The sequence below is a fragment of the Lissotriton vulgaris genome, chromosome 5, assembly GCF_964263255.1.
Source record: "Lissotriton vulgaris chromosome 5, aLisVul1.2, whole genome shotgun sequence".
NCBI classification, from domain to species: domain Eukaryota; kingdom Metazoa; phylum Chordata; class Amphibia; order Caudata; family Salamandridae; genus Lissotriton; species Lissotriton vulgaris.
Genome location: NC_141693.1, coordinates 744,929,933 through 745,218,290, shown reverse-complemented (window position 1 = coordinate 745,218,290; position 288,358 = coordinate 744,929,933). Strand labels below are relative to the sequence as shown.

The following is a 288,358-nucleotide window of genomic DNA, read 5'->3' as shown; positions in this document are numbered from 1 at the left end:
GTTTGAGTGTCTGAGTGAATCTGTGAGTGAGTGTATGAGTGTCTCAATGGGTTTGTGAGTGAGAAAATAACTCTGAGTGGGTGAGTGAATGCTTGCACTGATGATTGTCTGGGAGGTTCTGTGACTGGGAGGGCGCGTGTCTGGGTGGCTCTGTGAGTGGATGCATAAGCCTTGACTGGGTGAGTTAGTGGGTGTGTGTATATATCAGTGAGTTTCTGAGTGTATGAGTGACTGAGTGACTGAGTGACTGAGTGCATAATTCTGTGAGTGGGTCTGTGACTGAATCTGTGAGTGAGTGTATGGGTGTGTGAATGGGTGTATGAGTGTAACTGTGAGTGGGTGTATGAGTGTCTCAGTGGATCTGTGAGGAAATAGATAAGTGTGTGAGTGGGTCTGTAACTGGGTGATGGAGTCTTTGACTAGGTCTGCACATTAGTGCATGACTCTCAGAGTGAGTCTATGAGTGGGTGCATGAGTGCCCAGGTTGGTCTGTGAGTGGGTTTAAGAGCCTCTCAGTGGGTATGAGACTGTAAGCATGAGTCTATAAGTGGGTCTCTAAGTAGATACAGGAGTCTCTGAGTGTGTCTATACATGGGTGCATCACTCTCTGAGTGAGTCTATATGAGGGTGCATGAATAGCTGAATGGGTACGTGAGTGGGTGCATTAATATCTGAGTGGGTATGTGATTGAATGTTTGTGTGTGAGGGGTTATGTGACTGGGTGTATAAGTGTCTGAGTGAGTTTGTGAGTGCATACATGGGTGTGTGACAGTGACCAGTGAGTGTGTACAAATATATATATATTTTTTAATATATTTTCACCAATATTCGCAATGAAGTTGCAATATTCACGATGCACCCACGACGGGACATGGGTCCGGATCGGCGATCGCTGCTATGTAGCAAATATCGCGTGTGATTAAAAAAATCAAGTTTGGAATCATAACTTTTGTCACTAACCCACCCTTTTCTCAAACATGGGGTAAGAGTATCTCCACCCTGACCCCTCATACGGGCTTTCGCACACATTTTCAGCTCTGGGAACTGTTCCCAGATAATAGCGTGGCAGCCACAACTTTCTGTTCAGGTTGCATTAAGGGACTCAGAGCCTTCCTGTTGGTTGGCCCCTATTTCTCGGTCCCCACTGGACTGATCACCCCCAAACTTTCCATGACAACCGAACCTACTTTGACAATTTCTTTGGACAATGTCATGAAGATTGGTCAAACACAACACCAAAGTTATAGGCAAGTTAAAAAAAAAATTTCCAATGGAAAATAAGTCCTAACTAATACTACCTAATGGCAATTGCCAGCAGGTAATATATGCACACACACACACATGTATGTATATATATATATATTACCTACTGGCGGTCGCCAGTAGGTATATATAGTTAGGATTTTTTCTCTATGGGATTTTTGAAAATTCTATGTCTAATAACTTTGGCGTTTGTGGACGGAATCGGCTGAAATTTTCAGGAAAATGGCACATTTTGTTTCTGAGCAGCCCCTGAAAATTTGGGGGGGTTTCATCAAGGGGGGCCGAGAAAAAGGGGGTCTCAAAACGCATTTTTAACATTGAGTTTTCCATAGGCCGTTTGGCCTCACTTTTAGCTCGAACGGCTGAATGGATTTGCACGAAACTTGGCAAAATTGTAGGGACTGTTAGCCCGATGTGCCTTTGCTGGGTCTCAATATATGTCCTCCAGTGGATTGTGAGAAATTAACGTTTAAAAAAACAGATATATCTGTGACAGCGTCCCGGGTAGCGCTCCGGTTCGCGTACTTTTCGCGTTACGGAACTTTGCGAAGCGAAGCTGATTGGCTCTCCGTTGTCTGTCAACATTCTGAACAGTCCGGAACGGCCGCCATCTTGTCTCTTGGTAGGATCGAGAGACAAGAGGAGGAGAAAAACGAAGGGGGAATTTAATGAAAGGGGGCAAGGTAGACCCCTCTTGACCCCCTAGGAATGATGTTGGGGTTATTAAAGGGTCCTGTGGGGCAAATAAAAAAAATTTGATTTTTCGCGGTAGAAGCGCTTCCCGGTTCGCGAACAGGGTCGCGAAACTGGAATTCGCCATTTTGTGTTTCGTTTTAATTAAATTACAAGATGGAGGAAAAACAATGTGAGAAATGGGTATAAGGGGGTACGGGAGACGTATCCTGACCCCCTATGTTTTCTGAGGGTGGCTGAGGATGCTCATATATGTTGATACATGTCTTCCAGCGGCTGCGAGTGAGCATTTTTTTTGCTGCGTGACGTCTGTTAACGTTCGGTTCGAAGGAAATCAGGAAGTGTTGACCGCCATTTTGTCACTGCGAGTAAATATTTTGTTAAAAATAATTGTTATAAATTAATCCGTATTGATAAACATTGTTTGCGCCATCTTGCCTTTTTTCCAATGCCACACTTTTGTCATGCACGGCAGCCATTTTAGATGCCTTGACCAGACCCACTCTCTGCACGCCGCCGATCCTCAGCATGGCTCCCCACCCTCGCAAGCATCTCCCCCACGCACTGGTCACCCCCGCTCTCTCTCTCATGCATGGGCCATAAACATCCCCCCATCTGCGCTGCTTTTCCATGAGAATCACACCCTGTGCCCGCCCGACACCTCCCTTTCACCCTATTCACTACCGCACTCTCTGACACTCCTCTTCCTCTGTGTCTGATTGTCCAGGCCGGTCCCAGGCTATCACCTAGCCGTGCGGATGTAGTTTATGGCCCCAACTTTAAAGAATCACCCCTCTTCAAAGGAGTTACAGTAGATCAAGGCCCCCATCTCATGAGATCCGTCACACCACACGCGTTCCTACTATCTGATAACGATCCTGTATTGTGATTGGGGAGGGGATTCTCACTGTAAGGGTGTGTGGGACCGAGCCTGAAGCGGAAGATTCCAGGGATGCCTTTTTGTACATCAAAGTCTTCACAATTATATGTCACATTAAAAATATATAGCACTCCAACAAAGTAGTAGGATTATAACACTTTAAAAACTTATAAATATATACAACGCTCCAACAAAGTAAACACGTTAAAAAAAAAAATGTAAACAACTATTTACATGGCAGCCTGCTGCAACATCCATCTCAAAGCAACAATGACCTGCTTTGGTTTGTCTTTCAGTCAGTAGTGGTCCGTTTTGCGAATAGGCCGAAGGCAGCACAACGCGCCGAGATCCGGTCGGCATCCAGGTGGTGTCCAGTAAGTTGTCGCACTGGTCTGGCCATCCTACAATGCTGCGCTGAAAAACGGCGTGGGGCGCCCCGGGGGGGGGGGGGGAGGCGGAACGAACGGGCCTCCCCCGCCTCCCCAGGTGGAGGCTCCTCTGCTGCAATGGGGCGCCCTTTAGCATTTCAGTCACCATCCAGTTGGACGGCACCCAGGTGGTGTCCAGTAAGTTGTTGCACTGGTCTGGCCATCCTACAATGCTGTGCCGAAAAACGGCGTGGGGCACCCCGGAGGGGGGGGAGGAGGACCGAACGGTCCTCCCCCGCCTCCCCAGGTGGAGGCTCCTCTGCTGCAGTGGGGCGCCCCTTGGCGTTTCACTCGCCATCCAGTTGTTTAGTGCCCGCTTTTGCGGCACTGTGCCTCATCCGCCATTCAGCTGAGTTGCGCCCACTCTTGCGGTGCAGCGATAGGCGGCTGCCACAGGACTCTTAAAATGGCGGCCGGCTCTTCGGATTTGGGCCTGGTCCACTAAAATGGCCCTGGGACACATTTGAACTCGGACATTTGCCTGCTACGGCTTGGGCCCCATTCTCGAAAGCGTCCCCTCAGCCTTGAAGATTCTACAAAAGTCATCGGGGCCCCCGACTCCCGCAGGCTTCCGGTGGGGAGCGGCTGCCATGATTGCTTGCGGAATGGCCACGACGGAGCCACGAGATGGTGGTGCTCTCATGCTGACGCCAGCTTCAGTCTGAAACATCCAGAAACACTGTAGACTACCAATTCGATGACTTCCGGTGGAGCCCCAACGTGACCCGGTAGGGAAGAACTTGCCATCCCCTCTTTTGACTGATGGTTCTTGTTGCCTGTCCCCTCTGTTGTTATCTAACGGAACCTTTTTGGATTGCCGAGTGAGAAAAAAAAAGGTGGGGCTTTCATTATTTGGGAAAAAAAAATGTTTCAATTCAATGAAAAGTGTTATTTTTAGGTCATATGATCAAGCCTTCCATCATTAGGAAACCAAAAGTAAAATGAACCAATGAAAAGTTTTATAAACAAGTCACATGACCTGTTATGCGGCTTTGGGCTATAAAAAGCCTACAAAATCCGTTGGCCTGTGAGGCGGCATCAGTAACGGACCGATGTGCGAATAGGCCGAAGGCAGCACAACGCGCCGAGATCCGGATGGCACCAAGGTGGTGTCTAGCAAGTTGCACTGGTGTGGCCATCCTACAATGCTGCGCCGAAAGACGGCGTGGGGTGCCCGGGGGGAGGCGGCGCGAACGGGCCTCTTCCGCCTCCCCAGGTGGAGGCACCTCATCTGCAGTGCGGCGCCCCTTACCGTTTCACTCGCCGTCCAGTTGAGTTGCGCCTGCACTTGCTGCTACAGTAGGCCGAAGGCAGCACAACACGCCGAGATCCGGATGGCACCGAGGTGGTGTCCAGCAAGTTGTTGTACTGGTGTGGCCATCCTACAATGCTGCGCCGAAAGTCGGTGTGGGGTGCCCGAAGGGGGGGGGGGCGGCACAAACAAGCCTCTCCCGCCTCCCCAGGTGGAGGCAGCTCATCTGCAGTGGGGCGCCTCTTAGAGTTTCACTCGCCGTCCAGCTGAGTTTCGCCTGCTCTTGCGGCTACAGCGATAGGCGGCTGCAATAGGACTCTCAAAATGGCGGCCGGTTCTTTGGATTTGGGCCTCGTCCACTAAAATGGCCCTGGGACACCTTGGAATCGGACGCTTGCCTGCTAGGGCATGGGCCCCATTCCCGAAAGCGTCCCCTCTTTTGACTGATTGTTCTTGTTGCCTATCTCTTCTGTTGTCATTTAACGGAACCTATTTGGACTGCCAAAAGGTGTTCTGGTTCTACCGCTGGTTGGTGGAGACATTTTGATTATATCCTGGACCTGCCGGGCCTCGCCCAAAATGACGCCGGTATAAATGGGACTCGTAACTCCTTGTTGTGTACTGGTTGCCCAACCTTGATATCACGAGATACGTATGCAGTTTTGAAGCACATGGCGGGCGGGGACGAGTACTGATTGAACATTTGGACATACCTATTGATATTAAGATGTGTTATTGATTACTGTACTATTGAAAGTTCGAATTAAGGTCACCCATGGTACTTGCCTGCAAATGTAAATCTAGATAATTTTATTGTAACTGGCCCTGTCATACTTTAATTATAAAATGTACGTCCACCAATTCCGCAACTGTTAGATACCTTAGTTCTTGCAACCTAATGGTACGCCCGTTACGTTCTTTTACAGTGTAAATGTCCCCTCATCATATACGATTCCAGTTTGCTCCATGGCCGGCCCACGTGGTTATAGGCCCGTATTTGTATACTGACATTTTCACAATAAAGGTTTTTAAAACAAAACATGGTAGTAGTACCTAGATTGGTAAAGTTTTGAATAATAGCCACTGTTTTTGAATCAGTAAAAGGCAAGTGAAATAAAGCAGCCCGATTACATGACGGTTAAAAGGTATAATACACAGGAATGCAGTAAAGATAAATGGTCAAGGGCTGTTGTGTTTTCCACTCCTGCAACATAAAGTGATCGATAAGAATCCGATGTTCATGCCTATCAGCGACTAAGACAGCAGGCCGAGCCTCTTTTCTTCAACGGCTCCCTCATGGGACGAAGAAACGCCCTTTTTCTCGAAATAGGAATATTTTACTTGCAGGACAGTTGTAAATTTCCCGGGAAAATACATTAGCCTGTAACATTGTTAGTGGTAAACTGTAAATGCATCTGAGTCCTTTGCTTTACGAGTCAGAGTGAGAAAAAAAAAGGTGGGGCTTTCATCATTTGGGAAAAAAAATGTTCGAAAGCAATGAAAAGTGTTATTTTTAGGTCATATGACCAAGCCTTCCATCATTAGAATAACAAAAGTAAAATGAACCAATGAAAAGTTTTATTAACAAGTCACATGACCTGTTATGCTTACGTTGCGCGCTGCGCTCTGGATCGCTTCCGGGAAGCTGCGCCTCGCCGGGTCACGTTGGGGCTCCACCTGAAGTGATCGAATTGGTAGTCTACAGTGTTTCTGGATGTTTCAGACTGACGCTGGCGTCAGCATGAGAACACCACCATCTCGTGGCTCCGTCGTGGCCATTCCGCAAGCAATCATGGCAGCCGCTCCCCACCGGAAGCCTGCGGGAGTCGGGGGTCCCGGTGACTGTTGTAGAATCTTCAAGGCTGAGGGGACTCTTTTGGGAATGGGGCCCATGCCCTAGCAGTCAAGCGTCCGAGTTCCACGGTTGTCCAGAGCCATCTTTGTAGGCCAGGCCCAAGTCTGTGGAGCCGACCGCCATTTCGTGAGCTCCGTAGCAGCCGCCTGTTGCTGTACCGCAAGATTGGGTGCAATTCCGTTGGATGGCGGGTGAGACGTTGTAATAGCAAGAGCAGGCACAATTCAGCTGGCCGAGCGAGGCACTGTGTCGCAAGAGCGGGCGCAAGTCAGCTGGTCGAGTGAAGCGCTGGGGTGTAGCTGAGAAACCTCCACCTGGGGAGGTGGGGGAGGCTCGTTTGCGCCGCCTCTCCCTTCTAGTGCACCCCACGCCGTTTCCTGGCGCAGGTATATGTGATGGTCGGACCAGGGAACCGCAGGACGTGTCATCAGGTCAAACGGATTGTGGGACAAGGTGTGGAGCAGGCGCAATTATCTCGGGGGCCTCCGTCAAGCAGTTCAGGGAGGCACCGCATCACATTGTTTTCCAATGCAGTCAGGTCCACAAACAGCCCCCACTTACTTTGAGAATAGTGAAGCTGCAGCAGGTGCAAATAAGCTTCAGACAGTGTTACAAGCGCTGCTCGGAACCCTCAACTATGGCACCCAACATCCAGGACTTATGCCATTTGTGCAAGGCAGTGACATTGAAGCATCTCAGGGACCAAGCAACATACCATATCCAGAGTCCTTCCCACAGCCTCTGCCTTCCTTCTTACCTAGTTATTGTTCTTTCACTCCCACTCCAGACTTTTAGTCTGTGGATGGAAAATCATGAACCTACACTCACCTATGAAAATCTTACTATTGATGGTTGATTTTGAGCCCCAAATACAAAGGCTTGTTTGGATCGATGTTGCAGCAGGCTGCCATGTAAATAGTTATTTAATAAAACGTTTTACCCTGTTACTTGTTGATTTTGAGCCCAAAATACAAAGGCTTGTTTGGATCGATGTTGCAGCAGGCTGCCATGTAAATAGGTATTTAATAAAACATTTTACCCTGTTACTTTGCTGGTGTGTTGTATATATTTATAATATTTGCATAGGGTTTGTCGTTATTTTGGGCGGGGTGGGCGGCGGAGCCGAGCTGTCTTGCAGCCATCATGGTGTCGAGCTCAGTTCCTCTCACTAGTTTCGTATTTCTCAAAAGGGGTTGTTCATAATGTTTCTATTTTAGCGAGGTCAAAAAGAGATCCCATTAGTGGCCTACTGATTTTGCTTGATTCCTTTTGTTTTAATGATTTTTCACTATCTGCAAAGACTAAACAGAGTATTGTGACTCTGTGCTTGTTTGTAAATAGAGAATGAACAAAAGAGAACCAATTCCAAAACAATAAATGCTAGGATAACAATCAATCAAAAGGAGAGGGAAGCAGGCACGACGGGTTACAACGGGGGCAAAGGCCTGTGTTACCTACCCTTCACTATCTGCAAAGAGAGAATATTCCTAAAAGAAAAGAGGAGGGGGGGGGCAGCGTTCAAAGCACATCAGTGTGCATAAACACGAAAATGTTTTTACCTACCACGTACTTGACATTTTTAAAGCTTTTGCTATTTGCTATTAAAAAACCATTGAAATTCATTTGAGATGTCATCAGTGATGTCATCAGTGATGTCACTGACCATGTCATGAATGATGTAATATGTGACATCATCAGCAGTGGATTGCGGGTGCGCGATATATAGTTAGTGCAACTAACTATATATGCGAATTTCAATGGTTTTGTGCGAGTAAAATAAGGTTTTGTAAATGCTAATCCCTAACTATATATGGTCTATAACCTATGTTTTTTTCAGTGAATTTTCAAGGTTTTGTAAATGCTAATTCCTAACTATATATGGTCTATAACCTATGGTTTTTTCAGTGAATATATATATATATATATATATATATATATATATATATATATATATATATATATATATATATATTCAATGAAAAAACCATAGGTTATAGGCCATATATAGTTAGGAATTAGCATTTACAAAACCTTATTTTACTCGCATAAAACCATTGAAATTCCATATATAGTTAGCTAACTATAAGCGCTAACTATATATCGCGCACCCGCAATCCACTGCTGATGATGTCACATATTACATCATTCATGACATGGTCAGTGACATCACTGATGACATCACTGATTACAACATCCAGTGACTGTATGTTTCTGTAAAGTTAAAATATGTTTCACATATTGAAGAATGAGTGGATGTATAAGTGTCTGGATGAAGAATTTAGTAGGTGCATGACTGACTGTATGAGTGAGTGATTAAATGTGTCTCACTGAGTGCATGGGTTAGTGACTAAACTGTCTTAATTCGTGCATCAGTATGTTTGTTGTTGTGTAAACTGCTGCTTGTGTTGATCAGTAGCTATAAGAGTAGCCATATGGGTTATTGATTGGTTGCCCAAATATTTGAATGGGAGGCTGAGTGTGTGTGTGGGTGGCTGGGAGGTGCGTGACTCTGTGCATAGATGTGTAAGCAGTTGATTCACTAGGAGTATGAGTTCAAGAGTGCATGTGGAAACAGCTATATGAGCGGTTGACTGTGCATGGGTGTGTTGGTGAGTGAATGGATTTCTCATTGCTACATGTGCAAGTAAGTACGTATGTAAAACACAATACATGTGAGAGTTGAGATATATAAATAACTGAACATAAGAGCCAGTGAATGTGTGAGTGGCTGTATCGATCACTGTGAGCTTGTATCAGGGATTATATAAGAGAGTAAATATGTGTTATTATATGTTTGAATAAGTAAGATGTGTATAACTGTATAGTTGAGGAAATGGAGGTGTGATTGATTCTTTGCATGACTGACTAGGTGTGTGAGTAAGTCCATGGATGAGTGACAGTCTGTGAGTGTCTGTTTATACTGAGTGTATGTAAGGTTATATTAGAGTCTGAAGAGGTTCATTGTATTATCACATGAGTGATGTGATCAGTGATGACAAATGAGATGTCATCAGTGATGTCATTTGAGTTGTCATCAGTGATGTCATTTGAGATGTCATCATTGATATCATTTGAGTTGTCATCAGTGATGTCATTTGAGATGTCATCAGTGATGTCATCAGTGATGTCACTGACCATGTCATGAATGATGTAATATGTGACATCATCAGCAGTGGATTGCGGGTGCGCGATATATAGTTAGCGCTTATAGTTAGCTAACTATATATGGAATTTCAATGGTTTTATGCGAGTAAAATAAGGTTTTGTAAATGCTAATTCCTAACTATATATGGCCTATAACCTATGGTTTTTTCATTGAATTTTCAAGGTTTTGTAAATGCAAATTCCTAACTATATATCCACTATAACCTATGGTTTTTTCTGTGAATTTCATTGGTTTTTTAATAGCAAATATGAAAAGCTTTAAAATGTCAAGTACGTGATAGATAAAAACATTTTCATATTTATGCACGCTGATGTGCTTTGAACGCTGCCCCCCCCCTCCCCTCTTTTGCCTTTGTTAGTACTCTCTCTTTGCAGATACAGAAGGGTAGTTAACGCAGGCCTTTACCCCCGTTGTAATCCGTCGTACCTCCTTGTCTCTCCATTTGATTGTTTGTTGTCCAAGCATTTACTGTTTTAGAATTGGTTCTCTTTGGATCATTCTCTATTTACAAACAAGCACAAAGTCGCAATACTCTGTTTAGTCTTTGCAGATAGTGAAAAATCGTGTAAAAAAATAAAAGTAATCGAGCAAAATCAGTAGGCCACTAATTGGATCTCTTTTTGACCTCGCTAAAATAGAAATATTAGGAACAACCCTTCTTGAGAAATACGAAAATAGTGAGATGAACTGAGCTCCACACCATGAGGGCTGCAAGACAGCTCGGCTCCATCACCCATCCCGCACAAAATAATGACAAACCCTATGCAAATATTAAAAATATAGACAACACACCAGCAAAGAAATAGGGTAAAACATTTTATTAAAAAACTATTTACATAACGTTGGTTTATAAGATGATGTCAGTAGTGGACCGATGTGTGAATAGATCGAAAACAGCACAAGGCTCCAAGATCCGGATAGCAAGCTCCTGGATGTTGGGTGCCATAGTTTAGAGTTCTGAATTTCAGCCTTTTTCGATGCCTGTGCTTTGTTGAATCAAAATGGCGGCTTGACACAAAGCTGACTCAAGCGTTGTTACTGATGCTATGCAGACCAAAACTGGTTTTCAGTTTGTACATTTTTCTAGATTTTTCATTCCAAGTTTGGTTGACTTTGTAGAACGATGGCTTCAGATTTTCAACATACGGTGTGGTGGCGCTGACTGGGAGGGGGCGCTTCGCTCCTGCCCCCTCCCCAAGTAAGATTTTCATACGTGAAAGTACGTTAATGGTTTTGGTCCCCGAGATGCTTCGATGTCACTACCATTCTCAAATAGCATAAGTTCTGGATGTTGGGTGCCATAGTTAAGAGTTCTGAGCAGCGCTTGTAACACTGTCTGAAGCTTATTTCCTCCTACTGCAGCTTCACTATTCTCAAAGTAAGTGAGTGTCGTTTGTGGACCTGACTGCATTAGAAAACAATATGATATGTTACCTTCCTAAACAGCTTGACGGAGGCCCCTGAGGGGCGCTGTGATGGCCATGGACTCGGAGAAGACGCTTGGCTCCGACACCCTCCCCAAGTCTTATAGCACTGGTGTAGCCTGAGATCGCCCCCGACATAGGCGGCCGGCTCCCGGGGTCCGGCGGTACTTTTTGCCTTTTGATGACTCTTCAATTCTGGACCTTGTCCCACAATCCGTTTGACCTGAAGACAAGCTGTAGTGAGGCGCCCCTTTATCGTTTTAGTTGCCATTCCGCCCGCTTTTGCTACACTGTGCCTCTTCCGCCATTCAGCTGTTTTCCGCCCGCTCTTGCGACTACAGCGTCTCGCTCACCATGTAGTTGAGATGCGCCCGCTCTAGCGGTGCAGCGATAGGCGGCTGCCACAGGACTCTCAAAATGGCGGCCGGCTCTTCGGTTTTGGGCCTGGTCCACTAAAATGGCCCTGGGACACCTTGGAACTCGGACGCTTGTCTGCTAGGGCTTGGATCCCATTCTCGAAAAGCGTCCCCTCAGCCGTGAAGATTCTACAAAAGTCATGGGGGCCTCCGACTCCCGCAGGCTTCTGGTGGGGAGCGGCTGCCATGATTGCTCGTGGAATGGCCACGACGGAGCTACGAGATGGTAGTGGTCTCATGCTGACGCCAGCTTTAGTCTGAAACATCCAGAAACACTGTAGACTACCAATTCGATCAGTTCCGGTAGCGCCCCAACATGACCCGGAAGAGAAGAACTTGCCCTCCCCTCTTTGACTGATGGTTCTTGTTGCCTGTCCCCTCTGTTGTCATTTAACAGAACTTTTTGGACTGCTGAAAGGGGTTGTGTTCTGAACGCTGGTTGGTGGAGACATTTAGACTATATTCTTGACCTACGTTGTCGCGTAATGCGTTTTATGACACGCCGCGTTAGCGCACCCAGAAGTGATCCGAGGCGCGGCGCGCAGCGCGTAACGTAAGCATAACAGGTCATGTGACTTGTTAATAAAACTTTTCATTGGTTCATTTTACTTTTGTTAATTTAATGATGAAAAGCTTGGTCATATGACCTAAAAATTACGCTTTTTATTATTTTCGAACAATATTTTTTTTTCAAACATATGTTATAATATTCCAGGCTAATGTACTTTCCCGGAAAATTTACAACTGTCTGGCAAGTAAAATATATTCCTTTTTCGAGAAAAAGGGCGTTTCTTCCTTCCATGACGGAGCCGTTGAGTAAAAGAGATTCGGCCTGCTGTCTTAGTCGCCGATGCGCCTGATTATCAGATTCTTATCGATCACTTTATGTTGCAGACATGAAAAACACAACTGCCCTTGACCATTTATCTTTACTGCGTTCCTACATATTATACCTTTTATCCGTCATGTAATTGGACTGCTTTATTTCACTTGCCTTTTACTGATTCGAAAACAGTCACTAAAAGTAAAAACTTTACAAATGAAAATACTACTACCGTGTTTTGTTTTAAAAACCTTTATTGTGAAAATGTCAGTATACAAATACGGGCCTATAACCACGTGGGCCGGCCACGGAGCAAACTCAAATCGTATATGATGAGGAGACATTTACACTGTAGAAGAACGTAACGAGCGGGCCATTAGGTGACAAGAACAAAGGTGTCTAACAGTTGCGGTATCGGTGGACGTACATTTTGTAATTAAAATACGACAGGGCCACTTACAATAACATTTTCTAGATATACATTTGCGGGCAAAGAGTTACGAGTCCCATTTATACCGGCGCCATTTTGGGCGAGGCCGGGCAGGTCCAAGATATAGTCAAAATGTCTCCACCAACCATCGGCCAGACCAGAACCCCTTTCGGCCCTTTATGTTACAAGATGATGTCTTCCATTCAGAAAATATTGGTGGCAGCATTTTGAAAGGAAACAAAAACAGCCGTTCTCCTAGTGAGTTTCACATTGTTACATTTAGGAAGAATGTTGAAGAGTAGTATGTGGAAAATCTGAAGCCATTTTTCTACAAACTCTCAATCAGACTTGGATGGAAAAAAAAACCTGAAGAATGTACAAACTGAAAACCAATTTTTGTCTGTATAGCACCAACAGTAACGCTTGAGTCAGCTTTGTGTCAAGCCGCCATTTTCATTCAATCAATAGCGTCCCCCTGCACACATTCAGGGACCTGGTCGTGTCTTTAGATGAAACGCATTGTAGGAAAAGAAGCAGAAAGGAAAAGGAAAAAAGTTCCGCCGGACCTAGTGAAGCTGCAGCAGGTGCAAATAAGCTTCAGACAGTCTTACAAGCACTGCTCAGAACTCTCAACTGAGGCACTCAACATCCAGGACTTGCCATTCGGATCTTAGCGCCTTGTATTTTTGTTTTGTTCTTGATGGAGGGGAAACAACAAAAAACAGGCATTGAAAACGGCTCAACTGGAGCAAAAAAAAAATTACTTCTTGGGTGCATTAGGGCATTTATGATTTTCGAATGCCGTATTCATCAGGTTGATGCTCATGTTGCCATAGGACAGCATAGCACCACAGTGTATACAAGTTAACTTCATATGTTCAGATGAGGCAGGTGGCATATTTAGCATTCACCTTCTTTGATCCAGGAGGGATGGAGAAAAACTGCCAGATGAAACTTGAAACTTGGCCATCCAGATCTCGGCGCGTTCGACTCACTGTACCGCAACAGTGACCGCAACTCAGCTGGACACGCCGTCTTTCGGCGCAGCATTGTAGGATGGCCACACCAGTGCGGCAATTTGCTAGACACCACCTCGGTGCCATCCGGATCTCGGCGCGTTCGAGTCACTGTACCGCAACAGTGACCGCAATTCAGCTGGACACGCCGTCTTTCGGCGCAGCATTGTAGGATGGCCACACCAGTGCGGCAATTTGCTGGACACCACCTCGGTGCCATCCGGATCTCGGTGCGTTCGAGTCACTGTACCGCAACAGTGACCGCAACTCAGCTGGACACGCCGTCTTTCGGCGCAGCATTGTAGGATGGCCACACCAGTGCGGCAATTTGCTGGACACCACCTCGGTGCCATCCGGATCTCGACGCGTTGTGCTGCCTTCGGCCTATTCGCACATCGGTCCGCTACTGACAGTGACCGCAACTCAGCTGGACACGCCGTCTTTCGGCGCAGCATTGTAGGATGGCCACACCAGTGCGGCAATTTGCTGGACACCACCTCGGTGCCATCCGGATCTCGACGCGTTGTGCTGCCTTCGGCCTATTCGCACATCGGTCCGCTACTGACAGTGACCGCAACTCAGCTGGACACGCCGTCTTTCGGCGCAGCATTGTAGGATGGCCACACCAGTGCGGCAATTTGCTGGACACCACCTCGGTGCCATCCGGATCTCGACGCGTTGTGCTGCCTTCGGCCTATTCGCACATCGGTCCGCTACTGACGCCGCCTCACGTGCCAACGGATTTTCTACGCTTTTTGTAGCCCTATGCCGCAGAACAGGTCATGTGACTTGTTTATAAAACTTTTCATTGGTTCATTTTTCTTTTGGTTTCCTAAAGATGGAAGGCTTGGTCATATGACCTAAAAATAACACTTTTCATTGGTTTAGAACATTTTTTTTCCCAAACGATGAAAGCCCCACCTTGTTTCTGGATCATTCAGACTGAAGCTGGCGTCAGCATGAGAGCACCACCATCTCGTGGCTCCGTCGTGGTCATTCCGCGAGCAATCATGGCAGCCGCTCCCCACCGGAAGCCTGCGGGAGTCGGGGGCCCCCAAGACTTTTATACAATCTTCACGGCTGAGGGGACGCTTTTCGAGAATGGAGCCCAAGCCCTAGCAGGCAAGCGTCCGACTTCCAAGGTGTCCCAGGGCCATTTCAGTGGACCAGGCCCAAAACCGAAGAGCCGTCCGCCATTTTGACAGCCATGTGGCAGCCGCCTATCGCTGCACTGCAAGAGTGGGAGCAACTCCACAACATGGTGAGCGAGACGCTGTGGCCGCAAGAGCGAGCGCAACTCAGCTAGATGGCCGCCACCTGGGGAGGCCCGTTCACGCCGCCTCCCCCCCCCCCCCCCCCGGGCCGCCGCACGCCAATTTTCGGAGCAGCATTGTAGGATACCAAAACCAGTGCGGCAGTTTACTGGACATCACCTGGGTGCCTGTCGTACATGTTGTGTCAGCCATGTGACACTGGACACAGACCGCTACTGACGAGGCCTCCCCCCGCACCACCCGGGACGCCCCACGCTGTTTTTCTGTGCTGCATTGTAGGATCCCTAAACCAGTGCGGCACCCAGGCGACATCACCTGGGTGCCGTCCAGAACTCTGCACGTTGTGCTGCCTTGGGACTATTCGCACAACAGACCGCTACTGACGAGGCCTCCCCCCGCCCCACCCGGGACGCCCCACGCCAATTTTCGGAGCAGCATTGTAGGATCCCTAAACCAGTGCGGCACCCAGGCGACATCACCTGGGTGCCGTCCAGAACTCTGCACGTTGTGCTGCCTTGGGACTATTCGCACAAAAGACAGCTTCTAACCATTGTTGCTTTTTGTGTTAATAAATGTTTAAATGTTTTTAGTTTTTGTTCTGTTCATTATCGTTAAAAGTTAATAAAGTTTTATAACCTTACTTTGTTGGAGTGTTATCTATTTTTTGAAAAACGGGTGAATGGGGCCTTGAATCGGGTTATTGTCATGTGTGGGCTTTGGAAGTGTGCTGCTGCAGGATCGGACATTTCAAACTCAAATGCACGTTCTTTTTCTTACCTTTCCGAAGCATGGAGCGCAATAGCAAGCAGAGAAAGGGTGATGCACGTGTTGAACACTACCTGACCTGGCAAGTTGCTGGCAGTGCCCCCCCGCCCGCTCCTGAAAGAGGGCACACACACACCGCCGCCCCGAGTACTTCAGAAATCTTTAAAAGACCATGCGCTTGTTCATGAGGCTTAAATGGTTTATCACCTCTTCTAGAACCCCTACATCGACCCTCTGACGTTTCATGGAAAAATTACCATGTAACACAATACCAAGCCCTATCAGCTGAAACCCCCAAGGAATCGTGGGGCATATTAGCAAGGGGGTTTATCTCCCCTTTTTTGGCTTTAAAAACCATGAAAGCGGAGATAAAATTATTTCCCTATTATCAAGCTGTCGCTAACACCAGTTAGTGACACCTAAAAGGAGATAGCGACCATCTTGGGCCCGGCTTTGCATGTCAGTGATACTTATCACTAATGACATGCAAAGTGGCGTGCCAAGATGTTAGCGACTGGAAACAGTCCCTAACATCGCTACCTTCTATTACCAACTTTTGGAGATATTCGCACTAAGCGCGAATATCTCCAAAAGCTAACACCTGCCCTGAGCAGGTCTTAGCCATGTTATCCAATGGGAGGTGGATAACATGGCTAAGAGCATTAGGTCGATAATACATGAATATCGCTGACTTTTCTGCGATAATAGCAAGGTTTATCTGCGATAAAAATCGCCGATGTGCGGCGATAATTTTTGTCTCTAAACAAGTTATAGACAAAAATTATCGCTAGTTGTTAGTAATATGCCCCCGGGTTTTTGCTTGCAGAAATCGGGAGGCGGGAGACTAGCACTGAAATCAGTACTCACACGCCTGAATCAGGAGGATTGGCATGTCTGAATTCTCTACAGCTGGGGCCATAAACTACATCCGCAGGGGTAGGTGATAGCCTGGGACCAGCCTGGCATCTAAAATGGCTGCCGTGCACGACAAAATTGTGGCATTCGAAAAAAGGCAAGATGGAGCAGCCGCTGGAAGAGATATATCAACATATATCAGCCTCCTCAGCCACCCTCAGGAAACATAGGGGATTAGGATATGTCTCCCGCACCCCCTTATACCTAGTACTTTAATTAACGAAGCACAAAATGGCGAATTCCCGTTTCGCTACCAGTTTGCGGCCCAGTTCGCGGCCCGTGAAGCGCTTCTACCGTGAAAAATCATTTTTTTTTTATTTTCCCCACGGGACCCTTTAATAACCCCAACAACATTCCTAGGGGGTCAAGAGGGGGATACCTTGCCCCCTTTCATTAAATTCCCCCTTAGTTTTTCACCTTTTCTTCTCTCTCGATCCTACCGAGAGACAAGATGGCGGCCGCTCCGGACTGTCACGCAGCAAAAAAAAAAAAAAAGCTCACGCACAGCCGCTGGAAGAGATGTATCAACATATATCAGCCTCCTCACCCACCCTCAGGAAACATAGGGGATTAGGATACGTCTCCCGTACCCACTTATAACTAGTAATTTAATTTACGAAGCACAAAATGGCGAATTCCCGTTTCGCTACCAGTTTGCGGCCCAGTTCGCGGCCCGTGAAGCGCTTCTACCGTGAAAAATCATTTTTTTTTTTCTTTTCCCCACGGGTCCCTTTAATAACCCCAACAACATTCCTAGGGGGTCAAGAGGGGGATACCTTGCCCCCTTTCATTAAATTCACCCTTCGTTTTTCACCTCTTCTTCTCTCTCGATCCTACCGAGAGACAAGATGGCGGCCGCTCCGGACTGTTTAGAATGTTGACAGACACCGGAGAGCCAATCAGCTTTCTGCGCGCAAAGTTCCGATAAGCGAAAAGTAAGCGGACCGGATCGCTGCCCAGAGCGCTGTTACAGATATATATCTTGATTTAAACGTTAATTTCTCAAAAACTACTGGAGCACATATATTGAGACCTAGCAAAGGCACATCGGGCTAACAGTCCCTACAATTTTGCCAAGTTTCGTGCAAATCCATTCAGCCGTTCGAGCTAAAAGTGAGTCCAACCGCCCTATGGAAAACTCAATGCAAAAAACGCGTTTTGGGACCCCCCTTTTTTCTCAGCCCCCCCTTGACGAAACCCCACCAAATTTTCAGGAGCTGCTCAGAAACAAAATGTGCCATTTTCCTGAAAATTTCAGCCGATTCCATCCACAAACGCCAAAGTTATTAGACATAGAATTTTCAAAAGTCCCATAGGGAATTTATCCTAACTATATATACCTACTGGCGAACGCCAGTAGGTAATATATATATATATATATATATATATATATATATATATATATATATATATATATATATATATATATATCCAACCACAAAAGTCCGGTTGTTCCTGGCGCACAATTGGTTGCGATTCCGCGTGGGTGCCGGTCACCCTCAATTTGAATCAACAACAATTTCCCTCGCCAAAAGGAAATTACGCGGGATACCTCTGGATGCTTGCAAAGATGTTTATTTCGGCAAAAGTGGCAACTGCCTACCGACGCGTTTCACCAGTTACGGCTTGTTTACGTGAACAAGCCGTAACTGGTGAAACGCGTCGGTAGGCAGTTGCCACTTTTGCCGAAATAAACATCTTTGCAAGCATCCAGAGGTATCCCGCGTTATTTCCTTTTGGCGAGGGAAATTGTTGTTGATTCATATATATATATATATATATATATATATATATATATATATATATATATATATATATATATATATATATATATATATATATATATATATATATATTCCTGTTCTCTACGGAGATTTGCTCATGCACTCCAGATAGGGTATATACAACTAATAACTCCCAATATGTGGTTATGTTTTCTTTAATTCATTACAGCTCAGCCAGTAGCAACTCTACGCGTTTCGATCTTTACTGAGACCTTGCTCACGAGACTGACATGGAACCACAATTTTTTCGTGCAATATAAAAAAAACTTTACAAACTTTGTATGACATCACATCCTGTGTGTGTGAGCTAGGCATTCTGGTACATGTAGTTTTCTGCGAAAACAGTCTATAATTGTCCTACTATTATTAAAATTCTATATAATAGTTTGCAATATTTGGGATGATTACTATGTTTAAATACCTATATTCCGTTGGTTTCATACTGTGTCATATTCCCTCAATGTATTCTTGATATGTAGCCCTCCAGTTGGTTATCTTATATCTGAGTAATATTCCAGCCCAATGATTTTTCTCAATGATTTTTTGTCATCATGTCACCCTCCAGTGGGTATTCCATGAGTTTAATCACCCACATCATGTATTGCCCCTACACATGCAATAGTGTTGGCTCCCTATGTTGTCCCCCCCAGCTCCCTATTGGTGTCTCACAAAATGTATATACTACTAAATCAAAAGAAACTCTAGTGAAAAAAGAAAGTGTTAAAATCGACATTTACTCCTCCAAAGAAGACCAGTATCAGCCCTTACCTATTGTTATAAGTTTCAGATTCATCATCCCTATTTTTAAAGATGGTAATGTAACTCCTCGTCCTGATTTAATCCATATGGGGTCAATGTTCGAAAGTTAATGATGTGCTTAGATTCCTTTTGCCTGAGGATCTTTTCACGGTCCTCGCCTCTGGGGTGCACCCCTACCGACTCCACAGCATAGAATTTCAGTTCTTTCCAATTGCTTGCGTGTTACTTCCCCATGTGTTTCACCACCCCGTTGGCCCAGTCTGTGTTTATAGTAGCTCTCACATGCTCCACAATGCGTTTTTTCAGCTCACATTTCGTGCTACCCACATATTTCAATGAGCAGGGACATTCTATAATGTAGATCACGAATTGACTTTTGCAATTTGTTTATTTGCCATTTGTATTTCTTTGATGATTTGTGCAATTGCACACACTTTACAATTTGAACACTTATAGAAACCTTTTTGGTTTCAACCAAATTGCTTGTTTTATTGGTGGTTGAAAGTGGCTGTGAACCAATTTGTCCCTCAAGTTCATTGCCCTCCGGTAGGTGATATTTGAATGGTCACCCACTATTTTCGCTGTTGTCTCATCCATACGTAGAATGTGCCAGTTCTAACGCATGCTCCTCATTAGTTGTTGGTTAGCTGTGGAGTGGGTGGTTATCAACCAGATTTTGTTTTCCTCTCTGTCCGGTGTTTTTTCTTTCAATAAGTCACTTCTATTCATTATCTCTGTTCTTTGTCTTGATTTTTTAATCGCTCCCATCTTGTACTTTTGTTTCTTGAAACGTTCTACTGCCTGATTCTGATGCTTCGTCCATTCTTCTTGTTTGGAACAGATTCTTTTAATCCTAAGGAACTCACTGAAGGGTATATTGCTGATTAGACTGTTTTGATAAAAGCTTTCAGCATGTAGCACGGCATTTGTGGCGGTACTCTTGCGGTGTAGCGTGGTCTGCACTTCATTGTCCAGAATATATATCTCAGTATGAAGGAATATAACTTGTTCTTCACTGATGTCATACGTGAATTTTAAATTGAATTCTGAGTTGTTTAGTATCTTTAAGTATTCAGAGAACTCCTCTCAGGTACCAACCCAAATTAATAGCAGATTGTCTATATACCTTAGCCACGCAATTGTCTTGTTGACAAATCGATCATTTTCTTTCCTCCATGCCCAAGTTGTTTCCCATAGCCCCATTGTGAGACAGGCATACGATGGGCTAAAGGAAAGACCCATCGCTGTTCTTTTACCTGCCGGAACATCTCATCTCCATATAAGAATGTGTTCTGTTCTGAACATTTGTATTAACTATGAAGCATACAATATGCTGAACATAATCAAATGTTAATACAAATGATCCAACTCTGTTTAGAACAGAACACATTCTTATTTGGAGAGGAGATGTTCCGGCAGGTAAAAGGGACAGCGATGGTACGCACCAGAATACTCGAGCACAAAAGTGTGTTCAGGTGTAAAAAAACTGTATCAAAATTGTCAAAACATTTCCTGGAGTGTAATCACCAGGAAACTGACTTCACGTGGACAGTTTTAGAGAAACCTTATGTTGCACCACATATTGCTGACATTTCCAGCTTTCTTTTTCTTAAAGAACAAAAATGGGTCTACAAATTGACCACTGATACTTGTGGATTAAATGGTGAAATCTCCTGGACAGTCCTGAACTAAAGGGGTATATTCTTCTCTCTCCCGGATGGCTAGTCTTCCTTGTGGCAGACGAGAGAGTACATCATAACTGACATCATTTACTCTACGTGATTGTCTAAACTCGCATGATGTTTTGCACTTTTAAAGTAGTTTCCACACCCTATTTCCTTTCAAATATAGGATTGTACCATCACCTGTTGAAAGCGTTACATACATCATTACACTCCATCGTAGCTATGTTGTCTCGATAGTATCATTGATACAGCTTTACCATGAGACAGAGGCTGTTTTTCCCCCTTCCACTGTTAGGGTTCTATAAAGGTTTTCTTGTCTCGTATAAATAAGGACTACGCTCACCTACAGAGTGAACGATATTGTCTGAAGGTATACGCGCTATCATCTATTACACGCGTCATCTATCGTATCCATTAATCAGACATTAGGGTTATCGGGCGCTATGCTGGTAACTGGCTTTAGAACTACATTTTTCCGCGTAATGACGCGGTGTTGTAGTTCGCCGCGTTGCTCTCGCGAGAGAGTGTGCTCAGACGTAACCGGCAACGGAAAAAGATCGGATCCATGTGAGTCTCAGCAACGACATGAATCGCGCGTCTAAAGGAGTCATAAACAGCGTAACTTCTAGTTAAAGGGAATGCAACCTATTTACATTTTAGTTTACCACATTAAAGGAAAATGAATACTTCGAGGAAGGCTCCTCCCCCTCAAACACCCTCATAAGCGGCCATAATCCTGCCCTCGTTGCCTCCCTCAGAGCTCAGTTGGAAGCTACGAGGCAACGACGGACAGGTGAGGCAAGAGCTCTCCTTTTTTGGTTACTGCTAAAGCATGAGAGATCAGATATTAGGGGTGACTCGATTACTAAATCTACAGAGAGGGTCTCCTTTCTGCCCCCCCTATTTAATGCACCTCTCTAAATAGGTTAATCAGGCACAGTACATTTGAGGTTCTGATATGGCAATGGATAGCCGGAGTTGGTTCTTTTGGACTGATTTGGAGATAGGGTCTGTTTCTCTTACAGTTAGAGACCTGGTTAATGCTCGAAAAGGTGTAAAGATCACAAGGGTATCAGTGAAGGTAGTTAGGAGGTGGACTAGGTTACTTTAGCCTACAGCTTCTCCTTCATCCCTTTCTTTACCTTTTCCAGAGTGGGGCCTCATATTATCCTGAGTAAGGTTCCAGGAGAGGTGAGGTTTGCTCCCTGTACAACGCAGGTCAGTACATAGTAGATAATAAACTGTGGTCACCTTTGTATGGGACGGTGACCAATGAGCATTCTTATTTTTGGGATTCATGTAAAATACTTCTGTTTTTCTGAGAACAGATAAAATCGACACAGATTGATACAGAGGATTGAGAGAAACTTATCACGACGCAGTTGTATCCTTTGACTGATTTAGTTATTTTTTCACGTTGTTTATATGCAGTAGCAAACGTTAAGGACTGTGGCCCTGAAGAAAGCCGCGGGATTTGGTTCCCTTGAGGCTGAAACATGTTGGCCGAATACATGCAGTTATATGGTTAGAATGCTTCTTTGCACTGTTCCTGTTTTTAGTAAGGGAGTGATCAAGTTATATTAAAGTTTTGTATTGATCTTCTATCCTTTTTTAATCTCACCACACTTTATTATTTGTTTGCACTGCACCGGACTCCATCACGATCTTTTGCTCACATGGTCTTCACTACATTTGGAGATGTGACCCAGATAAGCATAGGTTATGGATTAGTCTCAATGATCATGGTACACACCATTCCTATTTGGATGACCAAATGAGAATATATGATCTACATTTGACGTTGATGGACACCCAATTTTTCTCTGTATGGGTCTATTCTATATTTGAAGTGAATCCCAATACATGGTTTGCTCTGTTTGGCACTTTATGAGTAAGCTAAATGTTTTATAGCCTCGGCAACACCCACTGACTAGGTTAGCAGTGTGTTTTGTCCTCTGGAGCACGTTCGGCCCAGTTATAGACCCCCAGTGTGTGTTTTTTGTTCTTGCATTGATTCAGTGGGGGACTTCACCCTGGGTAGGTCTTTAAATATTTTCCCTCTGACCCTTCTTCTCCGTTTTGTTTAGTACTACAGAGCACCTGACGGCTGCGGGTCTCTTTCCACACTACACTTCATTAGGTAGATGACAGTTAGGCATTATTTTGGCACTAACACTTCAGACTAGTCTCTTTTCTGGGGGAGTTTCTAGGTTCAGTCCCCTAGCAGTAATAGTCCCATTCTCTATCTCTTGCATTGTAATGGCAGAAATCAGTGGTATAGCATATGATGACGCACTGTATCAATCCATACTAGACAGCATGCCCAGCATTCTATACACTCTACCAGCACCTAATGTCGTCACAACTGACGATTGGACTAAGGGGATGATTCTTAAGAAATCGCACTCCCGCACAACGGTACATGGCCTAATCATGGCGGAGTATATGCAAGCTAGCTGTGCCCCGCCTGGGCTAATAGTGACAAATGCACCACGTCTGTTCCTCACAGACAAGCCATTCTTGAAGGATTGGTCACTAATTGCGTGGCGGTGCACCCATGATTGGCTAATTCTGATAATCAGTACAGCCAAACGGGTTGCCAACCAAATCCTGGTCGAGATACAGGTTTTGGAAGCAGCTATTAAGACCACGGTCTCACGACTGTCTTTAAGAAACAGCTAGATGAATCTAACAAAACCAACAACGAATTTAGAGGTCCGATCTTACAAGCTAAGATCGGAAAATTTAAAAAAGACTTTGCGAAATTCAAACATGACGTGGTATACCCGTACACGAGTGACTCATACAAAGCACCCAACTTCAGGAATAGAGGCAAAAGGTATGGCTCAAACTACTCTGGTTCCAGTTTGGGATCAGATAGTGATCCGGACACCACTAATAACCCACCAACTATCATGAGAGGGAGGGGCAGATCACAAAGATTTCAGAACTATAGAGGTCAACCCACCGGGCAATTTCAACCTTGGTGGTCACCTTCTAACTGGGGCCCACCAGTCCAGCCACAATACCCTTTCCAGCCACATATGGGACCATTCCCTGGTTACCAGCCCAATTATGGCAACCAGTCTTTTTTAGCGTTTGGCCAAAGACGCCCAAGAGGCAAAAAAAGAAATGCTCAACCTCAAGTACATTGGGATACATCGGGGGGCCCCATGCAGGCACTCAGAGCGAAACCAGGAGAACTCCAGCTCAAACAGGGAACGACTAACATCCAGTTTGGTCGTCAATTTAAGCACCAAAACATTGACTGACCAGGAAGAACTTGTTCTCAACAAGGGTTTGGGGTTTGTGATCACAAACACTGGAGATCCTTTCCAAACACAAGTGGAGTGGACACAGTTTTTTCGTAAGCTTCGGCTACGATACTTCTTCCACGATAAAGATACTACATCAGATTCTGCATCCAAAACATACACTGGCCTTAAAAAGAAATCCACCTTTTGTCCTCCGGCCCATCAGATACCACCTCAAGTGGCCACCTTTGAGCAGGCAGTCAGAGATGACGTTAACAAAATATGGAGTGCTACCAAAAATGAGTTCATCAACTTGTCTAAGGTGGAACAACAAGCCTTACGGGTCCTAACACAAGATCATTCTATCACGATCAAGCCCGCTGACAAAGAGGGTGCGATCGTGATACAAAATACGACTGACTACAGAGCCGAGTGCTTAAGACAATTAAGTGTCTCGACATCCTACGAACTTCTCTTGATGGACCCTACCTCTAGATTGTCCACAGAAATCAAAACCTTGGTAGAAGAAGCTTTATGTGAAGGCTGGATCATGAATCAAGAAGCTGGCATCTTAGTGACTTCCAACACTACCATGCCGTATTTTTACACTTTACCCAAAGTGCATAAACCCCAGAGACCACCACCTGGGACACCAATTATATCAGGTCTAGGCTCCCTTCTGGCGCCCCTTTCTGCCTTTATGGACCATTTTTTGAGGACTCTGGTTCAAACCATGCCTACCTACCTCAAAGATACTACTGATGTGTTAGCCACACCTGAGATTGAATATAACATCGAGACAGACTACCTCGTCTCTTTTGACGTGGAGTCTTTGTGCACGTCAATACCTCAGGATGAGACTCTGGACACTATTCGTAATATCTTGAGCCAAACCGAGCTTCATTCCATCACACCGGTTTCTTTCATCATGGCCTTGGCCAAGTTGGCCATGAAAGACAATTTTTTCAAATATGAGGACACGGTGTACCTTCAAACGTCAGGGACCAGTATGGGCAGCATTTTCGCCCCGAGCCTGGCGAACCTGTATGTCCATACTTTTGAGCAACAACACTTCCTGACACCAACCAACCCCTTACACCCTTATATTAAGTGGTGGAAGAGGATATAGACGATATCTTGGTGATTTGGAGAGGAGACCGGGATTCAATCCTCCTGTTCCACCAGTGGTTGAACCTGCAAAATCAGTTTTTGTGGTTTACTGTGGAGATCAACAAAGACAGGATTTCCTTCTTAGATATTTCTATCTATGCCACCGAGTCAGGGCTACAAAGTGAGCTCTTCCAAAAGCCTATGACCAGGAACTCTCTCCTGTTATACCAGAGCCAGCACCCCAAAGCGCTCAGAGATAACTTGCCCTTTGGGCAGTTTCTCAGAGTAAGGCCCCAACTGCTCAGAGGGAGAGTCTTTTTCCAAACATGCCAATGAGTTATGTTGCCAACTAACAGAGAGACAATATCCAAAGAAACGAATCAAACTTTCTCTGAAACGGGCCTCCAACAACAATCGCTCAAGTTTACTAGATCCTCCGATGCCCAAACCACCATCAGAACGCATCACCTTTGTTAGTACTTTTAACACCAAGTCTAACATCATACAGCAAATAGTCAGGCGACATTGGAAGCTCTTGAATGCTGGCAACAATCAAATTGAGCCTCCTCTTTTCGCCTTCAAGAGGTCAACCAGCCTCCGTGACAAATTGGTCCACACGCGACCTAAAGATACATCTACCAGACCCATTGACACACTATGGGATCTCCAAGCTGTAACAGGGCACCATCCTTGCGGTGCTTGCTCAGTGTGCCCCCAGACTGCACGTTCCCTCGAGGTAGACATAGGCACCAACCGTCCGTGGGTACAAAAACAGTTTACTAACTGTAACAGCTCGAATTTAATTTACCTCCTTACATGTCCTTGTAATAAGAGCTATGTTGGGATAACGACCAGGAAGGTACGCACCAGAATACTCAAGCACAAAAGTGTGTTCAGGTGTAAAAAAACTGTATCAAAATTGTCAAAACATTTCCTGGAGTGTAGTCACCAGGAAACTGACTTCACGTGGACAGTTTTAGGGAAACTTTATGTTGCACCACATGTTGCTGACATTTCCAGGTTTCTTTTTCTTAAAGAACAAAAATGGGTCTACAAATTGACCACTGATACTTGTGGATTAAATGATGAAATCCCCTGGACAGTCCTGAACTAAAGGGGTATATTCTTCTCTCTCCCGGATGGCTAGTCTTCCTTGTGGCAGACGAGAGAGTACATCATAACTGACATCATTTACTCTATGTGATTGTCTAAACTCGCATGATGTTTTGCAATTTTAAAGTAGTTTACACACCCTATTTCCTTTCAAATATAGGACTGTACCATCACCTGTTGAAAGCGTTACATACATCATTGCAATCCATCGTAGCTATGTTGTCTAAATAGTATCATTGATACAGCTTTACCACGAGACAGAGGCTCTATTTGCCCCTTACACTGTTAGGGTTCTATAAAGGTTTTCTTGTCTCGTATAAATAAGGACTACGCTCACCTACAGAGTGAACGATATTGTCTGAAGGTATACGCGCTATCATCTATTACACGCGTCATCTATCGTATCCATTAATCAGACATTAGAGTCTTAGAGCATGATTAATAAGATGAACTAATCTAACCCGCCTATTTTTCACCTTTTTTCATGCTCTTTCTCAGGGTTATTGGGCGCTATGCTGGTAACCGGCTTTAGAACTACATTTGTCCGCGTAATGACGCGGTGTTGTAGTTCGCCCCGTTGCTCTCGCGAGAGAGTGTGCTCAAACGGAACCGGCAACGGAAAAAGATCGGATCCGTGTGAGTCTCAGCAACAAAGTAATCGCGCGTCTAAAGGAGTCGTAAACAGCGTAGCTTCTAGTTAAAGGGTATGCAACCTATTTACATTTTAGTTTACCACATTAAAGGAAAATGAATACTTCGAGGAAGGCTCCTCCCCCTCAAACACCCTCATAAGCGGCCATAATCCTGCCCTCGTTGCCTCCCTCAGAGCTCAGTTGGAAGCTACGAGGCAACGACGGACAGGTGAGGCAAGAGCTCTCCTTTTTTGGTTACTGCTAAAGCATGAGAGATCAGATATTAGGGGTGACTCGATTACTAAATCTACAGAGAGGGTCTCCTTTCTGCCCCCCTATTTAATGCACCTCTCTAAATAGGTTAATCAGGCACAGTACATTTGAAGTTCTGATATGGCAATGGATAGCCGGAGTTGGTTGTTTTGGACTGATTTGGAGAAAGGGCCTGTTTCTCTTACAGTTAGAGACCTGGTTAATGCTCGAAAAGGTGTAAAGATCACAAGGGTATCAGTGAAGGTACTTAGGAGGTAGACTAGGTTACTTTAGCCTACAGCTTCTCCTTCATCCCTTTCTTTACCTTTTCCAGAGCGGGGCCTCATATTATCCTGAGCAAGGTTCCAGGAGAGGTGAGGTTTGCTCCCTGTACAACGCAGGTCAGTACATAGTAGATAATAAACTGTGGTCACCTTTGTATGGGACGGTGACCAATGAGCATTCTTATTTTTGGGATTCATGTAAAATACTTCTGTTTTTCTGAGAACAGATAAAATCGACACAGATTGATACAGAGGATTGAGAGAAACTTATCACGACGCAGTTGTATCCTTTGACTGATTTAGTTATTTTTTCACGTTGTTTATATGCAGTAGCAAACGTTAAGGACTGTGGCCCTGAAGAAAGCTGCGGGATTTGGTTCCCTTGAGGCTGAAACATGTTGGCCGAATACATGCAGTTATATGGTTAGACTGCTTCTTTGCACTGTTCCTGTTTTTAGTAAGGGAGTGATCAAGTTTTATTAAAGTTTTGTATTGATCTTCTATCCTTTTTTAATCTTACCACACTTTGTTATTTATTTGCACTGCACCGGACTCCATCACGATCTTTTGCTCACATGGTCTTCACTACATTTGGAGATGTGACCCAGATAAGCATAGGTTATGGATTAGTCTCAATGATCATGGGATACACCATTCCTATTTGTATGACCAAATGAGAATATATGATCTACATCTGACGTTGATGGACATCCAATTTTTCTCTATGGGTCTATTCTATATTTGAAGTGAATCCCAATACATGGTTTGCTCTGTTTGGCACTTTATGAGTAAGCTAATTGTTTTATAGCCTCAGCAACGCCCATTGACTAGGTTAGCAGTGTGTTTTGTCGTCTGGAGCACGTTAGGCCCAGTTATAGCCCCCCAGTGTGTGTTTTTTGTTCTTGCATTGATTGAGTGGGGGACTTCACCCTGGGTAGGTCTTTAAATATTTTCCCTCTGACCCTTCTTCTCCATTTTGTTTAGTACCAGAGAGGAGTTCTCTGAATACTTTAAGATACTAAACAACTCAGAATTCAATTTAAAATTCATGTATGACATCAGTGAGGAACGAGTTATATTCCTTGATACAGAGATATATATTCTGGACAATGAAGTGCAGACCACGCTACACCGCAAGAGTACCGCCACAAATGCCGTGCTACATGCTGAAAGCTTTCATCAAAACAGTCTAATCAACAATATACCCTTCGGTGAGTTCCTTAGGATTAAAAGAATCTGTTCCAAACAAGAAGAATGGACGAAGCATCAGAATCAGGCAGTAGATTGTTTCAAGAAACGAAAGTACAAGATAGGAGCGATTGAAAAATCAAGACAAAGAACAGAGATAATGAATAGAAGTGACTTATTGAAAGAAAAAACACCGGACAGAGAGGAAAACAAAATCCGGTTGATAAAAACCTACTCAACAGCTAACCAAAAACTAATGAGGATCATGCGTAAGAACTGGCACATTCTACATATGGATGAGACAACTGCGAAAATAGTGGGTGACCATCCAAATATCACCTACCGGAGGGCAATGAACTTGAGGGACAGATTGGTTCACAGCCACTTTCAACTACCAATAAAACAAGCAATTTGGTTGAAACCAAAAGGTCTCTATAAGTGTTCAAATTGTAAAGTGTGTGCTATTGCCCAAAACATCAAAGAAATTCAAATGGCAAATAAACGAATGTGGAAAATTCAGCAATTATTCAATTGCAAAAGTTAATTCGTGATCTACATTATAGAATGTCCCTGCTCATTGAAATATGTGGGTAGCACGAAATGTGAGCTGAACAAACGCATTTTGGAGCATGTGAGAGCTACTATAAACACAGACAGGGCCAACGCGGTAGCGAAACACATGGGGAAGTAACACGCAAGCAATTGGAAAGAACTGAAATTCTATGCTGTGGAGTCGGTAGGGGTGCACCCCAGAGGCGAGGACCGTGAAAAGATCCTCAGGCAAAAGGAATCTAAGCACATCATTAACTTTCGAACATTGACCCCGTATGGATTAAATCAGGACGAGGAGTTACATTACCATCTTTAAAAATATGTATGATGAATCTGAAACTTATAACAATAGGAAAGGGCTGATACTGGTATTCTTTGGAGGACGAAATGTAGATTTCAACACTTTTTTTTCACTAGAGTTTCTTTTGATTTAGTAGTATATACATTTTGTGAGACACCAATAGGGAGCTGGGGGGACAACATAGGGAGACAACATTATTGCATGCGTAGTGGCAATACATGATGTGGGTGATTAAACTTATGGAATACCCATGGAGGGTGCCATGATGACAAAAAGTCATTGAGAAAAATCATTGAGCTGGAATATTACTCAGATATAAGATAACCCACTGGAGGGCTCCATATCAAGAATCGATTGAGGGAACACGACACCAGTATGAAACCAACGGAATATAGTTATTTAAACATAGTAATCATCCCAAATATTGCAAACTATTATATAGAATTTTAATAATAGTAAGACACTTATAGTCTGTGTTTGCAGAAAACTACATGTACCAGAATGCCTATCTCACACACACAGGATGTGATGTCATTCAAAGTTTTTTAAGTTTTTTTATATTGCACGAAAAAATTGTGGTTCCATGTCAGTCTCGTGAGCAAGGTCTCAGTAAAGACCGAAACGCGTAGAGTTGCTGCTGGCTGAGCTGTAATGATTTAAAGAAAACTTAACCACATATTGGGAGTTAATCGTTGTATATACCTTATCTGGAGAGCATGAGCAAATCTCTGTGGAGAACAGGAATACATGTTGTAACGGCTGGGCCCTGCCGTAGCTCGTTTGCACTGTCGAAAGAGCACCCAACTAAGCCTGGAACTGGGCTGCTGGAGAAAGGATATATATATATATATATATATATATATATATATATATATATATACACACACACACACACGCATATATATACACACACACACACATACGAATCTTGGCAAAACTAATAACCACTCACTACAGTTGCTGTGCTGAAAGTTTTAGGGTGATTCTCCAAGCAGGGGCTGAGAAAATTTTCTCCATGTTGATTTCCGTAGGAAACTTTAGACACGGCTACAGCCCGAACTGCTGAAAGGAATTACACCAAATTTGGCAAAAATGTAGCTCTGGGTTCAGAAAGCACTCTTTTTCTTAAATGGTGTAAATCCGTTCAGTGGTTCTTGAGAAAATTAAAGAATTTTCAGACATAAAATTGTGACAGTGGTGGATCCGCAAACCCTCCCGATCTCATGCATGAGATTTGATTTGCTGTCAACACTTCAGACCACGAAGCGTTGGCATCCATCTTGTGACTCGGTTGAACTGAGTTACAAGACATAAGGTTAAAAAACAAGGAAAGGGTCGTGCGAATCAGGTTGAATTTTGTTAAAACGAAGGGCGGGGCTCCCATGCTTCATTTTATTTAGTCCCCGGGTGGGCCAGGTCCCGGGGGCAATCAAAAATGGTGAAGCCACCTCCCCAGGGCTATATGTTGAAAAATGCATGGCGGTGCTCCAGTCCCCCCGCAGCCCCCGGGATCACCACCTTCCCAGGGCTATGTTTACAATAATGCACGGGGGGCTCCTGCCCCTCCATGTAGCCCTGGGGACCAACTTCTCCCTGACGCTATTTCAAAGATGGGAGGGGGCCATGGAGCCCCCTCCTGGAGCTGTAAATGGCCCTGGGGACCATCACCCCCCAGGACCGGCTCCAGCAATGCCTACCCCCGGGACATTGCAGTTTAATATGGCTTGGTGGGAGCGCCAAGCCATAGCAAATACTGCTTTGCTTCATGGAAGCGAGAGCACTGAAAAATGCTCCAGCTACCATAAAGTGGAGCAGAATTGCTTTTGGGCAGGAAGAACTGCATGTTTGCATCTCCCTCTGGCCAAAAGCAATGCCAGCTCCCACAGGAGAAAGGGAGGCGGCAGGGACAGTGGGGGCCTTGAGGCTCCCCCATGGTCCCCAATGTTCTGGCCAAGCTCAGGGGAATGGGTTCCCCCGGGCTAAAAATGTCCCGGGAGGGGGTCCCTCGGCCCCTCTCCCTTTTTTAATAAAAAAATGGCCGGGCCCCAGGGAATGGGGTCTTGGGGCCAAAAAGGGTATAGGGGAAAGGGCCACACAGCCCCTTCCTAAAGAAAAAGGAAGCCAGCAGCTCGCCGGAGGCCCCTCATAGACCCATTCACTCACTAATACAGCCATTGATATATCCACTCATACAGGCACTCACACACTGAGTGAGTCACCCATAGAACTACTCACATACCTAGACACTCACCCATACAGTCAATCACCCAGCCATTTACTCACCCAAACAGTTACACACCCACCCACATCCTTATGCGTACAAATAGTAACAGATACTCACTCAGCTATACAGTCACTGAAAGAAGCATGCACTCATCCCTATAGCCACTCTCACATTCACTCACTCACACAGTCATCAATATACCCCATCACTAAGCATGGGCGAATTTTGCGAATCTGGCGTTCGCGAATTTGCGTATTTGCGAACTCGCAATCCGCAAAATCCGCGAATTCTCGCGAATTTGCGGAGTTTTTTTTTTTGTTGTTCGCAAGGGTTTCTGCCAGTTCGCGAGGGTTTGGTACCAGTTCGCAATTGCGAACTTACTTGTCGGCTCGCAACGGTCGCGACTATGTTGTTTCTACGTCTCGTTCATCATCACAGGTTCCCAGCACCCTCTGTTTCACCACTGCCACCCTCTGTTTCACCTATGCCACCCTCTGGTACATCAATGCCACCCTCTAGTTCATCATCACTGTACATTATGGGGGGGGAAAGCAAGCACACCTGCCCTGCTTCAACTGACATGAATTAATTTGGGGTTGGTTTATTAATGTGTCACTGTTTTAAAATTCCAGTCTGGCACCTGCTTCCTTATCAGTAATTTGCTTTCTGTTGCAGTGCAATTTTTTTTTCCAGGACCTTTGTGGCCTACTTGTAGCTATTCTATGAGCCTGCTGTGAGGGTCAGAGCAGGGTCATACAATTGTTGCAACTAGCAACTGAACTCTGGAGGGGCCCCAGTCAGGAAGCACTACAGGGAATGGTTACTAATGATGAGTTTGAACTCTTGCACCTGCTGACTGCTTTCAGTTTTGCAAAACTCATTTTTCTGCAATTTCACGGGATTCGCGGGGCGCGAACTTGCGCGAGATCGAATTTGGAAGCCGCGAATTTGTGCGAATATGCGATTTCTCTTTTTTTGCGGCGTGTTAGTTCGCAAGGTTTTGTGCGTTTTAGCGAGCCGCTTGTAGCGCAACAGCGCGAAGTTACCCTCGCGGTCCTTCACGGGCGCGGCCATCTTGTTTGCATGACGTATTTCCATTTCCGGGCGCGATGTGTAATCTCGCAAAGTGTGCGGCTCGCAAGTACAATTTCGCGTGTGTTCGTGAGGAAAATCTCGCGCGAACTTACTCGCGCGGTCGTGAACGGGCGCGGCCATCTTGTTTCTCATTCATTGCTATGGTTCTGGGCATGCTTCTTCTATCCTCTCTGAATCTCTGCCATCCTTTGCTTGTTTGAAGTTGTTTTTGATCTATTTTAATTATTATCTATCCCTCTATTTTTCTACCTCTATTTTTTTGTGTTTTCTGCTACTTTTGGTTAATTTTAAACTACTTTTTTAAACTCTTTTCTTTTCTTCTCTTCCCTATTCAATTTTCTTTATTATTTTGCTGCCTTTCTGCCCAGACCATGGTAAAGGGAGCCGGGAAGCATCCCGAGAAGGGGAAGGGTCCTGCACCCTGTGCCCGGCTCCCGTGCGGGCATTTGAGGGGGGAGCAGGTCGCACCCCGGGAGATCTTCAGCCCAGAGGAGGTGGCCGCACTAATTTTTTATGTTCAGCGCCGCCTCCCCAGGTCCATCATGGCAGCCGGCAAGATCGCTAGCGGGTACGGGATCCAGGAGCGCCGGAAGCGGTGGGAGAAGGTGTGCCGGGCCATGCACCACCACTCTCAGGTCCGGCGCACCTACAACCAGGCCACCCACCGCTGGACGGATGTCCTGGACCGGTAACGCCATCTGCTCGACCTGCTCGGCCTTGAGATCCCCGGGCTTGGTGAGTAGTAGTAGCTATTTCTGTACTATGTTTTCTCCTGCTCTGTGTGTTATTATCTTGCAATTTTTTGTTTTTTACCAAGAGCAATAATGCTGCTGATTGCATTGTAGGTAAATTATATTTCAAAATCTTCTGTGCATTTCAGGTGCACTGCTCTCCTTCTCAGTAGCGCTGCTACTATGCTTATTTGTTTTCGATTTTGTGCTCATTTCATTGGCCTGTGAAATTATGCATGAGTGTAGTTTAAAGAACTGCCTAATGCTAGACACTAAGGATCAGATTTTTAATTACTGGCGCATCCCTGCAAAGTAGCAGGGATGCGCCAGTAATTGTGCGCCATGCCACCACCACCCATGGTGCGCCGTATTTACAATGCGGAGCACCATGGGCCCAAAACGTCACCAAAGCGTTACGCATCTGTGCCGTAAAGGCGGCGCATTGCTGGAGTTGCGTCGCAACCATGGCGCAGCTCCAGCAATGCTCTGGGGTGCCCCATCTCCCCAATGCTGCGTCAAGCCGTACGTCTGCTTCAAGCAGGCGCAGGGTTTAAGTCACGCATCATTGTCCTCAAAGTGACTGATTGAAATCTTGTAGATTTCCCTCAGCCACTTTTAGGATGCGTTCCTGCGCAGGAACGCCCTCCCTTGCGCCGGAACGCCCCCTGATGGCGCAGGGCTTTACAACGTGATGCATCTCCCCTATGCGTCACGTTGTTAATATACGCCGCACCATGGCGCCTCTTTTGTTCTGCCGCTGCGTCACAAAAGTCACGCAACAATGGAGCAAAATCAGCCCCTACAGACTCAAGTCCAGTCGTTTCTTTGTACACATGGCGATAAGAAGAAATAGTGGTGGTGAATTGATAGTTTGAGTATTTTAATGACTGGTTAATGTTATGTTATGTTATGTTATTTGTGTCTTTTATAGCGCTCGGCTACTCAAAAGAGTGTCCCGGCGCTTTATTGACAACCTGAAAAAGACAAACACAACACACAGATTAAAAAAGAACAGGGTCAGCAGAAAAAAGAAATCTAGGAAGCAAAAAGACAAGTTTTTAGGCCCTTCCTGAAAGCCAACAAATTTGAGGTGCTGCGCAAAGCTAGGGGCAGGGAGTTCCAAAGCTGTGGGGCCCGGAGCGTAAAGGAACGACCTCCAATAGGGCCCTCTTCACACGAGGAACAGTGGCAAGAAACATCGACTGATCTCAGAGATCGAGAAGGACGATAAAAGGCAAACCTCCTTTGAAGGTATTTAGCCCCTGCGGCATAAAAGGCCTTGTGAGCAAGAGTTAAGGCTTTGAAAACTATCCGCTTCCGGATAGGCAGCCAGTGAAGAGCCTGCAACAAGCCAGAAACTCCGACTCGCCTATGCAGGCCAAAAATGGCAGGCGCTGCCGCGTTCTGGACCACCTGCAGCCGTTGCAGGAGATATTCCGGCAGGCCAAGATATAGGACGTTGGAGTAGTCCAGTCTTGAACCGATCAAGGCCTGTACCGTAGTCCTCCTGTGGTCCTCAGAAAGCAAAGGGAAAAACTTCCGAAGCATACAGAGAAGACCAAAACAGGTGCCAGTGAGAGCAAGGATCTGAGATCTTAAAGTCAGGCCATTGTCAATTTTGATCCCCAAATTCTTAGCTAACTGAGACGACCGCACCGGAGGAGACATGTCAGCAGGCCACCATACCTGCCAGTCCGGATCGGATTGACAACCGAAGAAGAGCACCTCCGATTTATCTGAGTTGCACTTGAGGCTGTTCAGTTGGAGCCATTTAAAAACAGCCCCAAGGCACTCACGGATACTCTCTCCATCAAAGTCCTCTCCTTTCCGACAGGTAAAGAGCAGCTGGGTGTCATCGGCATAGGATACGATCTGGGCCCCGAAAGACTCAGCCAGGGCCGCCAGAGGGGTCATAAAGATGTTGAAGAGAGTCGGGCTCAATACAGAGCCCTGCGGGACTCCGACTCCCAATGGCGGCATCTCAGCAGAGCTGAAGGAGGCCCAGACCGTTTGTCGGCGGCCGGCCAGAAAAGATGTAAACCAGCTAAGCACCGTCCCCCACAGACCGATCTCATGAAGTCTGACGAGCAAACCCTCATGGGGGACGGTGTCGAAGGCCGCCGACAAGTCAAGCATTATCAGCATGGCTCTGCCACCCGAGTCCAGCGTCTCCTTGATGGCCTCAGACACCTCCAGCAGCGCCCTCTCAGTGCTAAGATTAGGGCAAAAGCCCGATTGAGTGGAATGAAGCAGATCGTGTGACTCCAAGAAATTAGAAAGCACATTATGCACGTGCTTCTCCAGGGTTTTAGCCAATGCAGGAAGGAGAGAAATAGGTCTATAATTGGCCAAGACCTCGGGATCTAGACCAGGCTTCTTAATGAGGGGAATGACCATAGCCTGCTTCCAAGCCGAAGGGACAATGCTCTGGCTCAAAGAAAGATTCAGGAGAGGATTGACCAGCGGATTTACCACTGCTGCCATCTTCACCAGAAATTTGGCCGGACATGGGTCGAGCGGCGATCCAGATTTAAGATTGGCCAAAAGTGTCAGTGACGAAGAAGTTGAAATAGGCGGAAAGTCTGTCAGGACTGGCCCTAAGGGAACCGATGGAACTGGTCCAACCTCAAAACAAGAGGAGGCCACGACCGGCCTCGATGGAAAGGAGTCCTGAATCAGCTTAATCTTTGTGGTAAAGAAGCATGCGAGATCCGATGCCCACGTCTCAGTGGGGGCCGTCTGGATCTCATTCGACCGTGGGGCAATAAATTCCCTAACGATCGTGAAGATCTCTTTAATGTAGTAGGAAACTTTAGTGTTGTCGCTGATCTGCAATCACAATGGACTTTGTCTGTCACTTCGCATGCTGCGGACTGCTGCATGCCAGTCCTAGGCAAACCTTTTTAGTACTTTGTTTAGTGAGTTACATAAGAACTTTCCAAGTCGACGGTCCGCAAATCAGGCAATACTAATAACGTAGTAGACCACATGAGATCGGTCAATATATCCTGTGGAATAGTTGTCTATTTGCTATTTCGCCAAAATATTTTGTCATTGTTCTTTTGAAATGTTTGATCTGGTTGACAAATCTCATCCATGTTTTCTGGTCTTTCTTTCTTTCATGTTGTACATCAGCTCCCCCCAGTGGCAAGAGGACACAGGAGGAGTAGGCTGCTGTTCGCCAGGATGCAGGCCAGGATCGGGCAGGCGAGGGCTCCTTTGCTGGCCCCGGTAAGTTTTAATTTTAATATAGAGTACCTATTTTTTCCTAGCGTTCCTCATTCGATTTTTTCTAAATCGTCTTTGATCTTCTTGTAGACTGGATCTAAATTCTTATCCTGCCTCGACTATAACTCCCTGTGGTATTACTAGATTATTCTTATTAGTCTGTCTGTGTAGCTAACTAAGATTGCACATTTGGCAATTCCATTGGACTCCCATTCTAGTCAGCAATAGCTCTATGCACTGAGTGCAGTTCTCTGGGATTGTCCATACTGTCTTTTCAAGTCTTCTAAATGTTTATGCTTTGACAATTGCCAACAATAAAAAGGTGAATGACCACCAAGAAAGAATAAGATACTACTTTACTTTTGGTTTGGATAGGAGGACAATCCATTCTACTACTGTTGCAGGGACAAATCTGCACAAACAGAACTATAGACACTAAATAATGCATTGCTTAGCTTATCAATTATAATAAGCGCTGTTAGACTTTCCACATACCTCAGTGATAACAGACTTTGTAGTTGAACCCCCAATCTCCTTACTGACTAGATAGTGTGGCAGAGTCATTTAGCTCCCAAAGTCACCGATGATTGATCCCCAATGATGATTAGATTATCCAACTCAGGACAAGAGTACAGAGTCAGAGTCAAGAAGTGTCAGAGGCACGGACTCATGCTTGCAAAAATTCCAAAACCTTTAGCTCAGCCACTCTATTCTGGAGGACCAAAAACCACAGAGTCCATTTAAGTTTAAAAGCTTTATTAAAAGTAAACACATTTATTAAAATCAAGATTGTCATAAAAGTAAAAGTTTAACTGAAAATGGAAAAGTGCTTAGTGCTGACGATTAATTGGACACATTTCTTGTGGTCGAGCCGAGCTCTCACCTGGTTTGAACTTGATCTTGCTCGTGTTCTTAGAAGTCAAGCTTCTGTCTGTTAGGAGAAAAAGTGAGCGTGTTAAAAATAAAAAGCAAGCATTCATCAGTTGTGCCAAAAAGTGCAGCAAGACAACAGCCTTCCCTGGAAAAAGGGACATTTTTACTTTAGAGTAGACAGCCACAAATTATTACATTGTTTGCTGTTTTTTTAACTTTTCTTTACTCCTAGACAAAATATTATATAGTAATGAGTGGTGTATTCTAACATTCTTAAATGTTCTTTGTAAGTGGAACATCTGGTGGCGGGGCCAGCGCGGAGGTGGTGGTGGTGGATGAGGGGAACAGTTCTGGGGAGGATGCAGTGCAAGTGCAGAACGACACCAGTGTGCCTGTGAGGGTTTACACGGTGGTGGCGGGCAGAGGTAAGCTTTATATTCCTTACTTATTGAGATTGAAGACTGCAGAGTGTGCTATCTAGGGCTCTGGGAGGGCGAGGGGGCGCACCAGTAAGTGCAAGGAGCCTGCACCCGCTATCTGCACGGGTGTATTATAAATCAACCAGGTAGTAGCCTCCTCTAAATGTACTTCGACTTAGCTGTGTAGTTTTTGGCGAGAAGAATCCCAATCAGATCTGAGATGAACTTGATGGATGGGATGAACGAAAAGCGAAAGAAGGGTGTAAGTAAGTGTGGAAGGACGAGAAATTTAATGATGACTGGCAAGGAAGAATGATATGTGTTTGCTTGGTCCCCGAGGTGGCTGGAAAGGAAAGAATATGGTATGGTGCATGGCTGGGTGAATGATGAAGCAAGGATGGGTGGAAGGAGAACAGCCTGGATGGGTGAAACAGAAACTGTATGTGTGCATATACTTTGAATGGATGGATGCCTGGATCATGGTACTATCTGAATCTTAGATAGCATATACTCTTAGATAGCATATGTGTATCTAGAGAGAGTAGACGGTCACTGGATGAACTAAGTGTTACTTTGAAGAGCATGTAACACCGCACCCGCACGTCCGTTCCAGTGTATGAAAGGCAAGGAAAAGAAGTTGTAATTTTATCCAAATACTACCATGAATAGTAGCAGTAGTTTGTATTGCAACTGCAAGCACAGCATATATCCGGTTCTTACGGTGGACACTCCCTACCTCTCTTAATAACTTTAGTTTAGTAGTAGTAAGTCATTCAAGTGTGGGTGTATCACTGTTCACTCAATAATAAGCAAAGCACCTAAAGTCATCCCATATGTAATCAAGTACATCCCATGTGAAGTGATAGATAATCAGATTATTTAGCTTCTTCATTTTCCATTTCTAGTACTCATTTGCACTGTAGGGTGAAAGCTAAATTAATTAAGCAGTAGCCCTTTTAACAGAGTATTCTCAGTGCCACCCGTAATAGAAAAGTAAGAGCTTCACCACCTGCATGTACTGGACCGGTACAGTAACGCAAGTCTGTCTCACTCATCATGGTGTGTGTCTGTTTTTCTCGGGTGCAAGTTCACTGCGCTGGCATTATGCCGGCTTGCATAAGATAACGTACCAATTTTCCTAAACAAGAGAGAAGAAGAAGAATAAGACTGGTGTACTGGCATAATCGACTGTAATGGAAGTCCATAGTGCTCGTAGAATTTGTTCCTTAAACTCCCACTAATATTAGAGCAAGGATGAAGAAGTGGGAGGTTAGATAGATACTGTCCTCAATAGTTATGTACTGTGCTTTCAATTTGCTACTTGTACTGTGACACAACTTTCTGCTCAATCATTTTGTGTTAATCTTATGGAGCATTGGTTACAGACTATGTCTTTCTTTCTTCATATAGTTGCTCCTTCCAAATCAAACAGACCATCAAGGAAGGAGCTGGCTCGAATGGCCCCGCAACGGAGGCTGGATGCCACTGACGCCGAATATCGGCGGCTGGTGGCCCTGGAGGAGGAGGACACGCAGTCTACTGGTACAACATCCACTGGGACAGCTGCATCCTCCTCCGTGCCCCCATGGGCTGCCAGCCAGCGCAGTGCTCCAGCGGTACGGAGCCGGGCTACCAAAGCCAACCGCCACCGCTGAGCAGCAAAGACAGCAGCTGCCCCCCACAGGAGTTGCAAGGCACACCAGCACCGCTTATGCCTCAGAGTGTCCTACCTGGAGCAGGAGGTCCTAACGTATAAGACCTTGGTGGAGGGCCTCCGCTCCGACCATGCCACCCTCCGCAAGGAGTATGATGCCCTAGCCGCAAAAGTGAACAGCAGCCTGCCGTAGTGTCCCTTGCCCCTTTTTTAGAGACTTTTGGGGGGTGGGAATTGGGAGTTGGGTTGTTTTGGGGACTTTTGAAGGACAATCGTTGGGGTTAGGGAGGGTCTTGAGGGAGATTATTTTGTTAGGGCTACAAAAATATACTTTCTGAAACTTTATCTGAGCATACCTGTTTTTTACTGCTTTTGAGTCTGGTGGGTGGGGGTTTAACAGAAAGTTTGTGTTCCTGAAACTTAGGTCTGTGTCATTTTCTTCCTTTAAATGTAAATGGCTAAATGTTTTCAACACTAAGTGCCTCTCACAGAGTAAGTGAATTCAAGAGTCCTAGGACTTTAGTAGCACTACCGTCAATCTCTCGTCTCTCCTAATACTCCATTATACTACCTCCCACCAAACGCTTATCTTACCTGTAATTTGTGTGCGAAAGTAGGGCTAGGCCCACGGCTGGCTCCACTGGAAATGGCGATTAAGGTTGGCAATCCTGGGTGGATGAAATGTCCTCCTCATTGCGGTGGTACTAGTGGTGTGACACAGTGGCAGTTGCATGCCTATGGAAAAAAAGAAAATGAAACCTGGTTTGTCCTTACTGTAGCATTACAACGGTACGATAGAGAATATAGCAGGTGACAGTACACTAGAACAGTGCCACAATGTAGCCTAACAAATGGTAAAGTATTGAAAGTATAACTATTACTTGGGTTGAAATTCTTTTACATTGGCTACTATTACAAGAAATAGTACTGAAGCTGAGTAAGTCTAGAATATATCCTCGGATTCCTTCACCAGCCTGTTGCTGTGACCTTATCCTCCCCAGCAAGTGTGTGGAATTATTGATGTCATTTAGTCACACATCAATCAAAACCACACAGCCCGGGGGAAGAGGGTTAGGGTTTGGAAAATGGATGGGAATGGGGGTTTCTTTTTGGGTAGGTTTTGTTGAGAGAAGAAAAAAAAGCACAGCATGGACAAACAATAATTGAATATAAAGAAATCTTTGGGCACAAAGCTAACCATAAATCTTTTAAGTGACATAAAGGAAGTGCATGCACTACTGCATGCATTATTACTGAAAAGTAAGTAGTACTTTCGACAACCGTGAATGACAGAATGCGACAGTACAGGGCTGCAGTGTTTTTACTTGCCTATCTCTGCACTCAGAGAAACACTTCTTACATTAAATTAGGTTTAAAAAATAGCCGAAGTAAAACCTATAGAATGGCTGTAGGGATCAATTAAGAAGCAGAGAGAGATCCAAGAAATGCAGTCACACTCATAGAAGAAAAAAATGGATACTGTATCTGTATGTTGTTGTAGTTGTCCTGTTGAATTTGGTAAGTAAGTTGCATGCAGCAAACAATTCCTCTTATTAGCGGCACTCCTCCATTCCAGCTGACGCTTCGTCCATCAATGTTGGTGACCAGAAGACACCCTGTTCACTGCCTGCCTGGCGGATGCTGAATTGCGGCTCGCTAGTGTGAAGCCTGAATCCATCCTTTTTTCCACATTGCACAGACTGAAACCCGGCCTGTAATTATTGAACGAAAAACAGGAAGTGATATTACAACACCACTGATAAATAAATATAAGGTTTGTACGCTGTATAGTGCAAAAAGTCACACTTTGAGTTTCCTAATAGACACTACAATATTTTTTAAAGTGCGTACTCTGTCTGAGTCTCCTTTTGAAGGATAAATAAGTATGGGCGAATTAATTTAGCGGATCTTTCCCCTCAAGCTAGGTGTACTGTAAAATGTGTTTTAGAACAAAATTAGACCTTCCCAGCAGTGCTCCCACACAGACCCTTACTAAAGCCAGTCGCAAAAATGTAGAAGACCCCCAATCAGAGCTCAAAAAACGAGGCCTAGTAGAAAACTGGTGACAAAACGTACTTTGAAAGTAAAAGTAGGCCCAAATACCCCCTTACCCACCGTGGATTGTATTCAAACCACTTGCAAGCAAGCAAAAGTAATACCCAGCATCGCTTCAAGACTCGCAAACCCCCCCACCCAAACACATGCAATACAAATACTGCTAACCCTAACGAGCCCTAAGTTAAGAATAGTGGCAAAGGCTTTCTTTAACTATGCCAAATCCCCCCTTTCCCACCATGGATTTTCTTCAAATCACTTGCAACCAAAATTACACATTCGCACGAGTGCTCTAAGATCCCAGAACTCAGTTGCAAAAATCTAGAACACCCCGAAACACATGCAATCCTGCTGCTAGGGCTAACCCTAACGAAACATAAGTTACAAAAAGTGCCAAAAGAATTTTCCTTATGGATATTGTCCAAACCACTTCTATCCGGTATTAGACCTTCCCAGCAATGCCCCAAGACCCGCCAACCCACCCGCAAAAAAGCACAACACCCCCAAACAGCCAAAAAGGAAAATATCATACTTACAATATTTATCGGCCTTCGGACCAAACGCGCTGTGTTGTTAGCTCATAACTCCTGTTTTCCACCACGGATTTCCTGAAAAGCAAATGCAATCAAAACAGAGTGTCCCAGCAGTGCTCCCAGACCCCAAAACTCACCCACAAACACCCGGAACCCCCCCAAAGATCACCTCAAAGGCAAGCAAGTCAGCAAAAACGCAAAAAAAATTTCGCCTCCGATTTGGTCCAAACCACTTGTATCCGGTATTAGAGCTTCCCAGCAATGGCCCCAGAGCCGTCAACCCAGGCGAAAACTAGTAGAAGACCCCCAAACAGCCAAAAAGCAAAAGTACAAAAATGGGGACTTAGTCATTTTCTTAGCATTTCCAAAATCACTCCGCGCGCGCTCTGCAGCTAGGCCCTAACTCCCCTCTGCCACCATGGATTTGCTTCAAACCTCTCGCAAGTCTAAAGTATCCATAGCCAGCAGTGCTCCCAGACCCCGACACCCACCCACAAACACCAGGAAGCCCCCCAAACAGACCCCCGAAAACGCTACATTGAGCAAAATGTCAGAAATAGAACAATCCCATGCCATCCAGGCCCTCCATGATGTTTAAATTCAAGACACCCCACATAAAGACTAGGGCCATGCACCACTCACTACCCCTGGTGAAAAGGCCACAACAACAGCCCAAAAAAACGAAAATCACAGAAAAATCAGCACAATCCCATGCCATCCAGGCCCTCCATGATGTTTAAATTCAAGACACCCCACAGAAAGACTAGGCCCATGCACCACTCACTACCCCTGGGCATAAAGGTTGAAAGCCAGGCAAAATGGTTGCAGACCTAAGAACACTGCCTGCATTCAAAATGGCCCCCTGCCTCCCAGCACATGGCCAGGGCCTGCCTGTAGCAGCATTCAAAATTGCCCCCACCCACATGGCCTGTCCCCATGAACACCCCAAAAAATCGAAAAACACAGAAAAATCAGCACAATCCCATGCCATCCAGGCCCTCCATGATGTTTAAATTCAAGACACCCCACAGAAAGACGAGGCCCATGCACCACTCACTACCCCTGGTGAAAAGGCCACAAAAACAGCCCAAAAAAACGAAAAACACAGAAATATCAGCACAATCCCAAGCCATCCAGGCCCTCCATGATGTTTTTATTGAAGAGACCCCACAGAAAGACTCAGTCCACCCACCACTGAGTACCCCTGGGCAAAAGGCCCCAACAACAGCCCACAAATTCCAAAATTGTAGTTGCAGCAACTGTAATGCCCCAAACAAACTTACTTGTGAAATTTCTAATCCAAAAGTGATCCAAAGAAAGTCAAAAAGGCCTCAAATCTAAATATCCAGCAGCATCCACAAAAAGTAATCCTTCCAGCTCCAGATCCAAATGAAAAGTGACCAGGAGATGGACAAAGCACTGGGAGGAGCCTGCTGGACAGGAACAGGAAGTTGGAGACTGTGGGGCAGTTCCTTCCTCCCACCCCCCCCCCAAAAAAATGGACTCCTTGCAAAAAAAAGTGCAGGCAAATGTCAACCTGAGGAGTTATTCTGATAAAAATCATCATTTTCAGAAGGTTTATGCTGCTTGCTGGTGGATTTCTTGTGCAGAATTTCAAATTTTGTAATTTCGCGCGTGCGAGATTGTTGCTGCTCGCCGCATCTACGTGTTCGCATTTGCGTGGTGGCAAGCCGTGATTACGTAATCGCGGTCGCCAAACTCCTGCGGGATCCCGCAGCAAGATCCAAAATGGCGCAGCACTCGCAAAATATCAAGAAAAACAACTCGGCAAACGCTGAATGACGGTAAGTGAACGCCGCACGCCGCAAAATTGTATCACCAAGAAAAAAAAATCCGCTGCGTGCGAATTTGTGGCTTTTCGGTAAATTCGCGAGCGTTCGCGGATTGCGAATTTACCGATAATCCCCAAAATCCGCGAGCGGAACGGATTTTCCGCCCATGCTTACCCATCACTCATGTAAACTGACTTTCACATACCCAGTTACTCACCCATACGGACACATGCACTCAATCACTGACACACATATACTGACTTTCACATACCCAGACACTTGCCCGTACTGACACAAACACTCACACATCCGTACAGACACTCACTCGCCCATACAACTTCTCACACATGCACATAGTACCCCATACAGCCACTGACTCACCCATTCACTCATCCATACAGGCAGTCACACACCTCCTCATCTACACACACAGACTCCCAGCTACAGAGGTAGCCAGACAACCAATCAAGCACCCATATAGCCATTCATATACCCACTAACACACTCACGCACCCACTTAGACATCAACTGACAGACAGATATACACTTTTACACAACCAGTCACTCATCCATATATTCACTGAGACACCTAATCACTCATTTATACAGTCAGTCACGCACTCATTGAGTCGCCCATACAGTCACGCATACACCCCCACTGATTTACCATTACACCTTGGTATATATATTTAACACTCATATACTTTTTTAAAACACTCACAGTCACCGGATGATGTCATCAGTGATGTTATCAGAGATGTCATCAGTGATGTCACTGACCATGTCATGAGTGATGTGATATGTGAGGTCATAAGCAGTGCATTGCAGGGGCACGAGTTATAGTTAACTCAGCTGACTATAACAGCTGCATTTCTCTGGGTTTGTATGAGTAAAATCTGACCCTAACTATAACGTCCCTGTAACCTTTGGGTTTTTTTAGCGAATTTCTACGATTTTTTAAATTCTATTTGCTAACTATAACGTCATTGTAACCTTTGTTTTTTTTTCATTACTAAGGTTTTTAAAATTCTGTATGCTAACTATAACGTCCCTGTAACCTTTGGTTTTTTAGTGAATATATATATATATATATATATATTCACTGAAAAAACCATAGGTTTGACACCAGTTATAGTTAGCTGGAAATTTTACTGACATAAAACCATTGAAATTCCCACGTTATAGTTAGTTGGACTCACTATAACTTGCGCGCCTGCAATGCACTGCTGATGATGTCACATATTACATCACTTATGGCATGGTCAGTGACAGCACTCATGACATCACTGATGACACCATCCAGTGAATGTGTGTCTTTCTGAAAACAAAATATGTTTTATATATGTATATGAAAAAGGACGATGGAAGAATAAATGTTTAAGTAAGTGTCTAAATGGATGTTTTTTTTAAAAAAAATGATTGGTTAACTGGCTTATTAAGTGTATCTTAGTGAATACATATATTAGCGAGTAAAGTTTAAATATTTAAATATATGCATCAGTGTTTCACTTTGTGTATAAGTGGCTGCATGGGTTGTGAGTAGCTACATGTGTGTGTATATGGGTTATTAGATGTTTTTTTAGTATCAGTATGAGTGTCGGTATGGTTTGGTGGGGGTATTACTTAGCACATAGATGCATCAATGACTGACTCACTGTTTGTGTGTGTTTTGAAGACAGCATATGTGCAGCACTGAATGGGTGGATGAGTGTGTGTTAGTGAGTGAATGACTGTCTCACTAGTGTCTTTATCAGTAAATACTTATGTTTTAATATAGTATATGTGAGTATTGATGTATATAAGTGAGTATATGTGCCAGTGAGAGATTGTAAGAGTTCCAGTTTAACTAAGTATGTGTTTCTATAAGTGATTGTTTAAGAGAGTAAGTATGTGTAAGTTTCCTTAGAAGTAAGGTGGTAGTGTGTGTATAGCTGTATATGCAATTAAATGGATGTTCAATAGTTTATTTGCATGTGTGAGTATGTGTGTGAGTAATGTTTGGATGACTGTCGGTGTGTAACAGGATGTATAGGTGTATCACTACATATGATAAATGAGTATATGTATGAGTGACTATATAGAACTGTTGGTGAATGAGTGGAGGTGTATATAGATGGTGGAATTACTGAATTGGTTGTTGTAACTGGTATGGGTATCTCCTTTTTTTTTTAAATGTTAGTTTCTATTTTTGAATATGTGTTTCAAGGGTTACATTACACTGAAAGGAGGTCTGTCACTCTGTCACAAGGATGGTGTCATCAGTGATATCATGAGTGATGTCTCTGACCATGTCATTAGTGATGTAATATGTGACGTCATCAGCAGTGCATTGCAGGCGCGCAAGTTATAGTGAGTCCAACTAACTGTAACTTGGGAATTTCAATGGTTTTATGTCAGTAACATTTCCAGCTAACTATAACTGGTGTCAAACCTATGGTTTTTTCAGTGAATTTAATAGGTTTTTTAAATGATAATTCCTAACTATAACTAGGGTGAAACCTATGGTTTTTTCAGTGAATTTCATTGGTTTTTTATTAGCAAATTTCTATCTCTATCAAATATAATATTTTTTAATGAATCCTATATTGTATATTTATGTAATACAATTTTTTATATGTATATTCTTTATTTTTATTTTTTGTTTTTTTTTGCCCTGGAGCGCTCCCGGTGCGCGTACCGGTGAGTGCGCCGGTGAGCCCAGTCTTAGGGCGTGCCCCAGTGCGCGTACCGGGGAACGTCCCGTTAGCGCTATTGCCGCGAACGAAAACATCATTGTGACGTATGGCTTAGCCGCGTCCGCGTGATACGCACGGCGTAAGCGCACCCGGAAGCAGCCACGTGCATACTAACGCGCTACGTAAGCGCCCCGGGGCGCGACCCGGGTTGCGTAGCGTAAGCGCGTCGAGTCATGTGACCTGAAAATAACACTTTTCATTGGTTCAGAACAGTTTTGGTTTCCAAATGATGAAGGCCCCAGTCATGCAACCTGAAAATAACACTTTTCATTGGTTCAGGACAGTTTTGTTTTCCAAATGATGAAAGCCCCCACCTATTTTCCTCACTCTCACTTTGTACTTTGAGTGAGGAAGACCTGTTGAAAGACCTCTCTGTACCTTTTTGGACTGAAAAATGGCTTCAGTAGCAGCAGCAGCAGGAGCATCTCAACCACCACCACCACCACCACCACAAGGACCACCACAACACCACAGTGGTGGAGATGAAGAAGAGGAGGAGGAGGAGGAGGAGGAGGAGGAGGAGAGGAGGAGGTTCCTGCCCGAAGACACTACCCCATATAAGCCAAAGGAGCTTATATGGGAGTTTTTTTCAATCCCAAAGGACCAGAAGAAAGTAAATGCGCCAAAGGTGACTTGTCTAATCTGTATTATGAGAACAGAGCCACCCAATAATCCCCCCCTCTTTTTTCAAATCGCTATTAGCGTGTCATTGAAATTGCTTACAGGGCATCTGGTGGCCTTTTGATTCGTAAGTTGGCTTTTTAGATTTCATTTGGGTGTACTGGTTTATGGGCACTTGTGATTATTAGTTGTGATGATAAGGCGCTATGTAGTTGACTAGATTTTCTGTGATATAATGTCATTTATAGAACGACCTGGTTGGCGTATGATACACGTGAGTAACATACAACGCTTGTAATATCTATCAAGAGTGACAACAAGGGCGCTATTTGGCATGATTCGGCATGACTCTGATCTTACCACGATTTTTCTAGAGACACTTCATCACTTTTACTAGAGATACTTCACTATTCAGTACTTTGGTTATTTGTCACCATTGTGTCTTGGTTAATGTAGTAACACTGCACTCGTGGCTTCTTGGGTGTAGTTGCATTTGGCATTGTGCATGCAGTTATGTGTAGTTATATGGTGTTATACACTTTTAGTCACTTTATTGTTTTTTTTTTAGCTGAGTATAGATCTCCTTGTTCCTTAGGGTTTCATGTATATGTATGTTTTTATGTTAGATTCTTCTGTGCAACTCCTCTGTCCTGAAGATGGTCCTATGGATCTGTGTGACCAACGAGGACCGAAACGTCGACGCCTAACACCTGTCACGCAACATAACGTTCAATTCATTTAAAAATTCAATGTGTGAATTGTACTTTATATATTTGATTTATATGTGGTCTTTTGTATGTATCCACATTATTTTGCTGAAGGTGTCCTTGTACTACAAGATTACTTTGTTGTACTGATTGGTAGTACCTTTGTTGCCTGACTTTGATTGTCCAAAAAACAAGTTACTTATACACTAAAAATATAGAAAATATTAAAAAGATTCTATTTTTTGATATAACTTCTAGTGTTTCTTGTGAAACCCTTTGGTCGCTATATGGAATTAAGTGTTCACGGATGTGACACAAAGAAACTTACAAATTGATTGTTGAATGACTCCTTCCTGGAGATTTAGCTTATACTGGTAATATAACCCAGTCCCGGGGGGATTATTGGGTGGCTCTGTTCTCATAATATTGCCTGCGCAGACATTGTCTGCAAGAGCCTCTTTTTTGAAAAGTGGTTGTGTTGTGTGTAGTGGAGTGTATATGTCAGCTCATTGAGATAATACTTTGTTATATGTTGTTCTGTTTTGATTATTCTGATTGTTCTGTAAAATATATGCACAATTGTTTTCTGTAATTGTTTTTTGTATTTGCTTGTGTCTAATTGTTTAAATGTCTGAACAAGAAACCCTCACATATACTGACGACTATATTAAAACGATTGCAGGAGGTCCCTCCCTTTTGGGCCCACAGACAAGTACAGGTGGTCTTACATCTCCACAAAATACACTACGTAACAATTTAGAAAGGTTGCACAAAAAACTAATAAGAACTGAATTACATGCAAAGTTCTTAAGGGATTGTCTTGCTAATAATATTATACCCGTAGGTCTACAAGTGCGCAACATTCCCTGTATCTTTGTAGAGGATGAGCAATACAAAACTGGATTTAGTTTTGTATCAAATAAATGTTCCAGAAGCTGTATGGTGCTAAGTATAGAGACGGCCTTGCGTATAATAGATAAACTCAAGGTGGAAATTGCTGACCTAGAAAAACAAATACGCGAAGATCCAGCGGTTACTGATGCGAACGACTTCTTAACCAAACTCGATCTCACTACAGCTGAGTTTCAACGCATCAATATTTTGAAAAAAACAGAAAAGTTACAGAAAGATTTAAAAACTATAGCCAGAGCGTACTTACCCTTTCCTGAAAAAAGATTTTTTCCAGCAAACAGGGAACCGAGGTAATTGGGTACCTAAACACACCACCTTTTCAGATTCTGGGTCGTCTAGCTCTGACGACAATCTCAACAAAGCAACAGGTCCTTATAGGCCTAACAGAGGGATTAACTCCACTCCTTTTTTAGGAAGGGGCCAAGTGCCACAAAGAGGACGATCCCGGAATCCGAGACGAGGATGGTATCGGAATCAGTACACCCCGGGCTTCAGACAGACGCGCAACAACTATTACGAGTGGTAACAGCACCTACTACTAATGAGGGTATGATTAGCAATGATGACCCAAATATGCAAGTTGTACCTGTATTCAATTTGTCCTCTTACCAATTGAGTGTTAGAGAAACTAAGGTTCTCAGCCATGGTCTATCTTTTGTCCCCACGAATAGAAATGATCTATTCTCTATATTGGTTGAGACTCACAGATTCTTTAGAACCTTAAGGCTGAAACACTTTTTCCAGAATACTTCTTACACTACACCTACTAACATCAGTGGACTTACATGTCCCTCTACATTTTTCCAACTAATAACCTGATTCCTAAAGAACTTATCAAGTTGGAAAATGTGGTATTAACCGAAATTGAGCAACTGTTTGACAACAGAAAATTCGCTAGGTTTAATCTATCTAAGGATGATATGTTAATCATCAAAACGTTGTCTGAGCGAGAAGACCTGGTGGTGAAACCCGCCGATAAAGGCGGTGGAATCATCCTACAGGATAAAACTAGTTATGATAATGAAGCCCTTAGACAACTCAGTAATTGTGAGCATTACAAAAGACTTCTTGGTGATCCTACTTCTAGGATCCGAAAACTTATTTTAAAATTGACGACTAAAGGCTATGAGGGACAATGGCTTAGTAAAAAAGAATTTGAATATCTGAATAAAGATGACTATAGTATCCCAGCGTTTTATACGCTACCTAAGATACATAAGAATAGCCAACGACCACCAGGAAGACCTATTGTGGCAGGCTGCCAGTCGGTTCTTCAACCGCTGGCAGGATATGTCGATTTTTTCCTAAAACCTTTTGTTTGCAAGACAGTAGAGACGCAATTTTGAAACTTGAAGGTGTCCATTTTAGCCCAATACATAACATCTTGGCTACAATGGACATCGAAAGTCTCTACACCAATATACACCAGACTGAAGCAGTACAGATGATTGGTAACATATTAGAGACTAGTACAGGTCCTCATCAAGTACCCACATGGTTCATCACTGAATGTGCAAAGATTGCCTTGGAAGAAAATTATTTTCTCTTTAATAATGATTTCTTTGCACAACTTAAAGGTGTGGCAATGGGGGCAGTTTTTGCTCCGACTGTAGCGAATCTGTTTGTCGCACAATTTGAAGAACGAGTAATCTACAATAATAATCCCTTCTTGCCCAATCTCTTTAAATATCTGAGATATATCGACGATGTCAGTATGGTATGGGAGGGTACACAAGAAAAATTGGAAGATTTCCACTTATGGTTGAATCAGAAAGACGCGAACTTACAGTTCACTTTAGAAAGCAATCCTAATGTGATTAATTTTCTTGATTTGAAGATCATCCACACTGAAGGGACACTAGCTGTAAGTCTGTATACCAAGCCCATGCCCAGAAATACCTTATTGGAGTATAGGAGCCACCACCCCCGCAATCTGTGGGATAAACTCCCTTTTGGTCAGTTCCTCCATATTCGGAGGAACTGTACCAGAAGGGAGGACTACTTCAGAGAAGCTAAAGTGTTACAAGAGAAACTAGTGATGCGCTCATACCCTTATCGACTGGTCAAGCACGCTATGAAACGTGCCTGGTATTATGACCGACAGGCCTTACTGCAGACTAATCGATCGATTCAGGATAACACTAAAAGCAACCAACCTATCACATGTGTTTTGACATTTGGTACAGAGTCTACTCAAATTACCAATATTATTAGACGTAATTGGCATTTGATCAAAAAAGCAGAACCTCAATTACCCATTTCAAGATTCGCATTCAAAAGAGGAAAAAATCTTCGTGATCACTTGATCAGAGCATATGTCGAACCTAAGACTAACACTCTAACTAGTCTATGGGGCTTAGCACCCATTGTGGGACATTTTCCTTGTGGTGGATGTACAGCTTGTGCTACCACTCAGGTTATGAAAACGTATTGTATAAATGGGAAACAACTTACGCTGAAACACTATTCTAACTGCCTGACCAAAAATGTGATCTACTGCATCCAATGCCCTTGTGCTCTGAATTATATTGGCAAGACCACACAGGAGATAAGGAAACGTATCTCACAACATCAGTCGCGCATTAGGTGCAATGTTAGTACTGCTCCTCTAGTAGAACACTATACCAGTATGTCACATAAACCAGAGGATATGAAATGGTATGTGATCGACGTTGTAAAAGGTACAAGGAGAAGACCTGGGGCCAGATGTAGGTAGGCATTTACCGGTCGGTAACGGCCGAATTCGGCAGTTACCGACCGGTAAATGCAATTTGAGATGTAGGGCCCTGTATTTTACAGAATCGGTAAATTTACCGATCGGTAAATTTACCGATTCTGTAAAATACCGAATCGGTATTTTTTCCGATTCGGTAAAATTGATATGTAGGTGGGACTCTTCTGAGTCCCACAAGCATTACAGAATCGGTATTTTACCATCAAATACTATTTGATGGTAAAATACCGATTCTGGTGTGCATGCACATGTGTGCATGCACACATGTGCCATATGACAGGCAGACCTGCCCCTAGGGCTTGTATGCCTGCCACATGGCACCCAATCCTGTTTAGGGGGTGCCAGGGGGTGTCAAAGTGACACCCCCTGCACCCTTGTGAAATTCGGTATTTACCGATTCGGTAAATACCGAATCGGTAAAGCCTATTGATTGCTATGGGCTTTGAAGCCCATAGGAATCAATAGGCTTTACCGATTCGGTATTTACCGAATCGGTAAATACCGAATTTTACCGATTCGGTAAAAGGGAACATCTGGATTCCCTACATACCAACCCCTCACATTTACCGAATTTTAATTACCGAATCGGTAAAATTCGGTAATTTTCGGTAATTAAGATTCGGTAAATGTTACTTACCTACATCTGGCCCCTAATGTTGAAAAATTACTGGCTCAACGAGAGAATAAATTGATCTGGCTCTATAACACTGTGGATAATTGTCTTAATTCCCTGATTGAATGGCACACTCTGGCCACCCTTGGTTGACTGCATAGTTCCCTTCATGAAATTCACAATAGTCTCTGCCTTGTGCACACGGCTGTGTGTCACTAGTGTATTAGACTAGTTCAGACTTGATGTAATTTCGCTTGAGCTTTTTTGAAAATCTGTATATTGCTCAAGGAATTTTTAATGTTATGTTTATGGTTATTCATTTCATTTTTTTTCGTTTCACTCTTTGTTAATTGGTAAACATAACAGTACACAGCCGATTTAATGGATTTGATTCCTTGTCCTAACCACTCTAAGATGGTCGCCACGTTTCTAGCGGTATTACGTCATTGTTTCTTGGCGTCTTTAGTCGGGAAGTGTTTACGAGCGAACTGTTTGCTTCGACTAACTGCGGGGACACAGACTTTTGAGCCGGTGTTTGACAACGAAATTAGTAAGTGCCCCCTAAGACACGACTTTGCTTTGACTTAAGCTATTCGATAACATGCCCCTCCCCCCTTTTTTCAAATCGCTAATAGCGTGTCATTGAAATTGCTTACAGGGCATCTGGTGGCCTTTTGATTCGTAACTTGGCTTTTTAGATTTCATTTGGGTGTACTGGTTTATGGGCACTTGTGATTATTAGTTGTGATGATAAGGCGCTATGTAGTTGACTAGATTTTCTGTGATATAATGTCATTTATAGAACGACCTGGTTGGCGTATGATACACGTGAGTAACATACAACGCTTGTAATATCTATCAAGAGTGACAACAAGGGCGCTATTTGGCATGATTCGTCATGACTCTGATCTTACCACGATTTTTCTAGAGACACTTCATCACTTTTACTAGAGATACTTCACTATTCAGTACTTTGGTTATTTGTCACCATTGTGTTTTGGTTAATGTAGTAACACTGCACTCGTGGCTTCTTGGGTGTAGTTTCATTTGGCATTGTGCATGCAGTTATGTGTAGTTATATGGTGTTATACACTTTTAGTCACTTTATTGTTTTTTTGAGCTGAGTATAGATCTCCTTGTACCTTAGGGTTTCATGTATATGTATGTTTTTATGTAAGATTCTTCTGTGCAACTCCTCTGTCCTGAAGATGGTCCTATGGATCTTTGTGACCAACGAGGACCGAAACGTCGACGCCTAACGCGTGTCACGCAACATAACGTTCAATTCATTTAAAAATTCAATGTGTGAATTGTACTTTATATATTTGATTTATATGTGGTCTTTTGTATGTATCCACATTATTTTGCTGAAGGTGTCCTTGTACTACAAGATTACTTTGTTGTACTGATTGGTAATAGCTTTGTTGCCAGACTTTGATTGTCCAAAAAACAAGTTACTTATACACTAAAAATATAGAAAATATTAAAAAGATTCTATTTTTTGATATAACTTCTAGTGTTTCTTGTGAAACCCTTTGGTCGCTATATGGAATTAAGTGTTCACGGATGTGACACAAAGAAACTTACAAATTCATTGTTGAATGACTCCCTCCTGGACATTTAGCTTATATTGTCTAATCTGTGGCATTCAACTTTCAAGGGGGAACCCTAACAAAAAATACTCTTTTGGCAACAACACCATGATTCGCCACATGCAACGCCGGCACCTTAACAACTATGCTAGGGCAGAGGTCAGGGAACTGGCCAGAAACCCTCCCCAATCTTCTCCCAGCACCTCCCAAAGTAAACAACCCACTCCATCGGGTCCAGAGACAAGGGAGATGATCTCAAACATCCAACCCAAGTTTGGAGAATTTAAAATCGTTTGCATATTTTGTGGAAGGACAATTAGCTATGGTGAGCAAAGCATTAAACTCATCAACCGTGCTGGGGACAACCACAAGTGCCCAAAAAACCCTTAATTTTTTTCTGATTTTTTTCGCTCCAGTTGAGCCATTTTCACTTTCCTGTTTTCTGTTTGACCCCATAAAAATAACAAAAAATATATAAATTGTTCATAAGAGGCCAAAAAAGTAAAAAATGTTCCAAAAAACAATAAAAAAAATATAAAACAACAAAAAGAATAAAAAAACTGTTCTTTTTAGAACTACCTCCAATTTATAAAAAATGCTTCTTTAAAAAAAAAATCTGTCATTCTTTTTTCCCCATGGTACGCTCCCCGGTACACTCCCCGGTGCGCGTACCGGGCGCTCCCCCCGCGCAAATCTTCGGCCCGGAGGCCCACTGGGGTATTTTATGGATTGTTAATGCAGTGTTTGAAAAACAGTGCCCACTAGGGTAATACTGCGTTGATTATCGCAATGAAAACTACGAGTACCAGCATGCCTTTATAGACTTGCACCTGTGAACATTTGGTGCATGCGTATATATGTATCATAGCAGCAGCCCCTTTTCTGTTTTAATCACTGAATCCTCTGTGAAGAATAGGCCAGGAGGCCTTGAAACGCATTAGGAATGGTGGTTAATAAATCAACTTTGGATGGAGAAATGCAGTGTGTCATTTATTGATGTCCCATTAACGGCGAGTTCCAACAGCAGGGCAACTTGGTTTTTGGACTTAATTGCGGCAGCCTGGCCGCAGGGAACCTGCCACCGTGAAGGAACCACAAGGCCAGAGACGGAGACAGGTGTTCATCACGTCGGAAAATGGCTTTGAGACTTCATGCAAATTTGCCTGCTTCTTCGGACCGTAGGCCCACTGGGGTTATGGATTGTTAATGCAGTGTTTGAAAAACAGTGCTCACTAGGGTAATATTGCGCTGATTATCACAATGAAAACTACGAGTACCAGCATGCCTTTATAGACTCGCACCTGTGAACATTTTGTGGATGTGAATACGTCTCGTAGCGGCAGCCCTTTTCTATTTTCTTCACTGAATACTCTGACGAAGAGGCCAGGAGGCCTTGAAACGCGTTAGGAATGGTGCTTAATAAATCAAATTTGGACGGAGAAATGCAGGGTGTCATTTATTGATGTCCCATTAACGGCGAGTTCCCACAGCAGGGCAACTTGTTTTTGGATTTAATTTTGGCAGCCTGGCCACAGGGAACCTGCACCTTGAAGGAATCACGGGGCCAGAGACGGAGGAAGGTGTTGTTCACGTCGGAAAATGGCTTTAGGACTTTATGCAAATTTGCCTGCTTCTTCGGCCCGAAGGCCCAATGGGGTATTTTATGGACTGTTAATGCAGTGTTTGAAAAACAGTGCCCACTAGGGTAATACTGCTCTGATTATCACAATGAAAACTACGAGTACCAGCATGCCTTTATAGACTTGTACCTGTGAACATTTGGTGAATGCGTATATGTATCATAGCAGCAGCCCTTTTCTGTTTTAATCACTGAATCTATATTAACAAGAGAGTAAGGATTCTCATAGGTCACTCCTATATCCCTGATAAATATACAACAACAACTAAAGAGTGACTCATAGGTGCTGTGGTCAGAAATAGAACCCCAAGCTACCAGAAAAGAGGCTCAAACCAAACGTGATGAGACGTTGTTAGTGGAACTCAAAAGTGCTGCACACACAGTGGGAAAAAGAACATATTTATAAGAAGAACCCTCACTCACCCTAGTGGTGACATGCTTCATCATAGGGTTCCCACTGGAGGAACCGAATGTTCCTCCAGTGTGCTTCGACGCCTGATTTACAGCGGAGCTGGTTGTTGTAAAAAAGTTGTTTTTTAGGTGTGTGTTTTGTGATAGTGGTAGTGAAATTAAAAGATACTAGCTGTGCCAGAACCAATTTTATTCAGTGGTCAGCTAATATCATTAAAAACTGTGTACGGGATACCTTAGAGGTAATTCTATTGATCCCTTGTATCCTCTTAAATAAAGGTCGACATGTTTCAGCTGTCTACGAATTTTATGCAGCTTTCTTCAGGACCAAAAAAGTGAATATCCCCGGTGGTCCACGCTCGCTAAGGCGTGTCCAACCGAGTGGATATGATGTGCGAAAAATAGCAATATTTAAAAACAACTCACTGAATTACCCGTGTTGGCACTCCTAGAATTCCCAGGGGCCATAACAACACTTTCCTATGTTTCTATCCTCATGGGCTAGCGGAGGGGGTATTCTTCACGCTACTTTTTTTTTTTTGTAAAATAGCGGCTTCCCGCCTGCAACCTACTTCAGTCACTGCTGCCGCCCTTTATAGACTCGCACCTGTGAACATTTGGTGCATGGGTATATGTATCGTAGCAGCAGCCCTTTTCTGTTTTCATCACTGAATCCTCTGCGAAGAGGCCAGGAGGCCTTGAAACGCGTTAGGAATGGTGGTTAATAAATCAACTTTGAACGGAGAAATGCAGGGTGTCATTTATTGATGTCCCATTAACGGCGAGTTCCCACAGCAGGGCAACTTGGTTTTTGGATTTAATTGCGGCAAGCTGGCCACAGGGAATCTGCCACAGTGAAGGAATCACGTGGCCAGAGATGGAGGAAGGTGTTCTTCACGTCGAAAAATGGCTTTGAGACTTCATGCAAATTTGCCTGCTTCTTCGGACCGGAGGCCCACTGGGGTTATGGATTGTTAATGCAGTGTTTGAAAAACAGTGCCCACTAGGGTAATATTGCGCCGATTATCGCAATGAAAACTACGAGTACCAGCATGCCTTTATAGACTTGCACCTGTGAACATTTGGTGCATGGGTATATGTATCATAGCAGCAGCCCTTTTCTGTTTTCATCACTGAATCCTCTGTGAAGAAGAGGCCAGGAGGCCTTGAAACGCGTTAGGAATGGTGCTTAATAAATCCAATTTGGACAGAGAAATGCAGGGTGTCATTTATTGATGTCCCATTAACAGCGAGTTCCCACAGCAGGGTAACTTGTTTATTTGTATTTAATTGCGGCAGGCTGACCGCAGGGAACCTGCCACTATGAAGGAATCACGGGGTCAGAGACGGAGGAAGGTGTTCTTCACGTCGGAAAATGGCATTAGGACTTTATGCAAATTTGCCTACTTCTTCGGGCCGAAGGCCCAATGGGGTATTTTATGGATTGTTAATGCAGTGTTTGATAAACAGTGCCCACTAGGGTAATACTGCGCTGATTATCACAATGAAAACTACGAGTACCAGCATGCCTTTATAGACTCGCACCTGTCAACATTTGGTGCATGCGTATATGTATCATAGCAGCAACCCTTTTCTGTTTTAATCACTGAATCCTCTGACGAAGAGGCCAGGAGGCCTTGAAACGCGTTAGGAATGGTGCTTAATAAATCAACTTTGGACAGAGAGGTGTGTTCAGCAAGGGGTTGATGTAGTGCTTGATTTTCTTCAAAAGTGTTTCACTTCTGTTGGTGACTTCAGTGATGGTGTTGGTTATAGTGATTTGCTTTGGCTGATGTGGTGAGCTATCTGCAATTTGCACTGAGCAACTTTGGTATCATGAAATCATCTGGTGTTCTTTTTTTTTCTTCCATATTCTTTCCTGTCTCTGGGTGTATCAATTATTGTGTGTGTACAAAACCAGCAATCAGAGACCGCATTCATTGCTTTGGGGCCATTTACCACTAGGTTGGCCAAAAATTCAGTTTTTCCAGGCATGTCCTGCATTTTAGTGGTTTGTCCCATTGCCCCCTCATCCGGTGGGGGAAGCAAATATCCCACATTTGCTGCTGAGAGTTCTCGTTTACTTCCGTGTTGTCACTTCCAGTGATAATATCAAGTTGAAAGATCATGGGGCCTCTGCAAGGTGTGCGATGTGGTGCAATGTGCGCAATTTTACTTTCCATGATATCATCACTGGGCAAAGAGTGTGTGGTATCACTTTCCCACCCCTGACATTTTGGCGAATCAACATCCATGATCATATTTGTCAAGGACCTTCATTTATTGGTACAAAAGACAATTGCCTGCGTATCAATTCGAGATTTAGGTATTCAGTCGCCTTTTAATATTAACTCTCAAGTGATAATACCATTCCCATCTCTCCTCACCCAAAGCCTAAGGTGGGTAAGCAACAGGCTACAGTGGTAGATGTGCATTGTCTTCTATCAATGTGAAAAGATCCCAAACAGAAAACCTTTTTTTTAAAATGACATTTTGCATCACTTAAAAGCATATAATGTTCCTTTTTATTTAAAAAAATGCCCATTTTCTTAATGTCTTTATCATTTTTTCTACTATTATTAATTGCCATTTTTGAAAAATTGCACTACCGTTTGCCAACACATGTTTTGTGAGTCTGATTTCCTTTTTCATCAGGGCACGTGCACGGAAAGTAATCAAAACACTTTTAAAGCAATGAAGTGATTATTGTGTATTCTGAGAGCAGTATTTCAAACAGAGGGCCCTGTGGCTTTTTGTACAAAGGTGCTGTGTTCCACTGTGCAACCGATGCCCTGGAACCTCTTTTTACCCCCCCTTCAGAGGGATGCCCTCAGGGGCCTCACTGACTATGCCCCATCTTTTTTTGACACACAGGCATCTTTGGCTCTGCACCCGTGTCCATATGCATTGTGGGCCAGAGGCAGTGTTTCCCTCATTTGAGGGTGCTCATGCCCCATGCAATGAAATGATAGCATGGCCTCTTTAAATAGCGATGGCGCTGTATTTACACTGGCGCTATCTGCATTGGAGAATGGGCCACACAAGGGCCTGCAGCCCCTACTGGAATACTACAGTGCCCCCTGGGCACTAAACGTAACGGTTCCGTAGGACATTTCTGCAAGGCAGTCCAAGCTATATTCAACTTTAGAGATTCATAGTGCATAAATTAATCTGAATGGCAACTCTGATAGCTCCTCCCTCAGAGTAATTTCTCCATTGTTTAAACATTTTGCAAACACAATAATGAACGTCCATTCAAACTACTACCACGAATTGGCCAATAACACTTTTGTTAATATTATTCCACTCTTACCTCAAGAATAGTTACATAACATATAAATCTGAAAATGTAATGGAAAAACTTTCTTCATCATTTATTTTACTCTTGCTTTGCAGGCTGTATGTCAGAATATAAACACTCCTGCCGAGCAATTAAAAAATGTGATATTTATGCACAGCACATGTAGTATTAATGAAATTTCAAAAACAAGTATAAGAGCAAAAGGTCCAAATTCTATCCAATAAGTTTTCCAGACTCCCGGGTCTTGCAATACATTGATCCGTATTTTAATTCAATTCTCAAAGTTCAATCCAGACGATGTTCAATTCCAAGTTCCAATCCAAAGTTCAAGATACAATATTCCAAATTATAGTCAAAAAACTCCCAAAGAAAACAATCACTGCAGCCAACACGTGTTTCGTAGGGCATTAATCTCATGCCACATAACTTCCTCAGGGCTGCAAGCCAAAATAATAAAACAATAGTAAATATTACTAACATTGGTCTATAATGAAAGTGTACTCTTAATAAAATCACCACCTAAGTGAAGAAAACATAGTACCCATGTTCATGTGACAAAATCAAAATACAGTTTTGTGACAGTCCCGGTGTCAACAGTATAATAACAGCAAAACATTCCGAAATATTACCAAATCCAAAAGAATATATGAATATGTACCTAACTCACAAAGAATGATGTTACCAACATTATTAGACTCTTGCTAGAAGGTAAATATATATGAAATTACACTTTGTGGAAAGACATGGAGAGACTCTCAGTTTTGTCACCTACGTCCATCTCATATTTTCTCAATAGCAAGGATGCATTATCTCTCTCAAAAGCATAGATTGACGCAAGCCCTTGTGATATAACATCTAAATGTGGAATACACATGTATACTTTAATGAGGAGTCACAAGGCTGGGTATAACACATGCTTAATTAAGTGAGAAATCACTAAGCTGAAGATAACAGCAAATAGTAGTAGTGTCCGCCAAAGGACAGTCTGTATTACCTTTTCACTCTATTCTTTGTTCCTCACGATTATCATTATCATTAATCGATTCCAGAATTTGCAGTAACTAGAATAGAGAGTCATGTTATTAGACTCATATTTCTAAGAGGTATCGCGAACAGTATCTGTATTCAAAGGATTCCCTTACCAATATCTCGGCGCGAAGGGGTTAAATTTCAATTAACTTCCAATATCCAAAATATGACTTCTCTGCACCATATCTTCTTTGACAGGTTCTAAAATACAAGAACCCAAGTTTAAAGGACCTGCTGCCAGTTGCTATCTCATATGTTCCCCATTACCGTAAGTGTAACCCTTACCTGTATCCCCCCTCCGAGGACTCCAAGTATCCCGTGTCCGACTCTATCGAGTGTCGGCGTCTTCTGAGGGCGCCATGTTAAGTAAATAAACACTACAAAAACGGAGCGTAAATCGCCGCCATATTGGAATAGGTTTCCGCGTTAGTAAAGAATATTGACTGTCTTACTAAGAGTCACTGATTATCGTTAAGCTCATGTAGTAAATGAATTAATCAGTTAGGAATAAACTTTATCAAGAACTACTCCTATTTAATATAAAAATCAGCGTCTTCTCCAAGTATCATGTTAAGGAAGTACCTGAACTGGTAATAGTGAAACTACGGTACTCATGGTGTCGCCATCTTTAAATGGTTAAAACCTCACAGAGTTAGGGTTTATATGGCCAAACAATATAAAATTAAACGTGAAGATTTCAAAAATAACATAATTTCTGTTATAAGGGTTATCACTAGGTATCACGAAAATGAAATGCAAGTATTAACAAATATACTATACAATTTAACCATGTATGTGTACACTAAGTAATCTACTCATCATAATTAATAAGGTAATTTACATACCTTATTAACACAGAGTTAGGGTTTATATGGCCAAACAATATAAAATTAAACGTGAAGATTTCAGAAATAACATAATTTCTGTTATAAGGGTTATCACTAGGTATCACGAAAATGAAATGCAAGTATTAACAAATATACTATACAATTTAACCATGTATGTGTACACTAAGTAATCTACTCATCATAAGTATTAGCATTCAAGTTCCTCAGGTATCAACTTAAAACTATTTACAAAACAATTTAAACTGAATAAGCAATTTTTCAGACTACAAGCCAGATCACAAACATCAATAGCATCTTTTTAGTCCTAAGGGATTCCACTACTGTGGAAACTGTAGCTCATGTTGGTGGGCCAAAAGAAAGGTTGTGAAATTTGAATACAATAATACATGAGGAACTTGAATGCTAATGCCATAACACCCTCGCTTTATATGTAGTAAAGTACATAGGAAAGTTATGGGAGACTCAAAGCAATGTCACCACGTATGTAAATTACCTTATTAATTATGATGAGTAGATTACTTAGTGTACACATACATGGTTAAATTGTATAGTATATTTGTTAATACTTGCATTTCATTTTCGTGATACCTAGTGATAACCCTTATAACAGAAATTATGTTATTTCTGAAATCTTCACGTTTAATTTTATATTGTTTGGCCATATAAACCCTAACTCTGTGTTAATAAGGTATGTAAATTACCTTATTAATTATGATGAGTAGATTACTTAGTGTACACATACATGGGTAAATTGTATAGTATATTTGTTAATACTTGCATTTCATTTTCGTGATACCTAGTGATAACCCTTATAACAGAAATTATGTTATTTTTGAAATCTTCACGTTTAATTTTATATTGTTTGGCCATATAAACCCTAACTCTGTGAGGTTTTAACCATTTAAAGATGGCGACACCATGAGTACCGTAGTTTCACTATTACCAGTTCAGGTACTTCCTTAACATGATACTTGGAGAAGACGCTGATTTTTATATTAAATAGGAGTAGTTCTTGATAAAGTTTATTCCTAACTGATTAATTCATTTACTACATGAGCTTAACGATAATCAGTGACTCTTAGTAAGACAGTCAATATTCTTTACTAACGCGGAAACCTATTCCAATATGGCGGCGATTTACGCTCCGTTTTTGTAGTGTTTATTTACTTAACATGGCGCCCTCAGAAGACGCCGACACTCGATAGAGTCGGACACGGGATACTTGGAGTCCTCGGAGGGGGGATACAGGTAAGGGTTACACTTACGGTAATGGGGAACATACGAGATAGCAACTGGCAGCAGGTCCTTTAAACTTGGGTTCTTGTATTTTAGAACCTGTCAAAGAAGATATGGTGCAGAGAAGTCATATTTTGGATATTGGAAGTTAATTGAAATTTAACCCCTTCGCGCCGAGATATTGGTAAGGGAATCCTTTGAATACAGATACTGTTCGCGATGCCTCTTAGAAATATGAGTCTAATAACATGACTCTCTATTCTAGTTACTGCAAATTCTGGAATCGATTAATGATAATGATAATCGTGAGGAACAAAGAATAGAGTGAAAAGGTAATACAGACTGTCCTTTGGCGGACACTACTACTATTTGCTGTTATCTTCAGCTTAGTGATTTCTCACTTAATTAAGCATGTGTTATACCCAGCCTTGTGACTCCTCATTAAAGTATACATGTGTATTCCACATTTAGATGTTATATCACAAGGGCTTGCGTCAATCTATGCTTTTGAGAGAGATAATGCATCCTTGCTATTGAGAAAATATGAGATGGACGTAGGTGACAAAACTGAGAGTCTCTCCATGTCTTTCCACAAAGTGTAATTTCATATATATTTACCTTCTAGCAAGAGTCTAATAATGTTGGTAACATCATTCTTTGTGAGTTAGGTACATATTCATATATTCTTTTGGATTTGGTAATATTTCGGAATGTTTTGCTGTTATTATACTGTTGACACCGGGACTGTCACAAAACTGTATTTTGATTTTGTCACATGAACATGGGTACTATGTTTTCTTCACTTAGGTGGTGATTTTATTAAGAGTACACTTTCATTATAGACCAATGTTAGTAATATTTACTATTGTTTTATTATTTTGGCTTGCAGCCCTGAGGAAGTTATGTGGCATGAGATTAATGCCCTACGAAACACGTGTTGGCTGCAGTGATTGTTTTCTTTGGGAGTTTTTTGACTATAATTTGGAATATTGTATCTTGAACTTTGGATTGGAACTTGGAATTGAACATCGTCTGGATTGAACTTTGAGAATTGAATTAAAATACGGATCAATGTATTGCAAGACCCGGGAGTCTGGAAAACTTATTGGATAGAATTTGGACCTTTTGCTCTTATACTTGTTTTTGAAATTTCATTAACACTACATGTGCTGTGCATAAATATCACATTTTTTAATTGCTCGGCAGGAGTGTTTATAAGCTTTTCTCTGGGACGTGTCCTTGAGGTTTAGAGGGGGTTGGGTAACCTCCCTTTTCCAGCCTAGTAGCAATTCACTTAGATACGTGGGTACTTTACTTATAGCCACACTCAGCTGTGCGCCCTAATACCCTGTTACCTGCTAGTTCGTTCATGTATGTCAGAATACTAAGGGGCATATTACCAAGCAATAGCGATAATTATCGCTATTGCTTGGTTAGAGACAAAAATTTACCGCTGAGCTGCGGCGATTTTTACCGCAAATAAACCTTGGTATTACCAAGGTTTATCGCAAATGCGATAAAAATCGCCGCAATGCATGAATATCGCTGAAAAGTCAGCGATATTCATGGATTACCGAGCTAATGCTCTTAGCCATGTTATCCACCTCCCATTGGATAACATGGCTAAGAACTGCTCAGAACAGGTGTTAGCTTTTGGAGATATTCGCGCTTAGCGCGTGTGAGAAGTTGGCCCGATATGCAGCGTTCGCTATTCTAGCGACCGCTATGTATTGTTCCAAACTACCCTTATGAAGATTGGTTGTAAGTCAACCTATAGACCAGCTATCCTAGTAGCGTGGATACGAGCAGTCTAAGGCTAAAGACTCGAGAGGGCGTGTTAAGCCAGCTGTTTACCACACATGTACCCCTTGAACACCCAGTGAAAGGACACCACACAAGTGTTATGAAAATAAACAGGATATTTATTAAGATTCACAACAGCCCTGTACTCTTTATGAGGACAGGGTACTAAGCACAAACCAAATCTCTTAGGAAAATACTTCAAGTGCACAATTAAAACAAGTGTCCGAGGACACGGAAAGTTTAGTGGTCTCGGACGGACCCGATAAGGCAAGTCGGAAGCGAGGGACTCAGGACCCTAGAGTAAAGAGGCTATGCAGGCACCGAAATGCTGAGTTACCTAGCCACGAGGGCTGCGGCTGCACAAGTCTTACAGGCGTCGGGGTCTTCGCTGACGAGCCAGGAGCCGGAAGAAAAGGAGTTGCTGGCCGGCGACCAGTGATGAATAGTTCGTAGAGATCCAAGCCTGGATCAGAGATCGTTGATACCTGAAAGCAGAGGGGACCAAGTTCGTACTACTAGCCAGTAGTCAGAGGGTACCAGGAGGGCACCGGTTGGCCGTCACCTCGACTAGGTGAGTGGGCGACGCTAGGCTCTGCAGTCTCACGGACCAGGAGGCGTTGTCGGCGACCCGGATGGAGGGCGAGCTGTCCCACGAAGGATGATGCTGTCGGCGTCGCTGGGCCCAGGATTGGGGCAACAAGCCTTGGCAGATCTCAGGGCCACGCGGTAGGCCTAAGATGGCGTCTTGAATGGACCAGGAGGGTCCGGGGTGCTTCTCTCAAAGATAGAAGCAAAGGCCAGTCTGGAGCAACCAGACCAGCAGCGTTGGTTGTCGGATGTCGTCACAGGAGGGCACAAGCCAGCGGCTAGTGACCGGACAACGTGTTGAGCAGCGAGCAGAAGGGCCCCATGCAGATCGTGGAGATGCTGGGAGACTGCACTTCGATGCTGGAGCGGCTTAGGGTCGGGGCTTCTCGGACCCCAGAGCACTCACCAGGGAATTACTTTGATGGTCGTGCTGGTTAAGAGCGCGCAGGTTCTGATGATGGCCGGTCCCTCGAGGTCTCGTCGCACCCACAGATCACAGCTGAGCTGATGACGTGGGTAGAGGTGCCAGGGAAGCCGGTTCTCGTCGAGCTGGGCCGTCGGATTCCTTGAGGAAGGACTTGCAGCAAACCGCAGAGTTCTTAGATGGTGCCCGCTGATGCAGGGTGACTACTCCTTAGTCACAAGGGAGAAATCTTGAGAAGAGTCTCGAATGTCCTTTCGTAGAAAGTAGTTCTTGATTCAAAGATGATCTAATTTGGAAGGGTCCCCGCTCCGGCCTTTATTCTAAAGAAAGGGGTGGGTACATGACTAGGTCCTGCCCTAAGGGTGGGACCAGGAAGGGGGGTAGTTACACCCCTCTCCCCTGCCGGACTTTCCCCAGGCCAGGGCTGGCGCCCCTGGAACTGGTTCTGACCGGCAGATGCGTAGTGAGCACCGGGGTGCCACTCCGCAGTCACCTTCTCGCAAAAGCCCTACCTACCCAGAATACACAAACCCTGTCTGGGACGGTGCGAACACCGCCCTTGACAGGAAACCCTTTGTCCAAGCGCTCCTCGCTGGAAGGACTCCCAGCAGCAGGAGGTCAGACTCGTGTCTGTGGTGGCAGCGTCCATTTTGTGGAGCTGAGGCTTTAGTTAACTTTAACCGGGGTTCACAGTTACGTACATGTCGTGTCCCTCTAGAAGGGCGGAATGCTAACCTCGTCGCCAGAATTGGTGAGAGGGCAGCATCCCGATTCGTATGACACCTTACTCGACATGCCTTGATAACGCGACACCGAAGTTACCGATGTGGTACGCGTTATCATGGAACAGCCATTGGGTCTTGATTCCGCAAGCTGCAACCGGGCTCGGCTCGGGCCAGAACCTAGTTCACACGAGCCCACGCACTCTGCCTTCAGGATTTTCAAGGCCTGCCATAGGAGTGACTGATAGGAACTCGGGTGTCCATTGTATGGTTAGATATAGAGCTACTATACCTAAAGCAAAGGGTGATTACACGACTTTGCCCCAGCTGTCATGCAGCCAGTTGTGTCAAATTTAGGAGGCCAGCCAGGGGTGGCATAATACATGCTGCAGCCCCTGGCGGCCCTGGGTACACCTATGCCCTGAATTACAGGGTCTGATAAGGTGGCCCAGTACCAATCGGTAAATGCACCTAGGGTACATATCGTAATTTAGAAAGAGAACAGCCAGGCTGTGGGTCTGATTAGCAGGCCCACAGCCAGAGAAAGTCGTAAACCAGTGAAACAAAAGCAAAAAATCTGGGTGATCATAGGATTGCAGACCCTACTCTCCTACAGCGCGAATATCTCCAAAAGTTGGTAATAGGAGATAGCGATGTTAGCGACTGTTTTCAGTCGCTAACATCTTGGCACGCCCACTTTGCATGTCATTAGTGATAAATATCACTGACATGCAAAGTGGGGCCCAAGATGGTCGCTATCTCCTACTAGCTGTCGCTAACTGGTGTTAGCGACAGCTAGGTAATAGGGAGATAATTTTATCTCCGCTTTCTTGGCTTTTAAAGCCAAAAAAGCGGAGATAAACCCCCTTGATAATATGCCCCTATATTCGGAAATAACATCTGACATAGACATGGTGTCTGAAATACTGTATACAGAAATACATTCCCATTGAGTGTCAAGGCTTTTTTATTAACTCCAATGCATTATTGTTTTGTAAATGATATTCAGGCCAGGATACGTATGTCAGGCGATATTCTGACAGTGGTATTCTGGTCCCATACTCCCTTGGGTTGTTCTGTATAGTCCTTAAAGATTATAACACATATTTTCAACTAGAGATACCAACTAGAGGCACCTCCTCACATATTTATTTCACCAATGAAATCAACGACTTAGTATATGTCTCTTCTTTACCATATACACCATTTCCAAACTTAATTTAAATTACAAAGATTAAAGGTGTTTATAAATGTTGAAAATGTCTACCCTGGTCTTTCTAGTGTGTACATTGGCATGCCCTTGCGTAGTCAAATCTGCTTGCACGTCATGCTTTAATTTAACATGTGGATCACGCTTTAAAAAAACTGTGGGTGTAGGTGTTTAAACACGTTTAAAGTAGAATTTTCACACTGAAAGGCATTCTATTTCCAGCGTAGATTGTATGCAACCACCGCACGTTGTACTACTAGTTGTTTTTGTTATCCAGAAGAAGCTAGAGAACATTTTATTATAAAGTATTAAAAGCCTTAATATACAGAAGAATACGTATCTTAATGTAAACATAAAGAAATGTAACGCAACATAAGAAAGCTCTCCACAACCTAACATTGGGCCTGATTAGGATGGCCCGCGGACTCAAGTCCATCCGACACCCTATAGGACAACGGACCGCCCGACATGCTGTTGCCAGTCCCGTCAACCAAATTAAAATGTGACCACCTCCAAGGCGGTCGCACTGTCCATCTTTTGTATTGCAGCGGTTGCTGCATGCTGCAGCATCCACTGCAACACAAAAAAATGGACAGGAAACATATCCCTGCACTACGTGGCAGGTACCATGCGGGGCCTACCACATGGGGCAGAGATATGTTGGCGGGCACTATAGGTGCCCCCCAACACCCAAAGTCAAGGGCCAGGAGGGAAGTGGGGGCCTGCTACGGGCCACCAAAATCCCTTTCCACCAGTCTTTTCATGGCGGGTTAACCACCATGAAAAGGCCAGCGGAAAGGAACATTGTAATCCCTACAGCGGTGCCTGGCAGGCCCCGCCACCATGGTAGGGAATACAACTCCCTCCACTGCACCAGCAGGCTCAAGGAGCCTGTTGGATGCGTGGTGGTGAGTCTTTCCGGCCTCCACCGCTACGCCCCCATCCTAATGTGGCGGGTGATAAATATGGTTACGATGGCGGGGAGGCCACCACCGACAGCCTGTCGGTGGCGGTCTCACCGCCATCCTAATCAGGCCCTTAGTCACCAGTGAACTACGTGAAGTAGTGTGGCTACTGGTTAGAGGCGGCAGACCCGAGAGCAGAGGACGGCCCGGGACCAGGGTTCGATTCCCGGCGCGGCAGGTTTCTGGACCAAGGTCAGCGGACTCGATAATTCTCTCGCCTCGGTGCCCACTCTGATCAGTGATCACACTCGGCAACTCTGGGCATTAGCTTGCCTCATCTTCACTAACGGCCCCACCAGACCGCCGGGGATGCCTGGTCTCACCCTGGAGATACCCATTAAGGGACCATCTCTCAGGGAAGCCAGGAAGGGTTTCGCAGCGGTCGAAGCGCCTTGGGACCCTACGGGTAAGTAGTGCGCTATATAAATGCCTATACATACATAGTGTCGTACTCAGTAACCCAATGCAGCACTGACGAGAACTCTTGTTCCTCCCAAGTCCAGTTACCTTAGCCTACTCTATCTCCGGACGCAGCATTATCAAATTCGAATTTTACCGCCATGATAACTTTGGGCCCAGAGAACTACATCATTGCATTTGAGGAATTTCCCCCAGAGTTATCGCTACAGGTGAAATACCCCAAATGGAAAGAGGGTCTGTGAGCATCCTAAACAATGAAGCTTGGATGCATACTATATCATGTAAAGAAGGTTCTTTTGGCCATAAAACAGTACTGCGGTGAGAATAGATACTGTATGGGGGTGGTTGGTCCCACAGCTCTTGTAGAGTGCAGGGTCCTGGGGTGCTTTTCCTGTTGACTTGGCTTGCCCTCTATCTGTGAATTGACTGAAAGAGTCATTGGCCTGCCATACAATTGGCATTTCAGACCATAAACCATCACTGTCTCTGCCTCCATCTATAACACCGATCCCAACTAAGGCTGAGGCCCACGTTACTTAGGCCCTTATTGTATATGGTGCAACCCTGGATGTGGTAATTATTGCATCTGTTACAAATCTGATACCCTGAGATTGAAATTTAGCAGCCACAATAAGTGATACCTATTCAGAAAATGATACACAACAAGAGAATTGTGGTGCTTAAGGCATCAAAATTCACAAGTCCCACCATTATTCAGGCATTATTTCATTGGTATATTATTGCAGGTTTGACCTACTGAAACTTACCTGGGGGAGATTGGGGGGCGGCTGTATTTTGTTTGCTACACAACTTGGAATTCTGCTTTTTGCGGGACCAGGAGTTACCACGCATACTGGAATGTCATGGGTCCCTTGTCATTAGGGCCACAGTAAATCAGGGCTGCGTAGAGTGCGGATGCCCAATAGGCTTGTCTCAGGTGAAACACAAGCCAATGGCCGATCCATCCAAGCTCCATCAGTGGTAGGAAGAGGCCAGATGTGAGATTTCTGGAATCATCCTTAATGTCCCTGGAGGACAGTGTTGGAAATATTAAAGATATCTGTGGACACCCACTTATATCGAACAAGCCGGTGGTTAAAAGAGGAGTTGCTTTCCGGCTTTGATGTATTGAACCTTATGACCCAAGAATCCTTCTTCCAACCCGGACAAGGAGTATGCGCATGGCCCACTTGTGGGACGCACTCCTTGGTCATAGCGCTTAAGCTAAAAAAGGCTCACTCAAAGGCAAGCCCATCTGTGCCCGTCCGCGCACTAACGGGCCCAGGGGCCACAACCCCTGGTCAAATCATTACCTATTTGTCCTTGGAACTAAGAGCACTGGTGCAACATCATACTCAGTTGCCCTATACAGCAGTAAACCGTATCCGGATTAATGTAATTGGAAAAATTGCAGCAGGCCCTTCCATATTGCCCTGTCTGGATCATCATGCTCCCCCCATCAGCTGTTCCATCCTAGCTAATTCCATTAGTCTTCGCCTCCTATATCTTAATACCCGGTCCCTGGTTAAGCATCAGCTGGAAGTTTTCCGGCTGCTCTCTACAGAAAAACCGGATGTACTGCTGATTACTGAAACCTGGCTGACCTTGGATTCAACACCTGAAATATTAGCAGCCCTCCCTTCAGATTATTACATCCTGAACGTTAACCGGCACCCAGGTAAATCGGGTGGGGGTGTTGCCGCTATTATACATAAGAAATTTAATTTCACCGTTGTGATTTCAATGGAACTGCCTGACATGGAGAATATAGTCATTTAATTGGACTCAATAGTGGGATCCTTTGTACTAGTGCTGATTTCCCCCCCCCCAGACCATGCCCTCTTTCCCGCTCTTGTTAAGTGAACAAATGGCCAATCTTGTGATGAATTATTCAAGGGTCTTACTCATAGGGGATTTGAATTATCAGGTTAATGATGATCATGGTGGACCATAGGCAACAGAATTATTTGAACTGCTTTCCAATTTGAACTTGAGTCCGCTTTTTATCGTCCCCTACCCATATAAAAGGTCATACATTGGACCAAATCTGGTCCCACAACTTAACTATACCTACTCCCCTGATATCTCCCTGCATCTGGGCGGACCTCCATCTGATTGACTTTACACTCAGTCTCAGTGCTAGGCAGAAGATTCATAAGGTGGGGGAGACTAAAAAGAAAATGGAGAACTCTTGATGAATAAGAATGTATTCACACTCTGGCTGGCTCTCTTCCCACCTTTAATTCAAACGTCGACGCTATGGAAACTACGATTTCTGACGGTGTGGAGAAGTGTGGCTCAATGGTTAGAGTGGCAGACCCTGATGCAGAGGTCTAGCCCAGACCAGGGTTCAATTCCCGCCTTGGCGGGTCTTGGGCTCAATTTCCCCGGACCTGATATTCTTGCCTCGGTGCCTATTCTAATCATGGGTCCCACTCTGCAGCTCTGGGCAATAGCTTGCCTAATCTCCACAACGGCCCCAACAGCGCTAGGATGTCTGGCTTCACCTTGGGGGTGCCCAGGAGTGGGCACTCCACAGGGAAAGGCCACGCAGGTAAGCGTGGAAGGGTATACTCAGACGTGAGTCCCTTGCTCATTGCACCATCAGGATTCAAGCAAGCCGGGCCGAAGACGGCTAAAATGCCAGAAGCCGGTCCCCGGTAGCTTGTTTCCTTCCCAGTGAAAGAATTGGCTTGGTAGTTTTGTTTGCCCTGTTTCCATGATGCACTGGGCCAGGGACAGACTAATTTGCATATAGCCAGGTTCTGAGCTGGGATGGTGCAGTGAGCTAAAAAACGGTGTTGGATTAAGCCCTGATCTCTTGACTGGGTGAGAGTATTCTGCTTAATTCAGAAACTCTGTCCATCACCACCACCTGTTGTTTAATTAGGAAGGGTTCCACAGCGGTATGTGCACAGCGCTTTGAGACCCCTTCGGGGGTGATACGTGCGCTATATAAAAGCACTACATTTACATTTAGTGACAGACATGCCCCTCTGACTCAATTCTCTTGCACTAGATATCATGATGCCCATAAATGGTTTACCTCCAAATTAAAAACACAAAAGCTAAAACTTCGACAATTAGAAAGGAAATGGAGGTACTGCTATAATATTGAAGACAGATATCAGTTTTTGTTGGCCCACACAGAGTATAAAAAGGCTATATTGACTGCTAAAGCGGCCCATTTTTCAACAAGAATACTCAACACCAACAATAAAACCAAGGACATTTTTAAAATTGTCAGTGAGATTAGCAGTGACGAGACCTAACCAGGCCCCCACTCAAGTGATGTGTAATGTTTTAAATAATTACTTTCTGGAAAAAATTGTTATGATCAAGTCCAGCATTTCCCCCCGACTAATACAGAATGCCAGGACGATATCTTTAGAAGTCCTGTCATTATGTACAATTTTCCAGTTCTATGCCCTAAAACTCTGTCCAATCTCCTAACCCGAGTCAAGTCGGGCTCCCCTAATGACTGTTGCCCACCCTCTACCCTTAAAGACATATTCACAGCACTACCTCATAGCCTTCTCCCCTTCTTGAATGAATCTCTCACTAAAGGGGTGGTACCCATGGCCTTTAAGGTCGCCACAATAGTCCCCCTTCTGAAAAAGCCTGGGGCAGATCCGTCAACCCCCTCTAACTATCGCACCATATCCCTCCTCCCATGTCTGTCTAAGATTTTGGAGGCCCATGTGGCCAGATACCTATCAAATTTTATTGAACAAACTGAATACGTAGAGCCGAATCAAGCAGGCTTTCGGCCATCCCACGCAACGGAGGCGGTAGTCCTCACTGTCCTGGACACTTTAAGAGCTAACTCAGAAAGGGGAACACCTCAGGCACTGGTGCTTCTGAAATTGTTGGCGGCATTCGACACGGTCGACCATAACATTCTGTTGAACCGCGTCGAACAAGCAGGTATCCAAGGCCCTGCCTATATTTGGCTCAAGTAATTTCTTATCGGCAGAACGCAGGCAGTACGACTTGGTACTTTTACTGCCCCCACAGTGACCAACTCTTGTGGGGTTCCCCAGGGCTCGTACCTGTCGCCATTACTGTTTAATCTTTACTTGAGGCCTCTGCTCCACTCACTAAAAATTCAGAAGGTAACCATCTTTAATTATGCAGATGATCTCCAGCTGATTTTCCCCCTAGACTCCCCTAATGCTGCTGTGGAATTTCAAACGACCATGCTCCAAATCCAGAATTGGATGGACAGGAACCATCTGAAACTCAACCCAGGTAAGACGGAACTGGTGTTGCTTAGGAAGAGCAAGGACTGCTGGGGTCCACACTTCTGGCCTAGTGAATTGGGTTCCCCCCCTACTGGGTCCTCGTCAGTAAAATGCTTAGGGGTAGTAATCAACGCTGACCTCTCACTCAAAAGGCAGGTGGGCGCAGTTATCTCCACCAGTCTCTACCAACTCCGCAAAATTAGGAAGATAGCTCACCTGCTGACCCACTCAGCTCTAATCCAAGTGGTGATATCGCTGGTCCTTTCATGCCTGGATTTTTCAAATTCCCTTTATATTGGTCTGCCTTGGTACCTACTAAAACGGCTGCAAATAGTACAGAAGCTGGTGGGTAGACTAATATACAAACAGCCAAAATGGCACTCTGCCAGGTCCCTGTTGATCAAGCTCCACTGGCTCCCTGTGGAGCAACGTGCTGCATTTAAGACTGGGTGCCTAGCTTTTAAAGCACTGCATGGCAACAACCCAAAATTCATCATGACCATGATCAACAAACATGTCCCTCGGCGTAATTTATCATCATCTTACTGCATCTTCTATCTGTCCCGACTATAAAACTCAAACGTGTGGGAGGCTGCAGATCCTCCTATTTGGCACCCACTTTTTGGTATTTCCTCCAGTTAACAATGAGAAGCTGCGACAACTTACTTGGCTTCAGAAAGGCACTTAAAACCCGGCTGTTCGGGCTAGCCTATTAACTGGGTCTTATGCAACAACTTTAAGCATGATTAGTGCAATGAAACCTTTGGTGACCGTGCGCTTTACAAGTAATTGATAACATGACATAACATAACTCATCTGTGCTCTTCTCTCTGTGGAGGAGAAGTGCAACACAGTGTGTTACAGAGGAGAGGTGTGGCACAGTGGCCAGAGTGGTTAAATCCCGAGTGCGTCGCTCAAAGTTCGATCCCCGGCTTCAGCTCAGCTCAGCTCCATGTGACTCTTGGCAGTAGCTCACTTAATCTCCGGATGTCCCACTGCATCTGGACACCCTTAGGGGTGATAAGTTGTGTTTTACAAATGTGGAAATATCATTATTACTTATAGACCCTGAACTGCTTGCACAAATATCGCAACACCTTTTTTGGGTCATACGGTATGTTGTTGATTGCAATCCTTGCAAGGGGCCAGAGAAACTGCTTCTACTTTCACAGAATACCATGGGAATCTCTGTATAAATGTAGAGTCCTGATAAGGTTGTGTGTATTAAAAACATTGGGGTCTATCAACAAAATGCGTTGGTACTACTTGCAACTACAAAATGCTATTCCCTTTCATACATGCGGAGAGATCCACCCCTGCCTTCCTTGTATTTTATGTGCAGAGATATATGCCCCGTCGGTAGAGATCTTCACACATGTATGTATACATTTTAGAAGTAAATGTGGAAGGGACAGGGGAGTGGCTGGAAAATGAGGAATTCTTACTACAAAATGGGACTGGTTTAGGTAGCAGGAGGGAAGGGTTTAGAAAGGGTTAGGGGGGAGTTTATGGAGGGAAGTGTACCCACCTATAAAGGTGCAAATCCATTCCTAATGACAGACTGCCCTTTTAAAGTTACTAGAGTCAAAAAAGACTCAAAACAGTAATAAATGTACTCCAGCGCATACCTGGAGTAAGTGCAGAACCACACATGGTCAACCAGTGATACTGCAACAGTCACCTTTTCCTCCCTTATAAAATAATGGTGGCAGGGACTTAAAATAGATAATAACACCCCAATAAAAATGTGTTTGACTCAAAAATATACATATATGTATTTCATTTATTGTTAAAAAATGATATATAAAGAAAAATATAAATAATATTTTATTATAAAATAGTTTAATAATGTTTTAATACAATTATTTTAACTATAATTTTAAATAATATCTACATTAATTTAAATTAATTCTGGACTTTTTGTAAATTTCATATATAACAAATAAATATAAACATTTTACTTTAGGAGTACATTATTTTTAAATACATATTAAAAAAATTATTTTAGTTTAATGTAGTTACATTAATTAAATATTGATTTCAAAATCAAGTTAATGTTGCTGCAGCATTTCTTTATTTTGTTCTATATTTAAAATAAACACACAAATACAATTTACTTCTATATTTACCATAAATATATTTTCATTATTTTATAAAATAATAATAAACTGTTTTATATTTGTCCTCATATTTCACCATAGGGAGATCTCTGCACCAGTGGCAAAGGCTTAGCCTGTGTGTGAAAGTTACTAGTGATAGCTTAACACTAGTAAATTTGGATCCACCCCCTCTTTCATGATGAGGAAACATGTGACTCTACACAGTGCAGTAGATTTACACTCAGGAGTGGTAAATAGCCTAAAGTAAAAAATGTCCTAAAAAGTGTCAAAGTAAATGTACAACCGTAGATGTAATTGGCCCTATTCTATCTTTATGTTTCTGGGAATGTGAGCTTTGTGGTCAATATTTTTGGATTTCTGGTTATGCAAATTCATAGGTGAGGCTATCCACTTCGTGAAGGCTAGTCAGTTGGAGGAACTGATAATTTAGGTATTAATTACTTTGGTCTATTCTACCTAAGTGATAGATAATCAATCTTAGTATTTCAGGGTTTCGAGGAAATGTTTAAATCAGATATTAGAATTGCAATCATGAACCTCTTTAATAACATTTGCAGCCCAGGAAACCCTCTCTGGTTGAAAGACTAGGATCTATTGCCAAGAGATTCACTAGATGAATAGAGTGTTGCACATAATAAATCCTCAGCCGTCTTTATTGGTAGGAACTTTAATGCAAAATTGATCTGCCTTAGATGACTGTATAGGCTGCAATGAGGAAGGAGTGTGTACATCAATGAGAAAGGAGAAGAACATCATGGCCTACTGTTGCAGTATTATGTCCACACATTCTCTAAGATCTTTAAGTTCCTGGTCATATTCAGATGTCGAAGCAAGCATGCAAAGAGAGAATATAGCATGATAAGCTATGCATTCACAGCTGATCAAATCTTAATTTGTATTGATGATTTAGATTTCAGTCTGAGAGAGGAAAGAGCTTAGAATCAACTCAAGGTCATTATGTGCAAAAGGCTTGTGTATAACAGAAAGGCTGAGGATCACGTGTGACCTTGTCCAGAAGCTCTCTCTTCCGACCAAAGGTATTAAAGTTTCAGTAGGGCATGGGCATCTGCTGGCAGCTGGAGGAGGAGAGTTTGTTCGAGGGATCCAAGGTTACTGCTGGGGATAGTTGAGGCTGTTAAGGCTATCAGGTCTCTATAAAGGGAATATTCTTTGACGTTCACTAAGGATCAACACAGTGTGTTTGATGTCTTATGTTGTCCTCGTTGGGTTAGGGAAGTGAAATCTTTGTCGCAGCCGCGGTTGGTAGTGAGAGTACCTGCCGGGCGGTGACGTGGAGAGGGGCAGGGGCAGGGTGGGCGGTAGTAATCTATGGATTTCGAAGCTTTACAGGTAAGTAAACCTATAAATAAACAAAACGAATTTTGTTGTGTGCACTGCATCCCCAAATGTGATGCAGTGTGCGCAACAAAATTCGTTGGATCCAATGCAGCTTGTTCAGATTCACAGTCCTCAGGGAAACTGACTCCCACTGATGATGTTTGAGCCCCCTTTTGTGTTCAAGGACATAGCTGAGAGCAGACTCTCTGTTTGCCAATGTCAATAGGGATTTTTGTCAATTTATCTGGGTGCATCCTTAAGATTTTGTTGGTGACTCAAGGATCTCAAAACATGGGAGATGGTGGTTTCTGTCTTCCCAATTCAGGAGCAGATGTGGTTGGCCTTCCTGAGCTTCCTTTTTCATGAATGAATTGGGCCTTCCAGGGCAATTTTTACTGAATATCTGGTGACCCTCCCTCTAAAGAATGGGACATCTGTATTGGCCACCTTTGTACTGCCTGTTTATTGATCATCCTGACCAACAGCAGTGGGTGACTGTTGGACTGGGCCCTTTCTGCAGGGTTACCCCTTTAAAAAATATTTGCCTTCACCCTTTCTGTTTTGCTGGAATTGTTGCTGTTGGCTTTAGTACTCAGTGCACTTTACCACTGTTAACCAGTTCTAAAATGCTTGTCCCCTTTCCCTAAAAGATGGTAGAATTGGCTTACAGCTGATAGTTACAGTTACTTTACTTGCAAGTACCCCATCTATGTACTACATGTACCCGGGGTCTATAAATTAAATGCTACTAGTGGGCCTGCAGCACTCATTGTGCCACCCACTAAAGTAGAACTTTCAATCTTTTGTGAGTTGTGCCACTGTGGACTGTAGTGCAGTTTTAAACTGCCATTTCAACTTGACAAAATAAACCTTTACCTAGCCTAAACCTTCCTTTTTAAAACATCAAGAAAATTAGGGTTTTTACAGCACACCAACAGTCATTATTTAGTCATCAGCATGTAAATCACGTCTGAGTATGAGTTACCCATTAGCTTCACTTAGAGACAAGTTCAACACAAATAGTTTAAAATAGAGAATCCAGACTTAATTATCCTGCTGTTGAGTATCCTTTATTTCAAAATAAACATTTTCATAAAATTTCTTCCAGCACACGACTTGCTGACATGTGTTTCATCTTATTCAAAGACTTTTTCAAGGCATGAACGTAAGTATCAGGTTCCGCAGGACCGTGCGTAGATCAAGCGTAGTCATAAAGGACAGTCAACTTTCACAATCACTACCGAAGATCGAGCTCTCATGGGCTCAAGGGAAAGTAATAACCCGGGTATCTCTTAAGTAGCATCTCGATGGTCGATATACAATCTTGTTTCCTAATGGGCAATTCGTTAGCCCTTGATTATAATAATAGTGGCGGCGGGGGATAGATATATAATCCAATCCCGCGTGGTGTGAAACAGTTTTGTGAACCAACTTAAAAGTTAAGTTGGTCCAGGCTAATTCTTAGCTCAGAATAGTAGAGTTCTTGGTGCCGGTATGACCATATTAAAGCTTGTATCAGAGATTATAAGTAATCATACAACCTCAAGTACATGTTCACTGTATACTGGCATGGGCGCCTGGCACCACAATCTTCAGTCCAACCATAGTAAGTTAGAGACCTTGGTGAAAAATAGCCCATATCCACTCGCACGTCCTTCTTGTCCCACGGGACAAGTAAGACTTGAGCCCGTGAGACCTCGATCTTCGGTGGTGATTGTGAAAGTTGACTTGCCTTTATGACTACGCTTGGTTCACGCACGGTCCTGCGGAACCTGATACTTACGTTCATGCCTTGAAAAAGTCTTTGAATAAGACAAAACACATGTCAGCAAGTCGTGTGCTGGAAGCAATTTTACGAAAATATTAATTTTGAAATAAAGGATACTCAACAGCAGGATAATTAAGGCTGGATTCTCTATTTTGAACTATTTGAGTTGAACTTGTCTTTAAGTGAAGCAAATGGGATAACTCATACCCATATACGTGATTTACATGCTGATGGCTAAACAATGACTATTGGATTGCTGTAAAAACCCTAATTTTCTTTTTGTATTGGATGCACATCTTGGTGTGCTCATAACACCGATTAGATAGTAGGTGTTTAGGGTAAATCAAGGACCCGTTTGAGACATTGCAGCAGATCAATCATTTTTTCACGCAAACTGATAAATTTAACTATTTAATTGAATGTGCGGACATTTCCCTTTTAGGGAACACTACTACCTATTTGTTCATGTTTCATTTTTGTTATACATCTGTATCCCCTAAGGTAGGCCCTGAAGGCACATTGGGAAGGGGGCATTGTAACTAAAAGGTACTGTGTGTGTTTAAGCTTTAAATGTCCTGGCTGCGAAAAACTCCTGATGTCGTTTTTTTATTACTGTAAGGCTTATCTCTCCCATTGCCTAATGCTGGGTTGCCTCATTACATTTAATAAGTGCTAACTTTGACCTGGGAGCAGATAGAGATATTCTGTATAGACTTAAATTAAGTGCAATTTAAAATTATCTTTAATGGTAAAGTCAGATTTTAAATCACAACTCTGAAAATGCAATTTTTAGAAATTTGGCCTATTGTTGTTCTAACCATTTGTGCCTTATGGCAGTGTTCTTGGTCACATGACTGTAAACAGCTCTGTGGTTGAGGTTTGTGCATTGTTCATAGACAGTGACACAAAGGGGATTAAGTGTTGCCACCCTGCCTGGATGATTGGGGCAGAGCTGTGCCCTGCCCGACTTGCACTTCAAAAGGCTTGTTGTTACCACATACAGAGGAACTTTATACCAACCTTTTCTCACCCCAGATTTCTTGTGAAGCCTTGACAGGGTAAGGGAAGAACCTTTAAGAAGCAAATGTAGAGATTGGGTAGGTTAGTCCTCAACACACACAGGTTGCCACCACTTATAAATATTGGCCCTCAAAGGCCACCCATCAGATCACTCCTGGACCTGTGCACATTAGTGAAGAAGGGCTGCTCTGCTGTTAGAGGACTGCCCCGCTGCTGAGGTTTGCCTTGCTGCCTGAGAAGGAAGACTTGACCTGCTTACCTTCATCCCAGGATAACCTGGGTCTGTTGGCTGACTTCCTGCTTAAGCTACAGTGACATAACAAGCTCCAGAGGATTCCCTGCAACTGCCCTGCTGTCCTGACTGGACCTGCCTGATCCCTGCTGGCCTCTGCTAGTGTGAGTTCCTGATCCCTAAAAGGCGTCCCCCTCTCAGGTCGTGGACCCTTGGCTGCCATCAGTCTGAGCACCTCGTAAGACGAAAGATAAAATTCAGAGCATTGGATCTTCATGACATCAAATGGACCACTTTGCGGCAAAACTCTGTGCCCACGACAACCTCCAATGCGGAGCTTGAAGACCTGCTGTTCACACTACAGCAACCCCAAGTGACAAGCAGCAACTCCAGATCTGAACTGTGTGCTACAGCAAAGACCGCCCACGGTGACCGCCAACTTGAAGCTCCAGCAAAAACTGCCCACAACACCTGAACAGCTCTTCCTGCTACATTGATGAAACTCTGCTTCACCAGGCTTGCTCCTCGTGCTACAGCAGTGATCATCTGTGACACTCTCACTGCTCCTCGCAGCCTCCTCCAATGTAAATGTATGTATTGCCTACTTGTATAGCGCGAACTGTCACCCAAAGTGTATCCTGGCGCTTTGACTTTTCCAGACCAACAAGGCAGTCACGATATTACATTGCCCTGGGGAACAGATGGGACTTCAAGCCTTTCTTAAATGAGACCAATTCCCCTGTGCTCCTTAGGACCACTGGCAGAGAGTTCCAGAGATTGTCCGCAGTGTAACCAAAGGAACGTCCGCCCATTCGTATCCTCCGGATCTTAGGAACTGTAGCCAGACATGCCGATGAGGATCGCAAAGGTCTGGAAGTAGAGTACCAGGAGAAAAGCTCTTGCAGCGGGACAGGCCCCTGGCCATGGAGGTCCTTGAACACTATACATGATGCTTCAAAACAGATGCGCTGGTGGACCGGCAGCCAGTAGAGGTCCTTAAGCGCCAGGGAAGAAGAGGCCGAGCGCAATCGAGAAAGGGCCAGCTTGGCTGCCATATTCTGAATGCGCTGCAGTCTTCCGATCAAGATGTCTGGGGCACCCAGAAGCAGTGCGTTGCAGTATTCAAGCCTACTGAGAATGATACTGTGCACTACCTCTGGTCAGGCTAGAGCCGGGAGCATAGGGAGAATCTTACGAAGAATGCGGAGCAGCATCATACATGTGACGACTGTTTTATTTACAATCACATTGAGCTGCAAATTAGGTCCAAACATAACGCCTAGATTATGAGCGGAATCTGCTGCCGCAACTGTACCCTGGAAAGAAGTGGGCCAAAAATCCACTGGCAAAGGCCGAGGAATACGGTCCTTAGAACAATGCAGCACCTCGGTTTTGGAGCCGTTAAACTGGAGTGAGTTGAGGCGCAACCAGTTCGCGGTGGCTGTCATGCTGCGATGAAAGGTCTCCTGAGACACGGCCTCTCTGCCTTCTAAGGAGAAGATGAGCTGCGTATCATCAGCATAGTTCATGACTGAGATTTCGAATGACTTAATCAGCTTAACTAAAGGGCGGAGGTAGAGATTAAATAAAATGGGACTAATGGCCGACCCCTGAGGTACCCCTTGCCCCACTTTTTTATGCCAGATTTGTAAGGCGGTAGGGCCACTACCTGATATCGGTCCTGAAGATAGGAAACCAGCCAGTCTCTAGCCAGACCAATCACCCCAGCTTCCTCCAATCTGCTGATGAGAATGTGGCCGACATATCCAGCAGCACTAAAAAGGCTGCTCGACCTGAGTCGACACGCGAACGAAGATCATCCAGGACAACCACTAGTGCAGATTCGGTGGAACTCTTCACGCCGTAGAAGGTAACTTTTTAGCAGCATTAACCTGGTCCTTGTATCCAACTCATGGTCGGCCTGAACTTGTGTCTTACCCTGTGTCTAAAATGACCAGATGACCGCAAGTGGCGCTTTGTACTTTTATCCGCTATATTCACTAAAGACGTGCATTTTTGTCATTCTGGTACCATTGTATTTATTAAAATTTACTCTATTGTTCCAAATTTGTTTGACATTATTTTGTGCTATGTTTTCACATTTTTACTGTTTGTGTGTTGTATAAATACTTTACACATTCTTCTGTGTTAAGCCTGACTGTTTTGTGCCAAGTGACCAGAGGATTAAGGACAGCCTAATTTAGTGACTTTAGTGGTTCACCCTGACAAGGAGTATGGTTGTTGCCTGCGTGGGTTTCCAGCCCACTCAACTAATAACCGCATTTCTTACCGTGACACTATCTAAAAAAAGGTTTTTCCAACTCTCTATTGTATTATCACAAGTTTCCACTGGGAAGGCATCCCTTGCCTTGGGCGACATGGCTTTCCATGCTGCTGAATCATGTTATACTACAATTGTTGGTCTTCTGTAAATATCCTACAGATTGCTCTACAATACCCATACGCCCTATTCTCTTACAACAGAATTCCCAAGCATAATATTCATATTACTGGCTACCCCAATCTCTAGATCTAATATTAAGTTAGACTACATCAAGGCATCCCTCTGCTCAAGGATTAATTTTCCTCTTATATAATGTTAGTGGCTTTCTCTGCCGGGTGACCATCATGATCTTTATGGGATCTGGTCTGTCCCATGTGCCTTACCATGAATTGTATCTTCCTCTGTGGCAATCATTCTATTTTGCAAGCATTTGTCTTTGTTTTATTTGTGTTGTTTAGCTCCCTTTCAGGGTATGCCCATATACCCTTTTACTTCTTCTTGGCTGTCGCTTCCTTGCATAGCTTTGAGAGGTTGTATTTATTCAGGCCTTTATCAAAGTTGTTGGTTGCAGTTGCCTAGTACTTATGTCTTGGCTATTGCCTCTTCCTTTGTACTTGCCAGTAGCCTTTCCTCTTCAGCTCCTCTCACATCTTCTCTTGACGGTTTCTCAAGAACTTCATCTCTTGCAGGGTAGTCTCAATTTATGAGCTATTTCGCTTTTGGTGAGCATGGTGTTCCTTCAATTGAATACCTCTGCATGCCAAGCTCTGGATTCAATGCTGGTTTGGTGTTAGAAAGTTGCTACCCTATATATTACTGCTAGTAATCACAATAGTAAAGAGATTTCTTTTTACACCTGCCACCGTAGCATTAATAAAACCTTAACTTTCCTCCTGCTACGGCTATGGAACTCTCCATTAATGGCTTAATAAGGCAGGCAATTAATATTGAGCTTAACAAGAAGTTAAAAAGAAACTAATGTTATGGTATCACTTAACTCTGATTTTATTGTGTAAACATGAGCTAACAGGAATATGGTTAGCTTTGGGCAATATTTTTTACATTTTCAGAACATCGTTTTTGAGAAAACAGCCTAGACGTTGGCCAAAGGAACAATATAAGCATGTTTTAATTTGAACAGAGGAACTAATGAAGGTTGTCCTTTATCACTGCTACTTTTTTCTTTTAAAATCTTTAATGTTTTGTATCAGACAGAAAATTATTATTATGGTGACTGTGTTTGATGAGAGGAGACAGAATACAAAACAGACAATATGCTTTCTTTTGTAAAGAATCTAAAAATACAGTCAGAGCTTTATTGTATAATGTATTATGCTTTAGAACAATCTTTGGTTAAAAAATACATTTATGAAAATCAGAAATATTACTGATTCCAGCATGTTGATTTTAGAGTCACTTAAATGACTGGAATCTTAAGTGGGCAAAATAAGTTTTAATTTATCAGGGGTGTGAGGGGCGGAATGGTTACGGAGGTAGAGATGAATCGGACTTTACATTTAAAAAATGGTTATGAAGAAGATCATAGGCATGTACATAACTGGATTTGTCAAAATATCCCTCTTCTGGTTTCCCAGGAAATAGTTGAACTATTAAATAGTATACTGAGGAATGTTATGTCGAGTGAAAAAACCTAGGGTAACAACAGTTGTGCTGTTAAAACATATTTCTAAAGAAGAGGTGGGCTTTAGTTTACTATGCTGTGCCATATATTATAAAGTGTTTATGTTAGGATTGTATAATCACTAGTTTCAAGAAACTGAAGTGGAAAGGTTAGAATGGTGAAGCATTTAAAAGCTGTCAGTGAAATCTTTCCCTCTGTTCCCTTATTAGTTATTTTGATAGACGTTTAGATTGAAGGATGATGTCACCAACAGTGAAGTTAACACATCTGCTCTTTAATCATCTCTTGGTACAGAGACAAGAATAGTGTATATTGGATAATCCAGTATCACAGCATAATAATATTTAAAGTGGAACATGTATAGTTAAGCTAGGATTATTAAAAAAAAAGATATCTGGGCACAAACTTCAATGCTTTCTGTTGAATGCGAGATTACTGAAAAATAAATACCCGCATAATTAAATGTTAAACGTATTCAATTTTAAACATTTCGCTGACTAACAGATAGAAAAGTTTATCTAAAGGAATGTCAACCTCGTATCTGTCAGCTAAACATAATTAGCATCCTATTAGTAATGAGTGTCTTACCTGTAACTTATCCTCATGAAAACGTATTTGTATGAGTAAAACTATAAAGCAGTTTATGCAGGCACGTTATGATCTATATCCATGTAAAATAACACATATTGAAATCGGATAGAATTTTGTTTTATATCCAGTACTGGAATTCCGTAAGTATAAAAAACGTAATTTCCTTGATAGATGCTGGGTGGGTGCGTCTGCTAGTGGAATTTTAAATCACATGGTCTCGAACTGGTAAGCGTTTCCGCAGTTTGAAATTTTGAATATGGTAAGACTTTAGAGAATAAAACAAGTATTTCCCAAACATTATGTCAAGGCCAATATGATGGCGTTAAGGATATAGAAGATCTCAAAAGATAAAGGCCTGATATTGATGAGTCAATTATAAAAATGACTATGTTATATCTCTAAGAAAAGGTTTTGTTTTCCTTATAATGATCATACTAGAGTTAAATATGGGATGAGTACTTTTCATGACTAGTATCAATAATATATTCGGCCTTCCACAGTATTGTTTATGTACATCTTTTTGTGCGTATACTTCTTGTGTAGTATTCGTGTTTCACCATTCCTTCTGTTTGTCTCAATGCTATGCACATATTGGCATCCCTTTTTATGAAAATTGAATAACGTTTTATTTACAAAATAGTGCTGAGAGTGTTTCTAAAAGAAGAGCTCGATGGACATCTGGGTCTTTCCAGTACAAGCAGAAGTTGTTTTGCCGAATCGGCACTGCCTTTAAAGGTTTGGACAAGACCAGACACATTACATATGCTGGAAAGTTGCAGCACTATGCCTAACCAGAGCTAGTAAATGTAGGCATCCATCGTTCCAATTGGTATAATAGCCCAGACGTTGGTGGCATTGTGTGCACGAGGACCTGAAGAGGGTAATGTCTGAACCCTGCTCAGAGGACCATGCAGGAGCTACTGGATCCAACCATAGAGTTAAGGCCTTTTACTCCAGATGACCCAGGGCCTGACGTACTATGGATTCAAGCCATAGGAACAAGTACCCCTTCAGAACTTGACTCTCAGTGGTAGCGCGAGTCAAGCAGTACAAAGCTTCTCCGGTGGGAGGTAGATACAGGGAGGTGAACAAAGGTTCGCAAATCAAAGTACGTTGATTTGCAACAATAAATGGTTGCCCAGCCAAATAGTATTTTATTACCAATGTAGTATCTATATACAAACACATCGTGAAATACAGCATACTGGGCAATCCTCCCAGTTTCCTGATGTCGGGGCTCGAGTGTTCAGTAAACCGGGCCCTGAGTACTGCCCATCCCTCACTAGCAGTAGTGTGTATTCCTTATTCACTATGGATGACATCCAAGTTAGGGCCCACTGGCAGTCTGAGTCTGAGGAGCCTAACTCTGTTGGAAAAGCCAAAAGTGTTCTACTGTTGAAGCTCTATCTGGCAGAGACGTTCCCCTGGGTCCTTCCGGCCCTTTTATCAGTCTTACCCACACCAGCAGGAATTGTCTGGATGGAGTCCCCGGAAGTGTCTCTTTTGCGGGTGCTGCATCAGCAGTGGCTGTCTTTGCCGAGTATCATGTATGTGGCTCTGAAGGAATTGTGGCTGGGTGTAGTATAAAAGTGGAGAGGCAACTACAGCCAGTAGTAGTCAATTTGGACATACAAGTAATACAAAAGATGATCAGAGGTCTCGGCTGATGATGTGCTCTACTTGCTTTATAATACTTTTTCAAAGGAGACGCAGCCAACGCGTTTCACCTTACAAAAGGCTTCATCAGGCAGAGAAATAATAAACACTCCGAAAGGTCCTCGATCCTTAATGCGAACAAAGGTACATACGATACTCTAACACTCGTCAACTCTTAAGAGTAAGGTATAGGCGCAGCAGTCATGAGAGTTAATTCTCCAATCTTCAACCTATTTTCTCCAAATTGCAAATACTGGAAACAGCGTTTCGACTATATGGATGCTTTTATTTATTTATTTAAACATTTGTTAGGCACAGGATGAATCATCCCCACAGGGATATCTCGGCGCCACAAAGTCAGAGACAGAAAGGGAAAAAGAAGCTGAATTAGTGACTAAACAACCATGTTTTCAGATGTTTTTTAAACAGCCCAAAAGTAGGGCTGGCACGGACGTCGTCTGGCAGCCTGATCGAATGATAGGGCACAAGATAAGAAAAGGAGCGCCCTCCCATTTTAGTTTTGTTAATCCTCATTGGACACAAGAGACCGCGATTGCTTGACCTTACTTGCCAGCAAGGTATATAGGGTAAACGTTTTTTCCTAAGGTAGGCCAGACCCTGCCCCTGTAGCGTTTTAAATAATAAACACAGAAGCTTAAACAGAGCTCGCTTCCTAATGGGCAGTCAATGAAGTAGGCGCAGAAGGGGTTCAGAAGACAAGCGGGATAGCCGGTTAAGAGCAAGACGTGCGGCAGTATTCTGCACGAACTGCAGTATTGAAAGAAGATCTTCCTTAATCCTTACCAGTAGAGAGTTGCTGTAATCCCGCCTTCTCACTAGTAGAGCCTGAATAGAGCGGCTTTCTTGCAGAAAGGGGAATCCATGGAAAGATCTTTCTAAACATAAGCATCATGGCGAAGCAAGTGCCCGAGATGTTGTTCACATGTTGTTCCATGGAAAGTTTATTATCCAAGATGAGACTGTTGGAGCAAGGGAGTGACAAAAAATGTTGTGTACCCATCGTGAAATTTGTTTCTCATAATTTTAACATGTATTATTGAGTGGATTGCTGTACTAACCAACGAAAAGAAAAACAGACACAGAAAGGTACACATGGTATACTAATTTGCTTGTATTGCAAATCGTAATACATCAATCATTTGAAAATCGTAATACAAATATAGTGCAATAATACTTTTAAGTTAACAAAGCTATGCATGTATGCTTATTATAAGTATTTTTGTGGCAAAACGAAGGAGATTGGTAAGTAAACAATGCATTTTCATTGCTTATTGCTAGGTAACCACTAACAGGGTAAACTTAGAATAGTGGGAGGTAAACAGAAGGGCTTTACTTCCAAATCTAACGTTTAATTGTGTTTGTTTCTATAGTAGTTCCCATTATAGCCCGTGTGGCCTAGTTAAACATGGAGGTTTTGTGAGACTCCATGAGAGTGTCACTCTACGCATGCGCGACTGTGCTCGAGAGATGTACGAGCAGCCTGTGCCTGGTCTACTGATGTTAAGGTCAGCGTGGCCCGGAAAAGCGGATGGTGCCAAATGAGATGCTCGAGTTGTGAGCCTGGGAAAATTGAGTGAAGTATTGACATTAAGGACAGGATGAATATGTTACAAACACGAACAATTATGACCACATGATAACTATGGAAGTGACTTTGCAAAATTTGGACAATGGGGAGATGAGGTGATCTTCACCACCCCTCGAATGGACCAATGAGAAATGAGTGTGGACCCTAAAGTTTCAAAATTTAGTTAGATAGTCAGTGAAAATGGTATAAAAGAGGCCGTTTGGAAGATGGAAAAAACCTTGCTTTTGAATTATTTTCATAGATATCGAGGAAGATAGAGAGACTGTTTTTGGGAACCTGTGTCGTTTAATCCTGTTCTTTCTTTCATGATAAAGAAGACTGGTAGTATGCCTTTGAATTTTCCTATTTCTGAACTGTTTTACTAATAAATGTAAAATTATTGAATTTATTCTTCTCCTTTTCTTGAATAATTAAAGAAATGTTATAGCAGATTTTCTGAATAAAGATTAAAAGTTAAACTTAAGGTCATGACAGAATACTTGAAGAGAAATAAAGTTAAATAAAATGGTGAATTAAGCTGGTCTTGTTTTCCATCAACTAACTTTTACTAGCTGGTCCATCGACCAAAATAGTGGGGTGCCTTAACATTATAGAGGTGACAAGGACTATGAATAAAATAGTGTGTTAAAAAAATGCCTACTAATGATGTACAAAAGTCAAAATGTGCTATTTTTAGAAAATGGTGTAGAATGTGTTAATATGTACAAGATTATTAATGGTAGTATGGTTAATATTAGCAATTGTGATTGCTTTTAGACCTGAATTTGAGAATACAAAAGCAAATGAGAGTACAAAAGAGAAGGCTTATGAGTCGAAAAGTGATGTGAAACATGTATATAATCCTGATTTGCATAGAGATAATTCTATAAGTGATTTTTCAAAAAACACTTTTTCTAAACTACTGTCTGAATATGTGAAAATGATTGAGTAAGGAACTTGAAATAAAATCTCATAGAAATTTAAGAATTTAAATTAAATTACTTATTAGTGTATATATATATATATATATATATATATATATATATATATATATATATATATATATATATATATATATATATATATATATATATATATATATTGAGATTGACAAAGGCCCCTGTGCAGGCTGAAACGCATCTCTGTGCCTAGGATTGAGGGCTACCTGATTCATTAAATTGATGCCAAATGGGCACTCCAGGCCTCTTTCTCTCAATATTTATATTTATTTTATATTTTCACGTGCAACCTTTAGTCCATGGGTCTTTTTAACAATTGATTGCTACTAGAAATATTGATTTGCAAGTCACTTTTCTTTTTCGCCTCTTTGACGTTGGAACCTACGGGCCTGTTCTTTTTGAAAAAGGCGGCCTGATTCTTCAAGCCGGTCGTGAATAGGGTCTCCTCCCCCCCTTTGGTCCTGATGAAGACCCCAATGTAAGGATTAATCAACCTACACAAGTCAGGGGGTCGAAATGTCAACGGTCCTTGTCAGAGTGGAGTATAGATGATAGAAATTGATTATCTACATCAAATGTCACTATGTCCATAAGTAAATATTGCCTTTATGTGGCTAGGTCTCTATCAGTCCACCAATGTAATCATTAGCACATTGCCTTTCCTTCTCACCCTCACAAGTGCACACTTCCTTTCGAGCACTTTCTTCTCACCTCCTCCGGAGCACCTGCATTTTATATACAAATGTACATACTATTCACACTGTTTTCTTGACTAAATCAGCATAAGATTTGTTTCTGGGTGATGTTACATTTTGTCAATTGAATTACAGCAGACAGGTTACATCATGACTGAAAGAAGGACATGTATACAAAGTACAAATAGCATCTGAATAAATGGTGCAAATTCCATAACAAAAATAAAAATGAAAATAAAACAGGGATGACTCATTTAAAAGGGGTATATGGTTCACATATTGGAAGCCTGGCATTGTCTTAATGACATGGTGCAAAGATGTTTATCATTGGGACCTGCTTGCTCCTATTATCCCACATGGATCCAAAATTCCTCTTCTGTATTTAACCCTATAGGAATCCTGATGCTGAGGTCAACTATATATCTGGATTCCATTTGTCTCAAAGTCCTCTCTCTTTGTGTTGTACCTGGGCAATGCAGAAGAATCTCAACTTGTCTCCTCCACTCTCATGCACCTATGCAAAGTGCTTTGCCACCGGGTAGGTAGGATTCTGGTTGTTTATGGCTCTCATATGTTCCAAGACCCTCTTTTTGGCCTGGGGCACCATACTCCCACTTGTCATTTGCCACCAGGGAAGACCAAACAATAAATTACAAAGTCATCGTTGCAATTGACACTTTATTGATCTTCCTGCTTTCCTTTCTACCTGGTATCTCAAAATTTTTCACTTTAATGCTGCCTCTACACTCCTTGCATTTGCTGCTTGGGAAAAACCTTGGGCCAGATGTAGGAAGCCTAATACCGGTCGGTAACGGACGAAATTACTGAATTTCGGCCGTTACCGACCGGTATTAGGCTTTTGAGATGTAAGGGCCTAATTTAAGGATTCGGTAATTTACAGAATTGGTAATTTAAGGAATCAGTAAATTACCAAATTCTTAAATACCGATTCAGTAAATTACCGAATCCTCAATGTAGGAAGCACTCAAAAGAGTGCTTTTTACTTGTAAGGATTCGTTTTTTACCACCAACTGCAAGTTGGTGGTAAATAACGAAAACCGTTAAAAAAGCAATTTTGTTCTTTTTTAACAGTGCCATGTGGTAGACATACATACCCTTAGGGCATGTATGTGTGCCACATGTGCCCCCATGCGCTATTCAGGGGTGCAACAGGGTGTCAATGTGACACCCTACCACTCTTATAGGTCTTCCACCTCCAGGCCCATAGGAATGAATGGGGAATACCGAATCGGTAAATACCAAATCTCTATTTACCAGATTTTACTGATTCGGTAAAAATTACAGAATGAATATCTACATACCACTTAGAGCCCTCTCTGAATCAAAGGAAGACAAGCAGCGTACTCACAGAAGCGAGCCAGAGGGCTAGAGTGGACACAGCGCCTGTTGCACCAGAGGAAAGGACGCCAAGCACCGCCACCAGCCGCGCCGCCGCCTCGGGACTCCAAATCCCGATAGGCTCAGCGGCGGCGCGTTCCCCGACGCGTCATACGCGCCGGGAGGGGCAGCATAAAGCAGGAAGCCCTCGGTGGAGCGGGGGGAGCCCTCTCTGAATCAAAGGAAGACAAGCAGCGTACTCACAGAAGCGAGCCAGAGGGCTAGAGTGGACACAGCGCCTGTTGCACCAGAGGAAAGGACGCCAAGCACCGCCACCAGCCGCGCCGCCGCCTCGGGACTCCAAATCCCGATAGGCTCAGCGGCGGCGCGTTCCCCGACGCGTCATACGCGCCGGGAGGGGCAGCATAAAGCAGGAAGCCCTCGGTGGAGCGGGGGGAGCCCTCTCTGAATCAAAGGAAGACAAGCAGCGTACTCACAGAAGCGAGCCAGAGGGCTAGAGTGGACACAGCGCCTGTTGCACCAGAGGAAAGGACGCCAAGCACCGCCACCAGCCAGCCGCGCCGCCGCCTCGGGACTCCAAATCCCGATAGGCTCAGCGGCGGCGCGTTCCCCGACGCGTCATACGCGCCGGGAGGGGCAGCATAAAGCAGGAAGCCCTCGGTGGAGCGGGGGGAGCCCTCTCTGAATCAAAGGAAGACAAGCAGCGTACTCACAGAAGCGAGCCAGAGGGCTAGAGTGGACACAGCGCCTGTTGCACCAGAGGAAAGGACGCCAAGCACCGCCACCAGCCGCGCCGCCGCCTCGGGACTCCAAATCCCGATAGGCTCAGCGGCGGCGCGTTCCCCGACGCGTCATACGCGCCGGGAGGGGCAGCATAAAGCAGGAAGCCCCCAGCGTTGCGGGACGCGAGCGGGACGCCCGGGGCGAAGCCCGGGCGAAGGGCGGGCCCTCTACGGCCCTCCAAGGCCTGAACAGGCCGGGCCGGGCCACCCCCATAATTTTGTGTCCCAGTCCAAAAGATTCATAACTATGGCCAAATCAGGAATCGAAGCTCCATACATGGGTGAAGGGAGTGCAATCTCCGGCCCTCTGGATAAATATTTCACCAAAGTAAAATGCGACATTGATAGAGACCTCGCCTTGGCAGAGAGGCGCATGTTAAGACGTCAATCTATTGAGCTACTTAAAAACAATGTGCTCATACCACTTCCGACACCCATTCTCGAGCTCAGCCCACTAAATTCTACCTTAAAAAACACGCTAGAGGATTTAATGAATACTGATAACGTGCCCTCGCTTTTTCAATCCTATTTCCCCCCAAACAATGGATCTCTGCCTCCATCCCCTCTAAAAATAGATAATTTTACAACCAAGGCGTCCGCCGACCTCATAGATTTGGTCACGCCAAACCTCCCAAAGACAGCGGAGTTTGTGGGGCCTGATACAATAGAAATTTTTTCCTCTCAGGCTACCCCAAAGATTTCCATGTTCCACCCTTCCCCAGCGGTAGTAAAGTCAGATAAAGTGTCTAAAGGGAAACAGAAACCTAAAAAGAACCAGGTTATTATACGATCCCCACCAAATAAACGACGGAAAAAAATGCTAACAAAAAATAACACCAAACCTCAACCCTTGGCTAAGGACATACTCACAAAAGAACTACTACAAATTGTAGAAGGATTACCAAAACCACCACGGGAAAAATTAACCTCGTGCGTCCCTCCCACAATTAAAGACTTTGTGGATGCCATGGAACATCTTGTAAAAGCATTATTAACACCAATACTCGAGAGAGTGAAAAGAATAGCTACTGAATTGCACACTCTCTCTGAGACCTTGACCCAAACCCAAGCAATAAAGTCTGACCCTATGTTAAAAACTGGGGAAACATCCAAACAAGAAGCAAAAACCAAAATGAATACAGTAAATCCCAATACCACCAAAACTGGGGATGGGAAACCTACTGGTGAAAAATCGATCAAAGAACAGATTCCAAAGAAGCAAACCCCGGCACTAAATCAAAATAATGCCCAAACGTCAGTTCCCACAAAGAAGTCACCAACAACTCAAGGAACAGCTCCTTCTTCAAAAGCGCCTCCTCACACGCAGCCAAATACGACACAAATTAATTCTCTCATTGCCTCAGCAAAAATGGGTAATACCACTCCTACCCGGGAAAAAACCCACCCTCTTGTGTCACAGGACAAATGGCCAGGTAAAAGACATGTCGATCTTCCCCCGGCTGCATCGCAAAATGTTATCATACTAACGGGGGTCGCACCACTATCAAGCACAGGAGGATATGAAAATCACCATAGTCTAAAAAATAAGGTGATTTTCTGGCTCAGGGAAAATAGGCCCCTACCCCCTCATATAAATGGGGATATAATCATGGTGAGAAGAACCAACTGGGTTGGTATTCGCCCGAAAGATATAGATGGGGACGTAGTCATTATCACCTTTAAAGATCCTAGGGTCATTCCCCATATCACAGATTGGTTCTCGGGACTCCATAAGGGACCGATTATGCCAAAACCCTTAGCATACTTCTACCCAGAACCTTTAATGGCTTCGAAGACACACAAATCTTACTACCCTAAACACTCATTTGCGCAGCATGGAAAAAACTACCCTATCCAGCAAGTAAGAGACCAGATATTTTTCCCCCCAAACGATCCTTTTCTACAGCTTACTCCACAGTTTTATCTACAGGGAAATGTCAAACGCCCCTCCTTTTTCCATTCAAATTGGAACTTACCCTGTTATAACTTCTTTGAGCCACTCGGTGGCATGGAAGATGTAGAATGACTCTCTCAAGAGAAGCAAGCAAAGGACGGCTGTAGGAGACCTGAGAGTATTATCGTCCACCCCAATCATACGCAGGTTAATTACGAAAGGGGCCCAAAAAAAAATTCCCCTCTAAATTGGGTAATAAATGGTTGCCAACCCACTGATAGGGGCAAAAAGAAAAGCCCAACCTCCATTCCCATCAGTACAAACTTCAATTCATATTCGAACAATAATGCAGACAGGAAAAAAACCCCTAACTTACAGTTCCTTTCGTGGAACATAGCAGGACTCTATTCTAAAACTATTTTACCGGATTGGATAAAGGTAGTAAATGAATTTTCAATCCTCTGTTTTCAGGAAACTTGGGCGACCTCTCCCATCCACCTTCAAGGGTTTAAGACTTTCCACTCACCGGCCGCAGCGATCAAACAAGGCAGACACAAGGGGGGTTTATGTACCTATATTAGTACAGCAATCGGCCTCAGGGTTAGGAAAATGTTATTGAGAGACTCCTTCCAAATAATAGTACTGGACATCGCCCCGTCATTGTCATTGATAATTATCAATTTTTATAATAACCTGCCTGTAGATCAACTGGAGAAAGTTATGGATAATTTACATCAAGCCTTGCTCAGGTTCAAAGAAAATACGGGTGGAGAGTCTGCAATTCTTTTAGCGGGCGATCTAAACTGTCATATCTGCCCAAACACAGAAAGAGATGCCTGCGATATTTATGATACCTACGCTTCAGACATTGGTCTTTCTACCTTTAGCCATTTTATGCATACAAAATCAGGGGATCTTATTAATACTTTCTTGACCTCTTTTAACTTATATTTGGTAAACGAGCTCCTGCAGACCCCATGCCCCTCTAAACCAACCTTTCATGGGAGAGGCAGGAACACTATCATAGACTTCCTATTCTTCTCAAAAGCACATGCGTTGTTATTACGAGATTGGAACACACTTGACCATCTATATAGTGACCACTACCCCTTGACCATGATTATGGACTTACTGGGACCATCGGTGAGCTCCAATTCACACAAAGATACTTACGAACAACCAATTATGCTGGGAGCCAAAAACGGTTACTGTGTTAAATGGGATAAAATCAACCCAAAAAACCTCCTCAAGAATCTAGTCAACAAAAGGAGGGAGGAGATTGTCACTTGTCTCTCAATTAAGGAGAATCCCGAAAAAGTCTGTAAAGCTTTTATTAAAATTCAGGGCACCCTGAAAGAACTCTTAACGAGACAGTACAAAACAGCTACATTTGTTCAAAATGGGTGGTTTGATTCAAAGTGTACAAAGGCGTTGAATTCCTTAAAGAACTTGCTGCGTGTTCATCCCAAACCACTTCTAGAAGTACGCCAGGCAAGAAAACAATATCATCTAGCCATTAAACAAAGAAAAAGGGAACTGAGACAGGAAGCATGGCATAAATTGGTGGAAACATCAAAGATAGGGGATATGTCAGCTTTTTGGAGACTCATTAATTCCCCTTTGCCATGGGTAAAAATGCGAGAGAGGAACCTGGACATGGCAATAGATGGAGAGATGTGGGCGGCCCATTTCCAGAACCTCTACACTAAACCAGCATTTTTAAATAACTTTAACCTTGATCCATTTCCCATAATTTTAAGTCAGGATACTCCGTCCCAAATCTGTTTCTCACTAGAGGAGGTGGAATCAGCTATTAAAGAAAGTCCCCCAGGGAAGGCTCCTGGACCAGATGCAATCCCTGCGGATGTGTATAGGGCAGAGTTGGAGTTCTGGGCCCCCCTGTTGACCACCGTACTTAACTCTATAAATACCACAAAGCTCCTGCCAACCTGGAGAGAGGCCATAGTAATACCTATCTTTAAGAAAGGAGATAGGAACCTCCCATCGTGCTATAGGCCTATATCCCTTCTCGACACCTTAATGAAAATTGTTGGACGCATAATCCTCAAAAGATTAACAACCTGGATAGAGGAGCAAGACGTACTTTCGAAACTACAATACGGCTTCCGGTCAGGCAGAGGCACCATTGAACAGGTCCTCAATTTACATCTAATCAAGATAAAATATATTGACATTAAAAGGAATAGTCTGTATATAACATATATAGATCTCACCTCTGCCTTTGACTGTGTCATGCATGACCAACTATGGGACACTCTAACCCAGCTTGGGATGGACCCATCAATCCTTCTTTTCATTAAGGCCTTGTACTATGAGGCAGGAGCCAGAGTGAGATACGGACTGAGGGGAGAGTGCTCGCCACGTTTCAACATCAATAGAGGGGTTAGACAGGGGTGCATTTTGGCCCCTCTGCTTTTCTCCCTCTATATAAACGCAATCGGCGAGCATCTCAAAACCTTCGAGTGCGACTTCCCTAAAATAGGGGGCCAACCAATTCCAATTCTGCTCTATGCAGATGATGCTGCAATACTATCTCAGACCAGAATGGGCCTACAAAAGGCAGTATCAGCCTTCACGACTTTTATGAAAGACAGGGGCCTTAAAGTGAACATAGCAAAATCGTACACCATGCTATGTAATAAAAGACAAAAAGCCCAATGCCCCATTTTTATTGAGGACCAAAAATTGGGGACAGTAGAGGCTTTTACATATTTGGGAATCTGTCTACATAGAAAGTTAGGGTGGAAGGCTGCAATAGAGAAGAGGAAACTGGCCTTTGTAAGAGCGATTGGAGCCCTCCGGGATTTTGCTGGTAAGATAGGGGGCAGACCTGTTAAACAACTACTAATTATATACAGAGCGAAATGTGCATCTACTGCTATCTACGGGGCTGGCCTCTGGGGCGTGAATAAAAACATCTTACCAATACAAACTCTGGAAAACCAATTTCTAAGGTATCTCCTTGCTGCCTCAAAGGGAACCTCTGTATATAAAATGCACATCGAGCTGGATCTTCCGTATATAACAGACATCATCAAAACGGAACCCCTCCTTCTCTGGCACAAAATTTGGACTACTCATGAGACTGCCTTTAATAGAGAGGTGCTACAAGACATTTTTAAATTGGAAGGGGCTAAACATTTTAAACAAACCAATTGGCTGAACTATGTGAGAAATTTCTTTTTTGAAATCGGTCGCCAAGAGTGGTTCACAGATCCATTGTTACTAGAAAACATCTCGCGAAAACACCTGAGAAAGACTTTAATGGACCACTTGGAAACAGTCAGATGGAACAAACAAAAAATTTCTGACACCATCCTGACATATCAAAGGGCGACACCTATTAAGGGGCTTCAATTATACTTATCATCAGACATTCCATGTTATTCAAGGATGTTACTCACTAGATTTAGAATGGGCTCCTTTTTTCGTTACGTAACATTCCCAAAATCCAATGATTGGTCACGGATCACTTGTCTTTGCCCCTGTGACTTTAGTTCACAACAATCAAATATTCATACCATCCTGTTTTGCAAGTACTATGGAGCTTTGAGAAAAGCCCTTTTATTACCCTTACTAAAGAGATGGAATATTCGGACATGTAAAACTGCTTTTGAGCGTTTAATGGAACTTGAGGATAAGGAGGTGATAGCCATAATGGAACAGTTTTTAAAATTAGTGATAAAATTTAGGAAAACTCTGGATTGAGACTGGTGATATTGACCAACGCCTTCCTGCCTTTTAACTGTCTTGTCCAACGTACATGTTTTTAAATTTTTCCTGGAAGCTTTCTATGGAATTTTAAACTGAAAGATTTTTAACCAATTCTTATATAAATGTACTCTTATTTTTAATTATGTATACGAGGCATGCTTATATGATATTTGTCTAAATATCGAATAAAGCTTATTTTGAACCTTGAACCTACCACTTACCCATTCAAAAATACCGAATCGGTAGAATTCGGTATTTTAGAATCGGTAAATGGTATTTACCTACATCTGACCCCTTGTTCCTTCTACATTTTTGATGGTCTTCTACTGAAAGTGGCTGTGAACCAGAATATCTTGAAAGGAGATATTTTTTCTATTAGTTATATCTGGCCTATCTCGTAATTCTTTTTTCTATGTCTAATCGGACTGTAGGATTCCCCAGTTCTTTTAAATTATTTATTGAATCTGTCTAGATTCCGTGAAGCAACTCAGAATTAACCTTGGGTTCTCATTTGTGTTCTATTGCATCTGCCTGTCCTTGATTCTCCCCCATACGTTAAGAGTTCTTGCCTACTCTTTTCCCCAGCTTTTTCACTGGCATTTTTCAGTACGTTAGGAGTATAGCCTCTCTCCCTAAATCTGGACATGGTTTCCCTCTCAATGTCTTCATCACCAGATTCCAGGGAGCAGTTTCATCTTGATCTTAGGAGCTCCCCATAGGGTATGCTATTGATCAAACACTTAGGGTGTTGACTTCTTGCGTGCAAGACAGTATTTCCTGCTGTGGGGTTTCTAAATAGCCTTGTACACAGTCTGTTGTTGCTTACAAAAATTGTCTGATCTAAAAAAGGTGCACTTGTCGTTCTTATTTCACTCATGAATTTCAAAATGAAATCATTCCTATTTAGATCTATGATATATTCCTCTGCTTCAACTTGGGTGCCACGCCATACAATAAACAAATCGTCTATGTATTTTGCCCATAATGCAATCTTTTCCACCCATTTCTCATTTTGTTCGGCCCAGGCCACATACTTCTCCCACCAGCCCATGTACAAGTTTGCATAACTGGCAACGAACCACGGGCCCATCGCCGTCCCTTGTTTTTGCCAATTCAGATTACCTGCAAACAAAAAGATGCTCTTTTTCAGACAGAAGGAAGCAATTTGTAATAGCATTTAATTGTGTTCCATAAACTTCAATGGTCTTCTCTTAAATAAATATTCCAATGCCACAAGTCCTTTCTTGTGATCAATGCAGGTACAGACTAGTTATATCCATGGTGATCAAGATAAAGTCTGCCATCCATTGGATGTCTTGTATTTGGTGAATGAAATCGGTGGTATCCTGTATAAACGAGCTTAAGTATCTGACCATTGGAGAGAGGAACGAGTCAACATAGATCAATGCCTTTTCCAGGAGATTTCCTTTTGATTATATGATTGGGCAGCCTGGTGGCCTCTCCTTATTTTTATGAACTTTGGGCAGTTGGTAAAATGTTGTTTTCATTGGATAATCCACTTTAATGAATTCATGTTCATCCTCTGACACAATTCCTTCAACTCGCCAAGTTTTTAGCATAGACTGAAATTCTCAGATATTAGTGTTATACACATTCCTGGAGTGTTTTTGCATAGCTTTCTGGATCACCCAGTAGTCTATAGGCTTCCTCTTGTAAGCGCCAAATCGAGCGCCGCTCATTGAAACTGACCAGGACTCCGCAGGCACACGCCGGGAGCACGCTGAAATTGAACTGTTTTTTAAAATTTGGATATTATTTCTTTATACTTGCTTTTAAAATACGAAGCCTCACCTAAACAGCTGACAGCGCTCCTTAGCGCCGGCTGCAACGAAGCCTGACGCCATCACGGCGAGACTCTAGGCCACGCCCACTTTCAGGCCACGCCCCCCCCCCAAACAGCATATGTAAGCGCCAAATCGAGCGCCGCTCATTGAAACTGACCAGGACTCCGCAGGCACACGCCGGGAGCACGCTGAAATTGAACTGTTTTTTAAAATTTGGATATTATTTCTTTATACTTGCTTTTAAAATACGAAGCCTCACCTAAACAGCTGACAGCGCTCCTTAGCGCCGGCTGCAACGAAGCCTGACGCCATCACGGCGAGACTCTAGGCCACGCCCACTTTCAGGCCACGCCCCCATATCCCCCTATAAAATGTGCCTCCAGAGGAAGCGCAGCGGACGAGCGCAGCGGGAGCGCCGTCTGCGCGCCGAAGGCGCGCCTAAGGCAAGCCCGTCTGCGCCCGTCCGCGCCAGGACAGAGCCCAGGGCCAGACCCCCTGTTCAATTGGACAAAGAAAACGGTTCAAGGAAATACACGCCACATGAAATCTTATCATTAAGACACCCCGCAACATGCCCACTAATAGATCTGCAGAACGAAGGTAAGCAATGCCCTTGCTGCCCTCTTAAATTCGACTTTGCCACAATTAATAACATAAATAAGAACATAGAGAATACCAAAAGGTGTACTATCAAGGCAGGGCTAATAAACGCCAGATCAATGATAAAGCATAACACCCACATCGCTTATTTGATCGATAACCAAGAAATTGACTTACTGTTTGTAACAGAAACATGGGCAGATGAAGCATCGGACGCCGACCTATCATTAGCAGTACCCGAAAAATACTCACTTTACAGAGTAGATAGAAAAACGAAACGGGGAGGAGGGCTAGCGATTATAGCGAAAGAAAGCCTCAGGATCAAGAGCTCTGAAAAAGGTAGCCACCCTGACTGTGAAACCATGACATTTCAAATTATGGTCACCAACAAGTATACATTCAATGGGATACTTATTTATAGACCACCAAATGCTAAAAAACCACTCATTGAATTACTAAGCCCCTTCCTTGAATCATGTGTAATGAACCAGGATTATACAATACTGGGAGATTTCAATCTACACTTGGAGAAAACCACAGACCCCCGAATCAACACCTTCATAGAGACAATGGGTAATTTTGATCTAGATCAAAAAGTCCACTCAGAAACACACGCAGCAGGACATACACTGGATGGCATATTTACTTCCTGCCAAAAACTAACAAAGGTAGAAGTCCATCCGATCGCATGGACAGATCATAAACTAGTATCATTCCAATTAGAGACTATAGAGGACCTGGGAAAACCGACCGAAACTTCCAAGAGGGTGACTTATCCGGATTGGTCAAAAATAGACACTCAAATGTTAATAGAGGTAATGAACTCCTCATCTCCAATGCTAGAAAGGGACAGCAATATAGCATGCAAACAATTCAATGACTGGCTAAAAACAGCCACTCAAAGTTCCGTACCACAAAAAAGAGCTACCTTTAAAAGGAAGTCACCTTCACAACCCTGGTACTCGGAAGCGTTAAGAGCACAAAAACAGACCTGCAGAAGAGCTGAGAGAAAGTGGAGATCGCAATATGACCCCAAACTCAAGATAGACTATAATAACGAACTGGCAACATATAAAAACCTGATAATCGCAGAAAAAAGCAAATTCTTTGTAAACAAAATAAATGATTCCAAGAACTCGAGCAAAGACCTGTTCACAGTAGTCAAAAAACTTGCCAAAATTGAAAACAATAATCCGGTAGATATATCATCTGACTTCTGTAACATTTTAGGCCACTTCTTCGTAAATAAAGTATCATCAGTGTATGAACTATTTAAAAACAACCAGAATGACCACACAAATCAAAACCCCATAAACAATACAAAATTAGACAACCAATCCAGCGGCATTCCTTACTTTAACTGGTCATTGCCCACAGTGGAACAAATCACTAAGGAAGTAATGACAACCAACTCAGGCAGTCCTTTAGACCCATGTCCACCGAAAATATTTCAAACATGTCCTGAACAAATAGGACAAACACTTCAAAAATTGTTTGAAGTAATTTTAAACACCAGCATATTTCCAAATGATTGGAAAACCATTTCAATCAGGCCACTACTGAAAAAACCCCATCTAGACAACGAGGTCCCCAGTAATTACAGGCCCATAGCCAGGATTCCTTTTGCCGCAAAAGTGCTGGAGAAACTACTAAATAAACAGTTCTCACGGTACCTACTGGATAACAATTGGCTTGATCACTCTCAATTTGGATTCCGGGAAGAACACGGAACGGAATCAGCCCTCCTCACGGCCACCGAGGAACTTAGAAGTATACTGGACAGAGGAGAAAAGGCCGCCTTGGTGCTATTGGATCTCTCGGCGGCCTTTGATACGGTCAGCCACGAGATACTAATAAAACGTATTAGGGAAACCGGATCCAGTGACCACGTGTGTAACCTCATCGCATCCTACCTCCATGAGAGAAATTTCACAGTTGAAATAGGAGAAGCAAAGTCAGACTCCTTCAAAGTACCATGCGGCGTCCCACAGGGCTCGTCATTAAGCCCAACACTTTTTAATTTATATGTGGCCCCCCTTGCCGAATTAATAACAGAAAATGGATTTACACCAATATCCTACGCTGACGATACCCAAATCGTCATTTCTATAGGCAAAGACAGTAAAGTAACAGCCAAGAATTTTCAACTATGCATGCTAAAAGTTAGTCAATGGATGCAACAAAATTGCCTCAAACTCAACGGAGAAAAGAGTGAGGTAATGATTCTAGGAGGTAACGCCGATATCTGGTCCCCAGATTGGTGGTCCCCTGAATTGGGAACAAGACCAGAACCCTCAGAGAAAGCTAAAAACTTGGGAGTCATGATAGACACCAAACTAACATACGAAGCCCAAGTAAACAAACTGGCATCATCTTTCTGGCTGATACTGAAAATGATCAGAAAAATACTCCCGTACTTACCTCAAGACACACGCAGAACTGTAGTGACAGCCCTAGCACTATCTCGACTGGACTACGGCAACGCACTGTATGCCGGAGCCAGAGTAAAAATCATGGAAAAAATGCAACGTCTCCAGAATGCAGCGGCACGACTGATACTTGAAATCCCAAAGTTTCAGCCTATCAGTCATAAACTAGAGACACTCCACTGGCTACCTGTAGCCAAAAGAGTCAAATTTAAATCACTGTGCTTGACCTACAAGGCACTGCAGGGCAAAGGCCCTCATTTCCTGAAAACTCACCTAAAGCACTACGAACCATCAAGGCCTCTCAGGTCAGGTGAAAAAAAACTGATAACGATACCCAAGTTCAAACGATCAAACTGGGGAGGAAGAAGTTTCCTCGTGCATGCAGCACGGACATGGAACTCACTACCACTTGACATAAAAAACAGCCCTACTCTGGAGATTTTCAGAAAGAGAATCAAGACCTGGTTATTCACCGCATAAATTTTGCTAACTCCAGACTTGCCCCGGAATCTGGACAATTCATAGCGCCAAGACACCTTCGGGCATTCGTGCGCTTTAGAAATAGACAAATCAAATCAAATCAATCAAATCATATCATTCTTTCCTGAGTATAACTATGTTCCCGCCTTTTTCTGAAGGCTTGATGACTCCCCCGCCATATTGTGATGGTGGGGTATCGCGACGGACAGAAAGTACATCCGCCGCTTTTCCGCCAGCAGGCAATCATCACGATCGCCTGCCGGGCGGAGCAGGGGCTCTAATATGGTGGAGGTGCCTAGCAGGCACCGCCAGCCATATTAGGATGGTGAGTTTTAAAGGCCTTTCCATGGCGGCAACGCAGCCATGGAAAGACTGGTGGGGATTGTGTTTAGGGGCCTGTTGCGGCCCCCCTTGTGTCTGGGGGTGGTGGGGTGCACTTGGGGGGGTACCTATGGTACCCCCCTACATTTTTCTGCACCATGTGGCAGACACCATGTGGTGCCTGCATGTGGTGCAGCAAAATGCCTGGCAAGCGATTTTAACAATGCGGCAGGTGCTGCTGTCAGCAGCACCTGCCGCAATGCTAAACTGCAGAAAGCGAACGCCATGGTGGCAGTCGCATCCTGTTTCGCAGTGCGGGACTGCCGCATGTCAGGTGGCTGGTCCCAACACTGCAAGGATGGCAGGTGGACTCAGACCTGCCCGCCATCCTAATAAGCCCCTATATTCTGATCTTTTTTGTAATGTAGTAAAGGCCAATTGTTCCTCCTTACTTAAGTTGAATTTCTTGATATTTTTCTTTGCTGAGGAATTCCCAGTCATCCTGAGTTTTTCTAGGTCCTTTATTACTGTTTCATGAAAGCAATCAACTGCATTAAATATGCCTTTTCGAATGAATCTTGATTTTGCTTTGAAACTACTTATACCACTTCTTTGCTCTATTCCCAGATCTCTGAGGAACTCTATTACATTGTCCGAATCTTGCCTCTCTGTCCCATTGGATGTTGATTACAGTTTATACAAACTGGTTAACACATTTAAGCCATTACCAGTTAGAATGTCAGTTGGGGTATTCATCCGGGCAGGTAGTGTTGGATTGCGTTTCGGGTTTGGGGCAAATAGGTTTCTCAATTTTAACTTTCCTAGAAATAGGTAAAGGTCTATGTGTGTCTGTGTATAGTCCCAACTTTCGGTAGGGCAAAAAGTGAGCCTTTTTTGCCATATTGTTCTTTTCTGCAGATGTCAACTCATATCCAGACAAATTGATAACCGTAAAATTCTGGTTCCTTGTTTGCAGAAGTATATTTTCTTGCTCCTCGTATGTTTGTGCCACTGTATTTCCATCTCTTTGAACTTCTCCTGATCTTTCTCCTGTGGATCTGAGGGTCTTGTTATTGTTGGATATCTTCTCCAAGTATATATATATAATATATATATATATATATATATATATATATATATATATATATATATATATATATATATATATATATATATATATATATATATATATATATATATATATATCAAAAAGCAATCCCAACCCGTCAATGGATGACAGGCAACGTCAGGGTGCAGACCTCAGTACGCCTTAGCAAACAGTCATAACGGAGCTCACAAAGGATCCAACTCGAGTGAGTAGCAGGAATAAACGTTTATTAAATAGATGACGCGTTTCGCTCCACTAGGGAGCTTGTTCACATATATATATATATATGCACCAATTATTCCAGGCACTTCCGTTTTTTCGCGCAAACCGGGAACTCAGACCGACCACAGCATTTTTTCAGGCAAGGTAAGTTTTTATTAGTTGTTCAACCCAGCCATCAACGAAGCGTTTCGGGCTTTAGGAACCCTTGTTCACATTCAGCGTTCTTTATGCATTTTTCACTTTTTGTAATGTGGTTAACAATGTACACACCCCTTCCCCGGGGATGGTTTGGGTCACATGATGCTGGACAAAAACAACAGACTATATGTAGTTCTAGTAGTTCCCAACATGATTGCTGCATGAATGCCTTGAAAAAAATATCAACAAATTTTAGCACTATTATTCTCAAGTGCAGTCTCATTATTTAAAACATTAATCAGTGTAAATACTGATAATCATAGAATAAATAAATAAAAGACATATTTCGCTGGCTAAATCCATGATGTTATAATCATATATAAATAATAATAATAATATAATATATATATATATAAAATGTAACCCGTTCGTGCTCATGACGGAACCAAGCCGTCATGAGCCACGGGTGGGCTGTGTGCATGACGGCTGGGTTCCGTCAAGACCACGCCTGCGATTGGAATATCCAGCACCGGGCTGGAATTCCTGCCGCAGCCAAGGCATTAATATTACCAAAAATATCAAAAAAGAAAACATTTTTATTACTTATTTATAAATTATTTTTAAAACTTTTTTGAATTTATAAATTAACGTATCCTTCACTTTAATTGTCTATTAATGCATAATATTTTGTTTTACTTTAGGTGGAAATATAATTTTTTATTTAAACCGCCGAAAAATAATTTTGTTTGAATTTAATACATTTACATTAATTAACGATTGAATTAAAATGTAAGTACAGTGGGATGTAGCCTTCTTTTTTTTCATTCTACATTTAAAATAAATATATAAAATGTATTTACATTAATATTTAACATACAAAATTAGTAATAGTTTTAAGTTAAATAAACTTTTTAAAGTTTACCTATACTTTACCATAGGGAGACAACAGTGGAGGTGGACGTATTGCAAGAAAATGGGCTAATTTACTATTAAGCTTGAAGGAGGGTCCAAAGACAATTCACTACCCCTCTAGATTCCATATAGTCTTTTAATGGTGCCCACCTTCCCTGGCATCACCATACCGGTGGCGCCCAGTGCATCGAGCATAGTTTGCAGCCCACCCAAAACAAAAACTTCCTTCTCTACGAATTCCCTCACTGACACAATCCACCAGTGCCCCTCATCTCTACATAGCCACCTCTAACATTAATTGGATTTGTTTTACATCACTACTCATACCAATATAGGATGTGAAATCCCTTTACATCACTCACATATTATACAAAGCCAATGAATCATACATGTTTTAATCAGTCTGTAGGAAATGTTACATAAAACAATGAGGATTACGAGTTGTAGGAGTCACATGACACCGATACTAGTAGGCAGTACATTTTAAGGGTCTTTGGTCTGGAGAAGCACAAACTCGGGATTTTAAACATACCACTTTGGTTGTCTTAACCGACAAGAATGTATTCCCACCCAATTTAACCCTTTTTAGCAACAATAGGATAATGAAACCGTGGGGGAGGGGGGTGTACAGACAGTATTAACCAATACCATGCAGTTTGCATGCAGCTCTCTGATGACAGTTCATAGGTCACTTTGCTATGTTAGGATTGTAATTTATGAACTGCAAGTAACAAAAATTTCCCTGTGAGAAAAACAGTAACCCCCTGATCTATCTACATAAAATACAGTTCGGTGGTTGGCATGGTGCATGTTCGCTGCAGCAGGCAGATTAACCCTTGAAGCTACTTTATAATGAGTGGAAACTTCCACTAGAGAAGCCTTTAATCTCTCTACAGGATAATGAATCATCAAAGTTGTCTGCACATTTTTATTGTCGCCTGAAAACTGCTGGACACTCAAGGTACTCTGCAGCAGGTGCTTTTTAAATGTGTGGTGTTTCTAAACACAGTGCCCCCCCCCCTCCCTCCGAGGTAAGCAGGAGCCGGCCGTGCCCACACTCTGTGGAAGCATTGATGTATGAGGTTAAAAGATGTCCTTTACTGGTGATACAAAGATCAATAGCACAGCAAAGTGAGGGGTATATAATTAAGTCCCAGTTTCCGATTTCAAGTTCTCCTGCTGTGGGGGAACAGCGAAAGGCAATTGTGTCTACCGTTTATGCCGAAGGGCGTAACTATCAATAATTCAGCAGGCACAGTATCAACAGGGCTCTGGGGTCCAAGAAGTCCACTGAACCCTAAATACTGCTGTATTTCACTACATAAACAGGAGTCAATGAGCTTATTTCCTTGCTTACACTGGGGCCTGTGTCACCTTTGTTATGCCAGTGCTTTGCACTGGCGCGCATATGTTCATGGCCACTCTTACTATGAATGTTGCAATGGGCAGCTCAGATAAATGCAAATAGCTTTGTTTTCAGTGCTTTGCAAAAGGCTAGGTGATCGTGAGGTTTTCTCATCTGAGCTGTGCCATTAAATAGTCAATGCATGATTTTCAAATATAAAGTATTCAATCTGAACACACAAGGTCACTATCTCTGATTTAGGAATTTACAAAGGTTTGCAATATCACCCCAGCGAACATGCAACAGACACAGGTTTACAGAAATTGCCAGGGCTTTCTGATGAGTAATGTGGGGTTCCCAAACTTCCCACGGCACTGTGCACAGGGACGCCCATTTCAAGCTCGTGAGAGAGGATTTTCCAAATTCAAATAGCACATTAGGCACCGGTAATTCCCTTTTTGAGTGTACATTCAAACTTAGCATATTACAAAATTGAATGCACGTTCCAAAATCAGCTAATTTGCAAGTTTATGTTAAAAATGGCATTGCAAATAGCTTTGTGGTTCATTTTCAAGCTTCTAGTCAAAAGCGCAAAATTAATATCGTGGGAAGAAGACTGAGAACAGCTAGTGCAAAAGGCCTATGCAGACCTATGCATGTTGTTATATCAGGCCCAGGGAAAAGCCCAATGCCTATCGAACTCTATGAATCCAGCTGTCAAAAAGACTATTTTGAAGATTTTATGTGGTCTAATTCCATTAAAATCTTACAAATTTAGACACTTAAAAGGTCCGCCAACTACAAGTATCGGCTGCTCAATTTCAAGCAGGAATCACAGATGCAAGCAATCTGTCTTTACCATGTGTTAAAAAGCTAAGATGCTATTGGCTAAAACCGATATTCAGAAGTCTGAACATTACCCAATGTAACAAGGCTGTCACTGTATGTTTGAGAGGCAATGGGGAAGAACTTTCCTGCTAGATGTAGAACATTTCTTCATGCAGTGTTTATGGTCTGGATTGGAACTTAAGCCCCTCAGACAAGTGGAAGAACGGGCTGTTCACAAGACTCCAAGGCAAAGTTTATATTATATTCAATCAAAGTATCAAGCCAGGCCTAGAAGAGGTGAGGTGGTAGGAACCTCCCCATCATACTCAGCACTTTATGATCCGGCCGGGAGCCTTTGAGCCCCAGACTTTTAATAAACTAATGTGGGCCCGTCTTCAAGAAAGCAGAGTGCCCTCTCTTTAAGCCACTGTCTCTTGCACAAAAAAAGGTGTTTATAAAGATGCTCAGAGAGTGACACACAAGCAGTTACCACTATTATCAGAAGCCTCTGAATATTGCACTTTACTAAAAATGATGGTCGTAAGTTCATAAAGTGGCAGATTCAGCCGGTTTCCTGAGGGACCACTCCTTTTTAACTTTTTTCAGCACATATCCCTATTTGAAGACGTTTGATTATTAATTGCATCAATTTTGGGACAGGAGTGGGGAAAAAATGGGATAGTTGTAAAGTTTTATATGACCAGTGAATTTTAGTGATGTTGCAATGCAGATTAGCTACTAATTTAAACTCTATGCCCCTTGGACAAACCGATTGAGCTGCACTATGCACATATGGACAGATTGCGGCGTTACCGGAGTTTGGGCCATATGTATCAACATCCCGTTTTGCGATTTATAAATAGCGATTTTTAAGGAATCACTATATAGAAATCGCAAAATGGTATGTATGTAGAAATTCGCTTCTTTTTAGCGATTCCTTAAAATTCCTTAATTGCGATTAGCAAATTGCTAATCGCAATTGAGGAATAATTTCTCATTCATTTCTATGGGCCAGGAGGCCCATAGGAATGAATGGGAAATTATTCTCAATTTCCGATTCGCAATTTGCTAATCGCAAATTGAGAATAATTTCAAGGGTGCAGGGGTGTCTCAAGAACACCCTGCTGCACCCCTGAAAATGACATGTGTGCGCATATGGCGCACATACATGCCCTAAGGGCATGTTTGAGCCTCACATGGCACCATTGGATTTTCAAAAAAATACTTTTTTTAAAGAATTCGCAACTTACCACCAACTAGAAGTTGGTGGTAATTTGCGATTCCTTAAGGGCATTTTGGATTTTTTTTTTCCTTGATACATTGCATTTAAGGAATCGCAAAATTTGCGATTCCTTAAATGCAATCGCAAAATAAGGAATGGCAAATTTTGCGATTCCTTATTTTGCACCCAAAATGTTTGATACATATCATTTTGCGAAAATGGGTTCGCAAACGCCGAAATTCTGCGAATTTTGGCGTTTGCCAACCCATTTGGCCTTGATACATATGGCTCCTTATCTTGATGTTATTCGCAGTGCTCCAGAATGACCTGATGAACTATGACACCATGTGATTTTATGGTTTTTTATTATATGCAAGCCTTCCTGTAGTGTTATGGTTTTAAATAACGTAAAACAATAAAAGCTTACCTTACCTACCTTTGTGATTCAGGAATTCAGTCCACAGGGGCTCAAGATATAAATGTGCTAATCTCACTGTTTGAGGGACTTTTATATTCAATATGCTGTTAACAGGAGAGTAACCTTCACCCCTTTTTTCAATCCCCCTCAGTTGCTTTACTCACATTTCAGAGGTTTCGGGCTGAAACTATGGCACTATTCGTCCTAGGCGTCCTTTGCTAGTTCCGCTGCTGGCTGAAGTAACTTTCTATGGTTTTTTCCCTGCAATTCAGATGTCATGAAGGCGGTGTAGGTTCTGTGCTTCATGTACACATGTGAACCATTAGTAAAACACGACTCCTACTGCAAACTGTTTTTGGTAGGGAAGCCAAGTTTTCGATAGACAAGATTTAGCATTCTGTACAATATTTGATTTCTAACACATGTGTAGTCTATTTAGCAAAAGGCACCTTGATAAATTAACTGTAAATGTATGTTGAGTGACATTCACTCTTCGAAGTTTGCCCATAGACCTTCAAACGCACAAACTGTTTTCTATGTTATAGATGTAATGCATAAGTGATGTGAATGGCATGTCTCGTTTCGGATGTTAGGAGGTTCCTTGTTTAGATTTGGTTTAGTCCAGATGACGCTCATTTTCGTTTGCATAAGGGACAAAACGTTGACTGTCCTTTTGTGACCAACCCATATCACATAGAATAAAATTCTGGTAATCTTACAAAAGCTGCTTTTCACAATTGTTCCAGTTGCTCTTAATTCACCCAAATGTCATACTTCGCTTTATGCAGGCATGCATTTTGTTGCCCTGATGCTTACCTTCATAGCAGTTAATAACAAACATTGGCATAGCCAATAGGCCTCACCTTTTGGACCTTATAAGTGTTTAGCCATGCAGCACATTATCCTGGGTGCTGTGCAGTGATTGAAAGCTCTGCTCTGTGGGAGGAAACACATTACAACAAGGAGGGACAAAGAGGAAAGATTAACCACGAGCAAGCAAGCATTTTTAAAGGATAATCAAACTCACAAATAAAAAGCACTGGGCTGGCTGTAAGCCCACAAAGTGTATACATGTCGCGAAGAAACAGCTGCCTAGGCTTGGCCTAAAAATGGGCTTTGGATTAGACTTCTTTGACTATTTTCTTGACTGAGCCATCTGGCTTAAGGCATTGGCTCAGTGGAGTGTCAATGTGTTAGATCAGCCTATGTCATTTTGCGGATATGCATATGGTTAGAATGAAGAACCTCCTCTAAACATATGCGTGCCTGCACACAGACACACACGTACACACACACAGGCATTACTCTAAAAACATTTAGTGCGCACACACTTTGATCAAAATTATGTAAACTTTAGGTAGCATGGGTCGCTGATGATGACATCAGCACTCTGTGGATGTAAGACTATCGTGAATGAGGTAAATGCCTCCACTAGAACAAACGTATGGCGTCACCCAGCTGTATCTGGATGGTTATTCGGAGCTGTGAATCCGGTACCTCCAGCAGCGAGCTGCTGGAGGGCTCTGTGACCGGGGCTTGCTAGGGCAGTATGTGGCCAAGTTCTGACAATTACGTATTCAAAATAAAACTAGAAGGAAATGTTGCCATTGTTTCCTGTGATTACACAATGCTTTCAAAGACTCAACATATGAATAAAGTAGGTAACAAAATATTTCATCCAGTCGCCTTTTGAGGCCGAATTTATTGATAAAAACATTGACAAGGCCTTTCAAAATTCTTTTAGATTATAATTTTTTGATTCATGTCCTCTTATTTCAATTCACAGACAGGTTGTTCAACCAGCAGAAATGATCATGTTGAACCACAATCAGCTAATGGAGGTTACTTGGGCATACTGTAGCCGTAGGGTCATGGCTGCCTTCAACACCACATCACATCCAACCTATCGGTTGTTCACGGGGAATGTCCAGTATGTTGTAAGAGCGCAGTTGACCGGTGTGCACGATTGTGCTGGTGTAGGCTTGTAGGTATCTGTGAAAAGTATGGCAGTAATCTATGTTAGTTCTCGAGCAGACCAGGCAAAGAAAGGCTGATGCTTTGCAAATATTTGAGCTTCTTACACAGGTTAACTTTTCCAAGCACTAACATGACTAAAGGGGACAGTACAGCAATGTCTCCAGGTGAGTAATGATTTGGAGTTTGGCCAAGGAGCCGCACAGGAGCTGGTGAAGAAGACCGGTAAGTGCCTTGGGTCTCATTTATGAGGCTGTGCGTCACTTTTACGCCGCCGGTGCGTCACTTTTTGTGACGCACCAGTGGCGTAAACAATGCACCTTGTTGCGCCAAATCTACAAAGTGACGCATCTAGGTAGATCCGTCACTTTGTAAACCCCTGCGCCACATTATACCTGCGCCAGGTATAATGTATGCAAGGAGGGCGTATTGACGCAAGAAAGGGTCGTAGAAGTGACGCAGTGAAATCTATGAGATTTCACTGCGTCACTTCTAGGACGCCATAGCGTCAAAATCTTACGCCTGCCTCACAGTAGGCGTAAGACTGACGCAGGCCCTTTCACATGGCGCTTACCCCATGAGAAAGGACGCATTGCTGGAGTTGCATCACTTTTGTGACACACTCCAGCAATGCCTCACTTTTGAGCTTACAGATACGTCAGAAATACTGACGTATCTGTAACTCCTTGCGACATGATGTGTCATACATTAAATATGACGCATCAGGAATGTCGCAAGGAGTGCGCACTGAGAAGTGACGCATCGCTGCTTTCACGCAGCGATGCGTCATTTCTCAAAAATGAGGCCGCTTGTGTAAGAGGGAAGCCATGGCCGGAATCCAGGGGACACAATTGACTATGAAAGGATGGACGCAGAAGACAGTGGTACCTGCTGCCAGAGTCAGGTGTCTCTGCCTCTGTCTGATGGTAGAGAGTGGCCAGGGAGGGAGGTGTGCTCTGTGTGGCCACTTATGGAAAACAGGGCAATGGAAGGAAATTGGGACGTGTATAAAGAGAGAACGTGAGTGGTGAAAAGGCACATCGATTACAGCAGACAAACAGTTCAGCAGTTTAATGCCACAATGGTGCAATGGCAAGTAGCTATGTGCTACTCTATGGGAGGAAACTAATGACAACAAGCAAGTGCAAAGAGGAAAGATTAACCACTAGCAAGCAAGCCTTTTGAAGGAACAATCAAGCTCACAAATAAAAAGCGATGGCCGTGCTGTAAGCCCACAAAGTGAATACAACATGTCTCAAAGTGACAGCACAAGCGCTGCCTAGGCTTGACCTGAAAAGGGCCTCATTTACTGGAGAGACAGATTTCAGCCTAAATGCCCACCAGATTGCCTCTATTACAAGGCAGGGCCTACGTACAATGCCCAAGATCCATAGAGCAAGAAAAAATGGAAGTTCCTTTTCCTATCTGGTGGTAAAACTTTGGAATAATCTCCCGGCCAAATAAAGGAACCTAACTTTTGAAGAGAAATTTAAAAAGGAGCTGAAAACATTCATTTGCCGCTGAGTTAAATCTGTCACTCATGGCAGCACCGGGACGCTTCAGTCGAAGTTGCTGTGCGCTACATAATTTGTATTAATTCATTCATTAGCATTAATTACTATGAACACTCTTCGCTTTCGCTTATTTCTTGACACAGAACATCTAAGTATAACCATCATATAATGAAATAACGCTCTTATGTGTAGATGTCAACTGCACAATATAGAATGTATTACTTTTGTGTCTAGATACACTGAAAAGTGTTTTATTAAATGATTGTACATATGTTCTTGATTGATTTCCCCATAAAGAATACTTTCATATGTTCACACAAACCCCGTGTAGTGAGTTTTGTCATTAATAGTAATGTTAACCAGGCTAAAACTACAAACTAACATTACTGAAATATTGGATGCAAGCAATAACCTCTGGGGACACCTTCCTACGTTACTATGGTCTTACCAGGTTCCCAAGGGATAAGGGTTTGCCTTCATTCTCTTACAGCTGGCATAACACTCAGCATGACTTCTCTCCAGTGCCCACAGCAAATGAAGATAGAAGTTATGACAACCCCCTAGAGCCAAAATACTGGAGTGATTATTTGAAAGCCTCCCTCGTTCACCATAGCTGGAAGCTGATGGGTTCCTCATTGTTCAAGATGATCCTTGCAATTGAATGGGCAGTTGTTGGTTGATTGTGCCTTGGCAGTGCAGCTTTACTTTTGTGTCCACTGTAAATCAGATTACCAATTAGAACCATCCCCTGGAGCTCAAGTAGTGTGAACACTCTGATTGACCATTTGTCTGTGACTACAAGTTTCCTGGATGGTCACAGCAGCACGTAAAAGGCAGGTTCAGTTTGTCCCAAACACATTGATGGCGTAAGTCAATGTGTGACTCCTCTTTTACACACTATGATAAATCAGCTTTCTAATCAGATGTCCTTTCTTGCATAAAACGGGCCTTACTCGAGATCATTTCTTTGCAGTTCTAAGACTACAATCACCCCGGTCATTGCATATTCGAGTAGAGGGGTTCAAATATGATGCAGGTAATTGAATGATCATTTCTGTGTTCTTGAGCGACACCAACAGATCGTTCTTGAAAATTTTGCACCATCGACAATCCTATCATCAATCAGTGACAGTGACAACAATTTGGTTACAAGACAAAGTGAAGCAGTTGAGGAAAATATTTACTGCAATGTACAGTTAAAAATAAACATTGTCACTGATAATAATGTTACACAAGACCTACTTTCTCTTTCGTCTCATTTGCTATGTATTTCCTCTAGAAAGGTGCAGATCTACAGATTATCACTGAAGAACTTTCACTTCCAGCTTCACTGATGTCAATCAGTTCTCAATACCCAAAATGGCGCACTTACGGCTTAGTTAGAAACTCATTCAGCAATGGCTTTTGTGCAGAGCACAATAAGGCAAGCAGCACGGGATTTAAACGAGCTTGAATGAATTTGGTATACATGTTAATGAAATGACTTTTTTGTGCTAATGTTTATATTTCTGCTACTATGTTTAACAGACTGTGTGTATGCCACTGAAGTCTAGTTAAAGGAGACCTCTTGTCTTTTTCCTGCATGCATGTCTTTGACTGTTCATGTAGACTATGTACTTGTGCATTAGCCTTCTGAAATGTGCTGTAAATGTGTGGACTTCTTTCAAATACTGGCATTTCCATTAATGATTATGTATTGTCTAAACATGGATGAGCATGTTATTGCCCCATCAAAGGCTGTTGTTTCATTAAGGTGTCACACCGCATACCACCAGAGGTGTAAAGCAGGCCCCTGCAGCCCTGGAAAGCATGGGGTGCCCACTATTCCAGGGCCCCAGGAGCTGGTATAAGGAATAAACATCTGTGAAGGATGGAATTAGAGGCCCTCATTATTGTTCACTATGCCACTTGTGTCAGGTCTCTCATGGAACAGAATCATTCCACATCTGACATAAATATCACCCACAGCCAGGAAAAGGGAGGTCAGCGAGTCCACCAGCATGAGCACCATTGGATTAGGTTTTAAGCAACAAAACAAAGGGCAAAAATAATTTGCTTAGATTTATGGACTTATTTATACGTTGGTGGAGAAAGAATGCCACTGCAACGGTCACGGTGGTCCCACCTCGCCAACATAGTGGTCCACCTGCCCGATTTATCTGTGGACGGACTATAGTTTAGCCATAGCTGTGACTAATCCATCACTGCCATGGCCAACCTTTTCCTATGGCCGGAAAGAGTAAGGGCTATTGGAGAATTGGCTATAAGTATGTCCACCCAATTAGGATGAGTGGACATATAGCTGTCTTTTACTGTCTGTAAACTCAGGGCAAACCTAGTGGTAAGAGGCAGCAAAAAACACAAAATGCCCCCCTCTCAATGGGAGATGACTCACATGGAGATGGGGGCATTAATCTTGTTTCTGGGGGCCGTGGCTTGAACACCGCTTAAGATGGCGGCTTTGTGACGGAGCTCCGCTGACGGACTTCCGAACGGGGCAATTTTCGGCGATTTCTCCTCCCGCACCACAGCCTTCCAGCACTGCCTCTTGTGTGGGAACATGAGGTGAGCATCATGAAACGCTCCATGACCTCTTCGACGCTTCTATGCCCTGAATTTCATCAAAAATTGGGCCGTTTTTGCCGCAGCCGCCATTTTGTTTTTCCGTGATAGCGCTAAATCTGTTTTTTGCGCATTTTACCTCAAAGAGGCTTTAATGTTGCTCCTGTTGTGGTATTTTTCGTTCTCTTGTTTGGACCCTCACATCAAATGACGCTCTACTGTTTTTTCTTGACTTTTGCATGCCTCTCAGCGTTATGTGCATACCAGTGCCGCCATTTTGTCTCAGGAGGCTCACAGAGCTATTCTTTCTCTCAAAAGTGTATTTTTGGAATTAACTGATCATCTTTTGCTTCATTACTGAGGGTCTAATTATTTGATATATGCACTTGCCATCTACTTTTACTGAGGTATTGCGCTTTATTTAAGTGGGTTGTTATTTTCCACATTATTTGTATGGGGAAGCTCTGCAACCTTAAGCTTTCCACCATCACTCATCCTCGTGCTCGTTCAGACTCTGACTCTACTCCACCAGACATGGAAGACTCAGCGTCACAAAAAGCGGATGCGACCTCTGGAGCTGTTCCAAAAACACAGTCCTCAAGTAAACTTCCCCAATCTTCATCGACTAAAAGACTCAAAAAAGATCCGCCTTCACCTGGTAACTTGTCAAATTCTGCAACCATGGATCTTATCCTAGAGGAAATTCAATCTTTGAAACCTTTTATGGCGGAAACTACCAAGACTTTGCAATTTCTACATGATAAATGGTCATCCTTGGAATCCCGTGTTCTTCTTGTAGAACAATCCACAAAATCTCTTCAATCTTCCTGCTCTCGGATTATTACCATGGAAAAGGATATTTCCCTCCTCAAGAGACAGGCAGAGGATTTAGAAAACTGTAATCGCAGAAATAATCTCCGTCTTTATGGTTTGCCAGAACTTACAGAAGGCTCCAATCCGACGGAATTTTTCCAGTCATTTCTACCAAAGATTTTGGACCTTCTATCTTCCGCTTCTTTCAATATTCAATGAGCGCACAGACTGGGTCCAAAAGTTTCTACCAAAGCTCGAGGCGTCAATATGTTGTTCTTGCAATACACTGACCTTCTCCAAGTTTTATCAGCTGCCAAAGTTAAAAAGCAGATTATCTGGGAAGGACATCGTCTATACCTTTCTCAAGATGTGGCCAAAGTAACTGCAGACCAACGCAAACAATTCTTGGCTTTACGACCACAGACAGAGGCCTTGAAACTTAAACGTTGCTGGGTGGGACATCTTTATCACTCACCGGCTTTAGGTAAGAAAAAGGGAGTTGTTTTACTTTGTCACAAGAAGTTAAATGTTTCTCTTATCTCACAAGAATGTGATGTTGAAGGTAGATGGGTACTAGTTAAGTTATCTATTGATAAAATTCCTGTGGTTATTTTCAATATATATGCACCTACCAGTATTGATAAATTGCTTTGCCCTGCCATATCAGACAAAATTGCTATGCTTAATGATGATTATATTATTTTTGGTGGTGACTGCAATCAAATCCTTGACCCCATTTTAGACAGAAACTCTACAGTAAAATTTTCTGTTTCCAAAATGCATTCCCAATTCACTGCTTCGATTCGTAATAATGCTCTTGTCGATATTTGGCATTTATGTAACCCTGATCTTAGAGAATATAGATTTTATTCCCCCTCCCATCACTCCCAATCCCGCATTGATTATTTATTTTTGAGTAAATCCTCAGCCCAACTCACCCTTCACTCATTGGTTCCATTTTGATTTCAGATCACGCTCCTGTTTTTGTAGACATTGACCTCATTCCTTTTTCCCCCCACCCCGGGCGTTGGAGATTTAATAATTCTCTTCTCCTGGACCCCTCCTTTTGTACCCAATATAAAGATATTATTACGGAATTTTTTTACTTTAATCAAACCCCCGATTCCCCTTTTGTAATGGTGTGGGACTCCTTTAAGGCGGCTGCTAGAGGTTTTATTATCAACTTTGTGTCCCAAAAGAAGAAACAAGCTCAAGCTAAATTGACACAACTTTTGGATAATATTAAAAAACTTGAATATCTTTATTATCAATCCAACACTGAATCTTCCCTCAAAGAACTTATTGATGCCAAATTTGCTTTTAAATTCACCACTACCGCTGCCTCGAACTCTTTATTGAAGTGCAACTCTCGATATTATGGTGCTCAAAATAAAATTGGGAAGTTACTAGCCAACTATCTTAAGATACGGAAAGATAGACAAAAGGTAGAATCAATTCAGGGCCCTAATGGTTTGTCTTACTTTAAGGATAAAGATATTTTACATGAATTTGTTTCTTTTTCTAAAACTTTATATACTCCTGACACCTGTCCTGAACAGGCCGACCTTCACTCTTATTTTCAAGATATTCCCCCCTCTCCTTCTTCCCACATTGACTTCCATTCCCTGGAAGCTGATATCACTCTCAAAGAACTCTCCCGCGCTGTTTCATCAATAAGGCTTGGTAAAGCACCTGGCCCTGATGGCTTTACAATTGAATTCTATAACTCTTTCGCTTCCGTTCTTCTTCCAAAGTTGCTTACACTTTTCCATTCTTTTTCTGCTTCAGGCTCCTCACGTGGCTCTTTTCAAGAGGCTTTAATTTGTCTGATACCAAAAGATGACAAGGATCATACTTTGTGTAAGAATTATCGTCCGATATCTTTGGTGAATACTGATTATAAAATGTTCGCTAAAATTTTGGCCCTCAGAATGGATCCCCTTCTCCCTGACTTAATTGGCCCGGAACAATCAGGCTTCATCAAAGGATGTCTCTCATCAGACAATTCCTGTGTATTTTTTAATATTTTGAGTAAGGCTTCCTCATTGTCTCTTCACTTGGCTGCTATCTCTTTAGATGCTGAGAAGGCATTTGACAGAATAGGATGGGATTTTATGTTTCGAGCTCTCCAATGGGCGGGTTTTCCCCCCAAGTTTATTTCTTTTATCTCCTTGCTTTATTCAAGTCCTCACGCTTCAATATTTGTTAACGGCATGTTCCCAGATTACTTTCCTTTACAGCGAGGAGTGCAACAAGGTTGTCCTTTATCCCCTTTATTGTTTGTTTTAGCTTTAGAACCCTTTCTTACTAAAATTAGGAATGATGCTAACATCGCTGGCTTTCATTTTGGCTCTAAACAAGTAAAACTCTCAGTTTACGCTGATGATATTCTTCTATATTGTTGTGACCCTCACTCTTCTCTTCCATCTTTTCTACAACAAGTCTCCTCCTTCTCTGCAGTTTCTGGGTATCGTTTAAATGTCGACAAATGTGAAATTTTGCCCTTAAACTCTCTCTGCCAAAAACACCTTTTTGAACATTCTGGTTTTTCTTGGCAACCTTTGAAAATTAAATATTTGGGAGTTTGGTTTGCTCGCCGCCTGTCTGACACTCTCAAAATAAATTTTGAATGCATTTCTAAAAAATTGACCACTGCCATTACACGATGGAACCCCCTTTTTCTTTCCTGGTGGGGACGTCTTGACTCTATTAAAATGATGCTAGCACCCATCATTTTATATACTATTTCTATGATTCCCATTCACATTCCTTCTCATTATTTGAAGATGATTGACTCCATTCTTTTAAAATTCTTATGGAAAGGAAAACGTTCACACATTGCTATTGCCACCTTGAAGAAGGAGAAATCTTTTGGAGGTATTAAATTTCCTGATTTTAAGTCTTATCATAAGGCCTTCTCTTTGAAACAGGCTTCTCGGTGGCTCTCTTCTGATCTTCCCTATTATCCCCCGCTCTGACTTCAAATAGAGTCCTCCTTCCTTGCTCCCTTTGACTTTTCCGAAATTCTAGCCTTTACTTCTAATATACCTTCTTTACCTACTCCCGTCATCTCTCACTCTCGTAAGCTTCTTACTCCTTATTTAGCCTCCTCTTACCCTTCTGCCATTTCTATTAATTTGCAACTGATTTGGCAAAACAAGCTCATCAAAATCCGAAACCGTTCCATTTTTTGGAACACCTGGCATTCTCGTGGTCTTAAATGGATTTCCCAACTTACCTCTTTTAATGCGCCTCTTACTTTTCTAGATCTTCAGTCACGTTTTTCTCTTCCCTCCTCTTCTCGTTCTCAATACCTTTCGCTCTGCCCTGCTCTCATTCATTATCTTCAATCGCTCCCCCCTACTAGTGACATTCCTACTTCTCTTCGTCCCATTTCCTCTGCGTTGGAGAGTACTCCTTCTGCCTCTTTTCTTTATAAGTCCTTTCAGTCTGTGCTAAATAGAGCAAAATCCAAGGTTGAATTGGCTTGGGAAAAGGATCTCTTGCAGGACTGGTCCATCCCTTTATGGGATAAAATTTGGTCTAAAATACATAAGACCTCTAGAGCTGCTAATACTACCCAAACTTTATATTTTATTTATAACCCCAAACTTTATATTTTATTTATAACCGCACTTTATTTACACCGTTGACTTTATCAACTTTTTCCTCTGACACTCCTGCCACTTGTTGATCTTGCTCTTGCCCATCTGCAGATTTGAAACATGTGTTATTTGATTGCCCACCCATCTCCCGTTTTTGGAATATGGTTTGGTCTCAGATAAAAAAGATTTTTAAATTTCACTCCTCCTTCTCACTTATCAATATTTTTACAGGCTCCCTGTCTCCCATTTATCCTCAACCCTCACAACACTATGCCTTACTGGACCTCTTGATTGCTATTGCTTTTCACCTCATCACCTCTCACTGAAAACAAGCTAATATTGTCACTTTTCGTGCTTGGTGGAATGCAGTTTGCTTCCATCATAGGCTTGATACTAATTTTGTTACTCCCATTTCCCTTGCAGTCAAACGTGATCTTTTATGGCTCCCTCTGACCAATTATTTATCCCTGGTTGCTTCCTCTTCCCATAATGCAAATGCCGAAGTTCGTAAACCACTGTGATTTTCTCCCAATGCCTTTTTGCTATTTTTATTACAGTTATTGCTGATATTGTTATTGAATGTACATTCTTACCTGCTTTCACTCATTTTCTTTTTCATTATCTCTCTATTTATTGTATAATAGCTTATCTTGATCTCTTTCATGATGTTGTATAATGTTCTTTTATTTAATCGTTCACTGTATAAGATGCTTATTAGTTGATTGTAATTTTGATTATTTTTCACTTTCTGTCTTTGCCTCTCTTATCTTCAATAAATTCAAACGTAAAAAAAAAAATCGTGTTTCTGGATTTTCTTTTTGTAAAGAAAAAAGAAAACAGTGTGGTGCAAGGCTCCATCATGTTGAAAACAAAAGCTTTGACAGGAACTGTCATGAAGCAGTTCCTAGCAACGCTTTAAGAAAATATCGCCTACTCTGTGGTCATTTCTAAATCTGACGGGTGCCATCTTTGTCAGGATGACTGAGTAATTTACTTCATCACCCTGGCAGAGAAACAGGCCATCTACTAGAATTAAAATCTGACCCTAAGTTGTGTACTCCTGATCTAGTACTGAATAAAATATGTAAGCCATAAGTATGTCAAGAGTATTCCTGGTGTCCCTTGGGAATTAAGTAGCAGGCAACGGAGAATTATAAGAGTAAGTCACACATATTTATAGTAAAACCTTTGTGAATCAGACCCAAAGAAAATGAAGTAAAACAAGGAAAGCACTGCAGTAGACTTCCTACTTCTGTGTTGTCATTTAATATATTTGTGCCAATTACAAAGTCACCATCAGTTGGAAACATATGCCTATGTCTGATAATGACTGCATTTAGCCTGTCGGGAATTGACAAAAGTATTCATGGCAGATTAAATGGGTTTACTATAGCGTATTACTCTGCCACAGCAGTGGGAAAATATATAGTTGCAAATTCCATAGTGCTGAGGTATGAAATATCGAGGAAAGAATATCAACTTACCAGAATACTTTAGCCAAAATGTCAAGGACTGTAGCATTAACATGTGGTAAATATAGGTTTACTATACTTACCTCCACATCTATGTACCTTGGAGATATTTTTTTATCATATTTTGTGTAAACTATACATCTGGCATAGTTCTAAAAGGTTTGCTTTTCTATCAATGAGTAACATGGATTAACTTTGTTCAATTCACCAATGCTTACATTGTTGCTTTGGAATCATTGCTTTTGGATTACTAACATTCCCTAAACCGAGATCTGGGGCACCATGGTATCATAAAAAAACCTATTTGGTTCTTTATAATAACCCAAAACATTGATGGCACTAAGAATAATATACACTTTTAACTAAAATCATTTATTACACCCGGCCAACACTGATTCTCAGCACATTAGGGATTACCATACAAAAAGGGGCACTTTCCTACATTCATTTAAAATCTAACACTCAAAAGAATACTTCTATGAGCTACACTTGGAGTGCATGAAAAGTGGAACTTGTAATCTAGACTTTCTTATAAGAAGCAATGCACTGCATACTTTCTTGACATCAAAAGCTGTGGTTATCAGTGGGGTGTGAAGCCATTGTTCCCTGTGAAAGGAAAACACATGCCACAGTAGTGTTCTTTCTCCTGGACTCAGCTCGTTATCTGCATCAAGTGCAATGTAGCACCTTCTTGGTGCACTGGCAGGAGTCAATACCATCTTCGACAGTATCTTGTGTGCTAATCTGGTTGAAGGACCTCTCCTCACAAGTGGTCAAGTGGCAGCCCTTTTATAGTAACTCTTATGAAGGATTGGAATTTCTGACATATGTTTAGAAATTTCTAACAAAGATTATGGGCACCAAGTTGTATGTCCCAGACATATCCTTCTGAACATATAAGGTAAATAGATGCCAACTTAGACTACACTATTTTGGATACTTCTCAGTGTTTGTTCGTATTTGAAACTGACATTGTGATAACTAGACACTTTCCCCAGACGGATGTTGCATCAGGTGTTTTATCTATGTCATTGTCTGAAAGACTTGACACTTTCACAGTCCTTGGAATGATAAACACAGACAGACGAGATATGCGTCAATGTCAGTGATTCTGCATTTATTGGGGAGAATTGTGACTCCCTTTAGCTAAAATTGAGAAAATGGTGACTTCCATAACCTAAGATGGAGTCGGGCCAACTTAAAATGGAGTCTGAACTTTAAGGGCTTTACCCCACATAACAATAAAGAGATGTGGAGCTAAGAATAGTAAATATAAACTTACATATCTGCACTTACTTTCTCTGTATTTTTGCCCTGATAATTGGGCTATGACATTTTGGTAAGTCAGCATTTCCAACTTGATGTTCTGTACTACAAATCTAGCATAGACTTGTACATTTGTGGGTATTCACAAACCAAACACTGATCCAACACATTGCTGTCCACAAAATTGTTGGTGATTTATTTACTCCATCAAATGGCTAAACTAGGGGGAGGAGCTACGCCGTGAACCAAGATGGCTGCATAAGCTCCCGGCTCTGCCAACCTCCGCCGGCGGCTCGTATATCCTGCTGACTATCTTTTTCTCTCACCGGACCCCCGTGCGTATGAAGTGCTTCTGACTCCTTCAGTGCAATCCCGGTCTTTCCAGCTTACTGGGTGGCGAAGTTATATCGAGTACTATTCTTGGCCTACTCCAGGGCTGAAGCCGGGACCTCGATTTCTAGCCCAGCCGGGTTGGAATAGAACAACATTGGCTGTGGGGTCGGGGCTGCATCCGGTCTCCCGAACTTGGACCATTCTTGGGAATTTCGAATGGCATCTTAGTGACCGACTTGAGCGGTGTATATGGTACAGTGCGATCCTTGAAGACCGACAGCCGTGACCGGGGGTCCGACGCCCGGAGACCTATCTGGGCCGGGGTCGACGGGCTTGGCCCCGCGGGCGGCAAAGGTGTCGATTCTGTCAGTTTGGTGAGCGCCCGCTGTTATCATCGGCTTTGTGCGTGCCCAGTGCCTTGGAGTTTTCGTTCGGTGATCGTGTCCTGCTTCGTCTCTCTGGGGGAGGAGATGGAGGAGGCGGACGACACAATATCGCTGAGGTTCATCATGGTCGCCATTGGGGCGCACCACTCTCAAATTGCTGACATTTACGATCGGATGTCTGTACCGCTGACCAAGGCCTGTTTCAGACCGGTGCAAGATGCCCCGACATGCTATCAGCAACCTGTGGTTCCTGTGGAGTCCTTTATTTATCATTCTGGAATCCCTGAGCGGAAGCCTTCTTCAACCCACTCGGATGACTCTGGCTTGGTGGATGGCGCACTTGAGATCATTGCTGGCTTTCCCTCCTCAATCCTCGTTCGACGGAACTTCGGTGCTAAACGTGCTGCTCGCCATGACCAGCTCTTCAGTGACTGTCTGAGAAGCTTGTCGCTTTTTCTCATCCTTCCCGGACGGAATTGTGGATGCCGCCATTTTGTATCCTGTTTTCGACCTGACTCCATTGTCTTGTACTGTGTTGAATGCTTCGAACTCCTTATGAAGACTCTGGACTGGGCGATGAGAACTCTCGGACAGACACGTACTGGTCAGGGTTGATTTTGGTTATGTCCTGCTTTCGATTTGACCCCATTGTCTAGTACTGTATTGAACGCTTTGATTTCCTTATGAAGACTCCGGATTGGGCACAAGGACTACTGTAAAGAACGTACTGGTCAGGGTTGACTTTGGTTCCTTGGGTTTGCTGCGTCTTGTGCTTTGAGTCGGGATTGTACCTCATATTGTAACGCGGGGCCGGTGGTTTGGTTGCTGTCCCCCCAGGTTCGGGGGTAATACTTGCTTCGTACAGTGGGTGGGATGTCCTGGGGGGGTCGCCACTGGCGGGGGGCAAGGGAGACCGGGAGTGTGTCTGTTCTTCTCCTCCTCCGCTTTTCTTCCTTTCTTTAGGGTAGTTCCGGGGCGACAGGCACGCTGTTAGTGGGGTAGGCCGTAGCCATTACAGGGGTGCAGGGTGGCGGGTGTTAGGGGGGGGTTTGTTATTTTAGTTTGTTTTGTTCTATGGTCCTTTTCTTTCCTTTCTTCTTCCCAGTGGGTTGGCTGTTTCTCCTTTTGCTATGCTTTGATTCTTGGGCGTCTACACCAGCTTCTATTTCATTGTATCTGGAGGGTGGATATACGGGAGGGTGCTCGCACTTGATCGCTTGCTAGTAGATATATTTTTACTCCTAGTCTGTTGCGTGATCAATACTGTGTTGGTTTGATGCCTGTTTTTTGACTGAAGTGCGTAACACCCCCCTCGTCTCAGACTGCTTTTTAAATATGGTGTGACGCCTTTCATAGTAATGCCACTACTGACTCTTCAAAAAGATAAAATGAAACCTTTAATATGTTTATTATATTGATGATGCATTTACTCGTCTGCTGCAAATCTTCGTAGAGATCGCCAGGACTGCTTACAAATGCATGTACTTTGAATTGATTTGCCAATTTGCGTCCAGCCCCTGTGGTTGTGGGCCGACGCTTGTACTACTTTGATTGCATTAATAAAGGTTTTTTAAAAAAAAAATGGCTAAACTAACTCCTCTTCAGTGGTGTGAAAGGCAAAGAGTCACCTCCAATCTTGGAGGAAATGGAGGGCAAGATAATTTTTGCAATGGGAAAATGTATTCCCTTTGGAGAAACAAAAATGAACAAATGCACTTTTGCACATTTTGCTCCATTTCCTAACACCTAAGTTTATCCCATGTAGATTTATGCATTGGGGAAAATAGAAACTAGGGGAATATGTCACATGACATTTCCAGTATTACACATGGAAATCTATGTGGGGTGCACATTTCAAGGTGTACTCCTGGTGCTTTTTGTGAATTTACAAAAAGTAGCAAATATGCAGCAATTTGTTGGAGTACTTTTACTTTTCCATATTTAAAAGTTCTATGTGAAGTGTCCTTTACTCTGGGCAAGTGTGACTAGCCAGTAGTGTGAATGGCAGTGTTTATCACAGGTTCAGGTAAACCTGTAACCCTAACATGGAAACCTTCTGAAAGCATGCAAAATCCTGCACCATGGAAGCATGCCTGGAAAGCTGGGTGACCATTTTTTAACCTGTGGCAAAAACCCTTTCCCTACATTTCCTCCACAACTTGAGGTAATGAGTTCGCCTTCACATCCTCGAGAGGAGTTAACCTTTTGCTGGTGCCAGACAGAGACATACTAACAATGTAATAGTTGTAAAGCCTCCGATTTGGTGTTTGTGATAGGTAAAATGCATTTTTCTCATGTACTAATCCCTTTTTAGGAATCTGATATGTTTTTCTGACTCCTAAAATGGGATTGCAGATGGGTACCAATTAGATATATGGTAGGGGTGTGTTGTAGGCTTCCTTCAAAATATTGAATTTGTTACTAATGTATTAATGTTTTGCTACTGAAATCCAGTTGCAAAACATTTATATTTTACCCTACCGACGCCTCAAACGAGGTGTTAATGCATTTGCAACAGGGTAGGAGTCCCCTTATGGCCCATTCCCTTTGTGAACGAAAAAACAAGGATTTTGTAAGAGTGGGTAGTGGTCCTTGAAACCACTGCCAAATCATATACAAACCAAAAAGTAAACTTTTCTATTAAATTCTATCCCATTTCCTTTAAGGAAACAGGTTGCAATTAAAAAATGTTTACTTTAATGAAAGGCAAACACAGACATAGTGGTCTGCTGGCTCCGGCAGGCCACAATCTGTGATGGCCTAAAACAGTGGCGAGTCCCAAATTCAAACTACCTTATTAATATTGATGAGATTGGTCGGTTTGCCTATTCATTACATAAGTCTGTCCTTAAAAATCTTTACTGATCACAAAAATACTTTTTGCAATTTGCGACCAGTTTTTTGTGACCCGATATTTTTACATCTGGCCCTAAATCTTTAACAATGTCCAGGCCGGGAAAGAGCCAGTTCAGAGTCTGTGAAAGCCCTCAAACTACACGTGTGTGGGCAAACACAGACTTACAAAGCTAACCGTTAATTGTTCCGCATACTTCCCACTCCTTGAATGGAAGTTACTTCTGTGTATTTCTGCGCAGCTGTGGAGGACAATTACGCAGTAGTAGTAGACTCAGGAATCCTTTTGTGAATTTTTGACACGCATTTTGGGCCGTAAACATACATTTGTGAATTGTCAGCCATGTCTTCACATTTTAGAGTTGAAGATTAACATGTTTCAAAAGACCCCAAAGCACAAAAGACCAAAAGGAAAATAGACCACCGGAAGTGCTTACGTTTTATTAATATACATTTCAGAAATGCAATAGCCCTGTGTAATGAGAGAGGATGTGTCACAATACACAATATTAAGATTAGAAAACACTCTCTGGATGCTTTGAGTTAAAAGAGTTAAACAAGCAGCAAAAGCTTTCCTCACACACCAGAGACTGAGCGGCAAATGGCATGCAACGAGGGAGCGGCCGTGCTGTACACAGAAATTAGGGGATAAAATGAAAGCAAAGAAGGACTGTCTGAGAGGATGAAGCAAACAGAATGGAAAGAGAGAGGTGTAGATGGAAGAAAGACAGGACAGCAAGAGAGGGGGGAGAAAGGTGGAATGGAATGGAAAGAGGACCGAGTGGAAAGAAAGGGAAGAGAAGGATGTTATGATGAGATCTGTACAGTTATTGTAATTTCGGAAGGTACAGACAAATTATAAGACAAATTACGAGTAGTACCTGTTGATTGGTACGAGGAAGACGTATTGCTCATGTGTAAGAGAAATGCTATAAAACGGCAATTGCAGACTATTCTGTTTTTAGGGAACGTTTATGCAGGGTACAATTAAGTAACCTATTGAATAGCACCAGGACAGTTAAAAGATAATGAATATGAACAAGCTGGGGCTTTGGTGCAGTAAGACTTGGCAAAGAAAAGGAAGGAGTTTTTCATAATGTAAAGCAAAAAACGTGGATCTGGGAATTGAGATGGACAATATTCTTGGACCTTAAAAGTGTTAAATTCATATAAAATAGGGTTTGTGATCAATGCCACAAAGATTTGAAGAACACAATAAAAATCAGGGTAAACAGAACCAAAATGAATATAAAGTGTCTGCGTGGTGTGATGTGTAATTTTAACATTTTCAGTAACAGGCAAATTCTTTTTAAAATATTCATACATTCTGTAAAGATGGACGTGAAGACTATTGCTTCCGTCAACGCTGATGATACAAAATTAGGCACGATAATAAATTCCATGGAATACGGACTCTATTGAAAATACATAGGTCAGGTGAGGTTGTATGTAGGAATTAGGTAAGCGCATACTAATGCATTTAGGTCACAATAGTCCACATGCCAAGCACAAAGTAAATGGGATGATACTTAACAGTACAGCCAAGAAAAGGACCTGGAGTGCTCACAACAAGCAATACACGAGTGCACAATCTCATCCAGCAGCTTGCAAAGCAAGGCGTGAATTAAACTGTATTAAAATGGGCATTAACAATAGGGCTACAGAAGTCAATTTACCACTGTACATGGCCCACATCAGCCATTCAGCATCTTCAATTTTGAGCACCGTACATATAGGATACCAGTGAATTTGGAAAAGTTCAAAGATGGGCCTCAAAACTAATCAAAGAATTGGAAGACTTGATTTTTGAGGTGAGGCTCAACCCTGTGGAGCTGTTTTTCTTCAAGAAAGGGAGACCGTGGGAGGTTTTTAACATGGAATTGTTTCTATATGGGTTATATTATGAGCTGGTAAGTAATCTGTTCAAGCACAGATTGATAAACATAAAATTGGACCACGCATTATGACTCGAAGGAGGAAGCTCAGTGGATGTCATACCTTTGGGGCTTTTTTTCAGTGCAAATTGCCACTCTAAGGCAAATACCCCCTTCAGATGTTAAGTACAGTTTTGAATGCGTGATTAGCGCGCATGTCAACAGTGGCTCCAATGTTTAAGAGAAATAAAGTAATAGGCGCCATGGGAAAACGTTTGAACGTTATATTTGTCGATAAGAAGTCATGTTTCTGTTTTCCTTCTTAGAAGCAAGATTGTCAGACTTTTCTCATAGCTGTCTTTATCACCACTAAGAACGTGCCTGAATGTTGTAAGCTGGGGAAAAAACTTACCCTAGAAGAACCGTATGCCTTTTTTCCTCTACATTATTTGAAGGAGAAGAGGAGAGAAAATGGTGCACAAAGTAGGAGGAGGAAGGAATTAAAAACAGGAAAGGAGAGGCAGAATTGGGTGGGAAACAGATGATAGAGGACATTTGAAGAGGGAGGGGAAGCAGGTAAGTGTGGTAAAAAGGGGGGTAATGAAAGTAACCTGAGGAGGAAAAGGGAGCTGGAGAAGGGGAGAAAACTGAAAAAAGACAGAGGGGTCGATGCAACAGAGTTTGAATGTAAGTGAGTAAGGGCAAGTTAGAGGAGAGGGAGTGTGAAGAAAAGTGGTGGAGCAACAGGAATGTTTGGAGAGAAGGGTAAGTTAAAGGTAAAAGGAGAAGAAGACTTGAGAAAAGTGTGAAAAAAGCAATAGACTTTCGAAGAGAAAATGAAGGGAGGTGGACATTTCTGAGGTGGCAAAAGGAGAATGAGTGATAGAAATGAAGTCGAAGAAAAGCTGGACTAGAAGAGGGTGTTGTGGAGAAGGGGAAGAGTGTTAGAAGGAGTTACATGAGGAAGGGTGGAAGGCGAAGTCAGAAAAAGAGAAGGGTTTGACATAATAAGGAAAGGAGATCACTGGAAGAAAGGGAAGGGCCTGGGGGAAGAGCATTTCCTTAAAATGGGCACATTCTGGTGCCCTTTGGCACTCCCAGGTATTTGGCACTCTTACTTTTACGTGTTACTCAGAAGATAAACTGCCACAATCTAGAGACAGGTATTGCTTGCGTGCGGGGGCCGGGGACAAGCTCAACCCTCCATCCTACTCGGTCTGGCCACAAGGCCCAGGCCTAACACATCATCCAAAAAATAAAAACGGCGCTCTCTATACTTATCTTTCCTTATTTACATATAAATATATACAGACATTACAAAAAAAGGATTTATGTTCACGCCATTGCAAGATGTGAACTGAAACATCCAAGTACAATAAACACAGAAAGTGAAGGGTACGTTTCACATCCAGGGTCACAGGACGCATGGTTGGAAGGATGACGAGAGGTAAACAGGATCCCGCAGCTGCCTGGAGCAGACACAGGCCAGAGGGGGGGCTCTCCCCAGCTCGGAAGCCGCTGTGCCTGCTGCATTATTCACCAGTCCGGGCCCGTCTAGGATTGCACACCGCCACCAGGAGAGGACGACAGGAAGCATTCATCACTGCAGACAGGTGACCTCCGAGCCAGCAGCTCATCTGCTTTCAGTCATTGTCTTTTTTCCTCCTTTTAAGACTTGCTTTATGACCTCTCTTCTCTTTCTCCCACATCACTGCACTCTCCAACACCTGAAAGAGGACACATGTAGCTGGTGAACAGGTCAGTGACGAAACGCAAATTCATATCCACAACAACCTGCAAATTGTGATGAGGGCTGTGGCGTAGCAACAGTCCATGAACCCTAATGAACGCAAGCTTACCCCACCCCTAAGCTTCTGCTTGGATAATTAAATGAAACAGCTTTTATTTTGGTGGATGTGGGTCCCTCACAGGCCGTGGACAAGGGTGCCACTGCACCTGCTGCACTATTGAAAGCTGCGCCTGAGAAAGAGGGGCCCTTGGCTTATCGGCACCCACCTGTGGCGTAGTAAGATTTCCAGGTTGGCTAAAACAATGAAATTGTGCTGTCTCGTGGCCTCACACTCTCGGACCCCACTTCCACTGCACCTTCTGCACCATTGATAGCCACGCCCATGCGTCCCACAGGTAAACATAGGCTTTCGTGGAACGCCCAAAGGAAGCTCCTCTCCACCTACAAGTCCCTCCCACGCGGATTTTACAACCTGAGGTAGGTGAAGCCCCGACCCGAGTGGAGGCTGTGCGCATGCGCAGGCAGCGTGAGGTACCTTTTCATCGCGCTCTCTCTGGGGACTTAAACGGGAGGGTCTTTGTCTGACAGCGTTTCCATCCCGTCCTCCATCCCGTCTTCCTCGATAACTACAAAAGCAGAAAGACAGCGTTAGGAACCAGGATTTTCATTTCTAGTCTCAGGCCCTTCTCACCTCCCGTCCCCGCCTCACACCTCTCGCGCTCACCGACATGAACTTCACTGGCTCTCAGCAAACATACAGTGACCTACTTCCATGAGAGGCCCCCGCCCCTGCTTCCAGGCTCGTTCGTGCAGCAGAGAGCGCAGACCATAGGGATTCACGTATGTGTAGGCCCTGACAGGACTTAGGAGTCACCCCAGGGTGCCCCGCAAAAGCAGAAACATTAAAACAATATAGTTGCCAGATCCCGTGGCTCCCCTACTGACTGACCCAGGAAGACGCTGATGAAAAAACACTCATGCTCCATCTCCCTCAGAAAGAGGGAATCAGTCGAAGTCTCCAGGAGTAAACTCTCCCGGGTCCCACCGAGAAGATAAAAAAACATGGACACCCGTGGACTAAAAACCATGCCACCTCAAAGAAAAGAACCAGTAAGACCAGTGGTGGGCACCCCTTTTGAGAGATAGCTGTTGAGACTCCTTGGGAGTCAATGGGTGAGCTCCCCAAAAGAGAGATGTTTTGGACCATTTGGAATCAAGAGAACTATTGAGGGAAAATCCTGGGCCTTCAGCAACAGAGAATCGTTAGGGTCATAAGCAGTGCTAGAATTGGAGAAACTTGACTCAGTGAAACTGTAAATTGGGGGTCTAGCTGTGGCAACAAAAAGGGGGGTGGAGTCTGAAGGGACGGAGTCATGAAAAGCAGTCTGAAAATAAATGTATGCATATCATTTTTTTAATTCGGTCATAAAGAATTTGGCTGCCAGGAATAATGTGACAGTAATTCAGTTCTGGCTTATTTGAGTGCAAAAGGCTGAATCCTAGAATATAGTAATGGGTCGAGGCACCTTCTGCAGAGAGCTTGGTTTGCCCATTAAATCTTAGGGAATAATAATAATAATGATGGAAAAATATCTCTGGTGGTTAAAACAGTTGTGCGAGAGAACTCTGTTTTCTTTAATCACAGTTTTGACTCATACAGTAGCATAAAGGGTTAATGTGACTCCTGAAAGCATACCATGTAGCACACAAGTGACAGATGTTTGTGTTATGTACATAGGTAAGTGGGTAACTGCTTTTGGCATGGAAATCATTGTATTACATTGCAGTTCATAAACTGCAATCCTTTTAATATAGCACAGTGAGCTATGGACGCCATCAAGGTCATAGGCATGGATTTTGAATCTTATTGTGTTTTCTCCATCTGTTATTATAAGGCTGCTAGAAGGGTTTTCTTGGGTAGTAATAAAGTGTTATTAGTACAGACAATAGAAAGCCCTGCATTACGTTTTAATTCCTGACTTTATGTTTCTTCTAGCTATGTAATCTTAGCATATAATCCCTACCAGTAAAGACAATATGTGACTCCAACACCATGAAAAACTCTTTGTCTTATATAGCATCCTGTACATTGAGTTACACTCCTGTAAGATTGCTTGTCGATATAATGTGTGCGTGCAATGCAAAGCACTCTGACACCCTACAGTGGGATGAGTAGCGCTATCCAATTATTAAATAAAAAATATAAATAGTAAGTGCTATTTAAATTGGTATTGCTTTAAATAGTCATGCATACTGATACATCTCACATTCTTGCACTACATGCTTATCTCTTACATACAGGGATTGCACAAAGTCAAAACCTGCCTCCAAATTGTAGTTTCTCTTAGGTACATATGAAGTGATAACACGCAGTGAGTCTTTGTTTCCCCATTGCATTGGCTTCTAGGTATTATGCTACAGATAACTCCCAGCCAGCATTACACTAGAAAAAAGAGGACTGATAGCCCTTTAAATTAGCTTTTCTTTTGGATCCAGCTGGAAGAGAAAATAAAAAGGCCCCCTCACCGCCTGCCTGTTGCAGCTTTGAACAGAATGCAGACAGCTGGACCTGCTGAATTGTGCCCCGGTGTTTGCAAATTACACTGGGACCAATTCAGCATATTTCACTGGGGCCAGGCGGATCTCAACTCCAGTTCAGTAATACCTGCCAGATCCGGGATCCATTTTGTAACCCCTTCATTCCTGTACGGGTGATTAGAAGTCAAATGCCATAGTTCCCCCAAGAAAGCAGCAAACAAGAAATTCTAGGAGGTAAGACCTGTATGCCAGCCAAGACACCCACTAGACTCCTTTAGGAATAATTTTCCTCCTCCCTGTTGAGAGAAGTATTGAGGCTCAAAGGGTGTCTATTTCTATTCGCCCCAAAGGAGAGAGAGTGATTGATTGAAACCCTACAGGAGTCTATTCTGTACGCACACAAGGAAAGAACCATTGAGACCCTATAAAAGTTCATTACTGTGATCCTTAAGGAGCGAGTTTGTGTGGCCATGTAGGGATCAATTTCAGAGTCTCTCCAAAGAAAACCATTGAGACTCTCTAAAAGACCATTAACCTACCCACGCCCCAAAATAAGAGCCAAGTAGACCCAGGAGGAGTTAGCTCCCAACGGTTCCTCTGCAAGGAGAGTCAGTAGGACACTTTGGTAGAACTCATTTAAGTTCTTGTAAAAGACAACCACAGAAATACACAGGGAGCCAGCTCCTGTGAGATCTTTTGACCCTGTGAAGGGAAGCAGTAATGTCTCCGGGCCTTAACCTTTGTGTGTCCCCCTTGAGAAATGGACCACAAGAGCCTTTAGCATTTAGTGTTCCTACTTCTGTGGGTACCACCTAGAAGCTATACAGCAAGAGCTTTCAGGAGTTAACTCTAATGTGTTACACATGAAAGCACGTTTTCATACAGTGCTTAATTTGTAAAAATAAATAAATAAAAAAGACATTTTGTTGGCCGCAAATTGTTCTTGGCAGTCCAGGTCTGGTACTGCTGAATACTGGGGTGTTGAATACCCAGTCTTCCTAGTTTTAATTTCGCCTTAATGTCTCTTTCTTTCACAGCTACATTTCAAGTCTCGTTATCTCATTTTTTGTTGGTTCTTTGTTATACCTGCTTTCTCTCTATTTCACTGTTTTCCAATTTTTTCCCCTGCCTGTCTTTATATATCACTTGCTCTGAGTCAAATTTGATAATGAACATTGGGGGCCCCATTAGGATGGCGGGCGGATCGCCCCCGCCAGGCCAGCGGCAGCCACCGCCGGCCCGACTAGGGCGATCCGCCCCGCGATCCTTGCTGCAAAGACCCCCGCCATATTACCATGGCTGGGGTGTCCGCGGGGGACGGAAAGACTGACCGCCGCTTTTCCGCCCGGTCGACAAGTCGACCGGGTGGAAAAGGGATCAATATGGTGGGGGTGTCTGTTAGACACCACCAGCCATATTAAGATGTGGGTGGTAACATGCCTTTCCGTGGCGGCATTGCTGCCACGGAAAGGCATGCATGGATTTCTTGTGGGGGCTCGTTGTGGGCCCCCAGGCTCTCTGGGGAGTGGGGGTGCACATGGGGGGCACCTATAATGTACAACGTGGCAGGCACCGTGCGGTGCCTGTCACGTTGTGCATTTAAATGCACAACATGAATTTTTAGCATTGTTGTGGGCGGTGCTTTCAGCACTGCCCGCCACAATGTTAAAAATGCGGGATGGCCCGCCAGTGTGGTGGGCGCATCCTAATGGGATGTGCAGGACAGCCGCTAGCATTGCGGGCGGTCCCATTTCCCACTGGTATGGTGGGCGGACAAAGTCCGCCCGCCATACTAATGTGCCCCTAAGTCTTAGTCCCCAAAAATGACTTCCAGCGCCAAACACCTGAAACCATCAGAACAAAATAAGTACTGTATATGACTCTCTAAGAGCAAATTCTAATGTTTTTTCTATAAAAAAATAAGGAAGGTCTCTTGAAGGTGGTGTCTAGGAGATAAACCTGTGTTTTGTGAGCAGAGAAAAACGGGATTTCCGAGGAGTTAACTCACACATAAAGGTGAGCAGAGTCTTAAGAAGAAAAGCATAAGCAGCTTTTGTGGGTTAATTCCAGCGTGTCTCAATTAAAATTTGGAATCAAGAGCTTCTAGGCGTAATCGGCTCTGTTTCTCTACCTTAGGAAAAGCATTAAGAGCCTCTCAGTTATAACTCCTGTTGTTTTTTGTTGAGAGGAACAACAATTCAAGATTTCATAGCAGCCGCGGCCCTTGAAGGTAAGAGCGATTCATCGGTGGTGCCGGTGCTGGGGAGGGAAAATTAGGGAAAATTAAATAAATAATTAATTTTCCCTCAATGTCGTCTGTCAAAATTCCCCCGCCCCCTAGCCCACCACCACACCACTCTTACCTGCACGGCCAGTCGGCCACTGCTGTTTTATAGATTAATGTTTGTGGCTTTCCTCCTGGAAAGAACTCCTGAGACACAACTGGATTCATCTCTTGTGGGTTCCATTACCAGGAAACCAATGAAATCCTTTGTTAGCCAGTACCTGGGTGCCCCATTGGTGTCACTATCATTTTAAGTATTGTGTTTGTGCACAAGAAGTTTCACCCAAGTGCACGTTTGGGATTTCACTGCAGACTGAGGTTTTCACCGGAGTTCCGTATTAGGTATTGCCAGAGTACATTTAGTCAATTTACATAAGGAGACATTGTGTATCTAGAAGCAAGCTGGGCTGATCATGTGCTGAGAGCATGGGTCAGTATGAGCGCATTTCCACAAATTATGTGCATGTTCTGAGACAGAATAAAATGCTGAGATATGCAAAGAAGTTGGAATAAATCAGTGAGTTTAGATGGCAATATGAAAGGGTAGAGTGGTGTGTCGACCAAATTTCACCTGAGAGGTAACAATGACAGTGGTTCTACCAAGCTAGACTTAATTATAAAAGTCAGAATGGGGTTCTGTCTGTCCTACTGAGGACAGGGGACTCAGGGCACCTTTGGGATGCATTTGCGCACTATATGACCTCTGAGATGAACCATAGGTTGACCCTGGGATAACAGAGCACCAGGTATTCACCAGGATTCCGTGAGTTTCCATGGATGGTATTAACTGAAGACAGGCTGGCTATGGTGACGAGATAGCCGACTACTGCAGAGAAAATAAAGTCAATTTATTTGTTCTCCTTTGGAAGGGAGCATGGCATTAAGCCACATAAAAGATTTAAGCAGCCAAAACTAAGCCTCTTCACATTGAATTTGGGTAATACCTCGTGTGGATAAAGAATTCAAGTTGGGGCACTCAAGTTATAACAAAAAGGCATTTAACACAATCGCACTCTTTGAAAGCAAAACAGCAAAATGTGAACAATAAGGTTTGCCAAAAATATGACTAATAATCAATATACAGTTTCGTTGAATTGATCAGCTTTCCAACTCTGTGCTCACAGTGAGAAAACGCTGAATTGCATACCCTCTTTTTTTCTCTGATTTAAATAAGGTGATGAGCGCGTAATAGACCCTGGTCTTCTGGCCCACCAGAGATATTCCAAAGGGGATCGACAAGCAATCCGAAGTTGGGTATCAGTGAAGATATTCAAAGACAATATGCTAACACAAGATGCAGTGCCTCACCGAACAGAATCACGGAAATCTAGAAAAAGTAACTGTGCCCGGTAAACCCTAGGTTTAGAGTGTGAGTGAAATGTCTACCCTAGGTCTCCAACAGGGGACAAGCCTGGATGAGAAGATACACATCCAAAGAAGGGAACACTTTAAAAAGTAGATAGATACAGTTCTCTAAGTGGGTCAGAGCCTGGCCGGACTGAGTACTGGAAAAGCATAAACTGGACATTGGGTTAGGGCCTTTGGGGCCCTGTATTTCTTTCCTTAGCTAGCAGAAAACGTTAAATTTTCCTGCCTGTCATAAGCCAGAGGTGCAAAGCAATGTGTCACCAGAAATCCCCTTTTTGATATGGGAAAAAGTAGCCAGCAGCGTCCCCCCCTCTTTTTCCCAACATAAAAAGTGTCTACCAGGCTGAGAAAAAGTCAGCCAGTCAGACAATCATCTCCCCAGCCTTTTCCCAACATAAAAAGTGTCTGCCAGGCTGAGCAAAAGCCAGCCTGTCAGACTCTCTTCTTGTTCAGGTCAAGCAGCCAGGCACCTGCGCATTTAGCCTGGCTGCCTGAGCTGAAAGTTTCCAGGCTGAACATGTCACAACCATGTGGGAATGACCTCCTCTGCCCGAAAAGTGCCTGAAGGACCTCCCCCTCCTGACGTGGGGGAGCATCACTAATAGCCTCAGACCTGGGCGCTTCACTTTTAAGCCCAGGGGTTCCAAGTCAGTGGCATAATGAAACTTGAGCCCCCCCCCACTCCCTCCCCCTGCAAAGTACATGGAGGGAGGCCCCCCAGCTCTGGACCCGGTCAGGAGCTCTGAGACCAGGGGGCCGCCGCCTATGTACATTGCTGGATGTGGCCACCAGGAGCTTGCCCCACCCCCTGCATCACAGGGGCTATTGTTATGCTACTGGGTTGAGTGTCTATCACTGACACCTCGTCACAGAGTGGAGTGGGGTGAGCAAGTCTCGCACGAAGCTCTGCCGCATAGGGGGTCGCTCTTTCAGACTATTGGGAGCAAAACTTTGGAACTCCCTTCCCCTCCACATCCGCTGCCTCGACAACCTGTCCGCTTTTTGCAAAGCAATAAAAACTCACCTCTTCCCAACTCTATAAGCCTCTTCTCCCCCCCCCCCCCCAGTAGGTTGTGCTATGGTTCTTAGCGCCGGCACGCCCCGTTGCTGGGGCAGCTGTCGCGCTCAACAAACCTATAACATAACATAACATAACATCTCACTCTGTGACGAGTCACGGATTGTCACCTCTGCTCATTGGCTGGAGGAGGCAGCAGTCTCAACACTCCTGGAACCTCTGAGGCTTCCCTCCTGCCACCCGTGACCTACACTGGTAAGTTGTATGTTTTTTATTGATTGGTGCATGTATGTGTGTATGTTTATGTATGTACGTGTATTTGAGAGCTTGTGCTGTGAATGGGTGTGTGTGTGTGTGTGTGCATGTCAATACATGGGTGTGGGTGAGTGTGGATGTCAATGCATGAGTGTGAGTGAGTGTGGATGTGTGTCGGTGGCCTGCCCGACTAACCCATGCTCAAATTAACAGCCACCACTGGAAGTAACATGGTGTATATTTAATTTAACCATTGGTGTCCAGGGGCCTATGATGCAGCTTTATTCTGATTAAATAACAAATTATCTCCAAGTTGTCAAGCATAGGTTTCTGTGTCACATGTATTACACTACACCCTTAGGAATATAAGCCACATCTACAGTGGAGGTTTGGAGGTTTTCCAGGGTATACTTGATAGGCTATGCCGCCTTTTTAGTTACCCCCTTCCCACCACCTCCTTTTGTTAAAAGTTAGGCCGCAAACGTCAACATTATCGGCGCCATCTTGCCCTTTTTTTTAGCCCATTCGTGCGCGTAAGCGGCAGCCATTTTGAGCACCATGGCCTCTCTGCCCCTCGCTGATAGCCAGCGCGTCTCTCTCTCTCTCACCTAACCTCGCAGGCATCCCCCGCACGCTGACAACCCCCCGCTCTCACATGCCTTGGGTCATAAACCCCTCTTCAGCGCAGCTCTGCCTCGGAATCCCATCCTGTTCCCAGCGCGACACCTCCTTTCATTCCTTTCATGGTCCCGGGTCCTTTGATACAACCCCCTTTTCCTGTGCGCCCGTTTGTCTTCCTCGTTCCCAGGCCGCCACCTGGCCCTGCGGATACTGTTTATTGCCCCCCGTACAGTAGGAAGCTTCCCCCATCAAAGGACCCTCGAGTTGATCAAAGCCCCCACCCTATGAGATCCGATCAACCCCACACATTCCGTGAATCGGCGGAATGTCCAGCTGCGCGATAATCATCACCTGTTGTAACCGGGGTGGGGACTTCAACTGTAAATGTGTGTGGGAACGGGCCTGAAGGGGAGATTCCGAGGATGTCTTTCCGTACATCAAAGGGTTGACAGAGATGTGTTTCATGCAATAAAGTAATAAACTTGTGTATAAGAGGCCAGGCCTCAGAGATGCGGTTAGAGCACCTCGAGAAGATACCCTGTTGTCTGATTTGACGTGTTCTGCTCCGTCGGAATAAAACTTCTGTTTCCTGCCTTCCAGTCTCCAGCGCCTGCCTCTTTGTTTGGTAACTTGAGTGGGTATAGAGGCCGTTAACGCCGGGCAACTCTGAAAAAGGTCTTCTGCCAGTACCTTTTTCCACAATTGGCGTCCCAAACGTGGGGCCCATCAGCGACTCGTGGATCCAGTGGGAGAGGTCCTGACGACAGAGTGAACGACTGCAACGATCGGGAGTGCACCTGTCCGATAGACCCTCGTCTGACAGCCGATCATCCGAACTTCACTGGTTCCGAACAGACCTCTCTCGAGTGATCTACGGTCCTGACTGGGAACCATCAGGAGTGCCGCGAGGATCACGAAGAATAGAGGACGATCGGTCGCTGGATTCGGAAGACAAGAAACTGTCCATGCGGTCCGGGTAAGGTCGTGTAAACACGACGAATTGCGAAATGATTGTTTGATTGTTTGGAAAATACTAGTATTACTCTTTGTTGATTTGTTTGGAGATTCGCTGTCTGCAAACGGAGAAACAACAGGCTCTCTCTTTGCAAGCAGTGAAGGATAGGTAACGCAGACTTTTGTCCCCATTGTAATCCGTCGTGCCTATCTTTCTCCCCCACTGATTGATTGTTTGCCCGAACTACTGTTCGTGGATTGTTCTCTGGAGATTGTTTCTCCCCCACTGATTGATTGTTTGCCCGAACTACTGTTCGTGGATTGTTCTCTGGAGATTCTCTGTCTGCAAACAGGGAAGAACAGGTTCTCTCTTTGCAGGTAGTGAAAGGGTAGGTAACGCAGACTTTTGTCCCCGTTGTAACCCGTCGTGCCTACTTATTCTCCCCATTGATTGTTTGATTGACCATACATTGACTGTTCGATATTGGTTCTTGAGGTATTCACCGCCTGCAAACAACGTAGAATAGAAATATTCTGTCTAGTCTTTGCACGCAGTGATAAGATAGGTAGTGCTGACTTTTGTCCCTATTGTAATCCGTCATGCCTGTCTTCTCCCCACTGATTGGTAGCCTGTTTAGCCCGGACCGCTTATTAGAGATGAACCATCCGGCTCCACTGGAAGGCACCCCTAATAAGGACATGTTCATGAAGCATGGACTGATCGCTATAGCTTATAGCAAGCTGTGGCATAAATATACGAAAAAGGATCGAGAAAGTCAGTGGCCACTGATAGGATCCTTCGATGAGGATAAAATAAGCGCGCTAGAAACAGCCCTTGGTAAAAACAAGACAACGCCCACTATGCTTGATAGTCTCGGCATGTGGCGCAAAGAAACCGAACAACGTAAAAAGAGAACTGAGAGTAGGTTGGGAAAAGAGCTGCGAAAAGCAGCCCACCTAGCTGCTAAGAAACTAGAAGAAGAGATTAAGGAAAGAGAGGAAGCCAACCAGAAACCAGAGATAGAAACATCAAACCAGTGTCCGGTTAGAACGCCCTCCACGCTCTACCCTGAATTACCCTCGAAACAGCGAGCCAACGATGATCTGCTGTTAGGTCCTCCGATCATCTACATGCCCCCTCCGTACGCCCCTTCCCAACCCTTAGCACAGCACCCACCACCCCTAAGCACAAACAAGAGTAGCACCAGAGCTTTGGCCCCCATGGCCTCTGTGCCGGCCGAACTCCTTGTATTAGATACTACACAAACGACAACGTTAGGTGACCCTGAGACCCGAAAGGTTGGTTCTGCAAGAACAAGCAGATTAAGCAAAGATGAGCGAGCAGGGATTGACAAGATAGCAAGGACACTGGTAGAAAGAAAGGAAGATGAAGAGTACATCACGGATATGTTTAACTCGTATACAGGGAGTCACAGACGACATTTTACCGTACGACTGTGTTATCACGTCTTGAACGCATACGAGGACCGATATCGAGACAAAGGTCCCGAGAGCCTAACGACTCTGTACCGAAAGGTCGATATTCGGGGATGAGGGCGAGTGTGATGTGACGGACCTCCTTATGCGTACGCTTGAGGTTTTCCGCCACGTCACTGAACAAGAATCGGGAACTAAAACCACGACATCCGTAGCGACCGAACCACAAACTGAGCAATCTAACGCCATGATGCCGATACGAGAGGCTGCCCCTTACTGGGTTCCTCCACGAGGTGAAGGGACTAACGATGATGCAAACCACAAAGATGCAAAAGGAAGGGTAGTGTACAACTGGGTCTACCAGCCATGGGACCGGCAAGAGATTCTGACATTCCGGAAATCTCTGCCTGACCTACGTAAAAACCCCACTGCCTTCTATACTGAATTAGGTACGGCCCTAGGTTCAACGATCATGACCCTGGCTGATATCGATTTGTTTTTCGGGTTATGTCTACCAGCTGATGTGTGGAAGCAAAACCGGAAAGTCGACCACCTTGAGCTGTTTGGACATACCTGGTCACAACTCAATGGCATTGATAAACAACGAGAACCTGGGCAAAAGCCTTTGAAATCCATTTTAGACCTCCCAGATAAAATCGTACAGAAATTAAAAACCCTGATTCCAGAAAAGAAAGTGGACTGGTCGATAGTAACGACCTGTCGCCACAAAAACCCCAGGAGGATGTATCCGACTACTTCTCCCGGTTTGAAACGGTGTTCTCCGATTACAGCGGCCAGGACATGACCACTGCAACCGACCACCATCTGTTTTTCCAAAATTACGTTAAAGGTTTGTCACCAGAGGTCTCCCAGAAACTGCAGGCCAGCGAGAGTAGTTGGGCTGCCTCCAAACCTGCGGCTATCCTCCAGATGGCCCAATATTATGAACATCAGAAAAATGAAAACGATAGAGCATCAGAGAAAAAGAAGAAAGACTTGAAAGAGAGGGTGATGATTGCACAACTGCAAGGGGTGACTATAGGACGAGACCAATACAAGGGAAACTATCAGACGAACGTCCCTAAGACTGCACCTCCCATGGACCGCACTTCGACTCCCCACATTGGACGTACGGACATTAAAGAAGACCAGTGTGCTTTCTGTAAAGGAACCGGCCATTGGAAATCCCAATGCCCGGTTCTTTTGGAAATAATCAGAAATAAAGACCCCAAGGACATAGCAAGTGGACCGAGAAATAGGGGACAGCTGCGAGGGCCCCCAAATGACACGACTAACGACAGATCAAGCAGACCAAACACATTTGATCGACCCAGACAGAACCAGTGCCAGCAATCTGACTACGATGACGCCCACGACTTTGCATAGGACTGCCAAGGGCAAGGGAGGGATCCAGTCGAGCTCTATGTTGACCAGCAAGGCCCTTATGTCACTGCTAAGGTCTTGGGTACAAAGTCTCCATTTCTGGTAGACACTGGCGCAACACGTAGTGCGTTATCTAAACGACTGATTCCAAGGGCCCCCGTTTCTGGCTCACTTATAACATCGACAGGTTTCGATGGAACGCCCTCCACTAACCCTTTGTCCGCTCCGATCCTCTTCGACTTAGAAAACAACACCACTGACACCACGTTTTTGCTTTCCTCCAATAGCCCTGACGCCATTATGGGACTTGACTTATTGAAACACTTCCGAGCGGCAATCAGATGTTCTCAAGACGGAGTTCGAGTTTTCCTTTACGACAACCCCGTTCTGCTTAGACATTGCCCTCCCCGACGCATGTTTTCCATCACTGACGCTGACACATCCCTGCTTGACACTCTGCCTCCGTATCTGTGGTCCAAGACGGATTCGGACGTAGGGCGCATGATGATCGACCCAGTACACATTACTGTCCGACCAGACGCGATACTCCCAAAACTTCCACAATATCGGATATCGCCCGAAGGCGAGAAGGCATTGGTAAAGATCATTCAGTCACTGATAGACGCAGGAGTGGTAGAGGAAGTGGTTAGCAACGTTTGCAACAGTCCTATCTTGCCCATCATCAAGAAACAAGGAGAGGGAGATGAGAAAGCATACCGCTTTATCATTGACCTTCGAGAGATCAACAAAGTGGTGGTACCCCAGTACCCCGTGGTCTCAGACATCACCACCATCCTGACTTTGATTCCTTCTACTGCCACCACCTTCACTGTCATTGACCTCAAAAATGCATTATTTTCTATCCCCATCCACCCAGACAGCCGATATCTCTTCGGCTTCACCCTAAAAGCCCACTCATATAGGTTCTGCCGAGCACCCCAGGGCTACACAGAAAGCCCTAGCATCTACAGCCAGGCCCTCAAGAGACAGCTGGATCAAGTCCAGTTACCCGATGGAGTGGTGTTAGTACAATACGTCAATGACATCCTTTTGGCGGCCGACACCACTCCACTAGCAGTCACAGCCACCATTCAACTCCTGCGCTTCCTTGCGGAAAATGGCCACAAGGTCTCCAAAAAGAAGTTGCAATTCTGCCAACCCCAGGTCACTTACTTAGGCCACCTCCTGTCCAAAGACGGAAGGAAACTCACTCCCGACCGGATCCAAACCATTCTTGAAACCCCCATCCCCAAGACTCAGAAACAGGTTCGCTCCCTACTAGGCCTCACCTCCTTCTGCCGACAGTGGTTACCAAACTTTAGCCTCATTGTGAAACCGCTGCTTTCTCTGCTAGCTAAAGATGTCCCCTTCCCACTCCCTTGGACCCCTGAGTGCCAAACCTCCTTCACGGAACTACGAGATGCCCTTTGTTCGGCCCCTGTCCTAGGTACCCCCGATTACACAAAGCCCTTCTCCCTCTACACTCACGAAAGGGAGGGGTGCGCTTTATCTGTCCTAACCCAGTCCATTGGCCCAAAGCAACGACCGTGCGCTTACTTCTCTGCCACTCTTGACCCTGTAGCCAGAGCCTTACCTGCCTGCCTTCGAGCTGTAGCTGCCGCTGCTATCTCTATCCGACAGAGTGAGGGGATCGTGCTCTCGAATTCCCTCACGGTACTAGTACCCCATGCAGTTGACACCCTCCTGAACCAAACCAAGACGCAACACCTGACGAGTGCACGACTGACTGGATACGAGCTGACTTTGCTTGCACCCCATATCACCCTGAAAAGATGCACCACACTGAACCCGGCAACTTTGTTACCCTTACCAGAGAACGATCCCGATGCATCCCCTGTGCATGACTGTGTGACTCTTACGGACGAACAGACTAGAAGTAGGGTTGACCTCAGAGACACGGCTTTTCCTGACCCTGACGGAGAGCTGTGGGTGGACGGTTCTTGCATCAAACTCCCCGATGGCACCACTTCAGCTGCCTATGCAGTCACCACGGCTCGAACTGTAGTCGAGACAGCCCGCATCACGCAACGATCTGCCCAGGCAGCGGAACTGATTGCCCTGACACGAGCCTGCATCCTAGCAGCAGGAACCACAGCGAACATTTACACCGACAGCCAGTACGCCTTCGGGGTGGTTCACCATTTTGGGCTCCTTTGGAGGGAAAGGGGATTCTTGACCTCACACGGCACCCCCATTTTGCACGGAGATCTAGTTTCCGCCCTGATCGACGCTGTCCTTCTCCCCAAAAGGCTTGCGGTCATCAAATGCCAGGCACACAAGAAAGTGACAGACATTATTGGACAAGGAAATGCACTAGCCGACATCACTGCTCGAACGACAGCTGAAAATAGGACGACAACACGTATGTACGTGACCAGGTCACAAGCAGAAAAATGGACAGACGCTAGGGACACTATTAGAGACATTCAAATGGCTAGCACACAACACGAATTGACTGAATGGACACGGGTGGGATTAAAGGACGACGAAGGCTGCTGGCGGACAAAAGACACAAACAAATGGTTGCTACCTGACTCATACCTGATTCCCATACTGACTATGGCACACTCCCCTGCCCACATAGGATCAGCCCCCATGATTGAACTTGTCTCCAGAGTTTGGCACAATGATAAAATCACAGACTCCGCCAAACGTCTGGTCCAACAATGCTTGATATGCCTGCAACACAACCCCGGGAAAGGAACTGTAGTACCCCGGGGAGGGTTTGGGGTCCCAAATCACCCATTTGAAGTCCTGCAGAAGGACTACATCCAGCTAGACAGATGCCAAGGCCTGAAATATGTACTTGTTGTGGTATGCGCATTTAGCAAATGGGTGGAAGCATACCCAACCCGTGACAACACTGCTATGGCCACTGCAAAAGTACTGTTAAAGGAATTTTTCCCTCGTTACAGCCTTTGTCGAATTTTATGGAGCGACAATGGCCCCCACTTCATAGCCAAAGTCATCCAGCTCATCTTAAAGGGGCTGGGCATCAAACAGAAGTTCCACGCAGTCTTCCACCCCCAGTCTGCTGGACTTGTTGAGCGACACAATGCCACACTAAAGCTTAAACTGGCCAAGATAGTGGCTACCACGGGTCTGAAATGGCCAGACGCCCTCCCACTGGCATTGCTATCGATGCGTTCCACCCCCACCAAACATCACTTGACACCTTACGAGGTTGTTTTCGGTCGACCCATGAGTGTCTGGTCTGCACCGAAACCAACTTCCATTCATGACGTCCCGGACGTCCTAATGTCTGATTATCTGTATAAATTGACTGAAACTCTGTCTGTCATTCATCAGCAGGTGCAGCAGGCCATCCCCGATGCTTCCAGGGGTCCGGGTCACGCCATCCAACCTGGGGATTATGTGCTGATCCGAAACTTTCAGCGGTCGAAGAGTTTGGAACCCCGGTGGACGGGCCCCTGGCAAGTGTTGATCACCACCCGGACGGCTCTTCGAGTGGAGGGGAAACGGCACTGGCTGCACGCACACCACTGTAAGAAGGTCTCCTCGACCTTGGCCACAACAGAAAGCATCGACAACCAAGAAGAGCTCCTGAACAAGGACCGACCGTCACTAACCTGCTATCCTGATACCGAAGCACTTGAACTTTCAAAATTCTCTGATCCCACTGTGCCATCCAGAGAAGGGTATTTCCTGCGTCGAAAGGAGGGAGCTTTGGCTAAGTAAACCACGGACTAAGTTAAATCTCAGAACGGTGACCTAAACACCACCAAGGGTCACCCGGAGAGAAGCTAAACGAAGTCTGTGGTTCTGCCCGCTACCGAGCACCTTGAAGATGATGGAAGCGCCAGATAAGAAGATGATGGAAGCGCCAAATAAGAAGATGATGGAAGCAACAGGAAATACCCACTACAGAAACCCAAGAACAGACAGACTCCACAGCTCAAAGACAATTGCACTCTTCATCACAATCCTTTTCTGCTTTCTCCTCATGACCACGCTCTGGATCGTGGAAGAAAATGCACCTGCTCACGAAACATTCCTGACCACTGCTCAGCCTACCACCATGAAGGAACATTATCTGATTTCGCTCTCTCCTCAACTCAGAGAGAGGCGAAAGGAGTTTTGGAATAACTCCTTTGTGCAGTTGCTGCACCAGCACAATCTTGCCACCAACGCCACCAACTGTTGGATCTGTGGGTTGCTACCCCACGCCACTGGACACTCGATACCTTTCATCCCTTCACCCTTCTCAGTTCACGGCTCCTGCCTTGCTTGGCTGATCCTCCTGCAAGAAAGCTATAAAGACAATGCCACCTCCAGCAAAACCATGACGCACTTCTATCATGGGGTCTGGCGAAACAAAACAAAGACACACTTCTGCCCGCAGACCTCCAACGACTCAATCCACATGGACATCCCTGCTAAAGAACGAATTGAAATGCAGGTGTTCAACAATCCAACCAGATCCACCTTCTCCTACCTGCGGAAACGAACGGCTGCCACTCTGACTGTGGCCCTGTCAGTCATCAACGTCACAGGCCACATGTGCATAGAAGGGCTTGGGACACAGCTGGTAGGCCGCAGCGCCTGCCGTTTCACCAGAACTTTGGACTCCACCGATCCGCCTTCCTTTGTATCCTCTCCAAATATGTATTTCGTTTGTGGCACAAAGGCTTACACCTGGCTCCCCAAAGGCTGGGGGGGCACTTGTTTCATCTCCTTCATCCTTCCTCCGACTTATGTGGCTCCAGCGAATCATCATAGACAAAAACGAGCCAAGGACATTGAACAAACCGACTCAACAGGAGCACAGTTCCTCGATGCCATGAAGGGACTTGTTCCGCTCTGGGGCCCGATGGCAAACAGCCGTGCCATCCGACATCTGACTCAGGCAGTTGAGACAACAATGAACATCACAGCTGGTATCCTTGCTAACAACACTGCCGAGCTTCAAGCGGTCCGCTTGGTGGCACTCCAGAACCGCCTTGTCCTAGATGTGGTTCTTGCGGACCGTGGTGGAGCCTGCCGCATTATTGGGTCCAGCTGGTGTACATACATACCGGACAATTCACCCTCAGTGTACAAAGCCATCGAACATCTCCACAGACTCTCTTCAGAAGTCCACCAGGAACAGGAAGAATGGTCGCTTGGTGGTTGGTTCTGGAACACCGTTAAGAACTGGGGCTGGAGACTGTTTACCATTATCCTGATTCCTGTAGTTGTAATATGCGGTCTATGCCTAGGAATTCAATGTCTGCCACCTTTGTGTTCCTTATGTATGAATTGTATTTGCCCTAAGACTGTGGACTTTGGAAATGAACGCATGGGAGCATTATATGATGTCGAGGTTAGGAATTTGATGAAGATTGACATTGAGTAGGCAAGTTGGCTAGATATGTTGAAAAGGGAGGACTGTTAAAAGTTAGGCCGCAAACATCAACATTATCGGCGCCATCTTGCCCTTTTTTTGAGCCCATTCGTGCGCATAAGCGGCAGCCATTTTGAGCACCATGGCCTCTCTGCCCCTCGCTGATAGCCAGCGCGTCTCTCTCTCTCTCTCCTAACCTCGCAGGCATCCCCCGCACGCTGACAACCCCCCGCTCTCACATGCCTTGGGTCATAAACCCCTCTTCAGCGCAGCTCTGCCTCGGAATCCCATCCTGTTCCCAGCGCGACACCTCCCTTCATTCCTTTCATGGTCCCGGGTCCTTTGATACAACCCCCTTTTCCTGTGCGCCCGTTTGTCTTCCTCGTTCCCAGGCCGCCACCTGGCCCTGCGGATACTGTTTATTGCCCCCCCGTACAGTAGGAAGCTTCCCCCATCAAAGGACCCTCGAGTTGATCAAAGCCCCCACCCTATGAGATCCGATCAACCCCACACATTCCGTGAATCGGCGGAATGTCCAGCTGCGCGATAATCATCACCTGTTGTAACCGGGGTGGGGACTTCAACTGTAAATGTGTGTGGGAACGGGCCTGAAGGGGAGATTCCGAGGATGTCTTTCCGTACATCAAAGGGTTGACAGAGATGTGTTTCATGCAATAAAGTAATAAACTCGTATATAAGAGGCCAGGCCTCAGAGATGCGGTTAGAGCACCTCGAGAAGATACCCTGTTGTCTGATTTGACGTGTTCTGCTCCGTCGGAATAAAACTTCTGTTTCCTGCCTTCCAGTCTCCAGCACCTGCCTCTTTGTTTGGTAACTTGAGTGGGTATAGAGGCGGTTAACGCCGGGCAACTCTGAAAAAGGTCTTCTGCCCGTACCTTTTTCCACACTTTCCTCTAACATAAAGTACTTGGTAGAACAGATTAATCTATAGAGCAGATAGGCCTGAGGATTCCTGATAGCAAAGGAGAACCGACAATGTATAGTAAAGTGAAACTAAGGAGAGGAGCACCGCTATTATCTATAATGACCAATGCATGTCAAAACTGGAGGGATGGAGCAGGAGAAATTCTCACAGACATGTCTGGGCAATGAAACTCACAAAGTAATGAAACCAAGGCCTAGAGTGAACCATTAGCCATCAGACTCATAGTAATTTGCTCAACGTGAGCACTGTATTAAACTTTCTTCATCTTTAATACACTGCAGACCCAGACGCTTTATCCAAGCCCAAACACACGTCTGAATTTCATTAATTCAAGCAGATTAGCCCCAACTATTCTTGCCTCATCGCGGACGTCAATTAGGGGAAGGCAACTTTACTCCTTGCTACCATGGGCACTGCCCTGGCCACGCAAGTGTCAGCTGAATTCAGCAGCAAGAACACAAAATAATCAGGGCTCTAGAAACCCCTATTTTCTTCTGCCGTTCTCATTGCTTGACCTTCTCCAAGGATTTAAATTACAATTAGGAGTCTGCTGAGGGGCCAAGAACGGGTCAACCTGTGATGTGATACATGGCCAAGAGGTGCAAGATGGGCTATATATTACTATATTGATGTCAACAATATCAACCTACGAAAATATTCGATCAACTATACCGCCTATCACTATCGGCCATATGTATCAACACATTTTCCCATAGACACAGAATGAGTAAAACTCTTTGATACATCTGGCCCTAAATCATCAAGGTAAGTATAGAAAGGTAAGTGTACTTTTTCTTAACTCCACACCTGCCAACCTTCAGAATACAGCGTTAGTGGACAGTATGAATATGATATTTTTGTCTTGTGATATATCACATGCACTATGGAGACTCTCCTCCTGAGTGATGTAACATTCGCTACCATTTTCATGACTTTAGTCTATGTCCATGGGTCACACCCAGACTGTTGGTAACTCCCATTACATAATAGACCCATAAAAACACCTTAGAAAGGTGATAAAGAAGTGGGGTGCACTAGGAGAACTCAGACCTACTAGAAAACACTTCTTGTACAAGAAAGGAGTGTTACAATGATGCTCTCCAAGCCCTCAAAGCGTGCCGAGATCACAAATCAATATGGGACGACTCTTGGAGCAATACATTTGACTTCTATTAAATTCTACTAGCTTCTCAGTAGGAGGGGTTGGAAATTGGTGTTCAAAACAGGAACAGTGAAATGATACATCCCAAAAAACATGGAAAAAGGGACTACTCTATAACTCGAAGTAGCACACAATCAACATGGCACATCAAGAGGCGAGAACATCCAAAAGACTGGACTTGAAGGTGAAAGACTTGTCATTCTAGCAGTGGTGAGTGCAAGTTTTGGTCCACAGACGAGAGGTGAAGAAAACAAGGGGCAATATATCAGTTGAAACAGGAGACCTTTGAAACCTGTGGACTTAACAGCAGCCTCGAAGACTAGAGACTGGTGAACATTGAAGGCTGTAGGGTTTAGGCGCACGCCATAAATTTCAAAGAGCGAATGACCAGGAATGGCACCAAGAGGTCTGATGGCAGGATTTCCACAACATGGGAAAAAATGCAAAAATATGGTCAAATTATGCCTTTGTGAGCACAGTCTTCACATACTTTTGTTGCAAAGACATAGGTGGTTAACGGACACTCATAAAAAAAATCAGCACTTTCATTGTGTTTTAAGGACGACTCATCCAATACGCCAAGAATAACCATTGTTATATCAGGATCAGCATTATGCATGGTTGGGCCCAGGAATGGTAAGGATTCTTATATGTCAACAATGGCAACATTTCTACCTGAAAAGGCCATCAGCACAGAAAGGATGCTAAATATACAAGGAATGATCCACATTATGCCAGGTCCAGCATCAGGTATGGGCTGGACTAGATGATGTGATGAATGTTCACAGCCACATGCCATAACTCTCTGCCTTGTCCTTCATTGGAAGGTAGGTGGACAAAATAGGATTCTTGTACTTGTGGAATCTCATGATGCCTTTCTGGGGCAGTATTATAGATAGTGCCCCGGGGGCACAACGGGCGTTTGCGCCAGCTTTGCGCACCCCCGGGGGCCCTTTGGTATTATAGATCGGAAGCAGCCGCTTGTGCACCCGTTTCTATAACACCACTAGCACTGGTGCATTTAATGCGCCAGCGTTATCAACAGAAGGTGTTCCCTAATTTGCATAGGAGCGTGCCCTATGCAAATGAGGGAATTCCTTTGACTCTGCCTGCGCCATATTACAGGCGCGGGCACAGAGGCGAAGAATCCCTCAGGAGGCCCACTGACAGAGGGCCATTTAAAAGGTGGTGCACTGTCAGTGCGCCTACTGACAGCTGTGTAAATGTAAATGTATAGGCATTTATATAGCGCACTACTTACCCGGAGGGTCCCAAGGCGCTTCGACCGCTGCGAAACCCTTCCTGGCTTCCCTGAGAGATGGTCCCTTAATGGGTATCTCCAGGGTGAGACCAGGCATCCCCGGCGGTCTGGTGGGGCCGTTACTGAAGATGAGGCAAGCTAATGCCCAGAGTTGCTGAGTGTGATCGCTGATCAGAGTGGGCACCGAGGCGAGAGAATTATTGAGTCCGCTGACCCTGGTCCAGAAACCTGCCGCGCCGGGAATCGAACCCTGGTCCCGGGCCGTCCTCTGCTCTCGGGTCTGCCGCCTCTAACCAGTGAGCCACACTACTTCACTGCCTCTGCAGGGGGTAAAGGGGGTCTCATGGAACCCCCCAGACATCATCTTGCAGGCGGGTGCATTCACTGACTGCACGCGCCTGCAAGGGGATCTCTAAACCCCTTTGAAAGTGCAGACGGGTGCCACCTGCACTGTGAAAACACGGAGCAGCTGCTCTGTGTTTTTACATGAATGCGCTGCCCCAGGGCAGCGTGAGTTTGCGGCTGCCCTGGAGGCAGCGCAGACACCATAATGAGGCGCAAACAGTGATAATGTGTAATACGGCCCCTGGTGGTGGGAGCTTTAGGTATGGGTATAGTGTAGAGCAGCTGTAACTTTCTGTCTGTGCCTCTTTATCGGATGTCAGCCTGTGTGGGGTGAGCTCTGCTCCTTTACTGCATCTCTACGGAAACTTCCAATAGCCACTTCCTATTAGTTTAACTAGTGTCCATGTGGTCCCTGACTCTGTACACACAGTTGGAAGCCATGGGACTCGGCCCACACTGCATTTCTCAAAGCTACTTTCCCTGGCCAATCAGATCTTCTTCCCATCTATTATCCCAGGCCACTTGTTTCCAGGCATTGGGGCTCCCTGTGAGGAAATAAGAATCCATGGGTGTCAGGCACCTGTCCTCCTCCACTACTTCATAACATGGTCACTGTTCATGCCTGTGGAACTGAAGTTGCTGGACCCTACTTGGAATTTGAAAGATGGAGAGCAGGCAAGACTTATGAAGAGCAGAACGGAAATGGAAGCATTGTAAATGAACTGTTGTTCTTTAGGTGAGATCACTCAGGATTATACGCAGAAGGAACACAGACACAGCACATACGGTGGTGGCAAGGGCGAGCATTCAGGATGACTGTGCAGATCTGGAAGACATGGCTAAGCCGAGTGAGCATAGGTGAATGTTCTTTCCCAATATTATCAGAAACTGGGTACCACTGACATTGGCAGCTGAAGGGTACTTGTCCTAATAGTAAGCCCACGGACACCTCCACTCTGCCTTCCTCTCACTAGCCTACACCCCCACATCTGACGTAGTGGGAGTGGAGGACGCCTCTTCTCCTACCTAGCATCAAAGACATGGAACGATCTACCCCTACATCTCTGGGCCACCCTATCTCTTCCTGAGTTCCAAAAGTCATTATTTCCTAGCTGTTGGGGTGATCACCTGGACTCTGCCAGTGCCTAGATACCTTCACGGGTGACAATACTTGCTTTACAAATCTACTGATTGATTGGTTAAAGCACAAGGAAATTGTGATGCACCCAAGCAGAGGTGTTAAGGAGGGGCAACGTGGCTCAATGCCAGTAAACTGACTTAGCTCCTCCGCTAAGGCAGAGGAGCGTCGCCCCACTTCTTTTAAGCAGTATAAATAAAGGAAAATTAAAATGATAATAATTCTAAGCTAGTATCATTTACATTTTTACTTTTTGTGGCAGGTTTGCGGGCAGAAAAGGGCAGGGCTGCTTTTCTAACAGAGCAGTGGAGGGGAGGAGCGGTTTTCACTCCCTAAAGTGTGTATGAAAGTTTGGCCAGCCCTCTGGGGCCAGCCAAACATGTCTGTGCACTTTGCATGTCCTCCATGCAGGCAGCATTACAGCCTGCATGAAGAACATACCCTGCCTTCCATTCTCTGGCTGAGCGCCGATCCACAGCGCTCAGACCAATCACAATGCTGCATTGGCTATTGGGAAGCTGGAAGCCGGATGCTTCCTGCTTCCTGCCCTGGAAGCAGGCAGTAAGCAGGGAAGAGGACCGAGAGGAGGCGGCAGTGATGGCGGGCAGCAGCGGCATACAGGTAAGTGAGTTTTTATAAAAATGTCATTCTCTCCTCCTCCAATACCCGCGACCCGCACCCGCACCACCTTCAAATACCAGCCGCCACTGCAGTAAACGTTGTATCTCCAGATGGCAAAATCAAAGTCATGCTACTTTTCTGACCAACCTTTGAAACTTAGGAGCTATCTGCACATGGGAAAACTGATACGCAGGGTATCAGTATTTCCACGACCCTTTTACCACCTGGGATTCCCACGATGCTTAGAATGAGGGCCCTACTAATATTTGTGATTTTTTTTATATGGAGAGCTATATTTCTGGTATTAAATATGGATCAGGAGCTGCCTTAGGGATGTACAAGCTGTGCACTTGCACAGGGCCTCCAAACCCCAGGGGCCACCACGCCAATATATATCCTTAATATAATAATCCTCTGAGGATGGATACATATTTGCGTGGCGACCCCTGGCTGGGATTTGGGGCCTCCGGCTCTGTTCCACCTTCCTGAGCTCCGGGAGGCTCCATCCCGCCCGGACCCCTCTCCCGGGGCCCCCTACCTACGCTGCCTGCCCAGGGCCGCCATGAGCCTATATCCGCCCCTGTATGGATAAGTGTGACATAATTTGCCCAAAATTCATGATTTTCATGTTTGAACGGCACTGTGAAAGACTTTCACTTTGTCAACTTTGCAAAAATTGGAGGTCTTTCATAGACGATCTAAAAGATTATAAAAATACGTTGCAGACCCTTAAGACTGCAGGCAGTAGACGGAGGTTCAAGCTGGACTCACTCTCCTACCTAGCCTAGATCCACCGTGACCTCACCATTCCACAAAGCATCCCTGCCCAGGCTCCGACCTCTATGCTCTACTCCTACCTCCTTCCTACCACCCCCTGTACCTTTCCTCAATACACAAAACCCCCGTCTGTGGGTGAAAGAGAATCCACACCCACACCTTTATTTCAGGCTACTATCAAGAATGCTTGGTTTTGGCAAATAATATACACTATTTAATTTAGTATTGAAAAAAGAACATGCACTATTCAATTCAGTAATGAAAGAGACTGTTTAATGTTTTATTAAGTAATGAAAAGGAGCATGACATGCACAGTTTTGCTCAGTAATGGAAGGGAATGAGCAATGTTTAGTTTCAGAAGCTGAAAGGATACCCACTGTTTACAAAGTAATGAAAAGAATGTGCATTATCTGTTTCAGGGGAGGAAAGGAAGATGGAATGCGCCGGTTTGATCCCATTACAGAAGGATAATGTGCACTCGTATATTCAGTAATGTGCGTTGTTTTATTCAACAATCAAAATGAACACAAACTGTTCTATTCAGTAATGGAAAGGAATGCTCATTTTTTTTGCTTCGAGAGTAGCATGGATGTGCACTGCTTATGCAGTAATGAAAATGAATGCGGATTTTTTTTGCTCAAGCAATGGAAATGAATGCATGCTGTTTTGTTTTGTTGCGGTGAAGGCTATGCACTTCCTTTGACCTGTAATACAAAGAAATGTGCACTGTTTTATTTGGCAACGCAAGAGAGCTTATACCTGTTTATTGAGTAATGCGAATGAAAGTGCAATGTTTTGATCCAGAAATACAAAGGATGTTCACTGTTTATACGGTAATGGAAAGAAATGCTCACTGTGTGACTTTAGTGGTGGAATGGAAGCTTACTGGTGTGGCCCTGGGGTACAAGGAGACACATTCCTTCACCTTTACAGACAGCACATCTGTTGGAACCGGCACTGTCTGGTTGGCCGAAGGGATGCCCCAGCCAGGCAGAAGGCACCGCTTCCGTCAAGGGCAGGCGATCACACACACTGTACAACCCGTATCTTGGCACCTAGCAGTCAGGCGTCCTTCAAAAGCAATGTGTAAAGCAAAAGCACAGAATACACACAATGCATTTTCTGCATGACACAGAAGATAGACTACACACTTGACGTCGAGAAATGTTTATATTCAGCACACATATTAAAAAATGCAACATGAATATCATGGAATCTTGGGCATGAATCACACTTGTCAATATTACTAGCAGTACTAGGCCCAGTTTGTGTTGATCAGATCGCGATAATATGCACAGATGAGAAAAGTTAGATACGAATCCGCCACAGCAGCCTGATGTGGTGCGACACATAGTCAGCCCCGGCTCACCCTCACAATCCTAATAATCCTATGTCACACGGCTATAGGGTGCGCCCTGGGCGACAACTATATCAGTACTATGTACGTACACAAATTATAACACTTTTAGCAGCACCATGGGATGAGGTCCATGTGGATACACCCAGTGTTGAGAGGTAAAGTGCTTTTGACATGAGAACCACATATAAAGTAACACCGCCAAACAGTGTCATGAAGCCCTTGTGGTTCACAGAAGGTCAGTCCCACACACTCACATTCACTTTGCACCACTACGCAATGTGACAGGTACCAGCCTGGTCAATATGGGTACTTTCACTCACATATACACCGACACCCTTATGTGGTGCCACTGATACCAAGCAGGTCAATAGGTATCACTCCGAGAACCCGTGGCTCCAAACCACCCGCCACCCTGCGATTCACCTGCGCTGTTCCAGACACACTGGATGGAAGTTCACCAGCCCCTCCCTCCGGACATAAGGCCACTCATGGCTGAAGTCACACCTAGTCTGGGTCCTGGAACAAGTAGTGAATGGGGAACAACACACAGGGAGTGTCTCGACCTGAGGAGCCACCCCGTTGGTTACACTTTGATGCGGGTTGTGCTCTGATACAATGGGCACAGGGCCTAGCAGACGATGAGATGAGTCACACCGGACACTTGGGGGCAGATTTATGAGGCCCTTGCGCCACGTTTACGCCGCTGTTGCGTCACGCAAGGCGGCGTAAACGTGGCGCATCCCTATGAACGATTTACAACGTGACGCATCTAGGCAGATGCGTCACGTTGTAAAGCCCTGCGCCGCTTGTGGGCGTTCCAGCGCAGGGTGGGCGTTCCGGGGCAGGTGCGCCTCGCAAAAGTGGCTGAGTGAAATCTATGAGATTTCACTCAGCCACTTTTAAGCCAATGCTGCGTCAAAAGCCTGCGCCTGCTTGAAGCAGGCGTAGGTCTTGACGCAGCATTGTTAAAATGGGGCACCCCCGAGCCTTGCTGGAGCTGCGTCGCGCTTGCGACACAACTCCAGCAATGCGCAACATTTCCGGCACAGATGCGTGACGCATCTGTGCCGTTTTTGCACCATGGTGCGCCGCATTATAAATGCGGCGCACCATGGCTGGCGGAGCTGTGGCGCACTGTGGCGCATGTTAACTGGCGCATCCCTGGGGATGCGCCAGTTAACATAAATCTGCCCCTTCAAGTGGCATGAAGTAGAGTTGCAATTCTGTACCTCGCTGGAAATAAGGTACTAGGTCCAGCACACCTATATATAAGTTTCACCCGACATTTCCAGTCACACACACAAGCAAAAGTTCAGCAATGCCTCACAAGGTAGTATGAGACTCTGCGATGGTTGTATCCCCAACCTCCGAGGTCACAGCCTGTAAAATGGAACTGTACGCAACGAGCATGCATTCAGCGTGTCGCCCAAGAGAAATGTGCAAAAGAAACAATTGATGGACGGAATGCTGGACAATGAAAACATTCACCCCCAGTCACAAGGATCTGGTTTTAATCCATCATTCTTTTGCTCACCACACCACCCCAGTTTGGGCCCAGCCATATACAAATCAGTCTTGACCCTGTTCCTTGTGGGAACAGTCCAGCCCGAACTGCCATGCCAGGTCCTCTCTGGATCAGAAACAAGCATCCTGGGACTGGTTTCAGGGCATCACCCTTCATTAGCCAGGCTAGCTTGAATCCAGTGGTGTAGTGAGCACAGGTCCCACGTATGGGCATACCCTTACCACTTAGGGCGACATCTGCACAAGAAACAATTGATGAACGGAATGCTAGACAATGCAAAAATTCACCCACAGTCACAAGGATCTGAGCCCGCAAGAAATGTGGCATAGTTGATGAAGCGGGCAACGTTGGATCCCGCAACCGATTAATCCGATCACCACCAACAAGATGCTTATGTGTGCAGAGGTTCCCACTGAACAGGTAGCCCTTTGCCATAGATTCAGGCAACTTCTTGAGCTCTGCACTAGGCACTCTTGTCTCTAGGCACGATTCTGTAATTTCAAGCTCAGACCGTGCTGACTAGCTTTCAGTAGGCGATCTGGGCACTTAGAATGCACCGCTTCCCAGATGTCACAGGTAGATGGTGTGGGCCCCTCATAGGAGATCTTTGATATCCCTTAGACCTCCAAGAGAATAGGAGACTAGCTGAGTTGTCCTTGGTAGCCCACTTCAGAGTGCCACACATCAGCAGTCGCTGCCCCAAGCCAGCCACTATTCACAAAGCCACACTGTCCTTTCCACATGCAGATATCCTCCATGTGCACAATAGAATCCTCTAGCAATGTGCACCATGCAGGCTAGGTTCTCTGGTCCTGCATTCCCACAAGTGGCTCTCTCCTCCTGGTGGGATAGCACTGAGTAGTTATACCCCATGGGGCATTTCAAGTTGGGGAAATGTTCAAAGGGTATTCCTTTGAAGCATAGATGTGTCCCCTAAATTTCTTTCCTGTCTGCCATGTGGCCGCAGAATGCAGATCTCTATCTTTATGGGGCCCTGATCTGGCCCCAGAGGCCAGGTGTCACAATCTATGTCCCCCCCATATATTTCGCCATGCGTGCAAATGGCAGCGGTCGACTGTTTCAATTGTATGCCCAATGGTTTATGGCTGTCATTGGAGAATGGCCAGATGTGCTCTCCTGGCCTCCGGTTTTGACCGCCCCCAAATACCATAGTACAAAAAGAGTTTGATCCAAAAAATGGCCACCTTCCATAGTGGCATTTACACACAAGATATGCAATGCCAACTGTCACCATTGGAATGGGTTTGGCCTAATGAATCCATTGACAGAAAACATTATGAGGCTGCACCATTGCAATCCCTTATTGCAGCTTGAGACACCAGCAAGTCCTTCCCCATGCTAACTTGAGGAAAAAGCTAGACTCCTCGTTTGAGGAACCCTTCTGTGTCTTTTGTACCCAGGCAGTGAACACCCATAGGTGCCTGCCCAGCCATTTGCCTTCATCGTAGTGGAGGCAAAATACCTCCTCAGGATGGACTATGTTTTCTAAGGGCCAGCTGGAGAATGCGCGCAAGGGCGCTCTCACAGACCTGCTGTGGAAGTCCGACACAAGTTTGAAACATGCAGTCCTTGCGAGTGTTCACACCAGCCTGCCGGAGCAGGTCGGACAAGTAGGTTAACCACACCGGAGGTGTAAGTGCACACCTAGGCCACAATGGCCTATATTTCCAAATGTCATGAATGCACACATGTATTGGAAGGGTGTGTGCACTTTCCCACTGCAGTACAGTGGGAACTGCCCTGAGCCTTAAGGCTCTACACAAGAACCAGCACACACACTGGCTTGCCATGGCAGGCTGGCAGCCTGGGTCTCCAGGATACCTGTGGTGTCCGTGCGATATCTGGCTGACAATTGGCGTTTTGGACTCACGCTAGGCACTTCCGTGGTGCAACTTCACCTACTGGCCCATCTTGGCTGGCTGGCTGGTGGCGGGGGTCTAGAAACATCACTGGCACAAGGGATCAGGTCAACCGGCAGTAGGAGGCCGGATATGGGCCCAGCACAACTTTGGCGCTGGCACATCCTCTGCTTATCATGATAGGCTGATGATCTGTTTCATCCCCTCAGCTAAGCGCTGCTTCCTACAGGACATAGGAAGGGTGCACACCCTTCCACACTGCACCCACAGTGGGGAAGGGCTCTGGCTCTGGCTCTACAGCCACAAAGGTGCCTTCACAACACGGTTGTTACAACGACTGCGTTGTTACCACGCAATTACATTACTTCGCAAATCATTGCATCGACTTGCAGTAGATGGGGCCATAACATCAGGAATGTATAATTTACTATTCCAACTCCAGTCTACGCAACAATAGGGAAGGTGATGGAATAGTAAACTATACTATTCCTTATTTTAGAGCGCCATCTATTGCATTGTAACAATGCGGTCATTGTAACAACTGCTTTGTGAAGGTTTTGCGGTGTAATGTCTGCAATGTAAAGGTTGTTTCCTAGTATCCCAAGAATCACCCCTTGGGAAATACACTAGGGCCGCTCCAGCGGTAGGGGAAGCACCCTTTGGGTTGGCTCACCTGTGGTGACGCTATTGGGAGCTGGAGATATAATAGGCCAGCAAGTCCCACGTCCCCCGACTCGCCAATGCCATAACCATCCTGGCACCATTTCATAAGGCACTTCCGGGGTGACACTTAACCCAATCGTGCAAGCCCCCCACTCCTACCATGTGTGGGGAAGGTGCTCATACCTTCCCACTGCAGTACAGCGAGAGCAGGTTACAAGTTCTAGAGTCACAGAAAGTAGGCAAAGACTAGGAGGTAGAAGAAAGCAAAAAGTTTCAGAGCCATGTCTAACAACATTACTGCTAACTTAATCAGATTCCAGTGTTCTGTGGAAACACTGGAACCATTATAAGTCACCCCTTGTCTTTGTGTTCATCCACAGTTCTGAGGCTTAGAATGTGGGATAATGTGTTGATACCATATAGTCTCCCGTTACAGGCTTCAAAACTCACAATAAAGTGGTAGTTCCCTGCACAAATCTTACTAGGTTCTACCTGCCAAAATTCATATGGGGAAATCCACTATGTATGTGTAGTATTACAGCAGCAGCAACAGTCACAATTTGGGCGCTAACTGCCCTTGTCTCCGGAGACAGGATAGTCGGCCCAACCACAATTTGAAACTCGATAGCAAGACAAAAAGGAGAAATTAGATGAGAATTCACTTCACTGAATGAAAAGTGGATCAAGAGTCAGCCCCACTCATGCATTTCAGTTCATGCACCACTTACCAGTCTTTCTGCAAATGGAGGGGCCATGAAATACACAATACCAGGTAAGCCTGCACAGTGGGAGCCCTGAGAGTGGCTGTAGCTACGAAGAATCCCAGGTCATTTCCTAAGCAGTAACTCAGGGGCATATTATCAAGAACTGCCATAAAATTATCGCCGCTTTAGCGGCAGGAAACTGCCGCTAAAACGGTGATAATGGGCTTCATAATATGTCCTTGTGAATTCCCATAGCATCCCAGGTTCTGGTGTTAACAGCGATAATTTTATTGCAGTTCTTGATAATATGCCCCTCATTCTTTCCACAGGGGCCAGCCTTTCTTATATGGCTAACAAAATAGCTAACATAAAGAGCTGTCTAGAAACACGTTATGTATGCTGTTTGACGCTTTGTCTCTGTTCGGACAATCAGTGATGTCTGGCACCATCTATGATAGGGATTGGCATTCACCGCTGGTGTCACAGGGTTTCAGATACCATTGTGCTCCAGCTGATTTGTCTATCCCTTTCTACTCCTAACTCTCTAATGGTAGTTTGAGCTAGCAGTCGAAGATTACTCCTGGAGGCAAAAGTAGATTTGAAACATATATACAAGATGGGCGCAGTAACCGTACACAATGACATTTTGAGTGGTGAAAATGTGGCCTAGCAGCGATTGCTGCCAACTTTAGAACTGGTTAACAAGGTTCCAATCAACATCATATGATTCTGGGCAAATCACTGAGGGCCATATGTATCAACCAATTTTGCATTCATAAACGGGCCTATTTGCAGAATCGGCCCGTTTGCAAATGCAAAAAAGGCTTCTTACATGTATCAAACCATATTTTGCAATACAATAACCTGTTACCAAATTTAAAATGGGTATTAGGAAGGGGCGTGTTTAGGGAATCCATTCCAAATAGTGATTCCTAATGGTATGTATGAATGCTTTGTGACCATGAATGCAGTCACAAAACATTCACATTTTTCCACCTACTTCAAGTATGCAGTCACAAAACATTCACATTTTTCCACCTACTTCAAGTAGGTGGTAACTTATTTGCAAATGGGAAGGGGTCCCCAAGGGACCCCTTCACCTTTGGGAATGGTTGTAAAAACGTTTTTAAGAGCAGGCAGTGGTTCCTTGGACCACTCGCTGCTCTTAAATGAAATGAAAACTTTTCATTTCATTTTTTTTAATGCAACCCGTTTTTCTTTAAGGAAAACGAGCTGCATTTAAAATAAAGATTGCTTTATTTAAATGCAATCAAGACATGGTGGTCTGCGGACCCCAGCTGGCCACCATCCCCATGATTTTAGGGATTCCTAAGGGGACGCAAATTGCGATATACTTCATTAATGTTAATGAGGTAGGTCGATTTGCGACCCACCAGGAATCAGTGTATGAAGCTCATGGAGTTTCATACATTGAAAATTGCAATTACCTAATTGTGATTCTCAGAAAATCGCAATTAGGTAATCGCAATTTCCAAATTTGATACATCTGCCCTTGAATCCCCAACCCTGTAAACATATGTATAATGTAACTTGGTTCTCTTGTAAAGCACTCGCTCTAGGGCCAAGTACGTGCTATATAAAACTAAAAAGAAAACAGGTCAATATGATCCTATTTCACTTACAAAAATACTGGTTTCTAAATAAATAAAGGAAATATAGGCAAGATAAAATAGAGCACACCAAGGAAACCAGAAGCATATAGCACCCTCTGGGTCTAACATAAGTACACAAGTTTAGTTTCGTTTTAGTTTATTTAGATTCATAGAGCGCCTGGTTACACCAGCTGGTGTGTCCCCACGCTGTTGATTACCACTGATAATTCTCAGAAAAATTATTGATCTGCAGTTCATAGGTAGTTATGTATCTACTGTGAAAAAAGCCATGTTTTCAGCTTCTTACGCAAGGTCTTCTCTAAAGGTTCCTTCCGTAGGGACATGGGTAGTTCATTCTAGCTCCTAGCTGCCAGATAGCTAAACGATCTTGCGCCCATACAAGCTCTTTTAATCCTAGGGACTTTTACCAGATGTGTTCCGGTAGATCTTAACTGACGTTCTGGTTTGTACACAGAGAGTAGGTTATGCAAGTAGGTAGGGCCTTTCCCTTGCAAGATACGATGATTGAAACATAGTGCCTTAAATGTGATACGTTTTTGAACAGGTAGCCAGTGTAGTGTCTTTAGTGCGTTTTACGAGGGTGCCCTTCTTGGCAAGTTCAAGGTCAGACGTGCAGCTGCATTCTGGATGGACTGCAACTTCTGCAATCCTCTTTTTGTTGCTCCCAGCAACAGCACATTCCCATAATCCAGTCTTGCTGTGACCAGAGCATGGATCAGGGTTTTTCTTGATGATATACGAAGAATGTCTAGGATTTTCCTGAGGATTTTCAAGATTCCAAAACATTTCCCTCTTGTTCCATTGATCTGAACACCAAAAGATAGTTTTGAATCCATCCATATTCCCAGGTTTTTTACTTCTGACTTTGGGGTTGGTTCTGGGTCAAGCATAGTTGGCCACCATGACGAAGACCATATTGATGGAGCATTTCCTACTATCATCACCTCAGTCTTATTTCCATTTAGACTTAAGCAATTGTCTGACATCCACCCAGCAAGATCTTTCAGGCAGGCTGCAAAGCTGTTAGCTGCTTGCGGTAAGTTGGGTGTCAGCCTGACCACTGGCTGGGTATCGTCGGCATACGACACAATTGATACTCCATGTTTTTCTACAATATCAGCTAAGGGGGCTACGTACAGATTAAAAAGAGTTGGGCTCAAAATTGAACCCTGCAGCACCCTCTGTGGTAGAGTAATGTTTTTTGTGGTGTTTGCAGATTGCACCACTTGGAAGCTACCGCCCTGAAAGTAAGATACCATCCAGTCCAACGCAGCTCCCCCCACACCTCCTCTCCTAAGTCGGTGTATAAGCATCTTACGTGACACCGTATCAAACGCTGCACTAAGGTCTAATAGGACAAGCGCAGTCGTTAGTCCTTCATCTACTCTCTTCCATATCGTCTGTCTCTGTTGAATAAGTTGGCTTGAAACCTGATTGGGTAGGATGTAAAAGTTTATTTTCATTCATGAGGCCATCTAAATATATATTGACCACCTTTTCCGCAATTTTGGAGAAATATGGTAGTAGTGACACCGGCCGCAAGCTTGTTAAAATGTTCCCATCCACTGTAGGGTTTTTCCTCAGTGGGCGGACCACTGCCTGTTTCCATGTGTCAGGTAGCTGACCCTCCTGGAAAGAGATGTCCAGCAGTTGTTGAATATAGGGGAGTATTGCCTCTAGCCCTGCCCTGATCACTTTAGGAATAGCTGGATCATTCGGGGATCCTAATCTTATACTTTTTACTATCTTTTTCAGATCTTCTGTAGGGGGAGAGCAGAATTTTTTAATATTGTCTTGAATGTGACCATTTTGAGCCTTTTCATCAAATGTGTCATACATTTTGGATACCTTCTCCGCAAAAAAGTTTGCGATCTTATTGCATGACTCTTCCGAGCTGGAGGGTAGTGTGGACATCCTTTCTAATGAGGATATCTCTTTAAGAATACCAAATGTATATATAGCGCTTCACTGGTAAGTCACTACGTCGGGGATAGGACATGCATCTAAAGGTATTGTATTCATATGAGAAAGATCACCAAATCCTTCTTAGATTTCGGATTCTCTCAGGTCCTGTCGGGATTACTACAAAATTTGGTCCCAAACTTTTTATCAGAGAGTCATGTGCCATAAAAGGTTCACATTGTAGCTCCTAGGTCAATAATTCACTGCCCTTGATCTGAGCGTCCCTGCTGCCTCAGATTTAATAAGCAAAGTGAAGCTCAGTAGACACAAGCTACGACTGTAAAGCACCTATCAGGCCAAAGAGGAAAAAAGTCACCCTACTGCTAAGGACACTATTGATTGACAAGGGGAAATTGGGACATTGTCTCTAATCTTCAGGATGCTTGGTATGTGGTACCTCTGGCTTCAGGTGGAGTAAAGGGGTCAGAGGATGGCATACAGTTTAGAGTACTCCAGTCTAGTTCCTCAAAGGTTGATGGTACTTTCTATTGACCCTTACTGGGTGACACACCAGGAGCCTGTACCTAGGTAATCAAAGGTGCAGTTTTGATTCCTCAGAGGAGGGATACCTGGAAGTGCTGAACACAGTCCAGATTTGTCAGAACCGCATGGGCACAAAGGATACTCTGGTTTAGATGAAGTTCAGAGTCTTCCTTCTAATTGATACAGGTTGGGATTTGGTGATTCTCACATGTACAAGTGGAAGGTGTTCAGCCTTAGGCAATAGAATTCCACACTCTCTTGAAGTGCTTGTCTAAAACAGTGTGTAACAGAAGTCTCAGTCAGCTGAGCCTTCGGCTTGTCCTCAACACAGGGGGTGCTGTACTGTGTTTCTTCTTCCAGGGTTGATACAACTGCTTGCCCTACTTTGTAAATACATGTTCTAACAGTCAAAAAAAGTGATATCGGAATATAAGACTTGGTTCTAAGATGTCACTCTTTCAAGCTAAGGCTACAGAGTTCCAGTTCAGAATCAACAGAAATACGAATTACTGTTTCCAGAAGGTCAGTATATATCCCAAATTAAAGAAACTGTGGGAAGCCAGCACTGAATCAAACATGTGCCATGATCAAAATCCATAACTCTAGCCAACCAGAGCAGCAAGCATCTTTGTAGACAATTTCCAAAGATCAGTCCACTGAACGGAGAGCATAAAATGGTCAAAGTGATGCTGATTAAGAAGTCACATGGCGGACATCCCAAAGACAGTCAAAATTCCTACAGGGTCTCAGTGATAAGGGCCCCAGGGTCTGCCCCAAGGATATGGAACCCAGAATTGACTTCACTACGAGGCAGGGATCCACCTTGTTCAATGTCATATAATGGGTCATCACAGAGAACACCAATCCTTCAATTTAGGACCCCATTCCTTCAGCACACAGTCTCTATACAGGCTATGCGCCGGCCCTTCCACACCACAGCATAAATGCAGGAGAATATGAAGGACCCTAGTCATGCAAAAATTATTGGACTATACATTAGAGGGTTGGTAGATCGGTAGATCCTCCCCTGGTGAAAACGGTAATAAGTAAAGCCTGTTTCCTTACATTAATAATCAGCAGTCAATCTCCCCGTAGGCTGCCACGTGGTCAGTGACCATCTTCTGCTGTATGGAAGTTATACTTATGATCCAGGGGATGCTTATAACCTACTGTATAGAAAACAAAAAACATGCAGAGCACCCCAGGTGACTCATGTAAACATGCAACTTTCAGCTCATTTAGTAGAGGACAAAATAATGACTGATTCTCAATTGTGGCTCCAGTTGACTGTGAAAGTTAAATATATCTTGGAAAACCTTGTGTTCTGATTGTTTTCCATCTTTCAGGGGCATTCCAGTATGATATCCAGAGCATAATCCTGGGCAGGCTTTCATACAAAGGAGGCATCAAGGGAAAAGCCCTAAAGTGATTTTCTTGTTGATATCCAAAAAGTTTCACCCAGTGCAATGTGCTTGCTTCCATTCTTGTGCAACCTACTTCGCTCACAGATTCTCCCATGGACCAGTATTTTCTATTACCCTTTCAAATATCTACCCACTACTGCTTGCAAGTAAATCTGAGACTGCAACTTGGACTTTGGTATTTGTGCAGACAACACCCAAATTCCTAACATGTACTCCAAGGCCCTAGCAATCACCTAAAAGTTAAGGCACATCTAGTGAGGGCATAACACTTAGAAGCAGCAAGGCACTATCTCAACTCAATCAAGACCAAGATATCACTAATTCATCGAGGTGATCCACATTTTGTACCATTTTACTGTTTTCTTTCCATGTGGACACCATTCACTCCTTTTCAAATTTCCACAATTTGGGTGTTGTGTTGTACTCCGCAATCATAATAAGGAGCACCCAAGTGAACACTGTCACAAAAAAAAACTTTCTGTTAACTAAGCATCCTTCAACAAATCTTTATCTGCTCCTTTGACCTTTAAAGGTTGATCTGGTTCTTCAGTTTTGGTCTGTAGAACAGACTACTGCAACAGAACTAACGCAGACCTCCCAGAAAAAGCTTAGCTATACCAAAGAAACACCTGATTACGCTGCACTATTCTTGTCCACAAGTTCAAAAACATAGGCACGAGTGCAGATGAACAATTGTATAAGAGCGTTGGGGTGGTTAGTGTATTTCCATTTAATAAAGAAATAGCCAATTTCTGGCAATAAATCTTGTCTACTCTAATAGTCTCTATTTGGACATCATAAAAATATTGCAAAAAACGCAAATGGCTCAGAATATTGGAGTCAGATTAGCAGTGAAGCTGCAGAGATTGACTGTCAACTTTACCAAACTTTACCAACATTTTTCCTTATCAAAAACAGATCCCCAAAGAAGAAGTTTCTTATTGCAAAAACAACTAATTAATTCCCCCCATACCCAGGGAGTTTTTTCCTTTGTCGTGGCTTGTCTTTGCCAGTGTTTTTCTATCCCTCACCAACATGTTTTATCTGGCGATAACAGGCAGAATAAAGTACATCTCACATCCACAAGGAGCGTCTCCTCTGATAAGGCGGAGGAGTGTCGCCCCACTGAGCAGGTCAAAAAGGGAAAAGTGAAATGATAACTCACTGTTATCATTTTATTTTTCCGTCCTTGCTCAGCTGAGAAGGGGCAGGGCTGCTCTACTCACAGAGCAGGGCAGGGGAGGAGGGGTTTGCCCACTCCAAATGCGCATGACACTTTGGCCAGCTGTCTCAGGCCGGCCAAACCATCAGGGCACTTTGCATGTTCTCCACCCAGGCTGCATTACAACCTGGGTGGAGGAAATGCCCAAGCTCCGATTCCCTGGCTGAGCGCCACACCACGGCACTCAGGCCTATCACAACACTGCATTGGAGCATTGTGTTTGGCTATTGGGAGCTGAGTACTTCCTGTCCTGGAAGCAAGCAAAGAGGACCGAGAGGCAGTGGCACACAGGTAAGTGTTTCATTTTTTGTTTATTCCCTCTCCCCTTGTGACCCACCTCCTCCACCGGCGTTAAATGCCAGCCACCACTGCCATCCACCCTAAATGGGGCAGTCAGAGGAAGCTTTCCGTCGGCAGAGGTAATGTGGGCGCCCTTGACGGAAAGCAGACAGTCCTCCTCACCCTAAATAGGGTGGGAGGAACATTGGTTTGGTGAACAGAGAGCAAGTGCTGCAGAGGAAGAGACTTTCACAGGTGCACTTACGACTGTAACTATTTGTCCTTCAAAAGGGGAAGATCGGAAAGTGCGGATTTGGCAAGTTCATTGATGAAGGCAGAAGTTATAATACAGTCTTGTGGAAAGAAGTCAGGTAAGATGGATGTGTAAGTGCTTTGTTATGTAGGGTTTATGGGCCAGGTCTGTAATTGAATTTGCTTTACAAGCAAATATTCAAAACACCTGATAAGTGTAGTGTCTATTGTCCAGCCGGACAAGAAGCTTTCATTAAGCGTTTAAGTCAATAAAACACAAATATAAGAACACTGAAATAACAAGTGGGCACAGCCGTGACCCACAACATACAAGACAAAACAACGAAAGCAATGGCCAAAAGGGCAAAGCTACAATAAGTCTGTGAACTTGTATTCAGTATTTACAGACATGAATTTTCATAACCCCAACTTTGCATTTTTTACAATATTTCTGTATCACATTGCATAAGGGTTTTTTCTTAAAGTCGACGACGTTTCGATGTCTTATTAGATTGTGGGCATCATCATCAGGACAGGAAAATAATCATTGTAGTCTTATTGCAAATATTAACACTATGCCTTTCTGTGAACATGGTGAAATCGAGTCTCAAATTGAATAAGGAATAGATAGTCACTCGGAGTGGTATCAAAGAACAGCCTAGTCCGAGAAAAACTCGTTTGTGTTCAAGGTCTGGTCAGGAGCATGATAGCCCGTTTTGAAAGACTGGTGGCTCGGTAGCAGGTACAGCAGTCTGGTGCTTGTGTTTTATTGACTTAAAAGCTTAATTAAAGCTTCTTGTCCGGCTGGACAATAGACACTACACTTATCAGGTGTTTTGATTATTTGCTTGTAATTCATTCTGTCCATAAGTAGGGACCACTGTTTTGTAAAATATGTAAACTACCCAAGGTCCCTGTAACATACCTTTAGGGTTCCCTTGTCTTTTGAAAACATTTAATTGAATTTGCAGCACTCCTGTATTCAGTGCTTAGTTTATAAAAAAATGAAGGCCTGTGCCTCAAGGTCTTCTCTGAAGCCCGCATCTGTGGCAATTAAGGTTGGCGCACAGGATACCAAGTGCGGTAATCTTAAATCTGCCCCCATACCTCTTGAATACACTACCCTGCCCCTTTATTTCGGATGTATGTCGTTACTACTCATGCTTTTACAACGCATGCCTTTACCACGCAGGTTTTACATCGCAAGTCGTTACAACGACTTGCGTTGGGGGGCGCTGGATAGTGAATAGTTTAATTTACTTTTCCAACTCCAGTCCCCGTGGATAGTAGGGAAGGTTTTGGATAGTAAATTAAACTATTCCCTATCCTACAGCGCCCCCCAGTGCAAGTCGTTGGAACGAATTGTGTTGTAAAAGTTGCGTGGTAAAGGTACTGCGTGGTAAAAGTTGCGTTGTAAACGCTGTTCCCCCTTTATTTCACTCTTGCAGGTTCCTGCTTTTTCCCGTTGTGACAGTTTTTCTGTCTTTCTCTTCCTTCATCTTTCCGATCTGTATGTTTTTCTCTCCCTTGCGCTCGGTAAATATCTGATGTGGAAACATAAGTGCCATGGCCCCCACCAGCAACCACAGTCTCAAATTATGCACTGCCTCTATTGGGATCAAGAGCGTTGTTGGCCTCAACAAGATCTGAAGCTTTACACTTTAGATTGTTCACAGACCACAGCAGCAGGAACAGTTTTCTACTGATCCATAATATCAAATATATACCCTGACCAAGAGAAGGCACTTGTATCATAGCTCAGTGGGTAAGGCACCAGCTGCCTAGATGTGTGTGAATGCAGGAGGTCTCACTTAGTAACACAGATTAGATAGCTCAAGTGGTTATCGGTTAAGGCGCCAGTGTTTTCTGATTTTGTACTCTTAATTAATTTTATTATATTTTATAAAAGTTTTAAAAGGAACAAAGGCAATTCAATCACCACACGTTATTTTAATTTTGCAGTTCTTTCAGAGCTATGTTTGTGTGTTTATGAGTCATGAGTGTGCAAGCATAATACTACTTGTAACATGAAGGTCAAAAGTTCGAACCCCTCACAGGCTCAATCAAACTTTAATTCTTTGAGGGTTGATAAAATGAGTGCTAGCGACTTGGAAAGCCATTAGATCTATTTCTTGTTATCATTCCAGTGCTGCAATTATGAGGATTGGGGTAATTCCTGATTCGGTTCAATATTTGATATTGGAAAGCGTTTAATGCTTGTAGCCATTAAGGGAAAATGTACAAAAATATATATATGAACATATGGCAGTCACCATTTAAACCCAGTTAAATACATTAAAAACGTTACTTTATTTTGACTTGCCCATACACTTCTGTCTTAGTTTTGAGAAATTATCAGAACCATGGTAACTCACATCTATTCTGAACCGTGACCACTAAGACGCCAAGAGAGGTCAAACAACGCACTTCTATCCTGATCTCACACTGCACTAATACCCCAGCCCCCTCACAATCTGATATCACAGAAGTGAGTGCATAAACTAAGGTGATAGCTCAGTGGGTTCTGCACATGTTGCAGACAACTGGATAACTTGCAGGTAAATCCCAAATGATAGCACAGGGGATGAGCATCTTCTACAGAGATCTCTGTGTACTTTACAAGTCAGAGGCTCCAATATGAGTAAAAGAGATTGCAGAGTAAATGCATCCGCTGCAGAGTCGTGTATGGCCTACAAGTGACAGGTTCCAAGACTGGTAAAACTGCATATTGGTTAATGAAATCGTAGCTAGGATATGTGTATAACGCGTAGGTCATGCTTATGAATGCAAGTGATACCGTTCAGAGGTTTTATGCCCTACAGCTAAGATTTGCTTGCAACCGCAGCCAGTGAAAGGTTTTAATGCATGTAAGATGGCTAGGTGTATTACTATATGTTCTAAAGAGACGTGTATGTAATCTGTATTGTACTCATGATACTAATGCGTCTACTACAAGTTCTGATCTGCCCTGCAAGTGACACATTTTATCAAAGTTGAACTGTTGATGAGGGGTGCAAACATCTCTCTGTTTGTCGGGGAACTCAAGCTCGGATTTCATGAAAATGTCTCTTTCTTTATCATTTATCAAATGATACTCTCGCACAGCTTGGTGGATATGGGGTAACGTACCCCGAATATTCAATGGGTGGTCTGATGATCTATGCATATGGTTGGGCTTGTCTGAGGCCTTCTTAGGCCAGACTTTGTGTATGACTCAGTCTACAGGACAGGTTTGGAGTAAGAGATCACCTCTAACGAGGAATCTGTGCTGAAACCCCATGAGGTGCACTCAAAGGGGCGGTTTGTACAGCAAAATATACAAGTCAAGAATATTTGCCTGCACTTATACCAGCTGCGCAGTACTGACTTCTAACATATCTTCAAGGTAAGCATACGTTGGGAATATAGACTTATTATATTAACTCCACATCTACTTACCTAAGTGAAATGTTAGTAATGAATACCGTGCAGTCGATTTAAGTGTAGGTCGATATTATGACCTCGATATTTTGGTAGAACCTCCTCAGGGAGACCCTTCCTGGAAAGGTTCCCTTCAAGGCATGATGACCTTGAGGACTTTCACAGGACCATGTAGGCAGGCACTTTGCTCAACCTGAGTCGATTGGCGGGTGATCCCTTGTGTTCACCAACAAAATTCACCCACCATTTGCCTTTACTGAGGCTGAAATTGTGACATATCAGTTAAGCAACAGCACGGATGAGGAGACCCGTGAGCGGTGTTACATGCAGATTTAATAGGTCCACCAGATTTATTGCTGGGTTAATCACTCGACTAATGACCTACCTTAAGCCTGGCATGGGAGCTGTCCTTTAACCTGGTAAAAGTCAGACACCAGACTAGATGTTCTAGAACTGGGCTTCATAGGTAGCACCTACCCATTGTGTATTCCCTGGTGAGGTATTGGTGGGTCCATCCACCTATTGCAGTTCAAAGCGTTTTTGGTCTCATTACCATGAGCACAATCTCCATCGCTGTTGGGTGGTCGTGGGATTAGGGATTCCGAAGGGACTACATAGCAGGGTAACCTAAGAGGTCCATCAAGAGAGGCAACTATAGGAATTTCATTCTTGATCCTGAATTCGCTGCAGCCTTACGATCTGTATTTGTGAGTACATTAAGTACCACAATGAGAACATCTGTGCAGCCTACGGCCATGTCTGAATGTCTCAGTTAATGTAGAATTTTGACCGCTAATGATTTTGCTACTTTTGGCCAAATACAGTGATGTTGTTCCATATCCTGGGCACATAGACAGAATAAGGCTTGCTGCCTTGTTTTTTTCTTCATTTCCCCTCTTAGTCTGCAGTCTGATGGTGTGCGTGCCGAGGTTCACCAGAGATGGTGAGCTTGTCTGCTAGATAAGGGATGGCGCTGGTCATGACAGCTTTGTAAATGATGTAGCTGCTTTGGAAGGTGGAGCCAATGGAGTTCTATCAGGATAGGGGTGATATAATCATATTTCTTCAGGCCCTAGATGAGATATGCTGAAGCACATAATGCCCCAAAGGATGCCAGTGTGGGGTCTGGGAGGCAATGGAGCAGAGGGCATTACAATAATCCAGATGTGAGAGTATACCGACTTGAACAATAGGGGCATTAGATATAAGGTTGAGAGGCCCTCTACTGTAATTTGGTCGGACTCTATTCTGCTGCCAGTAACATTCGAATCCTATGATATACTGCCATAAAGCTAGCTATGCTATGATCATGTGCCCTTAAATACTCCACGATATCATATACCACAGTTTGTTTAAGTGAGCCCATAAATCGCACACATAAAATCTTTTTTGGAGCAGACCCAACCACTATAACATGCCTGAGGCTATATGACAGTTCCCAAGCATATATATTAGTCTTAGCCCAAATATGGCTTTAATATTTTTGTGGTCTTTTCCTCCAAGCTGTCACCCTATGCAACTTGAATATCTTCCTATGTAATGAGAGTAGAAAAGTACACCACATTATTTATGATTGCCTTGATGTATATGAATAAACCTAAAAAAGTGTAATTAAAACCCCCCAAAAACATTCATTCTCAGCAGCACACGTGTGGACAGCCCTCATACCACCAGTAATCAAAAGAGGAAGAAAGAAGTTCAAGTTCCCCCTCGACTTCCCTTGGGTAAACATGCAAAATCAAATGTCTCTCACATCTGGGACCACGTGGGATCCACCAGGTGATCTGGCACTTTGAAAAATAGATTTGAGAAACACATAATATTTCTCTTTCCACGTTGCCTATTTATTTTAATCATACAACTATCTTTGTTCTGTCTAATAGTTTTTAAAAATAGGAGGTATTTAAAAAAAAAAATGTTTTTCACCTGGTGGATCCCACACAGTCTCAGATCTATGAGACAACCCCTCCTGGTGGTACAGACCTCATACCACCACCTAACTTGCTCATCCCTCAAACACCTCACGTTTTAAAAAGAAGCAGCTTGGGTTTCCACTGCGAGTTACCGGTGTGCATTGACTGATACGAGCTAGACCTAGTCAGGATTGGTGGTAATAACACATGTTGCCACAACCTATCTGGATGGAGGGCTGCCTTACAGACCAACCCCTTAACCACATCCCCACTATTAAATCCAGTTCTCGAATATCTGTTCGTTTCTTCCCTGCTGCTTTATCGGTTGCTACGCCCTCCACATCTCTGATTCTATTTCAAGTACCGGTTCCACATCACACCTCCTCCTCCTGTCTCTTTACAAACAAATTGCACGTTTATTATTAGCTAATTAAGGCTGCTCCTCCCTGAATTCAGCAGAAGCAACAAGACTCCCTGTTCAGGGCTCCATCTGCACACACTCCAACGCCTTTCTCTCTCTGGTTCAGGCTGGCTGGATTGTACTGCAGCATTTATACAGGCAGCCAGATTCTTGGCTCTCTGTTGACACACAGCCAGGCTGCCTGCTCAAACCATCTGCATGTAGAATAACTGTTTGTGTCTTTGGCCATCTGTCCACAGCCAGACGCAGGATTCTCCTGCGAGGAGTGTCACATGTGCACTAGCTGGGAGGGTAAGGTATACCCCACAGGTGACAATTTCACCAGTACAAATGGGCGGGAGAGTCACGGTACACTGTAGACAGGACAATATATATACACAACATTGTATTTAGAAAGCATCTATGCACAGCAGGTACCAGGGTATTTGCTATAGCATAGGTGGTGAATCATACACACACAGTTCCCAGTATGTGTACAAGTAGCTGTGCGACACTAGTTGGGAAACCATCGATATATTGTAAGTGAGAGAGTCAATTATACAGAAAAGGGAACAATTTTCATGTTTAGTGTTGCGTCCCCCTTGCCCCACCAATGGGGCACAAGGGCGGTGCAACGCTAAAGTTAGATTTATCAAGCCACGCAAGCCATCTCACGTGGACAGAGTGGTTTTGATAGATCTAGAGAATCGCAATGCTGCGCAAATTGCTATGTTGTGTTACTCTGCTCCATGGAGGTGTTCCATGGGTGGAGGGTGGGTGTTACCATGCATCCACCCATGGATTCTGGTACATTCCCAGACTTCCCATTACTGGTAGTCCTGGGAATGTGTCAAAATGCTACGCCTCCCTTTATTTCTCCTTTTTTTCCTCTTTCCATGTGTGCTGCATACTGTAGCATACATATAAAGAGGAAAATGCCTCAGATTATTGTTTTTACGCAGGAAGGTGTCCCTTCCTGCACAAATTCTGTCTGCAACGAAAGCCTCCTTGGACCATGCTACAAGGGAGCCTGCGTTACCGCAAGGCAGCACAATATCGCCAAAGCAAGGAAAGGACAGGAATGCGCTGTATAATGTTAATTAGGGAGCATTCCTGCCATTTCCCTTTCACGCAAAGCAGCACTGCAAGGTCGCTTGCTGCGATGCGTGAAAGATTGATAATTATGCCCCTTATTGCATACACATGACCTATGTAAAGGATTTGGCTAAGAAACCACTACTAAGGAAGTGTAGGAGTAATCTACAATAACTGTAGAAGGAAGAGTCCTCCATGCAGCATAGATGAGAGTCACACATACAAGGGAAGCAGGAGAATTACATGCATACTGTAGTTGTACAACCTATACACAGTAAGTAGTACAGTCACATACATACTATATGTTGCTAGGTCACTCACACACATTGGGGTTGTGAGCCTACTATACATCTAAGATGAAATGTGACCTATGCAACTTATAAAGGGTAAGCACGAGAATCACCTATACATTGTGGTTGCAATAGTGACCTATAAAATGTAGGTGGGAGAGTAACCCATACATTATGTAGGTGAGACTCACCTACCAATTGAAAAAGAAAGAGCTACCAACAATTTCTAAGTGAACAATGAACACTGCCCCTGAAAGGTGTATATATTAGAAGGTTAGGTACGTTTTTAAGAGTCAGAAAAAAATGAAATGTTTAGGTACCAGTGCTTTAGTCACATTAAAGTCCAAAAACCAGCTCTGTCTGGGATGCAAGAACATTGCTATACAGCACACCTCTCTGGCTTGCTGGACTCATCTACTGCAGCCAGATCACTTTTGCCAGCTGAACTGTACTCTGATGAAACCCTAATACCTTTGTTAGCCCGGCTCAACTCTAAAACAGCCATGGTCTTGGTGCAGGGATTCTGTTTGGAAACAGAACTGTGCATTGGGATAACAGGATGTCAGTATGTAGGGACTGAGTCTCCTTACCATATCAGTACCTATGGGCCCAAATCCGACTAGCTCATAGTGCCTCACCGCCCTCCTAACCTTCCCAGAGTAACAGGTAAATTGGCAACCTAGAACGTGATTCCCTTGTCCCCAAGGGAACTGTGAAAACAGATCGTCATCTTTTGTTTTCACTCATGCATGTCAACAATAAAGAAGAGAAAAGCATGCAGAAAGTTTACAATAGGGGGCGTGGTTTGCGCCCGACGGCGATGGCTGCTCCTGTGTGACTCTCCGGAGGCGGCAGAGCCAGCGACGCAATGAGTCACGCTCGCATGCCCGCACAGCACTTCTAAACAGATGGAAACGATGCTGGAGACCATAGTGCCTTAACGGACATCTTTTTGCCGATTCTTTTTACTGCAACGAAGAGTTTTGTGGCATTTTCAGCTGCGGCAAGGCTCCGGCGAGTTGCGGCCGCCATTTTGTTTTTTTCCCGAGTCGCGGACGGAACTCCTCTCCTAGCGACATTTTATTGCCACTTCCAGCCTCTATATTGAAGAAAGTTTACAATATGTATTGAAACTATTCTGTTCTATTATGAGGCAACTGTGCTGCAATTAAAAAACATATACAACTAAGCATACTAGATAGCATAACTAACAAAATGTATACAATGAAAAGCCTATTGTGGCGAACGATGTATCTGGCTACGCCTACCCTCCCTACTTAAGCAACAGGGATATATCAGTGATCTCTGGGATTAGCACCGGACCCCATACCTGTCATTTGTAGGAAGGTAGTGCGCATCTCAGGTTGCGCAAGGCTGGTGTTCCCGTTACAAGACCTTCACCCTCTGCTAGAATTCTCCTCTCTGTATTCCAAAGGGCAAGTCTATGTTTATATGATAAGGAGTGCTGTGTTGTAAAACAGCAGCTGTGCCTCTGTGTTGTGTCTAAACATTTGGAAATGTCACTAACAGGAGCACAGAAAAACAGAGCAGCATGTTGTCCGACCTTGTACGAAATATTCCGACTCAATCCCAAGAAGATGGCACAAAAAAACATGTCATGAGTAGCTGTCCAATGCAAAGGCAGCCCAAAACGTGTAGATAGGCTAAAATAGGGGAGCTTGTCCGCGTACTCTCCGGTACCCGAGACTGGATGGAAGGGACGCCACTGACAAGACTTTTACCAGTGACCATAAAACCCATGTTCTAGATATACTAAGAAGACTCTGTGAGAATAAATGTGACCAACTCGTGGGAATCCCCATACTGGACAATTGTATCCTAAGTCCAACCATACTGAATTTAAAGCACTGAAGAAGTCTGCTGTGACTGGAATAGCTAAAGATGAAACGTGTTAGCGAAGGGGTGTGTCTAAAACAAATGAAATAAAAGAACTGAAACCACAACCTCAACTTTGGATATCGGTGTGCTTGGAGACGTTTTCTTTTAGGGCACCAGTGATCAGCTGAACTCTTGTCTGATGGGGTTATACTGCCTTTCTGCTTGTCTGAGATCTCCCCTGCTGCAACTGTGCTATCTTATTCAGCTGAGCTCTCTTCTGGTGCTGCTATGTGCACAGTGGCAGCTAAGCTCACTTCTGGGGGTGCTATGTGTCCTTTGTTAGCGTGCTTCTCCTCTCCTGTTCTGCTGGGCTGCACCTTTAGTCAGCTGAGCTCTCCAAGAGCAACCATCTTCTTGTAACTGGCTGACTTCTCCAGCACAGCTGCCGTGATCCCTTTACAAGCCAAACTCTCTCCTCATGCTTCTGTGCTCAATTAGTTATCTGCGCTCCCCACTTCAATAACGTGTTCTTAGCTAGATCTCTTCTTCTCTGCTGCAGATACCCTCTGCTAGTCATCACAGTTCTCAATTGTGATAATTCTCCACCAGTCATCTGGGCTCTCTTCTGGTGCAGCCAGGCTTTCTTGGCTAGCTGAGTTATTCTCTGACATATTCATGTACCTGAGGCCATCTAGCTCTTGGTTGGTGCAACTACTTTTCTTGAGTAACCAAGATCTCATGTCATGTTAATACCCTTCTGGATTGGTGCGCTCACTTCTATGTAGCACTGTTATCTTGGCCATTGAGAACCCTTTGAGAAGTTACTTTACTTTAGTGAGGTTTTCTCTACCCTGTACCTGCCAAATCCACATAGTACTTGCTCTGTCTTTGTGGGCATCACTGCTGTCTAGGGCACCTGACCTCTCCTACAGCCACCTTCCCAACTGTTAACCACTCAAGTGCAGTTATTCTTCAGATCTTCTCTGGCACATGCATGCTCCCACAGACACATGGCCTCTTCGAACAGTCAAGGCATTAGACCTGTCATTTTGAGCAGACACTCAACCTTAGTTTGCCTGGCTCTCCCATGATGCCGCCATGCTACTCTTTTGAGCAGCTGAGATCTCCATTGTTGCCACAACATGCCATTCGGTTGCTGGGCACTGTTCTGGCCCAGCTCTTCTCCCTTGCCTAGCTGAGTTCCCATATTCATCCACCATTCACCCGGGGACTGCAGGCCTCTAATCTGCTGCCGTCATGCCTCTTTGGTGAGCAGAGCTAATCTTGAGGGTCTGCTATATACCTTTGGCCCGCAGGGCTTTCCACTAGGGTCCCTATGCTTCCTTTGTTAGCCAAGCTCTCTTCAATGACAGTTATGCTCACAATCTTAAGAGAGTACTCTCTTCTAGTGCATTCAAGTTCTCATGGCCATCTGAGCTCTCCTCTGGGGATAGCTTTGTCTATGTGAACTCCACGTCACTGACTTAGTGTTGCCGGCTAGCTTCATCTGGTCAGGGCACCACTTTTCAGTTCTGTGCTATTATGTTACAAACCAGTATTAAGAAGCGTGTCCGTCTAAATGGTTCAATGAAATCAACATAAGGGCCTTATTTAGAGATTGGCAGATGGAACAGTCCATTGTAACGTGACAGGTATCCCGTCCGCAGTATTATGAGTGCCATAGACTTCAATGCACTTATTATGAGTGTCATAGGCTGTAATGCACATGCCATACAGCAGACAGGCCACTTGACAAAGCATCCTGGCTGCCAAACTCTACATAGGCCCATAGCCTCGGTTGCCTTCGGTTGTCAGATGAAAGCCCAGCCTGGTAACAAGGCGCCCCGACAGCATGAGGCCTGGCGGCAACCTTACATGTGGCCATGGCCTCACAGGCAGCTACGCTGTGTCCCTCTGCAGTGTCTCTGTCGCTCCTTAGCTCTTGGTACAGGGCCAGCATGCAGCGGTTCCTGTATCTGTGCTTCAGTATTATCTCATGTCGCATTTGTTTTGTGCCCGGTGACCTCTCTGTGAGAGAAGAGCAGCCTTTGTCGAATATCTGTATTCAAAGTCCAGACAAAGACATGAAACGCGGCCGCCACGGATTCATTTCCTGGAATTTTACAACCTGTTTGACAGAAAGGCTGCACTAAGTGTTCAAACACTTCTCCAAGCACCTGCCCGAGATCGGTAATTGGACTCAGCGAGCTGTTGAAAATCGCCCGCTGAAGCGCAAGAGTCTTTTGTGCTTTCAATCTTTTTATTTGCAAGTGTTAAGATCCCCCTCGCCTCACGCCGCGACCATCTGAACAAAGGGAAACGACCAAAAATATCGGTTTCTAGAGCTGGGTCCTGCGGGGTGTGCGGTGACGCAATGTGCTGGGCACAGCAGAGAGCTGTGTACAGCAGTGTGGTGAATGCAGCGCGAGCGGCTCAGCTGGGTCCGGCAGGGCGCGGAACTGGGTAAGACAACGCCACGGTACAGCAGGGTATCGGCGTGGGCGCCGCCAGGCCTGGGGAAGGCACGGCCTGTGTAAGGCACGACACTGGGTACAGAATGATGGTGGCTAAAGCAGGGTGATGGGGTGGGTGCAGCTGGGCTCGGAAGGGTTCTGGGGGGCATACGCAAGAACCTCGTTAAAATGTTTCCTGCCGCTAAAACGGCGATAATGGACTCGCTAATATGCGTTATAGAATTTCAATAGAAGCCCAGGTTAGATGTGCAGGACTTCTAACCTGGGCTTCTATTGGAATTCTATAACGCATATTAGCAAGCCAATTATCGCCGTTTTAGCGGCAGTTTCCTGCCGCTAAAACGGCGATAATTTTAACGATGTTCTTGCTAATATACCCCTGGGTTCGGTAAGGCACTGCATAACATTGGGTACAGATAACGGCCTACTAAATCAGGGTACTGGTGTGGGCGAAGCTGGGTCCAGCACGGTGCCGGCCTGTGTAAGGCACTGCCTGTGTACAGTATGACACTGCGTACAGAAAGATGGTGGCTAAAGCAGGGTACTGGGGTGGGTGCAGCTGGGTCCGGAAGGGCTCCAGGTTCGATAAGGACCTACATAACCTTGGGTACAGATAATGGCCTATTAAACCAGGGTAGTGGTGTGGGCGAAGCCGGCTCCAGCAGGGTGCTGGCCTGTGTAAGGCACTGCCTGTGTACAGTACGACACTGGGTAGAGAAAGGTGGTATTTACTGAAGCAGGGTACTGGAGTGGGTGCAGCTGGGTCCAGCAGGGCGGTCTCCTGGGTAAAGCACTTCCTGGATGGGGTAATGCAGAGAGATTGCCAAGGGGGTGCTGCATTACAACAGGCGGTTCACACTGACAGGCATAAGGCATAGTCAGGCGGTGAAAGAAAACAGGGCCAGGCAAGGTGGTTCTTATTTACAAATTGGGCAGAAAACGTGGCCCATGTTTACAAATCCGGACAACTGAACTTTTTAAAGCATGCTGCCTGGTAGAGTTGTGAGTTGTGGGGACCTCATAGTGCTATTAGGGACATACACCAGTGAAATTCACTAGGTTCCTTCCTCCACCAAAAAGATAAAAAGCATTGCCACATCCCTGCTCTATTACTCACTAAGGGCTATTGGTCCGTTGACAATTCAATTCATCAGGATATCAGCATCCACAGTCCACCTTCCTCATTTTATCAGTCCTGTCCCCTTCCTACTTCTCTCATGGGTCCTCAATTCTAACTTTACTATCCCGTCAGCACTTTATCAACTGTGTGACCTTATTCTGTATTTGGAAAGGTGATGCACAAGTTACAAGAAGCACTTTCCAGCAGCTACACTGACCCTCCATGTTGTTTGCTGCTCACCAGTTGAAACGTTCATACAATTTACACACACATCTCCTTAACACGTGCATTAACCACTAGAGGAATAGATTGGAAGCATTGCAGCAGATCATCTCTGCAGCTAGTGCCTTAACATCCTAAGTCAATTTACCAGTAGATACACATGCCCAGTTGATGTAGAGGGTAAGATAATCGGTGGTCCATGCTTCCAATCTGTTAGCTGAGGGCAACCGGGATGGGACATGTTCCAATCTTGTTTCTACAAACTCAGACTTTCTTTTTCCATGAATGAAATAAGCAGCACTTTATGGTCATATCATTTTCTTATTGCAAGGCATTATCAGTCGCTCTAGGCACAGTGCATGATAAAATACCAATTTCGGTTTACCTAGGACTTGGTCTATTCTCCTTTTCGTCCGGTTTCGGTGTGGTTAATTGGCTTTTTCCCTGCCTATAAGGCAATTACACCATTATAGGAATGTTTGTCACATATTTCACGCTTTACCTTGGTACAACTGCATTCTCTTGCTCAAAGTGGTACATACGTCTGATTTCTGATTTTTTTATTTTCCCTCTTTTCTTCTTCCCAATTTCCTCCACAGGTGTTGTTAATTATACATAAGATGATGTATTCTTTACACAACAATAAATGCAATCAGGCATGTATTTTGAAGTCCTGGTGATGATCCTGCATTTATCACGGATTGAATAGTCGTCGACCTTAAACACTCTGACCCTTTAAATATGTGTATTTGACTTGTGGGTGTAGTAGTGTTCTCCTTGATGTAAATAAGTGAACCCATTGTGGATACAACTAATGGTGATTTAATGTCTCATGCCTGTTTGTTTTCATGTTTTTAACACGTGTTGAGGATTACCCTATTGGGGTTAATCTTCCACACATATAATATATATGTTGCAGCCGGAGAGGAGAGCAGAACGGACGCGCAGAGAATACTCCCTTCACCCACAAGAGACCAGAGTTACACAGCCTGCCTGCTGCCTACCTGCCTGTGAGGGAGGACTACACCCCCCAGACTGCTCCCGGTGCTGCTGGAACTTTCGCAACAGGAGGCGCATAACTTCACTCGCGGCTCCCGCTCCACGAGATGCGTGTGGGCGTGCATGGGCGGGCCCGTCCTTGCCTGTCATCGGCCGGAAGAGGCTGGGCTGGGCTAGGCCACCCCCCTTACTTCTCTATTTGAGCCCCAAAGCACTGTTGGTGAGGAAGATGCCGGGAAAAAGTTCTGTAGACTGTTCCAAAGTATCTATCAGCTGCCCCACGTTTTACCATCTTTTGCCTGGAGGCATCTGAAGGGCTCTCTTTGACATCAAGGACCCAGGAAACCTTGATGCCTTTTGGGACAGAACTATAATAGCTATTAAGGTACTCGTTCTTGACTCTTTCACTAAAATTTGTATAATATAAGCCCAACATAAGCCCTTATTTTGTGGAATGAGCAAGCGCAAGGTGATAGGCTCTCTTGGGGGGTAAAGGGGACTCTTGATGCCTTCCTGACGAGAGCAGAGTCCTTGTTGGTCCACGAAATACAGCTTCCTGAGAAGAGACTATCTTTGGACTCAATTATAGAGCAAAAGCGATCATCAATGGGTATTATAGCTACGTGTAAATCACCTAATGTCGGGGCTCCCTTAGGCCAAGCCAAACCAAAAAGTGGTAACAACACAAAGGGTTTAATCCCCGCCGCTCTCTTGCCACAGGGGACGGGCTTGATAACTCAATCTATTGATCTGTTAGCTGACGATTTAAGCACCCCACAGATCATTGCAGAAGAGACTGAGGGGGATTCTGAATTAAACTCGGCGTCACCTGAGGGGGCAGGGATGGGAGAGGGAGAGTTTGTTCAAGCTGTAGATTCATCCGGTGGAGCACTTATCCCAAGGGAAGGCGGGGAGGTGGTCAACCGGTCGAGAAGGCCACTGAAAGTTACAAGCACACCGAGTGTGCCTACCCCTCTGACAGATCCCACGGTTTTGGGAAATCCCACTGGGGGGGCACCACCTGCCCAAAGCGAAATCTAAACAGAGGGGTGTGCCCAAAGCGACCAGGGCCAAAGAAATAGGGGGGCCTGCAGCTATCCATCAATGCAAAAACAGTGGGGAGGCGGAGACAAAATGGGGGGCGGATAAGGAACTGTGGTCCAGGCTGGAAACAATGTTAACTACCCATCTAGGACCCGTGCATGAGAAAATAAATGTGAAAGAAGGGAAACTATCCTCGCTTCTTGAAAAGAGCAGTATTCTAACTGCTGTGCTTACGGGGCAACATGTCATTAGTGCAGGGGTACTAGAGGGCCCTTTTCCGCCCAAAGCAGTTGCCACCCAAGAGAGAACTGAGGTGGGGAAACCACAACTATGAACAGCCGGATAGCTCAGAGGAGGCTGTAAACAGAGGGTTAATTGTGGGCCCACTGACAGAAACGCCCCAGGAATACTTGGTGCCATGTGAGATAACAGGCATATAAGGGTGGGATCATCAGTTCAAAAGCCTAATGCTTCCACAGCCCCCCGGAAATTCAGAGGGAGGTACACCCTTATCCCATGACACCGCGCCACCATCTACTGACCTCGCACGGTGCACTCCTGGCCTGCCGGTCTTTGATCTACCCCCGGCATCATGCCCATATACAGTAGTTTTGACAGGGGTTCCGGCCTGCAGCGGTGACAAAGAAGAAACCCCGCAAACCCTAATTAATAAGGCAGCCCATTGGTTGAACAGAAATGTAGGTTTTAATATATCACACCATAGGCATTTTCTTATGGCAATAAGGGTGTCTTGGATCGGAAACAGTAGGAAGTGCTTTCCAGGAGTCTGTGTGATCTTAAACCTAAGGTATCCAGGGCTGGTAAGAGATCTCCTTAGTCAGTGCAAGGGGCCCTATATGGAGGAGGGTCGCTCAAGTATTAGAATGCTCCCCCTGAGATTTTTTTACAGGGACATGACGCGTGTAAATAACAGAGATGAAAATAAGCGACACCCAGTCGGTCCTGATTAGGTGGGCCGGACTGTCCCGTTAACTAACCGGTATGCGCCTCTTCGTAGTGTCTCAGCCCTAAATGAAATAGATTGACTGGCCAGTGGGTCGTTATTTGGGAATGGTCCAAGACGGGAGAGTCTGTCCCCTAAAGTAGGTGTAGAAGGGATAGCCATGCCAAAGACTAATGAGTCTATTTTACCCGCTGGATGCAGAGAGAACAATGGTCCCGGTCCCGAGGGGAATATCCCAGTATCCAACGAACCCCGTAGTCCTAATATTTGCTCCAGGTTAGAGAGCCCAGTCGGTCCATGACAGGGCGACATAGAGATAATTTCCTCGAACATAGCAGGACTATCCTCAAAAATAAAAAATCATGACTGGCTAGCTTACATAATGAAATTCCAAATCATTTGTCTACAGGAAACGTGGGAGGTGAATAGTAGTGCGTTTGTCTTGGAAGGTTATAAAATGTTCTTTGTTCCAGCACACAAGGCAGCCTCCTGGAGAGCTAGGGGAGGTCTGATTACATATGTGGATTTGGGATTACAGGGGAGGTGGGACAATTTGGACTGGGATTCGTATTTTATGCAAGGGATCAGTTATATAATAAGGGTCAAAAGCTAATCTTTATTAACTTTTATAATGCCATTGTAGATGGACAGACCGTAATAAGATTGGCTGAGCTAGAGAACCGGCTGGCAGGAATACAAGAGCAAAGGGCGATGAGGCCTCAGTTGGTGCTATCGGGTGACTTTAATTGCCATCTGTTCCCCCACCTGAAAATTAGCAGGGGGGATTGGTCCTCATGTCCATTAGAAGAGGGCCTGCACCTGGAGCATACAAGGGAGGGAAGAGAGTTAAGTAAGGTGCTGGGCACACATACTACGGATTTGATCAGATTAGGGGAGGACAAAAGGGTCCACCCAACTTTCAAAGGCAAGGTAAGGGACTCTTTTATTGATTTTATTTTTGTTACCAACACGTTAAAGTGTTGGATTTCAAGCTTTAACCCCCTCCATGCTGATGACGGCCGGGAGCCGTCATGGCACACAGTGCTCGTGTGCTGATGACGGCTCCCAGCCGTCATGACCACGCCCGCGATCGGAATGTGCTGCACAGGAGCGGAATTCTGGCCGCGGGCAAGGGGTTAATATAGAGGTTAGTATCTTCAGTGATCACAATCCATTGGTTATGTTGGTCAGGAATCCAAACCCGAACAAATATTCCTTGAGAACGGGGGTTGGTGGTACGATAAGTGCCACCGACCAAGGAAGGAGACTCAGATGGTCCCACATCAATGGTGAAGCTCTTCATATAGCATTAATACTAGATAACGATCAGCAGGTCTGGAAGTGTTTAGATCTAACAGTGGAGGGGGCAGACCTGATTAAAGCCTTTGAGGGTGTCGCCCAACACATTGATGGCATGCTTAGGTGTAGAACGCCGAAAAAGGGAATGGATACCGAAATGTGGTTTGACTGCCAATGCTCCATTGCCCTGAGGGAACTGAAATCTGCTTTAAAAATTATCCCTAAAGACAAAATAAAGGTGTCTTCATGTAGGGCTCTGTATAAACAGGCAATAAAACGCTGCAAAGCCACATTGCATCAGGAGGTGTGGGAGAATCTGAGGGAAGCGGCCGAGTCGAAGGACACAACCGCTTTTTGGAAAGTTATAAACAACCCTTATTTTCAAGACCCAAACAAAGCAAAAGTAGCGAACCATATTCTACTAGAGTCTTGGCTTCAGCACTTCTAAGGCCTTTACAATCACGGCAGCACCAATGACTCGACAGAAGCAGAGGAGGGGAGTGTGAGCACCCCTCAGATATTTTCCATGGGAGAGATAAAGGCGGGTATTGAGGGTCTGACACGAAATAAGGCTCCGGGTCCCGACGGGATCCCACCAGACCTCTTCATGAGCCAGGTAGAATTATGGGTGCCTATATTAACCAAAGTAATTAACTCAGCAGTGGAGTCAGGTATGCCAGCATCCTGGTCCACCGCAACAATTGTTCCCATCTTCAAAAAGGGAGATAGGGATAGCCCACTATGCTATCGGCCCATCTCCCTTATTGACGAGACAGTGAAAGTATTAGGAAGGGTCCTCCTCAATCGGCTAATGGATTGGGTGGATGAACACAATATAATCACTGACACTCAGTATGGATTCAGGTATGGACGGTCAACTACCGATCATTGCCTTAATCTATATCTCTTGGTAGCCAAGTACACTGTTGCTAGTCAAGAAACAGTGTACCTTGCTTTTATGGACCTGACGGCAGCTTTCGACCGGGTGAATTGCAGGAAATTGTGGGAACTAATGGGGGATCTTGGAGTAGATGGAGTAGACTGATAAACATCCTAACATGTTGGATCAAAATCTGGACAAACCCTGAGGCCCTATTAAGTAGGCAGATCATAATGGACTGCATTGCCCGGGATCGGGGTTGGAACATCCCATGACTCAAGTATGTGAGGAAAACTTTAACAGGCCTGGGATGTGCGGACTATTTTAAACACCCGACAAAATTGTTACCCCGGGATAAGGCATATGTCAAGGATGAATTTTCAAAGCACGTGGCTTCTCTCAGGGAAGACAGGGAACTGATTAAACCATCGGTGAGAGCACATCTGTTCACCAAATCCTGTCTGGGTATCGAACCCTATCTGTCTTTTATTCACAACGCACAGGACAGATTTATAATGACTCGTTTCAGGCTGAACCTTTTACATCACATTTTAGCAGTCCCGGCTGGTTACACATCATCCTTAGAGTCGAAGGGCCCGTGCGGCTGCGACCAATGGTCTCCGCAGGGTACCCTTCACTTAGTTTTATTATGTCTCTATTATGCCCGCCCTAGGAAGTTATTTTTAAAACACATTCTAAAGAACGCTAGCTTTAAGCAGGCAAAGGTGGCCCTTTTATTCCTGAAATTGTCCACAGAGGTTTAAACACTTTTTTGTACTGAAAACTTTTTAAGGGCAGCTGTGAGACTCAGAAACACAAGAGGTGAGGGGTGAATATATATGGGTGTAGTACCTCTTTTGTTAACAATTTTAATAATAAACTGTGTGGCGGAGGTCAATTTTTTTTTTCTAGCATAAATGTATTTATTACTTGTGCACCTCATATGATTGATTTTATATGTAACCCCTCCCTTTAATCCCACTCCGACCCAGTCTAACTCAGGATAATTTACATATGACCCTTAGGGCATGTGTGTGCGCAACAGGAAACTTTGAAAAATGCACTAACTCAAAGTTTTAGCAAATTACTATGAAATTCAACTTCATGGTAATTTGCAAGCCCTATTAGCGAAATCGATATTTTTAAAACTTTAATGCATTGCATTTAAGGAATCTCAATTTGAGATTCCTTAAATGCAAGTAAACGCAATTTTGCGATTTCTTATTTTGCGATTTTTGCATTTGGGATGATGCATCCCAAATGCAAAAATACTGGTCGCAAATGGGCATATTCTCAGAACCTGCCCCTTTGCGAGCGCATTTTACCTTCATGAATCTATGCCCAAATCTCTAGCTTTTCCCAAATGAAAGTTATACTTATACAATGTTACAAGGCAGCTCCAATGATATCCCATGGGAAAGCTAGTCCTTGCAATAGTGAAACATGAAATGCACAGTATTTTTACAGTCAGGACATGTAACACCCACCAGTACATGTCCTACCATTCACATACACTGTACCCTGCCCATGGGGGTACCTTGGGCTTAGCTTAGGGGTTACTAATATGTAATAAATGGGAATGGTTAGGCCTGTCAAGTGGGTGCACTTGCCAAGTCGGCATGGCAGTTAAAAACTGTGTGCAGACACTCCAGTGGCAGCTCTGAAACATGTTTGACAGGCTAATGGTGTAGGTGGCACAATCAGTTCTGCAGGCCCACTAGAAGCATTTGATTTACAGACCCTGGGCACACACAGTGCACTTTACCAGGGATTTACCAGTAAATTAAATATGCTAATCATGGATGACCAATCATGATTACATTTTACACAGAGATCACATGCCACTTTAGCACTGATCAGCAGTGGTAAAGTGCCCCGAGTCCTAATGCCAACAAAAACAGGTCAGAAAAAGGAGGCAAAGGGCAAAAAGATTGGGGATAAACCTGTAAAAAGGGCCAGGTTTAACATTCAATATTTGCACAGGTTCACCTTTCCAATGTATAAATGTGCCTACGCCCCAATCGTGAAAACTTGCACACTGTGAGTGTATTATTTCACTAAGCTAGTGATTTGGACACTGTTCACAGCCACTAGCTCTATGTGTCATCACTTCTTTAGACTAGAATTCCATCCCTTGCTTGCCAGGCATGTTTTCACCCCATGCTTTTGGCAAGCTGTCTTTATAGAAGCCTCAGGCATTTTTATTGCCTGCTACCAAGGAGCATGTGAAGCGAAACAAGAGTTATTCTCTGCTTTGGGAGTTGGACGCTTAGCCGCAAGGTGTCTTGATACCAGTGCTGAATTTGAGTTGGTAGTTTCCGGTACTCAGCACAGGAATTTATGACAATCTGCCACATGGTTGAGTTGTTTGTCTAAGTTAGAGATCAGCATAATAACAGGTGTTTATTAATTCAAGATACTTTAAAAATGCCTAATACTTGTGGCCCAGGCCATTCTTATAGTTGTGAGGGCCTGGAATAGTCTAAAATGTCACACTTGTAGGTGTATGGTGGTTAGTAGTGTGTTGGTGCTTTCATTGGCAGCGCTGGTAGGGAAAGCTGCAGAAGCTAACAGACAAGGGCCTGGGGCTTATATATTTACAAACTAAGCACTGCTTGACACCTTTTACTAGTCCTGTTTTTTTAGCCATTTGCCCTATTTTTCCTGGGATTTGTAGTTTAACCTCTATCATAAACGTTGGCTTACAATCCCGGCATGCAAAGCCCTGTTTGGCTGAAAAGCTAACATTGGCTACAGGTGTCAAGCACATGTGACAACTTGGCAGGAAGTACTTGACAGCACAGTGGATGATCATTAAACAGTGGTGTCACACACTCTACTTTTGCAAGGGCACTTTTATATCTATTCATTTTATTACACCAATTGTCACACAGTTTCTTTTTGAGGATGCCAGTCAGGTAAGCTCAATTCCGCACAGTTATGCATTTCTGATCGAACTGCTTGCTTGCTAAAATGCGGTTATACCTCAATTTAGGTAGTAGAAAAATACAGTTCTGTGTGCGGTAAATGAATGCTAGGTACTGCTGCGTGATATTGTAGGCGTACTTTTGTTTAATTACACTTGGCCATGAAAGTGCTTGACAAATATTCGAGGCGGAGTGTTAATTGGACTTAGCGCACGCAAGGACTGTGCTTGGTGATGTGAGCAAAGCAAAGCATTGAACTTCTGCCTCACTACTGTGAGTCAGCAATGACACATTATAGAACGGTTGCTTAATCAGGCCAGATGGCTCAGTGAGATAAATGCCTGCTTACTGCATGCGATGATCTGCAGCTCACAAGTTCAAATATAGGCAAGGCCAACTTGGTGTCAAATCTTTCCCAAGATGTAAGCCAATCGCTGGTTGTTGACAGTAGGTGTAACATTTCGGTCAAAAATTTGATCTAGGCAGAACCAGCCAAGCTTTGTGTTCTCTGTTCCGTTAAACTGAACACCATTTAAGCCACCATTTCAACTTCAGAGGGGAATCATAACTTTAGGTTTACCTTTGAAAGTCTGGAGGAATATATCTGGGGGATAATGCTTGGATTGGTGGTAAATCCTGCAGGAACTGGCTCCCAAACAATGGAGACACCGGACCTATGTGAGGTGCCGTAGGCAGGAGTTGCACCTGCATAATGGGGGGGCCCAAACCACGCTGCACTAGTTCTACCTAACCAAGCTTCTCCAGCCACAGTACACCCAATGGCAGCTTCCATCTGATGGCAGCAGATTTATCCTCAGAATTGGGCTAAATTCAGTGGAAAAGGACGCAGGTTCTTGGGTCTAGTTGGTTATTTCCCATTCCAGGGACAAAACAGGTACTTGCTGTTTTTTGGTGCAGGGATTCAGGCAGGAATCGAAGATTCCAGCCCCCCAGTATCCAAGCACCTAAGTCTACCCTAGAACATGTAGTTTTGCAGGCACTTATATATCACTAGGACATGCCACTTTGAAAAGGCATGTAGAAAAAGGGTCGCTAAGTCTGTGTGGAGACAGGTTCTTCTTACTAGCTGAAAAGGGGTAGAACACATTATATGTCACTCCTGGACGGACTCCTGTAACATGCTCTTGGTGGCTTCCCTTCCCCTCATATGTGCGTGCTCTCCTTCGCTCTTTGGCGGATTCGACATGGCGCACCCTTGGTGACTAACAGTACCCCCAATAGTTGGGTCTTTCAATGCTACTGAGTGGACTTCACCCTAATGACTTCAACTGATGCACATCATTGACAGATTTATATTTAATATTTTGCACCCTAATGTTGATAAGGACCTGCGTGTCTCTTCTCACACTCTCCACTCCACCCCAAGCTTATATGGTGACATCAGACACATCGTATTTCCACAAGTTGCTGAAACCTAAAGAACATCACGCAACATGAACCTTAGAGGACTAACTAGAATACAACTTCTCTGAAGGATGTCCAGGCACATAATCACCTAATGGCAATCAGGGTGTTTTACATCTCTGTATATGTAATGGAACCGACCACGTAGAACTCGCTTCAGCTCTTGCAAGGGTTATGGAAAGCGCTTTATAAATACCAAAACAATAGACTACAACAACATACAGGCTTGGAAATGTTAGTTAAATATAAGACGTCAAATATCTAGTGAAGGCAGATGGAGACAAATGAGTCATGCAGCAGATGGTGTCAGAATTTGGGACTGATGTCAGACACGGAGAAACTTGTTCTTCCTATTTATTGGAAAATGTCCCTCTCTGAAGAGTCACCCCAAACGTTTTGCCTTCCCTCTCCTCTTTTTGCTGGATTTAGGACTCTGGGTACGTTACTAGCGCAAAAGGGCATGTACTCTCTCCTCTCAACATGGTATAATTGATTTACATCTGTTTGGCATATTTAATTTACTCGTAAATCTCTTGCAAAGTGGTATACTATATACCAAGGGCCTGTATATTAAATGCTACTAGTGGGCCTGCAAAAGACACACAATTGATGGACGAAATGCAGAACAAATCAAAACATTCACTCCCCAGTAAAGAGATCTTGGTTAAATCCATAATTCTTTTGCTCACCATGCCACCCCAGTTTAGACCTGGCCATATGCAAATCAGTCTTGACCTTGTGCCTCATGGGAACAGTCCAGCCTGAACTGCCAAGCCAGGTCCTCCCTGGACCAGAAACAAGCATCCTAGGACCGGTTTCGGGGTTTCACCCCTCATCAGCTAGGATAGCTTGAATCGAGTGGCACAGTGAGCCTGGGACCCACGCCTGGGCATACCCAGTGAAATTAGGGCGAGAAAGCAAAATACACAAGTGAGGGATGGAATGCAGAACAAATCAAAACATTCACCCCCAGTCAAGAGATCTGGGTTAAATCCATCATCCTTTTGCTCACCATGCCGCTCCAGTTCAGACCTGGCCATATGTAAATCAGTTGTGACTCTGTGCCTCATGGGAACAGTCCAGCCCAAACTGCCAAGCAGGTTCTCCCTGGACCAGAAAGAAGCATCCTAGGACCGGTTTCTTGGTTTCACCCCCTCATACCAGGATATCTTGAATCCAGTGGCACAGTGAGCCCGGGACCCACGTCTGGGTATACCCAGCACACTTAGGGAGAGAAAGCACAAGACTCACAATTGATGGATGGAATGCAGAACAAATCAAGTGGGCCTGCAGTACTGATTGTGCCACCTACACAAGTAGCCCTGTAAAGATTTTACCTGCCTGCCACTGCAGAGCCTTCGTGTGCAGTTTTACTGCCACTTCGACTTGGCATGTAAAACCCCTTCGCAAGCCTTAAACTCTCTTTTTATTACACATGTCAACCCTAAGTTAGGCCCTGGGTACCCTACAGGGCAGGGTGGTGTATAATTAAAAGATAGGACATCTACTTTTAAGATTTGAATGTCCTGGTAGTGAAAAACACCTACATTCATTTTTCACTACTGTGAGGCCTACACCTCTTACAGGTAAACACTGGGAATACCTTCATATACTTTTAAGCTGTAATTCTGATTAGAAAGGAGTAGCTCTGTCATGTTTTGTATCTTTGGAATTTTATTGACAAATCTTCTTCACAGGTAAAGTTGGATTTGACATTATTATTTTAGAAATGCTACTTTAAGAAATGTAACCTTTCTTTGCTCTTATAGCTCTGTGAGCCTGCAGCCTGTTTCTAATACACATCTTTGGTGGGTGACAGCTTCACTTTGGCAATTCTGTCTCAACAGCCACAAACACAGGAAGATTAGGTGTTTAGGAGTACTCATCTGCATTCTGAAGGCTCTGTCTGGGCAAGAAGGGGGAGGAGCTGAGACTTACACCTGAATAGGCAGGGTCCTGTCCCCACACAAAGGGCTGATTACCCTCTACAGTTAGTCTGGAGCAAGAGCTGGGAAGAAAGGCTTCTATGGACTTCTAAGATCCTTCTTTGAAGTCACCCCCACGTCAAAGGCACAATAGGGTATAAGAACTGGGGCTCTAAACCCATCAAATCAGACACTTCTAGACCAGTAACTGAGCTCTGTCAGAAGAATCAACACATCTCCAGTCTGCATGTAGCAAGACCAGAGCATTGACCCTCTTGCAGGAGTAGAATCGGCGCATCGTCCTCAGAACCAATGCTTCATCTCCAAAGCCCGCAGTATCGGACCACGTATTGCCACCGCAGCAGTGTGGAGAGATCGATGCATACCCTCCAATGCGAGGAGAAACCCGGCACATAGCACTTTGGAACCAATGCATCTCGGTGCTTCATCTTTGGAACCAACGCATCACCACCAATGTATGTAGATAATCCACGCATCACCTCAACTGCGGAGTCGACATCGATGCATTGCTCATTTGCACCCCACATCTCGTTGTTGCGACCAGGATTTAGGTACTCTGTTCACCGAATTGTCCGACTCTTGGCCCTGGCCTGTGCTCCTTTGCAGTTGGCTTGAACTGTTGAATTTTCCCCGGTGCAGCGCAACTAGATAACCCCCATTGGCAGTTATTGCTTCTAAGAGCTAGAATTATTTTTATTATTTAAAAATTCACATCTCGACTTCTACTTATTGGATTTTTATCATTTTCATTTTGATATATGTACAAAATGATTGTCTATTTTCGTAAACCAGTGTGGAGTATTTTTGTGGTGTTTTCATTGTGTTACTTTGTGTGTGTGTTGCACAAATAGTTTATACGTTGCCTCTTTAGATAAGCCTGACAGCTCTTTGCCAAGCTACCTGAGGGTGAGCACAGGCTATCTTTGTATTTGACTTACCCTGACTAGGATTGTGGGTCCATCTTAGACATGGTGCATACCTTTGCCAACCAGAAACCCAATTTCTAACATTACTATAGGCAGGACTTTTTATACAGTGCCCTGCAGTTCATAAGCATGGTCGAGGAATATTTTTATTTTTGAAACCCTCCCGTGGGTGAATACTTCAGTGACCTTTTAGGTGAGCTGCATTTAATCCCAGTACAGTGTGATTCGATTCTTTTGACTCAACCTTACTCTTTTTTTATTATTTGATAATAAACAAATACACATGCAATTTAGTCAACCAAGTAAGCAATCTCAGAGTACACCTGCATAAGACACAGATTAGATAACTATTTATATCAATCAAAAAGGTGCTGGCAGGCATTGTACACTCTCTCCTTTTGTAGAAAGTTGTTACATTACAGATTTGGAAATGTAGGGTCTGGCTTTTGCACTGTGTGTGTGACCCTGCCACTATAACGGTATCCATCTTCTCCTCATATCACCCTCATCTCTTCTAGGTTTATTCATATTCTCTTACTTCTTGCCAGGGCCCCCACATTTTCAAGAATTTTTCAAGTTCAGCCTTTTGTAAGGTATATTGCTTTTTCTGCCTGCATACCCCATTCCATGCTTTGTGCCAAATGAGTCACTAGGGCAAATGTCTCTTCGGACTACCATTAGGGTTATATTACAACAGTGCATACTTTGACAACCTCTAGTCCTCCATAGTCACAAGCATATCACCCGTACATTCAGATCCCAATGTCTTTGTAAGAAGGTGATATACACCCTTCTCCAACCCCTGAAGCCACTCATAGGCCCATGGTGTATGCATCAGTGTACCATTCTGCTGACATCCCATTGGACAACTATTTTCTTCGGACTTGCTTTCTAAACAGTCTAGTCCTGGTTTTGGGCAGGAGTGGCAGTCGATGTTTTCTTAATTTAACTTAGCACGCCGTCTGTCGACTTCCCCGACACCCACCTTGCCTGGCACCCATGCCGTCCCACCGCTCTTACCTGTGCCGGCCATGACTGGTAGCAAGTGAAGCCTGTAAATGAATTAGCAGAGTGCATAAGGCGCTATTCCCAGAGAGCCTTGAAGGCGAGGCCTCTGAAAGTTTGTTCACAACATTTATTGTGTTTCAGAGATGCAATGTCAAATGCCAGACTCTCTTTCGACCAACTGCTGCTATCTCAGTTTTGATGCTTGTCCTTTCTTCTTCTTCAGACGGGATTTTGTCATTTTACCCATAAGTCACTCTTGCTGGGATACAGAATGATGTGATAGTAGAAGTCTACAGTTCCATAACGTGCAAGTAAATAAAAACAATTGCTTGGTTTTCCAATTAAATGAACACCTACTTCAATCAAAATATATGCAACTAGAGAAGTACCACTGACTCGCTTTGCCTCTTAATCCTGAAGTGTGAAGGGAACAAAGAGAACAGGACACGTTTGTCTTACTTTGTTTGATGCAGAAAAGGTGAATATTGTTCTCATTTATTATTTTTATGCTTTAAATATATACTATTTTTATTTAAATTTGATACAAATTCAAAGCCCTGAGTCAAATTACTTTTTGGTTTAGAAGGCAAGCCTAATTTATTATTGGCATACATTGACGTATCTTTTTTTTAATGTATATTAGCACCGAAAGGATGATTTTTGCATGTTACTGTTTTTGCGCCATATGAACTTCCTTTAAGACAAATTTTGGGTGATCACTGGGTAAAAACTAGAGGTGGGCATAATTTGTGTAATTTGCTGTACTGTAATCATGCAAAATTAAAGCAATATTATTCAGAATTACACGAGGAGCATAACCCCATATTTTGAGCTATTTTCTAAGATAAAAATGCATCCTTGTGTCTAAAATGGACAGAAGATGAATTTTGCACTAAGAAAATAGCGCTAAACACAACAAAGCGCAAACAGCAGCAGGCAGAAGCCACTTGTTTTCACTAAGTATGTTGCTCTTGTGCTACTGCGGTAGGATTTTTGTGACAAATGTAATTTCACATCAAAAGATTAACCCAAAATTTCAGAAATTACTCCGATTACACTTGTGTGATTGAAATTCACCCAGGCCTATTAAAAACAACATACAAAAATCACACCCGTTTACCACTATTGGGACATTGGTGATTATTTTATATAAAATATGCAAATTAGGCAATAGGAGTGCTAAAAAAGCATTGTGCCTCATTTTTCCTATAAAAAATAGTAATGCTATAGCCAGGTAGGTGGAGACTTTATTTCTATTTGTCAACTTTACTCCCGACTTAGCGCTGTGCTCTAAATGAGTAAGATTACGTTTCTTTATCTTACGGTGCCATTAAGCTTCTCTGAAGATTCTGTGCCATGTCCCTGAGCCTGTGTTAAGATAGCCTAAACACATTTTTATATGTAGGGTATAAGAAATTTGGGGCCAGACGAACGACCTGCAAAATAGCGCATCGCAAACTGCGAGTCATTTGCGACTCGCAATTTGCAAGGTGCTATTTTGCATGTACAACAGTGTGTTTAACACTGTTTGCATTTCCCAATGGGGTTGCAAATTGCGAGGCTCATGAATATTAATGAGCCTCTCGCAATTTGTGAGCCCATTGGGAATGACAGGCCCTCCCAGGGATGGTGGTCTCCTGGGCTCAGCAGACCACCATGTTGGAGACTGCTTTTAGGTCTTGCCTAGCATTGCAGCACGCATGAGCTGCTCGCTGTGCAAGGCATATTGTAGTAGGGTATTTTTTAGAAGTTGAGTGGAAGCCCCACCCATCTTTTTCATTGGCTGGCGTCATCGTCCATGGTAAACGTTGGCTTCCGATTCATAAGGAGGCTTCTTAGTCCCGCCTTGTTACCGCCCTGTCTCCTTCTGAGACCTCCCTTCAAGGCTAGATCTTTTAGTTGTGGCTTTACACAGTCTCCTTCATAAGTCGGTAGGCACTCTTTTACTTTATTTTTCAGTGCGGTCCGCTTTGGCCGACCTTGTTTATTTTGTTATCTTTTTTATACTAAGTAAATTAAATTCCCGCTGTCCAAGTCACACGAGCCTTGGGGCATACTAAACTCCTCTATGATCGCGGCTACGGTTGTCACAAACTAACTGTCCCAAATGGGGGTACCGGTGTAAAAACGATGCAGGAAAACTCCAATCGCAAGCATTTAGTTAACGCTCAGCATTTCTTAACTCTAAACTATGGTTTAAAATGTTGCCTTGCATGTGCCGTTAGGAGTAGCTGGCGATACTGCCTGCAGGGTGCACAGATGTTAGAATTGCTCCCCCCTTCCATGGTGCATGGAGGAGGCCGCTGCGGGGAAGCTTAGTTGCTGTTCGGTCAGAGCTGCAAGGGCCGCTGCGGCGGCGATGCGGCCAGACTGAGGAAGCAGCAAGAGGAGCCAGTCAACCTTTGCCTGTCCTTGCTGCTAGCGCGCTCTGCCCTGGACCTCTAATTTGTGTACAGCGAGCCATGAGGCACCTGAATGCAACTCCGAAGAAGCAGAGGGCCTCGGCCACTGCTCAAGGTAGGTGTTGCCTTGTTTTTTGGGAGTTGGAGGGGCACCGTCGGTCTGCATGATACTAACAAGTGTTCTCACGCTGCCATAAAACTTGCAGCACTGACCGACCGTCACTATGCAGTGCAGTGGCTCATGGACAACAGCAAGTGCTCTGTTCAGTTCCCTCTGAAATGGGATGAAAAAAGAAAGAAAAAGAGACGGCTCCAGCCAAACTTCCCTGGAACCATCCAGCTGCCTTCTGTAATAGTCTACCAAGACGACGTTCGCATGCATGTATTTCTAAATAATTACTTAGAGAACCTTGCACTGACCCGTTGTGTACTTGCAGGTCTGACTGCGCCCTTTATCTTTACCAGGTCGATCTAATGAGCGCCATTTCGGTATCAAATAATGCCTACGGACCCGTCATTTCATGCTGGGAGCCTAATAATTTATAAAAGTGATTGTCGAACATGCTCCTCCTTTTTTCCTGCCCATCACCTTCAATTCTGAAAGAAAAAAGATATTCTCGCCTCCATACGTCTTTACTATAGTCAACATGATGATTATCTGGCGCTTCCCCTCAATTTGTCTTTCCAACTCACGGATGGTACTATCTACTCGGCTTCCGAGACCTAGATTCATTGTGGAGTGCACAAGGCACCTGCTGTGGAGCGGCTCGTAATGTGTGACCTCTTGTAGAGCCTAAAACCAGTTGATGCGCACAGGTTCGGGACTTGGGTCGCATTTGCAGTCGCTTTGACACTTAGTGCGTTATCGTGCATTTGATGTTTCTCATGTTTGTTCATAAAAGTTAAAGACAAGACCTGTCACTGGGGCAGTCACCGATGTGAATGAATTTGGACTTGGAGTGTGTTGTCACAGGGGTGCCCCTTTTATTTGTCATCAAAGGGCCCGCTCCCCTCGTTTGTTAAACTAAGCATGACGTGCCACTGTTACACTTTTCAATATCGGCTCTTCTAAGCACCGGACAGAGAAACAAACAACTTCAATACGCTGATTCTGCTTGCCGTGATGGCTGTTATTTTTCAGTTACACAGTGCAAACGGGACATGACGCGTTTCGGCCAACGCAGTGGCCTTGATCATATATATATAATGTTATACAACCCTGGATGAACAAACTTAAAAATCACAATACCATTGTCATTAACCAATCGGATAAAGGTGCTAACATTGTTCTCTGGGGCAAAAAAGAATATATAAAAGAGGTCTATCGTCACCTCAATGATGAAGACTGTTATCCAAAAATCAATATGGCAGCAGTAAAAACAATCACAACATTATACAAGGATGATTTGAACGAGTGGAAAAGGGAAGGTCTTATCACCAAGGATGAACACAAGTTTCTAAATAAGGATTATCCTATTTTGCCTAACCTATATTTTATTCCTAAGGTACAAAAAAAAGAAACACCGGTCCCTGGGAGACCAATTGTATCATCTATCAATAGTACCTTTGACAACACTTCCAAATACATAGAGTTTTATCTCCAGGAGTTTGTGACCAGTTTACCGGCTTACATCAAGAATACTATGGAGTTTTTACATTTATTGAACAACTGTGAGTGGTCAGATGAATATGTATTTTTAACCATGGACATATCCGCCTTATATACTAGTATTGCCCACATGGACGGTATAAGAGCTGTGGAATTTTATTTGGGCAAGAGACCGATACAAATGTACCGCCACAACCAAATGTTGGTCAAAATGATTAGCAAATGTTTACACAACAATGTTTTTAAGTTTGACAGTTTGGTATTCAAACAGCTAAGAGGTGTCGCAATGGGGGCATGTTTCTCCCCAGCTACGCAGGGCTCCACGTTGGCTGGTGGGAGGAACATGTCCTCAAGGTACAACATGCAGCTCTATGGTCTGCACATTTGGTCAAGTATTGGCGATACATTGATGATGTGTTCATTATCTGGCGGGGGACCAAACATCAGGCAATGAATTTTGTAAACAAGATCAATGATAGTGAGCTGAATCCTAACTTCACTGCCAATATTGATGCAATGGTTACTACCTTCCTTGACATTCAAGTCAAAATCATTGACGGTAAAATCGAAACATGTTTGTATAGAAAGGAAACATCAGGGGATAACATATTGCACACAGGAAGCTTTCATCCCCAACATACTATCGCCAGTATTCCGTACGGTGAGTTTGTACGCATACATAGAGCATGCAGCACCATTGAAGACAGAGAGTATTTTCAATTGGAGGCAAAGGCAAGATTAGAGGCTTGGGGCTACACAACCAGTCGATTGGATATAGCCATGAGGAAAGCAAATGCCCTCAATTGTTGTTCACTCTTGGACCCCAGCAGGAATACACATATGGTGGAGGCATGCCCTAACAGCAAAGGGGAGATCAGACTGATTACCAGTTTCAGTAGGCAGGCCAAGCAGATTAAGAGCATAATTAAAAAAAGAATGGCCTATCATTCTTACTGATCAAATACTCAAGGAAGTCGTCCCCAACACTCCCACTGTTACTTTTAGAAGAGCATATTCCATGCGAAATGAGCTGGTGAGGAACAGTCCGAAATCCAGTTCTTCTAGTAACTGGCTGTCACCACATAAGGGTTTTTTTAAATGCAGCTCATGCCAAGCTTGTAAATTCGGCATAAACACTACCTCTCTACATGGCCCCGTTTTCTAAAGATTCCATCGCCCTGAAAGGACATTACACCTGTTGTACTGAGTACGCTGTGTATGTTTTGAAATGTAGATGCAATTTGCACTATGTAGGCAGCACAAAACTACAAGCACACGCACGGATTTTACAGCACTTAAGAGCGATCGTGAACTCCGACTCCTCATACCCGGTTGCCCAGCATTTTAAGACTATCCATGATAACAATCTAAATTGTTTACAATATTTTGTTATCGATCACGTAGCACCCATCAAAAGAGGAGGCAATAGAAAGAAGTTATTGCGGCAACTGGAGTCACGTTACATAGTGGATTTAGATTTCAAATTGCCATTGGGGCTCAATTTAGGGGAGATTTAACAGCTTTTTGTAACTCCATGTAACCATTTGCAACTGTGGGAACTTTTCTACCACTGTACCAAATTTTTTAACAACTGTATGAATTCTGCATAACAACTCTCTGAGTCTGACCCACACCTTTGTTCCAAACATCCTTGGTGTGTCCCATTATTGGGTTATATTATGTTCTGGCTGTGGTTTTTGGTCCTTTTTATGTATTTTCTGAATTTATAGCTCTATTTCTATCATTTAGAATAAGGTTGCAGATGTACCTTGATGTATTACAGCATTCTTTTTCATTTGCATTTTCATATTCATTTATACATAATTTGTATTCGAACTTTTTATTCTAACACAATTTAACATCCAAGCTATTAATCAGGCGGAGGCCTGCATTTATAATAATTGATCACACTTTTTAATGTCATGGTCCACAATTAGGGTTGATAGCAACTCGAGACCATGTGATCATGAAGGGTAAAAGTACACAGCTATCCCCTATTTGTGCTTGTATACATCTAGTGCACATAAGGGGCTTCCGCTGCGATTTTCCTATGACAATTGTTTTATATTGCACATCACATGCCTTTTTTTCTCTTGCACTGACTGAGCACTTTAGTATCGGTAATTAATATGTTCTTTTCTTATTTAGTGGTATGTTTCACAAGAGTGGCGCCATAGTGACATATATTGATCTGTGACAGACTCGGTCTCAAGTGTTGTTTAATTTAACATGTCATTGTTAGCGATCCGAGGATTCAACCTAGGTAGTAAGGGGCTTTTTGATTTATCATTTTCTGCTTTCAACACTATTTTTTTTGCACAGTGAGTATTAAAGCCATATTTGCACAGCAGAAATTTGCACCAGAGAGGTAATTACCTCACACGCGCTAGGTTGAACCAGGATGATGGCTCTCTCATTTTCCCATTTCCTAAGCATATTTGCACAATATATATTGCATTTAGCACTTTATTAAACTTTAGCGTACTTTGCACATTTTCTATAGAAAAATAGTTTAATAATTTCTCAGCGACTTCCCGGTTATATAACCTGACCCGATACCTTTTTTTACATAGGCAATGATGTTTTTATTTGTAGAAACGTGTATATGTCATTAATCTATTTTTTATATATTTATGTATTTATATATTGAAGCCTTATTAGCTGCATTTTTACTAAATAATGTAGATATGTACAGCATGGCAATATGGGTATTTCAATGTATACTAAGTCGCATCTGCATTTGAGCATTACATTTATTTGAACTATTTTTGTGCAAAATGAGTCATGTACAGGTGGACACTTTGCATTTCGTGAATATTGTGAACGTTTATGTAATTTAAGGAAGGGTTTGATGATTTAAAATTGTTTATACCAGACCTGTATATGTAGTCTGTCCTCTGAAGTATGTCCTCTATGCCCATGATGGTAATGGGCGTAGTTTGTTTGGCAGTACAAAAGCGGTGGTGATGGATGGAGCATCTGAACCAATCAAACACTCACACCCAGTCAACAGATCTGGGTTTAATCCATCACCGTTTATTAGCCCACTCTGCCATCCCAGTTCAGACAGGATAGACGTAGTTTGTTTGGCGCCAAAAAGGGTGTTTAAATTAGAAGTTTCATGCTTCCCCATTTGTTAAGTGAGCAAGGACACAGCCCCGTGTCCGAAACGCGTCTTGAGTCATGCACTGTTCCAGGACTTCGATTTAAATAAAAATGAATTCTGGCATCAGCGAAAGTTTGTGTCTGATATCCTGTTTGTGCACGGAGGCACTAAGGAGAAAACGGGGTGGAGATATATATATATATATATATATATTCACTGAAAAAAACATAGGTTATAGACCATATATAGTTAGGAATTCGCATTTACAAAACCTTATTTTACTCACACAAAACCATTGAAATTCAATATATAGTTAGTTGCACTAACTATATATCGCGCACCCGCAATCCACTGCTGATGATGTCACATATTACATCATTCATGACATGGTCAGTGACATCACTGATGACATCACTGATGACATCTCAAATGACATCACTGATGACATCTCAAATGACATCACTGATGACATCACTGATGACATCTCATTTGACATTACTGATCACATCACTGATGATATCATTCATGTGATAATACGATGAACCTCTTCAGACTCTAATATAACCTCAGATACAATCAGTGTAAACAGACACTCACAGACTGTCACTCATCCATGGAGTTACTCACACACCTAGTCAGTCATGCAAAGAATCAATCACACCTCCATTTCCTCAACTATACAGTTATACAAACTTTACTTATTCAAACATATACTAACACATATTTACTCTCTTATACAATCCCTGTTACAAGTTCACAATGATCCATACAGCCACTCACACATTCACTGGCTCTTATGCACAGTTATTTATATATGTCAACTCTCACATGTACTGTGTTTTACATATGTACTTACTTTGACATGTAGCACTGAGATATCCATTCACTCACCAATACACTCATGCACACAGTCAACCTCCCATACAGCTGTTTCCACATGCACTTTTGAAACCATACATCTAGTGAATCAACTGCTCACACATCTATGCACAGAGTCATACACCTCCCAGCCACCCACACACACACTCAGTCTCCCATACAAATACTTGGGCAACCAATCAATAACCCATATAGTTACTCATATAGCTACTTATCAACACATGCAACAGTTTACAGAACAACAGACATAATGATGCACAAATTAAGACAGTTTAGTCACTAACCCATGCACTCAGTGAGACACATTTAATCACTCACTCATACAGTCAGTCATGCACCTACTAAATCCTTCATCCAGACACTTATACATCCACTCATTCTTCAATATGTAAGACATATTTTAACTTTACAGAAACATACCGTCACTGGATGTTGTCATCAGTGATGTCATCAGTGATGTCATTTGAGATGTCATCAGTGATGTCATCAGTGATGTCACTGACCATGTCATGAATGATGTAATATGTGACATCATCAGCAGTGGATTGCGGGTGCGCGATATATAGTTAGTGCAACTAACTATATATGGAATTTCAATGGTTTTGTGTGAGTAAAATAAGGTTTTGTAAATGCGAATTCCTAACTATATATGGTCTATAACCTATGGTTTTTTCAGTGAATTTTCAAGGTTTTGTAAATGCTAATTCCTAACTATATATGGTCTATAGCCTATGGTTTTTTCAGTGAATATATATATATACATACATATATAAACATATATCATCTGTATATCTATATAAATACAAACATAAATGCATGCATACATATACTTATATGCATACAGATGCATGTTATTTACATGAAAGTTGAAAAAACACTAATAAAAGCAAAGCTAAAAAGCCACCTCATTACAAACAGAATGGCTTTAACTTAAACGAGGGCGAGATCTATTGCATTTTCAATGCTTGTTTACTTTGGTTCCATCAAGAAGGCATTCAGATGTGTCACACATTTGCCATAAATTCTGAATGTTAGCACTCTAGTTGCGCATTAGATCACTGTAGTAAAGCTACTGCTCACCAGGGACGTCTGCTGCTGGTATTCAAAGTGCATGTTTCAGTCTGCATGTCAGAATTTTTTTAATGAAATAGAAGAGGATTTGAGAAGTCACTCAAAATGATCCCTAATTTTTCTTTCTGAAGCACTAATCATACTTTCTATGGCAAAATTAACCCCCTCATGTTGTTCCTTTTTAAATTGAGTGTTTTCAGACTTACCACTTTATTCCCATCAAGATGGCTTCTGGTGTGCCATACTTTTGTCATAAGTAAGACTGTTAGCGCTCTAGTTGTTCTTTAGAACACTCTGGGACATTCTGTCATTGGGCTATACTTGGGGTACATCTGGGTGATATTTGGGCTACATTTAGGCTCTTTTGTCTCTGGTGGCCATCTTGGGAGACTGTATGTCAGAATTTTTTAATGAAATTGAAGAGGGTTTGAGAAGTCACTCAAAATGTGCCCTAATTTTTCTTTCTGCAGTACTAATCATAATTCATATGGCAAAATATACCCCCTCATTTTGTTCCTTTTTAAATTAAATGTTTTAAGAGTTACCACTTTATTCCAATCAAGATGGCTTCAGGTGTGCCATACCTTTGTAATAAGTAGGACTGTTAGCGCTCTAGTTGTTCTTTAGAACACTCTGGGACATTCTGTCATTGGGCTATACTTGGGCTACATCTGGGTGATATTTGGGCTACATTTGGGCTCTTTTGTCTCTGGTGACCATTTTGGGAGACTGCATGTCAGAATTTTTTAATGAAATAGAAGAGGATTTGAAAAGTCACTCAAAATGTGCCCTAATTTTTCTTTCTGCAGCACTAATAATACCTTCTATTGCATAATATACCCCCTCATTTTGTTCCTTTTTAAATTAAAATGTTTTAAGAGTTACCACTTTATTCCCATCACGATAGCTCCAGGTGTGCTATACCTTTGTAATAAGTAGGACTGTTAGCACTCTAGTTGTTCTTTAGAACACTCTGGGACATTCTGTCATTGGGCTATACTTGGGCTACATCTGGGTGATATTTGGGCTACATTTGGGCTCTTTTGTCTCTGGTGGCCATTTTGGGAGACTGCATGTCAGAATGTTTTAATGAAATAGAAAAGGATTTGAGAAGTCACTCAAAATGTGCCCTAATTTTTCATTCTGCAGCACTAATCATACTTTCTATGGCAAAATATACCCCCTCATGTTGTTTCTTTTTAAATTAAATGTTTTAAGAGTTACCACTTTATTCCAATCAAGATGGCTTCAGGTGTGCCATACCTTTGTAATAAGTAGGACTGTTAGCGCTCTAGTTGTTCTTTAGAACACTCTGGGACATTCTGTAATTGGGCTATACTTGGGCTACATCTGGGTGATATTTGGGCTACATTTGGGCTCTTTTGTCTCTGGTGGCCATTTTGGGAGACTGCATGTCAGAATGTTTTAATGAAATAGAAAAGGATTTGAGAAGTCACTCAAAATGTGCCCTAATTTTTCATTCTGCAGCACTAATCATACTTTCTATGGCAAAATATACCCCCTCATGTTGTTTCTTTTTAAATTAAATGTTTTAAGAATTACCACTTTATTCCAATCAAGATGGCTTCAGGTGTGCCATACCTTTGTAATAAGTAGGACTGTTAGCGCTCTAGTTGTTCTTTAGAACACTATAGGAGGCTGCAGTAGAACACAAAGGAATCAACTGACAGTCTCTGTCCTTGTTGGATGTACATGTTTTACTGAGAATGTCAGACTTCATTTTCACATGACTGAGAAAGATAATGTGAGTTTACAGAAAATATGCTTTCAGTTTAGCTTATAGATCCCCTTCCAAACCACTGTGGGAAAATTATGAGATATTAGTTTTCTTTCAAACAATATTCATGATATCACAGCAGAAGGTTTTTTCACATGGTAAAAACACCTTAGAACCCACCACAATTCCTAAAACGAGTATGGTACCATCAACAAATGATTTATAATGTAACTAAAGTCCTAAAACCCTCTATTAACTACAATGATTTTTAATGAGGTGCTATCATGTATATTGGTCCCAAGATGGCTGCCAACACTTCTTGGATGAAGTGCTGACAGCCAATCAGATCAGATGTGTGGTTAGGCTCCGCCCAGATATATATCTTTTTTTGAACCTAAATTACTCAAAATCCACTGGAGCACATATATTGAGACCTAGCAAAGGCACATCGGGCTAACAGTCCCTACAATTTTGCCAAGTTTCGTGCAAATCCATTCAGCCGTTCGAGCTAAAAGTGAGGCCAACCGCCCTATGGAAATTAACATGGGAAAAACGCATTTTGGGACCCCCCTTTTTTCTCGCCCCCCCCTTGATGAAACCCCCCCAAATTGTCAGGGGCTGCTCAGAAACAAAATGTTCCATTTTCCTGAAAATTTCAGCCAATTCCGTCCACAAACGCCAAAGTTATTAGACATAGAATTTTCAAAAATCCCATAGAGAAAAAATCCTAACTATATATACCTACTGGCGACTGCCAGTAGGTAATATATATATATATATATATATATATATATATATATATATATATATATATATATATATATATATATATATATATATATATATATATATTACCTACTGGCGGTCGCCAGTAGGTATATATAGTTAGGATTTTTTCTCTATGGGATTTTTGAAAATTCTATGTCTAATAACTTTACCGTTTGTGGACGGAATTGGCTGAAATTTTCAGGAAAATGGAACATTTTGTTTCTGAGCAGCCCCTGACAATTTGGGGGGGTTTCATCAAGGGGGGGCCGAGAAAAAAGGGGGGTCCCAAAACGCATTTTTCCCATGTTAATTTCCATAGGGCGGTTGGCCTCACTTTTAGCTCGAACGGCTGAATGGATTTGCACGAAACTTGGCAAAATTGTAGGGACTGTTAGCCTGATGTGCCTTTGCTAGGTCTCAATATATGTGCTCCAGTGGATTTTGAGTAATTTAGGTTCAAAAAAATATATATATCTGGGCGGAGCCTAACCACACATCTGATCTGATTGGCTGTCAGCACTTCATCCAAGAAGTGTTGGCAGCCATCTTGGGACCAATATACATGATAGCACCTCATTAAAAAGCATTGTAGTTAATAGAGGGTTTTAGGACTTTAGTTACATTATAAATCATTTGTTGATGGTACCATACTCGTTTTAGGAATTGTGGTGGGTTCTAAGGTGATTTTACCATGTGAAAAAACCTTCTGCTGTGATATCATGAATATTGTTTGAAAGAAAACTAATATCTCATGATTTTCCCACAGTGGTTTGGAAGGGGATCTATAAGCTAAACTGAAAGCATATTTTCTGTAAATTCACATTATCTTTCTCAGTCATGTGAAAATGAAGTCTGACATTCTCAGTAAAACATGTACATCCAACAAGGACAGAGACTGTCAGTTGATTCCTTTGTGTTCTACTGCAGCCTCCTAGAGTGTTCTAGAGAACAACTAGAGCGCTAACAGTCCTACTTATTACAAAGGTATGGCACACCTGAAGCCATCTTGATTGGAATAAAGTGGTAACTCTTAAAACATTTAATTTAAAAAGAAACAACATGAAGGGGTATATTTTGCCATAGAAAGTATGATTAGTGCTGCAGAATGAAAAATTAGGGCACATTTTGAGTGACTTCTCAAATCCTTTTCTATTTCATTAAAACATTCTGACATGCAGTCTCCCAAAATGGCCACCAGAGACAAAAGAGCCCAAATGTAGCCCAAATATCACCCAGATGTAGCCCAAGTATAGCCCAATGACAGAATGTCCCAGAGTGTTCTAAAGAACAACTAGAGCGCTAACAGTCCTACTTATTACAAAGGTATGGCACACCTGAAGCCATCTTGATTGGAATAAAGTGGTAACTCTTAAAACATTTAATTTAAAAAGAAACAACATGAAGGGGTATATTTTGCCATAGAAAGTATGATTAGTGCTGCAGAATGAAAAATTAGGGCACATTTTGAGTGACTTCTCAAATCCTTTTCTATTTCATTAAAACATTCTGACATGCAGTCTCCCAAAATGGCCACCAGAGACAAAAGAGCCCAAATGTAGCCCAAATATCACCCAGATGTAGCCCAAGTATAGCCCAATGACAGAATGTCCCAGAGTGTTCTAAAGAACAACTAGAGCGCTAACAGTCCTAATTATTACAAAGGTATAGCACACCTGGAGCCATCGTGATGGGAATAAAGTGGTAACTCTTAAGACATTTAATTTAAAAAGGAACAAAATGAGGGGGTATATTATGCAATAGAAGGTATTATTAGTGCTGCAGAAAGAAAAATTAGGGCACATTTTGAGTGACTTTTCAAATCCTCTTCTATTTCATTAAAAAATTCTGACATGCAGTCTCCCAAAATGGCCACCAGAGACAAAAGAGCCCAAATGTAGCCCAAATATCACCCAGATGTAGCCCAAGTATAGCCCAATGACAGAATGTCCCAGAGTGTTCTAAAGAACAACTAGAGCGCTAACAGTCCTACTTATTACAAAGGTATGGCACACCTGAAGCCATCTTGATTGAAATAAAGTGGTAACTCTTAAAACATTTAATTTAAAAAGGAACAAAATGAGGGGGTATATTTTGCCATATGAATTATGATTAGTGCTGCAGAAAGAAAAATTAGGGCACATTTTGAGTGACTTCTCAAACCCTCTTCAATTTCATTAAAAAATTCTGACATAGTCTCGCAAGATGGCCACCAGAGACAAAAGAGCCTAAATGTAGCCCAAATATCACCCAGATGTACCCCAAGTATAGCCCAATGACAGAATGTCCCAGAGTGTTCTAAAGAACAACTAGAGCGCTAACAGTCTTACTTATGACAAAAGTATGGCACACCAGAAGCCATCTTGATTGGAATGAAGTGGTAAGTCTGAAAACACTCAATTTAAAAAGGAACAACATGAGGGGGTTAATTTTGCCATAGAAAGTATGATTAGTGCTTCAGAAAGAAAAATTAGGGATCATTTTGAGTGACTTCTCAAATCCTCTTCTATTTCATTAAAAAAATTCTGACATGCAGACTGAAACATGCACTTTGAATACCAGCAGCAGACGTCCCTGGTGAGCAGTAGCTTTACTACAGTGATCTAATGTGCAACTAGAGTGCTAACATTCAGAATTTATGGCAAATGTGTGACACATCTGAATGCCTTCTTGATGGAACCAAAGTAAACAAGCATTGAAAATGCAATAGATCTCGCCCTCATTTAAGTTAAAGCCATTCTGTTTGTAATGAGGTGGCTTTTTAGCTTTGCTTTTATTAGTGTTTTTTCAACTTTCATGTAAATAACGCACCGTTTTCACCAAATCGACTTTGCCCAAGCACACCCTTCCCTTCGGCCAACAAATCCCAAAAATCCGGCACACCTGCCGATCCACTCTCCCTACAGCTCACCCAAGCCCCGTCCCTCTAGCGCAACTGGAACACCCCAAATTCACCTTCTCCATGCGCACCAAAAACTCCCATTGAATAACATGACAATTCGCTACTCCGCACAAAAATTGCTCTTTAAAGCACTTCCACTGCTCCGATCCGCTTCAAACTTGGCTGGACACTAGTTCCAGCGATTCCCTAACATCTCACCAAAAATCAGCCCAATCCATCAACTGGAACGGGGACGAATTTCAACCCGAATATGCGCCCCCGCAAACACAAAAAAAAGCCATAAAACGGCCAAATCTCGACCAAAAACCGCCAAAATCCCTCAAAACCTTGCCAACACCAATACGCACGAAACTGAACCGGCCCCTCAGCCCTAGGCTCCGGGAACTCTACTTAATTGACCCAAAAGCCCTAAAAAAGCAACATAATACACACGAAAACGCCCTAACAACCCTAAAATGCATATAAGTATATGTATGCATGCATTTATGTTTGTATTTATATGTAGATATACAGATGATATATGTTTATATATGTATGTATATATATATATTCCCTGAAAAAACCATAGGCTATAGACCATATATAGTTAGGAATTAGCATTTACAAAACCTTGAAAATTCACTGAAAAAAACGTAGGTTATAGACCATATATAGTTAGGAATTAGCATTTACAAAACCTTGAAAATTCACTGAAAAAACCATAGGTTATAGACCATATATAGTTAGGAATTCGCATTTACAAAACCTTATTTTACTCACACAAAACCATTGAAATTCCATATATAGTTAGTTGCACTAACTATATATCGCGCACCCGCAATCCACTGCTGATGATGTCACATATTACATCATTCATGACATGGTCAGTGACATCACTGATGACATCACTGATGACATCTCAAATGACATCACTGATGACATCACTGATGACAACATCCAGTGACTGTATGTTTCTGTAAAGTTAAAATATGTCTTACATATTGAAGAATGAGTGGTATGTTTCTGTAAAGTTAAAATATGTCTTACATATTGAAGAATGAGTGGATGTATAAGTGTCTGGATGAAGGATTTAGTAGGTGCATGACTGACTGTATGAGTGAGTGATTAAATGTGTCTCACTGAGTGCATGGGTTAGTGACTAAACTGTCTTAATTTGTGCATCATTATGTCTGTTGTTCTGTAAACTGTTGCATGTGTTGATAAGTAGCTATATGAGTAACTATATGGGTTATTGATTGGTTGCCCAAGTATTTGTATGGGATACTGAGTGTGTGTGTGGGTGGCTGGGAGGTGTATGACTCTGTGCATAGATGTGTGAGCAGTTGATTCACTAGATGTATGGTTTCAAAAGTGCATGTGGAAACAGCTGTATGGGCGGTTGACTGTGTGCATGAGTGTATTGGTGAGTGAATGGATATCTCAGTGCTACATGTCAAAGTAAGTACATATGTAAAACACAGTACATGTGAGAGTTGACATATATAAATAACTGTGCATAAGAGCCAGTGAATGTGTGAGTGGCTGTATGGATCATTGTGAACTTGTATCAGGGATTGTATAAGAGAGTTAATATGTGTTAGTATATGTTTGAATAAGTAAAGTTTGTATAACTGTATAGTTGAGGAAATGGAGGTGTGATTGATTCTTTGATTGACTGACTAGGTGTGTGAGTAACTCCATGGATGAGTGACAGTCTGTGAGTGTCTGTTTACACTGATTGTATCTAAGGTTATATTAGAGTCTGAAGAGGTTCATCGTATTATCACATGAATGATATCATCAGTGATGTGATCAGTAATGTCAAATGAGATGTCATCAGTGATGTCATCAGTGATGTCATTTGAGATGTCATCAGTGATGTCATTTGAGATGTCATCAGTGATGTCATCAGTGATGTCACTGACCATGTCATGAATGATGTAATATGTGACATCATCAGCAGTGGATTGCGGGTGCGCGATATATAGTTAGTGCAACTAACTATATATGGAATTTCAATGGTTTTGTGTGAGTAAAATAAGGTTTTGTAAATGCGAATTCCTAACTATATATGGTCTATAACCTATGGTTTTTTCAGTGAATATATATATATATATATTTTTTTTAAATACAGACTTGGATTAATTAAGTATATTATTGATCTAAACACTCAAAGCCATTTGACCAAATGTTGGTTTTGTTTATTAATTCACTCTCAAAATGGCCCGCAAATACATCCAGCTGAACCAGCATATTAGTAGAACTGCAGGTTAAATATGACAAAAAAAGTGCGAGCATTATCCAGGGCTGACCACTGGCGATCATATATGTATCTCAAAAAAAGTGCAAACATCAAGCACTCCAATTAAAATATTTTTTTTATTATGGAGCTTTAATCAGTATAACTGTAGTCTGTTTCCAGTAACTCCCTGTTTAAAGCAAAGGTTAACTGAATTCAGGGCTTGCCACCTGTCGAAACAGTTGCATTAGAGATGACACATATAGCGATATCACTGTGAAAGGGTAACGCAAAGTCAGGCAGTGGGAGCAGGAACTGCCCATGTTGATCCAGCTAAGTCTCTGGCCTTGTGACTAGGTGTAAAGAACTAAATTTTTTCTGCTTCGTTTATCTTGAAAACCACACAAGGAACTTTCATGTTTTGTCCTAAAAGCAGATAAAACGAGCATTTGCAATGCAATAGGTCTCGCATTTACGCGAGTTTAAGCTATTGGCATTGAAAATGACAATGCCTTTTATTTCCGTTTTAAAAACCAAAACATAAATAAAAGGAATTGCCATTTATAATGCCGATAGCTCAAACTCAAGAAATGCGAGACCTATTGCACTGCAAATGCTTGTTTAATAAATCAGGTATTTTTTTTAATGCAGCACGTTTTCCTTAATGGAAAATGGGCTGCATTTAAAAAAGAAAAATGAAACTTTCCAGTTTCACTTTTTAAGGGCAGGCAGTGGTCTCTGGGACTACTGCCTGCTGTTGAAAAATATTTTCCAACATACTCACAAAGGGGAAGGGGTCCACTGGGGAAATAGGTGGTAAACTACGAGTGTTTTGCAGCCGCAAATGCAGTCGCAAAACACTAGTACATTGCATGTTGACTTCCTGTTAGGAAGGGACACCCCTTCCTAATAGCGAGAGTCAGTAACTTGCAAAATAGCGTTTGTATTTCCTATTACCCTTTTTTGCGACCGCAAACGGGAGGTTCTCCTATTCGTGGCCGCAAAAAAGGGTCGTACATCTGGCCCATAGTGCTTGCCAAATTACTTGCAGTTTGGCACAACAATAAAAAAAATAGATCTTGTTTAACTCGTGTCCTCTAAAAGTAGCATAGTATATTATATTTGGTGACTACTGTTGGAACCCATGACCTGGTGACCTGTCAGCCACAGGGTCACTGGGTCACAGTTGCAGTAGTCCATCCTTATTTAGGATGGGGATAGCCCCAGAGATTTAAGCTGCCTGGTGCTCCATGTAAGGCATTGTAGACCTGGCCATGGAAACAAACAATGCCCCAACCCCGTGCAGGCAGAAAACTCCCTGCACTTAAGGGTCATTGTTGTCTTGATTTCACAATCTCTTACTTTGTTTGAGGAAAACAAAAAAAGACTACTGAGTGAACCGTACCGAAACAACACCAAGGCCTTCTCCGCCACAGCTCAAGGCACACTGTCTGCACAGGGAGCTCCACCAGGCAAGTGACAACGCATACTCTCTGACTTTATTCATTTGTAGGTTCAGGAAGGAGCGAGCATTAATAGTAATTCTAAGTAAATATTGCTGTTACTCTGTAACTAAATATCTAAATATGTGTTCTGTCAGCGTCTGTTCAAGGAAAGGTACATTTGCAACATTAAATTAAGCCCCCAAGGCAAACTGCAGTGTCCGGTTTTGCATGGCACAGTCACACAGTTCAGTCCATTACTCTTTGCTTGGATTCATTGAGCGCACATGGCTCCTGCAGATTGTGTCATGGGATTGCATTGCAAAGGGACTATGCACGCCAGCTGCCCTCTCTCTTCTTCTGCTCTGCAATGTTGTGGAAACAATATGGGCATTACTTGGGGTAGAGACACTTGGTCTCGCAAGCTTGGGTCAGTACTGGCAGAGGCAGTGCCGGTTTAAATCCAGTGGAGGCCACTTGGCCGTAGAAATTTGCCTTCCGCCCGCAAATGATCTCCTAATACAGTTTTAATTTTACCAACCAACAAAATTAATACACCAATTGTATAATACAAAACTAAACATTAGCACTTATAGATGTTATTATCGATTGCTCCGTTGTCGAGAGGTCCCTAAAAGGAGCTGGCCTTAGGCTGGTGCCTACTTTTCCTATTTGACCATCCGGAATTGGTCACCGGAGATTTCAGGGGAGCAACAGTCGTAATCGAGACACAATTGTACTAATTTCAGCTTAAAGCCAACACTCTGGAACACAGTTTCACTGGCAAAGAGAAAACCGCATAGGCCCCACGTTCAAATCAGCATCACCTGCACAGTAATAGATGCGGCAGAGGTCTTGGTCGTGCTGGGCAGCAGTCATGGGTCATTGGTCTAAGGAGTCCTGGCTGCCACATTCTCCTCAGAGCAGCACTCTTGATTGCTGGCCATGGATGGCTTTGGCCTGAAGTCAGGTAGAGTCTCCCCACTCAAGGCAATCTATCTCCTTCCTCTGCAGCATCAAGTGACACCGTTTTCCTCGGTCACCTCTCCAAAGGAGACGTACACATTGCTGCTTCTAATCTCCGTTTTTCTCTCTTCAGGTGCACAGGGCTCTTCAAAATAAAATGGTGAACCCTGAATAATCCAAGGGGCTAATTTAACACAAGAAACAGTGGCAGTTGGGATCTAACCAACTGCCTCCGCAAATTCTAAGTTCAGGCCAAACCTTCAGAGGTAGCTAATAAATAAAACTGCATTTCCCTCAGTTGTGCCACAACTACAAAGCAATTGTCACTTTGAAACTGTGGATTGGGAACCTGGTGTGATTTTCCCTTCTCTGTGGTAGTTGTATATCTCTCCCTCCTATCTTCCCTCCCTTGGTGCTTTCTATGGTTATGAAGTATTACAATCTAGTACTTACATATGTCATGCTGTGAGTAATTGAAGCTGAGTCAGTTGACCTGACAACCTGATTAGATGAGATCCTCTGTTAAGCATAAACTCAAGATTATTCTTCTAAGTTTGGAAGCCATTGCTTTAAAATATTACACCTAGTCACCTATGCCCACTGAGGATATATTGCTGAGTTATTGCTTCTGCAGCAACTCGGGCCAGAGGACTTAGAGGATGTCAGTCAGCCCATCTCTATGTGGGCGAGTGCAGCTTCGGTCATGCTCATGGCCACAATTTATCTTTTCGGTGTTGCCTCTCTCAGTCCATAATAGACTCGCCATCCACTCCAAATCCGTTGATGCTTTCGCAGACACCACAGGCCACATTTATAGGCAGTTCTTGTTTGGCATATCAGTCCACTCCGATTCACCACTCTGCCAGGCAAGGGGGTGCAGGGATGCCCATTTCCTTGCTACGTCTTTCTTGGCAACTAACAAAGCCAACCCCACAAACACACATTCGAGGGCCACCAAGTTCATCTTTCAACCCATGTAAGGCAATCCAAGGGGTAAGCTAAAGTAAGACCAAGGAGAGGTCATGCTCGAACCCCATCCAATAATGGGCCAGGGCAAGACATACCACATGGAAATAATCCGGGGTTGGGCAGTGAAAGCATGTCGAGTGGGCCACCTGCCAGCCCGATGCAACCTGAAAGGGGTCAGATATGCAATATGCAAATAGTTGACCTGAACAGGGCACAGCCATGTGGATATAGCTAGTTCCCTGGGCGCCGAGCAGGCCTCTCTCCAATCTGCCTCATCCAGCCATTGTATGTGGCTATATTTGTCAACAATTATATGCTTGCTAGTAAATGCTTTTATTCACATGAACACAGAGGTTCACAGAATACACAACAAAGTCACAGGTTCATTTATTAGCCCATGAAAACATCAGAGCAATGTGCAGTAAAATGGCAGGAAACGGTTAGGGCTAGGAGAATGATTATAAGGTAGCCTCAAATATTAAATTCTGGGATTTTATCAATTATGAATTATTTGCCAGGCTTGCAACAATTGACCATAGTGTGCTTTTGGCTATGGTGAATGATTAGTTTAGGACTATTCTGCACACACAACTCCCGGTCATCACCTCAGGCAAACAGCTGACAAGAAAGCACAACATCTTATATTGAGAGACAATTCTACAGGAAAAATGTAAAGTCTGTTATCAAGAGGGCTGTTTCAAAATTCTCTATGACCCAAAAGCTCAACCTAATGTATTGGTACGCCGCAAAATCTATAAGTGTTGCATCTGAGAGGTCAAAACCTTACACCACTCTAGTAGCATATAAGAGGCATCTTGCACTTCTAAGGCGGTACTTAAAATCTCCAAGGCGCTCACGTTTCCGGAGACTGCCTGATACAAAATGTCCTCATCTATCTCAGCCCCTATTTGCTAGTGTACAAGGCACCCATCACTAACAGAAATAAAAAGATTATGGAAGAAGGACAACATCCACTGGAACAGACAACTCATATTGCAACCACATCCCAAGAAATATTAAAGAGCTACTATACCTGAATATTGCCTAAAATAAATGAGTGTATCCTAAATATTGTTTACAAAAATATCACCCCACTGGAGTTCATTATAGAAAACCTACACCAAATGGAAATATATTTTGGAAACAATATCTAGGACACAATGGGGCATGCTTTAAACAAAGTGCATTTTTTAGTGTTTTGTAGTACTGCAATAGCACTGCTCACCTACTATAAAAAGCTATTCACAAACCTATGTGCAGACCTTTCTGTTTTACGAGGAGATCTACCCCCCAACTGCAGAGCCCCCCAACTGCAGGTACCTCAGCACATGTATGCATACATTTTAGTAGTATTTTAGTAGTGAATGCGGGAAACACACAAGGGAGTGTCTCGAAATAGGAAATAGTTATGAATAAAAGGGTGTGGTTAAGGGAGAAGTAAGGAGGGTTTAGGGAGGACTAACACGTGGTTTAGGTAGGTACATACACTCACATACTAAAGATTAGGCCCATTCATATTCACAAACTGCACTTCTGAAACTACTGCAGCCCAAAAGGTTCCAAAACAGTCGAAAATCTATTTATTTCTGACCCCTACAGTGGAGATACCCAAAGTTTCTGTTTTTATTCTCAGTCTTTTCTTAGCAGGTGTACAAGGTTCTTCCAAATAAAAATGTAAACTCTGAATCAGCCAAGAGACTAATTATCTCAAGAAACAGTGGCAGCTGGCCCACCTCAAGATGTGGTTGTTTAAGCGGTATCTCTTTTTTGCACCTGGGAGGGTGGGATATATATGGTAAAAGTTGCATAAAAATATAGTAAAATTGGACGAAACACGTGTTTCCTGTTTCCGAAGTGGTAGATGGCTAATACTTTGAGGCTTACTTATGGGAATTGAGAATTATTAAATACTTCCTGAAAAACCCTATCTGCCCTGGCGTCAATACTTCTGAAGAAACTATTCTACTATACTTTAGACAGTGCTCCCACATGCTTGTTTTATAGTGTTGATGGTTTATCCGATCACTCATATAACACCCCTAAGAAGCAGGGTGACGCCCTTAAGTCATTCTGGTGAGCTCCACCACAATACAATATGGACACATTCTTTTTCACCATTGGTTAATATACTATATCCATACTTTAGTGTTTGTAATGTGCAATGTTGTCTCTACGGCTACCATTACTAGGTTAAAGAATACATTTAATAGGTGACAAAATGGTGTTGTAATATCACCAGAAAATATGGGGTAGGAAGTATCAGCTCAAGGGAGTCCACATCCATCGAAGGTAAGAACTGTTCCCACAAGAGTTAGGTGTTCAAGGACAAAAATAAAAAGGGAAAGACGAAGGCTTATTCATGGCTGGATAAAGAAAAATAAAGAAGGAAGGCCAAAGTAGAAATTCAAAAATAGAGGATGACCCCAAGATTCAGTAGCCCTAACCCTCTTACAAAAAACTATACATTGCCTCCCATAAAGGAAAACCTCACTTTCCTGTCTATTTGTAACACCCACAGAGAACTTTTAGGTGAAACCCGCAGGATCACCCAGAAACGACTAAGGCCTTAGCATCCTTTCAGAACAGGGTGCTCTTTTTATTCTACCTTGCTTGCACTTTATGGATTCAACAGAGTTGAATTGGTGGGCACCGCTTCTCTGTTTTAGCAGCAGGGCACTGGAATGCCTCCTACCAGAGCTCATAACTATCTTCTCATTGAGCTTTGTCAGAAAGTATTTAAAGAGCTATTTTTTTACCCAGATAGTTTATTTCTTCTCACCTTACATTTTCATTGCTCCTCGTTGTGATGAATCCCCAGCATGCTGTCTATATATCATATCAATAAAACAACTTTCAAAGACCGTTATCATGGCTGATGTTGTGGAATTTGAATGGTATGGACTAGAAATCAGGTCATAAAATAAAGGGAAGGAAATTCAAAATTTTCATATTACATGAGGCGCCTGGCTGAATTAAAAGCAATCAAGTAGACATGACCAGAGATGGTTCAACTGGTAAGTTGCCTGTTCCCTGTCCTGTTTTAAAAGCAATGCCGACAAGATAGGTGATCTAGAACCAGCCAGATATAGAGAAGTTTGTTTTACACTAGTACCTGTTTTAGAAAAACAATACTGATGATAATAATGTCCTCATTCCTAGTCACTATGAATCCTGATTAGGATGCAAACTCCACTTTATGCTTCAATCCGGATTACAACTTTGGCTCTAATTGTATATCTCAATTATTTCTACCCACGATTCTTGCCCTATAATATCTTGTGCAAATCCTACAGAAAATACTGCACATATTTTAGTTTGCATACTCTCTAATGGGGGAAAAACTCACACTTCTAAAGTCCAAAACTACAAAGGGTAAAGTAAATGGCCATCAATCAATTTGCGCACCATGACTTCCATCAATTTTGGTTGGAAATTTTCTGTGTGTCGAGTCAGAATCAGGACATTCGTGTTTTTAACAAATGTTGTACCATTTCCTAAATATTAGTAAAATATTTTAAAGTAACTGAAACTTGGACAGGGAAACTAAGATTTTAAGGGAGTTGTATACAGGCACCACTGGGGTCTCGTTGACAAAATATTAGAGGAGAAACCTTTGACATCCATCATCTGGCATACCACTCAGGTGTGATTTTGACACTGAATTTGCGAAAGAGACAGTCTAAAGAGAAGAGGTGGGCAATAGAAATAAAACTCCTTTCAGATGAAGGCTGACCTGGAAGAAGCTGATATGGTCTTTAAAAGAAGTAGTGGTGGCAGTCTACACGACACTTTATCAGACTTTATACTAGATTCAACTTATGTTCAGAGCTGTAGGAAACTGAATTGTTAAGTTGGGGTGCTAAAGCCTATGATGTTAGCGAGAGCTGACATAGATCTTCCAGGTAGCCTAATCAGTCTGGTTATTGTTATAAAAACTGTTTTCTCTGAAGACTATCTGGTTGACGGGTTGAAACAAACAGTGCTGCCTTTCGCGCGCCAAACCCCCTGGCCACGCCCATTGCTGGAGGCCACGCCCACCACAACACAGGCCACTTAAAGCGCCCTGATTGCTAGTCGCGCCATAACAGACCTGAGCGCCTGAGGTGGAAGCCGGGTGCATTTTGATCGCATTTTTAACTTGTTTATAAAATTGTTTAGCACTTGCTTTTAAACCACTGTTTCTTACCCCTGAGCACTTCCCCTTGCTACACGCCGCAGGAGACAACACCGTACAGCGGATTTTAGCGCTGACGGGTTGAAACAAACAATGCTGCCTTTCGCGTGCCAAAACCCCTGGCCACGCCCATTGCTGAAGGCCACGCCCTCTTTCTTCTATAAATATGTGCATCCCTAGGAGGCGCAGCGGACGAGCGCAGCGGGAGCGCCTAAGGCAAGCCCGTCTGCGCCCGTCCGCGCACGACCGGGCTCAGGGCCAGAACCCATGCCGGACGGGCACACCGATAGGGTGAGTTACTCGCGCCGTGCTTTACTAAGTCTTAGACCTACAAAGAACACACAATGTAATTATGTTCACGAATCAGACGCACATTTCACAAACTGCGTGCTCTGCCCCCCGGTCAAATTACAACTGACTCAGGCACCAATTTCACACTCTGGCCTGAAATTAGCAGAACTGAACTGTAGGTCGCTCCCCATGCACACCCTGCTTATTAACCATCTGCTCGTGGACCATGAGCTAGACATCCTGTTTCTTACGGAAACTTGGCTCACAACACATTCGGACTCGGATGTGGTCTTGGCTCTGGCCCCGGGTTTTCTTATCCAGTCCCAAGTACGCCCCTCTGGTAGAGGGGGCGGATTGGCCATTTTGCAAAGAGATCATTTCTCATGCAGATTTAGTGATGCTCACATCAAGGACTCAGAGAATTGCCATTTTACCATCCATCTGGCCCCGACAACCTCTCTGGCAGGTCTTCTGGTGTATCGCCCCCCCGGCCATTTTGGCCCCTTTGCTAGCGCCCTACTAGACTCTATTTCAGCACTTGCCCACTCTACACCTAACTTTACTGTGCTAGGGGACCTCAATATCCACTTTGATGATCCCCTAGACACAGGGGCTGCTGACTTGATACTAGACTTGGCTGCTTATGGCCTCCAACTGGCCAATACCGGAGCCACCCATATCAAGGGCCACTTGCTAGACCCAGTTTTTACAAATGTCCGTACCCTTCAGGCTAGACATTCTTGCCCCCGCCCCTGGACAGACCATTTTTTGGTCCCCCTTTTTTGGCCAGGAGAATTTAGGAAGCCCCACATGCCCGTCTTGTACACCCAGGACAGGGCATGGTCCAGACTCTCAACCAAGGACTGGGCCAGAGCTCTGGAATCAACGACCCCCACCCCCTCCGGGGACCCTGTCATAGCTGATAGCAACTTCAGGAAGTGGATTTCCGACCCATTTGACTCTATCATACCTATAAAAACCCGCGAAGACAAGAGCGGAAAGACAGGCTCGGCCCCCTGGTTTAGCCTGGAACTCAGAGCTCTCCGCAAAGAATGTAAAAAAGCGGAGCGACTGTGGAGGAAGGACTGGCTCCACTCTAGTAAAGACTCCTACCGGAGGACTGTGAGAGCATATAAATCTGCTTTGAAAATTTCTAAAGCCTCCTACTATGACGATAGGATAAAAAATTCCACGAACTCCGCAAGAGAATCCTATCTCATCATCAAAGAACTCCTAAAGGTTCCACAACCCCCTCCACTGACCAGGGCCCTACCAGACAGGAGTAAAGAATTAGCAAAATACTTTGACTCTAAAATCTCCCACATCTTAGCTTCACTTCCGCAGCCTAGTCAGCTACCTTGCTAGGACAATGTGACGCCTGGTACTTGTCCAGTAGGCGTCCCTCGCCCGCAGCTTAATGCTTTTAGGGCGGTCTCATCGGACGAAGTCGAAAAGACTCTGGCCAAGATGAAAAGTGGCTCTCCCCGTGACCCTGCTCCCATGAGGTTTCTGAAAGCAGTCGCTCCTGCGATTGTTCCTCCAGTTCTGGAGTTGATCAATGCCTCACTGTCCCAAGGCACCGTCCCTCCTAGCTGGAAGGGGGCGGTAGTTAAAGCCCTTCTTAAAAAACCCCAATTGGATCCTGCTGATCTGGCCAATTATAGACCGATCTCGCTCCTCCCGGGCATCAGCAAAATTGCCGAAAAACTGGTCAACGCCCAGTTGTCCCAGTTTCTGAAATCCAACAATTTGCTGCGACGGTCCCAAACGGGGTTTCGCCCTGGCCAAGGTACGGACACTGCCCTCCTCGCCGTCATCGAGGAGGCAAGGTGCATTTTGGATTCAGGGGGGTCAGTGGCAGTGATCCTCCTGGACCTTAGTGCAGCCTTTGACACGGTGAATCACCGTGTCCTGCTCCACCGGCTGGCCAGGGCAGGACTCGGGGGCACTGCTTTGGCCTGGATAGAGTCATTCCTGTCGGGCCGTTCGTTTCAGGTCTGGGATGGCAACTCCCGTTCTGACCCTCTTCCTCTGACAAGTGGGGTTCCCCAGGGTTCCTCACTGAGTCCCACCCTTTTTAACGCCTATATGGCCCCTTTGGAGGATGTAGTTGCCCCCTTCGGCATCAAGATTGTGAGTTATGCGGACGACACGCAACTGGTCGTCTCTCTCTCACACCTTGATCAATGCCCAGATAATCTCCTGCACTGCCTCCAGACAATCCACCTCTGGATGTGCGAGTCCTCACTCAAACTCAACGGGTCCAAAACAGAGGTTATGCTGATGGGCAAGAAGTGGTCAGCAATTCCATCATCTGTTTGGCCTGATACCATGGGTGAGGTGCCCGCCCCCAAGAAAGAAATTAAGAGTCTGGGGATCTGGCTTGAACCGGACTTATCTATGAAAACCCAGGCAACTCAAACAGCTGGAACCTGCTTTGGACTTATGCGGTCAGTCCGCAAGATCCTTCCTCTGCTTCCCCTTCAATCTAGGAAACTCCTGGTTCAAGGACTGGTTCTTGCACGATTGGATTACAGCAATGCTGTCTATTTAGGAGCCCCTGAAGCTACTCTGGGCAAGCTACAACGAACGCAAAATGCAGCTGCCCGAATGCTGATGGGTCTTCCCTCCAGATCCTCTGCCAGACCAGCACTTAAGGCTCTCCACTGGCTGCCAGTGCGAGAGAGGATCGAGTTTAAGGCAATGTGCATCGCTCACAAGCTCCTCAATGGACAAGGCCCTTCGATCCTAGGAGATATGGTTACCCCGTATAAAGCCTTGAGATCTTTGCGCTCGGACAATGAGCGACTGGCAAATGTCCACAAGTTTAGGAGGGTACGTACTGGAGGTCGTCGTTTCTCCGTAAAGGCAGCCACACGCTGGAACTCGCTTCCCCGCAGTGCGCGGTTGGAACCCTGCTACTTGCGTTTTTGCAAGCAGCTCAAAACTCTGCTTTTCCCTAAATAAAGTTTTTCTCCCCTCTTAGCCATCTCTAGGTCTCACAGCGCGGGGATGCCTCCGAGTCACCAGGCGCTTTACAAATCTTTAAATAAATAAATAAATAAATCTAGCCCAATCCTGGTAGCTAGCTGTAATAGCAAACCTTCTCCTAAAGAAGTGCAAGCACGCATATGTGACAACTGACCAAAAGAGCATTACTGTTAAAAATAAAGAAAGTAAATGATTCAAAACAAATTACTTAAAGTTGAACTCATATTTATTTGAAGAACTGCCCCAAAATGCAGGTATAATGAGCTAGCATTCAAACTTTATGGCAAATGACATTGAAATATTTATTGAAACCAAAGTCAGTTTTGCAAGCAAAATAGATCAAAGAAATATGTTGGATGTGGTTTTCAAACCTAGTATCCAGGGTCAGCAGAACGTTCATTTTTGCCACAAAAAACCCAATATCTACAGGAATTTGTTTAAGAGCGAACCAGTTCTATGAAAATTGAGAGTCCTCAAACAAGTCTGCTCGCTTGTATTTCTGACAGCAGTTCAACCAAACTCAACTTCTGATTGGCAAAATCCCTAAGCAAACTTAATTAATGTTGCTTAGGCTTTTCTACCTAACTCATACCATAATGTGAACCAGTTCCTTCTTCAGAAAGAAGCTGTAATGCAAAAGCACCCCTAGAGCCACAAGGAGTCCTTTGTACCGCAATACATCAGACAGATTGTTTTCCTAAACTCCTCTCCAGCTCTTCCCTAATTCAACAGATGGCCATTCAACTTCTACCTCAAGAAGGTAAGTGAAAACATCCACCCCTCAGATCTTATCTGTCCTCCACCTCATGCCAAGGATGTTTCTGCAGCAACTGGGAATCTTTTCCATTAAAGGGAGTGTCATATTTACTATTGACAGGGGAACTGTGGCTTCAGTGAGGGGCCTGATCTTCCTAGAGTCAGCCCGTTTTTCTCTATCCTAGGCAATTGGCCACTGTGCTTCGGCAATTTCATAGGACATATAAGTGTGATCCACAGAGGTTCTGCTAAAGAAAGAAGAGTAGGACTTTTGCAAACACTAACTAAAGTCAACTTGATAAAATGGCAACACTTAAAATAAATTTAAAGAGCTTAAATTCATGTTTCCACTGAGCATGTCATATTTGTCTCCGCATTTCTAATTTGGACTATGGAGCATTCACCTAATAAGTCAGAAAAAAAGATTTAGACCAAATGGTGCATAGTCATGTCAAGTCAATTAAGCTTTATTCGAGATGCACTCATAAATGTTGCATAGTAGTGGTACATTCCTAAAACAATGCCTAAGGTATCTGCTTTAAAGAACGTTTCCTGTTAAAATGTGAGTGGGAAAAAAATCCCACTCATGTTACATTTTAGTCTAGAACGTTAGGAACCTCAGCACTATTTTGTGAAAAACTCACAGTTTGCAATTTATATAAAAAAAAACGTTTTTTTCCGTTTCTGTTTTAAACAGAAACCTACAGCCTCTTGCTCCAACATATATTTAATTCACCACACTAGGAGTCTTTGAATGAACTGTGAGGAAAAGGTTGATTGCATTTGCATTAAAGGCTCCAGTGGGATTGGTAATCTAGGAAAGGAAATGATAATGCAAAAACTATGAGTTTATTTCAGGTAGAGGTGTGTTTTCAGCATTTTCCTGAATGAGAAGAGATGCAGATGAGTTCTTAATTGTTTTTATTTAGCACGCACCATATTAAGGTGGCCGTGGACTGCCTAGATTGCAAAACACCAGGCATCCAGAATCCACCCACGCCACCACACAAAAAAATCAAACTAAAAATATTATATTAATCGAGACTGAGTATTTTCCAAGTACACTAACCACACTCTCATATCAGTCAATATGTGCATACTGACAAAAAAAATAAAGCGCTTGACAAAGAGCTTCCCTAGCACAGCGCATCACTAAATTTTGGAGAGGGCTGCAATCAGCCTATATCTACAATTGAGAGGTCTTTGTGAAAATGCTACAGGAACATTTCTGAGAAAGCACCTAAAACCCCATGGATATAAATGTTATTAAGATACACGATCAAATACAGCCTCTTCAGGCCAAGAAATTATATCTGAAATTCAGATGCGGAACACTTCCTCTCGGGGCTTACTCTAATAAGTGGAAAGGCGCATTAACCCCACTCCAGGGCTGTCCAGGGTGCGACGCCACTGTAGAGTCTGATTTGCATGTTATGTATTCTGCCCCTTATACAAAGAGGCCAGAGTGAAATGGATCGTTCAACTATGTTAAGAACTTGGGTTACACCGAGGTGTTTAGAATTTTAAAATACGATACATCCTTTTTGACAACATTCGCCACTTCCAGGTTTCTATACTCCATGTGGTGTACCAGGTGTGCAAAGATTAAAAAACTAGATAAAGGGAAATGTGTCGAACCTGTTCTCTGCTGGTAGACCTGAATCTGGGATGCTCTTTTGTTGTACTAATGGTTATTGTCTAAGCCGTTCATATTGTAAACTCCCGACTACTTATATGCACTGTTTTGTAGGGTTTCACCCTATTTTTAGCATATTTTATCCGATGGTTTTATAATTTTACAAAGAATTTGTCTGAGATTTAATAATGATACCTTTGGAATTTAATGTCGTTTTATCCTTGTTGGTCATATACTTTTGAGAACTGTCTTTTATTGAAGTTTTGTATCGCTTTTACGGCCCTCGGGACGATAATAACGTTTTTTTAACTGACTGACTGACATTAAGATACACCAGGAAGAGAACATTTTGGATTTTATTGAAAAAAATAGAATATCTATTACTATTTTTGTCTAATGCGGATGAGATTGCAATTATTTCATAAACAACAATAGTAATTATGTTTTTTCCCTAAAATGGAAACAAATATTGTGAAAAAACCCAATGTTGTTACAAACAACGAACACTTTGGAAGGAGTGAAATGTGTTGGCTTTCTAGCACTGCTACCAATTCTTGGAAGGGATTTTTAAACCAGCAAGGGAACAATAAATTGAGCCTTCGTAGTATATTACTATTGCTTTTGTAGGGTAATTTCGAGGCCGCCAAGGAGGTTTATATGTTGCTAAAGTCTGCAGATTAAAAGCAATTAACGACCTTTTAGATTAGTACTCGAAGGGTGTGATTCACAATTGTTATTTTATAATTTGCAAGAGCACAAACAGAAAAAAAAGTGCATTAAATGCATTGCCGAATTCACAGAGTACAATTGTGCGAACTGGTGTGTGACAAGCAATGTGGAAGCTGCACAATCAGCACCTCCATTAATTCACTAAGGCTCTGCTTTAGAGTGACCTCCCTTCCCTGGAATCAATTAGGCCATGAAACAAGATTGCCATGCTATAAAGCACAATGCAGAGAGGAGGGAAACAATCCCTCCATACACTCTCAGCAAACAAACCTACCCGCAAGGTCATTAACAGTGGTGTACGGGTTTTTTTCCTAAAAAAAGGACGTCAGTTACAAATTGCCTCACAGCAAAGTTGGTAGAGGCCTGGGACATTGCTGGAATGGATGGAACTCTGTCCTCCCTCCCCCAGCTCATGTAAACGTATGCATTTTAAAGGAGCAACCAAACCCATTGCTTTCCTATGCAGGAAGAGTAAGCTGCAAAGGCCTTGTTATACCAGCCGCTCCCCCTACATCCAGGTTTTGTACATTTCAGCCTGGGTTTGGGGTGGTTCTCGTGCACCTGCGAGGAGTAAGATGCTCTGTGCAGATGTTCGATTTACAGTACATGTGAATCTGTCCCAAGATTTGTTAAAATGTCTTAAAGGTAAGTCAAGCACCAACATTCTAAATATTCCACGCTGAATTTATCAATAGATAATGTTTTTTGTATTCTTTATTCATTATATTCATTTACATAGCACCGACCTAGCCACATGGCCGACTGAGCACTATACATTAAATTAAAAATTGCAATATTACAATCTGAGTGGCTTTGTTTAAATTCTGATATGTGTGAAGGGGCTAGGGCATTGGTACTCACAAACGTTTTCTCTGGGTGATCAAAAAGTACCATCTGGGGTGTGCCCAAGGCTGCATGAATGCCAAGGCATCCCCAGGGAAATGGGATGGGGAGAGGAATGGGATAACAGGGTCAGAAAAATCACCTTTTCAAAAGATTACTAGAAAATGCTCTCTTACAAATGTGTTCTGCACATTTGGCAGAGGCCTGTCTTATACTGTGTAGAGTCTATACATTTTTTAGATTGTGTAGCCTATGTTTTACTTTGTGTGATACATTTTTTAACCAATGACTTACATATCCGCAGTGCTTACTGTCACAGGATAGGAACTCATGATACTGTATATCTGCATAACTTTTCCCCAGTGTACCAACCTGCATTTGAGCCAGCGACCCTCTTGTTACCCACAGAGGCATCTGATATCAGTAGTGATTGCATGATTCAACTGACCTATCCCACCAAAACAATGCAATTTTATATTAATTGTGCTTACACTCATTTTTCATTTAATCCCTTGGGTGCGTTCGTCGGCCATCGGCCGTCGCAAGCACTACCTCCAGAGTGCTGCAAATGTCCGTTGGCCGACGCGGCCCAGCCCACTCCGCTAAACCGCCGCACCGCAGCGGAATTGCTGCTGCGGTTAAGCGGTTAAGATGTGTGAATAACCTTTGACCTTCACTTACACGTAGCTGAAACAGCAACAAGATAGTTACAGTATATTTTAGCTACCTGTTTGACCCCTTCACCACACTCACTGGTCCTGCCCCATTATACTCATGATCACAATTCTCATTCCATTTTTAGGCACTTCCATTGGCCGCTCAGCTAAGCCTTCATCTATAAGTAAGGCTGCCTTGATGACCGTAGAAGCTGAACTGGCTGTAGAAAGAAAGCCTATACCTAGAGGAGTACAAAAATGTACTCTTGCAACATCGTTTTCTTTTTTCTGATTATGGGCTTCGTTTCTATAGTAATTTCAGCTTGTTCGACGGAACAAAAGCCAGATGTAAAAAACAAGGATGCAGGAACTCGAGTATCTTTCTCTGCTTCAAATCTTGGTTCCCAGAGGTCCCAGAGGAAGGTCTCTGGGCAGGGCCGGAATGTGAACTCATAGCAACTCTGACAATTTTGTCGGACCAGCCCCTCCCCTCCCTGGGGGAGGGGGAGGCAAGTGTGAAGCACTGCTGCCTTTGCTACAGGGGGCCGATATTGCAGCACCGCAGCAAAACTGGCCCCCAGTAACAAAACCTGCCCCCACCCTTTCAGCCTCTTGGGGAAATGCCCAATGCCTGGTAGGGTCAGTCCAGCCCGGAAAGGCTTGTTGGGCCACTAGCAGCCAGCAGACCATACACTGAGTACCACTGGGTGAGGGGCTCACTGACAATTGGGTAGAATAGAACCTCCACCATAAATGTGTCCTTTCACGCCAAACGTACAGGTCCCTGTCCTATAGAATTGGGGAATTACAGGGCCCATTGATAGAGCCACAGCTGGCCCCACTGGTCAAGCTCTTGACTAAGCAGCCTGTCTGCCACTGGGCCACCAAGTGACATTGACATTCGTTCTAGGGCAGGCCAACAGTCACTAGGTTTGCCCGCCCGGAACAGCCATGTGAGCATGGCATTTTGGTCAAGGAAAACAATCAGTGGTCCCAGCACAAAGGGTCCCGGCGCATCAGAGCCTTTTATTTTTGTTTTACTGGCACAAACTTTGGGAGTTTAAGCAAAGCAAACAAGTTTGCTGACTCAGCTCAAGAAAACATGGCTCCCGCTCAGCAATCTTCTCTTTCTCCAGAGCATCATCTGCAGTGGTGGATGCATCCAAGCACAGAATTCCCTGCCAGGCTAGTTGGATCTCGTTTAAGGCAGTTTGTCCGCTTCAAAGGGTGGGGAGAACAAACCCTGTGATGGTTTGGTGGGATGGTGAACTCCCCACCATTGTTAAAGGAGGCCTTCGACTTTAATTCAGACACTGAATATGTGACTTTTCAGATCTTTGCCATGCCCAGAAGCTTAAATGTAACACCGAATATAAGAAGAAAACTACTGCTAAGACATATGAATCATCATAGGTACTGTAGAGAGAAATAGTTAAGATTCACCCACAAATCGTCTGCCGATTGATTCTGTTTGATGTGATTGAAGATATGCACCGATACTTCTATAAAAGCAGTATATATTTAATGATTTGTTGTAATGGTCTGTTGGAGTTTTTTATTAACTATCTAGTGATGTGTGCATGATCCATTATAAAACTAAAGGCTAAATGAAACATTAATGTGATCGATGGACAAGCCAAAGTGAGACAGTGGAGGTACTAGTCGTAATTTTGGGGACACTTGACTTTCAGCAACCTTGCCGCTACTGTCACTGAGCCCTTCAGCCATCTCGCCGCCACTGCCGCCACTGCCGCCACTGCCGGAACTACACTACCCAGCAGCACCCGCGGCGCGCACGCCGCCACCGTGTTGAGTAAGCACCAGGAGGCGCTTATAAGGGGAAACATCCTTTACAAAGGAACCGTTACAACGCGGTACCGTTACAAAGCAGGATTTACAACGAAAGTCGTCACAACGACTTTTGCTGGAGGCCGCTCTAGGATAGGGGATAGTTTAATTTACTATTGAAACACCTTCCCTACTATCCACGGGGACTGAAGTTGGAATAAACTATTAAACTATTCACTATCCAGCGCCCCCCAACGCAAGTCGTAACGACTTGCATTGTAAAACCTGCGTGGTAAAGGTATGCGTTGTAACGGTACGCATTGTACTGTCATACACCCGCTTATAAGGGTCGCAGGGCCCCGGTGGAGCGGGAGCCTTGCCGTAATTTTGGGGACACTTGCCTTTCAGCAACCTTGCCGCTACTGTCACTGAGCTACACTACCCGGCAGCACCTGCGGCATGCACGCCGCCACTGCGTTGATTACGCGCCAGGAGGCGCTTAGAAGGGTAGTAGGGCCCCCCCGTCCCGGGACGTGCACGGGCGCGTGCCGGGCAAAGGGCGGGCCCGTTTGAGCCTGTTCGAGATCGGAGGAGGTCGGGCCCCCCCTCTGACCGCACCAGCATCATAAGGTCAGTGTGTAACCAGCTGATACGTATATTGGTGTTATTTACCTTCACCTGGCGTTCTGTCTCTTGGATCAGTTGCTGTGTTCCAGTATATTGATGGCCACCAAAGGAGGAAATGGGATGAGCTCTGTTACGGGTGAGTCAGTGGTGGGAACACTGGACCAGTTCCTAATTAGAGCAACATTGGTACTAGCCCACGAAATAGCTCTGACTGAACGGTGTTTATCGCTGGACCCCATTTTATCAAAACGTTCATCTTTGGGTGGCCTAATGCATGCAAGGTCACCGGCGCACCAACATATTTTTTCCACTAATTCTATCGCAGTGGCAGGAGGCAGCCATGAATCCTTGCAGGCTCCAGAGAGACCGGTTAATAATGTTCCTACCCTGGACCCCGTATTTACCATCTCGCCTACTGTCCCGGAATCCAAACAGTTTGGTTCTAGCACACCCCGCGTTCTTTAATGAGGTCCGCTAGCAGCTCCTCATTACAAGCCACGGCTCAGTTGCCGGATCCTGCAATAAAGAGAAAGCGGGGCGGGGGCCCGCAGAGATATAAAAATGACAAAAATGCCAAAATGCACACATCCATTAGGACTGGTGAGATGGAGTCCACAGCAATGCCACCCATTTTGGAGACTCGGCTGGTGGATGTCCATTTACCTACAGCTGGAGAGGTACTAGCAAAGTTCCCGATGATGAGGGGCTACAAACGTCCCCCCATATCATTTTTAAAAGTTATAGAAATAAGTGTTTTATTTATCCACTTAGCAGGGACCTAAGCTTTTAAAATCATTACTTTTAAAATGCCAGACAATTTTTGTTTTAATATTTATATTTTGGTGTAGGTTTGCATCTATGAAAAATGTATTTCTTTTTATTTGTGTTATAATGATTGTATTGATAACATTTCAAACTACATCAATATTTAATCCCACTATTCTGAGTATATCTTAAACACCAAAAATATACATTTCTGAGGACTCTCTAGCTAACTACCAGATACATTTCGGATAACATTGGAAATGCTGTCCAGATACATTTCTGGGTATACTATAAGCACCTGGCATAAACATCCCTGAAGATGTTGCAAACACTTTATAGACACATTTTAGAGAAGACTAAAAATATCCTACCATCTGTTTCCAAGGGTGCTGTTAACGTCAAACAGACAAAATATTGGGGCCACTGTGGAACATGCTACCATTTCAGAGGATGCTCTAAACTACTTTTGAATTCATTATTTGATGACACTCTTTACATTCTGCAGACATATACCTGATAGTGCTGTAAACATCCTTCAGATACATTTCTGGTCATGCTGAGAGCAACCTACTGAAAAAGTTCTCATGGTACTGTAAACATCCCAAAGATACACTTGGAATGTGCTGTAAGCACCCTACAGATGCATTCCTGATGACATTTAAAAAAAAGCTACATTTATTGTTATATGGGCACTGCAGATATCCCATGAATGTATTTATGAGGGTGATGTCTATATTTTGTATAGAATTCTGACAACAAATTAGAAACTCCTGCATACAATATCTGAGGATACCATGAAAACCTTGCAGGTACTTTATGAGGATAGTTTTAAACACGCTACATATACTGTTCAAAGAACGCAATGAAAACTTTGCAGATGTATTTTGAGGTTTTAACAAACAACCTACACACATGTTGATACAGTGGGGTGAAAACCATAGACTCACAACTTTGTAACATGTATCTGTGAAGGAATCATGGAGTAAAAAAATCCTGCAGATATATGACAGTCTGTGTCGCAAACACAAGCACATATATTTATTGATAAGAGTAAAGTATTTATTTAATTTTTTCGTGAAGAGCTAGCTGCATTTCTGTTGCCTCGTGGGGCTTCAAGTGGAGAGACAAGCCAAAAGCCTTTCAAGAATATTATTATTATTATTATTATTATGGAATTTGGTAAAGCGCATGGTTACCCCCACCGGGGGTGTCCCGGCGCTGGGGACAGGAACAGCAGTGTTTTAGGCAACTAGCAGCGTGAGAACAGGTATGTTTTTAGCTTGGATCTGAAAAGGAATTCTGATTCGGTGAGTCTGAGGCCAAGCGGTAGGGAGTTCCACAGCTTGGCGGTGACCACAGCAAAGGCTCTACCACCTCTTCTCGAACGATGAAAACGGGGAGGTAGTAGGAGACGGAAGTGGTTGGATCTCAGAGAGCGGACCGAGTGGACCTGCTTCAATCTGTCTCTGAGATAGCGTGGCCCGTGGCCATTGAGCGCTCTAAAGGCCAGGACCAGAGCTTTGAACTGTATGCAATGGGAGATTTGGAGCCCGTGTAAATTCTTCAGGTAAGGGGAGATGGAGTGCCGATAGGGGACATGACAAATCAGTCTTGCCGCCGCGTTTTGGACGATTTGCAGTCGAGGGCATAGGTATGCAGGCGCCCCTACGTACAGACTGTTGGACTAGTCCAGGTGTGAGGTGATGAGGGCATGCGCAACCGTCCTCATTGAGTCACTTGACAGATAGGGGGAGATTTTTTAATCATTTTTAGTTTGCCAAAACAAGAAGATGTGACCTTTTGGATTTGAGTTTTGCATGACAGTTCATTATCAAAATGGAACCCAAGGTTCCGGGCAGAGTGAGCGGGGATTTGGGGTGAGCTTTGAGCTCTGTCGGCCACCATACAGAAGGCAGCAGGGGGGGTTTAGATTAAAAAATAGCACCTCAGTTTTATCTGTATTTAGTTTTAATGTGTTAGATGTCATCTAATGAACTATTTTGGTGAGGCAGGATTTAAAATTGTCGAGACCTTTGTCATAGTGGTCTCTAAAAGAGAGGATAAGCTGAGTATCATCAGCGTAAGAGACCACTCTGACACCACAGTCCTCAACTACTTTTGCCAATGGTGACATGTAGACATTAAAAAACAGGGGGCTGAGTGCCGAACCCTGTGGGACTCCACAGTCCAGGGGCATCTTGTTTTTTGACAGGTGGGGCGGCACCAGATCTGTTGCGTTCTGCCTGATAGAAAAGATTTTATCCACACCAGTGGAGTGCCCTGAATTCCTAGGTCATATAGCCTGTTCAGTAATATGGAGTGGGTCACGGTGTCGAAAGCTGCAGACAGATCGAGGAGGACCAACATGGCCACCTCGTCTCTGTCCACGCTCTCTCTTATGGTCTCTGATACTTCCAGGAGGGCCGTCTCAGTGCTAAATCCGGATTGAGAGTCATGCAAGAGGGAGTTGGATTCCAGGTAGTCGGCCAGTTGCTCCTGTACTACTTTTTCCAAGATCTTGGCAGGCTTGGGTAGGAGGGAAATGGGTCGGTAGTTGATGAGTACCGATGGGTCAGCATCCACTTTCTTCAGTATGGGGATAAGCATTGCCTGTTTCCATTCCGAAGGGAATATGAGACTGACTTTTAGGGTATGGTATGAAAACCAAAGATCACAAAATACAGGGATTAGTGCAATGATCACTTCATAGAGCCTTGTCGGTACTTCTTTGGAGCACAGGAGACTATTGGACAGCTATAGGCATCTGATCAGCGAATGTGTAGCACTGGCTGAGTGAAGCATACCATGCCAGGACCCTTTCTACTTAGTTCCACAGGGCTGATCCTTATACATGGAGAAATCTTACACCAGATCTTTTAAGCCTGGAAGGCACACAGCAAGTAAATTTAGCAAAGATGACCTCAGGCAACTGGCAGGATGACATCAGAAGAGGACTTTGGAGAGTTATCCCGAAGCATGACCATGCTGGGATCTTCGCAGTACACAAAAAGATTTGCTCCGTGCCTTCTCCTTGAGTTGTAGGCAACGAAGAGTCATACGAGTGACCTAATATGATCATTCCATCAATGCTCATGCATGATATAGTGGCATGACTCGGCACCCTTTGTAATTTGTCGACATTCATCTTCTGGAGACAGTCTCCTGATGGAGACTTTTGTACAGTCACAAGTGGGTAAGCTCAAGTGCTGAGGCATGTTTATCTTTTTGTGGGAAACAAGTAGGCGATACCACATACCAGCCGTAGGTTGTGGAATCCATCCTTTGTGGCAGCATTCAGTCAAAAGCCAATGACATTCCCAATGACATTCTCAACTGTATATTGTCTGACCTAGTGTAGATGAAGATCTTCCTTCGTGTGCCTAGGTGGAATGGAGATTTAATGACTTCACTGGGCCAAAATGACAATCTATTGGATTTTCAGCTAGAGCATGTTTTACTGTATCGAATGCTCAGTTGAAAATAACATCTTATATTCATCACTAAAAGGATGAATATGTGAGAATGAGGAATATAAAATAATGTTCTTTTTAACTGGTCAGTTCAACGGTTTATGTGGGTGGTTGTTTTTATATATTGTTATTCTGAAATTGTAAATCTGTATGTTTTTTAGAAAGTTTATAGTGAGTGGCCCTGAGGAAGCAATGCATATGCAGTGAGACACTTCTTGGCCTGTTGTTGTTAAATGTAATACTCTTCTCTTTAAGCCCCCCATAATCTGGTTAAAAAATCTACGGGGATATAAAGCACCTCAGAAAGAGAGTCTTTGGGAGGAAGAAACAATCTATAGCCAGATTTATGTTGTGTGCTTATGACATACTGCAAACCTGTTTGTTTTATGGAATGTGTAAAACATCAAAGCTGTACATTCATTAAGCGTATGTACGAAGCCCTCTATAGATGAATTGTCCCGATATATGAAGCACTTGACAGGCCGATTTCAGAATTTTAGAAGTTCCCGAAAGACAGATTTAATCTATGAATATCGGAAGCACCCTTAAAAACAGATTAATCTGTGGGTTTATGAATTACTTTGCCAAAAAAATTTAATATGTGGGGTACACAATTGAAGCAATCATGGGTATGTAAGGAGCAATGCACACATACATTTATTTGGTCTATTTGTTTACAGAGCACCATACTAATATTTAGTATGTGAGTGTACGATGGGTGCTAAAAGGCAGATGTATTCTTTAGGTGTCTAATGCTTTCTATGGACACATTCATTTAGTGAATGTGTGAAGCACGGTAGCCACATATTTCCTTCTTGGGGTGTACAAGGCACTCCTCAGTCAGATCTGTGCCACAGCCATAAAACTTCAGACACAGTTAATAATATAAGTATGCGAAGCATCCTATAGAGCGATGTACCATGTTGGAAATATGGCTTTTTAAAAACAGATGTACTTTGTGGGTTTGTGAGTCATCTCACAGATAGATTTATTGCATGGGTGTGCATGAGTCATCCCACATACAGGTTTATTATGTGGGTGTATGAAGTAGCAAGAGGAGGATAATGCATTTCAGAAGCTGCACTAAGGAAGCACCATGAACAAGCATTTGTGCAGTGTTTGCAACATTGAAGGGAACATTGTTTGAGAATGCCGACATCAAATATAGGCTATATTGTGTAATAAGCTCCGAACAGGACTGTAGATGTGAAATGGTTTAAAAAAAAGAATTCAGATGTTTTCTAGACTGTTTGAACACCTTACAGAACAAAATATTCTGGAGCGAATGGATCATCATTCAGATGAAATTATTACAAGATATGAAACACACAAAAGGTGATGGGAGGCTGCTTGAAATAAGTCTAAACACTGGCAATCACTAGGGATAGCATCCAAACCCACCCTTCTTTTGCAAACCATGCCACCTGAGATTAGACCTAGTCAAATGCAAATTGGTCTTGACCCTGTTCCTCATGGGAACAGTCCAGCATGAACTGCCAGGTCAGATCCTCCCTAAACCGGAACATAAGCAATACAAGTCGGTTTCGCCCTAGTTCCAGTCCAGGGTTGCTAGTGTTTTGGTCCAAGAAGGAGCTGGTCTGGCAGTCCAAGCTGGACTGTTCCCTTGAGGAGCAGGGTCAAGACTGGTTTGCATACAGCTGGGGCCAAACTGAGGTGGCATGGTGTGCAAAAGAATGATCAATCAGGATGCTTTACCCCAAGCGATTGCCGTGGTTAGATTTATTGCAAGCAGCCTCCCATCACCTTTTGTGTGTTTCATATATTACAAGAAAAGCCCACACACCCACCGTGGCAGACTGGTATCAGAAGTGGAGGTAGGTAGCTAATATTGGTTTATTTACATGTGAGGCATTGGCTCTATGGAGGGAGTGGTGACAAGGAGGTGGTTGAGGAGAATGGTAAGCCACTCTGTGTTACTCTCGAAAATCTGGGACTAGTGACAGACTCTATTAGAAGACAAGAAGTGGTGCTGGGCTTGCAGCCCTTCCACATCCCCTGCCTGCTCCTCTCAAGTTTTAGTTTATTTGATTCAGTTCTCTTGCGAGAACAACACATTTTTAGCAATAAAATTACAATTTTGGTTTTAAAATTATATATCTAATACAATTTTAAAAATGATTTAAAAAAGTTATTCACTTTTGTTGGACCCGGCCCGTTGGGCAGGTTCACCCCTAGGCTTTTTGCTTTTTCCTAGCCTGTTTATGGAACCTGGTGTTGGTGATTTTAGGCCTCTGCGCACTTTTTCACTGTGGTACAGTGTAAAGTGCTTGAGCTCTCTGTGAATGTGTGGTGAGTGACCTGCCCTCCCATAGGAATGAATGGGGAATATGTATGCCCATGGTAGTTCCTGATGTGTGGGGAGTGCAAGGGCGAGTTTGGTATGTATGAACTCGTGAGAGTGAATGCTGCAAAATGATGTATGCGGCATGACTGTGTCTAGTCTAGAAGTACTACTTTTGGAAGTTGGCATATTTGTGTAAGTTGGTGCTAGCGTGTGATTGGCTGGTGAGCCTGGCCCAGAGTGCCTGGGCTTGCTTGTGGATTGACTGTCTGGTTTGAGGATGACAGGGGCTAGAGAGCCCAGGAGGTTGTCTGAAGTCAGCCCATGGATGAAAGGCAGCATCTGCTGCCAGGGAAGTGGGAGGAGATGGCACCTGATAGTGAAGGGCTGTGCCTGCCTAACTACAAAGCTGGCTCCACCTCTCGCTGGGCGACTGACACCTCTGTCCCTGATACTGAAGGGGACTTCCCTCTAAACCAGTCTAGCTGGTTCTCGCACTGCCTGCTTCAAAGGACTTCAAAGGACTTCAAAGGCTTTTCTGTGTATAAGAAGGGGCTGTGTCCCCTTCCAAAATGTTCTTGTTTCTGACTTGAACCTACCAGGGGCGGGCGCTGCCCAGCCCCTGGATGCCTGGAGGACTTCTGGGGGGACCCCTCTGCCTGGCCTGGGCTGAGGGGGGGGACTTTGCTGGACTTTCTGCCCCCCTAAGCACCTGGAAGTGCTTTTTCTGTGCTGTAGCGCTTGGGAGCGCTGGATTTGTCCTTCTTAGCGCAGGGAGCGCTTTAAATTTTCTTTAGCGCTTAAGAGCACTTTATTCCTGCTCCGTAGCGCTGTGGATCGGGTTTAGCGCTAGGAGCGCTTTATTGTTGGGAGCCGGTGCCCACCCGGCGTGGATTTGCCCTGCTAGATCTTTGTTTGGTCTACGAGTGCCCACCTCGCTTATGTGCCGTTTTTGGATCGGCTGCCCACACCGATATTTGGATTGCCTGCCCGCCTGCCTGCCTAGCAAGGGCCGTCGCGCTGCCCGGGTGCCAATTGCAGCGCGGCCGGCCGGAAGTCCCGCCCCCGCAGCCCGGGTGCCGAGGAATGGCGACCGCGAGCCCGGGGAAGGAAGGAGAGAAGGATGGCGGCCGTTACGGGGCTCCTCTGACCTGAGGGAGCCCCGGAGAAAGAGGAGGAGGCGCGCCGAGAGGAGCGGAGCGGAGGGGGCGCGAGGCACATTGTCGGTGCCTGCCCCCACCGCGAGTGAGGGAGAGCGGCCCGATGCAGCCGAGAGAGTACCGGAGCCCCTGCCTGCAGAACAGCCCGGTGAGTTAAGAGGGCTGGGGGGGGGCTCCATGATGTGGCTGGCGGTGCCGGTAGAGGCACCAGGGCAAGAGCGGTCCCGTGTGACAGTGGACCGCTCCGACGTGGCGAAGAGTGGTGCAGGAAGGGCGGCCCCGGTTGGCAGCGGGTCGCCCCAACGTAGTTTAAAGCCCAGAGAAGCCCAGGGGCCATGTGTGCGATGTCGAGCCCCAGAGGGGGGGCTCCAACGACCCCGCCGTCATCATCAAGAGCCTGCTAGGCTCAGGGGGCATTTTCTGTGGCCAGAGCCTGAGAGCTCCAACGCTGGGGGCATGTGTTGCGACAGAGCCTGTGTTGCTCCAACCCTGGCGCAGTTTGTCTAGGGGCTAGTGAGAGCCCCCAGCCGCAGTGTTGATGATTTTCCCAGCTGCCCAGCAATTAGTGGGCGGCTGCACCGTTTAGGCGCAATTTCAAGAGAGTCCCTGTGTGGGACAGAGAGGGCACAGTGGTGCCAGGCCTTCACAGCTGTGCAGCACTTAGTGCCAGCTGCCACGTTTAGGCTTTTTGTACTCTTGGACTGGCGCTGCATGGCAGCACGCCCTGACATTGGACACAGGGCATCTTTGCCCCACAAGGCCAGTTGGCCTAGGGACTGCCACAGGTGGTGGCTTATGTAAGTCATGCGCAATGTGATTTCTATGCTTTTAATAGTTATTGCTAATGTGAGTTTTTGCGCTAATTGATTTATTATGCACCTCTGAATGTGTTATTGCATCATGTGTGTTTTCTTTCCCTTATTACTCCTCTGAATGTAGGTTTATTGCATCATGAGTAATGTATTCTTTCTTAGACCCCTAAATGCTGAGTGATACTTAGGTGGTTGTCTTTTCTACTCCTCTGAATGTAGGTTTATTGCATCATGAGTAATGTATTCTTTCTTAGACCCCTAAATGCTGAGTGATACTTAGGTGGTTGTCTTTTCTACTCCTCTGAATGTAGGTTTATTGCATCATGAGTAATGTATTCTTTCTTAGACCCCTAATGCTGTGTGATACTTAGGTGGCTCTTCTTTCTTAGTACAGGTGGTCCTAGTAAGGTCCTGGTTCCTGTTACCAGTGGTTACTGGTTGTTATCTTTGATTATTATTTTATGTTACATTTATTCTAGAAGTGATTTTACATTCTACATTTTATCTAGAAGTACTATATCTGATTCTGACAGGCGCCCATGTGGCCCTGTCTTGTGTACATAATCCCTGTGAATATTGCCCGTGCCAGTTGGCACAATGTATATGTGTGATTTTATCTGATGTGTTTTTACAATACAAAAGTTATTTTTATAATAACCTTGTGTGGAGTCTCTTTTGTGGTGTGCCTAGTATGTTGTTGCTGTTGTGCGCTGGCGCAAATGCTTTACACATTGCCTCCGAGTTTAGCCTTACTGCTTGAGCCAAGCTACCAAGGGGGTGAGCAGAGGTTATCTTGGCGTGTGACTTCCTTGCCCTGACTAGAATGGTGGTTTCTGCCTGGCTTTGGGAGTCAGCCTTAGCCTACCAGAAATAGCCAGTTCTAACAACTTTGATACACACAAATTCATTGGGTAGAGCATTGCAAAGGGTAATCAAATTCTGAACAGAATTTATATTACATTTGATTTTGATCGATGTAATGTATCTGTTCCTGGCAGCTACAATAAACGGATTTGGACAGGCAAAGAGAACATGTTCCAGATCTTGCACCCCACCTTTGCATAAGTCACAGAGGTTAGACCCTCCTCCTTTTGGCAACCATTTGATTGTGTATGATTTCAGGGGTAGTATCCCAAGTCGTAGTAGAATAATACTTCGCCGGACTCCATGATTTAGATTAAAAAAAATATATTGTTGTGGTTTTTTTTAAGACGATTGTATCCGCGTTCTGTTTGTACGTTGAAAGGACAGAGCAATATTGCTTGTTGAGGGTCATGCTTAACCTGGGGGTAAGATGCTTCAGGCATAGTTTCAGTTGGGCTGGTGACCAAGATTTTAGCATATCCAAAGTGACAGAAGATAATTTGAAAGCTCTGCATAAGTTTTTTAAAAAACACATACTTCGGAGAGTCTGGGTCAAGTGTTTGAGTTTTTAACAGAGCTCGTAAAGTTCCTTGATCAGCATGGACCAGGTTATATGCCCATCTAATTATATTTGTGATCCCTCTGGAAAAAGAGCTAACTAATGATAGTTCGAGCCGGAGAGCTTGAACCGGCACAGCTTGCGGCATCCTGGTTAGTTTCCGCAGGATTTTCCCTTCTTTGATATCAATTTGTTTCCATTTGTTGATTGGAATATGTTCTATTGCATATGATAGAATGGCTGGAATTTTAGAGCTATAGACCTGTAACAAAGAAGAGAAGTGTCTTTGACCGGTGGAAGTTGCTGTTGCGACCCTTCAGATCGGAGAAAAAACCTTTATCTTGTGGTGTGCCACAGGGCTCGGCCCTCAGCCCTCTGTTTTTTAACATATATCTTGCCCCTCTGGCCGGAGTTGTGGAGTCCTATGGAGTCAGGGTGGTCTCCTATGCTGATGACACTCAGCTAGTGTTCTCATTTAGGGGCCACTCTGACTCCGCGTTCTCCAACTTCCGCCGGTGCCTTAACAACATCAGTGATTGGATGTCTGATAACCATCTAAGACTCAACGCTGACAAAACAGAGGTGCTGTTTTTTAACCAGAAAAATCCCATCCCCTCCTCCTGGTGGTGGCCCACGGCACTGGATCCCGCTCCCTCTCCGGTCCATTCGGCCCGCAACCTGGGCTTCCATTTCAATGACTCGCTATCTTGTAAGACCCAGATTCAAAAAGTGACCTCGGCTTGCTTCCTAAAGCTACGCATGATCCGGAAAATCCTTCCCTATCTCCCTTTGGATTCCCGCAGGACGGTCACTCACGCTCTCATCACGTCCCACCTGGACTATGCTAATAGTCTCTATGCCGGAGCTCCCCAATATCTGACTGACCGGCTTCAGATTGTCCAGAATGCGGCAGCCAGGCTGATTGGTAACATTCCTTATCGTCAGTCAGTTGCCGCATATCGTAGGGAACTGCACTGGCTTCCTGTGGCCAGCCGAATTCAGTTTAAGATCCTCACTCTGACTCATCGAGCCATTAACGATCGCGGACCAAACTATCTAAAAAAACGTGTTTTAATATCCAGGTCCATCCGGTCTTTAAGATCCAATGACCTATGCCTCCTGATCTCTCCCCGCTTCAGACTTTCCAGAATGGGTGGCAGAGGATTCAGCGTCATTGCTGCAAAGCTATGGAACTCCCTGCCAGTCGATCTCAGATTCTGCTCCTCTGAATCTGTCTTCCGGGCCAGACTCAAAACCTGGCTCTTTTCTAGACTCTGATCTATTATGTCATCTCCCCTCTCTGTTCCCTTTTCCCCTCTGAGACTCAGGTTCCAGCGCCGGGACACCCCTTCGGGGGTAGCTGTGCGCTTTACAAGCTACATAAAATAAATAAATAAGTATATAATCTTTGGAGGGCTCCAAGGTGGACGTCTGCTTTCGACCCATTTTTTGCAAGTGAGGCAGGTTGTGCAGGGACTGGGTGAAAATTCTCCCGAGATATATATATTCTTTTACAATTTCCAATGGTTTTCCCCCTAGTGTCCAGTTATATTTGACATGGTTCTTCTTTCCTGTGAATGGTACTATTTTTGTTTTGGTGACATTTGGAATTAAATGATTTTCTCCAGTATATTTAGTGAGTGCCAACAGATTTCTTTGGAGCCCAAATGGGGTCAGGTCTAGAATCACTACCTCATCTGCGTACATCAAACAATGGATTTTAAAATTTGCAATCTTAGGTGGAAAATTATTTACCTGATTAAGGTTTTCCGGTAGATCGCTCAGTTATAAGGAAAACAGCAAGGTAGCTAATAGGCATCCGTGACGCAGACCATTTAAAGTTGGTATTGGACTTGTAAGGCCCTTCTCTCTCCCCATTAGGACTTGGCACCATGTCCCAGAGTGCAGTGTGATTATTAGGTAAAGAAGATTTTGAGGGATTCCCATTTGCTGCAGTTTTTTCCAAAGTTTATCTCGGTCAACCCTATCAAATGCGATCGTAAACTCAACGAAGGCTGCATACACTGCCTGCGACTTTCTGATCACGTATTTTTCTAGTAGTGTTTGGAGTACTGCGATGTTATCTGTCACCAAATGTTTGGATCTAAACCCGGCTTGGTTAAGTGGAATAGAGCCTGTAGAGAAGGCCCACTCTTTTAGATGGTCTAGAACAGCAGCGGCAAAAATCTTCCCGGTTGCGTCCAGAAGAGCGATCTGCCGGTAATTGCTTGGGAGCAGCCTGGAGCCTTTCTTGTGTATTGGAATAACAATGCTTCCATTCCAGGACTTTGGGGGTTTTCCTGTTCTATATATGTATTTAAAGAGGCATGCTAAAAGCCTGCTCCTCTCACATGGTCAGTACAGTGGAACCTGCCTGCCCTTAACACAAGGGGGAACACTGCTCGGGCTCCAGTCCCATCTTAAGTGGGTCCTTAAGGTAAACAAATATCTTTCCATTTCTTTTAATTTCTCCTGACAAAGAAAGTATGAATTAGGAAAAAAGTACCAGTGAATAGTCAGGGAGCAAACCGAATGTGGACATGAATGGACAGAGAAAACTGACAATCTATGAAGACAGATCTAGCAGAAGATTTTGTGTGGCCTGGTTCAAAAATGTAATGCGGGGCTACACTTATGATTCACATAGAAGAATGTTTGGGAGAAATTAATGAGTGCAGTTTAAAGCATAGTTAGCATTAATAAAAAATGTATATGGTGACTGAAAAAAACCTTCTCAGTACACTTGAGAATGCCCCAATAATATTTTTGGGAACTATGGGGCAGATTTACAAGACCCTTGCGACACTTTTACGCTGCCTTTGAATCACTTTTGTGACGCAGCGGCGTCATAAACAATGCACCATGTTGTTACACATTTACAATGTGACGCATCTAGGGAGATGTGTCACGTTGTAAAGCCCTGTGCCAGATTATACCTGCATCAGGTATAATATATGCAGGGTGGGTGTTCCGATGCAAGAAACCCTTGTAAAAGTGACACAGTGAAATCTACAAGATTTCACTGCACCACTTCTACGACACCACTGATTCTAAACCTTACGCCTGCTTGAAGCAGGTGTAAGGAGTGACGCAGCACAATAGGAATAGGCATTCCTGAGCATTGCTGGAGTTGCGTCGTGCTTGCTACACGGCTCGAGCAATGCGCTACCTTTACTCCAACAGATGCATGACGCATCTGTCATTCCTTGCACCCTGGTGTGCCGCATTGTTCATCACCACCCCCTTTTCTGAATCGTTTTTGGCCACTATAGGTGTGGCAGGGTATACTCAGACATGAGTCCCTTTCTCACTGCACCATCAGGATTCAAGCAAGCCGGGCCGAAGACGGCTGAAATGCCAGAAACCGGTCCCCGGTAGCTTGTCTCCTTTCTGGTGAAGAATTGGCTTGGTAGTTTTGTCTGCCCTGTTCCCATGATGCACTGGGCCAGGGACAGGCTGATTTGCATATAGCCAGGTTCTGAGCTAGGATGGTGCAGTGAGATAAATAACGGTGATGGATCAAGCCCTGATCTTTGGACTGGGTAAGAGTGGTCTGCTTAATTCAGACACTCTGTTCATCACCACCCCTTTTCTGAATCGCCTTGTAAATGCGACGCATCCATGGTGGCGGAAAGGGTTTTTGAGTGACGCAAGTAAACTGATGCAGCTCTGCTATAACGCAGAGATGCGCCAGTTTTTTTTGTTAATCTGCCCCTACATTTTTAAGTGGAGTACTCTAACACAAATGTAACCCATAACATTAGGTATTAAGACTTTACAGATGTTTTGGGGATTTTCCCACAAAGGGTTATATATATTTTTTGGGGGGAGGGCGCATGTTTAATTTCATACTAAGAAATCTATATTTGCCTAATTTGGAGATCATTTTTTTTGTGTAATGTTCCTGAAGTCCTCCAGACCTACATATTGGACTGGGACCATCCCTCCCCCCCCCCCCCCCATCACCACCAACTCCTGCCCATCAAAGCCACAAGCTCTCCCATTGTAGTTCTCACCTAATTCACAGAAGTAACTGAAAGCAGACACATACTGATCCATGAAGACTATGGATCAAATTCATAGCTCAGCTGAGCTGATACTCCGTCACAAACGGAACGGATATCTTGTCCGCCATATTACACGTGCATCATTGTCAATGGCACTTGTAATATGGGGGACAGGATTTTGTCACGTTTATGATAGAGTAACCCGTCCACCGAACTCTAAATGGGTCCCTAAATAATAATATTAGACAATAATGTTTGTATGTCAAAATAGTGAGGCAAAAATATTGTGTGTCCATCGAAGCCTAAATATAAAAAAATAAAATATTACAGTGAAGTGCTCACAGGTGAGTATAGATTTACTATCCTTAAATCCACATCTACATACCTTGACAATAGATAGATAGATAGATCTGATTTCTTTAACTTTTTTTCAATGTACTCACACACATATATATATATAGACTTACGTAATTTGGCCTGAATAGTTTAGCCCTTGGATATTTTTTCCTCGATATTCTGGAGTTAAACTAGTACGAAAGCCGCATGCTGCTAGAAATATTGCACGAGGTGATAGAAGTACAACCAAATGTAAATAATATGTGGGCTGTAGTGCACAAGTGGCAGATATTAATACGATACAGGGGAACTGAAAATGGCACACAGATGTAAACATGAAATGTTTAAATGTGGCATACGACATTCGTGCAAATATATGTGTTACTTAGTATGTAGACAGCACCACGAGTGACACACAGATTCAAATATTAAAGGGTTGCAGGAGTATAGGTATGAATATTACGGTAGGCATGCAAAATACTTTGCCAACATACAGTTTAACTGAGGTGTTAATAACACCCGGCTACTATAAATAGAACTTGGGGTATCTATGACATAATGCTAACATGAATATTAAATAGGGTATACAGACTGCAATGCCTATAAATTAGAACATGGCATGTAGACAACGTGCAGCCATAAATGCTACAACACCTATACAGACATAAATGCTAAATGAAATGCATAGAACGAAATGTCAATATTAAAAAGACACGGTGTGCATAGGACAACACACTCTTATAAACATTTAATGATGCGTGCAGAGCACCAGCAGATATTAATATTTTATGGGGTGTTTGGGCATCACGTTGAAAGAATGACTTCCTGGTATGTATATAATACCATGTCATCCACCAGGAAACATGGTGCACACATTTGCAGTGCGAACTCTGTGCATCGCAAAAGTGTTAGACACTTTATCTGTGAGCAGAATATGGATCACAGATGGGACATGCTTGTAAAAGGAGAGGCAAGTGGCATTGGAACTGCACAGCCTCACCCACCATGAATATTGTAGCAGTCGGCAACCACTGGCTACGTTTTCATTGGCTCCCTCGAGGAAGGAGGCGGGACGGGGTTGGTGATGTCAGCAGGCTTCAGTCCTCCGGAATGAGTGCACACATGGCAGGCTGTGCTTTAAGGAGACAGTCAAGGTAAATGTGGAAGGTTACATTCCCAATACTAATACAAGGATGGGGATCTTTCGTGTACTTTGACAGACAAAGAAGGAAGAAGAAGTAGGTGTCCTCTATCTGATTTGTGTCTTCTCTTGGAAAGTAGTGGCCTGAGATCGGGAATCAAGGAGAATTTGAAGACCTAGGGGAGGGCAGAGTGTGATACATCGCATCCGTAAGAAGTGGGTCAGCCCTGTGCCTGCCACTTTTCCTGCATCGCTCCCAGTGCAAACTCTGGTGTGAGAGCAGATACGTAGCGAAAACAGAGTTGAGTTTGTGCACTCATAGCACATGCATCGATTTGGCATGAGTTTGCAGATGCACAATGTGTAAATAATGCATGATTTGTGTGCACTGCACACCATAACTGGGGGGATTGCAATGGCTTTATGGGGAAAAGCAACTCTAGTGGTTGGGTCGTCTACAAGGTTGCTGGGTCTGCTTTAGGCTTTTTGAGGACGAAAAAACTATGAGCAAAACAAGAGTGAATGATTTCTAGCCATAAGGGCAGGAGGGCGTGGTGTGCCCCTTAGCAAGAGACAGTGTTCTAGGGTTTGCGTAGGGAGAGGGCTTGGTATTTAAGACAGTACCGTTAAGTGATTTTTAGTAATTGGATAGTAACAGGACCAGATGGCAGAGGTAGATTTTGTGGAAAGAGAAATTTAACTAGGGTAAGACATTTCTGCTGGATAGTCAATGTCCTGTCTAATCTTTAGATTTTTTTGGCACGAAAAGATTGGCTAACTCATCTCAATTTGGAACTATAAAAAAGAGTAATTTTGTCTTGTGATTGTTCCTGTACAATTCTAAAATGTCCCTTTGTTCTTGTTATGCACGCTCTAATGTGTCTGAGGAAATAATATGTATCTTGTCTGGACTAGAAGTTGGTGTAGGCTTTTTTTCTCCTTTCTCAGAGCGCTCAGCTTGGAGTGGACTAATGGTTCACTCTATCTGCTTTGATTTGCACGTACAGTCTTTTTCTGATTGTTGATCAAAGTATTGAATAATTGTCCAGTTGTTTAGGGGGTTGGCAGTTGTACTTAAATCTTGCAAAAGCAATTATGCTGAACATCTCAACAACTTTTTCAATAACAAAATATTTATGCGAAACATCTCAATAATGTTATTACTGTAATGGTACATTAGTGTAGAGGATGCAGAAGTAGATCCGTGGTTATACTCACTGGCTTCAGTAGGTTATGGTCAATGTTGAGACGTTATCTCCTTACTTTGTCTGCGGGCGGGGGAAGGGGGTGGTCAAAGGCATTTGAAGAGTATCAAGAAGATTGAGGTAGTGACCTTACCAGTCAACAGATTTTTGGGTTATCATATATGTCAATGTTTTTTCCCAAAACAACACAATGAATTGGATTTGGTTCCGCACTCCTAGGTGAATAACGTGATTGGTCTTTCCTTTAGTGTAATTTATTTCGTTGGTGCATGTGGTGGTAACCTTGCTGGGCTATCAAGATTAATAAGTAAATATATGAAGATATGTATCCTGTGACACAAGATGCATTCCATCCATGCACTCCTTTTAACTTTTCATTAAATATATACGAGATCGTTTTTCATTGTCATCATTGTTTCTTTAATGGTAACGAAGATTTTTTAATGTTTGCACATTTTTCTCTGAATATTTTATATCATATTCCAAAAAATGGGCAACAACCTTATTTTGGAATATGATATAAAATATTCAGAGAAAAATGTGCAAACATTAGAAAATCTTCGTTACCATTAAAGAAACAATGATGACAATGAAAAACGATCTCGTATATATTTAATGAAAAGTTAAAAGGAGTGCATGGATGGAATGCATCTTGTGACACAGGATACATATCTTCATATATTTTCCCAAAACAAGTCATTTATTTTACTAGGCAGTGATATAGGGTTTGCAGTTGGATTTCATATCCACAGCAAACGCCTGGAAGATATTAGTAGAGAGAGTGTTGATTATTTGGCCTATTTTGGTACAGTGGAGGATAGAAGGTGGGAGTCTATGCTGAACAATGACTGTCACTTGTTCTTTGACAACCTCATTAGAAGATTTAGCTGTGATGGTTCCAGGTTTGTCAGTAGCCTCAGTTTTGACATTGAGGTGACCAGCACTGAGAGCATGTCGGGGGCATCAGATTTATGAGAGGATATCGTAGTATCACTATAACCTGTAGTATATTTTGTAGAGAGGCACTGATGTGGATGGCTGACATCAGAGTTGAGCTTGTTCTAAATTAGGGGGAGGGTTCATTTTCAGAGTATCAGAGGGAAGTAGAATGTCTGGTCCTGCTCTAACATTTATGCCTATTTATGAATGTAGACATAGATGCAATTGGGTCTAGTAGTCTTTATTTGTTTTTATTTAAAAGCATTCAGGAGGACTCAAGTGGACGCTATTTATTTAAGTTTTTGTCTTAAATTAAAGAATTATTAGTCTAAATGTGCTGGAGGCATTCTTACAACTGCCTATTTGAAGTTCTTAGATTTTGCACAATATATGGGAATGTGAATCACTGCATACACCCTTATCCATGAAGAATGTTGGTTTTGATTATTTTAGCAATATTGCTCTCGAGGATAGTACTTTTTTGTTGTTCTTTCAAGCTTTCTTTGTATTCATGGTCGTTGAGGGTTATTCTCAATTGAAGCAGACAGTGAATATTGTGGATAGATGCAAAAGAGGGTGGTGATGGAAGGAGCATCAGAACCAATCAAACACTCACACCCAGTCAAAGGATCTGGGTTTAATCCATCACCGTTCTTTAGCCCACTCTGCCGCCCCAGTTCAGACAAGGCCATATGCAAATCAGTCTGACCCTGTGCCTCATGGGAACAGTCTAGCCCGAACTGCCAAGCCATGCCTTCCCTGGACTGGAAACAAGCTTCCGAGGACCGGTTAGATAGATGCAGCATCTGCTGCTGAGAAAGAAATTTGCAGTGGTAGGACCTTCTTTTATCAGATTTGAGACCTCACTCCTAGACAAAACACACATTCTTGTACCTGCTTTTTAATTTGTCTGGTTCCTCTTAAGAATTGGCAATAGTCTTCTGCAGAATCAATCTGCTAGCAAGTGTATTTTTCTGCTGAAGAGCTGAGAAAGGTGTGGGTTCTCAAAAATGGCAGACATATGTTGGTCCAATAAGCGTTCATTAGGAAATTCTGAGCTCTTGTCTTGGATAAAGTACAGATGAACAAAGTAAACATCGGCTAGAAGATTCAACTAGTGAGGCTTGCAGCTCCTTAAAGATCACTTTCAAAGGCAATTTTGACACAGCAGTGGTGCTAGATTGGTGGGATCCCTGTTCTAGCTCAATGAACGTCTCTAGCTTAGCACATGTGCTACCTGGTCACACTGGATCCAAGTGTAGATGTCAGATATTTTGCATATTTGCATTGAATGTAAACATTTACTTGTGGATTGGCCTCTGGGGTCTAGGAGGGAGTCAGTCTCCATGTTCGTGTGAGGTACGGAAGAATGAAATGTTATGCAAGAGTATTCACCGGAAATCCTGGTGGAAGCTGAGTCTTGGCAGGAGATATAATTTCTTCGAGCCTTATTTCTCCTTTAACAGCAAGTATTCTCCCTACAAGAACTTTTTCTTTCTTGGCTGATGTTATTCTTTCGATTTCTTTTTCATTTGCAGGAGAGTCCCCTATTCATTACAAAACATAGGAAGCACTATCTGTTCCTCAGGTTTGAGAGGTCAGCTAGGAATATTTTGTCAAGACTTGCAGAAAGCATCAACCACGAGACTTCTTCTTGAACATGAGCAACCTACTCACAGTCTGAGTTCCTCCCCTTGATACCCCAGCATTTGTCTCATCATGCATTCCAGGAGATAACTTCTACACTTTTACCATGGAACCAGCTAATCCTCCATCAATTTTCCAAGTTACATACCACTTCAGCACTTAACCCCTTCGATGCTCATGACGAGCTCAGCTCGTCATGAGGTACACCTCTCGCACACTCATGACGAGCTGAGCTCGTCATGAACAATGGGAATAAATAAGGGCCAGCACAGGAGGGGAATACCATCAGCATTGATGGTGTTAAATGTAAATGAACCCCTATTTCAACTGCATCCATTGTGGACTAATTGCAGTTTTGGAGCATGGTTTGGTACTTGGACAAGATGGCTGCAATTCTTTAAAGCAGCAATTATCAGCAGAGCTCGGTCTTAAATTGTTATTACTCTTGGTCGATGTTTTTGCCTGCTGTCCTCTACCAGAAGGAATTTGGGTTCATTCTAGGGCACTTCTTTATTTGTTTCATGAGAAGCTTGCTTTGGATCACTTGCTAACATGCGCCATGAAGAAAGCTCGAATGCTACAGAGGCTCCCATTTTGCCTCCTGCACTGAGGAAACAATCAGCAATAACTTACTTCTGATTGCTCTGCAGTCCTTCACATAACTGTTACTATGCAGCATGCCTAATAACTTTTCTCTTATGCTTGGCAGTTTTCAGATGAGAATCACATTTCCATTACGAATGGATTTACAATATGAATGTTTTACACTTTTCACTGTTTTTCCTCTTTTATTTAGAAGACATTTTTGCCACAAACCGTTGTCTCCCTTAAATCCTTTGCTATTTTGCATATGAAGTTGCTCTTTTGGTAAAGATCATAAACAAGTACATCCACGGTGAGGTGTATGCATCCCTAGGTAGGGCACACCATAGGTGCTCGAAACAAGACTCCTCTTGTAAGATAGTATAATTTTTAAATTTGCAGATTTTATTTCTCAATCTTCAATTGTTCATCATGAATTAGACGTTGAAATTCAAATTCATTTCCACGCGTTTAATAACAATCACAATGTTGCGTAAATGCTCCTAAACGCTCCAATGCATTTCGAGCTTGAAAGCCCTTCATCTGGGAGCACTAAAACATAAAGATATAGCAATCAACAACGCTCCTGAAATGAATTTGAATTTCAATGTCTAAATCATGATGAACAATTGAAGATTGAGAAATAAAATCTGCAAATTTAAAAATTACACTATCTTACAAGAGGAGTCTTGTTTCGAGAACCTAAGGTGTGCCCTACCTAGGGATGCATCCACCTCACTGTGGGTGCACTTGTTTATGATTATAGTGCCGACGTGCCTGGACGGACACGTTACCTAAAGGAGCACCCGACCATTTAAATCTATTTGTATTTTGACATTCACGTCATTTTCATTATCAAATCAGCAACAAGGCTGTGCACCGCCGCTCCCAACTGTGTTGTCATTTCCTATCTCCGCCCATTCAGGAAGGTAGCACGCCACGTCACCCAAAATTCAGTATGATGAAATTGCAACGTCTACTGAAGCTAAAGCAGACACTTTTGCCTTCGGGGATGAGGAAACTGCCCGAATCTATGCACTCATTAACGAAGATATAGCTCATAACACAACCAGCCGCACCAAGGAACAATGCATCAGACAACAACTATACCTGTCTAACGTGAAATAAACCAGAAATTACACGCAAGCACGTGTATAGAATATCACAGAACCTTACGTATAGCACTCAAACCGTCGCTATGCAAAAACTCAACACCATTTCAAGAGAAATGGAATGCCATTTTGAACAAATGTAGTCTGGACCTGATATTGTTGATAGTAGAGGAGTTGTCCTGTATCCTCATGGAACTCAATAAAGAAATCAAAGACATTGAGAAAGAACTGGAAGACATGGTGCCATCTGATAAATGGTCGAAAACATTGGAGGATAACAAGGTCCAATTGGACAAACACTCACGAGAAATTAATGATGGAAAAATAAGGAAGTTCAGGAGAGACACCCTAGACCGTAAACTGGGTGAAGTTTACACGTGGGTGGAAGTGTACGCCCAACGTAGAAGAAATACATTTTATAGTCAACAAACGGACACATCCTCATCGTGGAGTGACATTTCAAACAGACCTCAGAAAAAATCAAATTTATACACTCCTGGAACGTCTAAACCAGATGAACAGCCAACTGAAATGGAACGACCCGCCCAACAACCTGCTTGCCCTTCTACCAAGGTGCCTTTTTTAGTCCAAGGCGCAGAAGACAGAGACGACCCCGGAGGGGCAACAGAAAAAGAAAATGAAATGGGACATCCGAACACTCAAAACACCATACTGAAGAAGGACAACAAAAAGAAAAACACCTAGTCATCAACATTTCTGACACCATTCTTAAACCTCATGAAATAAAACTACTGGCGAGAGGGACGTCTTTTATTCCAACTACCCAAACTGACCAACTAGAGTTGGAAATAAGTACCATCAAATTAAACGCAAGCTTAGATTTAGAAATTTTTTCGACAATGTGTTGCCACCCACTCTTCAAACAAAACCCGATCAACTTATGGGTTTAAGACCACACAGTTCGTATCTAGCCCCGAGCAGTCATACATGTATTGATCTTTTCAAAAACCTTGTCAAACAGGACCTCACCAAACTAAGGGGCTCATTACGATCGCGGTTTTCCCGCATCCTCCGGGCCGGTGGAAGCCACCGCCGGCCCGGAGGATGCGGGAAAACCGCTGCGGACCCACCAAAGACCCACCGCCACATTAGGATGGCTGGTGGGTCTTGGTTTCAGTCCGCCGCTTTTCAGCCGCGGTCGGTTTACAACCGCGACGGAAAAGCTCTAATATGGTGGCGGTGTCTTTCAGACACCGCCAGACATATTAGGATGGCTTCTTAAACATGCTTTTAAGAATACGGATCTTCACTTTGGGGGCCCGTTGTGGGCCCCCTGGGTGAAGGTTGATTGGGGGGTGCACATGGGGAGTACCTATGGTACCCCTCTGCATTTACATGCAGAAAGCAGCAGGCACCGCGCGGTGCCTGCCGCTTTCTGCATGTAAATGCAATGCATGCCTTTTTAACATTGCAGTGGGTGCAGCTTGAAGCCGCACCCGCCGCAATGTTAAATGCAGTCACATCCTAATTGCACAGGAGGGAACGCCGCAGCACATGCGATCCCTCCTACTCAGGGCTCGCGGACGGACGCAAGTCCATCCGCAATCGTAATGAGCCCCTTAATTATAAAAAGAAAATCAACAAAAATATCACACAGAAAGACTCTGATACTCTCAAAAAAATCGCCAATAACAAAAACATCAAATGCATCAAAGCAGATAAAGGAGGAGCGTTGGTCATTGTTAACACACAGATGTATCAAAAGAAGATCTTAGAACACATTACGGATGACCAAACCTATATGAAAATGGATGGTAACCCAACAGCAAAATTCAAAGATATACTAGCCAACATCGTAAACACTGCCCATGCAAAGGGAACCATTGACAACAGAACTAGGAAGTATTTGCTAAAGGAACATTCCAGAAGCCCATCCATCCACATGATGCCAAAGATTCACATAAACTTGGAGGACCTCCCTTTTAGACCAATCGTGTCGTCGAGGGGATCTAATCATGAACCGGTGGGTACATTTCTTGTTAGGTATCTGCAGCCCATGGTCAAGAAGATGACCAGTTACATACAAGACAACACCGATTTTCTAATAAAACTGTCACAAGTACACATCAACGAAGATGAGCATCTTATACTATGCACGGCGGATGTGAGGTCCCTTTATACCTCCATCCCCCATGCAGGGGGCATTGAAGCCATCGACAAAGCTATTCTGGAGATTGAGACTGAATCGTCAATGCAACAGTTTTTGATGGAACTCATGCTATTTACCCTCTACTTTGTTATTTCGTACATGACAATGAGTGGTAGTTACAGCTATCCGGAACCTCTATGGGGAATTGTGCGGCGCCTATGTACGCTAATATTTACATGAAACAATACGAAGAAGACAATATTTATGGACCTTCAAATTGGACCAACAACATCAAACTTTTTGTGTGCTACATCGACGATGTATTTATCATTTGGACGAACACCAAAGAGAAGTTAAATCAGTCACTCATAGCTCTTAATGATATCAATGATCGCATAGAATTCACATGGGAAATTGACGAGAAGACAATTACCTTCCTTGATGTACAAATCACACTGACCGTCACAGGCATTGAAACTGACCTTAACCACAAGAAGACTGATAGAAACAATATCTTGCACTTCTCCAGTTTTCCCCAGGCCTCACTCAAACAACATCTACCGTTTTCACAGATGTTGCGTGTTAAAAGAATCACATCCAATGCCACAATACCCAACCAACGCCTTAATGAGGTGGGCAAAAGATTTATGGACAGGGGCTATCCTAACGCCCTGATTGAACAAGCTAAAACACGAGCCTTATTAATTCAAAGAGAAAAACTACTCACAAGATCCACTAAACCTAAGGACACCAGAATGGTGCTTGTCTCTAAATTCTCCACCCTGAGCTCAACCTACAAAAAGATCATTCTAAAATATTGGCCTATTTTAAGCATGGAACCTGATTTTGTAACAATATTTAAAGACCCACCCATCTTTGCTTATACTCGAAATGCAAATCTAAAAGAGATATTGGCTAAGGAAACGCCACTACTGGGAGAAGCCAAAGGTACAAGGCCTTGCATGAACTACAGTAACTGCAATAATGTCATACGTGGAAATACAGTGACTCACCCCATGAAAGGGTTTGATATCAAATTGCATGCCAACGCTACATGTGACACTGCAAATGTCATTTATCTGATCAAATGCCCGTGTGGCAAAATTTATATTGGAAAAACGGAAAGGAAAATCAAAACCCATATGATTGAACATAAATCTAATATTAGGACCAAAAATGCCAAGTCAAACATTGCTGTTCATTTCAATGAATCGCGACACAACATTTCCCAGCTCAAATTTATGATCATTGAAACTGATAAGAAAAAGAGGGGAGAGACAAACACAAACACTTTCTTCAACATGAAATTGTCCGGATTTATAAACTACAGTCTATGAAGCCCTTCGGGCTTAATAACCGGCTGGAATTTTCATGTTTCATTTAATACGCCTTATGTGGCTTATATGCCTGATGCTTGTACTCTGTTTGTGCTGCTGTTTTCTTTAGTAACAATGCTTTATTGCACCTAACCATTCACATCAACTCGTCGGGGACGAGCACATGACCTCATTCAACATTTTCACATTTTTTTCGTCTTCCCCCATCATGGCTGACCTAGCCTTTCGCTGTGACAGTCCGTCATTTATGTTATCGGCCACTTGCGTCTCGCGAGATCACGGCCATGGCGGTATACTTAGTCCCGTAAAGCTCCCCCTGCTTGTACCATCCGGTTAAAACCCAGCGGATTGACACAGTGGCTTTCCCCACTTGAGGATCATTGGACCTTCTAACCTATTCCAGTAAGTCGGCGTGATGCCGCGTCTAATATTACAACTTCGCTTTGGATGAGAGCGAATATAACCTCTAATTTACCTTTTTACCTTCCTTTTTTCAGCGTCCCTCCTTCATGACCCTCCGTTGCACAGTAGTAAGTGTTTTTTTACGTTTACTCACACCAACTATAGTATAACGATGACCGCACACATGGGAAACCCGTCTGTTCACCCGTTTTTTTGCACCCGTTTTTTTTTTTTCGTCCAGAGTCATTTCACCTCACCCATCCGTCCTAGCATGTGCATTTTGGATTTTGTTAAGTCATGTTATAAGACTGTGGGTACTATTGTTGATTGCTATATCTTTATGTTTTAGTGCTCCCAGATGAAGGGTTTTCAAGCCCGAAATGCATTGGAGTGTTTACGAGCATTTACGCACCATTGTGATTGTTATTAAACATGCGGAAATTAATTTGAATTTCAACGTCTAAATCATGATGAACAATTGAAGATTGAGAAATAAAATCTGCAAATTTAAAAGTTACACTATCTTACAAGAGGAGTCTTGTTTTGCTAGAACCTAAGGTGTGCCCTACCTAGGGATGCATCCACCTCACTGTGGATGCACTTGTTTATGATTATAGTGCCGACGTGCCTGGACGGACATGTTACCTAAAGGAGCACCCGACCATTTAAATCTATTTGAATTTTGACATTCATGTAATTTTCATTATCAAATCAGCAACGAGGCTGTGCACCGCCGCTCCCAACTGTGTTGTCTTTTGGTAAAGAGTCATAACATCAAGCTGCTTGTTAGTATTATGTGCTGACAACTTCTGGATTTTGTTGTTTGACTTGATGGGAAGACCCGAACACTTTTTTATGGCTCATAAACCCATAAAAATCACATTCTCTGGATGTATTTGGTGCCATTTCCAATGTGAAATACCATCCTGCTTCAACCGGACCCAAACTGAAATGTCTTAAAAATGATCCTCCCTCTCTTATTACAACTTCTAATAAAAACATTCCTGTTAAAAATATAGACGAAGAGAGAGTTTTGAAACCTTTCATGAATGCTACTAATGAGAAGCACAAACATATTAAATATCAATTGGTGGCTACGGAAATAGGTTGATGGAGTTAAACATCACATTAGTGGTATTCAGAATGTTTGCTGTCTGGAAGGCGATATTTGAGTGTTACAGCATCACACTAAATTTCAGAAAATCGTAATAGGTCAAATAATTTGAGATTAAATGGTTTACCAGAGAGTGTTCTGGAACAGGATTTGGTGATATTTAAAAAATGTGTATTTCAGAATTGGTTGGGCTACACTCATCTCCTACTTCATTCAAAGAGTCAACAGATTCAGGAGTACATTTCTGCTGCATTTTCTTCCAAATCATGTGGAATAATCATGATCTTTCAAGAACATATTGACTTATAGCCAATTGTTGGAGTGGCTATGGACTGAAAGAAGCTTGTATGGTCAGGCCATCAGATATACATCTCTTCAGGTCTATACAATGTCAGCAGTCTCCAAAGCAAAGAGTTTCTACTGAACGTACATTATGGAATTGTCCTCTGATGGTTATTTAGGAGTACACACACTGGCATCTCCAAATATGTTGATCACCCACACAAACCTAGAGACTGATAGGCGTATTCACAAGGATATATGTACATGTGAGTAAATTTACACATGCAAATATGCTCTTACACTCTGTAGTAAAGTTGCTACTTTTGGCTATTCACCATTTCAAAGAGTAAATTTACAACAAAGTGCAAACTTACATTCCTTATCTCTGAAACTAAGGGCTGTTGTCAAATTTACAAGTGTAAAGTTACTTCAAGTAACTTTTGACATATAGGCAGAGGTCTCTGACACCACCTAATTTGAAATATTTTCATTATTTTGATTTTAGATTGTGATTTTAATAACGTTTTGTAATTTTTAGTTGATAAAAAATCTAAATATAGACGTGTTCCCCACATGTCTCACAAAACTTTTAAATCTGCCATAACGGCTCGAGCTGTTTTTAATGCTTGGAGACTGTGCACTCCAGAGTCTACTGAATTTTCCATTTATTCTTCTGTGCCTGGTACACTTTCTTGTACAGATTACATAATGGTCAGTAAACCCCTTGCACAGCGTTAGACATCTGTTCGAAAGGGTTCTATTTTTCTTTGTGATCACAATCCTTTAGTGCTGATAATATTTCTGATTTAGGCCATAAAGTTGTCAGGGAGAGACTTAACAACCGCCTACTTGTGATCACATTTTTTCCAAAGCATTTAACATGTTTCGAAATTACTTTTTTCAAATGTAATAATCCTGCTGATACCTCTACAATCAAAAATTGAGACACTTTCAAAACTGCTTTCCATGTGTTTACTATTTCCTTTGTAGCTAAAATGAAAAAAAGATTCTTTAGCTCAATATATTACCATAGTCCTGAGAAAATCAATGTGTAATTCTTCGATATTATACTGCCCATATCAAAATTGTCACTGAATGTTTGTAATATTCAGTTAAAGATTGAATCTACATTTCATGGTGGCAAGAATGAACCAAGCAAAATGCTTGCCAACTGTTTAAAAATTAAATAAGAGCAAAAATAAATGCATTGTATTATTAATTGAACTGACAAATCAACTGCTGTTTCTGATGTTATTTCTAAATCCTTTGAACAATTTAATAAAACGTTTCCTTAATGACGACTGTTATCCCATCTTTAAACTTTATTCGTCAAAAAAATGCCATAAAATTTAAAACCAAGATACAATGAAACATGATAAAAGAATGCTTAATCAAATTATTGCTTAAACAGTAATAACGCATAAATCATAATTCCATCTAAAAGTAATTTTAAAAAAATAATTCCATTCATTGTGCAGAAGAACAATCAGCAAAACACAGCACGTCAAAATCTTATTTGAATTCATGTCTTAACCTTTTTCTGATTACCATTCAGACCTGATTCCAAAAGTGGAGGTTTCACTAGTTTGATAACATATGTGATAAAAAGCAAGAAATGTTCACATTCGAGGTGAGATAAAAAGAGTACTGGCCATGTACCTCTTAAGTAGGCCATAAAGTGCAGAGTGGCTGGCAACATCTAAAGTGCAAAGTGCAATGACACAATTGGCTCAATTTGTTAGCCTCATTCTAGCATGTGCAGACCATACTCAAGTACTGTAGATCACAGTTAAAATCCTCAACATGGTACTGCCAGGTATGGCAGACATGGATATGTATATATAGGAGAAAACTGTAATCAAGGCATCCGCATTCAATTTCATATAGTCAGTCAAACCAGGCCAGGATCCTTGAGGGAGACAAACACTAGCTAGAATAGACAAGCGTTACAACAGTACTTAACATACTTTTCGTCTAAAGCCCAGAGGATCCCCCATGGTGAGTGGGCTGTCAGGGTTAGCAAAACCTGATCATTCTACAAAAACCTCTTTTCGAGTCCGCTATGTAAACAATAAGGAGTAACCACCAGAGTGTTGGATTTTACCAGGTCTGCACTTGAGTAGTATTAACTCTTTCTTTGGATACAGTACATTGCTAAAGACTATTTGTTTTGGACCATAAGGCTTTCTGTCTTACAATCTACATCCGTCCTAAAACTTTGGCTACTGCACAAGCGAAGAATGGTCTAGGGTCTGTTCTTAGTATTCTAAAAGCTACAGCATGGCTCAATGTGTCCATCTGGACACATACTGGTTTAATCCAGGTGAGCCTTGTTGTCAATGGGCTGGGCAGACAAACAGGACATAAGGAGCGATCTCATTGTGAGTGTAGAAAATGGGGCATAACAAAGACAAGATAGTTGAAGTTGACCATTTAGCTGTGAACGTGTTCAGGGGCAAGAATTCTGAATAGGATGTATAATTTTAGATCGATTGGATCTGTAATGAGGTCTAAATATGGTTCGAAGCTGGAGATGGTTTCAAAATCAGCAAATTCACTTGACAACATGCCCCTGCTAGTGTTCTGGGCATTGTTCTGAGCTATCCATAGCCAATTTTGCTCTTTAACATTCTCTTTGCTCGGGGACACTCAGTAGGGAAGGTGTCTCAGAGTTCCTGTACACCTGCTCAGAAGTTTCTTAATGTTATTAAGCCAGTCTATTTTATGGAATCTATCCTGCTTGACCATTTTTTACAGAGCTTTGGCATTGGCAGCTAGTTCGGATGTGGCTCTCAACCTCCTCCAGAACAGAACAGGTCAAATTCTTGCTAGGTCTGAAATTATGTTCCCCCCTTCTCAAAGTCTAGAGGATATAATGTTTTACTAGAGGGAAAGTAGATAAGGCTCTTAAACATTTGTTTTCAGATCTAACAGTGTCAGCACAGTTGTGGAAGCGCCCAAAGCTCAGTGCTATAAAGGGCCAGCATCCATGGCCTTCAAATCATACAGTTGTAAAGCTGGGGAGATTGGCTTGCAATGTTCCTTCGATATGGCACTCACAACTTGCTTGAGTTTTAGGGTGATTTTGGCAACATGCATTTTCCATGACAGTTTAGATAATAGCTTAATTCCTAGATAGTCGAAGGCATCTACTTTTTCTAGCTTCACCCTCCTAATATCGTCCTCCCTTTATAAGATTTATGTTGATCGATTATCATATACTTAGTTTTACCTACATTTACTACAAGCCAATGCAAAGAGCAAAGTTCTTCAAATCGGTTCAATAAACCCTGTAAACCACTTGGAGTTTGAAACAGTAAAAAAGTGTCATGAGCAAAAAATAAAGTAGGAATTTTTGCTCCAGTCAGTGAAGGATTCAGAAAAGGGGGTGGTGATGGACAGTGAAGGAACATGAGTAGCTTTCAATGATAAACAATATTCAATTTCATTCAATTACAGAGAAAACAGGATTGGAGCCAAAACGCAGCCCTTGTGAACACCCTTATTAATCGGAATGGATTTGCTAGTTGTCGCTGTTCGTGCCATCTTATTCTAGCAAAAATTAACCTTGTGGAGTTGAATTATAATAGAGAGACTATTTGAAGGCCTCCCATGTCCCATAAAACTTGCAACAACTTCCAGTGAGAATCAAGTCAAAGGCCGACTTCAAATCGTCAAAGGCCATATATAAGTGTCCTCTGTCGAGCAGCACAGTCTTGCAGTATAGGGTCTGAAACCAAAGACCCTGGTCTATGATACTAGTTTTCTTTCGAAAACCAGCTTGAAGCGAGGAGAGGATCTTGTTGTCTTTTATCTACTCATGATTTATTTCCAGCACCGCATGGCAAAAACCTTTTAGACAGTGTCAATTAAACTTATAGCCCTATAGCTTATAGGCATGTTTCTTTTGTCCTTTTTGAAAACTGGTACAACCTTGGCTTCTTTCCAGGAGCTAGGAATAGGCAGCCCCCCTACAATTGCAATTCTTAGCGCTAAGATGTATTTAGACCAATTGTCTTTATCATGAATACAGATGTCACCCAATATACCATCGGGTCCAGAAGCTTTCGAAGTGGTATCGAGGGCAGTTTGTATGTCACCTATATTGAATACCATATCACCCTCTTTTGAGTCTTCACACTGCAGTTGGACACTGTAGTAGGGGACATGAGGTTTGTCATTGTATAAGGCCTCCAAATAGTTAAACCAATCAAGTGGCAAGATCTGATTAGCAGGTTTTGATGTGGTCACTCCATCACACTACGCCACCAAGCACCAGAATTTACGGGGATCTTTATCAGTGCAGGATTTGAATAGATCAAACCAGCTCTTTTTGTCCCAATCCCTTTTTGATTTATGCTGTGCTTGGTTATACACCTTTGTTGAAGCTGTTATCTTTGCCAAGCCTTTTTATCTAATCCACCTCAATCAAATTTTGAACCTTTCTTCCATTTTACTAAAAGTCAACGCTAGTGACATTTTTCAGGAGATTTTACACACCATTCACTCACTTCAAAACCTTAGGCTCAAGATCCTGATAGCCTTTCAATTGATCTTATTTCCAATTTTCCTTCATTTTTTGCCCGAAATGTTTTGGAGTTATTTAATTCATTGTTGTCTGAATCCCTTGCTCATGAACATTTTTAGAATGTTCCATGAGCAACATTTATTATAGCAAATCCTAAAGGGTACAAAGAGCATTGTTAGTGAATAATTTATAGAGATTTATCTCAGATCAATAGCGATTGTAAATTTCATGCTAACATTTCTAATCCATCTCAATCAGATTTTGAATCTTTCTTCCATATTACCAAAAGTCAACGCTAGTGACATAATGTTTCAGGAGATTTTACACACCATTCACTCACTTAAAAACCTTAGGCGCCATATCCTGATAGTCTTTCAATAGATCTTATTTCCAATATTCCTTCATTCTTTGCCCTAAATGTTTTGGAGGTATGTAATTCACTGTTGTCTGAATCCCTTGCTCATGAAGATTTTTAGAATGTTCCATGAGCAACATTTATTACTGTAATTCCTAAAGGGGATAAAGACCATTGTTAGTGAATAATTTATAGAGAATTATGTTGGATCAATCTATAACCCCACTTCAGTCTAAATATTATAAATCTTGTTTTGTTAAAGGTAAATTAGCTACACATAATGATACAATATTCTCTAACATTATTTCACAAGCCTTTTATCCCAATATCAACTTAAATGTTTTCCCATTAGATGCTGAAAAGGCTTGATCAAATAAATTGAAACTATATGTGTATGTCATGGTTTGATTTTGGAAATCGTTTTTTAAAGTTCTTAATGAGGTCTTATTCACTATTTGAGAATCCATATTATTTCTAATGGTTGTTCCTCCATATTTTTAATGTTGGATCATGGTACCAGACAATCTTTTATCCATTTTTAGGTGCAATCTCTTTATATTCCCTAGCCTCGGTGTATAAACTTCATTCCAATGCAACTAAACATCTAAGCAGTAATATGTTTTGCATGCAATATATGTTTATAGATTCCAATTTTGAGTGGACTCCTCAAACAATTAAATATTAAGGTATCTGCTTCACTTCTAATATTAACAAAATTACATGATTACAATGTTCTACCCTGTAAATAAAAGCTGCTTATGCTACTCACTACTTGGTCTCCCTTTCTCTGTTCTGGTGGGACCATCTAGAAACTATAAAATGTATAGCTGTCTCTAATATCCTTGATGCTTTGTTCAATCTTCCAAACAAAATTTCAATTCATTTTTAAATAACTGTTTTCTTTATATTTCATATTTAATGAAATAATTAATCCCCAAGAACTGCTTGATGAAACTCAAAATCAAATAATGGCACTTGATTCCTTGATTTTAAAACCTACCATAATTCCTTTATTATTAGACAACCATATTATTTGCTTCATGATTATGTCCACCTGCCCCCTGGTCACCTATGAAAAGGTTTATTAACAGACTTTCCTTTCAGTGCTCCATTTCATGTGTCCAAATGATTTGGAATTCACAAGATTTCCATTTTAAAATTATCTAAGATCCTTTTGCAACGACTTATATTCCATCATCATACAGTGCACCATAGTTTCCATCCATCACTCATTTGGTATAATAAGCACCTACAAATAAGTAACATATCCCTTTGTGGGTCTAAGTAGCGAGAACATAGTATTTTGAAGGTTAAACAAATATTGGTGGGGAATAACGGGGCATATTACCAAGCATGAGCGAAAAATATCGCTCAGCTTGGTTAGCGGCCGAAATTATATCGCCGAGCATCGCCGCTTTTTATCGCTTAGGAGCCTTGTAATTATCAAGGTTTATCTCCTAAGCGATAAAAATCGGCCGAAATGCATGATGCTGTAAAGTCAGCGATATTCATGCATTATCGAGCAAATGCTCTTAGCCATGTTATCCACCTACCATTGGATAACATGGCTAAGAACTGCTCAGGGGCAGGTGTTAGCTTTTGGAGATATTCGCACTTAGCGCAAATATCTCCAAAAGTTGGTAATAAGAGATAGCGATGTTAGCGACTGTTTCCAGTCGCTAACATCTTGGGACGCCCACTTGCATGTCATTAGTGATAAATATCACTGACATGCAAAGCGGGGCACAAGATGGTCGCTATCTCCTACTAGCTGTCGCTAACTATTCAATTTTGATTGTGATTCTTTATTCTTCTTCCCTATTATTTTATATTTCTTGTTATTTCTTTTTTCTTGATGATTTATCCCTTGATTGCTACAATTGATATTTTTATAAGTACTTTTGTAGTATTTTTAACATAATATCTAAACTGTTTTCTTTTTCAAAACTTGCTTCCATATTAATGTAACACTTTAATTAAGATATTTTAACCCCAAAAAAATGCAATTCTGCAGCTAGCAATCTTGTTGAAATGCTCTAATTTTTGATCTTTTCCTCAGTGGTCTTGACTCTTTCCTCCAGGCCCAATAGCAAAGTGTCAATCCTACAACAGCTACAGCGGGACATGAGAACTAATGAAGTTTGTGGAATTGTTACAAAGACTTGCATGTGTCATTGAGTGATCTGTTGATATTGAGCACCTGCAAACACCCTAATGCTAATCATATGGTTTGTAAGTGTGTTATCTAAAGGGATAATCTATGTTGGTAGTTTACTAGTATAGATTATTTATGCTTCAAATTAACGGCTTTTTGCCAGTGGGTCAACAGATTGGTTTCCATCATGCCTGTTCTTCCAGGACAAGAGCTTAAAAGTCAGTTTGTGTATGAATGGCATTTCCATTTTGAATTTTAAATTATTATTTTAAGAAATGGCACTTTTAGAAAGTTGCCATTTTCCTGCCTAACTCAAATGTGCCTTTCTGCCAGTGTCCAGGGTCACTTTACTGTCAATGTCTCCTGTGGTGTGATGTGTATTCTTTCCAGATAGTGGACAAAACGGCCTTGGGACAGGTGGAAGGGTGGTCCTCCTCTAAGCAGGATGTCGCTGGGAGGTTGTACCCAGCCCCGTCCTGAGCTCCGAAGGGTAGCGTGGATGGCTGTACCCACCTCTTTCTGACTTCAGAAGATGCCTACCCTGTCACTGGCAAATGCAGCTCACTCCTGGACCAGCATTTTCTTTTCTAGACAGACCGGAGCCAAACCCAATGGAAAGGGAAGAAATGACCAGACCCAGTTTTAGGGTTAGCCTAAGGGGTATAGAAATGGCAACCTCTGACCCTGAAACCAGAACACTGCTGCACCTGAGAAGATTCAGGAGAAGGACTCCCTGCTGTCTGAAGGAGGAAGACTGGACCTGCTTGCCTTGAACCGAGGTGACTTCAAGGGTCAGTTGGCTGACCTCCTGTTTGAGCTACCGGGACACAACAGACTTCCAGATGCCTTTCCTGCTTTCTAGCTTACCAGAACCCACTGTACCTGGCATTGCCCCCTCTACTGACCTCTGTGGAAGGGAGTCATGACCCCCCAATTGCTGTTCTCAAGGCCCTGGACCCTTGGCTGGAGTCAGCTAGTACTCCTAACTGCTCAACTGAAGGTTCCACGAGATCTGATGCAGAATGGTGCAGGAGGACGCAGTGCTTCGCATCGCAGCCCCATGCAACCCCTGATCAGTGGCCTCATTGGATCCAATGTAGATCGTTACAAGACGACAAAGGGCCACACATCACAGCTTCTGATTGCAGCTTTATTGTACCTGACACGAAGTGACGCAGAGCCTAGCATTGCAGCACTGAACAAGTCCTGATCTGTGGTTTTACCAGATGCAATTTAGAGAGACACAAAGCCTTGATTGCACACTGTACAGCTCCTGATCGGCGGCTTCACTGGATCAGATGCAGAGCCTCGCATTGCACCACAGTGCAACTCCTAACTGGCAGCTCAATGCAACGGATGCAGTGTGAAGCAGAACTTCACATCACAGCGCAGTCCCCACACCCAGGGCAAAAAGTACAACTCCCAGTGGGCAGTACCTGGTCCCGTACCTGACTGGTACTCTATTGCTGTAGGCCTGAAATTGTGACTGTATATTGGTCTGGCACGATCAGATACCTGCATTTGGTGCTACACACCTTTCTTTTGGTACTATTTTTAACCTAAACTTTAAAAACTCATAACTCCAGTTCTAATGACAGGTTTTTTATGTGTTTGTGTCATTTTGTTACACAAAAATATCCTCTCGTTTTATAAGTTGATTCTGAATTCTTCTTATGCCGAGTTTATACTTTAACACTGTTTAAGTGCTGCATAATACTTTACACATTCCCTCTACGTTAAGTCTGACATCTTTTGTGCCAAGCTACGAGAGGGTTAAGCACAGGTTTATTCTGTGACTTTTATGGTTCACCCTGATTTAGGCTTGTGATTGCTACTTTCACCACTCTCAACGAATAATCCAATTTCTTACAATATAATATTCACATGTTAACATTTAAGCAAATGATAGCATGTTCAACCTGTCAAAGTCAAATTAGAAACACATTTATTAATATAGGGCAAGTACCTGGAAAGGGCAAAAGAATATACTTGATTTGTATTGCGATCAGGGGGAAGAAGTGCTCCTTCTACCTCTATAGGCATAACAAACCCTCCCGCTTCATGCTCTGCAACAACATTACAGTATCGAGCAAGGCTTGCTGATACTGCCATTCCTCAAAGGAATGGACTAATAACACACTATATCATCTAATTAATACTAATGTACCTGATCAATTGAGTTGTGCAATGTATCAATACATAATGACTATAATGTCACTATATAAAGCAACAGCCTTAAACTGCAGGTGGTGTGGCCTGGCAGCCAAGATGGCAGATACAGTTTCAGTAAGCTCCTGCTGCTGAATCACTATGTTGCGGAGAAGGTTCACACAGCAATTATAAGCCCCTGTGAGGAATTCAAGCAGACTGAGCTGTCAATTGAGCTGTGACACTCGCTGGTAGAGCTGAAAAACTCTGCTGGCTGAATTAGGTTGGTGCTACCGCTCTCACACCTCTAGCTTACCAGCATGTGCAAAAATATAATAGCCCTTCCAAGATCAGATCTCTGTTGACTCAAGGTTCTCCAGTTGTCCTCATATCTGAGTGTGGCTCAGAGTGTGAATCCCTGAAGTGAATGGAGGGTAGAACTTGAGACTAGAGGTCTGAGATGAGCCCAGACAGGGAAGAAATTCACCTCAGAGGCAATCAAGGGGTGTGTACACAGGGTGAAGGAAACAGCATGTAGGAGGAATTGAGGGATTAACGGTGAGGAGCAGCTAGGATTGGAATGGAGGGTCCTTACGCTTGACTAGTGTTACTTGAATTGTTGACTACCTAGCAAAGGGCATAACTTGAAGTTTGCAATGTGAGGGCTACTGTGCAGCTTAGCTTAAAATACCACACAGATGGTTACTAAATGTGGCACGATAACCATATTGAGGTGAACACTGCAGTTTCACACAATGCAAAAGAGAGGAGGGGAGGGAACCTGCTTCCACTGCAAATCATATGTACAAAGTCACATGGCACTATGTCCTGAGGAAGCTGGGGTCAAAACGTTGATATATCCTCCAATTTGTTGTTATCTGGAAGTGTTATACAGGGTTTGCTATTTGCAAGAAACATCCCTTGATCTTTTTCAACAAGAATATGTACATAACCATTGGGACTACACAGTGTTTTGTTAAACAACTGTTGTATATCAAACTACTTTATGTACACTGCATCGTCTGCACTATTTATTCACTTGATCACACCTTCTGTGTAAATATGTAAGAATATAGGACATGAATGACAGAAAACTTCCTTGGTCCAGCTTCATATTATTCTCTTTGCAAAGATGTTGATGATTAATGCTTGAATATCTAGCCAGCTTCATAGTGTTTTCCATCTATTTCTTGAATCCTGGTCAAATATTCAACCATCAACACTGATGTTGATAATTGAATTTGGATTGAGAGGATCTGGGAATCATCTAGACTTGCGAATGAGGGTTTCTTGTTTGAATAAGTCCCACATGACTTTGTACATATGAGATATACAGTTACCCATGTCCTGTGGGTGTATTGGGTTGTCCTCGTGATTTATTGAGATTCCACTTCAAATCAGTCATAGAAACAACCAGAGCTATTATCGAGCGATGAGAACAGACTCTGGCATTTGTTCAAGACCTGTAAAATGATTCCACTGATATGAAGTAGGAGGAACTGTAGTTTCCCTGGTCGGTTGCAGTCCATGTTACAGTGATCTCAAAGCTTGAGTTCCAAGTGAAGATGAATGTAAAACACATCAATATGCTTCACTATGGAGATTCGCTGGAGGGCCTTTGCCTGTTGGGGACACAGGCTGCCTCCGTGCAACATGCCAAGTTGAGCATACCAAGTAAGGAGCAACCTACAAGATAACTGACTGAGAATGCCCTTAGATAGACCTGGGGAGCGGACAATCAGTGATTCTAAATCAGAAAACCATGGGGCGCTCCATGGGAGTCATTTAAAGAGGGGAGATCTATTTGTCCATTTGAACTTTTGGGGTTTTGAAGTTTGATGTATTTCTGCCGCTGCCCCCTCTTGATCATGCTCAATCAATACCCTTACATTGCCAAGCTTGGTCTTCATTTCCCACTCTCTTCATCCACTCCTAATACTCCACTCCCTAGTTAACTCCTCCTTCCTATTGCCCTTCATCTTACTCCATCCACTCTACTTTTAGGGTTTAGATTCTCTTCTTGAAGCCAGATGCACTCCAGAGTATCAATTCACCCCTTATAGGGAGAAATTGGGTTCTTTGGACTAAGGAACCTGTGATTCCCAACTTTGTTGAGGATCATGATTTCTTTGAGGACCACAAACTGTGTTGTGGTTGGTATGTATAATGGAAGCTAATAATGCTTGATCTTTGGCAAGTAGCTCTTTATGTTTTAGTGAAGCTTGCCATGAACATTAACAAATAAGTTATGGAAAAGTAAAGAAGCTTAAGCCTGCTGCCCTTTACCCCACCCTAGATCGCAAATGGATAGCTGGACACATGAGGGAAGCCTGATCAATCTCAATCTCTATCATTATCACGTCTGGGGCGGCCTTATCCACTTATTATGTCAAGCAGTCCACATCTGCCTTGCCTCGACCTTAATATATTCATCAGAATAATTTCCCAATGCCTCCCATTTCACTGCAAGGTCTAACCTGTCGCTGGGTTAACCATGAAGAAGGGCTCCAGGAGCGGAAGATCATTGCACTGTTCCAAAAGCAAACCAAAGTCCACCTTTCTGACAACTGAGGAAATCTCCCCCATCCCCTACAAATAGCCTTTAAGTAGACTCGGGCACTTTAAATACTTCTCCCCCGGTTGATCTCAGGCCCTTTGAGGGTTCAACCGATAGTTCCTTCTGGTTGACCAAAGGCCTTCATTCAATACTTCTATCTAGTTGATTTGAGGCTTAAATAAATCTCTGTGTCAGATAAATAAAATGGCTGGTGAAATATTGTTTATGTCAGATTACAATGCAATGGGGAATTGCATGGTAAAATAGTCTTTGTGCTCATTTTAGCGTACAGTAGTACCCATACCACTTTGCTTGGTATCCAGTCTTTACCCCACAGAACATTATGACATAGGTAAGTACTACGCAGGCCACTGTTTGGTACTTCACTCTGTGGTACTTTGACTCGCACGTATTTTGTTTAAATGCCATAATTATCATGTCATTTAAAGAAAAGCGGGTTTTAAGGATTATGGGATAGGTAAGGGTTATGGGATAGGTAAGGGTTGGAGAAGAGGCAAAGGAAGAAAAGGGTTTGTTTAGAGTTTAGGGTGTGCAGAGGTAAACAGAGGTTAATGGTTTAAAATAACAAAGGAGGGTTTAGGGATTAAACGTCAAAACAGAAAAAGGAAAAAAGGGGGTTTGGGAGGTTACCCCAAAAAAAGGGGGGGAAAGGGTGTGGTGGTGAAAATATATATAAAACAAAACTTATATGTTCAAATATATATATATATAAATATATATATATAGACACACACATATATATATATATATTCCTCACCATGCTGTAAGCTCTCCTCTTCATCGGCTACAGTGGCACAGACAGCGACGCATGGAGGTCATCGATGTGTAGTGAAAAAAATATTTATTTTAAAGTAAATCAAGGGTACAGCCAAAGGAAAAAATGATATCTGTATATAAATAAATATCAGAGAGTACAACTAAATTGCAGGGTAAAGGCATGTGTTGTGCAACTCTGGGGATATTTTAATGCACTGCAAGGATCATCGAGTATTAATGACTGTGGGTGAAGGCATGCGGGGTAAAGTCCTGCGCTGTAATGTCTGATATTCCTCTGCTCTACCCTCTTAATTTCTTGCAGGGAGGGCCTGGAGGAAATTGAGTCGAAACAAGCCAGGACTGAGAACAATTGTAGAACACCCATACAGGGGCTTAAGCTAAAATTGGGTGCAAAAGCCATTAACTCCTGATTTTACATTCATGTTTAACTCGGAACGAGACCATAAATGTGGTACAATAGTCATTTTACTTATCATCTTCAGTTTTCATTATGCCAATGTATGTACATATGTATGCCCTTGAAAACCTTCCATGCAAAGCCCATTGACGATCAAGGCAAAACCAAAAAGGGATGATGGAAGTAGTGTTGAACATTGCATGCACTCACCCCCAGTCAACTGGTTATGAACCTGACACCGGTCCCAGGATGCTTGTTTCCGGTCCAGGGAAGACATGGCTTGGCAGTTCGGGCTGGACTGTTCCCATGAGGCACAGGGTCAGACTGATTTGCATATGGCCATGTCTGAAGTGGGGTGGCGGAGTGAGCTAAAGAATCATGATGGATCAAACCCAGATCAGTTGACTGGGGGTGAGTGCTTGCAATGTTCAACACTCTGTCCATCATCCCCTTTTGTTTTGCACTGACGATGAAGGGCACTGCACGTGCTATCCAAAATTACTCAATATATAAATACATTTGATAAAGTCTCCACTGCCTGAATTGTTCCCCACCAAACAGACGAACATCCAAGAATAAACATTAGAAGCAGGACATCACACACACCCCACTCAGCACGTATCTCTCAACACCGCTTGCAGCCACAAGCTATCATCCAACAGAACACATTACACACAAGATCTCATGTACATCTAACACAGCAGATTACCACATGTAAAAAAATCCCATTGCTTACTTCATCACCAAAATATGTCACACAAGAATACAACTATAAATTACTATCTCAGAGCTGGAGTACATAGCAGAAAGAGCATGTCTCATGCATCTAACATGTTACAAATAGGCCATATGGTCGACTTTGTCAAATCTACTTAGCACACTGGTCGCTAAAAAACAACAACAAAACAAGTTACACTGAACACAACACACGTTACTCAATGGGGCCACATAAAAGCATTAATCACAATGAAGACATCGACAAACTTGGAGGACGCTTTAGGCAGAACACTACACATACATGCACAATTACAAATATGAACGACACGTCAATCCCAACCAGTAGACAGACCACAACATAATAGCCAAACTTATCATCAAAGGACAATGCACACATTGGCCTGTGGTATAAACCTCAGAATCACGTGGAGGGCATCCTCAGAGTCAACAGTACCAGGATCCTACACTAACTGAAGATTGTACACTAAACACATGCCACTAACATACCACATACAACCTGAAATGAGTCGGTCATTCAGAAGTTCCAATTGTTGCATAAAAATGGTGTCTGCTATTTGTTCAGGAGTTTCCTGGTTGAGTAGAGAGCTGTGAACCACCACAAAAATCCACTGATCCCCTTAGGATCAGTCTCAAACAGCAGGTAATCCACATTAAAATTATGACACACAAGGGTCGTTGTTGGAACGGGCCCTTTTTGCAGGGTCATCCCCAAACTTTTTGCTTCTTCCTACCTTATTTTTCCTGACCTGTGGCTGTTGGCAATAGGACTCTAGGCACTTTACCACTGCTGATCAGTGCTAAAGTGCATATGCTCTCTGTGTAAATTGTTATTGTGATTGGATCTACATCATTGGCATATTTGTATTACCATGAAGTCCCTAGTAAAGTGCACTGAGTGTGCAAGGGCTGGTGATGACAAATGCTTCTAGTAGGCATGCAGCACTGATTGTGCCACCCACATGAATAGCCCCAAAATGGTGTCTCAGGCCTGCCACCGCGGTGCATGTGTGCAGTCTGTGAACTGCCATGTCCTCCTGGGCAGTGTTCCCACTGGCCAGCCTAACCCTTCCCTTTCTGTGCACATTGGTCACCCCTATGGAAGGCCCAAGGTATCCCCTTGGGCAGGGTGCAGTGTTTGTGAAAGGTAGAGCATGTACTTGTGCAGGTGACATGCTCTGGTATTGAATTACAGCCATTTTCGTTTTTCACTGCTGCAAGGCTATCTTGCTTCAAAGGCTATCATGGGGGGATGCTGGCTACAGTGGCTAACAGCATATCTTCCCATAGGAACAAGATAGGACATAAAAGTCTAGTACCCCAGAACTCAGAATTTAATAACACACCTTTTAGGAAAGGTTGTTTTTGAATCCTGTGTTTGAGTACCGCACTTTTAGAAAGTTGCTGTTCTCTTGTCTGCCCTTTCTGTGTGCCTTGGCCTGTTTGTGTATTGACTGCCTGGTTTCAGAGTGACAGGGGCTGGGGATTCCCCAGGAGGCTGGCTGAGTCAGCCCTAGGCTGCATGACTGCATTTGCAACTTGAGTGGTGGGAGGAGATAGCACCTGGGCCTGAATAGGGCTGTGCCTGCTTTCCACAATGCTGGCACCACCTCCTGCTGGGCGGCTGATGACCCTGCCCCTCACTCTGAAAAGAAAGGAGAAGCCAGAAAAACAAAGTGCTCAAGGAACAACCAGAACTGGTTCAGACCGGGCTCAGGGACCACTTGCACAAAGAGAACAAAGACTTTTAGGAGTATAAGTACAGGACCCCTGACAACAGAAAATTAGATCATCCTGGAATCAAGAAGGAACCTCTGCCAAGAAGAAAGCTGAAACTGAAGAAGGAAGATTGTCCAGCTATTGCTCTGCTGGATTGCCCTGCTGTTGCTTTGCTGCCAAGGAGAGGGGAAGGACTTTGCTCTGTGCTGTGTCCCCTTGCTTGAAGGAATCTCCAAGGACCTGAGAAGAGCTGGCTCCCTGTTTTGAAGTCCCAGGAACAAAAGGACTTCACCCCTACCTTCCCCTGAGCTCTACTGAGAGAGTTCTGTCCCTCCTGGAGTGCGTGGCCCATGTGTGGTGCCTCTGGAAGTTGTACCTGTGCTGGGAAGCTGGAAACTAAGATTTAAAGACTTTGCTACAGAAAAGTTATCACATCGCTCGCTGTGGAGCGCATCCCCGACAGTGCGAGGAGATTCAAGCCGCTACGAAGGCCGAGATCATTGCAGCGCCTGTTGCCGCTGCAGGAGCCGTCGCATCCTTCATTTGCGGGACGCACCAGGCTGGTGCGGGAAGACTAACATTGCTGCAAGTATCGTCACAGAGCCTGTCGTCGCTGGGTGAGATCGGCGCACCGCTTGCTTGCGGACCGCATCACGGCACTGCGAACATCGTCGCAGAGCCATCGCATCAAGGAGCTGCGAGAAAGAGATCGCCGCTGGATCGCGCATCGGCGCCCCGGAGATCGTTGCAGCCCCTACGAGATCGACGCATTGTGCCTTTGCGAGTACAAACTTCCGACGTAACCTACGCACCAGAATCCATACAAGTGGCCTTCCTCCCCATACAGACCGGGTTCGCTGCAGCGGGGTTGTCGCATCGCCTCCCCAAGGTCTCAGGAGCAACGCATCACTTGTTTTCCACCGCACCAGCTTCTGCTTTTGGAACTTTGTCGCAACTAAAGGTATTGTTGGCTTAACGTGTCGCAACTGTGAACTTTTCACGCAACTGTGGATTATTTTATCGCAACCTTAAGAACTCTTTTGCAACCATATTCTTGAACTGTGTATGTTGGATTTTTGTCGTTCTGTTCTTGCGTAGTTTAGATTAAATACCTTTATTTTTCTAAACTGCTGTGGAGTCAGTTTGTGGTGTTTTCACTGTGTTACTGTGAGTGTTGGTACAAATACTTTACACATTGCCTTCTGATTAGCCTTGACTGCTTGTGCCAAGCTACCTAGAGGGTGAGCAGGGGTTATCTCAGAGGGTTTCCTCCTTACCCTGTCTAGAAGCAAGGGTCCCTATTTGGACAGTGGAACCTACCTCTGCCAACTAGAGACCCCCAGTTCTAACAGTCGTATTTTACAAGAGTGGAAAAAGCACTGTTGAATTTGTCTTACCAAAGTAAATTTACCAAATAGATACAGGGTGGAAGACCACTGAACCACTGCACCATGATGTGAGTGGGTGGAGGTATTTTGCCCTCCTGCCCCTGTGCTGCTTCAGATGCAATATGTGATGATGCCTAGACCAGCCATAATTGGCTCAAACCTGAGAATAGTTAAGCAGCGTTGCCTCGTCCTAGCTAGCATGGAAAACCCCTCCCATGAGTATCTTAATCCTGCAACAGAAACAAAGATGATCGGGTTCCTTCTTCGAAAAAAATGAAATTCCTCCAACTGAAGGAAACTCTAGTGTGGCTGATGTCATGAGGGGGTGTCGCTCTGGCCGGAGGGACATATCACAACACACTGTGGTTGACCTCCTCTTCCACTAGTCTCATCACTGTTCTTCGCTTTGAAGCTGGGAATTTAGGAAGGATGTAGGTCTCTTTACTGTTGGTCTGTCACACTGGCAACAAAACTACCACACCCAGCCTACAGTTACATTTACAGACCTGCACAACCCTACATGGCACAACCTGTAACAAGAGATCAGATTATCTAGAATTTATGCCCAAAATAAGCCCATCTCGTGTGGGATTGGGGAGCCATGAGCCACACTCTAGACCTGATGCAGGAAAGAGTGGCTATCCTGGGACAGGATTCCTGGAAACCAGAAAATAAACAACAAAGAGCTTGGCCCAACTGACCAGCTACCAGCTCCCAGCTCTGCAGGAAGAGTGGCAAATCTTACAGTTATGGAAGAAAACAGCAGTGTAAGCTGCAATAGAGCCTGGTACAGATAGACCTGATCCCAGGTTCAAAAAGACAGTTCTCATGCATAATGAGGAACTGGTTGAACCCTAGCCACAAGGAAAGAATAATTATATTTAAATCGATGCTGTCGTCCCCATAATAATTCCGCTGTTCCAATGTACTAAAAGCCAGGTTTGGACACATGATGGACTCTCCTTAGGTGCATTTATGGACTCTCCATAGGTGCATTAAAGCTGCTCCCAAAGAAGTTCAAAATACAGAAATAAAATGACTTACTTATGGGATTCTCATAGCAGCAGATGCATGTTTGGTACCTACTTTGCCCAATGGTGCAGACGATTGTTCCTTGACATCCTAATAGAGGCTTATACCACACTAGGTTGCAAAACAAGTAGTTATGGTACTTCCAGAATAAGGAAACACTTACGAAAAAAGATGCTTCACCCTGAATTTTGTTAACGTCATTTCTGGCAGGCCTGTTAGACAATTTTTTCTTAGCCTTTCACACATGCTTGTAGGTTTTTAACTTTATGCTGTTCAAGACATTATATAAGTCTTATTTTATTATTATTGGTTTGAATTGTTCTAATTTGCCATAGTTCTTAAACAAGAAACATCCAGAACAACGAGGCCAGAGCCACAAGTTCCGGAAGCCCGCAAGCGTAACCACGCTTGCCCGAACAACGACTTTCCCTTAAACACGCGTATGCATGGGTAAGGCAAATGGGTTCTAGTGTTCGGAATGGGCCGGGAAAGAGGAGTGTCAGGAAGTGGACACGGACAGGTAAGTGGCTGGGGTCAGGTCTGGGGTGGGGTTCTGTGGTAGTTTTCAGGGGTGGTGGGGGTTTAAAATAGTTTAATGGTGTGGAGGGGATTCGAAGTAGAGTTAAGGGGTGGTGTGGGTTCGGGGTAGTTTTCAGGGGTGATGTGGGTTCGGGCAGTTTTCAAGGGTAGTGGGGGTTTGGGGTAGTTTTCAGGGGTGGTGGGGGTTTGGGCAGTTTCCCAAGTGTGGGAGGTGTTCAGGGATGTTTTTCTGGGGTGGTGGGGGTTCGGGATAGTTTTATGGGGTGGTGAGGGTTCAGGGTAGTGTTCAGAGGTGGTGGGGGATTGGGGTGGTTTTAAGAGGTGGAGGGGGTACGGGGTAGTTTTTAGAGGTGGTGGTTCAGGGGAGTTTTTAGTGGTGGGGGTTTGGGGTAGTTTTTAGAATTGGGGGTTCAGGGTAGTTTTCAGGGTTGAGGGGGTTAGGGGAGTTTTCAAGGGTGGAGGGCGATTTGGGGTAGTTTTCAGGGGTGGTGGGGGTTCACTGTAGTTTTCAGGGGTGGTGAGGGTTCGGGTAGTTTTCAGGGGTGGGGGTTTGGGGTAGTTTTCAGAGGTGCAGAGGGGTTGGGGGAGATTTCACGGATGGTGGTGGTTCGGGTAGTTTTCTTGGGTGGGCGGCTCAGGGATGTTTACAGGGGTAGGAGCGATCAGGATAGTTTTCAGGGGGGGTTTAGGGTATTTTTTTAGGGATTGTTTTAGGGCTCAGGGAGGGGGATGGGGTAGTTTTTAGGGATTAGGGGAGGACGGGTCGTTTTTAGGGCTCAGGGGGAGGGGGAAAGGGTGGTAACAATAACCGTGCATACCCCTTTACCTTGCATGCCTTTACCACGAAATATTGTGGTAAAGCAATGCGTGGTTAAGACGCGGTCATTGTACAGACCACGTTTTTTAGGTATGCGGGGTTGAGGAACTGGTTGTTCTGACATACAACCTTCTTACATTGCTACGGCGAAGAGCCTTGCACTCAACTCACATGGCGAATAAATCGCAAGAAACTTTATATGAGCCCACTAGTACTGAGTCCCTATGCTTTTTGGTACACTGATTTATGTATGTTTGATAGAATTTATATAGCAAAAACCGCCCTATGTTTTTTTTGTGCTGATCATGGTGTTATTGTTGCTTTTTTCATTTTAAAATGTAGTTTTACTTATACAAAATATGTAAAAAGGTCAAGCACAGAGGACATTTTTCATCAAACACCCTGTGCATAGTGAATATGGCAGTCATTCAGCCATTCGGGGGTGTATAAACATGTTATAGGCGTTTAAAAGGCAACAAACATACACATACACACACACAACATACATATATATATCTTTATGTAAGTATGTGGAAAAATACATGCAGGCGGCAATAACTGTATAGAAACCTGTATTTAATGGCCTAATTACAGTCTAGCTCTGTTATGGATAGGACTGAAATCCACAGCTCGCACAACATACATACAAACCATAACTTGCACACCAATTACAGTGCTCTTGACCTCACCTGTGATGGGACAGATGATATTACAAACTACATAAATATTCTTACAGATGAAATTACATATCATGTTACACTTAACACTACGAAGAGACAGCGGTGAATGTAGTATAATTTATTGGTTTCAGTGCGGATTGCCATTTATGTTGTGGTCTAAGGTGCTGTTACTTACCGGGATAAAAACTGTGCAGTTGTAAGCATTGCATTTGGTGAACGAGAATGTATGTTGAGTGAGTATGAAATGTGGGCTTAACCACAACTTGCAAATTTCAATTTTGTTTTATTTTATTTCACAACTATAACTTCAATTTAACTGTATTTTTTATTGAACTTCTAAGGTTCTTTTAAACATGTTAATGTGTTATAACAAAAGCTAACCATAACTTCACTTCACCCTTTCTTTTTTCAGTTTTTATTTTTTTATTTTTTTTATTCCATACCCCATGCCAGAGTTCCCTGTGCCCAACCCACCATGGGCAGCTGACCTCCACTGCTCATTACCTTTGGCAGTGTGGATTGACCTGCAGGCTGGTCCTGCATCCAGCCCACCACAGGCACTCAAACCAGACTGCAAAAGCCCTTTGGCTATGGAATAGCGACTGTGAGGTGCAATGCTTGGCCTTCATTCAGACCCAGCACACACCTTCTATGGGAGGCCAACACCCTGTGCACACGGATTTCAGCCATGTGCAGTGGGGGCTGGCCTGGCAACCAACTCACAGTGTGTGGCCACCCTCTACTTAACAAGGCCTTCTGCTGTGCACAGTATGTTTGGACGCAGGAATCCATCTTAGCACAGGTGGCCAACGGCTAATGGACATGGTCATTAGCCTTGCGCAGCGGGGATTGGCGACAGACCCTGGACTGCATTTAAGCCTTGTTCCAATCTACTGCGTGTGGCCAACCACACCAGTGGGCATTAGCCAAGCGCAGCCATAATTCACTGACTACTGGAGATTCTTAAGTATGGGTCTGGTCTCGGTAAGAAAGAAAGGCCCAACTCTATAGTTTTCTTTTTAAGGGTGACTCTTACCTCTCTTACTGCGACCAATCTGTCCCAGTTTGGGGGGCCTCTTGCCCCCCTGTCCGGCTCCGCTGAAGAAGTTGCTGGTGTCCTGGAGGCGGCAGGTGAAGGAGATCTGGCCAGACCCCTCAGAGCCTCCATCTGAAAAATGTGACAGCTGCTCAGCCTCGGAGTAAGGAAGCACCTCTGACATGGTGACCAGGAGAGTCAGGGGTCTAGGGAGGGAAAAGAAGTAGGGAGCTAGTGGTAATGGGACTGGGAGGTTAGGGGATAGGGACTATGGACAGGCTAGGATCTGGAGAGCCGAGACTGGAGAGTAAGGTGACCAGGAGTAGCCTATAGAACTGGGGCTTACAGAACTGGGGGTGAGAGGAGAGAGAGCAAAAGTAAGGAGAGGGTGTGTCACTAACCTGGAGGGAGAGGGGACAGAATGTAAAGGAAAGAGTGTCTAGGGTTACAGAACTGAAAGGCAAGGTCTAGAGAGAAAGACCAATGAGGGGTTTGGGGTTACAGAACTGGATGGTGAAGTCCTGCACAGTATAGAAAGGTTGGGGTTACAGGAAGTGGGCTTAGGAAACGGTAAGGGTTCTGAGTTACTGTGGAATTTAAACGGGGTTGTGCGGTGGGGCAGAATTAGAGGTGCTGGCTACTTGATCTGGTTGTGTTGGGGGAGGGGTGTGCGACCAGGAAGTTACACCATGGGGGTCGTGGAAGATAGCTTAGGGCCTTGTTAGGGCCAGGGCTCTGGAGGTTGCTGCTTGCGGATCTTGCTCATCCAGAGTTAGAAGGGCCAGGGGCACCACCCATTGGGGTGGCACGGGCTGATGAGCTGGTTTGTTTTTTAAGGTTGGGGGCTAGATGCGGCTGTTAGGAACAGGTGAGCTGTTTGAGTGTTGTCAGTGGCTGGGGTGGTCTGCAGCCGGGCTGTTGGTGAAGAGCTGGGAATTTTCATTTGTTGAGGTCATCGGAGCTGGTGCTGTGGGGGTCGAGTGGGGTGGGGGTCAGGGCCCAGGTGATGCCAGCCGCGAGGCAGGTTCCCTTCGCCTCCTTCAGGGGCGTTTCCCTCCTGCTGAGAGTCAGAGAGGCAGAGCCGTCACATCTTCACTCGCAGCCCACCCTACAGCAGGGACAAAGGAAGAGACTGTCAGAAACCATCCGCACAGAGTGCAACCTGAAGAAAGACGTACCACTAAGCAGCAGGGATTCAAAGAGACAGCACAAGACAAGCTCAACTCAGACTACAAACGGGACAGAGGTGGTGACAATCAGAAACCGACACTAGCAAAGAGCACTCTTGAGACAGTCACCCCTGATAAAGCGACAGACGGCTCCTGACAAAGCAGTCGTCAGGGACAGCCTACCCTTCGACACCACAGAGGGAGAGACAATCTGTAGTATTTTGTGTGGGCTCACTTCACAATCGGATACAGGCACCAATTGAGAACCCCCTACAGACAGTCTCTGCAGAGAGCATGGATAATCAGGGACATCTCACAGCAGAGAACAAGTCAATAAGAGGCTCGCCGTTCAAGAAAGAGAGAGGAAGAGGCAGTAAGAGACAGCATCTGAGGCGGCTTCCAGCACAGCAAACAGCCTACAAATGGGATGTCCTAAATCGGAGGCAGGGGGCAAGAGAGACAGCTAACAAATGCACAGCTAGAGAAAACCTGCTGTCAAATCAAGCGGGCCAATGCTAACTCGAAAGACAACCTAAACACAGCACTCTCGCAAACCACTGCCCATCGGCCTGCGGATGGGAATCTCGTGAGCGGTGCACAGGCCAGGCACCTCAGATAGCCGCGCGCGCGTGCTGCCAGTGCCCACTACACGCCATGCCTCAGCAGTGCCTTAACATGTGACTGTCCCCTGGCTTCATTAGTATGCAGCAACAACCAGCGCTGAAGCTGCCTCTCTGCAGTGTGTGCGGCGCTACACAAAAGCCCCCATAAATAAAAGGAGAAAGCGAGCTGGCGTTTCAGACTGGTTTTGCCACCGCGGATAGAAGCCCCCATCCTAAGGACGTAAGAGAGACTGCCAGAGACAGCTCCTGCAAACAGATTATACCCTACCCCCTACCGACACCCTTCCGCATCGAGACCAAAAGACAGCAGGACGCATGGTTTAAGCACAGGCGACAGGGTAGAGACTTCTGCTAAGAGACAGTGAGAAGCTGGCAGTGACAGGCAGCCAGTAAATACAGAGATATTCTGAAAAAGGGGGGAGGATATGGCAGATTAATAGCTGATAATACAGCCAGCCCAGCTGAGGAAAGCAGCAGGGGGGGGGGGGGGGGGGGAACTCTCGCCTCTCGCTAGCTTACAGAAATACCAGTGGCAGCACAGGGGGAGAGACAGGTACGCGACCAACCTGTGCCAACAATGGAAGTCGCTCTCAGATATAGAGTGGCGGTGATGCGAGACGCACTCGGGCAGCACATCACGGGGATTCGTCAGGGGTGGGAAGGGGTGCTGCGAAGCTGAGCGAGAGACAGCCCGGCAACCCGAATTCAATGGTTTAGTCAAGAAAGGGGATGGAATTGGGACCTGCTGCTGATAGAGAGGAACTCGCATAGAAACAGGCGAGCAGGACAGACTGACAAGAAGGCAGGCAGAAGGAAATGCGAGCAGGGAGGCGGACATCGGGACAAACATACATTTAGGCAGACACGCAGATGCTCTCACAAACAGGGGCTCCCTGGGGGGGGGGGAGGGATTCCTTGTGGTTTCAAGCAGAGAGAGGGCAGGCACCCATCCACACACAGACAGGTAAACAGAAAAGCAAGAAGAGAAAGAGACAGGCAAGCAAGAAGAAAGACTGAAAAGACACAGACAGGCCAACAGGTACGCATGAAGACAGACGGGGGTGGGGGGGGGGGGGGGGGGAGAAGGGCAGGTGGACGGACAAGCAGACAAACAGACTGATAGGTCAAGCATGTAGGACAGACTTAAATGCACACAGTCAAGCATATGATGAGGCAGAAAAACCTCCAATATTTGGAAAAAAACAAAAACATATATAAGGCGCGCGAGCCACCTTCACTCTAGTGAGATGGGCAGTTCCACTAACTGAGGCAGGCAGACGATACAATGCACTAAAGAGAAAGGTAAATATATTTATGAAGGGACACATCACCTGGGTGGACCATAGAGACAGGCAGGGCATTATCCGAGACAGGCAAAGGCACAGAGAGGCGGAATTGAAGCAGAGAGACAGACGCATTAAGACATTGGGGAGCAAAGCAAGGTGCAGAGGAGAGACATCACATAGACATCCACAGAGAGAAACCCCCCGCGCGGGGAGGGAGAGATGGGAATGCACCGCAGACATATAAACATGTACTGAAAGGGTAGCACAGACAGACAGCAGGACGGGCGGCGACAGTGCGAAGCGCAGATGCACCGGAGAGACAGCCAGAGACACTCACTGCGATGGACCTGCAGACAGCCCAGAGGAGAAGCAGCGGGAGGGAGAGCTGGGGAGGAAACCTGACCAGGAGGTATTCCCTGATCTCAGGATGATGAAGACGACGGAGGACTCAGACAGACGGACGGTGGGGGCCGAGGGAGGGAGTGCAAAACAGAGAGATTCCTGGAAGAGAGGCAACGTCACCTTAGGGTAGAGCCCGAGCAGCCTGCTGAATCCAGCCAGGAGAGCGGGAGAGGTAAGGGAGGGAGCGCGAGGAGGAGGGAGGAGCGGAAGAGGACGGAGAGCAGGAGGTAGGGAGTAAAGGAGGGGGAAGGAGGAGAGTATGAAGAGAGAGAGAGAGGGGGGAAAAGAGGGTCGGTGGGAGGAACGAAATAAAAAAGAGCGAAGGTAGGAGGAGTGCAGGGGGCTGATAGGTACGAAGGGGATCAAGGGTAAAAGAAAATATGGGGAGAGGAAGAAAGGGAGGAAGGTGAGGGGAGACAGGAGTGAGGAAGAAGAGCAAAGGGGAGGAGGCAGGCAGAGAGGAAGTGCAGCTTAAGGGAGGGGGAAGATAGTGAAAATGGGAAGTGAAAAACAGGGAAAGGACATAAAGTGATGTAGAGAAGAAGAGGGCAAATGGAGAGAGGAGGGGGGACAAAGAGAAAAGGTGGATGAGACAGAAGACAGGGAGAGATGAAGAGGGACACAAACAAGGAGATAGAGAGGAGAAGGAGCAAATGTAGCAATTAGAGGGGAGACGGGGCACAAAGGAAGAACGCAAAAGGAGAGACAAACACATGGGAGCAGAGAGGTACACATGGGAGGAGGAGAGAGGAGAGAGGAGATAGGGATGACAAGGGATGAGTAAAGGAAGCGAGGAAGAGGAATAAAGGGTGAATAGAGGAGCACTGGGCCTTGCAACGCAATCTCTTGGTCAAGTCATCAAAGATTTTTCCCATTGGTGGTATGGACCTTTGTTAGCTGACATGAAGCATTAAAAGGAAGGAGACGTCAACAATATATTTCTAACTTGTGAAACTAATGTGACTCCACAACAAGAACCAGGAACCACTAAATATAGTTAAAGAGTTTTATTTTTATTTTTCCAATCGATCCAGTATATATGTGAACCAAAAGTAAGTTCAATAATGCAGCAATACAGTGAGTAAGCTGAAATATCTCAGTAGGTTAAGGCGCAGTAGTATGTCATATCGAATTGAAATAACCACAATTTTATAGCTACAGATTAAAGCAAACAGGTGTTCCATAAAGAAACTTCCCTTCTCTCTTCTCAACATAGATCAAGTATACGGCCATCTATCAAAGGTCTCTGATTCGGCAGCATAGAAGGTGTCATCATGATCAGACTTCAGTAGAAGTCTTGGAAAAAGAAAATAAATGTTTAGCTTAAAGCTTCACACTGCAGAAATAAGGCTAGCAGAGAGGTCTGCACCTCTCAAAGTCTAAAGGTACTCAGCATCTCATTCAACTGTGACAACACCAATTTAAAAGTAACAGGAGATTCAGAAACATCCTTATCTCCTTTCACACCACCAGGGACAAATCAGACCAATCTCTCCATTACTTTAGTGAATCTACAACAGTGCTTCAATTTCCCAATGATTTGAACTGAGACTGAGATGCTAGTTCTCAACCTTGAACATCTTGCCATCTTGGTACACAATGAACAGAGGGTCTCTTTCAGGCATTGTTTCTCCACGTTTCTCCATGTTCAAAGGAAGATATGACCTGTGTAGAGCGGTCACACCACATTGCTGGCTAAAGTGGTGCATGCTGCTTGAATTCCAAGCATTTTTAAATCTGCTCGTTTTTTATTTTATTTTTGTTTTTATTTCGTTTTTCCCCTGTTTTTAAGGGCTGCTTCCCCACACTTGCACTATAATTGGATTATCACCGCGTTTTGCGGGTCCCGGATCCTTTTGTTTCTGCCTCTCGGCAGCTGGGCAGTTTGGCGGCCATCTTAGGTGAGGGAAGGACACCGGGCGTGTAGTGCACGCTCTAGCGCCCAGGGACGCTCCACCTCCTCATAAGGAAGTCATGCTGACGCGCAGCGGCCACGCGCAGCAGGAACGCTGGATCACCGCCGGAGTCAAGCCAGAGTCCAGCCCGTCTGCGCCCGTCAGCGTCCCGGAGGCGAGCGGGGCGGCGCGGGGCTCTTTCTCCGAGATTACCTTCTCCTGCTGCTACTAGGATTTGCTACACGTCGCGTCAGCTTCGGTCTCTGTTAAAGAGACCCCGTGGCTGTCATAAAGTTTTTCCGGGTCGATATAGGGGTAAAAGACGATGCCCTGGTTGTGGGTGGATACCAGATAATGCCCCTGCCACTCTACCATATAGGGAGCCGGATAGTGTGAAGCATCTCTGTTTGCTTCTAAATACTAGGTCAGCACGTAGGCATGCGCAAGATATCTATGATCTCCTGACTGTTGAAAAGCCGTTATGTCTAATGTTAACAGAGACTTGGTTTGAGGGCTCTTCTAATCCCGATATAGCCATAGCAATCCCCCCAGATTATAATATCTTCAGGCAAGATAGGTTGGATGGGAGGGGTGGGGGAGTAGCACTTGTGGTGAATACATGGGCCGCTTGCTCCATTATTCCCATGAATGCTATTACTGGATCGGAAGCCCTTGCTTTTTCTATAGCTCTGGCGCCCCATCAATCTCTTAAAGGGCTCTTAGTCTATAGGCCCCCTGGACCGGCTGGCTCTTTCTTCGACGAGCTGCAGTCGGCTATCTCGGCGCTGGCTTTGAGAGCTGAGCACTGCATCCTGGCTGGGGATTTCAATTTCCATATGGATGAGGGATTGGACCCAGATACGATCAAGCTGATTGAGATTACGGCCCCCTTAGGCTTGGCGCCTTATCTGTTGAGACCAACGCATGAAAAGGGTCATACTCTGGATCAGGTTTTTTCAACGTCTCCCACTGAGATCATGTCACTTCTGCCGGTGCTCTGGTCAGACCATAGGATGGCCAAATTCTATGTTCTAGGCACAAAGAAACCAACTAGCACCGCCTCTAGGCAGCTTGGGCGAGCCCCTAGGGCGTTTCATCGGGTGACTCCTGAGATGCTGGCTCAAGCATCTCTCGATCATCCTTGCCCTTTCACCGGAGTTTTAGAGAAAGACCTAGAGTCCTTGCAGGCGTGGCTAACAGATAGGCTGAATGATCTAGCCCCTGAGACGGCCCCCCGATTAACATCGAAACAGGTTTCTGCCCCCTGGTTCACCAAAGCTTTGTCGGCCTCTCGTAGGCAATGCAAGGTGGCTGAAAGGGCGTGGCATGCTCAGTATGATCCAGCAGCCAGGCTTGTCTACAGGACAGCGGTCAAGGCCTACCTCTCGGAGAAAAAAGGTTATTTTGCCAGGAGGATAGAGGCTGCCTCCAACTCGTGCAAGGAGATCTTTACGATCATCAGGGAATTCACGGCCCCTCGAACTAATTCGACCCTGGCCGCCCCCTCTGACTCGTGGGCCTCCGCTCTCGCCAATTTCTTTACCGCCAAGATCAAATCGATCCAGGATTCTTTTCCTTTGAGGGAAGTTGAAGTACCTCCGAGCCTTGAAGATGGGCCAGGCCTATGGGCCCTTTCGGGTTCAGTCTTGGCAGATTTTCCGCCCATTTCAGCTCCTTCGTCATTGGCACTTATGGCCAATCTTAAATCTGGGTCACCGCTTGACCCATGCCCTGCCAAATTCCTGGCGAAAATGGCCGACGTTGTAAATCCGTTGGCGAATCCTCTCTTGAATCTCTCCTTGACTCGGGGAATGGTCCCGCAGGCCTGGAAGCAGGCAATGGTCATTCCCCTTCTTAAGAAGCCGGGTCTTGACCCGGAGGCCTTGGTCAACTACAAGCCAATCTCTCTCCTCCCTGCACTGGCTAAGATCCTGGAGAAGCATGTTCATAACGTGCTTTCCAATTTTTGGGAATCTCACAATCTGCTGCACTCCACTCAATCTGGCTTCCGCCCCAATTTAAGCACCGAGACGGCGCTTTTGGAGGTGTCTGAGGCCATAAAAGAGGCGCTGGATTCGGGCGGCAAAGCTATGCTCGTAATGCTGGACTTGTCGGCGGCCTTTGACACCGTCCCCCACGAGGGTCTCCTCGCCAGACTTCATGAGATCGGTCTGAGGGGGAGGGTGCTTAGCTGGTTTACATCATTCCTGGCTGGCCGTCGACAAACAGTCTGGGCCTCACCCAGCTCCGCCGTTATGCCGCCTTTGGGAGTCGGAGTTCCGCAGGGATCTGTGTTGAGCCCGACTCTTTTTAACATCTTTATGACCCCTTTGGCGGCATTGGCGGAGTCTTGTGGGGCCCAGATTGTTTCTTATGCAGACGATACCCAGCTCCTCTTTACCTGCAGGAAAGGATAAGATTTTGATGGAGAGAGTATCCGCGAGTGCCTTGGGGCTGTTTTTAAATGGTTCCAGCTCAACAGCCTCAAGTGCAACTCAGACAAGTCTGAGGTACTCTTCTTCGGCTGCCCACACAACCCAGACTGGCAGGAATGGTGGCCTATCAACATGTTTCCTCCAGCGCACTCTTCCCAGCTAGCTAAGAATCTGGGGATCAAGATGGATAATGGCCTGGCGTTAAGATCTCAGATCCTTGGTCTCACGGGGACATGTTTTGGCCTATTGAGGATGCTCCGAAAGTTTCTTCCTCTGCTCTCAGAAGATCATAGGAAGACGACGTTGCAGGCTTTAATCGGCTCAAGATTGGACTATTCCAACGTCCTGTATCTTGGCCTGCCGGAATATCTTTTACAACGTCTGCAGGTCGTCCAGAACTCGGCCGCGCGGGCCATTTTTGGCCTTTATAGACGTTCTAGAGTTTCACGCCTTTTGCAGTTGCTCCATTGGCTGCCTATCCGGAAGCGGATAGTTTTTAAGGCCTTGACCCTGGCCCATAAGGCTCTCCATGCCTCGGGAGCTAAATATCTCCAAAGGAGGATTGCCTTCTACCAGCCGACCCGATCGTTGAGATCTGAATCACTGTTCCTCGCGGTGGTACCCCGAGTAAAGAGGGCCCGCATTGGGGGTTGCTCTTTCAGGCTGCTGGCACCACAGATCTGGAATACATTGCCTCTGGCACTACGCAGCACCTCTAATCTGTTGAATTTTAGGAAGGGCCTTAAAACTTGGCTTTTTGCCTAGTAATTCTTTTCGCTCTGATTTTTGCTGTTCCTTTTTGCTTGTTCTGTGTTGTGTTACTCTACGACTGGTTTTAATAAAAGCGCCGGGACATTCTCTGGAGTAGCCGTGCGCTATAAAAGACAAAACTAACATAACATAACATAACATAACATAACGTTCACTGCCAAGCTTCCCTTCGGACCTCTCTATCAGCAGTCTAATACAGACAATAAGCCTTCCTCTTGCTAAAGTAATCATGATAATAAACCTGCAGAAAAAAAGATAAAACATGCTGGCAGAGCAAAATGTATCTCGACTGAGGCCGGTAGTCAGGCTAACTTTAATTAAGCATAGGAGTAATTCGAATACATGTGCACAAGTAACATCAGGAATTAATGTAAAATGGGAATAAAAAAATACATGTTTACATATGCAAATATAACTTGAAGCGTAAGTGAATAAAGAATGCATGTTTACACGTTTAAACAGAACATTAATGCATATGTGTAACAGTTTCTAGTCTCCACAGTGAATAGATTTCATTAATGCTTTCAAATGTTTCACACACATTAATAAAATTAAGACACACAGTGGATATGATGTCAAAGGCACGCATACAATTGTATTTCTTTGATGTGTAAGGGTGGAGTCTAACTGTACTGCTTCAGAAGCGAGGAAGAGATATTAAGGTGGTGAGCAAATGAGTAGAGAGGAAGATGAGTGATGGGAGAAAGTAATAAAAAAGTAGGAGAAGCAAAAATAGGATTTGAAAGGCATGAATGGGGGCATAGAGGGGAATTCATGCAGAGCTGAAGTGAAAAAGAAAGGTGGGATAGAGGTTGTAGAGGGAGGAACAAGAGCTAACAGAAAACAGAAGGAATGAGAGATGAAGAGGCATCGAGGGAGGAGAAATAAAGAAGGGAAGGGAGGAAGAGGAGCAAAGGGATAGACAACAGCAAAGGTAGGAGAGAGAAAGAAAAGCAAAGAAAGGAGAGAGGATATAGGGATACATGGAATATTAGGAGAAAATAAAAAAAGAGCAAATGGGGAGAGGCTACAAAGGAAAGCTGAAGATTTGCAAAGGTAAGAGAGAAAGCTAGGAAGGCGAAGAAGAGATGATAAAGGTTACATAGGAGCAAAGGAAGGAAGAAGATATGGGAGTGAGAAACTGGTGTAAAGGAATGAATTTGAGGAGAGAGGAGGAGAAGCAAAGCAAGAGGAGAGAAGGAAGGAGGCAGACGGTGAGGAGAGAGGAAGAGGATAAAGGGAGCGAAAAGAAAGACAAGAGATGTAGATAGAAGTAACAAGGGGAGAGCAGAGAGAAAACAAATGGAGGAGGGGACAGGGAGATGCAGGGTAAGAGGAGCAAAGGAATAGATGAGGTGAAGTAAGGGTTGAGAGAGGACAAAGGAAAGTGCAGCAGAATAGAAGAGAAAAGTAGAGGATCAGAGGAAAGAGAATTTGGGCGAGAGAAAAAAGAATATTGGGTGATGAATAAGAAATAATAGCAAAGAGGGCAGGGCCAGAGAAAGGAGTGTGGAAGTTGGTGAGCGATGGGAACAGAAGTAATACAGATCATTGGCGAGAGGGGAGGCTGAGTGAGAAAGAAAAGGAGAAATACATTTAATTAGGGGAAAAGCAGGAGGATGGCAGCCATGGCAGAGTGTAAGGAGAAGAGATCCATGGAGGGTAAGAGGGTAATGCATAAGAGGAGCAAAGGTAGAAGGCATAGACAAAGACAGATGAGGAAGAGGGAAAAAAAAAGGAAGCGAAAGAAGGTGGGGAAGAAGAGTGCAGTTTGGAAGGGAAACACATATTGTAGGGGATAACGCAGTAAGAAGCAGGTGAAGGAAGGGACAATGTCAAGAAACACAGTGAGGACGAACATATGAGAAGAGGGATGGTGTATATGGTATGGGAAAGCAAGATGCCCAAACATCAGTGGTTGTTGGACAGGAAAGAAATTGGAGAAGGTCAATATCACTATTGTGGTGTTTAGTTTACAAGCAAAATGAATTTGAGCTCATTCGAGAGCAAAAGTTCACCAAGCACCAGTAAATCGGAACGAGGTCAATATATATTTCTCAGAAATTAGGAAAAGGAGTCTCTATGCACATAGTTCAGAATGCTTATCAGAGAAACTGCTTCAAGGGAAACTTTGGAAAACGTATTTCACAGTTAGCAAAAAAATATATATCCAACCACTAAGCTTGGAGATTGTAGTTAAGTAAAATTTCATCCACATGTTCAGTATATAAGGTCATGGTACGTTGAAGAATGCTGGAGGGCAATCATTCAACATTATTTACTATTAGAAGGGAGAGATAAGTTTACCAACATTCTAATTCCAATTTAACATTCATGGAGCTTGTTAATGAATATTAATAAATAAAAATAAACTGCAGATTGGGATGAACTGAAGAAGGCTGTAAACAATGCATATAGTTCACCAGAAGAGCTCTTTGTTAATGATTTGATGCACTATCAACAACTATATAGGTTGATTCGAGTATGTATCACAGTAACACCTGATAAAATCCAATTTGATCATATATCATTGACTGGTTATGACGTTTGCTGTTTTATGCATCATTTTAAAACAAAGTGCCATTAAAATGGATTCTAGAATGATTTCCACATATATTGTGCATGTGGAATATTTGTAATCTGAGCTTGGAAGATATATTACCTTCACTGTTTCATCTTCCAACTCATACCCAATAGAAAAGGCAGTTTCGACACCTTGTTTTTTTAAAAGAATACTATAAGAAGAGCAGTGAGGCAATTAAGCAAATGTATAGGGCTACAAGTCGAAATATTTGGTATTAATTTGAACATTTGGGGCATTTTCAAATGGAAAAAGAGAGTTGCTCTAATTGTGTGGAAGCTCTTGCTATAAACACAGTAATTAACCCTTAAGGTAAATAAGTGAGAGGTATAGCAGTATTAAAGATGAGAGGGAGGAAAGAGAGTTTTTAAACATTTGAAGGGGAAGATAAAGATGGAGAGAACCAATGAAGGGAATGCAGAGGACGTAGAGAAAAGGTCTAGACAAGTGAACATACATAATTAATGTTCAAATGTACTTAAACTTTATGTACAGCTCTTCATTCAAACTTTTGTAATTCTATATATAGATAAAACACAACTGATTCAAAAATGTACTGTTTTATAACTTATAATGGATTGTTATAAAAGCCACTCTAAATTAAAGGTATGGCAGGTTTTACTCCTACATGGATTATGGGAGCTCAGAAAATATAGAACATTGTTTTTATCAGTTTCTTTTGTAGAAAAAGATGCTAACCATTTCACACTTTGTTGCTTAATGTGTACATCAAGAAAATTATACTATCACCACTTAAACAACATGTAAATTATTAGTCATCTTTGGTGTTTGTATTAAATTAATAATAGTTCCATGAAGTTGTTCCTTAGTTTGCTTCTAAAAACTCAAATACATTATCCATGAAACACAAATAATCAACCAAATTTTTCATTCACATTTCAAGGTTTTTTCTTTTTTGTCAGTGCAAATGAACACATTTACATATGTTTGCAAAAGCACCAATTGAGGTGCTGACTATCTTAAATAACTCTCATTACTCAACTCAAAAAAGTCAAGGTACTGGAGAAAGAAAAACTTTAGTGACTCTTGTTATACCAAATATCAAAACTGTCTTCTCTACGGTATCAATGAACTCAGCATGAGAATTAAATGAATAGAGTCAAGTCGCATCCATGGCAGATAGAATTATTTCCATGCTCTCTTCATGATTTATTTTTCAAATTTAAGGAGGAAATCTGCAGTGTTGTATATGTGTCTCTAGCAGTTGTATGAACTCCCTTATGTACTTTCCAGTGGATTTATGGATGGAGCAGGAAGCCAAAATGATGAGTCCGCAGGGGTTCCCAAAGGTTGTTTGGGAATTTTCAGTGAAATGTAAATCCTTGGGCAACATGGTTTAGTCTCTATCAGCGTCGTTTAGATTTCTCTGTGATCCACTATAGTTCCAATGCTTGAGTAAGATGGTCTACTATTTTACATTGGGAATCCTTTGTTAACTTCAAGTAGACATTTGTTTTGTTGAGATGTTCTTGTATGTTTTAATTGTGCAGTTTGCAAACTGCCATGACCATGACATTGCCTCTCTGGACATCATGAATATAATGGGCCCCATTCACTATGGCAAGTTTACATATGTTGATTTACTCACATGTAAATGTATTCCTGTACCTAACTGTAAGTCAACCCTTTTTTGTTATTCACCATTTCCGAGAGTTGATTTACACCCAGTTGCAGACCTACATGTTACCAGCCCCTAAAGTCAAGGGATGGAAATCTAAGACAGAATTTACAATAGTAAAATAACTACTAGAACCGTTTTCACACATAGGTGGAGCGCTCTGCCACCATGATGGAGATCTCCCTAAGGCAAAGTATACAGGAAAAAAAAAATCAGGATTATAAATACTGAAAAAAAAATTACAAAATATTTTAAATTCAAAATAAATTCATTGGTTATATGTAACTGACAAAAGTATAACTTGCAACACTGTAATGCACAGCTTATTACCTAATGTAATACATCACTGAGGACAGCTGAGGAGTATTGCCTTGCAAGTTGTACGTTTGTCATTACGTATTATTGGTGAATAGCTAGATTTTTTGTTTATTAAAAGATAGTCCTTTTTCAGTGAATTTCTTAGGTTTTTAGCACAAGTCATAATATTATTTATTTATTTATTTATTTATTTATTTATTTAAAATATGCTGCCTAATCCATAAGTGTCTGAATGGACAAGGACCCGTCTACCTGGAAAGGAGATTTGTCCCTTATGTTCCAGCACGATCCCTCAGATCAAGCAACAATCTCCTCCTTGTGGTCCCCCATGTCAAAAGGGCCAGACATGGAGGTAGAGCTCTGTCCACCATGGGGCCAAGGATGTGGAACAAATTACCTCTGGCTCTACGGTTATGCAAAGAGCACCTTGCTTTCCGTAAACAGTTAAAAACCATCCTGTTCAAAAATGAAATCTAAATCCCATTCCTCTGTGCATCAGCTGTTTACCGGTCAAAAAGCGCAGAGATACTCCTGGCGGAGTGATTCAAGCGCTATATAAACTCACAAATAAATAAATAAATAAATAAATGCTCATTAAATATACACTGTACTTACAATTGCATGCGTTTAACAATCATGTGGACCATTCTCATTGGGGGAAACCAACATGGCTAGTAGAAGTGTACTGCTGCCATCTCAGTCCACATACTGCTTTTATGGCTGCCATATTTGCGGGTATGCTCTCAATGTCAATTCAAATGAGAGTACCTTTGTTTTTAACACATTAAAGGTCAGATGAAGGTAAATATCATTTACCGATTCTAAAATACCGAATTTTACCGATTCGGTATTTTAGAATCGGTAAATGATATGTAGCTAATGATTCGGTAAATTTTACAGAATCGGTAAATACAGATTCAGTATTTACCGATTCGGTATTCCTCCTGGAGGCCCATAGGAATGAATGAGAATTACCGATTCGGTAAATATAGAATCGGTAAAAGGGGGTAGACTTACAAGGGTGGCAGGGTGTCACATTGACACCCTGTGGCACCCCTGTATAGTGCATGGGTGCACATGTGGCACACATACATGCCCTTAGGGCATGTATGTCTGCCACATGGCACAGTTGAAAAAAGCACAAAATTGCTTTATTTAGGGTTTTCGATATTTACCACCAACTTGTAGTTGGTGGTAAATAACGAATCCTTACAAGTGAAAAGCACTCACTTGAGTGCTTCCTACATTAAGTATTCAGTAATTTACCGAATTGGTATTTAAGAATACAGTAATTTACAGATTCCTTAAATTACCGATTCAGTAAATTACTGAATCCTTAAATTAGGCCCCTACATCTGAAAAGCCAAATACCGGTCGGTAACGGCCGAAATTCGGACATTTCGGCCGTTACCGACCGGTATTAGGCTTCCTACATCTGGCCCCAAATGTCAATAAAGTCTCAAATAGACCAATGTCCCTTTTACTCTTGGATGGAGAAAAGTTGGTACCTGACACACAAATGGTAAACGTATGCAATTCTCCTCAAAATTATTCCCTGAATGGGCTGCCATTATTTCTCCAATGCGCCGTGTCTCTTCACAACAATGTTTTTGCCCCTCACCACAGCTGCAAATATAAAACTCCTGTACATCCCAGCAGGCATCAGTTAAATTACTTTGCACCCTACAGTTCAATAATTGACAACATTGGTCAAAGAGATTTGAGCTTCGATTTTAACTGCTGCGGTTCAGGCAGTATACCACTTAACAAGTACTAACAAAGTTCCACCTGGGACTGCAGCACTCTTAGGGTGTGTGTGTTAGAAGTTGGTT

General features: G+C 43.6%; 1 protein-coding gene across 3 annotated transcripts; it reads right to left on the bottom strand.

The window, feature by feature from the left end:
* Positions 1-125,563: 125,563 nt before the first annotated feature.
* On the bottom strand, positions 125,564-277,184 carry CAMK2N1 (calcium/calmodulin dependent protein kinase II inhibitor 1). Of its 3 annotated transcripts, none has more exons than XM_086922186.1 (5): positions 276,823-277,184; positions 273,408-274,515; positions 265,044-265,070; positions 129,302-129,392; positions 125,564-128,743 (listed from the first exon to the last, which is right to left on the bottom strand). In XM_086922186.1, exons 2-4 carry the CDS (start codon positions 273,589-273,591, stop codon positions 129,328-129,330), a joined length of 276 nt encoding a protein of 91 aa, XP_086778312.1. In that variant the 5' UTR covers positions 273,592-274,515; positions 276,823-277,184; the 3' UTR covers positions 125,564-128,743; positions 129,302-129,327. The 3 variants fall into 3 exon arrangements, with proteins under 3 accessions (XP_086778312.1, XP_086778314.1, XP_086778315.1); XM_086922188.1 differs by having other exon boundaries at positions 277,008-277,184; XM_086922189.1 differs by lacking the exon at positions 265,044-265,070 and having other exon boundaries at positions 276,823-277,172.
* Between the last annotated feature and the right edge of the window lie 11,174 nt (positions 277,185-288,358).

Coding starts and splice junctions, on each gene's coding strand:
- CAMK2N1 (XM_086922186.1), bottom strand. CDS start 273,591: ATGTCAGAGGTGCTTCCTTACTCCGAGGCTGAGCAGCTGTCACATTTT. Junction 265,071..273,407: donor GATTGGTCGCAGTAAGAGAG/GTAAGAGTCACC, acceptor GTGCCACTGTAG/CCGATGAAGAGGAGAGCTTA. Junction 129,393..265,043: donor AGAGGAGAGCTTACAGCATG/GTGAGGAATATA, acceptor CTGCTTTTGTAG/TTATCGAGGAAGACGGGATG.